This window comes from Mauremys reevesii, linkage group 9 (genome assembly GCF_016161935.1).
Source record: "Mauremys reevesii isolate NIE-2019 linkage group 9, ASM1616193v1, whole genome shotgun sequence".
Taxonomy (NCBI): Eukaryota; Metazoa; Chordata; order Testudines; family Geoemydidae; genus Mauremys; species Mauremys reevesii.
In genome coordinates this window covers 5488194-5735415 of record NC_052631.1, presented here as the reverse complement: position 1 = coordinate 5735415, position 247222 = coordinate 5488194, and the positions used below count along the sequence as shown (strand labels likewise).

The window sequence follows — 247222 nt, the reverse complement described above, 5'->3', positions numbered from 1 at the left end:
TTGCTAACATTCCAGCAACATCACACTGGGATTGCTATACCACCATTAAAAAGCAGCCATCTCTGCAATGGAAAGAAACTGGGGCAAATTCCCTCTTTTAGGGAAAAGGCCACAGGATATTTAGCAACCACACAGAGTAGTCAAGACCTTGTCTGAATAAACCCGGAATGAATCAGTCCAAGGAAGGGATCACTTAACTCCATTACTCTTGACCTGAGTTGAATTGGAACCTAGTTCTTAGGTATAAAACTATTGTGAGTAAAGTCTGTGCCACCAAACTCCTATAGACATAATCCAGGTCCCACAAAGAATTTCCAGGTATTTATAGAGATGTCATTTCAAGACACATTAAACTTACCAGTATCTCAAGTGATGGATCAAGCTAATGGGAACACTCCAGTGATATGGACAACTAGGACAGTTGTGCGCCAGAGCTGGTGCCGAAGGTGTTGCGATCAATTAAGAATTAATACAGCTGACAGTTTTTTGTAGTACACTTTGTCTTTGCAAAACAGTCAGCTGCCCCTTCACTGAGGTTTTAAATAGACAAAAGATAAGTGTGGTGATGGGTGGCAATATAAAACTCTGTGGTAGATTGTCAGTGGAAAACTGCACCAGCCAGCACTGCAATAATGCAAACTACTGTATATATCCTGGGTATCAGCTGCTAGAGAAAACGGCACATTTGCTAGATAAACTCATCATCACTTCACTGTTTACATCTCACTTTAAAAGTATAAATACATATTGGGAACTTTTCTGCTGTTAGTACAAGTGGGATTAATGGATATAAATTCCATTATGGCAGATGGGCACATTAGAAAATCCCAAAACACATGGGTGGAATAACCATATCAAAAATTACTGCACAATAATCACATTTGACAAGCATTTTCAGTCAAGCGGACCAAGAAATGGAATGAACTTCAGGGGAAATTAGGTAAATCTGGAGTCTGACCCTCGCTAGGAAATGCTGCTAAATCCTCCTCCTTAAAAAAAAAAAAAAAAAAAAAAAAGCTGCTCCACTGTAGAAAGAATGAGACTCTCAACATTAACACCCCCAGCTACCCAAAATCCTCCCCCCATAACAAAACAAATCACCTAAAACAAATCAACCAACCCAAAAATATACCTCCAGCACAAATTTTATACCAGAGAGAGAGATGAGCCAGAGATTCCATGAAGTCCTCCTAGAGATTTCACTATTGCTATTGATTTTACATGAAAGGCCCTCAGATACTGTAGTGATGGACAGCAGAATAAAACTCTAGGGTAGAATCTAGGAGGTACCCAAGGCTGGAATAGCAGAGGTTGCTATCTAGGAGGTACCCAAGGCTGGAATAGCAGAGGAGTGAGGTGCATTGGCGGAGTTCAGTGAAGGGACCTGGAACAGATTAGCTGGGGATGTTGTGAGTCAGGCAGCGCAGTTGGGGAAAGAGGGAGGACTGGAATAGCACGATATTCTGCAGGTCAATATTAAAATAGATGTGGAGACAACTTGTACAGTGTCAGCCTTCACCATTCCTTCCTCAAGCCAGTGCTAGTGCCTCACCTTTACAAGGAACAACCTCACTCACTGTGGCACTCAGCCACGTTTTTATGGCTTTTTTAACAGCTATCTCTTGTGTAAATACTGTGTGCTTTTTAATATCCCTGGATTTATGCAGAGTTCAGAAATTCCAGAAACTAGAAACATCTGCCTCTCCTGGCAAATCCGCCAAAGGCTGAAAGGATTGTTGATACTTGTGGGTTATGCTGCTGTGTTGCTGTTCAAAGCTAAAATTATTGTAGGTCCCCTTCTGTTTATCCTAAAAGCAGATGCTTCCTGCTGTAAACAGAGAAATCTCTATAACCCTGTGGTTTTTTGGAGCATGTTGAAACCATGGAGTTTTTTTTACATTGATAATATTTGCACAGCCTTTAAAGAAAAGGAGTGCACTTTTTGGTGCATTGAGGAAACTGTCTACCTGATGTGCTAAATACAGTGACTCGAGGGAACTAAATTTGTATCAGAGAGAAAAGACACAAGGCAGATAATGTGTTGAGATGGTGTTTGCTCTGATGCTGTTGTCTTTTTGAACCTAGAAAATGCACGTTTTAAGGAAACTAAAAATGTAATGAAGTCAGCCATCTATAGGATTCAAAGGAAAAAGATGCGTAGTCAGCTACAGAAGGGGCATGTTCTTTGCAAAGTAACCTCATATTTTCCAGAATCTACTGTATAATCTCCTGTACTCTGGAATGTTGCAGGTGTTGAAGCTGCATTAGTCTGTGGTATGCTACACAGCATATAAAAGGAATAAAGGTTTGCTTTGATAGTGTATCGTGTGATTTCTTCAGCCCCCTCCATGCCTGAACAATCTCCATGCTCAGTCTGTTTACTGAAGTATACACAAGTCATACACAAATCTATAGTTCAAAGCCAGAGACCATGAAATCACTTGGTTAGACAAAGGCAGAAAACAGCCAATAAATAAAAGTCCTGTAAATTCCTTCCCTGCCCAAATATTTAAGAAGAAATCAAAGTAACTGAGCAAAAACAGAGATGACACTTCCAACTTACTGAACTGCTTAATTGTGATAACACATCGCTCATATATATTGAAAATTTAATTAGGGGAACAGAAAGAGCTTTATAAAGATTACTGTTGTCCCCATTTTAAAGACAGGTACAGAGAGATTAAGTGAGCTTCAACTGCAGCAAGGGAGGTTTAGGTTGGACATTAGGAAAAAGTTCCTAACTTGTCAGGGTGGTTAAACACTGGAATAAACTGCCTAGGGAGATTGCAGAATCTCCATCTCTGGAGATATTTAAGAGTAGGTTAGATAAATGTCTATCAGGGATGGTCTAGACAGTATTTGGTCCTGCCATGAGGGCAGGAGACTGGACTTGATGACCTCTCAAGGTCCCTTCCAGCCCTACAATCTATGATGTACCTCATGAGTAAGGCCCTACTTAATTTGTGATATTGCAAAAATTGCAGATCCTGCAATATTAGGCTTCCACCGCAATTTTGACAGTGGGAGCCCTGCTGCCCCGGGGCGGAGAGGGGAGCCCCTGCTCTCAGCTCCAGGCAGTCAACAGTGGAAGCTCCCACTGTCAGTCCCAGATTCCTGCTCTCAGCCCTGGGCTCCCACTCTCAGCCCCAAACTGCCTCCGCTCTCAGCCCTAGGCCGTCGACAGCAGAAAGTCACAGAACAGTAATAATGGATCTTATTGCTTCAAATAATAAGGTCTCCTGTGATTTTTCATGGCTTGTCCATAACTGAGTTACAATTTTTTTTACAATTATCCCCTGATTCAAGTAGGGCCTTACTCATGAGGCTGTGGCAGAATGCAGATAAGAAGTCAGGTTTCCTGACAGCCAGAGTACTGTTCTAACCACTAGATTCCACTGCCTTAATCAAATTGGTCAATTAATCCTAAACATTTCACACAATGCTGTGGAGTATTTTGGATGAAAAATATAATTCTACACCACCCACTTAGAACAAACACCTGGGCCCAGACATAAAGGTTGATTGGGTACTTCTGGGGGAATTCTGGACCACCGCGCAATGCAGAATTTGTGCAGAATTAATGTTCTGCACAGAATTTCCTTTTCCCACCACAGAATTGGCGCTGCAGAACTGCTGACCACCAATAGGGGCCGCTGGACCTGGCAGAGCCCAGCTCTCCAGGGTGAGGCTGTCTGGGCTGGGCAGCTCCCCACAGCTAGGCTCTCGGAGGAGGGGGTGCGGGCGATGGAGCACCCCATGGCTGGGCTCTGGTAGGGAGAGGGTGCAGGTGTCTGGACTGGGGGGCCCCCGCAGCTGGGCTCTAGGTGGGAGGGGGTGTGGGTGTCTGGCCCTCTGGCTGGCCTATGCGGGGGGAAGAGGCAGAGAAACAAAAACTAGGTTGTTGTAGGGTTTTTTTTTTAAACTCTCTACTCGTGGGGGGATTTTTTTTGTCGTCTGTAATGTTACAGACATAGTTGCTGACAGGTATTTTGAAATAAATTACCTAAACAATTGAAACTGGTGTGATTATATTGTGTTGTTTTGACAAATAAAACATGAAGAATTGTGTAGAATTTTAAAATATTGTGCACAGAATTTTTACATTTTTGGCCCCAAATTCTCCTAAGAATAAGATTGAGCTAGAGCTAGAAACGTCATGACATTCACATGCGCACGCACACAAACACACAGTATTTTGTTACCCATAGACTGTACTAATCCCACATAATTGTAAAAAATCTGGCTAAAACTATCGGACACTACCCCAAAACGTTGTTTATCTATTGCTCACCTATTTCGTGTTTGTGGGAATGCCCCATTCTATGTAATTTCTGGGTCTGGTTTGAAATGTATAATATAGAAATGACAGGTACTTCTATAATTATCACTCTAGCTCTGTCATTCTTGGGTAGCTGCAAAGATGACAACTTCAGTGGATAAGCGATGGTCACATAAACACCACCCTATATCGGAAACATACTGACCGCTATACCGTACTTACCTACATGCCTCCAGCTTCCATCCAGGACACACCACACAATCCATTGTCTACAGCCAAGCTCTAAGATACAACCGCATTTGCTCCAATCCCTCAGACAGAGACAAATACCTACAAGATCTCTATCAAGCGTTCTTAAAACTACAAAACCCACCTCCTGAAGTGAAAAAACAGATTGACAGAGCCAGAAGAGTACCCAGAAGTCACCTACTACAGGCCAGGCCCATGAAAGAAAATAACAGAACACCACTACCCGTCACCTTCAGCCCCCAACTAAAACCTCTCCAGCACATCATCAAAGATCTACAACCTATCCTGAAAGATGATCCCTCACTCTCAGAGACCTTGGGAGACAGACCAGTCCTCACTTACAGACAGCCCCCCAACCTGAAGCAAATACTCACCAGCAACCGCACACCATACAACATAAACACTAACCCAGGAACCTATCCTTGCAACAAAGCCCGATGCCAACTCTGTCCACATATCTATTCTAGTGACACCATCATAGGACCTAATCACATCAGCCACGTCATGAGGGGCTCATTCACCTAGACATCTACCAACGTGATATATGCCATCATGTGCCAGCAATGCCCCTCTGCCATGTACATTGGCCAAACAGGACAGTCTCTACACAAAAGAATAAATGGACACAAATCTGACATCAGGAATCATAACGTTCAAAAACCAGTGGGAGAACACTTCAACCTCTCTCAGGGCCAGTGCAACCATTTAGGCGATCTAGGCGGTCGCTAGGGCACTAGGATTTGGGGAGTGGCATTTTCTTCAACAGCGACCACGGCGGCCGGATCTTCAGATGCCCCGGTCGCTGCCGGCGTTTAGGCGGAGGGAGCTGGGGCAGGGGAGCGCGGGAAGAGCCGCCTGCAGCAAGTAAGGTGGGGGGGTGGCACACAGGGGAACTCCCTGCCCCAGCTCACCCCTGCCCCGCCTCCTCCCCGAGCACGCCGTGGCTGCTTCACCTCTCCCGCCTCCCAGGCTTGCGGCGCCAATCAGCTTAGGCGCCACAAGCCTGGGGGGTGGGAGAAGTGAAGCAGCGACGGTGTGCTCGGGGTGCTCGTGCGTAGAGCAGGGGTGAGCTGGGGATAAAACACTGGACAGGGCCTCAGGACACCTGGGTTCTCTTCCTAGCTTTGCTGCTGGGTGACTCTGGCCTTCCCCGTGCCTCAGTTTCCCCATCTCTAAAATGCAGGGAAACAATACCAACTTCCTTTTTAAAGTACTTTGAGACCTGCTGATGAGGAGAGCTAGGAATTATTATTATAACATACAAATGACAAACCAAAACCGGCTGCTGTGTTTTTAAAGGGCCATTGTCCTCCTGGTTTAAACTCAACATTTAGTATTTATGTTTGCAAGGGGGGGGAAGGGATATAACATGGGGGAAGTTAAAAAACCTAAAGTGAAAAAAAGTGTTTGTGTGGATTTGTTTTTCTTTCCGTCAGTGAAAATCATTTGGGATTTAAGCATTCTCCTGCACTCCAGCGCAGTCCTGCCAACCCTAAGCATTCAAAAATAATGAAAATTATTAAATTATTATTAATAGAATTCTAAATTACTAATTAAAATAATACATTTAGTGGGGTTATTAGGTCTGAGCCTTTAGGGGGTTCCATATTCAGGTTTTTCTGCCCAGCTTTGAGGACAAAAACATTTTCTTAAAAAGTATGGAAAGCTGAGATTCTCACATAATCTCTTGACCTCCAGGGCTCTAAAAACAGCCAGCAAATATCATAAGACTCACAATCATGAGAGCTGGCAACTCCATGTGAAAAACCCAGACTCATCATCAACATTCTGCACCAGCACCAAGAAGTGAGACGGACGTGAAAGGGGGCAGGTTTCACTGTCCTAGTGAAAGGCAAAGAGGAAACACACCATATGCATGGTGAACATTTCTTTCCAGTGGCATTATTGGCAGTGTTGAGGGATTGCAGTGAGATGGTGAGCAGGATCCAGGCAGAGAATGAAGGAGGTAATGAGGCCAGGAACGGGAGAAGGAAACAAAAGGATGTCAGAGTTGGTTTTGTTAGTAGAACAGAGGGGATAGGAGAACAAGAGACAAGGTCAGAGATACAGCTAGGACTGTGTGATGCATGTAGGGCCTTGAATGCAAGGACAAGGAGCTTGGACCTGATCCTTCCTATTACAAGTAGACGTGTTTAAAGAGGGAGGTGATGGGGTCATGCGGATCAGCGAAAAAGATTGATTTAGGCAGCAGCATTTTGGATGGACCGAGGGAGCATCCAGATGAGGTGTAACCCGGGTGTAAAACAGGTGTCGATGATAAAACAGCCTGCAGTGATCCGGGATGCAGTGGGTGAGCAAAATGGATGAATCTCACATGCAGAGGGAGTGTAGCAGGGCAAGCAAATATCAGGAGATCAGCAACCATCACGTCAGCTCATCAGAAGGGGTGTACGGTAAAGCACAGCTGTTGTCCATACTACTTCCTTTAGCATGTGAGTGCTTCAAGGGACAGGAGGAAAAACAGAATTCTTGAACATCCGTCAAGAGAAGGAAATTCCACTTCCCAGCATCGACTCTCCCCATGGCACCAGGGATACTTGCATTAGCCTGGCAGGGATGCCATCCTGTGCCCTGCTCTGTAGCTAACAGCACTAACTCAGACCGTTAGTCCCTGGATGCCTCATGGCCTGTGACTGAAGAAGCGTCACCCTAGCAATCCCTACAGTGTAGAGGCCCAGCTTGGCAGCCCGCAGTGGAAGGTTGCTGCCGGCGCTGCCCTCCCAGCAAGAAGGAAAACACTGCACAGGGCCCTGGCCATTGAAAAATATCTCACCACCACTGTATTTATAGTCCTACATGCTTGTCTGCCTCCAGCCAATGGAAGGCAGCTGCACACCAAGTGCTACAAACAGGCTTTGATCGCCCAAGCAGATTTTCGGAAATACACAAAATACAGGCACGCGCTCACTCTCTCTGCCTCCTATTTGTGATCTTCCCTCTTCGAATTTACTGCAGCCTTTTTTTAAAGTCAAAGACATAAGCAGCCCTTTTAATGGATGACTCAAAGCCTTTGGACAGGACAAGCTGCAGCTGCTCTCATTATTTTTAATGGTGCCATAATATTCCGTGTGTTCCTTTTCTCGGGTTTGTTTAGCTTTTGCGGCGACCTGAAAGTGCCGGTAGAATTGAGGGATGGGTTTTATCTGCGGGGTTTCTCCTCCCTCTGTCTCCAGTTTGACCTGATTTCTGTCTGGCCTTGTCCCAGACATGCACTGGAGCAGCTAAACCCGAGTGAAACCCATTTCTGGAACTAACTGAAGCTCCAGGAGGGATGTTATTGGAGAGATGAGCTGGAATTTCTCTTCCCTGTCGGGATGCAAATATCTCTCACCCTGCCCAGGCTTCTTGTATCCACAGTCAGACAATCATTTCAGGAGAAAGGAAGGATCCTTCTGTCTTTCTCTAATGAATGGTTCACTCCTATCTAGGATATGATTGAATCCTTCTCTAGGTTTCCCTGAGCATTTCCTATTACTGCATCTTTGCTGTCTTTAGAGCAACACTAGCATTGGGGGACATCTTAGGGCATGTCTTCACTGCAGAGTTAGCTTGGGCTTTAACAGAGGGGCTGCCCTGAACCCTCCCCCCGCCTCCTCCCCCACACAAAATCTTCTGACCCAGGTTTAATGGTGCTTTAAATCCAGGCTAGCTGAATCTGGGTTCTGCTTTGATCCAGGTTGGTAACCCACCCACTTTGCGGTGAGGATAGTCCTCCAATACAGCACCTTCCCACAACTCCCCTTGGACTGTATTTTTCCCCCTCTATCTACTCCCTCTTTCCACACCAGAAGCCACCTTCCCGCTTCTATACACGGGGTTGGCATTTGAACCCCACATGTCATGCGCCCTGCTCCATTTCCATAGCACTTGACCAGAGAAGTCACCCTCCCAGCATGCTGTCAGCTGGCCAGATGCTCCCATCAAGCTTCCAGGGAAGCTCTGGTGCGAAGCCAGTTAGATGTAAACCCCGGGGAGACTTATCCCAAGTCCGCAGTTCTACTGGGGCATCTCCAAGAAACTGGCAGGGGAGGGGGTTGTCTGGATGGCATCTCAGTACAGGGAGAAAATCAACCCTCCCACAGATTGTGTACAGGAAAACCAAGGATCACAATGGCCAGTCTGGCAAGTCACCGGTAACAGGCTCATTCTGTGATGAGTTTGACCTGGTGCTCAACACTGCCTGAGCATGGAGCCTCCTTTCTTGCTGGCTGGACTAGAGGTGCCCAAGCAGATGCTGACTGCTTTGGGTCACAGAAGATGCGGCTCTATGTTCTTTGCCGCCCCAAGCACGGCAGTCAGGCAGCCTTCGGTGGCATTTCTGCGGGAGGTCCGCCGGTCACGCAGATCCGGCGGTGGCTCTGCAGGTGATCTGCCGGTCCCGCGCCTTCGGCGTACCCACCGCCGAATTGCCGCTGAAGCCACGGGACCAGCGGACCTTCTGATGCCCTCACGGCGACTGGCATGCTGCCCCCCATAGAATGCCACCCCAGGCACGCGCTTGCTGCACTGGTGCCTGGAGCCGCCCCTGGGTCACAGCCAGGATGATCTCAGACTGGAGTCCCAGGGGGAAATGGCAAAGCACAGTCAGGAGAGGTGAATCAGTTAGGTCAAAGCCCTGAAAGGGTCAAATATCCCCAGACCCAGTGGGCCTGGTTCTCCACTCCATCACCCAGGTTTTATGCAACGTAACTCCTTTGACTTCTACATTGACCCAGCTCCATTGACTTCAATGGGGCTATCTCGATTTACACCAGCTAAGGATCTGCCCCCTTGGGTTCAGTGGCGATACCAGCCTAATACCCGTGTCTCGGAGCAGAGCGGCAGATGCTGAGAGCAGTGCAGGGAGTGGCAACAGCTCTGTGAAGGCTGCTCTATCAGCAGGGACCTGGGAAAGCCCCGAGAAAGCGAGACTGACTGACTTGAACTGGACACATGAGGAGAGTCTGCAATGCCAGCAGCCGCACCTCAAACAGAGGAGCTCCGGGCTGCTAGGAAGTGACCGGGGTTAACAATGTGGTAGCTCACACTGAGAGATACCTAGATCTCTGGGTTGGGACTGGTGACGTGGGAGGGTCCTTGTCCCTCCCACTGCTTTGTATGACTGAGCTCTGAGGGGAGTGAGGACTCCTTCTGGGACAACTAGACTGGCAGAAACTGTAAGGTCATGAGTTGATCACTAGGCCAGCTGCTCACCAGACCTTCCTGGTCACATGGATCAAGAGGGAGCATGGCATGCTGGGACTTACACAGAGTGGCTGCAATCTGCTCCACATTATGTATGCTAGCTGCAGCTCCTGTGTCCTGGACCATGGATGCATCCATGTGGGGGCGGATCAAATCTGGCACCTTCAGAGCCAAAACCACAGGCCTCTGCCATTTGCACTAAAAGCACAAAAACTCCTCTAGCTGCAAAGATGCAGCAGGCTGCTGCAGTCACTGGGATTAGAGTTGGTTGAGATTTTTTTGTTTGTTTCACCTTGTTTCTACACAAACTGGCTTTTCTGTCAAAGTGGAAATTTCTGCAGGAAATGTCCCATTTTGATGACATTTTCTGGGGGTTTTGTCAACAAAAAAACAACCAAACAAACAAAAAAGCAACCCAAACCCAAACCATTCTGGCCCAAACCCAAACATTTTTAAAACCAAATTTGGTTTTTGGCTGAAATTTCTCAGTTTTTGGTTGTCAAAAACCAAAAAGCGTTTGCTTTTCAGATTTCCAACATGTTCACACAGGCTAAACCAAAGATTGCACTTGGACGGGTGGGAAGCTGCCAGAGATGCTCTCAGCCATCAGGAAAGCTGAAGCCCCACTGATGTAAAGAGTTACGCTCCAAGCTATCGCAGTATTTTCCCTGCACCCCCATTCGGGAAGCTGAGGCAGCAAACCTGCTGAACATCTCTGTGATCTCCCTGGTTCCATGCTGCATAAAGCTGATCTGTCCATGCTGGACCCGTGTTGATTAGTCGTTGCCAAGCCGTGAATTCTGCCTGTCCCTCCCTCACCGCACAAGCGCGCAGGCGGCGCCATGCCAAGCTATTTATACCCAGACTCCTTTGCAGTCATTTCCAGGAACTTGAAATCGCTGGCCAGACAAACGGCCATTCAATAATAATAATAATCAGCATTGGGATGAAAAATCCTTCTCCCAGGGAAAATAGTCATATTCCTGCCCTTAGCTTTCACCACCCGGGAGGGGCGGGGGGAGGATAAGCAGACGTGCCGAGAGAGAGAGAGAGGACGCTTCACTGACCATCCACCCAGCTCCAGCGAGTGCACGCTCTGGCTGGGTGGAATCTGGACACCATCTGGCCACAGCAAATGTGTCTGGGATGCTGCACATGCTGTTCCCACCACCGCCGCCCCTCCCAAACACACCCCGCCCTTGGTGTCTAGCCCGGAGAACGCAGAAGTCAGCGGCGCGCGGGCACAAAGACAAGCCTTCCTGCTCTGCAATAGGGGCTCTGTTTCAGGCTCAGGGCTTTGGCTTGCCGAAAAGAAGCAGAAAGCCACGGCACAACGAAGACTTTGATTCCGTTCCACGGGGGCCAGGACCCAGCGAGGGTGGGAGCAAGAAAGACCCAATTCTCTGCAAGATCCAGCGGCATTTTCAAGCTGTGAAGGTGGCCAAGAACAGACCAGGGCAAAGAGCGAGGAACGAGGAAGGGCAGCGAAAGGCCAGGGACAGAGGAGAGCGGAGACAAGTTGATAAGTACACAAAGCGCCCCCCTCTTCCCCAAAGAGCTGAAGCAGAATAACGCCCCCGCTCCCCCACCAGCAAGAGACACGATCAGATCCCTACCCTGTTGTCACATGGAGAGGGACCAGCATGAGGCCCTCAAGCCTGGGCCATGGAACGTGAGAGCGTCTACTCGGTGGGGTTCTGCACCCAACGCAGCCTGAGCAGGAGCTCCCAGCCCCAGGCAGCCCCGCGCTCTGTCCCCCAGCACAGCTCAGCCCCGTTTGCAGGAGCTCCCTTGGCTGGATCTTCCCACTGGTGATTAAATAAATCTCCCACGTTTCATCGCAAGGCACTTTCCCTGTCGCACACAGCGCAGCGATTGCTTTATCCTGTCACTCTAGGGCGTAACAGCACAGAGCACCACTTCCCAGCTATTCAAGACAGGAGGGGAATAAGACCTGCAGGGGAATGTGCTCTGGTTAGACTATCATCCCTGGGTTGGAATATAGCCACCATGGCACTAGCGCCGCTGCAGCTCCGCCAGAAACAGCTGCGGTGGGAGCGCTCGACAGGGCTTGGGCGTTTTCAGCGCCAGTGTCATCTAGCGCTTGGCTCAGGGCAGGCCTAGACAACAAGATTGGTGCCAATGCTGCCCTGCTCGCGTTCCCACGCTGGCGCCCACCCGGGGAGCTGCCCCAGGGCTCATGTAATAGTGGGAGAATCCCCCACCCCCACCTCTGGGAGATGATTTGTGAAAGGGCAGCAGCAGCGTCACTGGTGGGGGAACGCTGTGCAAAGGCAGCTCCTGCTCAGACTCTGTGCCAAAGGAGCAGGCTCTGGGCGGGCTCAGAGCCCCTCCCTGGAGGCCTCGAGACTCTCCGGCCTCATGTGTGGGACACGTTTTGCTCAAGCCCTGAGCCCTCAAGGCCCTTGGCCGGGAGCCTATCTAAGCACAGAAGATGAAAGGGCGGGAGGGCACTCTGCGCCGGGAGGAGCTCTTTGTTTCTCAGCCAAGGGCAGCTGATCCGTGGGCGATGCCCGCCAGAGTTCGCAGTCTAGACAGAGGCAGCGCAGGGACCTTGCTGTTTATAGAAGCAGCAGAGAATGGCTCCTTTCTCTCCAGCTGGGTGCCTGCCTCAGAGCCCCACTTCCAGTCACAGAGAATGGAAGCATCTGCCAAGCTGGCGGCCTATCTCCTCCTCCCTGGCCAGCAGCCCGCGGCTCAGGAGATCGAAGACATGTCGGCTTCATTGAGCTGAATAAATTCTTTCTTATCTGCCCCTCCCAAGCCTGCCCCCCAATTCTACCAGGCTGCAGCCCTGGAGACACCACAGCGACCTGACACCAGTGCCAAGAAACCAGCTCGGTGTCTCCAGGCATTGCAGTCTGAGGAGAGGAATGAATGAACGTGGACGGCCCACAAAACCCAGCTGCTAATGGCTGGGCAGCAAAGATTGCTTTGGCGCCTGGACCCGGCTCGGCTGGCAGCACACAGATGCCCAGGGCTGCCTGCCACAGGAGGCCCCTCGGCACCGCTGCTCCTGAAAAGAAGGCCAAAAAAAAGTGCCAGGGCCATGTCACGCTCCCCGCCCTGCTCCGCTTGCAGGAATCCATGGCCCAGGCTGTGGAGTCTGTTCTCTTCACCGGGGGACGGATGTGGGTCTTTGCAATTGCACTGACCTTTTTCTCTGGAGTCGAGTACCAGCCCCTGGCCTCTATTCCACCAGATCTGGCCTTCTTCCATTTAGTTGAAGCCAGTGCAGATGACCTGTCACGAAGCTGAGTAGAGAGGATGAACTTGCTGCCTTCATCCCCGTTGCTCACTGCTAGTAGCTGCCAGCACTGCAGGGAGGCCTTGCTGCTGGCCCCCCGGAGACTGAATGTCCCAGCCCGGCAGGCCCCCCCACACACACTTTGTTGGGGGGAGTCTCAGCTGGAAGCACAGGACTTAGATCACACTGTCTTTCTTCTCTCTGGCTGCTCCGGCTCTGATGTCCTCTGATTGTCCCCCAAACTGGTACAACACCGGCAGCTTCAATGCCAGATCGCCCCATCGCTGATCTGGAGCGACTGCTTCTGGTGTCAGCATCCTGCAGAGTTCTTGTCTTCTCCCACTGCTAAGAAAGGGACCAGATGCGATGGTAGGTTGGGTCACGGTGACACTTGATCACTAGGCACTGGACTGAAAACCACCAACCCACTTGACAAAGGGGTCCCCAAATAGGCATCAGATGGTAACGAGCATCAGTCATTCCTGCCCCAGCCTGGGGTCCCCAGACACTGGCGAGCTAGGGACCAAAGGTTTGGCTTCCCCAAACAAACAACAAAAATCATCCCTTGAAGATCAGTTTCAGGGCTCCAAGAAAGAACACGGCACAGGGGATGCCGCTGCAAAGAATGAAAAGTGCTGGATGGCGAAGTTTGGGCCAACTCTGGAGCTGCTCAATGCTTTTCTAAACCAGCCTTCGGGAATTTAGCTCCCTCCTGCATTTCAAAGACTGATATTGTTGTAACCTTGCTGCACGGCAGAGCTGGGCTGTGTGATCCCAAAGTAACCGCAAGGAAACAGGCCGGGTTGTTCCATGCTGGGTCTGTTCTCTCAGCACATCTGTCTCATACTTCACTGCACACGCCAAGCCTGCCACATCTTGCTAAGCTGTTGCCCAATATCTTGCTTTTCTCCCTCTCAAAGTCAAGCCAAACCTCCAGTGCAGCCACTTCGGAAATGAGTTTGGAAGCAATTGTCTTTATCTGCGAGCCAGGCTGAAAATGACTGAAAAAGTTAGAATTACTCTTCTCTGTTCAAATGGGTATTTGGGCCAATATTTACAAAGCACCTTCTATCCAGAAGGATCCAACAATGTTTTCCGACCCACAGTGTGTGTGTACACTACATGTATATTGCATTACAGACCACAAAACCCCACCCTCAACCCAATCCTTGCATTAAAAGAACATTATTAACATGCATGATTGCAAATCCAGCGCTCAGAAGTTAGGGGATGGCAGAATGAGGGTAGCAGCCGCCTCGTGCGCATGCATTATGAGGCAAGTTTTAATTACATGGTCACATGCTATTTGTTCTATAGGAGCAGAGCCGGTTCCAGGCACCAGCTGAGCAACCTTGTGCTTGGGGCGGCAGATTCTAGGGGGCGGCTTCTGCCCAATCCTAGGGCAGCACGGCCGCTTTTTTTTTTTTTTTATGGTTCGCCGCTCCGGCTGCCCTGTAGGGGGTGGCGGCCGGAGGAAGGGAGCGCCCTGCTGGGAGCGGACTGCGCGCTCCCTCTGCCCCAGCTGGTGCCAAGTCTGCAGCCAGCAGAAATTGGGCTTGCCGGGGAATCTAGTCACATGAAGTGTTGGGGTTCTTAGGGACTGGCTCATTTTGGCCTTGTTGAAATGGGATTAGCTTGATTTTCGGCTTATTGTGAAAGTCGGGGTGCTTATCGACCACGTGAAAGCTGGCCCCTGTGCTGTCTGCACTGCAGCTGAGTGCAAGCCAGCCTCCCAGCCTGAGGAAACCGGCTCGAGGGAGTGCGCGAAAACAAGCCGTGTGGGTGTTGCTGCGCAAGCGACCCACCCAAGTATGACCCCAGGTGGGCCGGGCAGGCTTGTCCGAGGACAGCTTGCCTGTGTGGCAATAGCCACGCTGCTCCGTTGAGCATGCTAGCTTGGAACAGAGCTAGCGGCGCGCACAGCTGTCTACCCAGGCAGGGAGGCGCTCGCCCAGCTGCAACGGAGACAGACCCGAAGTGTCTCTGTATCTGAAAAAGCAGCAGAGAGTCCTGTGGCACCTTATAGACTAACAGACGTTTTGGAGCATGAGCTTTCGTGGGTGAATGCCCACTTCTTCGGATGTATCTGTATCTGAAGTGTCTCTGCCTCAGTTCCCATCTGTAAAATGCGGCACAGGGGTATTGTGAAGATAACGGTGTTAAAGATTGTGAGTCGAGCTAACGGGGGCCATATAGGAACCGATAGAGACACTACATCTCCTCTGCAGGCTGGCACATGCAATCACACATCAATCAGACTGCTCATCACAACACCTGGGTGGGTGGTCTATTACATCACACCTGTTGCCCCATCCCCCCCCCCCGTTAGTAAGGGGGCTAATCATTTTTTTTTTTTTAAAAAAAAATTTTTTTCTGGTTCAGGCCTCTCAACAAGGGCAAAAAGCAAAAAAGAGATTTGAGATGTTGCAAACGCAGTTTGGGGGGTGCTCTGCTGTGGGAACCCCTTTATCCACTGGTTTTAAATGTCTTCCGCCCAGCCACTGACTTGGCCCAGCAAATTTCAAGCCCATCTGGCTACATCTGTGGAATCTAGAGCCGGGATTACAAAAATTCCGCTTTCAACGGAAACTTGGCTGCAACCTTGACCACGGAGCAGCGAACAGTTCCAGCACCAAGGCGTTCAAGCGCTGACAGCGGGGCACAGAAGTGAAATTACTGGGCTGTGACTCCACCATGAAACTGTGCTGATTGACACCTGCTGCAAATCTGACCCAGGGACTCAGAAGAGAACCCAGAGCTTGCAACTCCCAGACCTGTGCCCGCCTCCACTGGAGCCTGCTGCAGACCTTAATTCAGGGCTAATGGACCAGCGAAGAGACCCGTGTGCTCTTCAGAATGCAGGGCTCCCCCACAGGGGCGGAATTAGGGGTTATGATACAGTCTATGGGGTCCAGGGGGCTGGCCACTGGCTCTCTCTAGTATTGAAGGCCACTCTCCATCTGAGGTGGTCCTTCAGGTTTGCAGGTGACTGCTGCTGTGGGCCAGAGGTGTCCGACAGGGGTCATCAGGGCCTACCATGGCAAGCTGGCTTATAGGGTGAGACCGACGGTCACACGGAGCGGAGCTCTGCAATGGTGAATGGGAGCAAGGCCTGTCCTTTGGGGTCGTGACCTACAGGTTTCAAACTCCTCTCCTAAGCACCACTCGAGGGCTATGCTGATGCTCCTCAGGCAGTGCCGTGCAGCTGGGGTAGGCTCTGCTCTTTTGGACACTGGAGACCCCACAGCCATGCCTGGCTACCAGCAGGGCAGGTACTTTACCAGTGGGCGTGGTGGAGTCTCCATCCCTGGCACTTCCAAAGGATCCGCTCTAGGGATTGTTTTGCTCTGGCTTGTGTTACACAGGAGGTCAGAGGCGATGATCACAACAGTTCCTTCCAGCCTGGGGCTCAATGAAGCTACTAACTGTGCCATGGTATAAACAGGAGCTGCTTTCCCGGGGAGCCGTTCCTTGCCCTGCCACAAGGCAGAACGCTCTGTTTGTTTGTCTGGAGGGACCAGTTCAGTCCCACCCACAGGGACGGCCTTAGGGAAAATGGTGCCCAGGCTCACGTGGGTGTGGTGCCCCCGCCCATTGCCCCTGGCCCCTGCACTGTGCCCCCTTCACTCCTAGCCCCTGCACCCCTCTCCTACGCCCACGTGTGGAAACTGACCTGGATGCAGGGAGCATCTGGCGTTGCTGCTTGCTTCCCCCCAACCCCGAACGCTGATCCTCTGCTGCAACATCTGGAACAGAAGGCCCCCTCCCTTCCGAAAAAAACAAAGTTGCGAAAACACTGAGGGGAGGGGAGTGGCTGGGCCTGGCTCCCCCCCGCCCCCACAGACGTGACCGGGCACGTGGGGATCACAGTGCCAAACCCGAATGGCGCTGTGACCCCGTACACCAGATCGCAACGCCACTCAGTTGGGGACCCCTTTCAAATGCGGGACCTGGGACAAACCCCTTTGCCCCCTCCCAGCAAAGCCCTGCTGGGGTTCAGTAGGATGTCTCTTGGGGATCCATAAGATATGGGGTGGGAACCCCTTGGGGTCAGGCCCCCACCTGGGTTTTGGGGCTTCCTTCTCCCAGGGTCAGCAGGGTGGGAAAGGTGGCCCCTCTGCCCAGAGTTAGGTAGGGGCTGAGAGGCAGAGCCAAGCCCAAGGGCCTCAGTGGGGATGTCTACGCTGCATTGTAAACCTGGGACTCAGACACAGGCTTGTGGACTTAGTGGTTCCCAGCCCAGGCTTGAGCGTCCACACTGCATTGTAAACTGAGGTTTACAACTGCTGGTCCTGGGTCTCCCGGCCGTGCTAACACGTCCACACTGCACTACGCCGACCGTCTGACTTGGGACATGGCAAAACGACAGGGCTTGGACCCCACTCACAGCGGGACGCAGGCTCTGACCCACCTCCACTCCTGCTGCCAGCAGGTGTTTGGGGGTAGCTCTGAGACCTTATCCACTCGGTTCCCAAGAACTCAGCTCGACTCCGAACTCACCACTGAAGTTTCTTTATTGGCAGACAAGCAACCTACACTTGCGCTGATCAGGCTTAAGTGTGGGGAGTGTGTCCAGGGCATTCCACACATCCAACGTACACAATCATGAATCAGCTTGTATACACACTTGCGCTGAATGCTATTGGTTAATACATCGTATCACGCACTTTATGACTCGGGTACTAACTTATGTAACCAATCCCTGTACAGCACATGAACTGTCCACGAGCTGCAAAGTGCGCTAGTAACCAAGGCTGCAAGCTCAGCACACGTCCGTCTTCTTCTTATTTCGTTAGCTACTAACTACACATTACTTACGAGGCCTCTTGGGAGTTTATGCTTTGTCCATTGTTAACCTCGGTTTCCTGACATCTCTCTTCCTCACTTCTGCTGGCAACGTGCATGCAAAGCTTCCATTTCCACTCCTTTTCTTTTCTTTCCTAGCACAGCAGTCTGCTTATTGTAGACAATTATTTCTGCTTGGTTTTTTTAAGGCTGATTACCAAGCACCACATTCCCAGGACTACAGTGGTGGTTACTAATTGTACAACCATTAAAAGCAAACAATGGATGGAGGCTTATTTCCTCTGGTGTGGCCAAGAATGGGTTAATTGTTTTTGCAATGGCGGCGCTTACCTCATTATTTTGTTCGGACAGGAGCTGGGTGACTGGTACCAACTGGTCCAAAAGTGCGTTCCACTAAACCCTCCTATTATTCCTTCGACTCCCTAAATGAATTCTAAGGTTCTTACCATGTATCTCACATGCAACAGCCTTGAACGCAGGAGGCTGAGTCCCTCTAGGGTCAGGGCCGCACAAAAGTTTTTGGGGGCCCGGTGGAAAATCTGAACCTGAGGCCCCCTGCGCCCTTCCAAACCCAAAGCCAAGGGTGCAAAGAGACTGGGGGTGGGGTGGGGAGCGAGCCTGCTCCTGCTCTCACCCCGGTGTTTATCACCACAGGAAATTCAGCTGTGAAAATAACATTCCCTGGGTCCACACTGGAAGTGGTCCACACCCAATGGGCTGCAAGGCCTCCAGCAGGGTCCTGGGACTCTCAGATCCTCTGAGTCAGACTGATGTGTGTGTGGACAGGAGGGAGGCCATGGCTCAAACCTAAGTCACAGCCTGGGCTCAGTGTGCAGCGTAGACACACCCAGTAGGGCCTGGAATGGGCTTTTCTGCTCCTGAAATAGCCACATCTTCCCAGTCCCTTCCTCCACCCCAGCCCCTCTGCTCCCATCTCCCGCCCCGGGTGCTGTTAATTGACGTATCTCATTAGACTGACCTAACACTTGGTAAAGCACCCCCGCCCTGTCATGTACTTAGACCTGCTCCTGTACCTTTTACTTCATACATCTGATGAGGTGGGTTCTAGCCCACGAAAGCTTATACCCAAATAAATGTGTCAGTCTCTGAGGTGCCACAAGGATGCCCCAGTTTTTGCTGATACAGACTAACGCGGCTACCCTGAAACCAATCTTGTATCTGTGAGCAAAGCGAAGGCCTGGACTCCACTCCAGCGCCCAGGTGCGTCACACCCTGCAGCCGGCAGCAGCCAGAGCCCAGGGTCTATTAACACCTTGTTTAAATTCACAGGACCTGGAAACAGCCAAACTGGAGCCCCCAGCTTCAGAGCCGGCTCCAGCGTTTTTGCTGCCCCAAGCAGCGGGGAAGAAAAAAAAAAAAAAGCCACGATCGGCTTTTTCATTCTTCGGCAGCAATTCGGCGGCAGGTCCTGCCCTCCGAGAGGGACTGAGGGACCCGCCGCCGAAGAGCCGGATGTGCCGCCCCTGTCCATTGCCTTCCCCAAGCACCTGCTTGCTGCACTGGTGCCTGGAGCCAGCCCTGCCCGGCGTCCGGCAAACAAACAAGCAAGCGGCTCCTGAAACCCTTCCATGCTAAGTCTATAAAGAGTCTATGAGACACGGGTGGCAGCCAGACCAGCTGCGAATGGCAACCCCCCTGGAGCTGTGACAGATTCTGGCCAGGCACACAGACTACAGAGCGCTACAATGGATGGGGAAAGGAAGGACTAATAAATCGTGGTGACTGTTGGTTAGGGATGAGCGAGGCAATTTATTGTAGGTCCAGCTGACCTCATTGACCTCATCTCTTCTGCCCACCCTGCTATCTCTGCTCAGCCCCCTCTCTATCCCTCCCCCAGTCCCAGTTCTGTAGATGCAAGAGCCTTCTCCTCCACAGCTCCTGCCATATAGAGCAGCTGTGCCATCTCTCCCTGCCTTTCTGACTCTCCGGGGGAGCATATTGCCACAGGCCCCGTGTCATGGCTAATCTCAGCCTGCTTTTATTTTTGTTTTAAATTAACCTTTCTCTCTCTATGGAGAGAAATGATCCTGACTGGCTACTTTTGTATTGGCTGAACATAGGTAGCAATCAGGAAACAATCTCCCAGGACCTATTGTGTCCCAGGTCATTCCTTCATAGCCATATTGCTCGGTGGCTATTTTCATATATTTTTACAAGCAATCTAGCCTCCCGGACTAACCAAGCACAGAATTACAGCTCTGCTTTCCAGGCCTTCCCCAGCTACAAAGTTCTCCAGTCAGCTGTGGCGTCTTCTAGCGGAGGAAAAGAGTTGGAGAATCTCAGGGCTGGAAGGGACCTCAGGAGGTATCTAGTCCAACCCCCTGCTCAAAGCAGGACCAATCCCCAGACAGATTTTTGCACTAGATCCCTAAGTGGCCCCCTCAAGGATTGAACTCACAACCCTGGGGGGTTTAACAGGCCAATGCTCAAACCACTGAGCTATCCCCTCCCTCCTAAACTAAACTACTGTCCTCATTGATATATATGCATAAAGCCAAGCCCAACCCCCACAAAACAAAAAACCTTAATATTTCAGGCGATTGTAAGGAAGCAAAAAATGGCACCAATTCACATTCTTTTTCCTTTGCAGGTCCCCTTTGGAGGAACAATGCACCCATAATTCATACAGACAATTAACCTCTTAGAACCCTGTTTGTTCAGCAGCTCCCCTCGAGGTCACTGAACCAGCTATTTATCCTGTTAGCCAGGGGAGCTAGCTGCTGTTTAATGAGTGTGCTCACACCCACTGTCTGAGCGAAAGCCACACGCCCGGCTCCGAAACCCAGATGTGCCCTAAAAGGAATGGTGGAGCTCAGCCCCCAGACCCCGCAGCACTGAACTCCAGGGCTTTGCGCAGCTCGGACAGCTCCGTTCTCCCAGCCTCTCGGACACCGTGCGAATAGCTGTGAGAAGCCCAGAAACCGCAGAAATGTTACAGGACGGAATTCTTCCCTGAACGCCTCATCTCGATCCCAGCAAGAATCGTAGCAAGAGATGACTCAGAATAACACAGCCCTGGGACAGAAACTTTGCTTCTCTGTGGGCCTATTGTACACACAGCATCTCTCCCGCATCTCCGGCTCAATTCAGGCATTACATTATAGACCCAGCACCGTCCATTTTTGGCATGGTCTCTGCCAACACAAAGAAAAAAATATATACAGACACATTACTGATATACACACACACACACAGACAGGGCAGCTGTGGGCTACTAGACTGAGGGATGAGAGTCAGGAGACCTTGGTGTCTGTTCCCAGCTCTGCTACTGACTCACCATGTGACCCTGGACCTGTCACTTAACCTCTTGGGGCGGATCCCTGGCCCCATTGAAGTCCATGGCAAAGCTTCAAATGACAGCAATGGGGCCAGGATTTCACTCTCCGAGTCTAAGTTAACCCCTTCTGTAAAATGAGGGTGACGATGTTCATCCCTCTCCCTGAAGCACGTTGAGAGCTATGGCTGATGGGAGGGAATGACGGCTCTCCAACGCGGGTCTGTGGGGCTCCAGGCAGTCCTTGGACTGCAGCCACTGGGGCAAGCAGGGTGTGTGGGCTGGTGGCTCCTAGCTCACCACAGAGCTCCTGGTCAGAGGAGACGGACAGCCTCTCTGATTGGCTCAGACTTTCCTGTGCCTACATAGTGAATCTGAGGCAATTAGGTGAATCCCTGGCTGGCTACGATATCGGGTCCCGCCGTCCTGTCCTGTCCCTGCCTTGGTCCAGATCCCTGCACCGCCTCACCCCCGACTCTGACCCCCCATCTACAGTTCCCAGCTCCCTGCTGCGGCCACTAGGCCTGACCACCACTGCTCTAACCACCAGGTCCGACTGCCTGTGTGCAGGTCCACGACATATATGAGTGCACACGCACGTGCACACAGGATTTTTGAAGCAAAAGCTGAGCTCTTCCTTCAACAGCCAACTGCAGCAAACCCTACCCCTGCCGGGGTTCTGCAATCCAGCAGCATGTGCCCAGCTGCAGTGGGATTTGGGGAGCAGCGTTAAGCCAGTCTTGAGCAGAAATTCCAGCAGCAGGCGCCACCGAGCAGAAGGGCAATTCCGCCTCATAGACAACATTTGGAAAAGAACAAGCTCTTCTGGCGCCACCTCAACCAAAGCAGCAAACAGCCCCCTCGCCAATAAGCTAAATGGATCAACTACAAAAAAGCTCAAAGCAAAAACAAAATCCACCCCTATGTGCCATTCCTCCTGGGTCTCATCTACCTACGTGGTCCCCTTACCACAGAATCTGCGCCCTGCACGATCTTTAACGTACGTCTCTCTCAGGTAGGGCAGTGCTATTATCCCCATTGTACAGGTGGGGAACTGAGGCCAAGGCCTCAAGGCTCTGAACTCCCACTGGAATCAACAGGAGGTAGCCTCTTAAATACCTCATGGGATCTGGGCCCCAGGGAAGGAACTGAACCTGGATCTTCTGAGGCCAAGGCAACAGGGCCGGATTAATCTTTTGTGGGTCTCGGCCCATGGCCTGCTCCCCACCTCAATGCCCTGCCCCCGAGGCCCCACCCACCGCTTGCGGGGGTGGAGGGGAAGAGGAGCAAGGAGGGGACAAGGGGATGGAGGGACGGAGAGGAGCGAGTGGTGGGCAGGGCCTCAGAATGGAGCAAGGGGCAGGGCCACGGTCTGGGCCTCTCTGCATGTGGACCCAGGGCCAAGGCGCCATCGGCACCATTGTAAACCCAGTACTGCAAGGCACGAGCCGCAGCAACGTTCATCTCTGCCAGGGGGAGCAAATCACCGTTCGTCTGATTGAATAGTGCTTAAGACACTGGCCCCAAACCCAGCCACCAAGACCCAACTCACTAGGAGGAACAGATCAGACCCGACCAGCTAGGGCCTCCAGCCCATAAGATCACAGCTGGCCTGTTGCAAATTCCTGCGTGGCGCTTTGACCCTTCCAGACCACCTCACCCCAAACGCAGCGCACGGCTCAGGCAGTCTTGACCCAGAACCAGTGTCCATAAACCAGCAGGGGAAAACTGGAGAGACGAAGCACAATGCAGCTGCGGAGCAGAATAACTAATTAGCAGGAGGGGGGAGAAATTGAGAGAGCGAGAGAGAGAGAGAGAGAGACACTGTCTGCTCCAGCAGCCGGGATAGGAGGAAGGTAAATGAAGATAATCTTCCCGTTATCAGCCGCGATAAGGCTTTGCATGGAAAGGCAGCGAGGGAAAGCTTTGCCTAACCCTGCGAGGAAGGAAAGAGACACAGAGGCAGCACCACCTAGAGGGGAGGATACCGGGAGATTCCTGAGCACAAGACCAAAAAACTATGTCCAAGGGGGATGGAAACATTCCCTGCCTGCCAGGCCCTACCATCTGCGCTCCAGGCCAGTGCTCCTCTCCTGACTCTCCTTATCTAACCCAGCCTGCTGGCACCCTCCCCTGGGCTCTCCTCGCTCTCGTCCCCCGAGGATGGTGCTGCGCTCCCAAGCAGCACCTTTGGCATCCACTGTCCCGACTCAGGCGAGGAAAGGGGAAGACGGGGTCAGGTGCGGGGCCAATGCTGATGGACGTGGCAGAGATGGCGAGTGCCCTGTATGTCAACCTGAGCAGGAGGCTGATTTCTTCCCAGCAGAGGAAGCCAGGGTTCACTAGGGACAATGCCCATGAATCATAGGAGAGCAGGGACAGTAACATTCTTCCGCCCACTGGCTCTGCCCCTGCCTCCAGCAGCATTCAGCCCTAATGAGCTGCTTGCACACAAGCCAGTGAGGGGTTCCTCTCCTGCGGCTCAGCCCAGACCCAAGAGAATGAAGTTTCCTAAGGAACTAGCACGAATGAGTCACGCTGGCTAAATGTCAGTTCCAGTATTTAATGAGGAGAGAAGGTTCCAAGGTCTCCACACGTCCCCCCTGAAGCCGGCAGTAGCTAGGGACCCAACAGTTTGCAACTTACCTTCCTCCAGTGTGCGCAGAGATGGCAGGGCATCCTCGATGCCCTAGACACTGCCCCCAGCCCACACAATATCCCCCAGCCATATGCCAGCTCCAAGGTCCCACCCACAGGCCCATCTACCAGGGACTGCTGCTTTGGGCTTTTGCAATTGGCGCTATCCCTGCCTCGACGCCGAGCCTCCCCATGCACGGGAGGAACGGAAACAAGCGTCGAAACCTTGAAAGTTGCCACCAAATGGAATCGTCGTCCTGGGATCAGCTCGGTAGAAAACGTAGCTCCACGGCTTCCGTAACGTCTGAAGGGGGCTCGTTGCTAGAAACACCCTACGACAGCTGGTGCCGTTCAGTTATTCTGGCTGGACGTACCTGCCGCTACTTGTTGCATATTTCCCTTCTCCCTGCCCAAGCGTTCGTAAGTCAGCAGATACTTTTGCCCGACCATCCAGCTTGCAAGACTGATGGTTCCGCTGGAGCGTCATCACATCTAGTCTCCTGACCAACACAGCCAGCCAACGGGTGGGTAGGTGTTCAGATGCTATGGTGATGGGGCGATATAAATACCTAGACAGCTAGATTTGAGTGTATTTTCCCCCTACCATTACCTGCCAGCACTGCTCAGTGCCCTTGCAACACAATCCTGGCTTGCAGTGAGGGTTGAGTTATTGTGTCTTGTCTAGACGCAATAAATCAGCCGCTGATCGCTCTCCCAGTACTCCACCTCAACGAGAAGCGCAAGGGGAATCGATGGGAGAGCGTCTCCCATCGACACACTGCAGTGAAGACACCGCGGTAAGTAGATCTCAGTACGTCGACTTCAGCTACGGTTGAAGTTGCGTAACTTAGATCGATTCCACTCCGTAGTGCAGACCAGCTCTCAGAAGCAAACAACCCAAGGGACAGAAGTAACAGACACCCCATGTGGCAATGACACTGTGGCAGGGAACTGGTCGTGACAAATACCAGGCTAAAGACAACGTTCTCTCGCAGTAGCTAGGCTGGCCCTTGGCTTTGTACTACCCAGTAGTGTGGGAAAACTTGCCACCACCTCTCAGCACTTCTAAGAGGCATCTACTTCCCCCCCTGCGAGTGGGTATAACACACAAGGACGGGTATTAAAAGGGAAAGGAAACCCAGCGTTAGTTTGGGAAAACGCCCCAACCATATTCAAAAAGCCAACCCGACCCCACAGTGTGTTGGGCAGTGTCCTTTGCCTGTTTCCCACCTTGCAGCGGGAAAGTCTGACAAACGGCTGTCCCTTTAGCACAGCTCCCCTCTCCCTCCGCTGCGCCCCGCACAGCTGCTCAGCTGACAAAGACCCAGAGTTCAGAGGTGCAGCTGCTGCTGACGCCTCCGCAACTGACTCACAGTTGGTGCCGTGCGCTCGGCACGGCTGCTCCTGCTCGGCTACCAGCCGTGCTCTGTGGTGCCACATTCTGAGGTAGCACCACTTGACCCAGCTCTCAGCAGCTTTGCCCTTTCTGTCCTGTGCATTTCATCATCACCCTGCAGATGTTGCCATGCTTCTAGGCAAGGGCTCAGTGGGGGTCTCTAAATTGTGCTGGGCAGAGATTCCCACACGGGTCTCACTGGTCACATTCAGTGGAAGTGACTAGGTGGCTACTTGCTAATTGCTCCAGTCACCACCTCTGCAATGAGCATGTGCAGGTGTACGGCCCCCTACTAGTGATGATGGAGGCGGCAACTGGGGCATAAACACGGCTGGCTGGGCTGGTCAACATCTGCCTCATCCCTATTATGGGGTGTTGGGAGCAAACCATTTTGCCTGAGGATGGGTGCATGACCCCTCGCTAAGCAGCTGAGCCCAGAGAATGCATCAGAGAACTGGGCCAGCTGGATACAGCAAGCGGCAGAGAACCTGAAAATGTTCCAAGACTTAGGTCAGATAAACACTCAAAAGAGCTCAGGGGATTCTCTCACACCTTTACACCGTCCAGGCCAGAAAATCTTATTTAAATTGCAGTCATGCCTAGAGGCTCCAACAGAGATTGGGGTCCCATTTGGCACAGTCCTTGCCCTGAAGATCTTGCAATCAGAATAGGCAATACAGGCAGTGTGAGAAAGGAAGGGTTATTATCCCCATTTTACAGATGGGAAATTGAGGCCCAGAGAGTTTAAGTGACTTGCCCAGGTCAGAGAGGAAGTCAGTGGCAGAGCTGCTGAATCCCAGTCCAGTGAATTAATTATAAGACTTTCCCCTCACCTGTAAACCTCATACAAGGAAACTGTGTCACGAGATTGCATTTAAATGTCTGGTCAGGCTGAAAATATCACAACACACATCCTGCCCCTGACGGTACGTCTACACTGCAATTCCAAACCCACGGCCGGTGTGGGCCAACTGACATGGGTAAGGGGCTGTTTAATTGCCAGGTCGATGTCTGGGCTCAGGCTGGAACCCAGACTCAAGGACCCTGCGAGGTGGGAGGGTCCCACAGCTCAGGCTGCAGCCTCTTCGCTCAAGCCCTGAGAGTCCGAGTCAACTGGCTCAGGCCAGGCGCCGGTGTCTAACTGCAGTGTAGACACATCCTGGCTGCTACTGCAGCCTGTACATGTGGTTGGTGACGAGACAGTTGGATGTTTCCTTAGGAGCTGCCACCTAAACATCTCCCACTGGAACAGGCCCAGAGCTCAGCCTGTATCATGTTCCCTCTCTCCGTGGAAGATACAAGCTGACCGAATGGCGACATACACCCTCTGCCAAGCCGGCTCTCGAGCTTCACCAGGAGCGGCAGGCGTCTGGGCTTCGAATGAAGGAGAGAGGTGAAATCAGAAGAGCCAGGGGCAACAGGGAGCCAGAACTCCTGGGTTCTAGTCCCTGCTCTGTCTCGGACTCACTCGGCCCCTTTGGACGAGTCAAGCTCATGGATCTTTAAAACGAGGATAAATCCTCTCTCACGTGGCGATTCCAGGATTTAACCGGTGAATCCTGGTGCGCTGTATCCCTGTCCCAAGCTTTTTGAAGCACCCAGGTCTGTCTGACGGTGACAAAGCTGCACGGAAGAAGCAGCAGCCCCGAAGGGTGGCACAGGCGACAGCAGCTGGAGCGGCTAGGCCTGCGGGCTGGGACCCAGCTGAGATGCACTCTTGTTCCCAAGGCAGATGAGACAGCCTGGAGGGAGGGGAGCTATGGAGATGCTGCCGGGAAAGAGCCTTCAGCCGGCGTTCTCCATGCACACAATCGCAAGCACTCGGAGGGGAAACTACCACATGCCGGGTGATCCCCATCCGGGGAGCGGGGAGAGGAAGGAGGCGGGGGTTGAACTTGGCTGTGATGATGGCTTGATGAGATGAGAGAGCAGCCTGAGAGAGCCCGTCCACAGCACAGACCAGCCTCCAGCAGCCCGGGCCTCCTCGGGGGGGCTCTGCTGGAGTGGAGTCTGCATTAGCAGCAGGGAGGGGAGAAAGCCCAACAGCTGCACGGAGAGCGACTGAAACAAGGGGGTGGGGGGCGGGGGACACAGCAATAAGCACCCCCAGCAGGAGCCAGGATTGCAGCTGCGCTCAAGCGCCGAGGTGTATTCGTGATGCAATCCAGGCAATGCTCAGGACAAGCCACCCCAACTCCACAGCCAGGGAGGGATTTCGGCTCCTTCACAGCTGCCAGAGCACACCCTCAAACTGACCATTACAGAGCATCTGAATGGCACAAGCCTCCCTCGTCTAGAGCTAGTGGCCAGAAGGAGACAGCGGGGGGAGTGGGGAGTGGGTGGGGGGGGGAGACAGCCTGAATGCTGCCCGTTTGTCACTTTGAAACCACTCCAGGGAAACGGTGTTCTTGGGGTGAGCACGGCCTGCCTGGAAACCCGCCAGTGCCATGGCCAAGGGCACAGAACGCACAGGGCCATTCTCCTGCTTAGGGCCATGGCAGACATTTGCCTGAGCAGGTGGAAAGATACTGGGTACCAAGGAGAGAGAGAAAATTGTCCGGTGGGAGGAAAGCTCTGAGTGGAAGTGGCAGCCTGAGAGCTTTAAGGAAAGGAAAATGTAGACAACCAGGACAAATCGCCGACAGAGAGAGATGGCTCGGATGAGGGAAGGAACGGGCACCCCCTCTCCTGAAAAGAATGGTCAAAGCCCTAAAGCGGGGGATGCCAGATGTATTCCTAGCGCGGCCCACCTCCTAGCACAGACCCAGGCTGGCTGGCCCAGAAAACCCTGCAGCAGGAAAGCTCCACTCAGTGGGGCCTGCGCTGTGGATGGGCTGGTTGTGAAGCTCGCTGACCGAAACGAATCACACCCCTGTGTGCAGCTGGTACTGCGTGGCCTGGATCCAACGTGCAGGCGCCAGCTGCATAAACGGCTGAGCTTCCAAAAACCCGTCGACTCTCTGGAGTTGTCAGTCAGCGCATGGGACCTGTCAATCTGCTGGCACATCCTCCCCTTTCCTCACACCCAGGCTCGCTGGCACGGTCCACTTTCCTTGGCAACAGGTGCCGCTGGCTGGCGAGAGGCTGCTATGAATCTGCAGCGACAGCAGATGGTGCGGGACAGCCAAACCCCACAAAACGCCTCTCTCTGAGACTGGCGTGGAGGAAGCAACTGATGCCAATGAGAACACGGAGGGAAAGGTAAGGGAGAACCAAACAAGGAGGATGTGTGTTGGTGTTTATAGCGCTGGGCCCTCGCCTTCTCTGAATGCTTCAGCAAGACGGATTGGCACATTTATTAAGAAGGATTTGGTGATGGGCCGGGGCCCATTTTAAACGGAACCACAGAGTGAACGTCCGCAAAAGGGGCGAATACTGGATGGGGAAGGCATGGGGCCCCAATTAACATTGTTCATGGCAGACTGACGGGCCTGCTCTTTGGATTATATTGGCACCTGGATGCCGAGCTAAGTCAGAGCCCCATTGCACTAGACCTTGTACAGACGCAGACAGTTCCTGCCCCAAAGCACTGACAATGTTAGTCTAAGCCAAACAGATGGAGGAAACGACACCCAAGGACGGGGGTGAAGAGGAAAGTTGGGGTACCAGGATACAAGCATGTTTTTATAGCCTAGTACAACCTGTCGGACTGTTGTTAACAGAGACAAATAAGCATTTCCACAGCGGTATCCTGAGCTCACCAGCTGGTCAGTTGGCTTTTTGAGACATCAAGCATGTCCTGAATTCAAAAGAAAAGCTAACGCTAGAGAAAGACCACCCAATATACCAGAAATTAAGGGCCCGATTGAAGATCTCACACACACACACACACACACAAAGAAACAATTCATCTGCAGTCAGGGAATATAGATGCAGAGCTGAACAAAGGACCACCTCCAGAACTGAATGGCCACAAAGAGAAGTCAAAGATACCCACCTCCCCACCCCCATTTCCTCTTTAAGCAGCAAAAGATGGGGTTTAAATGTTGGGTGGATGTGACATGATTTAAAAAAAAAATGTTCATAAAACCAAACATATCCAAGTCCCTTAGCACTACCGGCAGCAACGATAAAGATAAGCAGGCAATCTCATGGGTGAATTGGAAAAACGGGAGGCGGTTGCGAACTGCAATAGTAACAGTGTCAGTACTCTACAGCTATATTTTAAGAGTTCATAAAAATAGTAAACTCTCCTCTGGACTGTGGCTTAGCTGTAGATCTAGTCGTGAATTTATTTTTCCCACTGTGGAAAGTTTGAACAAAAATGAACGATGTTGTTGGGGTTTTTTTCTCACTTAAGTTCAGCTTTCCGCAAAAGATTGTGAATTTTCATCAAAACAATGGAATTGTTTCAGTTTAAAAGTGAAACATTAAAAATTCATTTTCCAGGGTTCTAGTTTTTCAATGAAAATCAAACTCTAGTTTTTGCAAAAAATAATAATTACTACTATTTACCATTTGATCTAAAAAAAAAAAAAAAAAGCCAATCCCCCCCGTGAGAAAGTTATCAAACCCTTTCCAATCAGCTGTAGGGAGCTGTAACCTTCCCCTCACTATGCCAACACCATTGCTCCTGAGCTGGGTCTGTGGGAGATTCCATGCCAGCAGCTGCTCCTGTCTGACATCAAGTCAAAGGTAATTTGATCCACCCACAGGGATCTGTGCTCTGAGGACCCATTTGTATCTGGTGCACTTGGCTCCGGAGTTTGCAGAGGAGTCTCTCGGTGGACACCTTTCCACTCACTAAACAAAGGGTCCTCTAGCACTATGCTACAGTCCATGGTTGTCTTCATCTTTAAACCTCTGCTGGGGAGAGAGAGCAGCCTTTGAGCTTACCCAGACCTCTTCTTCAGATCTTCATGCCAGGCCTGAAGCAGAGCTCTGTGTAAGCTCACGAGCTGTCTCTTTCACCAACAGACGTTACTCCAGTAAACGATATCACCTCACCCACCTTCTCTCTCGAATATCCTGGGACCAACACAGCTACAACAACACTGCATCCATTACACAATCTTTGGAGCACGCACCATTTCTTGGTTCTGTGTATGTACAGCACCTAACACAACGGGACCCCATAGCCACAACTGGAACCTCCTTCAGTTCAAATAGCAAATAAAAATAATGGGAAGGCATGGACTGGAGAGACAGCACGTCCCAGCCCTACAACAAACCAACCAATACGTGTAGCCCGTTCGTCATGAACAAACCAGCGCATATGCAACATTTCCTGACAAGACGTATCTTGGTTTCAAGCTCGCAAGAGGTTATTTTAAATGGTGAGTAAAAATGGAATGAGCTGAAAAACACTCTGAGAGCATTCTTATCAAGGGTAGGGATGATGGCTCATTGTTAGCATCAGTAAAGGCCATGATCCATTTCAAAAGCATATGATCATTTCGAAACCTTGATTCACTCACCCCGAGACAGCCAGATGACACGGAACAGTGGAGTGTACTTAAAGCATGATCCACAAACAATACTTCAAAAGGTTTAAATCTCCGTCCAGATCACCACAAAGCCCTGCCAAGAGCTGCAGCTGGGCAGTGCCCAGGAAGAGTCAAGTTTGTTTTTTCAAATGGACTTTTATGTAAAATAAATCACCAAAGATTTGGAAAACACCGAGTCAAGGAAAGCAGAAAACTGCCCAGTGCCAAAGCAACGGGTCCCTGCACAGCAAGAGAAAGCTTGATCCCTGTGGGTATGCTTGGTTATAAAAAGTAACGGGGTCTCTGATTTCTGTTCTGAAAAGATCTCCTTTAAAAAGAGAAAAAAGACCAGCCTGGACAGGACAACACAGACCCGTTTGGAATCAGATACATTCCAGCAGTTGATGAAGATAAACTGGACTCGAGTGCACGTGTGTGTCTCACTTTTTGCCTCTGCCCCTGTTATGGAGAGGGGGAAATGAGGGCGCAGGGGTGCTGTGGAAGAAAAGGGCGACGTGTCAGCAAACCCAGCCAGCGCAGACAGGTCACAGTCCAGGCGGGAACGGCCCATTTTGGTGAGACTGCTCCTGGAATACTGGGCAGTTCTGGCCTCCAACACATTGGGGGAGTTCAGAACAAAGCCAGGAAAAGGATTAAGGGGCTGGAAGAAGCAAATTAGAATGAGTAAAGGAATTAACTTGTACAGTCTGGCTACGTGATGGCATAGGAGGGCAGGAGACAATTGTCTAATACTCAGAGAGGGGAAATATTCAGAGTGATTCAAAAGGAGGTATAACGAGCTGAAACCAAGAAAGGGATGTCACAGGCAGAGCATCATGAAGACTTTAAATACCAGAGATGCCAAGAGAAACAACAACATTTGCTGCCACTGCTTCTCCAGTGGCGCCATCTTGAATTTCAGGGCATGGCTAATAGACCCTTTAGGGTCGTGGGGATGGTCTCAGATGGTCTTTCTGCAGTGATAGGCAGAAAGGCTCATCTGACCAACCACCATTACTAGGTAGGACGTCTTGGCTACCCAGTGGAGGAGCGGGTCAGATTTCTGGAGGTGAGAAGAGGAGTCAGCCAGCTACTGGGAAGAGAAAAGGGGAGCAGTGGTCTGGCCAGTGGCCAGGAAGAGAAACTCAGAGCAGACCAATTCACTCCACTGAGTGACTGAACTGGGTGGTGAGAAAGACCCAGCCTGTTCAGAGGCTTTGCTTTGTTTTATTTTAGCAGCCCAGATCTGAAGGAAAATTGCCCCCCTCAGCAACGGTCTGAACACCCCTTTCGCTAACAGCGACAGACGGGTCAGTTCACACTGAATTATTCACACCAGCTCACGCCACAGAAAACAGGCTGCTCATCCCGGGCTTGCACTAATGTGTCTGAACAGCACCAGGCACAATGGGGTCCTGGCTCGTGACGGCTGGGGCTCCGAGGCTCTATCACAATAGTACTACGGTGGAGGTGTTGAGCCCTTTGGTTTTCATAAAAACATAAGAATGACCATAGTGGGTCCGACCAATGGTCCAACTAGCCCAGTATCCTGTCTCCCACAGCAGCCAGTACCAGAGCTTCAGGGGGAGTGTACAGAACAGGGCAATTCTGGAGAGATTCACCCGTCTTCCACTCCTGGCTGTTGACAGTCAAAAGTTTAGGGTCGCCCCAAGCATAGGGTTGTGTCCTGACCATCTTGGCTAATAGCCATCGATGGATCTGTGCTCCATGAACTTATCTAGTTCTGTTTTGGAGCCCAGTTATACTTTTGGACATCACAATATCCCATGGCAACAAGCACCCCAGGTTGACCGTGTGTTGTGTGAAGTAGTACTACTTCTTGTTTGTATTAAACCTGCTGCCTATTCATTTCATTGGGCGACCCCTGGATTTTGTATTGTCGGAAAGGGTAAACACATTTCTCAGCTCACCTTTTCCATAACATTCATGAGTTTATAGACCTCTATCCAACCCGCCGAGTCATCTCTCGTCTAAGATGAGCGTCCCTAATCTTCTCTCTCTCTCCTCCTATGGAAACCGTTCCATTCCCTTGATCATCTCTGTTGCCTTTTCACTGACTCCTGAGCAGCCTGAGCTCACCTACCCACTGATAAACCGAGTTCAGACTCCTGCTTCTTCCTTGGATGTATCAGTCCAGCTTAACAAGTCCAAAGAACTGGCCCTCAACTACTACTAGAGGAAACTAATGGGCTTTTTTCTGAATGACTGACTTGCTGCCCTCCACAGTTGCTGGCCAATAGCCAAGCTGGCTAAGACGACATCAGGCAAACTTTCATTTACTTGGAAGGGGCTAACGGGAAGGAATCGAGGTCTTTGGATGTGCTGAGGCTTTAGTCTCGTTGTCGAGAACAGGCCCAAATTTGCCTGGACTTTCCCATTTTTGGAAGAGAGACGTCTAAGAGTCTTCGCCTCTGTTCAGGATCTTAGAGCCAAGCGAACAAAAGTGCCAGGTAGTGGTGTCTAGTTGTGATGTTTTGGGGGTCACCCAGCTGAATAAGAGGTTCTGTCACCACCTGCCCTAATGCTGTACTGCTATAGCACCAGGAGCCTGTCCACCAGCACATGCTCTCACCCAGGCTTCCTCCTGCCTAGTTACTCTTTCCAGGGGGACACCATCAGCCCTTCCCTTCCTGAGTCTCCCCAATTCCATCCTCCCTGAGTCTTTAACCACTGGACATTTGGATTTTCCCCCTCTGGTCCGTCACTCCTGAAGGTATGAAACCCGCCCCCAGTCATCCGTTTGCTCGGGCGCACACAGTGGCAGCTCCAGGCACCAGCGCTCCAAGCACATGCCTGGGGCGGCAAGCTGCGGGGGGCACCCTGTGGGTCCCTGTGAGGGCGGCAGTCAGGCTGCCTTCTGCGGCTTGCCTGAAGGAGGTCCGCCGGTCCCGTGGATTCGGCAGCAATCTGGCAGCGGGTACGCCAAAGCTGCAGGACTGATGGACCGCCCGCAGGCAAGCCGCTGAATCCGTGGGACCGGAGACCTCCCGCAGCTGCAAATTTTTCAAGCCTCCCTCCTCCGTCCCGAAGGCTATCTCAGATAAGGCGGCGGAAAAAAAAGGACGCGAGACTAAATGTTCTCGGAAATCATGGAAGCGACCTGCAATGAAAGAGCTCATCTGAATGAGTGGAAGGACATGGTATCAAAGTACAGGAAAGATGCCAGTGAACGTGAGGAGAGGAGAGACGAACATGAGGACAGGTGAGACGCTCGAGATGAGAGGTGGCGGCAGGAAGATCAGAGGAGACATGATGCAACACTGGGGCTGCTGTGTGATCAAATTGACATGCTCCGGCGTCTGGTGGAGCTTCAGGAACGGCAGCAGGATCACAGGGTGCAGCTGCAGCCCCTGTTTAACCACCCTCCCCCCTCCCCAAGTTCCATAGCCTCCTCACCCAGACGTGTAAGAACACGTGGGGGGAGGCTCCATGCACCCGCCCACTCCACCCCAGTGGACAGCCCAACCAAAAGGCTGTCATTATTTTGAACTATTTTAGTGGCTTTTTCCTTCCCTCCTATTCTCCTCCCAAACCCCACCCGGGCTACCTTGTCAGTTCTCTCCCTCTTTTTATAATCAATTAATAAAGAATACATGATTTTTAAACGAGAGTGACTTTATTTCCTTAGAAAGCAAGCTGTGATCGAAGGGGGGTGGATGGGTGGCTTACAGTGAATGAGTCAATCAAGGTGGGGGGGGGGGTTTCATCAAGGAGAAAGAAACAACAGTCAGACTGTACCTTGGCCAGTGATGAAACTGGTTTTCAAAGCTTCTCTGATGCGCAGCATTTCCTGGTGTGCTCTTCTAATCGCCCTGGTGTCTGGCTGTGCGTAATCAGCAGCCAGGTGATTTGCCTCAGCCTCCCACCCCGCCATAAAGGTCTCCCCCTTACTCTCACAGAGATTGTGGAGCACACAGCAAGCAGCAATAACAATGGGGACACTGGTTTGGCTTTGGTCTGAGCGAGTCAGTAACGTGCGTCAGCGCGCCTTTAAACGGCCAAATGCACATTCTACCACCATTCTGCACTTGCTCAGCCTGTAGTTGAACAGCTCCTGACTACTGTCCAGGCTGCCTGTGTATGGCTTCATAAGCCATGGCATCAAGGGGTAGGCTGGGTCCCCCAGGATAACGACAGGCATTTCAACATCCCCAACTGTTATTTTCTGGTCTGGGAAGTAATTCCCTTGCTGCAGCCATTTAAACAGAGTAGTGCTTCTGAATACACGAGCGTCATGAACCCTTCCCGGCCATCCCACGTGGATGTTGGTGAAACGTCCCTTGTGATCCACCAGTGCTTGCAGCACCATGGAAAAGTACCCCTTGCGGTTTACGTACTGGGTGCCCTGGTGCTGCGGTGCCAAGATAGGGATATGGGTTCCATCTATCGCCCCACCACAGTTAGGGAATCCCATTGCAGCAAAGCCATCCACTATGACCTGCACATTTCCCAGAGTCACAACCTTTCGTAGCGGCAGCTTAGTGATTGCTTTGGCTACTTGCATCACAGCAGCCCCCACAGTAGATTTGCCCACTCCAAATTGATTCCCGACTGACCGCTAGCTGTCTGGCGTTGCAAGCTTCCACAGGGCTTTCACCACTCGCTTCTCAACTGTGAGGGCTGCTCTCACCTTGGTATTCTGGCGCTTCAGGGCAGGGGAAAGCAAGTCACAAAGTTCCATGAAAGTGCCCTTACACATGCGAAAGTTTCACAGCCACTGGGAATCGTCCCACACCTGCAACACTATGCGGTCCCACCAGTCTGTGCTTGTTTCCTGGGCCCAAAATCAGCGTTCAATGGCTAGAACCTGCCTCATTACCAGCAGGATCTCCAACGCGCCGGGGCCCGCGGTTTGAGAGAATTCTGCGTCCATGTCCTCATCACTCTCGTCGCCGCGCTGCCGTAGCCGCCGCCTCCTTGCCTGGCTTTGCAGGTCCTGGTTCAGCATAGACTGCACAAGAATGTGCGAGGTGTTTACAACGTCCATGATTGCTGTCTTGAGCTGAGCAGGGTCCATGCTTGCCGTGGAATGGCATCTGCACTGTTCACCCAGGAAAAAAGGCACGAAACGGTTGTCTGCCGCTGCTTTCACGGAGGGAGGGGTGAGGCTGTACCCAGAACCACCAGTGACAATGTTTTTTGCCCCATCGGGCACTGGGATCTCAACCCAGAATTCCAATGGGTGGGGGAGACTGTGGGAACTATGGGATAGCTACCCACAGTGCAACACTCCGGAAATCAATGCTAGCCTCGGTACATGGATGCACACCACCGAATTAATGTACTTAGTGTGGCCGCGTGCACTCGACTTAATACAATCTGTTTCCAAAAACGGTTTCTGTAAAATCGGAATAATCCCGTAGTGTAGACATACCCTTACAGTTATTTGCCCCAACAGCCTGTGACAATAGTTCCACAGGTTAATCAGTTACACCAGTATTTCATTTTCTCTCTTTCAAATGTGTCACCTTTCACATGCCAGCGCACCATGCTCCAATGCCTGAAAAGGGTAAATGAGAAGCTCAGCTTCGCCTTCTCTAGATCATCCACTTCACAGACCCCTCATCTCACCTCTTCCCAACCAGACACCTAGTGTGGTCATTCACTTCTTATATGAAGCACACGATGACTCTGGTGCCTCTTATCTGAAAGGGGCACAGTTTACCCTTTATCCTGGTGGTTTTATTCAGACTCCAGGTTTGTGAGGCTGTTACGAAATATATTCAAGAGACCAAATAACCAAGGTCAGTCTGGTTTATTTCTCTCAGCCAATAATAATAGAATAAAGGGAAAAAGTTCTAGATGATACCTGTCTCTGGGAAGCCACCTTGTGTAGCATTTTTACCTTTACTTTAAGCAGTTGTGTCCTCCAAGTTACATTTCAGCTGGTGGTATTTATGGGATGATTTGACAAGCTACACATTTCTTTACATGTTACTAAAATAAACACATCAGTCTGTCCCAGTTCCTTAACTTCTTGTTCTGTTCCTTTCCTTATCTCGGTTTTGGATATTAGCACTCCAGGTGCTGGTCCATGAAGGTAACTTCTAGGTTTGTACCAGGGTAGAACAATCATTATGTCTTGTCCTCTTCCTTTGGGACGTTCAGTCCTGGCCGGTAAGAACAGCTCCCTACCTGTTGCTATGGTAAAATACTCATATGTCCGTATTGTGACAGCTTTCTTTTCTATTTAAGCCAAGTCTTACTTCAGCCAATACAAGGGGTTATGGGATACTTAGCATAAGTGAACAGGATTATAGTAAAGGTGGCGGCCAATTTAGGCTATATAAATGTTATACTAGTTGTGCTTAATGCATACTAATGTATATATGGTGCAGATAATACATGATACCTAGCCAGCATACATTGCTGACCAATGCCCATTCATTTCTTCCTGAAAGCAGTGCCTTTCTCCTTATCTTGTCCAGTGTTCCTCCAGCTCCTCTCCACCCTTCCCAGTTTTCTTTCCAGGGACAAAAAAGATTAAAACATGACCTACAAGGGAAGATTGAAAAAATTGGATTTGTTTAGTCTGGAGACGACAAGACAGAGGGGACATGATAACAGTTTTCAAGTACAGAAAAGGTTGTTACAAGGAGGAGGGAGAAAATTTGTTCTCTTTAACCTCTGAGGACAGGACAAGAAACAATGGACTTAAATTGCAGCAAGGGCGGTTTAGATTGAACTTTAGGAACTGTCAGGCTGGTTAAGCACTGGAATAAATTGCCTAAGGAGGTTGTGGAATCTCCATTGTTGGAGATTTTTAAGAGCAGGTTAGATGGTCTAGATCAGGGGTTCTCAAACTGGGGGTCAGGACCCCTCAGGGGGTCACGAGTTATTACATGGGGGGTTATGAGCTGTCAGCCCCCACCCCAAACTCCACTTTGCCTCCAGCATTTATAATGGTGTTAAATATATTAAAAGGTGTTTTTAATTTATAAGGGGGGGGTCGCACTCAGAGGCTTGCTACGTGAAAGGGGTCACCAGTACAAAAGTTTGAGAATCACTGGTCTAGATAACACTTAGCCCTGCCTTGAGGGCAGGGGACTGGAGTAGATGACCTCTCGAGGAGGTCCCTTCCAGTCCTATGATTCTATGATTGTCTTTTAATTAGTGTCTTTTCTCTGCCTCAAAAAGCTGAACATCCTGAAGAGCCAGGGGCTAGGAGACATTTTTCTGCATGCACCACTTTTTGCTTCACTGTTTGAAGAGCGTGATCCCCACTGATGCTTGCTGAGTGCACTGATAATACAAAGAACCAGAGGAGAGCTAAGTCTTAATGCTTATGTTGACATCAGAGGTGCCATTCATAAAGACTCTTCCTTTGCAATCAGGAGTCTGACAACTGCTACTGAAGGCTCCACTAAAGAGCTTTAAGACACTAATTGGAGAGGAATCTAATTACTCATTCCTGTAACCTCTTGGAATAGGAGATTGTTAGAACTCCACCTTCAAGCCTCCTATCAGTTCCAAGCATGAGATCATCTGAGGCTTTCAAACACTGCTTGTGTCAAGGGAAACTCCAGAAGATAACATTGTCTACGGGAGGGGTGAGGTTAAGGGAAGAGGAAGGAATAACATTTGTAATGAGAGCTCTGTGGAGTATAATCGGCTCATCTGGACAGCACCCTACACAAAAGTCAACCAGAAGTGTTCCCGAGGGAAAACCAGTGTGCAAAGTAGCTCATTGTGAACTGCTTTGCATGCACGGATTCAGTCCGGAGCTAGACTGAGAATCAACCCCCAGGTAATTAGCAGGGAAGTTAATACTACATTCTTCTACTCAGTTTCTCACTCAAAGAGCTTCAGGCCAAGCTAGTGGATATGGTGGGGACCATTTGTCCCTACAAAGCACCACCAAGGTCTTTCAGATCACCTACCTCTATGCACTCTCCAAAAATAAATACCATGGGCCACCAGTGTGTGGTGCTGTCACCTACACGCTATCTTCTGGCTGGTTGTGATTGACACCATTTCCCACGTCTCCTCCTCTTCGGGTCCTGGACATGGTGAACCCAGAGCAGCAAAACTCTAACACTTTCACAATCATATTCCTTTCTTCTTGAAAAGTCTGCCCACTAGAAGTCTGGTCAGGCAACGGCAAGAAGAGTTTGCAGCCGCTTCCAGCCCCCCCATTGTCTGGAGTGGTTGCAGCCATAGGTAAAGGTGCAACAAAGGGCTTGTCTACACAAACATTTAGTTCTCAGCAAGCTGGGATGTGAGTCTACCCCACAGGAGCCTGCTACAGACTAACTGTTGTGTGGACCCTGCTGACGCACCTTAACAATTCGTTAATGTGCTTTGATCCAATCCTCTTTGAAACAGGAGTCGATTGAAGCGCATTAACAAACTGATAACGTGCGTCAGCAGGGTCCACATGGACAGTTAGTCCGCAGCAGGCCAGTGCCCAATAGATTCACACCCCAGCTTGCCACAGAGGTAGACAAGCTCAAACAAACTTTGAGACTATAGCCTGTTGCATGGACACCTGATTTTGCATGAACGTTGCCTGCAGTAGAGGATTTAAACCAATAACTGCAAAGCCCTGTTAAGAGTAAAGAACAGAGATGTGGCAGTGAATAATTCTTCAGTTCTATAAGCTGCCTTCTGAGAAATTCATGCTTCTCCTAATGTGCTCATCAGCGTGGTATTTCTCTCTGCCTCCTCTCATGCCTTCTTCCAAACCACATCAGCCTCACAGAATTCCCAAAGAATAACTAAGCTTTCCATTTCACAAACTAGGTGCTGATGGATGGATGGATGGAAAGATTGCCTAAAACAAACACAATGCTGACCGTGTGCAGTTGCTGATATGGCGAGGAAGGACAGGCTTATGGCTAAGGCTAAGATTTTGTCATGGTTATTTTTAATAAAAGTCATGGACAGGTCGGGACGGGAAATCAACAAAAATTCACACAAGATGTGACCTGTCTGTGACTTTTGCTCCATGGTTTCCCCACCACCGTGGTAGCTGGGAGCTGTGGGGATCCTACTCCACCTGCAGCAGCTTCCCTCTGCCCAGGGCAGCTGGGAGCTCCAGGGTGACCCTATTTCCCTGAGAGAAAACGGGACACACCCAGCTGCTCGCCTGCGGCGTCCCCCTCCCCCTGCACAGGCTGTGGCCCCTCACTGGAAGAGTCTGTCACCTGTTGCTGGAACCTTGCTGGGGGCCCCCTGTCGCCAGAACCCTGCCAGGGCCCCACTGGTTGCCAGCTCCAGAGTCCTGCAGCCCCTGGGGCAGAAGCAGAGAATGTCACAGAGGTCTCTGAGCTCCGTGACATCAACGTAGCTTTATTTATGGCTAAAGGACTGGAAATCTGGATACTGGGCTCTCTTCCTGATCAGCCACATGCATCCTGAGTGAGCTCAGAGAAGTCACTTTTCCTTCTGGTGCCTTAATTTTTGTATCTGTAAAATGAAGACAACACTTCCCTATCTCACACGGGCGAAGCTCACTGTGAGACTAAAGCCATAAAGGGAGGCAATAAAGTGCACAGGAGACCTGAATTCAATTCCTACTTCTGTCACTGGCCTGCTGGGTGACCTTGGGCAAGTAACTTCCCCCGCTCCGTGCCTCAGTTTCCCCATCCGAATAACGGGGATACTGATACTGACCTCCTTTGTAAAGCGCTTTGAGATCTGAAGATGAAATGTGCTATTTGTGAGATGCTTCAGATACTACGCTGAGAAACCTAATAAAAAATACACTAATAAAAAACACGGTTCCCTTTCATAGGCTGCATCTCCCCTGAGCACTGCAAAGCCTCATTTTGCTGTTCACACTGTGCCAGCCTCTCCATTACACATTCAGTCATTCACAGTGTTAATCTCTCCCTTTATTTCTTGCACCATTACACCTGCGCTTGGCTTTGGATTCAAATAGTTTGTGCGGGGGCCTATCCCTTTGTTTCTATTCTTTTACGTACAATCATGTTTTACATAGACCAAGGGTAGTCTATGTTTTGTCAAGGTCCAAATTTCTTGGTCAAAGTGTAGTCAAGGTCCATACTCCAGAGAAATTCATAAAAAAATGATAAGTAGTAAATAAAAAGTTTTCTGGGTCTGTTCAAAAGCGTCTGGCAGTTCAGATCTGGCCTGCAGTCCGGCTCTGGACTACCCCGACAGACAAGCCCTTCATGCTTACCCCCAATTCTGCTCCATGACAAAAATGCATCTGAATCACGTTCTTAAGAGAACCCTGGGTCAGGACCAGCACAGCTTTAAGGAATGATGCTTTTAGCAGCTTTGGTGAATCCTGATTAAAGCCTTGGATGGACAGATGCTACTTTTCTGCTCAACCCCTTGAATGGTATTTTTTACATGTCTCTACCAAACTAACACTTAAATTCTGCAGGGAAAGAGGGCCGACTGGCCTATTAATGTAGAAATTAATAAACGTCTTGCTGGAATAAACTATACACAGGGGGTATAAGGCACGCAAAACAAGGGGTAGTTTGCTGGGGTGTAAATAAAAAGAAGTGTATTTTGACAGTACACCTCTACCCCGATATAACGCTGTCCTCGGGAGCCAAAAAATCTTACCGCGTTATAGGTGAAACCGCGTTATATCGAACTTGCTTTGATCTGCAGGACTGCGCAGCCCCGCCCCCCCGGAGCACTGCTTTACCGCGTTATATCCGAATTCGAGTTATATCGGGTCGCATTATATCGGGGTAGAGGTGTACTAATTTTCTTTTTCCAACTCGGGTGCTTGTCAGGATATAAATATTCAAAATAAGGAAAAAGAAACTTGGATTTAAGCTTGCTGGAAGTTCACCCCAATAAACATCGAATTGTTTGCACCCTCGGACTTCGGGTATTGCTGCTCTCTGTTCATGCCAGAAGGACCAGGGAAATGGGAGAGTGAAGGAATAAGCTCTCTAACAGTGCTCAGCACTTCTGTAGCACACCAGGCAGACCAGCAGAGATCTATCACTGTACCTGGATGACCAGTGTAAAGATTATTGCTGTTCCTAAATCAATGAGGGTAACTTTGCAAATGCCTCTAGGCAGATGCTGGGCTGCAGGGCAAACAAAATCAGTCTGTCAGATCAGTGAAAGGGCTGAATCAGCCCGGATTCATTGGCATCACTTGGCCTAAACAGGCATGAAAAAAAAAAAGGAGCAATGTGCCTGGGTCATTTTTAAAAGGCATCCTTATTGTTCTAGTCTACCATAGATTAAGGCCTGCCAGCAGCACTGGATACAGCTGGGAAAACCACCTAATATAGGAAGAAGAGGGAGTCAGAGGATGATTCAGAGCCTGTACATTCAAGTGTTGGGAGGCTGACAAACCTTCCCCTCCTTTAGATAAACTGGGACGTCAAAACAAAAGCAAGTTTTCCATCAAGAGGTTTTAATATATTCATTTGAAAACAGAGTTTTGTGAAAGAGTACACTAAATAGCACATCTCTCTTCTGCACTCAAACCACAGACCATCTGCGTTAGGTCAGCGCAGAGGTGATGCTGCATGCATTGAATGGCAGGTCTTCATAGGAATTTCCTCGTGTGTGTTTCCAATATCAGACAAAGCATCTTCTTTAGCAGAGCTGGTCCTGGAGACAGAGACCAGAAAGACAAAAACATTAGCTGAGGCCATCTTCTGCCCATTCCCAAAAGAGCCCATGTGTATGCTCCTAGAAGCAGCTAAGATCCTCTGGGTCTGGCACTGAGGCTCCAGTATTCGTGACACACCCACTTGTTGGCAAGAAACTAGTGATCCTGACTGACCAGCAATCTATGTGCATTTTTAACCCTATATACAGAAACAAGGCAACTGGATTCTGATTTTCATTAGCAAACCAGCATGTCAGTTCAGTCACACCTGCACCCTTCCCTCCCCAAAACGCCCCATGTTATTTATGAAGGAGCCTGCAGTTAGATAATGTAATGCCTGGGATAGGTGGACTTTTCAGCTCACGGATATGGTCACAGAAGCTAAGATTATGGCTCGTGTCTCTCTCTGTGCACAAACATGAACTCTGGGACAACAAGACTAAGGTCGGAGAGAGGGAGCCTCTCCCTTTTGACTAAAACTGCCATTGTGAAGCTGAATGACCCCTTAAAAAAAAAAAAAGAGGCAAAACATTGAAACACTGGGTCCTTTGATTGATTAATGGAGGAGCTAGAGAACTGCACTGTACCTCAGGATCCTAGTCATCAATGTACTCAAAAGGCTCTGGAGGTTCTGGTTCTTGCTCCTCTTCCTCAATCTTCGGGCCATGGGCTGCCACTGGTTCCACCAGCTCCTCCATAGCCTCACTGGTGTCCTTCAGAATGATGATGCCACCAATGGAAAGCTAGAAGCCAAGTGCAAAGAACGTGTCAGTACCTAGAGACATTCAAGAACAGCTCTGTCTCATATAGGATTGTCCTTGATCTAGGATAGAAACAGGATCCCAAGTCCTCTGGGTTACAATCACCCCATCAGTGTGAATGCTCTACTCAAAACAAGGGGTGAAAACAGCTTTCTGTGGTGGGTTACAATGAAAGCAAAGTATTCTCCCATTGTACATACCAGTGTCACACCACCAGGGGCAGACAAAACAAAGGGACAGGAGGGAAGGGTTGAATACACTGATTTATTAAAATGCAGCACTTGGAAGCTTTAGATTTTCTCAAATGTCTATGAGCCAAATTGGAAGCTCATAGGCTTTAAGGCCAGTGTGTTCATGAGTGCTACTGAAACACTTTGAATAGAGGCAACCAGTCATTCACATTCTAGCCTCATAACAAGGGGAATGGAATAAGTGACCATGACTATGGCTCTATGGACATGTATATAGCATATGCTTCTGGATAACATCATGGCGTTGGGTCTAGAAAGCCCGCTATGGTTTGGGACTTTGCTACCTTAGAGTGCCTCGCTTTCTAAGTGCTACCACAATGACGGAGATCACTGGAGGTGCTTTGGATAAGGGTTCCTAGGTTTCCACCTGAGGATTGAGGACTCCCTGACACACCGCTCTGTTCTTTCAGCACTTGCACCCTCTATAAGAGCCAGAGTTTGCTGACGATCAGAGTATGGTGCAATTGTCCCTGCCAGCCAAACCTTCGCTGAAAGGCTCTCTCTGAAAACACCGTCGTTATCTCTGATGTCTTCCATTATCTATCTCTCAGTTCGCAGGAAGGTGACATCTGGATCTGTTGATTTATGCAGTCACTGTAATCTGGCACTTTTCATATGGCTTTAAAAATCAACACACACAACTGTTTCATGAGATTCAGTCTTTGCAAGACAAAACAGAGTCAGATCTTGGCTCAACCCCTCCCCAGAGACTCTCAGAAGTGGAGCCAAATCTGATCATCAGCTTCCATTGACTAAGAATCCCATTAGCAGAACCTCATAAGACAAAAGAAGAATAAAGTACAAAACCTCCAACTCGCCAAAGCCAGTGACTGCCTGTGGAGGTACGGAAACATGGACACTGTGTCAGGGCCTGGCTGGAATCAGAGCCTCCCCCACATTTGAATTACTCAGCATCTGAAAGGGACCTTTTATGATGGTGCCCCACCAGCAGAGTTCTGGTTTTTAATGTTTCTGTCTCGATGCTGGGAAGCCACCTTGGTTCCACCGCTCCATCATGGCAAGACACATGCTGCTCTGTTCTTTCAGGAAACCACTTGCAGACAGAGCGGATACCCTGCTCACTGACCGGCTTTGTACCGGGCGTGGCTCCCCAGTAAGGCTTCGGGTCACTGCTGTCCTCAGGGCTCCACTGCTCTCTCACTGACACACTGCGCAGCCTGAAGCCAGGCGGCAGTGGTTCTTACCACACGTTTCCCTTCTGAAGGGCAGCCATGTCTTTACTGCCAGGCTGCCTCAGGCCCAGGGCTTCTCTCCCCCAGGAGCAGACAACTACACGTGTCAGCTGAGTGTAGGGCTGATGACTGTGCACAAACGAACATTTCACGTGCAGAACTGAGCTTGTACTGGGGCTGGGCAGCAGCTATGTCCAGGCTGGGAGGTCGATTGGGCCACCGCCTCCTCTTCAAGAGCTGGGACAGAACCACCCCTGCCCAGCTTTGTGAAAGAAGCTGTTCTCCAAGCTTCCATGTGCTGATGAAATAGCAGGGAACGCAAGTGTATTAAGAACATGAACTGATTTTCTGGGCAGGGTATTCATTTCCAGGGTGCACGCTCTCACACACCATTACAAAACAGAGCAGACCCCATGTTCATTCATCTCTTGCACAATAACAAAAGCCAGCAGAATTTGACTCAGTCCGTTTGCAGCCTGACAATGCGTTCATTGGCCTTCCAGTGTACCACAGCGTTTCACAGACTAATTGGCAAACCCATGGGCTATTAGCAATAGGACTTTTCCATCTCCCATTTCTATGATCAGATGCCATTCCCTCTGCATGTTAACAAGAGACCGTGACTTTTTTGAGGTCAGGTGCAGTGGAATAATAAATCTATTCAGTAAAAACACCATCTACGCACACAACGCGCTGCCTAAAACCCCAGTACAATTGATCATGAATTTCACAGCACTGACACCAAATCTATCAGACATTTCATAGCTATGTTAAGATCTAAACTCAGTGAGCACGATGTACTAAGCTGAGTTTCAAGTCCCTTAAACTCATCTGAGAACAACCCTAAAAAACATGACTGCTGCAGTCTGCCAGTGAGATGGCAGTTCTCCCAGCTCTGACCTCAGGGATGCTGGCTTGGAATGGAGACCACTGCCCTCTGTTCTAGGCAGAATACAGGCCGCTAGCACTGAGAAAGCTGCCTTTGCAGGCCTAGCCATGAATGGCAGCAGCAACTTTGGGCGAGACAAGTGGAGGGGAAAATATACCATCCACTTTTGAAACATCAGCCCCTGGAGGAGAGGCGTGAGTGTTGTGAGGCCCTACGCTACACTCCAAATGAGGTTTTTCACTGCCATCCTTTATCATAATGAGCTGCCATTTCCCACCACTACAAAGAATCAACTGGACTGAGGTAGCCTCCTGTCCATCTGCCACTAGTCTGCTGTGCATCGTGGCAGGGCAGATTTTCTTGAGCCTTCCCTGATATATGGGGCTGTAGGCTATTCTCGAATAGCTCCACTGGTGGCAATTCCACAGCTCCCCAGGACAGCTTTTTCCAGTGAAAGTTAAAATTTTCCCTGCTGCAGCATAGGACCCTTGCCTGGCTGTTTTTCCTTAATGAAAGAGAATAACCGCCCCCTACTCGCTGTTTACACCATACATTTAGTCTGCAGACTCATTCTAGACTGAACATGCCTGCTTCTCGGAAACGTTCGGCACAAATCTTCATCCCCAAACCTTTTATCATTGTCGCTCACCCTGTAACTCTCTCCAATCTATCTACTCTTTCACCTTAGAACCTATGGAGGAGTGCGAGACACAGAGAGAGTAACTGTAAGGTAACCCTAACTCTCCAGTGACCCTACAAGCTACAGATCCAGGCTTCAGTTGGCAGTTACTGCAAATTATTACACAGTCTCATGATGGTTCAATTGCCAAGTCCCCCATGAGGTTTTTATTAGGTGTCAATGGGCGAATCATCAGTTTCTGGGTCATGATCTCTGAAGAGAGCATAGGGTAAGAGAATGTAGAGAAGTAGTGTTAGGGCATTACATGGGCCTAGAGTAGCTCTGCCTTCCAATAACTACAAATGTGTGAAACCAATGGAGAAGGGGGGCATAAGAAAGTAAAAATGAGACATAGGGATATGTCATCTGGCCTCTAAAGTACAGTAAAGCCATCAGCTGTTATGGTTTTAGTTCTCAGGAACACACAGAGCTGTCACGTCTACATGCACGATCCCAGCGCTAAGCACGTCCACTGGGAACTCTCCGAGTGTGAGAACAAGTTGCATACGGTAGGTTGCACTTACTGGTTTAAAAGGCTGATATCGGCAGCTCTCTGTCATGGTGAGGACTTTCAGCTGAGCAGGCATGACTCTGGCTGGGTTATCCAGCAGCTGGAAGTTGGGTTCAGGCTCCTTTTTCTTTTCTTTCTCTTCCTTCTTCTCAGTCTCATCCTACAAAACACAAGAACACCATGGTTTAACTGCAGCCTTCAATCCTCTCACATTAGAGGCTGGGGTCAAACTCGCTACTTGATCCACACAGCACGAGCAGTAACAAAAACCTGCTTAAGAGACATTATCTTACGATGAAGGAGTCAATCAGGCTAATTCCCCACCACAAAGCACAGTGAAAGCTTATATACACCCAAGGCATCTGAATTCCTCCAGAGCAGAACCTTATTGTAAGAGCAATCCAGATTCCAGTGGCAAAAGAGTTAAATAAGAGGGTGCAGTGGCTGAGCAAACTTCAGACTTTCACTTTCAATAGCCACTCAATGAAGCCCAGGACTTTTGTTACTATTTAGGCTTGGTCTACACGGGGGGGAAGGAAATTGACCTAAGATACGCAACTTCAGCTACAAGAATAGCGACGTATCTTAGGTCGACTTACCTCACGTCCTCTCGCCGCAGTAGAGTACAGGAGTCAACGGCAGAGCGATCAGGGATCGATTTATCGTGTCTATACTAGACAAGATAAAATTGATCCCTGATCGCTCGATCACTACACGCCAATCCGGCGGGTAGTGTAACCCTACCCTTAATCATGTTTCATGTTACAACCCAGCACACAAAAGGTGCCACATACAGGTGGGATTTTCCTAGCTATAATCCTGCCACTGACATCCTATGTCATTGGCAGTCAGGCAACTCAACCAAAATGACTGAGTCCTGGTGACTCTTTAAAGATGGTTCCCGGTACAATTCTACTTAGTCCTAGACTCAGCAGAGGCTGCGATTTGAGACAGAAGCATTTATGCAGCCTCATGGAAACATTCAGAGTGTGGGGCACCTTTTCCCTTCTGCTGGTCACAGTTTGACAAGAGGGGAGGAGGTTAGAGAGAATAACCAGGTACTTATAGAAAGCAGCTGTGTGATAGACACGAAATGTAAGATTCAGAGCAGGCACCTCTTGTTACAGCAGAAGGCACCCTCTCAGGTACCAGATTCACTAACAGCAGCAAATTCCACAGGACTCCGACAAATCTGATATGAGCTGTACTAGAAAATGGGAAAGCAGAGATGCAGCCAGGACCCTACGTTAGATCAAACACAGCAGGGGGCAGCAGTCTCTCTTTGTCCCGCAGCTTTTCCTTCTCAGACAATTCCGTGTGTCTAGGTCAGCTTTCCACACAGCTGACGCATAGACACAGAGCCCTTCTGACTCACCGCAGCCTTTCTTCACGTTCACGTGATTTTAGACCAGGGGTAGGCAATCTATGGCACGTGTGCCAAAGGCGGCACGCGAGCTGATTTTCAGTGGCACTCACACTGCCCGGGTCCTGGCCACCGGTCCTCCTTCTTAAACATTTTATAAACCTTATTTACTTTACATACAACAATTTTGTTATCTATTACAGACTTATAAAAAGAGACCTTCTAAAAACATTAAAATGTATGACTGGCACGCAAAACCTTATATTAGAGTGAATAAATGAAGACTCGGCACAGCACTCCTGAAAGGTTGCCGACCCCTGTTTTAGGCCATAAAGCTGTTTGGAGGAAGGCTCATTTGCCCGGCACATTTTGCTTAGTGTATGGTGCTGTATGAATAATACAATGCAAAGACTATGTTAATGTTACAATTGTGCTGTGAAAGGGTCAAGAAACACAAAAGTTAAAGATCCCAACAGCTGCTTTAACTCATCTGTGTTGCACATATATAACTTCTATTCACTTTTCAGGCTGTGTACTACCCTTAACGCTTTAGAAGTTGTACTGTATATTGTGTGCACACAATGTGGTCACACTCACGTTGCTGTAGGCACATTTTATTTGAAGTGTGCCACACTGCTGTTTTTCCGCATGCCATTTTGTTTTCAATTAGACAGAATAAAGAAGCTGCCCCTAATTCATAACCTAAGCGAGGCCCAAGTAGGCTTTGACAGAGACATCTCATTAAGGTGAATGAGGCAAAATGAAACCCAACCTCAACAGCTGCTACTGTTTACCTGGAAGGAGTTTTCTGCAAGGATGGGTTAACTGAACATCTATTATTTATATAATGCTAGGGGTGAGGGGAGGTATTTGGAAATGGAAAAACCACGGAATTTGAAGAGTACAGAATTTACACAACTTTGGGAAATGCTACCAAAGTGGTGACATCACCCTACAAATCTGGAATCTGCAATTCTCCCCCATAGGAAATACAGTCCAACCACGGTTTAGAAGGAGGAAGTATTCTTCCCCGTCTGATAGATCAGCGCACACATGAAAATTATAGGCAAAAAGATGAATATTTTCAGAATGTTATGGGGGTGTGAAAATGGAGGGTTAGAATTTAACTAGTTTGGGGACCTTACCTAGAGCAGTCACCTCCAAGCAACTGCTATAAGAAAGACTGTTAAAGAGTCCCCAGTGGTGCACCAAAGAATAGGAATTTTATTACATTTCTTCCACACCCCCCACAAGAAACTTGTACCTGGATAAGTTACTCAATATACTGAATCATGTTAACACTGTGCTGAGAAACTACTGTAATGCAGGTGACAATGGGACAGAGATGTGTATGGGAGCCAGTGTTCATGTGATACACTGCCCCCTAAACGAAACTCGTTGGAAGACATTTTGGTATTTACGGCTTATACTCACCACTTCCATTTTCTCCTCTTCCTTTTTCTCTTTCTCCTTCTCCTTTTCCTTCTTCTTGGCTTTCGCAGTGATGGACAACACAGCAGTAGAAACCTGGACATTTCAACAAAGAAGGCTTTCAGAATGGCTTCAACACTGTATGCAGTGCTCATCTCTCAGCCAGGCACGCAGACCAAAAGGAGAGTCAGCACTGTGCCAATTTTCAATTTCACTACCCACCCACTACTTTATAAGCACAAATAGAGTGGCACACAGGAGGGGAAAGGGGTGCTAGAGAAACTGACCAGATCTGATTGTGTAAGTGAAGAAAGAGCAAGCTCCCTAATTTAGAGATTAGTCACTGCTGTTTCGTTTTCCCTACTAAGGGATTTCTTTAAATTTGAGCAATGACAAGGAATTCTGACCATGGGGAAGTTAGCTCCCATGGTTTCAGTGGCAAGGCAACATCAAGCCGGAAGAGAGATTCTTGACAATGTCGTAATCCTTTTCACCACTCCTCCACCCCGGCACTACTGTAATCTCACAGCTGTTACGTGTCACTGGCACACATGGACAGACATAGTGCAACTGCCCAGGATGGAAAAGTTTCTTCCGAGGAAGAAACAACTGTGCTGAACTTCTCCAAGTGTCCCCAGCTTTTCCTTCTCAACAACCATTGTTAGACAAAACCACCACCACAGGGTAAGCAGGCAGCCTTGCCCATCTGTTCCTGCTCCTGGAAAGATTATTCATTCCCCTAAGGTTTTGGTGGAGTCTTAGGGTGTCATATCAAGGTATTCTAAGGGTGGGCCAGATTCAGCTATGGGGTTTGATTTTTAGAAAGGGAGGGATATGTCCAGAAGTACCTGCCACTGTGAAATTTCTTATGATATTACTTGCCTTCATGCACAATCCGGTACAGTCCCAAGGAAAAAAAACAGCTGCTTGGTAGCCCCTCACTTGGGCTAATTTCGACAGGCTTCTGTTCTCTAAATCCGAGAACCTCTCATTTCTAGTGTTCACTTTTGTTAAACTGCTTAGCAGTTTTCACCAGGTGCCACACACCTGAGCAAGATGTGCCTGAGTACACACCTCTGCTGCTGCTCTCTGGTGGCTGGCAGGTCTGCTCCGCCTGCTACAGTCAAGCCATGGATGATGATCAAGTTGTATGGGCACACGAGCTGCCCTTCTTTATGTGAGGACACCTACGCTGCCAATGACGACCACCTGAGGCTCAATTTTCTTACCTGGACGTTACCATTTCTACATATACCTTTTTGCAGCGCACGGGGCCACAGACTCTGCCCATGAATGCTTAATGCATCGCGTTAGCTAATGGGTCACTTTGGGCTGCTGCCCTCAAGGACTGTTATTTATTATTTGTATTACCATTGCACCTAAGAGCCCTCGTCATAGCCCAGGATGTCACTGTGCTCGGTGCTGTATGATTCCAGAACAAAAAGATGGCAAATGCAATGGAGCCATATGTACATGGTAAATACTCCTTTAACAACTCTCCTGCTTATCCGGCTAGTCAAGGAAGGCGCCAGTCAAATCCCAGCACAGAGATTACATGCATCAGTGAATTCCAGACTCACCAATGAGAGAGACAGAAAGGTGGTGAGCTCAGTGAGTTAAAATCAATGGGCCAATCTTTATGGCCACCCTCACCCATTTCACAAAGCTCATGTGGCAATAAGAAAGCGCCCAGGTATGTTGAGTGTAACTGCTATTATAAAGGAAAGAAGTCAGTGAGGGAAATAACGCTGCTACACGGCCAGAGTTACTAATATTTACTCTCAGAGACACTAGCAACTGACAATCTTTGCTTCATCCCTGAAGGAACACGTTGCCATGGGCTAAAGCCGGGAAGGTTAATGTTCATACCGGGTGTGTCCACACAGTGTATAAAAGTCAGCTGATCAGCTTACCAACCTTTTCCTTCTCCTTTTCCTTCGGTACCTCCAAAGGGGCAGGATATGCAAACGTTGAGGGCTTGCAGTTGGATTTGTACTGGACTTTTGGCATCTAAAAAATAGAGAGAGAGAGAGAGAGAGACTGACTTTAGGAAGAATTGTTACAGGAAAGTAAAGGGAAAGAACCAAACAGCAGAATAGCTGCCTTGGTTGCATTTTCCTACTTGCAAAGATAAACACAAATCATCCCTTTTTCCCCTCCGGAAGCTGAGAAGCTGCCATCAGTGGCAAATGTTCAGCTGTAACATTGTTATTCAATTATGATATAATTCAACTCTGGTATGACATTTTCTCCTTCTCCAGCTTACTGCACACAATGTACGTCCAGCTTTCCCCCCATTGTTATGATGCTGTCAGGGTTTAGCTGCGGCTGCCTTTCGCACAAAACTGGCCTTGAGACCTAAAACAGGATCAGCTTTATTTGTGCACGGCAGACTAGACCACACATCATCTTCCAAGACGACAGTACATGTTTCCCTGGTTTCACATTACATGACACTCCCCCAGTCGGATACAGCCAGACAGCTTTCTTCAACTGCCCTCCCATCTATTCATCCAAATATTTATACTGCACTCATCAGCACTGTATCTAAGCTGCTTTTCCTTCCCAACACACCTCTTCATTGCCAGAACAGGTAAGAGTTGGAAGAGGCAAGATGAATGAGCATTCAAAGCTATATGACCCACAAGGTTTTAGCCAGTAAAATTGAGTTGTTCAACTTACATGAAACCTTTTGTGCACCTTACAAAATAATCACAAGGAATTAGAGCACAATTAGAGCTGACAGCCCCAGAGAGCCTAGGGAGGAACGATGGCCTTGCGGTTGTGGCACTGGACGTGGATTCAAGAGATCTGGGATCAAATCCCAGTACTGCCACCAATTCCCTGGGTGCCCTCTGTTAGTATTTGAGAGGTGTTCTGATACTATGGCAATGGGAAGCTTACACAGAAATGGCCTTTTGAACCAAGCTCCTTTCAGACTGAGACGTCACTCATTAGCTGCACACAGAAGGGTGCCATCATTTATCACTAACATACATGCAATGGGAGAGCATTCCGGAGTCGCAGTCCCTTGGCACAGACAGCTCTGCTCTGACATTATGCCGGGTGATGGTGAGCAGCTGTAGCCCTGCAACTTAGACCAGTCCTGCTGACTGCTTTGAAGGTAAGAACCGTAATCCTGAATTTAACCGATATAACACAGGGGACCAGTGCAGATAGCAGAGCAGGGGGGTGACAGATTCTCAGAGCCCTGTACTGCTTCATTTGGAACCTTAACAAAAAAATATTGCTGCTGGCTTCATTCCTTGGCAGAGGGAGTTACATTAGCCAACCCCGGGGGATGGATACAGGGGTCACTGAGGCTAAATCTGACCCTGACAGGAGGGGGCAGAGTAGACAGAAAGGGAGCTTCCCATGACTGTGGCTATTTGGAGTCCAGATGTGGTGAGGAGCCCAGAGCTCACCATGGCCAACGGCTGCTCTGATGCCCTTGATAGAGGAGGATGCCAGGGAGGCAGTGAATTCCTCAAAGTGCTTCTCTCTCTCCCTGCCAGTCACCTGAGCTGTTCCTGGATGAAGCTGCTGATCTCAGCCAGGTCCCAGCAGAGCTGGGATACAGCACTCTGTGAGTGAGTGAAGGTGACGGAACCGGGTACAGTCTGGGCATTGCTGGCGTTCCAGTCTATGCTGTTCCACAGTCTCCTCTGGTGGTTTTACTAAGTGTGGAGCAGGATGGAGGAGAAGGTGGATCCATGTGGGACTCCCCAGTGACAGCTCTGGAGGCTGACGACCAGGCGCCCCTCATGAGTCTCTGGATATGATCGGGGAGGAATGATAGGGTGATATCTGGTCGAGTTAGAGATGTAGTTAATTAACAGTGGAAAATACTTGGCGATACCTTGAGCTGGTCCCTTCATAAATGTGGGTCTTAGGCAGGGCTTAAATTCTCTTGAAATATTTCCCAAAGCCCACCATGCCCCCTCCATTTTCCACCTACCAGACTGGGGATGGGGAGGGAAAGAGCTTGGGGCTTCTGCCCTGTGGTGGGGTAAGGGGCCGGTACTCCAGCCCTGTGCAGCCCCACGGACATCCTGGAACTGGCTCATGGACCCCCAGAGCCATGAAAATATTTACCAGCGCTGGGCTCCAGATGGTTCTAGCTAAATTTACCTCCTAATCTTAGCACAAGTTTCATTGTAACAACAAACAGGAACTACAGGACTTGGGCAGTGTTACTATGTCAGCAGTGCAGCAAGTGTGTTCCCCAATCCCTTCTGTGTTCACGGAAGAGTCACATACTTGGTGTGCTGAGGGGAGGAGAGCCCTTGAAGTGCTACCATGTCGGGAGAGGAATTAGCTGTCCAATTGGTCCTTTCCCTACTTTTATACCTAGGAGTCTAGAAAGCGTGTCCTGTTTCTAGTCTCACTTCTGAATCCTCATGGGCACAGTTTACATAGTTTGACAGTTTGGTGGGTTTAGAAGCTACCAATATTTTAATGAAGCTTGTGCCATTTGATGAAAGAATCTGAAATTGAAAGGTTTCATCTCCCTGTAGTGATATGTACACAGTGCGGGAGAGAAAACCAGATAACGAATACAATACTCCAATGCACATAAATAAGCCTGAGAAAGATTGCTGTGTATGATCAGCCTTTTCCAGCACAAAGAGGGAGGCTGCAGCACAAACTGAAAAACATTCAGGTTTCTTCCACTCTAGATTCTGACTCAACTCAAACTGCTGATTTACCAGTGACTTTCACGAGTGTCAGAGTGAAATACTGGCTCCTCTCATTCCACGTTTTAGGCATATTTTTCAAACCCAGAGAGTGAAGAGTCACATCCTTAGCCAGGAGGCACTAGGCTTTCTGTAATGGGAAGCTTTAAAGTGTAACCTTATGAAAGGCTTACACGATGCAATCTTTAATACTCAGGTCTCTACCCACAGGGACTGAATGATTCAAATCCCATCAGTCACCCACTAAGGCTCAAACAAAATTGAGGCACTATGATTAATATTAGCTTTTCACGCTCTTCCAGCTACAGTTTCTAGCACACTTTAGCTAGCTACGGTGGATAAGGTCAAAATATGTTCTAAAACCATCTTCTAGCCTATCATATATTACCACCCATGAAGAAGTCTTAATGCACCGTTACCAAGGCACAGTATAGTGTTTCAATGGGCACAGTGCAGTCAATATATCTTTGGAACTCTTTCCTTAAACAACCGGACTCCTTCAGAGGTTTAGAACGATAGGGACTGTATTCACATCCTCCAGCTGTAACACTGCCACATCCATGATTTCACTATCTCCTCCAAAGGCGGCAAGGTTGTATAATAAGCAGCCCGGACATGATGGCTCAACTGGAACAGAGTTTAAGAAGAGTTCCCAAAGCTCTGCCAGGCTGACCTCCCCAGAGTCTCTGCAGATGATCCGATGGCACTCAGAATGACAAGGGTGTAAACCAGAAAGCTAATGCAGAGGCCAGACACAATGGTACTGGTGCAATGTAAGGACCCCAGGAAGTTAAAATGTACAGACTGCATTCCCTTGGTGATGAAAAGAATAGGGTTAGGAAAGGCCTTGCTCTCTTTGTGTCAGCAACTCATTATAAACATTCAGCTACTGATACTCTTCAGCATCATGCAGAACACCTGATCCTTGTGCTGTTTGTAGTAAGATTCCCTTCATGAACAAACTCGCAAAAAACGAATGAGTGGTGGTTATGATGGAAAACATTATGGAACCGCAGCCATCAAGCTCTTTCATCTCTCATCAGATTACTGTATCAACCATGGAAGCACATACCTTAAGGTCCTTGTTAAGGCCAATGACACAGGTTGGGGTGTACGCCAACGACAAGAAGTGTGACAGGGGGAACCAGAACCAGAACTGGGTGAAGACCAGTACCCCCACCACTGAAGGCATGTGGGTATGTCCTGTCCTTGACTGCAGCGAGATAGTTACATTATGGCCACCTGAGGAGAAGAGGAAAATCACAGAGTCAGTTAGGAGAGGGCTTCCAGTCCGCTTCTCAGCACTGTTCAACACAGACACTTCAATGAGCTGCCTCTGAAATAACTACCATGAAGACAGCTATAGTGGAAACTAAAGCACAATGTCCTCAACACTCAGCCTGAAGAGCAAACCCTCTGGGATGCAGTTCCCCTATCAGTTCAGCGTCTGGTCTCAGGTTATGCACCACCATCTGTGGCAATGTAATTTACAGTAGTGCTTTGGGGGGCTAGTTATTGTCCCAACATGGAACCAGTGGAGAGACAACCCCTCCCTGCCCCTGGCAAAGTAACTTTGTCAAGAGGGCACCAAGACAATAACACTTCAATTGTGGTATGGAAAGAGGAAGGGTCAGCACATTGAGCAAACAGCCACACCTGCGGTACAGCCAATTTCAGCATGCAAATCACCGACACATCACAGGAAACACAGATTGCGCATCTGGTTTTCTACGATATTCATTTAATAGGACTGTTCTTACACTGCTAGGGCTCATGCCCTGAACTGCTACTGTTCTACAGATGAAATATGCCTATGCTTTTATTCAACTCAGTAGAAAAAAATGTAAACAGCAGCAACTTCAACAGTAATTTCTAGAGGTTATCAATCTAAGCAGCAAAGAGACAAGCTTGTGCAAGCTTTGCAATAGAATTAAATCTCTGTCAGACAACAAAGTCTTTAGCTTTGTACTTGCAAAGCAGAGACCAAAACAACTCAACATGTTGATACAGTGCAGAAACATTCAGCTAGAAACTGAACTGGGAGGCTAGGGCTGCAGGCAGAGAGCGAAAGTGTTAATCTGATTTTCAATCCTCTGATGGGCTCAGCAGATTGAGTTGAAGAGGGCAACAGGCAAGTCCATTACCGCTGACGAGGCCAGGTGCAGAGAGGCTAATTGTGTTAAAATACAATCAAGCACTCATTCCGAGTGCAGTGCAATTTATAACTGAGATTCCCAGGTCCAGATCAGCATTCCTCTGCCCTGCGTAAGTAGCCACCTGTAGCAGCGGGTGCTCAGTGCTGCTGCTGCCAGAGCTTGGGAGATGCACTGAGAAACAACGGATAATGAGATCAATTTTTGCTAATATTCTAGCTGATTACGATCAGATCTGCTGCTCGTGATCAAAATGGGAAAACCATTGTTTAAAACACACACAAAAGAAAGGAAAAGAATTGAAGTGAAATCTAGGATTCTTGCATTGTGCCATTCCAGCGCTTGCACACCCACTTTCTCTGGGGCTTGCCTGTTGTCACCACAAGATTTCACACTCATTCCTTTGCCTTCCGAAAGGAGACAATGCGGTGCTGTATCCTTATCGAGAAAAGAGAATGACGTGATCTCATCTTACAAACACCTCCTATGTGCTCTGCTCACCGCTCTCTTGCAGTTCCCCTCCGCTTGGTTTATTGTTATCATTTATTTGTACTGCAGTAGCCGCTAGACACTCTAATCAGAGATCAGAACCCCACTGTGGGAGGCACTGTACAAGCACACAAACATAATCCCTGCAAATAAAGACATTGCACGTCCATGGTTTCTAGCCTTTTCTCCCTTTGTAAGTTTAAGCTTTTACTTAGGGTGACCAGACGTCCCGATAAAATCTTTTTTTTGCCTTTTTCTTTTTTTCTCCGCCAGCGGACCCCCCCCCCCATCCCGATATTTTCTCCCTCTCATCTGGTCACCCTACTTTTACTTTACTGTGGTACTGTCTATATGATCCCAAGACAGACTGTGAAAAGCAACCAACTGCACATTGCTGAAGCAACTTTAATCTTGTTTTATTCGAACTACTGGAATTTTATTTTCCATAGGAATTATATGATCCACTCTTTGGAATTTCCTGGCTGAGTGACAGATCTCAGAGATACTTTCATGCTATTTTCTCTGCTCTCCATACATGCACACTCCACAGTCACATACACAGTTTTGTGGGGGAGCAGGAAAGATGGAAGGACCTTGCATTGCACAACAGTTATTGCCTTAATGATTAAGCAGCAGCACCAACGGACTCAGAAGGGACACATTCCAAGCCAGAGAAGACGTTTCTAACTAGGCCAACATGGAGCATCTTCAGGGCTCCTTAGATAACCATATGACTCACCCCCAAACCTATATTGCTACCAACAAAGTCTACAGTGCATAACCCTTAGATAACCAGGATCTGCTATGCTAGATTTTATATGGACTCAGAACAGTAAAGAACACAAACTAGGTTATACTGTTATATATCCCACTGAATTCACTCCTTAAGTGGCAAGCACCTAAAGGCTTGTCTACACTTACCAGAGGATCGATGCTGCGGTGATTGACGCATCCGTGGTTGATTTAGTGGGTCCTCTAAACTGACCGCCAATCGCTCTCCCGTCAACTCCGGGATCGAGAATAGTAAAGAGAGCTGATGGGAGAGCATCTCCTATGGATGCCGCATAGTGTGGACCCCACCGTAAGTAGATCTAAGCTATGTCAATTTAAGTTACGCTATTCACGTAACTCAAATTGTGTAGCTTAGATCAACTTTTCCCTTTAGTTTAGCCAAGGTCTAACTTCCATGATTTCCTCCCAGCGAGTTGTAAGTTTGTCTGATGGGACAAATCCCTTGCTGACGACACTGTGAGAGCATGGTCCAGTGCAATATGATGATGTTCAGCACATCATCACTGGGTCACATCAACATACAGCAATGTGATGGCACTTCACAGCCCCTGGAAAAAATGCCCAAAGGCTCCCCCAACACTACCATGCTGATTATTTTTTAAATCAGCAGAGGCACATCGTTTACTTCACCTAGGACAGCATGAAGACAACCTGTGCTAATCTTCCAAAGCAGAAAGGTCAATATTTCATCCAATACACCACCAAGCCTCTGGCAGAGTCAATGTCAGCATGCGTCAGTGAGGTGATTCACATATGCAATAAAACACAAAAGACAGCACTCCTCTAGTAGGCAAAAGTATTAATGTATAGAATGGCTTGTGTTTCTAATAGCTAGAGTTACTGATGGAAGGTCTGATTTTAAACTGGGACTCTGTAAACAATGCGGGCAAGGACGGGGGAAAGGAGCAGCGCTTTTTCCGTGTCTAACAGGAGTCGAAAGCAGCACTGAATTGGCGGTATATGAGGGAACCCCTCTGTGCAGCTGAATGTATTATTGCAAGAAATCAAAAGAGTTTAGGATTTGAAATGGGAAAAGCATTTCCAGACAGATCTATGTTTACTGGGGTAACAATACTGAGATGGACTTACAAGCACAAATCCAAAGTGAGCTCTTCCGTAAGTGATTCAGAAGGAACCCTCTTACCTCACCCTCCTGAGATGTCTTCCTAGCATCACAACCACACCAAAAATCCCTGATGGCTCGGTCCCACCTGCCCTCACCCCTGTGGATCTTAACTTCTTCTTACCCATTCGTTATTAGTTAAGCTTCAACTCTGAGCTCTGTGATACATAGTATAGGTAGGACATAAAACCAAGATGATACCTGATGCAAGGAGTTCACAATCCAAAACACAAAAGGCCCCATTCAACTATCTTTGGCGTACTCCTTATCCACTCACTCCCACCACACTCCTGACTGAGGGGAGAAGATAATCCACACTAAAACAGGGCTCTGAAAGGGGCAGAGCACTGGCCTGCATGTGACTTGTTTAAAGTATCAGTACTTTACTTCTGTTTGTATTTTCCTGTTAGAATGCAACTGTATTTCCCCCCTCTTTGCATTTAGTTAACACAGATGTGTTTTCTGTTTCTTTAGTTGAAACTGAAATTAACTTGGTTGTGTGTTCATAGCCTCAGGATTATCAGTGCTGCCAGTTTTAACTCCGGAGCAATTTAGTTAGCAGCTGCTTGTGAGCCAACCACCAGAGTAGAAAATGCATTTTGGAGGCACTACATAAATGCTGGCTTATCGACCTTGGCTGGTGTTTCCTCCTCACTCGTAGCGAGGGGAAGATTTAAAACCAGAATAGATACTTAGAGCACAGAGGATCTCTTACAGTAGGTTAAACTCTGAGGGCTAAAAGAGATCACAAGTTCACTCCTGGAGCTCGAACCTACTAATATATATTTTTTCTGATAATGTATGTCAATTTGGGAGGGGACAGAGAAAGAACCCTTGTCAGCTAAGGACAAGAGAGGAAAAGACTACACAAGCTTAGGGGTTTGGGGAGAAAACCTAGTCAGTTTCAGCGTAGGGTTTTCTTAATGCTATCCAGCAAGGCAAGCCTCTAGCAAAATGCAGCTGCTTAGGCCTAACAATTAAACACTGACCAAGTTCTTTATTTCCACTTCAACAGCACCACCGCCTCCCCCCAGGCGACACCACAAGTCTAATGACTACTTCATTGTGGGAGGAAAAAAACAAACAGACACCTGACAGCTCTCCCCGGCACTCTGAAAATGCTGCCCTCTGTATCAAAGCCCTGTCGCTGGGATAGAACTGCTCTCCTTTTCCTTCCAATAAAGAATTACAAGTTCAACTGCACCAGCTACAGCAGATGACACTAAGCTTCTCTGCCTGTAACAGTGATTTCAAGTTTCAGCCTCTGCCCCTCCCTGCTTCTGATAAGCATTTCTAGTGGAGCAGTGAGGATAAAGGGAACACAGGGATTAATGTATGTTCTTTTTGAAGAGTCTCTGGTGAATGAGGTAGCAGGTTATGAAAATTGTAGCCCGTGTCTTTCTTTGAATTCACCCATACATTGAGCGTATTCAAATGGAGATGTCCAAGGCTGAAGAAGCTACCCAGCTAGAGAGGACTGCTGTCATAGAATCTCAGGGTTGGAAGGGACCTCAGGAGGTCATCTAGTCCCACCCCCTGCTCAAAGCAGGACCAAACCCCAGATAGATTTTTGCCCCCATCCCTAAATGGGCCTCTCAAGGATTGAACTCACAACCCTGGGTTTAGCAGGCCAATGCTCAAACCACTGAGCTATCCCTCACGCTACTGGGGGAGGAGGATATGGCTCTGGGGCTCACAGTGGAACACAAGCTAAATATGAGTAAACAGTGTAACACTATTGCAAAAAGAAGCAAACATCATTCTGGGATGTATTAGCAGGAGTATTGTAAGCAAGACACAAGAAGTAATTCCTCCGCTCAACTCCGTGCTGATTAGGCCTCAACTGGAGTATTGTGTCCAGTTCTGGACGCCACATTTCAGGAAAGATGTGGACAAATTAGAGAAAGTCTGGAGAAGAATAATTAAAATTGATTAAAGGTCTAGAAAACATGACTTATGAGGGAAGATTGAAAAAAAACTGGGTTTGTTCAATCTGCAGAAGAGAAGACTGAGGGGGGACATGGCAACCGTTTTCAAATAAAAGGTTGTTACAAGGAGGAGGAAGAAAAATTGTTTTTCTTAACCTCTGAGGATAGGACAAGAAGCAATGGGCTTAAATTGCAGCAAAGGAGGTTTAGGTTGGACATTAGGAAAAACTTCCTGACTATCATGGTGGTTAAGCACCGGAATAAACTGCCTAGGGAGGTTATGGAATCTGCATCACTGGAGACTTTTAAGAGCAGGTTAGACAAACACCTGTCAGAGATGGTCTAGATAATACTTAGTCCTGCCATGAGTGCAGAGGACTGGAGTAGATGACCTCTCGAGGTCCCTTCCAGTCCTGTGATTACTTCATTCACTCTCCCCCCCACCCCGTCTTCTCTCTCACACACTCCCCCTACCTTCTCTCTCTCTCTCACACACACACCTCTTCTCTCTCTCTTTCTCTCTCTCTTCCAAGCTGCTGTATGATAAATGAATAAGATGGGAACAAGATTTTACCTGAATTTTTTTACTCGATCCTGACAGGGATAAAGTTCAAGGCAAGTCCACATCTATGAAAGAAAATCTATGACCCAGCTGGCCTGAGGGTTCATGGCAACATGCTACACTACAGGAGACTATGGTTTGGGAGTAGCCTTGAGTCTTGTGCCAGCCAGGCTGCTGGAGCTCAGGTTTGATAAGGGGGAGGGGCGAAGGCAGAGGAAGGAAGGTGACTGTAGTGAAGCCAGTGTCTCCTACCAGCCACAGTCCTAAAACATAAAACAGTTCCTTCTTGCCGGCAACTATGACAAAAGGGTAGGAGGGCAGGTAATGGAATGGACCTGAGCAACACATCTTGAAGAATAACAGCTACAAAAGGTGGGTAACCGGTTTTTCTTCTTCGGGTGCTTGCTCATGTCGATTCCATTCTAGGTGACTCACAAGCAGTATCCCTGGAGGTGGGCTCGGAGTTCACGGTTGTGCAGCTTGCAGCACTGCTCTACTGAAGCCAGCATCATCTCGAGCTTGTTGGGGAAGCACGTAGTGAGACGTGAATGTGAAGGTAGAGGCTCTGCAGATATCCGGAATGGGCACTTGGGCCAAGAAGGCCGCCGCTGAGGCCTGCATTCTAGTTGAGTGCATGGTGACAACTGCCAGCGAAGGCACCTTCGCCTGATCATAGTAGAAACGGATGCAGGTGGTGATCCAAGATGAAATCCTCTAGGCGGACACTGGACAACCTTTCGTCCTACCTGCTACCGTGACGAACAACTGAGTCGACTTGCGAAATGGTTTGGTCCTGTCGATGTAGAAGGCTAGCGCTCTCCTGGTGTCCGGGGAGTGCAAATTGTTTCTCCTCAGACTTATGAGGCTTTAGAAAGAAGACTGCAAGAATATGTTCTGGCTCGTATGAAACTGCAAAACCACCTTGAACCGGAAGCCGGGTGCGGTCACACCTGGACCTTGTCCTTGAAGAACACTGTATAAGGTGATTCCAAGGTGAGTGCCCTAATCTCGGAAACCCTTCGGGCAGAAGTTATCGCCACCAGGAATGACACTTTTCAGGAGAGCAGAAGAAGAGAACAGGACACCCGTAGGCAGGTGCGGGTGGTAGTGAGTGGATGATCCCTCTCCCAGGAGATTACGTCCAACATGGCTCAGAAGCGGGACTCCAGAAGGAATGCCCTAGCCCACGTGGAGTCAAGAACCGCCCGGATGAACTCTATCCGTTGCACTGGCACAAGGGTTGAGTTCTTTTCATTCACTAGCAGGCCTAAGTCATGGCATGTAGCTCGCACCAGATCAAAGCTGCTCTGCATGTGATCCTGTGATCTGCCCTGATGAGCCAATCATCGGGATAAGGATAGACCTGGACCCCCCCCAGGGTCTCCTAAGCGGCTCCTGGGGCCATACATTTTGTAAAGACTCGCGAGGCCGAGGATAGGCCAAAGAGGAGCTCCGTAAACTGGAAATGGCGTTGGCCCACGATGAAACAAAGGAACTGTCTGTGTCCTGGCAAGATAGATGGAAATAAGCCTCTCTCAAGTCGAGAGCAGCGTACCAGTCTCGCGGATCTAAGGAGGGAATGATGGAGTCCAGGGATAGCATGCAAAACTTTAACTTCTTGACTTACTGACTAAACTACTATAAACAAACTATTTATAGCTAAAGCACAGAGAGGAGAAAAAAAAGCCCACTGACCACTTTCAAAGTAAGGGAAAGAGGCGTTCCGACTGACCCCCACGGGTGGTAAGAACTGAGAGCGCATAGGGCTGGCAGTGCCCGATATACTGACACATCAGCGCAGCACTCTAGAGGGCGCCACCGCTGACCCTACAGATCCCCCTAAGGCAAAAGTCTCCAGTGACTGTGCCCATGGGGCGCGCACACTTAGAATGGAATTGACATGAGCAAGCACTGGAAGAAGAAGAGAAATATCTGATATCACTAAATATAAGAGCCCTGCAAGAGTGAGCTCTTGGGAAAGAAAAGGGCACATCTTTTAATTTGTTTTCCTTTTCTCCATGGAGTCTTTCCTTAATATGTCTTGTTGTTCAGCACCGGGGGTTATAAAGGCTTTAGTAGTTTAAATCCATGGTGTAACACTTAGTCACTAGCAGTCATGTAATGAAATTCTCCAAACTGGCAAGCTACAGACATAAGAAGCAGATGCCCTTTGATGACAATAGCTTTGGCTTTTCTGCAATAATGCTGATACAATTAACTGTGCTTCCTTCTCTGAACCTTTTCCCCAACAATGAGGAAACATGCTCACTAATGGGGTTAAAAAATAATTTAACACAGAACCCGAAGAAAGCTGAGACACAATACCACAAGGTTTCCAAACTGACTTGTGGAGAAACTACTTACAATAGAAAGGAAGCAACATATAAACACCACTTACGTACTGTAAATCAAGGCTTTGGATGACAAATTGATTCAAAGGAAAATGACACTTTGGGCAGAAATCTGGAAAAGGATTACCTTTAAAGTTTGGACCAGTTTTACAGTGAAACTGTGTCGCACAGGTTTTATTTTTGCAGTCAGGTGAAACCCCCTGAAAATGGGTTTGTGGAAGCTCGGATACCCCTGTAACTATCATACCCTTTGTGATAAACCTCTACCTGTGAAACTCCCATGTAATAAAGGTAATAATTGGAGATATACCCAATCTCCTAGAACTGGAAGGGACCTTGAAAGGTCATTGAGTCCAGCCCCCTGCTTTCACTAGCAGGACCAATTTTTGCCCCAGATCCCTAAGTGGCCTCCTCAAGGATTGAACTCACAACCCTGGGTTTAGCAGGCCAATGCTCAAACCACTGAGCTATCCCTCCCCCCTAATAATGAATAGCTCTAGATTAGACAGAACTCCAGGCTTCCAAATCTTTTTCACCATCAGCTTCAAGAGACGTAGAACACTGCTGGCGGCCCTGATCAAAATTTTAGAACTTTTTACTGCTTTAATACAAAGGAAGTTACCTGCATCCAAGATGCCCTGGGCCAGGATTGCTCCAAACTTGGCCATAACATCATCATGCTTATCATTAATGACTTTGGAATAGAGCTGTCTGAACTGGCTGACCTGTAAAAGAAGAAAGAAATCAGGAGGTTAAAATATTGATTCACACCAGTAACAGAAAAGCTAGCCAAAGAAAACAGGAAGTCCTTCCTCTGTAAGGGTTCAATCACATTCAATCACACTAGAAAGACGCAAGTCAAACAACTAGGATTCTTTTATTTATCTCCAGAGGAGACAAGACATCTGATGGTAGCACTAGTTTCCCTTCATCTCCTGTTTCTGAGATAGGCCCTCCCAAACTGTATCTAGGCCCACCATACCCAGGGACTGAAAAGGACCCATCAAAAAGACTTCCACCATCCCAGGCATGACTAGAGGGTGGTTTGAGCAGGCTTCTTTCCCCATGGTTCATTTTGCTGTTGGTAATCCCCAAAGTCCTCTTTCCAGGTACTCACTACAGCTGCAGGTAAGTGGGCAGATATATCTGTTAAGGCAGTAAAGCTACTGTGGAGGCAGCCAGAAACAACAGCTGATCCCCAGTGAGATTTCCAATGTTTTAAACGCAGTTTTAAAACTCTATCAAGAGCTGATGATCACTTCCTGCCCTAACATACTTCCCAATACCCATTAAACATTTTCCCAGAGGACCTTCTTCTCCAGAGAACAGTCCAGACCAATCAGTAACCTTGCCCTCATTGATGAGTGTTCAAAAGAGACCCTCGTATTTCTGCTGACACACAGTATTCATGCCCACAAGTAAGCAAAAGGGCCGAGCAGCATGCCATTGCTTGGAATGCCTTGAGCCTGCTCGTAAGACACACTGTGCCTGGAGCAGGTCAGGAGTTTTCCAGCAAAACCAGTTTTTGATGGAAAATGCCGGTTTGTTGAAACCAAAATATTCCACAAAAAATTGTTTCAAGGAACTTCCCATAAACACAGGCTGTGTTCTGACAAAACCTGGCCTTGCTTTCTGCCAGCACACCTGGCAGGCTGCTGGGGAGCCTGGGCTTCCAGGACCCCTGGCTGTGAGGCAACCCAGCCATGAGGACTGCTCCAGGCCTGGAGATCCCAGGTCTTCCAGACTCCCTGCTCGGCACCACGAGCCTGGAAAACCTGGGGGCTCTCAGAGTTTCCAGGCTCCCTGCTTTGGGACAGGGCTGATGGGGAGCTGGGAGCTTAGAATTTTGGAAACAAAACAATGAGTATTTAAAATTACTTTTTTCAGATTTCCATTCTGCAGAGATCTTGACATTTCTATTTTTCTTCCTTTCGAAATGGAACAAGTTTTTGACAATGTCCCATATCATGGAAATTACGACATTCAACGGCTCATCTTCCACCCACAGCTGCCTTCTTAGGTATTTTATAACCAATAATCACTAGAACAAATTGTTGGTAAGACTTGGAACAAGGATTTCAGCTCAGGTGCGCCTGATTGGGGAACAATGTACAATTGTAGTTTCTACGCAGTGTGTACAGGAGACCTCAAGCACTGGAACCGCACTAGTTCAACCGGTGCCTCCTCGCTCCATCCCACAACGCAGTGCTTCATGTTTTGAAGTTATCAAATTTCCTTGCTCACAGCAACAGTTCTTCAGGAGACCCATTATCCATTAGTCAGGGGCGGCTCTAGCCATTTTGCTGCTCCAAGCACGGCGTCATGCCGCAGGGGGCGCTCTGCCGGTCCCGCGGCTCCGGTGGACCTCCCGCAGGCGTGCCTGCGGATGCTCCACCGAAGCCGCGGGACCAGCGGACCCTCCACAGGCACGTCTGCGGGAGGTCCACCGGAGACGCCTGCCGCCTTCCCGGCGACCGGCAGAGCGCCCCCCGCGGCTTGCCACCCCAAGCACGCGCTTGGCGTGCTGGGGCCTGGAGCCGCCCCTGCCATTAGTGAAACCATGAATAGAATGTGTACTGGGCAGGAATGCATCAGAACAGCTATGTGGATATACTGAATGGTGCAAGGACAAGAGTAATTGTTGCAATCAGTATCTCTATTTCCTTGTCTAGTGAAGACCAGAATATGAAATGCCAGAAGTAGGATTAGAAGTCAGGAGATCCTGGCTCCTAGTACTGAGTTCAGACTATTAGATTCCCCACCTGCATCCCATGAGAAAAAAATATCCAAAGAAAGATTTTTCCACCAATAGAAAGACCATTAACATGACTCAGACTTTATGATCACAATGGTCCCTTCTGACCTTAGTCTGAAAAGTCCTGAAGTCAACAAACCAGCAAACCGTGTTAGGAATTACATTTTATTAGACCAAGATTCAACAAGGTTGGAAGAAAATGATCATAGTGGGTGAGGATCAGGAGAGGACTGGAATCCAAGAGATACTTTACCATAAAAATATTGCTAGACTTTATAGTAAAAATGTTCACAGGAGGCTCAAAACACCATGTGAAACTGGAAACACCAGACTTCAGAGCTAAAAGAACTCAATGTTTTGTTCCAAACTGATAGCGAATGATTTTTCCACTACACTTCAGGGCGCAAATTCTGGACTAGAGGTGTTAAGAAGCTGTTGGGAAAAACTATAGTTAGAGAACTGTGGAATTATCCAGGGTCTCTTTCCAAACATGACATGCTGTCTCTCAACACAGCTGATTCATTGATACTTACAAAGGAAATGGGATTCTATCCAAACAAATATTTGTTTTCTTTCAGTTGCTGTTTCTGAAAGTCTACAGAAGCCCCAGCTACTCTGGACCTAAATCCATGTTACCTGAGCTAGTTTTAAAATTGGTTCAGGCCAGCTCATTTTAAAGACAGTTTAATCAGTGACTGAGGATGGGTCACGCTTTGGTTTAGAAACTGTGCCTTAGCCAGTGTAGTGTTCCATACAGAAAGGTTTTTCTCGGACAGAAAAAACACACTGTGCTGTCTGAATCACAGCTGCCTTAAAGGAAAAGTGCACTGTACCCCGTCCTCTTTCCTTGCCCTTCTGAAAATTAATTCCATTTATAATAGCAATCAGCTCCTTTAGAAGTCACCGCACTTAATCTGGAGGAGGAGCTCTAGACCAGTGGCTCTCAAACTTTCCAGACGACTGTACCCGTTTCAGGAGTCTGATGTGTCTTGCATACCCCCGCCCCCGGCAAGTTCCACCTCACTTATAAACTGCTTGCTTACAAAATCAGACATAAAAATACAAAAGTGTCACAGCGCACTAGTACTGAAAAAATTTGCTTGCTTGCTCATTTTTACCATCTAATTATAAAATAAATCAATTGGAATATAAATATTGTACTTACATTTCAGTGTGTAGCATATACAGCAGTATAAACAAGTCTTTGTATGAAATTTTAGTTTGTACTGACTTCAGTAGTGCTTTTTATGTAGCCTGTTATAGAACTGGGTTGATCTCTGCATACCCCTAAGTGGTTCTCTACAAGGGGTCCGGGCAGGTTTCAGGGGGTCCACCAAGCAGGGCCAGCATTAGACTCACTTGGCCCCAAGGCAGAAAGCCAAAACCCCATTACATGGGGCTGAAGCCCGGGGCTCTGAGCCCCACCAGCCGGGGCTGAAGCCAAAGCCTGAGCAATGTAGCTTTGCAGAGCCCTCTGCGGCATGGGGCCCCAGGCAACTGCCCTGCTTGCTACCTCCTAACGCCAGCACTGGCTTTTATATGCAGAAAACCAGTTATTGTGGCACAGGTGGGCCATGGAGATTTTATAGCATGTTAGGTGAGCCTCAGAAAGAAAAAGGTTGAGAACCCCTGCTCTAGACCCTTATCATGGTGAAGGACACACCCATTCGTATTCGTAACCACCATTTGTTCAACACACATGTAACAGCCATCACTACTTTTCTTTTGTTCTCAACACACATTACACTCATAACCAACAGGGGCGGCTCTAGATATTTTGCCGCCTCAAGCACTGCAGGCAGGCGGCCTTCGGTGGCTTGCCTGCGGGAGGTCCCCGGTCCTGCGGATTCGGTGGCAGCCTGCAGGAGGTCCCCAGTCCTGCGGATTCGGCGGCACGCCTGCGGGAGGTCTGCCGAAGCCATGGGACCAGCGGACCCTCCGCAGGCATGCCGCTGAAGGCAACCTGCCTGCCGCCCTCGCGGTGACCGGCAGAGCACCCCCCGTGGCTTGCCGCCCCAGGCAGGCGCTTGGCATTCTGGTGCCTGGAGCCACCCCTCATAACCGAGGAGTGACAGATCAGCCATCTTTAAACAAAGGGCAATGCAGCTGAACAACAAAACATTTCTTAGGAAGGACAGAAGGTAGAGACTTCAGTAGGATGCAATTACTCTTGTTATTCACTCTTTCCAAGAGAACAGTAAATCAAGCCAAGTTCTTGTTAATAAGATTCTTCCTCGGCCAATTCCCCCTCATATTGAGAATTGTTTTGTTTTTTTAAAAACATGAAAGGACGTAAGTTTCCTTAAGGCTGTGAATGCTAAAACAAGGAAGCAATTTAAAAATGTATATATACATTAAACACATACACACAATGTACTCTCAGTATTTAAGATACCTTGGACCAAAAAAATCCCCTCTATTTTATGTTTTATTTATTTTTGTTATGCTATCATGAGTTTTATAAATGTAAAATTGTGTACCAGGGCTTAGAAATCTTTTTTTTTTTTTTTTAATATAAATGCTTTGACTCATGTTTATTATGCCAGATCTCTTGTGCCCTGCAAAAAGACATCCATTTGCATTTAGTGGAATATTTCTAATTGCTCTTCCTAGTCACAGGATCTGAGGTAGTGTGGGTCTTAACAGCTGTCTCCTTTGGAATCTACCCTTGGTTTTCAATTATAAGAAATATGGCTTCGATGGCATTCAGTGGGACAAAGTGACAAAATGTTTTCAAAAGGAAGCAGCAAGCACTGGTTTTGGCCTCTTTCAGTGCTATCTCAAACAAACAGGGATATATACAGAACTATAGAAAACGGAGCAGAACAGTATGTTGAAGAGACTAGTTTGAATATTAGATTGCCTCTCGTATGCAGTATTGTCACCTCATTCCTGTGGCTCTGGGCCCTGTTTTTTGGGTTCAGATTATTTGTAAAAACTGACAGTTGCTACAAAGCTCTGCAAAATTGCTAGCCACATGGGCTTTAATCTGGAATTTACACAGTAATCAAATCGTCAGAGAAACAGACACTGCATGAAGCAAAGAGACATTCAGCAGAACTGCTAATGTTCACACTGGCGTCTGAAGTCTGACAGTGAAGCGCCTCTGTGTACAGGCCAGAAAGGCCTGGTTTGGGAAATGAGAGGCAGATCTTGGGGCAGGGGCAGGAAGTTATTCGCTTCCGGCTGTGCATCAAAGCCCAGCAAACCTTAGTCGCAAACTGTCTGTAGATGGTTATGCTGCTGACACTCACACACATTAAATACACTTCTTTTAATTAACTAGAACATATGAATCAAATGCATTAACACCAAGCCTGAACCAAGAACCTGTGAGCAATGTCATCACAAGAGCAGAGCCGGTCCAGCAGGGTTAGCCATGGCATGAGGAGTGCAAGGAACCAAACTAGAATAAAAGTCATCTTGCTGTCACTAACTTTATCAGGCCACTTATACCAGACCTCCATATGAAACAATATGGCCTATGTGGAATGGTCACAGAGCAGCTGTTAATTAATTAATGTCTAATAGCTAGAATGAAACTATTTCAGATCAAGTTGGTATGCTGTTTACTACCTGAAATGCAAGACATTGACTCCTGCAGTGGTAGTCATTCTGGCCATGGGTAAATACCAGGGGTGATATTTACCCAAATTATTTATCCAAGAGCTGATCTGACAGTTTACGTGCATGGTCATCTTCAGTAGTATTTGGGTTGAGGCACTTTTGCTGGCAGTTCCTAGATATGAACACGTGACAGCAGGACTCTATCAGGGGTGTTTTCAGTCAGAGGTTTCCAGCTGTAGATCTACAAGGTCAAGAGTTGGCAGACCGTTACAGAGCAGTGCAAGATACATCTGTCTGGTCAAGGACTGACAGACTCCTGCTGGTGAGGTTTCTCTCAGGATGGACTGGAGCAGTACAGTGAGGTAGGTAGGTGCTGGCTATTGAGGGCAATTTACTTTAATCTGTTCCTTGTTTTCAATTCAAATCATGTTCTCAGATGTCACAATGAGCAGCACATGACAGTTAATAAATAATTTTTTTTAAGCCTCGTTTCTCACCCCCCGTAGTATTTCTCGGCACTTTCAAGTTTTATAGTATTTAGAAAAGTCTGCTCAAAATTTATTTTGTGTTCTCCTGGAGGTAACCCAAAACATTTGAGCAGTGACTCATTTAATCTCTGGCAATAATATACAACCATTTACCATCTTGATCATTAAAAAAGGCCAAAACTATAGGCCATCATTTCACTGACAGCTAAACTATCAACAAGCAATATCGGAAATGCTGAGGAAATAACCCAGGCTCACCTACCTGAGGACACATGCTTCAAACACAAGAACAAAACACAGAACTCTGACATTTTGTTTGATGCAAGACTAGATGAAATGGTTCATTTGCAACTTTCTGGTAAATACATTTTTTTAAAATGCATGAAAATCAACTCTCCTTCCCCGCCCCCGCCTAATGATCATCATACATAATAAACAGACTTTCAAAGATTGTTTACTATGAAGAAGGGAGTGTTTACTCATTGGGAAGCAGCAGCACACTGAAGACAGCTGTAGCCAATTGGTGCAATGTGCACAATCCCCCCCACAAAACCAACCAAACATTCAAGGTCAAGATTATTTAGGGAGCTGTGGCTCCAACCCACCTCAGAAAAGAGTAAGGTTTTGAAAATGGGGAGTGGGTGGATCAATACAAGTTTATGGCTTGAAGAGCTTAAGTGACTGTGTATATGCACCTTTCCCCTTTGAGTAGTGTCACTACAGATCCCACAGCTGGGGAGATTAATTAGTTGTTCTTGCACTTCCCTCCTTTAGAGATTTGTTAATTCCAGTTAATTGTTCTCCAGCATTGGGAATCAGACCTAGCTGTCAAATCGAGAGGAACACTTCATAAAGGTACAAATAGAATACTGGGCAGTGGAAATGCATCTCTCTGTAACTATTCATGAGACTTTCTAGGGAAGTTGCTTTAGGCCTGGGTCTACATTATGAGTTTATATCAAGTTTAGCAGCGTTAAATCGAATTAACCCTGCACCCGTCCACACAATGAAGCCATTTACTTCAGTATAAAGGGCTCTTAAAAATTGATTTCTGTTCTCCTCCCCGACGAGGGGATTAGCGCTGAGGACAGGAGGAGCAATCGAGATGAGAGGTGGCGGCAGGAAGATCAGAGGAAACAGGATGCAATTCTGGGGCTACTGCGGGATCAAACGGACATGCTCCGGCATCTGGTGGAGCTTCAGGAACGGCACAGGATCACAGAGTGCCGCTGCAGCCCCTGTTTAACCACCCTCCCTCCTCCCCAATTTCCATAGCCTCCTCACCCAGACGGCCAAGAATGTGGGGGAGGCTCCGGGGACCAAACCACTCCACCCAGTGACAGCCCAAGCAACAGAAGGCTGGCATTCAACAAGTTTTGAAGTGGCTTTTTCCTTCCCTCCTCCCACACCCAACCTGGGCTACCCTGTCAGTTCTCTCCCTATTTTTATAATCAATTAATAAAGAATACATGGTTTTTAAACGATAGTGACTTTATTTCCTTTGCAAGCAAGCTGTGATCGAAGGAGGGAGGGTGGGTGGCTTACAGGGAATGAGTCAACCAAGGGGGCGGGTTTTCATCAAGGAGAAACCATCAGAACTGTCACACTGTAGCCTGGCCAGTCATGAAACTGGTTTTCAAAAGCTTCTCTGATGCACAGCGCTTCCTGGTGTGCTCTTCTAATCGCCTTGGTGTCTGGCTGCGCGTAATCAAAGGCCAGGCGATTTGCCTCAGCCTCCCACCCCGCCATAAACGTCTCCCCCTTACTCTCACAGAGATTGTGGAGCACACAGCAAGCAGCAATAACAATGGGAATATTGGTTTTGCTGAGGTCTGAGTGACTCAGTAAAGTGCGCCAGGGTGCCTTTAAACGGCCAAATGCACATTCTACCACCGTTCTGCACTTGCTCACCCTGTAGTCAAACAGCTCCTGACTACTGTCCAGGCTGCCTGTGTATAGCTTCATGAGCCATGGCATTAAGGGGTAGGCTGGGTCCCCAAGGATAACTATAGGCATTTCAACATCCTCAACGGTTATTTTCTGGTCTGGGAAGTAAATCCCTTGCTGCAGCCGTTTAAACAGAGTAGTTTTCCTGAAGACGCGAGCGTCATGAACCCTTCCCGGCCATCCCCATGTTGATGTTGATGAAATGTCCCTGTTGATCCACCAGTGCTTGCAGCACCATTGAAAAGTACCCTTTGTGGTTTATGTACTGGCTGCCCTGGTGCTCCGGTGCCAAGATAGGGATATGGGTTCCACCTATTGTCCCACCAAAGTTTGGGAAATGTGCAGGTCATAGTAGATGGCTTTGCTGCAATGGGATTCCCTGAGTCACTACCTTTGGTAGCAGCAGCTCAGTGATTGCTTTGGCTACTTGTATCACAGCAGCCCCCACAGTAGATTTGCCCACTCCAAATTGATTCCCGACTGACTGGTAGCTGTCTGGCGTTGCAAGCTTCCACAGGGCTATCGCCACTCGCTTCTCTACTGTGAGGGCTACTCTCATCTTGGTATTCTGGTGCTTCAGGGCAGGGGAAAGCAAGTCACAAAGTTCCATGAAAGTGCCCTTCCGCATGCAAAAGTTTCGCAGCCACTGGGAATCGTCCCACACCTGCAACACTATGCTGTCCCAACACTCTGTGCTTGTTTCCCGGGCCCAGAATCAGCGTTCCACGGCATGAACCTGCCCCATTAACACCATAATCTCCAAAGCGCCGGGGCCTACGCTTTGAGAATTCTGTGTCCATGTCCTCATCACTCTCGTCACCGCGCTTCCGTCAGCTCCTCCTCGCCTGGTTTTTCAGGTTCTGGTTCTACATAAACTGCATGATCATGCATGAGGTGTTTATGATGTTCATGACTGCTGCGTTGAGATGAGCAGGCTCCGTGCTTGCCGTGGTATGACGTCTGCACTGAAAAAAGGCACGAAACGATTGCCTGCCATTGCTCCGGGGAGGGGCGACTGACAACGTGACTTACAGGGAATTAAAATCAACAAAAGGGGGTAGCTTAGCATCAAGGAGAAACACAAACAGCTGTCACACGGAATGGCCCCCTCAAGGATTGAACTCAAAACCCTGGGTTTAGCAAGCTGTTGATTTCATGGAGGGTACGGGGAGCAAATGAATACAAAACAAATCTGGTCTATTTCTTGTTTTGATCCGTTCCATCTATCTTTTACATCTTAGGCTGGCAGCAGACGGTGCAGTACGACTGCTAGCCATCGTCATCTCCTGGGTGCTCGGCAGAAAATGCCACATTACGACTGCTAGCCATTGTCATCTCCTAGGTGCTCACCAGGAGACGGTACAGTACCACCGCTAGCCATCGTCATCTCCTAGGTGCTCACCAGGAGACGGTACAGTACCACCGCTAGCCATTGTCATCTCCTAGGTGCTCACCGGGAGACGGTGCAGTACGCCTGGTAGCCATCATCATCTCCTGGATGCTTGGCGGAAGATGGGAATGACCTGGCTGAGTCACTCCTAAGTCTGCCCAGGCGCCCTGACCAACCTCACCGAGGTCGGCTAAAAGAGCACCCAGGAGTACGATGACAACGGATACCAATCGTAATGCACCGTCTGCTGCCAAAAGGCAATGAGCTGCTGCTGTGTAGCAATGCAGTCCCACGTCTGTCAGCACCCAGGAGACATACGGTGATGGTCAGCTGAGAGGGCTCCATGCTTGCCGTGGTATGGCGTCTGCACAGGTAACCCAGGAAAAAAGGCGCAAAATGATTGTCTGCTGTTGCTTTCACGGAGGGAGGGAGGGAGTGAGAGGGGGGCCTGACGACATGTACCCAGAACCACCTGCGACAATGTTTTTTGCCCCATCAGGCACTGGGATCTCAACCCAGAACTCCAATGGGCGGGAGTGACTGCGGGAACTATGGGATAACTACCCACAGTGCAACGCTCCGGAAGTCGATGCTAGCCTCCGCACTATGGATGCACACCGCCGAATTAATGTGCTTAGTGTGGATGCATGCACTCGACTTTATACAATCTGTTGCCAAAATTTGAATTCTGTAAAATCGGAGTAATTCCGTAGTGTAGACATGCCCTTAGATAAGGTGAAGTATGTGTTTTAAGACTTTCAGACACAGGGACACCTGCAAAGTAGGTGATCATAATGCTTGTGTATGATGAAGAACCTTGATACCTTGCAATGGTGACTGGTGCTTTGTGTGCTGTCTTATCTATTAGGCATTTGCAAAGTTTTAGCCATCAGAAAATCCATGATCAGAGATGTTATGCCACTGCTTTCCATCCCCCTCAGATTTATCCACATAAACTCAGCCTAATCCAGGCAATTTTCATATGGGCTTTGCCCTATCTAAATAAAAGCTAAGAGCATAACATCTAACCTATTCAACGTAGCCTCTTCTGGTGCTAAGTGAAGTTTAGGGAAGAATATGTGGAGATTAATGGACTGGTTAAAATGGAAATTAGAAATCACTTTAGTCAGCTATTTAGGGTGCTGCACAAAGCCACCTTCCCCTAATGGCTCTCTGTATAAAAGAGGGCTGGCCCTCAAGACTTGGATCTCACAGACTCTCCTGGCTGAGGTCATCACTGCACGGAACACCGATCTGAGGGATAGAGGTTCAAATGGCGATTTTATTTTAATGTCATGAGCATTAGGATTTAAGTCACAAAACAGCGGCAACTCACAAATAGGTGAAAATACATATTTAGCGCTTTCAAAAATTTCTTCACAACAGAATGTGCAAACACTGAAGACCCTTCTATTAGAGGCTGGTAAGCAGATCTGATTGCCAAACGGTCCATAACAGGGGCCAGGGTAACAGTCCAGGATTGGAGGACTTGTGTCACAGAATAATGCTGCTGCAAGAGACCTGCAATGGGAAGTTTTTGCTTTAAGCACAGGTTTTCCATGCTGGGGGGATTATTATTAATTATTACGCCTCCCCAGAAAGATTTTCTGCACCATATATCTATGTTCAAGTCAGAGCTCAACAAAATGCCAACATGAGACTTCAAGGCTCAGAGATTTTGGATCTAGAGGAAGAGCCCAGCACTGGTCCTCAGACAGATCTGGAAGCGCCAGTATTAGAACTGGAAGTTCTGGTAGCAGGGCTAGGAGTTGTCAGAATGAGATGCAACAAGCCAAAGTTGGAGCTCTTGATTTCACCTGAACTCTGTCCTGTCTGATTCTGTGAAGATACTGAAGCAAACCCAAAGCAAATCAGATTTAACATGTCAGACAGGTAGTGTTTCTCCCCCTTTGCTTTCCTAACCAGCCTTGCAGGTTACTAACACATATAATGAAGTTGTCACATATATCTGTATTTCAATGTTCTCATTGCATCTATAGTGTAAGGTTGTGTTTCACAAAGTAAGCCACTCCTGCTGCCTTCCTGGTTAAGTGAGAAGGTGGGTTTCATGCAAGACAAACTGAGAAGTGGAGTTCTGTGCTGTGCTGGTAGACAGCTAATTTGGGTCTTTACACTTACACATAACAGCAGAGTTTAAAAAAGCATCTTCTCCCAGCGAGGAGGAAAAATTCAAGTTTTGACTCCAAAGAAACCTTCTCAGTTTTGCACAATGTTTGCTACGTAGTTTGTAACTTCCAGAGAAGTCCAACAAAGCCAAGATTTTATTTAAACTACTGAAGTCCACTTGCCAGAAGAATGCACAGGATGCTTTCATAATTTATATTTCCATTAGGCGACCTCCCCTCCCACTCAAAGAGGACTCTGTCCCATGCAGAGATAGAAACAGTGATCATCTAAGAGTTTGTTGTTGGGGTTATTAGAGACAGCTTTATGCATGTGTTTAGGTGATAGATTTGTTTCCTCCCCAAGAGATGGAATGGGTCATAAAACTAACAGCACACCAAACATTAAAGGAGACAAACTATAAATTGTGCAGATATGGCTATAAACTATAGCACTCTCAACCTCCAAAACAGAATTGAATCTAATCTCATGGGTAAGTGAAAAAGTGGGTTTCATGCAATGATACAACAAACAGAAGTGGGGCTCTGTAAAGTTCGGATACACAGCCCTAGAATTTTTGGTTTAAAAAAAAAAATCTGATTTGCCCCATTCTACTAAGAGTGCAAAAAGATGATTGCTTTTGAGATATGTTGATGGCTTAAAACTTCAAGACTAACAAAATATTGTTTGTAAGCAGCACTGAGAGGGAGATGAGGGAAAATATAATTTATAACAATCATTAAGTTCCAAACAACAGGGGATAATTAACCAGTCCGATGCACTCATTTAACAAACAAGGCTTGTGGAGTAACCATGATGCCATTCAAGCAAGACTCTGCTTAGTAGACGACAGCAACTACTTCCAGAACCATTCATTCTCAACGTTCATTTTACCCAGGGCTGCTGCTGGAAATGTATTTTTTAATAGAGAATGGTTACCGACCCTACAGTAAATGGGGTTCTTTGAGAGGCTGTACTCAGTGTGGAACCTACTGTAGAGGCATATGACTGGAAGTTGTTTTTTTAAAATAGCGGTGTTTGTTAGGGTGGGCATGCACCCTATGCTGCCTCATGCTCCCATATGAAGGCATAAAGGATGGAACAGCCATGACTTTTCCCTCAATTGAAACCCACGTTGCTGAGGACTGCGAAAGCAGGAACAGAAGGTGGGCTGTGGGATCTACACTGAGTACAATATCTCGAAGAACCACAGTTACTGCAAGTTAAGTAACCATTCTGTCTTCTTCAAGTATGTGTCATCGTGGATTTGACTGTAGGTGTCCTCCCTGGAGAGCCAGAGTGAGGAGTTTCAGCTGTGTCAAACAGTGACTGAAGTACTGCTCTCCCAAACTGGACATCTCACCAGGCTGCCATGTCAAGTGCATAATGTTTAACAAAAGAAGTGGGCCGCTCCACGCGGCTGCCTTGGGGCTCTCAGAGACTGGCACATTTTTGAAACAGGTGGAAGATGCTGCCAGTGCACGGGTAGAGTGTGCCTTGATTTCACAGGGAGAGACTCACCAGCCAAATAATAGCAGGTGGAAATGGTAAGTGGTTCACGCAGTGAGAGTCTCTGTAACAAGATAGCCTGACCTCTTGCTCTCCATGATATGGCCACAGAGAGGCAGGGAGACGGCCTGAAAGTTTATTTCTGTTGAGCTAATAGAACAAAGCTTTGGAGATGTCAAAAGCTGCTTTCCTCCCAGTGAGCGCAGCGTCAGAAAGAAGACTTAAAATAATCAATAGGCTTAGGTGGAATCCTGAAACCGCCTTAGTGTGGAACAGTAGGAACATTATACAGGCCAATCTGATAGTCCTCGACCCCAGGATGCACTTGTGAAATTTCAGGCTGTCTCAAGACCATGTGCCTTGCATTTGCAGATGGGTCAGGTGGGTGCCCCAGCCTCCTCTTGATGCATCTGTGCTAAGAGTCATTGTTGTGAAGAGAACAGAAAATGGCACTCCTTTCTCAATTACCGAATCTAGCCACCAAGTGAGCTCTCGTGGGACTTGAGGCAAGACTGATCCTCCTGTTCATGAGACAGCTGCCAGGGGAGCCACAGTTGTAAAGGTAGTAGGTGAAGTCTGGCAAGCAGCATCATGTATGTGCATGCCGACATGTGGCCTAAATGTCACAGGCACCTACTTACTGTTGTTGGACTAGCCCACGGGTCTTTTACCGCTCACTGGAGGGGCTGGTACCTGTCCTCTGGCAGGTAGACTCTTGCCGATCTTTAGCTGATTAAAGCTCATATCAACTTTATCAGCTGTGATCATGTGAGGAAATGGTTTTTCATAGTTCACCAGAAGACCTAGTTGAGAGAACAGGAAAAGGATGTATTGCAAGGCTGTCACAGTCTGCTGTTGGGACTGCCCCTCTTCAGCCAGGTAGATGTGGATTCCTTGTCTTCTTAAATTGTGGCCACGGCTGCCAGGCATTTTGTGAACACGCTGGGTGCCGTGGAGAGTCCAAAGTGTAGAACCCTGTACTGATACTGGTTGGTCCACATCGGCCCCCTCTCACCAATTCTCAACACTGTGTGGGGATTGGTGTACTCCTTTCTGAAGGCTCTGCAGCGTTGGCCTTATGGAAAGGCAGGGATATCCTTCTCTAGCTTCTGCACTGGTGGTCAGAGCAGCCCTCTGGGGGCGTGATTTCCATATCAGAGGTGGCAATGCTTGTTTCAATGCTGGAGCCAATGTCTGTGCCAGATCTTTTCTCCATGCTAATTTTAGTCATTGTCTATCTGCTCGAGAAGACACTGAACAATCCTGGCTTGTCCACTAGTAGGATTCTGGAGTCAATTTCCTTGGGTCTGACAAAAATTTCAAGGACTGACCCAGAAGATGGAGTGTCAGCCTCGCATCTAATGCATTACAGCAGAGGACAAGCGTACCAAGCATCTGCTTGGAATATCCAATTCCCCCTGGCAAGAGAGAGACATACTGTCTCTCTTCAGGGGGATCTGTCCATTCTGCAGTGGACTAAACCTGAAACCACAGATTTTCAGTCTGACACAAGGAGTCCTGTACAGAGAAACAGGGGTGGGGGCAGGGTCTGACCAATAGAGTTTGGTCCAGACAGATTGGATCAGTTCATGGAGGTCATAGATCAGAAGTGGTTTGGAAGACTGTGGAAGGTTTTGAAAAAGTTTAGAACGAGCTAAGAACTAGTGGGTCGGATCCTTGCCATGTTCCGTCCAGCTGCGATAAGCGCTATGAGTAGGATGACCAGATGTCCCGATTTTATAGGGACAGTCCTGATATTCAGGGCTTGGTCTTATATAAGTGTGTAGTGAGGCAGAGTGGCCTCCCTCCTCTGGGGTGAGTGGGAGTCCACTATACTCCCCTCGGAGGGTGGAGCCTAGGTCACTCCGCCCCCCTCACCAGAAGTACCGGGGCTGGAAGTATAAAAGGCAGGCCCTGCAGCCTGTCAGGGCAGAACCTGCAGAGGAGGGGGATGCTCCGCCTGTTCTGCAGCAGCCCAGAGGGGAACCTACGCCTGGCTGTGCCCGAGGACTGGCCCAGAGTGCTCGCCACTGTGTACCCTTAGGAGCCAGGCAAGGCCTGGAGGCCAGAGGTACCAACCCCTGGGGAGGCAGGAAGTAGCCTAGGGCCAGCCACAGTGCTTTGGCTGCAAGGCCGAGTGTGGCTGAGTCGGCGTGTTGCAGCTGGATCCCTTCTAGGGTCCTGGGCTGGGATGTGGTGGAGTAGGGTGGGCCCGCATCCCCCTGGCCCCCACCCTGGGTGGCCAACTCCTGCCTGGCACTGGGAAGTTCCTGCTGTGGAGAAGGCACCTCCCCTCCCCATGCACCCACCTGAAACTGCATTGTTTGCTGGCCTCCAGGAGCCCAGGATCCAGCCGCTTTAAGACTGGATTCTTTGCTGGCTGCCTGAGTGCCCAGGTTAAAGCCAGCCGCTTTGAGGCTGCTTGCTGCAGGTTGCCTGAACCTCCGGAAGCTCAGGCCCCAGCCAGCTTTAAGACTGTATTGTTTGCTGGCTGCCTGAACCACTTCAAGCCCAGGCCCCAGCATACCCATAGACTGTTTGCTGGCTGCCTGAGCCCTGCCCAGGCAAGAGCCATCCCCGAGACTGTTTTGTTATGGCCTGCCTGAGCCTCCTCAAGCCCAGGCCCCAGCCCACTTATAGACTCGGTTTAAGGGCCGGCAGCTTGAGTTGCCCAGATTGGGCTAATGCCTGTCGGGGACTGTGTGTCGCCCAGCCCTATTGTGGGCTCTAGACTTTCCTATGGACTCTGGTTCTGGCCAAACAAGACTGGACAGAGTGGCCTCCCTCCTCTGGAGTGAGCGAGGGTCCACTACAAGGTGCCTATTACCCTCCACCCCCATCCCAATTTCTCACACTTGCTACCTGGTCAGCCTAGCTACAAGTGAACTGAGGGAGGGTCACAGCTGCCCTGCCCTTATCTCCTAGGATATGGGAGCACCCTGATAGACTCTGCTATTCAAAAAAACTCTGGTCTTGAATGCACCCCTACAGTGGGAGGGCCCCCCCCCCACGTTTTTTAGCTCTTAGACTTTATACAAGATGGTATATTGTTGGGCTGTCTCCTCCCAGAACTTCAGAAGCTCTGGGAATTAACTACACAAATTAAAAAAAAAAATCAAGCCCAGGCCTGTGTGTCTCAGCTCCTTCCCATCCTTGAGTTTCATTGGCCTTTAGGAGCAACCAACAACTTATTTTCAGAAAGTTACTAGCAGAGTAGTTTTTCCATGCTGCAAGTTACCCTGGCTCTACAGTCTAACAAAGCTAAAGCCAACGTTCGCTTTCATTACCCCTGCACTTAAATCTACCTAATAGACCAACACAGCAACTCATCTTTCACTAGGATGCATACTCTTCATAAATCACACTGGTGAGACACTAAGGCAAAATTCAGCTGATTAATCGTTCACCCATCAGATTAACTGTATATCCTATTATGAACCACACTGTCATTCATTCATAAGCTCTATGCATCTCTTTCTCAGTATATACAAGTCTACATATAAATCTCGGGGCACATAAAAAAAGTAACATCACAACTACTCAAATAGTAGTCACATTGGTTTATTACTAATAATATTCTAGCCCAAACCCTTACAGTCACAGCTGGTTGGGAAATTATTCCTACTTTTTCCCATGAAACATTTCAAAGGTGGTTGGTTTTTTTTTAAATGTAGTCAGAAGGGCACTTACTGATACTGGCAGAAAAGTTTTAGAGTATGTCATATGTATTAAATCTCCATCTCTTATACACGAAGTGTCTGCATGTACTCACAACAGTTAACAAAAGACCTTATTTTTAGCTTCTTGACAACTCAATCGAGTCCACCTCTGCAAACCCTAACTGAAACTCTACCCAAATGTCTGGCGTATGTTTAGCTGCTTGAATAGAAATGGGGGTGCTCTCACACGTTAACTATGAGTGCAGTATAAGAATCTAAACAAAATAAAACGCACCACGATAATCCAAAGGCTGGTGCCACCCTTTGAACTCTGATCTTTAACATCTGATCAAAAGAATCTCTCTTTAGACTGGTAAACCGCACTGAACAAGTTTTCCAAGGATAATAAATTTTTATTTGACCATGTAACCCCAGTGCATCCGGCTAAACTACAGAGAATTCTTATTCCCATTATCCTAGAACCATAAAAATTAGAGATATGAAAAACTAGGACATCTAGTCCACCTCCCTGGCAATACAGGATAGTTTCCTATAATACACAAGACTTCCACTCATTTCCTTTAGGAGGCCATTTCACAATTTATTACATCTGTCAGGAAATATTCCTTTAAATGTCATTCAGTGATTTCATAAGGAGAAACCACCTTAATCTTTCATGAAGGCCAACTCTGGTTGCACTCCTAGAACAGTTGTCTGATTAGCAGCAAGGGCTGCCGGGACCTTTGGCTGAACTTCTTCCTTGAAGAAGGGTGAAGCTGATCCACTTGGGCTTTGTTTATAAATTAGCTGATGATTTCAGGGAGCACTTGTTATTTTCAAGTGTCTTGGTCCTGCTCGTATCCCTTACTCGTCTGTAACAGGGTCAGGACTCACTACCGCTGGCGCCTCTTGCTGGTTGCTCCGGGAATTAGCTCTCGTCAGCTGTGGAGCGCCCTCTGCGTCTGGTGTCTCGCCCATTGTCTGCTCTGCTGGTTAAGGATCCGCATTGTTCCCTGCTCAGCGGCGTCCGCTTCAGGACACTGCTCTCTGGCAGCGCCCACTATTCCATTCTCACCCCATTCTGGGGAGAGGGGGGGGGTTAACAGCAGTCCTTCGGCTTGCACCTGCCCCAGTGGCCAACCACAACCCCAAAGTCTAGCCCCTCACCTCAGGGCAAGTTGCAGTCTGTCTCAGCCACACTCCTCTGTGGCCAGCTGCAGTGCCAGGGGGGGAACGAGGGGACCCAGGCCCACATGCTACTCTGGGTACCAACCCAGGGACCCTCTAGTGGCAGTCTCTCTGTGCCCTCCTTCTCTCCCCTCTTGTCCACCTATCTGCCCTGGGCCACTTCACCTTTGGCCCCGTGCACCTTCTCGACCCTTTTTAGCAGGGCTGCAGCCTGGCAGGTAACTGGGCCGGAGCTCTCCTCTGCTCCCCTGAGCCTGCCCAGCACTGCTCTGTCCAATGTGTCACCTCCTTCCCTCAGGAGCCAGTCCTCCTCCCTTGCTAGTTAGGAAGAGACTCCCCTCTCCTTTGCTAGGCAGCCTTTATATAGGGCCCAGCCCCGCCCTGATTGGCTCTCCACAGGCCTTTGCTTATTGGCTGCTGGTGTGTGCAGCCTCTCTGGCCTGTTCCAGCCCTTTTTCTCATGGAGTGGGGCAGCCGCCCCACTACACCCTCTATGCATTGTGACAAAGTTCCTCTTCTACCTTGGTGGGTCCTGCGCTTCTTGGCGGATTTGCTCACTTCAGTGATCTTCTCCTCTGGTGGAACCCACAGTCTGGGTCAACTCCTCCTGTGTCTGATCAGGAGTTGGGAGGTTTGGGGGGAACCCGGGCCCACCCTCTACTCCGGGTTCCAGCCCAGGGCCCTGTGGATTGCAGCTGTCTATAGTGCCTCTTATAACAGCTGCATGACAGCTACAACTCCCTGGGCTACTTCCCCATGGCCTCCTCCAAACACCTTCTTTATCCTCACTACAGGTTCTTCCTCCTGGTGTCTGATAATGCTTGATGGTATGATAATTCCTCAATCCTCCAGCAGCACACCCTCTCAGTCTCAGCTCCTTGTGCCTCTTGCTCCCAGCTCCTCACACGCACTTCTCTCCTCTGGCTCCTTCCCCCTAGACTGGAGTGAGCTCCCCTTTTTATACCAGGTGTCTTGATTAGCCTGTCCTGATTGGCTGCAGGTGCTCCAATCAATGTAGCTCTTTCCGGTGCCTTCTAGAAAGTTCTTAATTGGCCCCAGGTGCCTTGATTAGCCTGGAGCAACTGCCATTTTGGTTCCTATGGTACTAGGGATTTGCTTAGCCTGGAGCTAACATACCTGCTCCTCAGTACTTTCCTGTAGCCATCCGGCCTTGCTCCATCACAGCATGGCCAATTAAATTACCATCTACATCTAATGTCACCGAAAATTCATAAATTTTGGCTTGTAAAATAAACTTCACTTTAAAAAAAATATAATGGTCACACGGTACCCCTGCTTGTTTTATAAACCACTCAACCCAACTTTACGCCTCTCATCCTACATCTGCCTGGCCAACTGTGTTTTGTTAACCTTGGGAAGAGCATCTGGGTATGCACCTCTACAGTCTGAGTTTTCAGTCCCATTTTAGTAAAGAAGTCTTCTAATTTTCATTAACCCTAAAAAACATCTAATTTTGCAAGTTATTTCCCTGGCTGCACTTTTCTTCGAATACTCACCAAAGTCTTTTGCGTAACACCGCTCAAAACTTGATAGCATTACAAATGGACTCAGTAGGTAGTTCATATGCAGAATCTCTCTGAGGTAATTATCTGGCTCCTATCACCACAGTATCTGAGTGCTGCACAATCTTTAATGTATTTATCCTCACAATATTCTGTGAGGTAGGAAAGCACTGTCATCCTCAGATGGGGAACTGAGGCACACAGAGGCTATATGATTTGCCAAAGATCACACAAGAAGTCTATGGCAGAGCAGGTCTCTTAAGTCCCTGAGCTAGAACCCTGACCTCTAGCTCATTCTTCCACTAGAGTTAGAGATTGCTTTATCCTATCTAAACTTTTCCTTTTCTGAGTTTATTTCCACCATAGAGAAACATTTACTTCATATTACTTGGTCTCAGAGGATATGGGGATTTGCTAGAACTTATTTTTTCACTGAATAATCTAGCAGAATTTTAACAGTGATATAAAGCACCTTCAGTCTCTTCCACACGAAACCCAAGTGTTTTTTTGTAATAGTGTTAGGACACTAGTGATGTCTACCAGCAAAATCTACACCGGGGTAGGCAACCTATGGCACGTGTGCCAAAGGCAGCACACGAGCTGATTTTCAGTGGCACTCACATTACTCGGGTCCTGGCCACTTGTCCAGGGGGCTCTGCATTTTAATTTAATTTTAAATGAAGCTTCTTAAACATTTTAAAAACCTTATTTACTTTACATACAACAATAGTTTAGTTATATATTATAGACTTCTAGAAAGAGACCTTCTAAAAACATTAAAATGTATTACTGGCATGCGAAACCTTAAATTAGAGTAAATAAATGAAGACTCGGCACAGCACTTCTGAAAGGTTGCTGATCCCTGATCTACACAAACCCCAGCAGACTCACACAGAAGTGCTTGAAAATATAAAAACACCCCTTGCCTTTGTGGAATTTCCCTTGGAACTAGTTATTCTCCCTGACCCCACTGTTAAATGTGTTTTTCTTCCAGAAAAAGCTTTCTGCTTTCTCAGCAACTAAGTGCAATTAAAAAAAAAAAAAAGCCAATAAAAGGATGATTTTTTCAAAAGTTAATCTACACTGCAAAACAATGCCATTGAAAGTTACCATGCACAAGGTAGCGCTGTTTTAGCAGTATACTATATAACCAGCAAAGGCCTGATGCATCAGTACCTCTCTGGGCTGATCAAACGTGGGAGCTCCAAGTTGTCAGTGTCTGATTCTGCTGATGTGGAACTTTTTAGTCTACCCAGCAGTTTGCATAATATTACCTATCGTATTCACAGGCAATCTAGTTTTAAAAACTAATAGTGCAAATTAACCCATTTGCCTTCACAGTGAGAAAACTCGTTTTTGAAAAGAATGAGTTCACTCTTTTTTGCTGTCCTAAGAAGTTGCAGCAACTATTGTCCCAAGCGAAACTGAAGGACAAGCCACAGCAGAGGCAGAGCTACAACTATGCACATAACAGGACTTCCCCTGAGAGCAGGTACATCAAATGTTGCCCAGTACTAAATCGAACACATAATACTTAACAAGAATCTCTTTAGTAAAGAGGAGAAGAAAATATGTTCACTCATGCTATGCATGTGTCCGTTAGCAATTCCAATCACGCTTTCATCCCCTTATCCAGGGTTTTCAATTTTTTTGAGCAAATGTAGATTTACTTATATAACACCAACAGCTAAAACAGAGACAGTTTACCTGACAGGTGCCAGTCAATGTCCATCTCCCATTCAAAAGTGCATGCTCTACCGTGCCAGGAGTTTGCACTATTCTAAATTTTGCTCTTGCAATCATGAGCTCTTCAAAGCACAGACCCTCTCTTACTACGGGAACGTACAGGGCCTAGCACACTGGTCCCTGAAACGTTACCACCACCCTAGGCCATTTCTCACCATACCAGCTGATGCATAACCCATCACTCACCTTTGGACAGGTGATCTCAGTCTGTTGAATCATTATAAGGGCAGATGCAATCAGAGCTCCTTGACGCACGTAGTTCACAGGATCATTTGTCATTGGCTCAAGCAAATTAATTGCTTCCTAAAAACCAAATACACAAATTAAGCTTATTACTTTTCAAAGAGCAGGTTTCAGTCAGTCTAATGAAGGGTTATTGAATTAGGCCCATCAGCAAGGTGGCAATGAGGTACAGTTTACTATATCATTTATATTTTGCCATCACTGCGATATCTGGGCACATTTTTACAGAAACGTGCACCCACGCTAGTGGACTTTTGCTCAAAGCTAGAGGAGTTAAGAGGAATTTGCTGAACAAAACAATGCCAGAATGACCAAAATCTGTATTTCTTGCATGCAGAAATGTGAAAAGTATTTGGCAGGTTAGAATTATTGACAATAATGATCAAAATACCATACGTTGTACTTATATATCTTGTTCTCACCTCACTTATACACTGCTTCCCTTTCTAGTGAGCACAAAGGTAAGTAAATGTTACCTTCAGTTTACCCAAGGCGTAACAGGCACAGAGGTGTCAAATGATTTGCCGAAGGTTATACAGTGAGTCAACAGCAGAGCCAGTACTACAACATAGGCCTCCTAACTCCCAGTCCTGTGCTTTATCCACTAGACCACAAAGCTTTTCATTCTAAGAAAGAACATATTTCACTTCTAATACAAGTGGTGCTATCTCCACAGATATACACATTTGGTGGATCTATGTTCTGAAGACCAATATGCTGCTTCAGAACTTATAATTGCTTTCTTTAGAGTCCATGGTTTGAGGTCAGAAAATTCTTTGACAGTTACTAGTGTAAAGCCAACATGACAGACAATAGATGAGTTACTAAGCTCAAAAGCATGATCAACAAGTATTTCAGCATTGCACGTGAATTACGTACAGAAACAAGAACTGTCCAGAAGAGACAGTTGGGTCATTACACTAAATGAATCTATTTCCCTATGTTAAGTTCTCCTCACACCTTCTATGGGCCATCTTAATTATTACTTCAAAAAGATTTTTCCTCCTGCTGATGATAGCTCATCTCAATTGATTAGACTTTTCCTGTTATGCATACTTCCACCTTTTCATGTTCTCTGTATGTATAAATATCTCCTGTCTGTGTGTTCCATTCTATGCATCCGAAGAAGTGAGCTGTAGCTCACGAAAGCTCATGCTAAAATAAATTTGTTAGTCTTTAAGGTGCCACAAGTACTCCTGTTCTTTTTGTCCAGAAGAGACAATCTATTGTATGTATGCTGCTTATGGATACCCCGCACTCTTGTTCCTTTCTGTAAAGTAGGTGTCAATTTGGTATGTTGGAAAACTGAGTATCATATACACTTTTAATCTCTATCCACAGGAGCTCAGCCACTTGGTAAGTCATCCTTTAAAATACTCTTCTAATTGCTTACTAAAAACAGTTATTACAAATCAAAATTATATTTTCAACAGAGCTCTTCAAGAGCAAGAGTAAAACTAAACAGAACAAAAAAGTGTCATAACTACTTGTATGTCCTTAGGTCTCATGGGCTAGATCCCACAGAGGCATCTATGGGGCATTCTGCAATATTTTGGGGTTGTCTTTCAGAAAGGAATTCATCCAGGTGAATGCAGAAACACAGAATGCAATAGCTGTTAGTAATACCTAGTTTGTTCATAAACATTCCTAGGACTCCACCTGCTCTATGGTAAACATCAAATTACTTTACAACTTAATTACTGCACTACAATCTTCTGATTGTAAACTGGATTCCATCCTGTTTTAACTATGTCTTGTGCAGGGCTTCCATACTGGCAATGTCCCCACCAATGTCGACATTTCCTAGGAATACATCAGAAAAACTGACATCATCAACTTGACTTTGACCAGAATACTAAAGCCAAGAACCATTTCTAGGTATTACATTGCAACATCAGACCTACTTTTTGCCATGTGAACTTTCTGAATCCACGCAGTTTACTTTTAAAAGGCTGTGCTTTGTCTTCTTACGTGTATTAATTTGTGCCTCACAGTAACATGTGTTACTGTGTTCAATGCTATTTATAGAATATGTATGATGGAAGTGCCCTTCAGCCTAACAAAAAGCTTAACTTCATTTCCAATCTCTCAAGTTACGAGGCATTAACTTAGCCTTTAAAACATGCTGATATAAGCCCCAGAAGACACACTGTAACGTAAACAGATGCTTCAGATCTTTATTTAAGAAATAAAAATAAAGCACAGAACGTTGGCCAGACAGGTTCTATTATCTTGATCATACAAATTATCTGGAAATAAAACAGATGTGGATTGTATGACTAAGAGCATTTCCATTAAATTAACTTTTCAGATGCAGCATGTCAATGAACATTAGTTTCTCAATGCCATATTCCATTTGAAAACAGTAACTTGGAAGAAAATGTGGCTTCCAATTTGCTTTCAGGCTACATGCAAAGTCAGTTTATGAGTGCAGACACAGAATGTCATAACTGTGTGAACTTCAAATAGGTGTTGTATTCATGAGTGTGCAGGAACGTATAAGAATCTAGGAATGGATTTTTAGAAAAGTCTGGGAAGCGGGGGGAGGGGTGGGGGTGTTGTGGAGATGGGCATAAAACTGGAAACCACAGATGAAGTTCTTGATCTTTATGATCCACCAGAAAAACCTTGTACTACACCAGACTGAAATCTGCTAATCTGATCAGTTACAATTTAGTAGCAGTAAATAAAGTTTTATTTCCTAACTATTCCCCACCCACTGTGACAGCTAAACACTATACATAGTGCTTTCTCCCCTAAGAAAAAGAACCCTCAATGTACAAGCATTTAAAGTGCAAAATGTTCGAGGAAGCTTCGTTTTTGCAATTTGACTTTGCTATGTGGCTATTGTGCCTATTATGAAACATGGAAAAGAGTGTCAGGATAATGCACATGATTTTGTTTTTCCCACTCAGTGCTAAAAAATAAAAAATGGAAGCCAAAAAAGGTCAAACTCTGGGGTAAACCACAAATGTTTGTGTCTTGGAACAAATGATTTGTACATGTCTGGATATGTCACAACATGCAACCCAACAAGTTAATTGGCAATGGACTAGAGTTAAAAAACCCTTTACTATAGACAAACTCTAAGAGGGTGGAAATTGTGAACAAATATATTTTGTTCTGCCTCATCTACTTGCTCTTCCTACAACCAGAAAAAATGATTGCTTCACTCAATGCAATAAAGCACAAAAGCAGAGGAAATGCTGACACACTCCAACTGGCTGGAACCCACGTGTGCGAAATAACGTTCTATTTCTTCGATACTTTTCAGGAACGTATCTGTAGAAGGAAAGATAGCAGAAAGAGCCTTAGAGTAGCTATCATTGGCTTTTTGTCCTTACCTTATTTCCTGTGCCAGCACAGCAGATGCCCAGAGCCATGGCAGCCCCATAACGCACATGTGGGTTGTAGCTTTCTGACAGCAAAGAAACTACACTGGGACACTGTTCAGGAGTCCTAGGGAAAGACAAAAAGAATAGCTCGATTTATTATATCGTTTGAGAACTTAGGAGTTTTACCTGACTATACTGAAAAAATAAATCCTCCTTCCACATAATTTGCACACGGTGCCTTTCTGAGTAAGCTATACTACTGTGCTAGATAAGGACAGGCATGCCCTGTGAACTTCCCTCTGTAAAGTGCTCTATTGTGCACAGCAGATGACACACACAAGTCCCACCGGTAATAGTTTATAGATAACTGATAGTGTTTCTTGAAAATGATTAGAGTGCTGGGGTTAGACAGAAGTCCTCTTTGTCCCTCAAACCCACACACCAGTGGCAATAGCAGCACAATTCTGGATAGAGAGAAGTGCAGAATCCATAATCCATTCAGTACTTTGTCTCATTTGGATATTAGTTGGTCTTAGGTTGGACATTAGGAAAAACTCCTAACTGTCAGGGTGGTTAAACACAGGAATAAACTGCCTAGGGAGGTTGTGGAATCTCCATCTCTGGAGATATTTAAGAGTAGGTTAGATAAATGTCTATCAGGGATGGTCTAGACAGTATTTGGCCCTGCCATGAGGGCAGGAGACTGGACTCGATGACCTCTCGAGGTCCCTTCCAGTCCTAGAATCTATGAATCAGTCAGTTGACAACTGTAGACTTAAAATGGTATAGACCCAGCCCATTTCAAATATGCCAGCAGTAGGCTAGGCCTGTCAATTCACTACAGTATGCAAAGCAGCACGCAAGCCACTCTCAGATGTGGGGATATTAATTTCTCTCCTGCATTTACAGATCCTATTTTATTATTCAATTAATCTGAGAGACACATACAACTCTTCAAAGTACTGTGAACTGCCTGTTTTAACAGTTCAGGCTAGAAAAGCAGAAGTTCTTCAAAGTGAGCCTACCGAAGTGAACTCTCTCCATTCAAAAGGAGACAGCGTTCTCTTCACAACCAAAGGTCCGAACTCATGAGCACTACAAATTGCACTCACATTTGTCAAGGCTAATCTTTTAAATACAGCCTGCTTGACAATGCTACTGATAATGGCAATATACTGAGAACAATTAGCACATACGTGTTCCTGAAAGAGAGGGAAGGGAAACTTTGGGTCATAGTTCAGTCACTGCAGCCATCTAGATATTTCTATAGTGCCCATCACTGTACTATCTAGGCACATCTCACGATACCTTCCATTCTCGACTGCTCTTTGTATGGATGCCTGTAATGTTAAACCCAGATTTAACACCACGCAACTTAACCCAGTTTATATTAAGAGGCAGCAGTATCTAATAATTTGACCAGGAGGTGAGCCAGGAACACCTGGGTTCTAGTTTTTGGTTTTGACTCAGTGTGTGACCTTCGGCTACACACTTCATCTCTCTGCAACAGCTTCCTCTCTGGAAAAACGGGGATAGAAAACTACCTCACGGGGGATTTGTGAGGATTAATGTTTGCACACAAGTAATACATGACATCTAGAGTATTTAAAAGGTCAGCATTCCATCAAGACATCCAGATCAAACAATGAGCCAGGTGAACGCCAGAACAAAAGGACAATTTACAATTCAACATTTTTTTTTATTTTAATGTACACCTAACGTCTGGGAGTGGCAACTGTGTCTTCCTCTGTTCTGTACAGGACTGACTTCATTGACCATAGTTAAATTACTACATGACCAGGTCCCAAATCCACTGTCTACAGACACACAAACAGCTTCTACTCCGCTATTCTGTGCTGCTAACCTTCCCCTCACAAATTCTTCCAACAGCCCTCATTGCTATCTTCATCGAAACTCCCTTATCCACCCCCTCTGTTGCCTCCCACTGCCAACTAACATCCGCTGTTGCCTGCCATTTCTGCTTTTAATGCTGCTGAAGCCGTTCATCTCGATAGGCCTCTCAACCATCCAACAGTAATGGCAGCAAGTGGTTGTATGGGGATAAGATGGTTGGCTCTCATAATTCAGAGGGAAAGCCATGAATTCTGAGCAAGTGCACGCCCCCTCTGCATAGCCACATAGATCGCTTCCCCTTCCAGCAATATCCCATTCTGCTTCCAAGACTCCCTCACTGAAACCTATAGACAGCACAGAGATGATCCAGTCCAGCTCTTTCGGAAAAACAATGACAACAGTTGAGAAGAAAACCCAACAAAAGGAGAATGACGTAAGTTTGTCAGGCTGGGAGCTCGCTGTCTCTAAGATGCAACCTTGACTAAGAATGTAAATAGAGGGAGGAAGAGCTCAGGGTCAGTTAAGGGAACTGTGTTGGATCCTTCCTTGCAAGCTAGCGGTAGGTGTGAGGACTATATAAATTATAAGAACTCACAAAATGACTTATCTTTTAGCTCAAACAACAGCTCAAACACTGACAGTGTCTTTAAAAAACGACCTGTTGTGGAGGCAGGGAATGACTAATCCTTTAATAAATGAGCCTAAGCATTCAGCTGTGCAGAACATTTAGGCTGGTGTACTAATGTTCTTAACACCTTTGTGTTTGCTTTACTTCAACAAAAGTTCAACAGGCAGACTGCAAGCCAAAGTCTAGAAAAACATCTTTGGCAAAGATACGATTATACATTTTGCTAGCATCAATAGCCAGGTGCATTAATCATGCTGTGAAACCTAGTTTTCTGAACCTGAATTCAATGACAAATGCTTCAGAGCTAGATGTTCTAGGATAGCCTGCTACTAAAAATTTGGGATTACTTTAAACCAATTTATTATAGAACTCTCAGACAGATCTACAACAATTAAGATGACTTCTGACAATTATTTGGAATGCTTTTATCTATAGCCCATTATTAAAGTAGTCAAATGCTATTTTGGGTGGTCCTATGTCGACCCACTTTTGGAAAACAAAATGTGAAACAGTCAGTAATGAAGTCTGATGGTATTTTCCAAACACTTGAAATGTGCAAAGCTAAATATACCTGTCTGAGTAAGGAAAAAATATTAGCAATTAAACTGATCCAAATATTTACTCTTTGGATAAACTGAGTCTCATTACTAGACATGCAGGGGAAAAGCATTCTCTCTTAGTAACTGGAGCTCTCAATACAGACCAGCTTCCTCAAATCAAATTGTGAATTATTCGAATGCATATCTACTCTGCTGATGTGATTAGGTATCAGCCACATCATCAGAGGCTCGTTCACCTGCACATCTACCAATGTGACATGCCATCATGTGCTAGCATTGCCCCTCTGCCATGTACATTGGCCAAACAGGACAGTCTCTACGTAAAAGAATAAATGGACACAAATCAGACGTCAAGAATTATAACATTCAAAAACCAGTCAGAGAATACTTCATCCTCCCTGGTCACTCAATTACAGACCTAAAAGTCGCAATACTCCAACAAAAGAAACTTCAAAAACAGACTCCAATGAGAAACTGCAGAACTGGAATTAATTTGCAAACTGGACACCATTAAATTAGGCTTGAATAAAGACTGGGAGTGGATGGGTCATTACACAAAGTAAAAACTATTTCCCCATGCTAATTTCCCCCCTACTGTTACTCACACCTTCTTGTCAACTGTTGGCAATGGGCCATCCTGATTATCACTACAAAAGTTTTTTTTCTCCTGCTGATAACAGTCCACCTTAACTGATGAGTCTGTTATAGTTGGTATGGCAACAACCATTTTTTCATGTTCTCTGTGTGTATCTATCTACCTATGGATGGATAGATAGATAGATATGTATCTTCCTACTGTATTTTCCACTGCATGCATCCGATGAAGTGGATTTTAGCCCACGAAAGTTTATGCTCAAATAAATGTGTTAGTCTCTAAGGTGCCACAAGTACTCCTTGTTCATTTCTTCTCAATAACCCAGTTTGCTCCACAGTAGAGTCTCTATCACGTTTTCCCACCCTCTGAAGAGCTAAAAGGTGGAAGCCTGGAGACAGGAGGATGAGCTGATGAGCTAAACTATGAAACAAGGTTCTATAAAAGTGCTTTGACAAAAGAAGAGCACTGTGATGTTGGAGGACAGATTTCAGCATCAGTGCTTAATGAGTAACACCTGCCAGTCTCTCTGTGGGTAACAGACTTACAACAGTCTAAGGCAGAGGTCCCCAAATTGTGGAGCGCGCCCCCCTAGGGGGCCATGGATGGATGTTCTGGGGGCACAGCTGTGGCCCGGGCCAGCCCCCACAAGGGGTGGGGAAGAACCGCTACCCAACTCTGCTCCTGGCCCCGGCTGCAGGCCGAGGCCCCCAGCCGAGGCTCTACTCCCGCCGCCACCCCCAGCTATGGCCCCCAGCCTCGGCCCCTTGGTCCCTGTCTGCGTCCCTCCCCTCCCGGAGCCACAGGCCCACTGCCAGCCCCGGCTCCAGGGGGTGGGGCGGGGGTGCGGACAGGGGTAAAGGGGGGCGCAAGGTAAAAAGTTTGGGGACCACTGTTCTAAGGTTTATCATAAAGACTCAGGCTCATTTTGATTTGGGACAAAATGGTGGCCATGTTTAGTGCCATTTACAAAACACAACGCCATTTTGCAAAGTGATCAGATGAAAATCTAAAAGACTAACAAGTAACAACCAGACTTGTATCAAGTCTAAATCTTACACGTGGAAGTAAACATGACATACCAGGATAAGATCTTGAGATTCAGTGGGTAGAAATCTCAATGAGGATTCAATTTTGCACTACACCTTTTAGAGGGGAAAAATCTGAAAACAGATATACTTGATAGATTTTAAGGCCAGAAGGGACCATTATGATCATATAATCTGATCTCCAACACAACACGGGCCATACATTGAATTTCACCCAGTAATTCCTGCACTGAGCCCTGTAATGTGTGATTAAACTAGAACATATATTTTAGAAAGACATTAAATATTTATTCTTAAATTGAATTATCTGGGTTCCTTCCTTTTGTTTCTAACAAATATGAACACGGCTTTTGCACAAGCAAATGTCAGAAACCTTTTTTTAAACAAATTAAAGTTTTCTCTTGTATAGCCTGACCATTTAAAAAAAATTGTCACTTTAACAGCACTAGCAGATGTTGCTCTAACAAACCAGTTAAAAGAATAAACATCCCAAAGGAAGCCACATCCTTGCCCACTATTGGAACAAATCTGCTGAATTAATACATAGCTTATCAAGTAAAGCCATTTAATAAAACCATGGAGCCCTCTTAAATGCAGCTTACTCAAGGACACATCCGTTAAATGCAAACGAAGACTTCAGTGCAGCATAACACATTTCTTCTGCAGTCCAAAGCTTTTCACTTCATCAATACAGAATCTGGTCATGCTAGAATATCTTTGTCAACATCTGATACAGTTTTCTTATGAAGTTCCTCCCATGAACCGAACACAAGACAGCTTTCAATGCCAGCACCTTATATTTTCATATGTAGCCACACCTCCTTTGCATAATTTGTAATGAAAGATATGCTGGGGCTCAAGCAATTTTTTTTTTTTAAACTTTCATAGCTGACGTGGCAAGCCCAGAGGTTCCTGAGCTATGAACTGCCAGCCAAGCCCAAAGGTGCCAGGGCTATGAACTGCCAAGCCTGGCAAGCCCTGGCACAAATTAAGCACTGCACATCACAAACTTTCCCACAGACTTCAGTCTCTATTCCTACCAAATCCCTATAGGAAAAAAATTACACAAGTATTTTAAAGTGAACTAGCAAGCTCTTTACCCTCTCTAGGCCTAAATCCAGTGTTTAGCATTTCTCCTACAAGAGTTAACTTCCTTAGTAAAAAGGAAATCACTCAAATCTTATTTGGGTCATGGCAGATAGTTGAAAATTGTTCCTGCGTCACCTGCCAAGTGGACTCAAAGAATAAGTCCTGCAATACAGAACCTTCCAGCTCTAGAACACCAGTTATGAATCTATGGCTTGCGCTTATTACCATCTAATGGCTGCTCAATGGCTCCTCAGTGGAAAATGAAGCTCAGATCTTGGTGAATCGGTGTCCATATGCCAAAACACACCAACACAATCGGTGCCTCTTTGTTGATTATCTTAGTAGAAAGGCCAGACTCTGAATGGGCCCAGTCCAGCAGCTGACCCCACTAGGGTAGGGTAAAGACAAATTTCAAGAAGACTCGGTCAGGAAAGATTTTACTGCTTTGGTATCTCTTCTGCGAATAAAAGACTTCAGTCTCCACGTTTAAAACTGGCTCATGTTATGAGCAATAAACAAAACCTTTTTTAAAAAAAGATTTAAGAGAGTCTACCAGGACAGCAAAAAAGGATTCTCAACAGAACAAAATGGCTGATACGTTATTAGTTTTACTCACCAGTTAGTTCCTCTGAAAACCTCTGAAGAAAAACAAACAGTTCATGCAGCTAAGGATTTTGAGTCTTTACTGAAACATGGGGCCAGAACAGAGAGAGCACAGAACAGGCTCTTTAACTTTATCATCCAAAGAGCCTGGTCCATTTGAACTATTATCTCATTAGTTCCTAGAGATGCTAGTCTCCTGGAAACAGATAAATCAATTAGCAACTAAGCATGGCACTGAATGTGCCCAAAAACATTATTCAGGGGAGCAAAAAATGTGGTATTCCTCACCACTCCCAGGGATGAGAGTGGGAAGGGAGCTTTTCCTAAATCCACAATGCAAAACTTCATATAGTAAAAGCAGAAAATTGATACATGGTAAGGTTGTAATAAAGCCCTTGCAGAGGATTCAACCAGTCAGAACACAGGGTGGTCTGAGTACAAAGACATCTTGATCAGCTGAACATGGATGGTCACATTTCAGTGATAGTCATGAATGGCTTCCGCTGATCTCCAAAGTTATCAGAAGTTTCCTTCCCTTGCCCCTCTGACCCAATTTTCTGTAACACGTATGCTGGTATATTTTAAGGCATTTTATCTGGGGCTTCTCTTGAAGATCACTTACAGTCCCAACTACTGCAGAATGCAGCTTAGTGGACGTTGTCTAGAAGGATCTCATTGGGATATTCTTTAGTGTATGCACCCTCTTCTCATCACATTCCTCCTACAAACGCCTTCTTGCAGCAAGTGTATAAGCAGTAAGATAATAGACACTACATTAAAAACAAACTTAGTTCCTCTGCTGGGGTCTCCCAGTGTCTAGTCTGCTCAGGTTCTTATATCATACTCATTTTCCAGGGTAGCAGCATTTCAGTGCCTCCTGTCTTCTGTGTCTGTTTTGTACACTGTGCACTCTTCAGGACAGAGATTGACTTTACTTCCTCTGTACATTTCAGCAACACTTAATTAATAAACCGTTAATATACACAGAAGGTAAGCAATATGTACATAAGGCTGCTGAAAGTAAACCATCACATCATGTGTGTGGTAAGAACTAAAAATGGAAGTGTTTGAACCACCACTGAAGTTACGCAAGCATTTTTTTTAAGACTCTAAATATTTAAGGATTTTACAATTTAGAGAAAAATGAGACTCTAAAAAATTAAAGAACAATGCCAAATATACTTTTAAGAACTTCTTAATTAATTCTCCCTGCGTATTTTTTAGAAAGTTCCAAATATTTATGACTTTCCCCCAACTATTGGACCTTAATAAATCATACAATATGGAACTATTTCCATACAGTGAATATCTTGGCACACTGATACTGCCATGATAGATGACAGAAAAAGTTATGACGACTTCACAAAGCGGAAAAATTGACATCTAATCACAAGATCTGGAATCTTTTCTCAGAGAGAAGTATCAATGGCTCTTTATGGACAAGACAAGACAGTCTCTGCCCCAAAGAGTATGCAACTGAAGAGAAAACAGACTATGGGGAAGGGAGAGAGAAAATGCAACAGGATGTTACGCAGTTTGGTTATGTTTGGCAGGCAGTTTCTAATTCTGCTCATCAGCTCCTCTCTCGAGAAACTCCAAACCTCTTTTGTCACTCCATTCCCATGCCTGGAAAAAGCTAATCCAAGCTGTGCCCAATCCAGCTTCATTCCCTGCAGTAGCTTTCTCTAAAATACTTCCAGTTGCATATGCACTGCCAGCTGCTAGACAGAGGGAACTTCCGGGAGATTTGGCAGTTGGTTACCCCCAGGGAAGCTCTTCTTTACATTACTGCATCACATCTACATTAGGGGTTTGCACCAGTTTGATGACATAGCTGTAGTTTCACTTGTGCAAGTTTATCCAATGTGGAGAGGGAATAATTCAATAAAATAGTATCAATGATCTGGAAAAGAGTGAACAATGAGGTGTTCAATAATTTAGGAGAGTTAATTCTAGAGAAGGCTGTGAGGAACATGAGTAGGATCAGGCAAGACTAGATGAGGGGGAAGTATACAAGTAGATGAAATTAACACAGAATCACTCCTGCTCTTAGTCCCTCAAATTGTCAGTTATATTTTAAAGATTGGAAAATGACTAGATCTAAAGGACAAAAATGAAAAATATAAGATTGTACACAGCTAAAGCATAATATCTCAGGATATTTCACTTTTCCCCTTGGTCCTTCCCTTATCTCCTGGCTTTCTTTGCTATCTTATACTATGCTAGATCTAATGGCTTGAATCTCCAGAGTTCAGAGTGCCCCCAACCATTAAAGGACTCAACAGAAATTGGGGAACTTTCGAGAATTATGCCCTTAGCTTTGTAGTTGTAATTATCAAGCATAGCTATGGGGCTGTAGAAATGATAGCAGCTCTTTAAAATAGATAGATAGATAGATAGATAGATAGATAGATAGATAGATAGATAGATAGATAGATAGATAGATAGATAGATAGATAGATAGATAGATAGATAGATAGATAGATAGATAGATAGATAGATAGATAGATAGATAGATAGATAGATAGATAGATAGATAGATAGATAGATAGATAGATAGATAGATAGATAGATAGATAGAGGTTTTCCCTCTCCCTGGGCAAATGTGAGTTAAAGTTTTAAGAGAAAGAGTTAGGCACCAAACTGGGGCAAACTACCAGGGGAGGAAGGCTAGCCAGAACTAGCAAGTATTCAGTTAGTGAGTCTTTGCTGTTACCTAATGGAACTTGCAGAAGGAAATGCTTCTTGCACAGCCATTCAAACCTGGGCAGGTACAAATCCAAAAATCATCACACAAGGAGTTCAGCTTTCTAGCCAATTGTAATCAGAAATCCACAGACTATTAAGAATATCCATTATACCAGGCCTCTACACCACTATATTAACACTTTTTTGTACCATTGGGCCTACCAAGGAAAGCTTATTTTCCCACAGGCTGTGTGTAAAAAACACTCCTTTTCATTGTGAGTGAGAGAAAGGGAGAGACACACACACACACAGCGCCAATCACAGTGTACAGTAGTTGCCACTACTTCCTTAAGATACAAAGACATGTTTTTGGTGATGCTAGCTATTTTGCACAACATAGGACTGAAGAAAAGTGTCTCTCAGCAGGCTCTCAAGTGAGCCCATTCTCACAGCTAGGCAGCAAGAGCCATTTGTATGGTACAACATCAGACTATAATCACAAGTGAGGCACTCAAAAAGAGTACAAACACTTAATTTTCACTTCAGCAAGAAACAGCCCTCACTGCACAAGTCAAAATAGATGTTTCTCAGGCATGTAGGATTCATAATGGAAATATCCAGAACAAGTGATTTATTTAAAGCCACCTGGAGACAGCGAGTCCCTTCACAAGAGGAAACAGAGAATTTAGGTTGACAGAGTTACACTTTTATCGCTCAGACATTTTCCCCCTTGAAATGATTTAAGGTTAGTTCCGAACATGATGTGAAAGAGAAAATTTAGAAATGTGACAAATGAAAAATAATAAACTCCTTTGAAAATAATAACGCAGATCCAATATGGGCCTATATCAATAACTTACGTGACTACATCCACCACAGTTTTTAAGAGAGCTAGTCTGTATTTTTCCTCCAGAGGTTTTACTTCTGTTTCTTGAATTAGAATATGTGAGGCCAAGACCTGGACTTCCTTATACCCACACAAGTAGTCACACTGAAGTCAATGAGATTAATTTCACCCCAAGGTATCTTTTAATGTACTTAGGTACTTTTCTGGAATTTTTTTTTGGGGGGGGGTTGTTGTTAGTGATTCAGACACTAGCAACAGTTTCATCATCATCATCATCATATTGTCGTATTTCCAAACTCTCTTGCAAAGGAAAAAATAATTCAGTCAAGTCTCAACCATGGAGGAACACAAGACTTATTTACATTTTCACAATGGGTGCAAGCCAGGCACCACTGAAATCAATGGGAGCTTGGGCATGGCTTTAACAAAGATGTTTTTCAAAATTAAAAATAAATAAATGAATAAATAAAAAGTTGAGCAGGGGCTTGGAAAATCGAGGCAACATGCTGAGCTAATGAGGTCTTGGAATAGATGGGGGGAGAACCTTGTATTGCTGAATAAGAGTCACAAAGGAGTATATACAAGTGATGTCACTGGTTTGAATTAAGCCCAGATCAGTGGCAAGCAAAATGCTTTAACATCTACTGTCTGGTGCTCAGTATAAAAGGTGTGGGTGACATTAATCCAGATGTATACATCAGAAAAATCGGCAGAGAGAGAAAAGACCTTGTGACTGGGCAACCAAAAAGTTATTTTTCCTGTCCACAAAAGGACACCAATTCTACAGCCTACATGACGTGTTCCTTGCCTACAGCATGGCTTTGTCTATACTAGCACATTTCATAACCATAAATCACCCCAGAAGAGCTCCACTGAAGCTAGCAATGGTGGAACTGAAGCTGAAGGGTAGACAAGACTCATTCATTTTCATCACTGTGATCCAACTCCTCTCAGGGTGGTGATTTATGGCTATGAAGTTTGCTAGTGCTGGCACTGCACAATTTGGCCTTAGCACATGGAAGTGTCTTCACTTTTCATCCTCTCTTCCTTCATTTCTCTCACTCTCTCCCACTTTCTCTAGCAACTCTTACCCTTCAAGTAGCTCAACAAATCAGAATATCTAACAAATGGGACTGGATTTTCAGAAACAGCCTCCATTTTGTGCCTACAATAAATGCTGGTGCATTTTATAGCATTTAATCTCCCCTTGAAGCCTGCAAACCAGATAGAGATCTGTGGGCTGAAAAAAGCCCCCACGATTATTTTCACTACAAAAATCAGACTTGCAGTTACATGCAGACATAAAACCAAAGGCCTAGTTGAAGCCTGAGAACACACTGGATAAAAATGGTCACTAGACAGTGATATTTTATCTTGGTGTTAATTTCAGCTTTATTTTCATGTGCGTGATATTGTTTATTTTTCTGATACTTCAACAGGGAACATGATGGTTAGATGGAGGGGGGTGGTTACTGCACCTGGATTTTTCATTTCCTAAAAATTTTTCTGGAGAAGATAAAATGTCTCAGACCCTATGAGACCCCTAGGGATTGAGATAACAGGAGATCGTCTGTCCTAGTTCCCTTATTCTATATAAGGGGCGTACATTTTGCTGGAAATTCTATTCCATGCAGATATAAAGGTGTGTGTGCCATGTAGATATGTCAGAAAAAGTGGAAGTAATTCTCTAGCATTCATTTTTCATAACGCAGGCAACTGTATTAAGGCGCTGGAATACTGGATGTTATTTGTGACTCTCCATCCCATCTGCTGGGGGGGAAAACAGAGGATCCTTAAAATGAATTGTTCACTGCAGTTGAAAAATATGTTGACGGCCCACAATAGGAAACAATTCCATGTTAAATTAAAAGCTTACAGAGCAAAGTGGGAACAGAGGTTTTTTTTAAATCAGTATAAATAGATGCAAGTGCTGGTACGATCGTCTCTTTAACCATTCACATATTACTAGCCCAGGCCTAATCTAGTTCCAAGTGGGAGCAACAAGCTATCATGTTATCAAGGTAATTTAAGTCTCCATTCATCCATGTGAAATTAATACAGAATATGAGCATATTATTAGTACTATAGAACAATCACTGTAATAAAATATTAATGTACAGAATTAACACGGAGGAAAGCTATACTACAAACAGATTCTATGAACTGGGCTACAGGACCATGAAATGGTTAAAATACAAGTATGAATATCTTATTGTTCTCCTATTTGCCAGCAAATACTAAACTGGGGGGGGAAAGCTTTGACATAAAGATATCCTAAACTACTTTATCTGTAATGTGCACTGTTAATCTTAGGAGGTTGCTGTTCAGGTCCAAAAAATGTCACACATATTATTTCTATAAATTATTTACAGCAGATTTCTCTCTTCACCTATGCGGATTCCAGGAAGTGGATGCAATTTTTTTAGATTAATATGGAATGAATCATGATTCACTGGGGACCTGGTCCTGACAAAGCCCAGTGAGTATAAGCAATTCACAAAATTTAACGGTCTGTGATATACAAGTCGGTCTAAATGATCTAATGGTCCCTTCAACTGTAGGAATCTCTGACCTCACCTATGTCTGATTATTACACACTTGCCATGTGGCTGTCCGCAGAAGTAAATTCAATTTCTGTTTTACAGATGGGATGTGTGATCAAGTTAGCAACTCTCAACTGTGTTGGAAGGTAAGAATAGAAAATACTCTAAGTAATACAAAGCGGCTGTATCTAGGAAGGCTTAAAGTGACAGTGCATACATTTAAAAGGATATGTTAGAACACACTTTTCTAAAATAACAAAACACTTCAAAGCCTGACAAACTAACAGAAGAGTTTACACTAACTCTGAACTTTCCAGGGTTAACTGTGCTCATGTTGAGAGAGAGAGAGAGAGAGAGAGAACATGAACGAGAACTACTTTGAATACAGTTATATCCTGTAGTGTGAAGTGTGGTCATGCACTGCATCTGCACATCCAGACACAGGGACAAGGAATGTACACTATAGGTCTGGAGCACTGAGTAAATAAAAAGGAAATAACCTTCCTTGGCTCTTTTCCAGCTGTAAAGAAGCGCACTCATTTATTTCCTTGTTTTCAACCACTGGAGCTGGATGCACTGGAATGAGTCAATCAACAAACAACGATAGCAGCAGACAGCAAGCTTTGCTAACGAACGCAGAGAAAACTGCACACAGAATGAGATGAAGCAGAAGAGCTGTGAAACACTCAAGAGACATGCATTAAGCATGTAAGTCAGATCCCCAAAAGAACAGGAGAAGCAGAAAACCAAGAACTTACTTTTTTTTTTTTTAAACAATGTGGCAAGAATTATTTTCCCCTTCCATTCAATACCAGTTGGAGAAAATACATACATGAAAAACTTGACTTTAAAAACAGAAGAAGTTTAATCTTGATGTTTAAAAACAAATGGGATGATATGGACAACGGTTTTTATTTTAAGTATATCCCAAGAGGAATAAAAAACTGGTCTTCTAGAAAGTGACATTAAAAAATTATGTGCTGAAATCCAGCATGTGATGAAAAAGAAGATCAAACTGCAGAAGAAATTTATCCCTCTCGAACCCTCAGGGAAACAAAATCCAAGAGATATCTAAGGTAAGACTTTCTGCACAGAAAACTTACAACAAACCAAATCTAGAAAATATTTAAACATATGGCTGTTTAAAGTGTCTGCTTGTGAGAAGGAAAAGCAAGCGTTAAGACTTCAGCAGAGTTTAGAGCTAGGGGAGGCTGCATTTAGTTAAAGTCTTGCTCAAGCCTTAAAGTGAGGGTTTTACTTGTCCTTCCCATTTAAATAATGGATAACTTTAAGATGTTTGAGTTCCATAATTGTCTCTGACTCTCTTGAGATGTAGTCATGAGTGTTTTACTGTTAGCTGCGCTCCAAGCTTCATCTGATAAACGAGGGACCGTAGCCATTAAATAAATCTTCTATATCATTCACAACCATGGTCTGGGGGATGATAGCTCCTTGGGGAAACAGGATTCTTAACAGGAAAAATATAGGTACTGTACTCTGCCTATACGCATGCTAATGTAGACTAGACTCTCAGAGGAGGAGTTGTACATACACAGCATAAGCATCAGTTTTTGCACTTTGTAAATAACAAATGATGCAATCTACATATTTTGTATGTAGGGGGAACCTTTCGGCATGCAAGTTCACACACCATATTTCCTGCTGTAGGAAGACACAAGAAGTTAAAAACTGTCGACTTCTCACAGCCATTGAATTCTCTCATAAACCCTTCTGAAACCTAAGCTTCTCTACAAGAGTAATCAGACCACTTGACCCTGCCAGCCAGAGTCAATACTTTCATTTTTAAGCGGTACGTGCATCCAGGAAGGAACGGAATACAAGTTTAGGTCCAATGCTCTGGCATGGGAGCAGCATATCACAGCATCAGATGACCAGTTTACCTTACTGACCATGCTGGCCTTTCTTCAGGATCGTACCGGACCAGAGAGGAACAGCCAGCTCCTATACCTTCCAAAATGTCTGAGCAAAACACAATTCCTGAATACATCCTGCTGGGCACAAAGATGTCCTATCCCTTAAACGGGTATGGATCTGGCAATGGATCTTTGACACAGCTCTCAGTAACAGGAGAATTCAAACAGAACTACTTGAATGACGAACAGGGGAACAGACCACGGTGGGCAGCTCTGCTGATCCTAATGGTTATAATCCCCACCATTGGGGGGAATATACTTGTTATACTAGCTGTGTCCCTGGAGAAAAAGTTGCAATATGCCACAAATTATTTCCTAATGTCCTTGGCGGTGGCAGACTTGCTGGTTGGATTGTTTGTGATGCCGATTGCCCTTATCATCATACTGTTTGGTAAGTATTTCACTTTGTTCCTGCCATCAAGCTTCCAGAAGTGGAGCAAATGCTAACTATACTTTAAATAGGACAACTGCTTGTTTACTTCCCCCGCTTAATTGTGATAATGTTATTTTCTGTGAGCACCATCTGGATAAAAACACTTCTCAATTCCCCCTACCTCTAATCATAAGATACCTTTTCTCAAGACACAAGCTTAAACAAATCTACTATGAACATCCTTTCCCTTGCCTCCCACACTTTATCAGAGAAACTAACAACTCCAAAGAATTTACACCTCTGAGGAGCAACAACAGATACCACAAAAGGTATAGGGTGAATTATTATTGGCAGTGCAATGTTGAACTTCTGCTCGTTAGCTATTATATTCATAATAGAAATTTTCTCTCTCAAAAATGCTAAGCAGTTTGGGATAGTTTCATTGGACTGAATAGCTTTTCATCACATCACAAGGAGTTAGTACCACTCAATGAGGACAATTTTCGGTATCATTTATATAACCCAGGTGCACGTTTCAGGCAATCTCTAGGATCACTGATGGCAACAATTCTAAGGTGTCACTTGCAGGAAAACTGATTTTTCAACTGCCCTAGGGAAATGGCAAAACTCATAATGCACTCCAAAGAGAGATGGTCCATCTGTCCAGCTAGTCCAATGCCAGGCCATCTGCGCACCTGATGTAGGAGATCCAGGTTGCCATTTACTTTGACTCATGAGGAATAAAACAGATTTTGATGAGATTATATACTGGGAGTTTTACATTTTCTTGTTTATTCCATAATGACTAACAAAAATGTATTCATATTTTCAGGGATCTAATATTTAAAATGCTGTATTTATACCTAATTTGGTAACAACTTTATGGGAAATTTTCTGAATGGTTTCTCTTTTGTTGTTGTTTAAAGTTGCTTACAAATTTTTTTTTAGTTGTAATTTTTTTTTGGTCATCTATTTGGCATATATTCAGATGTATAAGAGCTACAGCAATAGTCTGTATTTTTGCAAGTAAACCCCATGCAAAACCCCCATGCTGGTAACTCAACCTTTGAGGTAAAGTGTAGCACTGACCCATAACTAATGATAGACAGCAGGAGTTCTGTGTTTTTATATTAAATCTCTAAGGGTTGCCCTGGGGATAGCAGACACAAATTTAACGTATTAAATGCATAGAGGCAATCAGCAGACCTACCTCTCCACAAACGACTGCTGTCAATTTGGTGACAATTTCTTTCAAGTCATAAAAATGCCTCACGGTTAGTTTCTCTATATAAAGTGTTACTCAATATATAGAAGCAGCAGAGAGTCTTGTGGCACCTTATAGACTAACAGACGTTTGGGAGCATGAGCTTTCGTGGATGAATACCCACTTCGTCAGATGCGTGTTGCATGCATCTGACGAAGTGGGTATTCACCCACAAAAGCTCATGCTCCCAAACGTCTGTTAGTCTATAAGGTGCCACAAGACTCTTTGCTGCTTTTACAGATCCAGACTAACACGGCTCCCCCTCTGATACTCAATATATGGAGATGTCAAACTGACTACAGAACAGTCAACACAGTAAGGATAAGGGGCATGTTCTTTTCAAAACAACAGTTTCTAGAAAATGACAGCATAACTAGGATCCAATTTTCTAATTGGGAAGAGAAAAAATCTGTCAAAATGTACACAAACTTCATGATCTTAATGTAACATTTTCATAGTTTTCCTTAAAAAAAACCCCACTCAAATAAGACTAATCCCCTTTCCCAATACCTCATTTACAGAACAGAAGACAGTATAAGAAATACAGGCTAAAGATGACACCTTAGAGAATCAGAAAATTATTAATAAATCATCATAAATAATCAGCCAAATCTGAATAGCAGCCAATACAATGAGAAGCTAAACTTTATCTTTCTGAATTTCACTAGTCTCCCAATAACCGAATATGCCTTTCTAATTTTCCTACTTTTTCTTTTACTGCTACTTAATCTCTCAATTAATCCGGAGCTAAAGCTGTTGTAACCAAGATTAAAACATGCTAGGAATCTTAATTTAGAATTCAACAAAAGCATCTTTCACATTGCAGGAAGTTTTAAAGAAAAAAGTAAAATTAAAAATAATTAAATAGGTGTGGTAAGGCCATGGCAGGCGTTTCACATAACTGACCAATGCTAAACATTGAAATTACTTCTATAAGATGTCTCCTTGGCAGCCAAATAGAAAAACATTTTGCCTCCGCAGCAGCTGGTGGAAGATGCTGAGGTATATATAGAAAGTTCAGAACAGGAGCAAAATGTTAGGGGCTGTTGGACTGGAACAAGATGATTAAGCACATAACAAGACTACAGTATCTAAGGTTTGTTAACCAGATAACTATTTGAACAACAGAGAATAATCATTGACAGAGGCAGCCAATTAAAATCTACCCTTCATGTTTTCAGACAAGAACATTTTCATAATAGTGAAATAAGCATGTGCCAGCTATTGATACAGAATACAAATATTTTGTCTCTGATTTGTCACTTGTATCTAATTATACGGCAGATATGTGGGGAAAGGTGTGAACTATTTAAATACAGCAGCAACAATCACTTTAATCTTTGCTGGTAACATACAACAGTATGTTTAAACTTAAAATCCACTAGAAAGACTCACTCCACTCAGCAAATACTTACAAAAGTTAACACTAATAAACTTAACTGTTCCAGTAATAGAGGCTCATTTTCCACATTTGACCTGTAACAGCTTCACTACTATAGTGGTGTTCTTAAATGAAATAATATAAACTTCAGAGTGAGTGACTGAACCGTATCTCAACACTGATTGAATGCATATGGTGGCTTTAATTTAAAAAAAAAAAAAACCTTTAAAATGTCAGAATGTGTGAACTGTTCATTGTTTTTATTAACAGCTAAACTGTTTGCACTGCTTTCATTAAGAGGTAGTAAATTGAAGTGTGCTCGGAAAATTAGCCTTGTGTTGTCTCCATTAATAATATTTGAAACCACTGGTTCTAGCCCACGAAAGCTTATGCCCTAATAAATTTGTTAGTCTCGAAGGTGCCACAAGGACTCCTCGTGCGGGATAAGAGAATCATAGGGTTGCAAGAGACCGCAAGTGTCATCTAATCTAACCCCTGGCAAGATGCAGGATTTGTTGCGTAAAGATCTTCCTCTTTTCTATGAAGTTTGAGGCTAGAAGCTCAGTACCTGAGATTTTAGGGAGAGAGCTGGTTGAGAGTAAATAGTGATCTTCCTTAAAAAAAAAACAACACACAGTATTCCTAGTGTTGATATTTTGTGCCCTGGAAATATATCCTTTAAATAAAATAAAAGGTCATGTTGATTTTCTGAGCAGTAAACTATTATAATGTAAGAAAACTGGGAATCTCAAGCTCTCTCGTGCCAGTTATAGTTAGGTTACATTGCAAATCATTCACCTTTCATTCATTTATGGGACTATAGTGAAGAGAGAAAGCAAACAATTGTGAAAAGGCTCTAGAAATATTACCAGAAGAAATCAGACCAACTTCATGGATGGCTGACTATTTTCAAAATCTGCAAGACTGAAGGAAACTAAAAAAGTTTCAGGACAATTTTAATAAAAAGCATCTTAGTTAACTATAAAATAAAGGTACTTTGGTAAATAACTTATCCCCAACTACAATTTTAGTTGTATTGATCAAGAAAATTGAATGTAACCATGCAAGCTGAATACAAAAGCCAATGAAGGCCCAGTCATCAAGTATTGTCATCAGGATAAACCCTACTTGAGAGGCTACACACGCAGTAACTTGTAAAAGAAAGCCTGAGCTTACATGAATATGAAAAAAAGTCAAACTTCCACCTCAATAAAAAGCTTACATCAACAAAATGACTCATAATGAAATCCCTTACAGGCAACAAATTTCAATAGACTATAGAGCACATTACAACAAAGGTGAAAATAATAATTTCCAACACTTATATGAAGGACTTCTTAATCTCACTTGCATGAATACATAATTAGTGCCTTCTAATCATAAGCATTCAAAGAATGGTTTCACTGGCTTAAATCAGGAGCAGCTCCTCTATACTGTATCTAGTTTTAAAGATTATCTTGAAAACTGATATTCCCTATAAAAGCTTTCCTCCTCATTTCAGTAAATTAAAGCCAGAAATTATCTGTAAAAACCCATCGTTTATTCAAGAAAAACCAAAAAAACCAACATTGGAGCTCCAAATCAGGAATATTTTATTAAGAAAAAACACAAGTAATTGGGACATTTAAAAATCTACATACCTTTTTTAAAAAAAAATCAACATTCCTATTACTAAGAGGCAGCATTACAGAATAAGTTTTAAACACACAACTAATTTTTTGCCCCAGACAAAACAGACATTTGCAATGGGAGAAATCACTATTTAATATAATAATAAATAATATATGGAGATATACCTATCTCATAGAACTGAAAGGGACCCCGAAAGGTCATCGAATCCAGTCCCCTGCCTTCACTAGCAGGACCAAGTACTGTCCCTCTCAGATTCTTTTGCCCCCGATCCCTAAATGGCCCCCTCAAGGATTGAACTCACAAGCCTGGGTTTAGCAGGCCAATGCTAAACCACTGAGCTATCCCTCCCCCAAACTAAACCTAACCTGTTAAAAACTTTGCCTCCCTGCTCCATTATTTGACGTATTCAAGTTTTACTTCCAAACCAGATTTTATGAATATTTACACATAGGGACAATACGTTTATTCAACAGGTTGCTATAATGTTCAAGGATCAAAAACTGCTCTACAAGCACTTGAGGAAGGCTCTCTTTACTATGTTTCCCCTCCCAATCCCCCAAGTTTCAGAAATATCTGAAATGACAATCACAGATAGAAAACTCTACTATGTACCGGAAGATGTGGAGATCACGAAAACACAACTATTAAATATATTTTTGGAAGGCAGAGATGTATTTTTAACAAATATTTTTGTTCAAGACCTTCGTCTTACACATCTGCCAGTCTTGGTCAGGATTCTATAAAGGGCAATTTGCCCCAAAACGGCAGAGAATCATGTAGGGTTTTTGTTTTATACACTAGGATTGTTTGCATGTATCTAATGTTACAAGATACAGAGGACAGAACCCGTGCCCACTGAGTTCAGTGATGGCAGGATCAGGTAACTGAAAGGGTCCTGTTGGCAGTGCCAGATTGGGAAGCAACATTAGCACCAAGTAACAAGACCAGCAAAGCAAAGAGAGCATAGCCAAACTCTCATTTGAGAGGTACTCACTGAGTGGTGCTCAAACACACATTTCACAGCATTTATCTTTTATCACGCGTATTTACAAATAAATCAACAAGATTAGGGAATAAGCTGTCATGGGATAAAAGGAAAGGTCCTTTCATGGATTGGGAACTGGTTAAAGGACAGGGAACAAAGGGTAGGAATTAATGGTAAATTCTCAGAATGGAGAGGGGTAACTAGTGGTGTTCCCCAAGGGTCAGTCCTGGGACCAATCCTATTCAATTTATTCATAAATGATCTGGAGAAAGGGGTAAACAGTGAGGTGGCAAAGTTTGCAGATGATACTAAACTACTCAAGATAGTTAAGACCAAAGCAGATTGTGAAGAACTTCAAAAAGATCTCACAAAACTTAGTGATTGGGCAACAAAATGGCAAATGAAATTTAATGTGGATAAATGTAAAGTAATGCACATTGGAAAAAATAACCCCAACTATACATACAACATGATGGGGGCAAATTTAGCTACAACGAGTCAGGAAAAAGATCTTGGAATTATCGTGGATAGTTCTCTGAAGATGTCCACGCAGTGTGCAGAGGCGGTCAAAAAAGCAAACAGGATGTTAGGAATCATTAAAAAGGGGATAGAGAATAAGACTGAGAATATATTATTGCCCTTATATAAATCCATGGTACGCCCACATCTCGAATACTGTGTACAGATGTGGTCTCCTCACCTCAAAAAAGATATTCTAGCACTAGAAAAGGTTCAGAAAAGAGCAACTAAAATGATTAGGGGTTTAGAGAGGGTCCCATATGAGGAAAGACTAAAGAGGCTAGGACTCTTCAGTTTGGAAAAGAGAAGACTAAGGGGGGACATGATAGAGGTTTATAAAATCATGAGTGATGTGGAGAAAGTGGATAAGGAAAAGTTATTTACTTATTCCCATAATACAAGAACTAGGGGTCACCAAATGAAATTAATAGGCAGCAGGTTTAAAACAAATAAAAGGAAGTTCTTCTTCACGCAGCGCACAGTCAACTTGTGGAACTCCTTACCTGAGGAGGTTGTGAAGGCTAGGACTATAACAATGTTTAAAAGGGGACTGGATAAATTCATGGTGGCTAAGTCCATAAATGGCTATTAGCCAGGATGGATAAGAATGGTGTCCCTAGCCTCTGTTCGTCAGAGGATGGAGATGGATGGCAGGAGAGAGATCACTTGATCATTGCCTGTTAGGTTCACTCCCTCAGGGGCACCTGGCATTGGCCACTGTCGGTAGACAGATACTGGGCTAGATGGACCTTTGGTCTGACCCGGTACGGCCTTTCTTATGTTCTTATGTTCTTACAGCAAGAGATGCCATGTTATTAACCGAGCACAGGGGTTCTCAATCAGGACTACACTTACTCCTGGGGGTATGCAGAGGTCTTCCAGGGGGTACATCAACTCATCTAGATAATTGCCTAGTTTTACAACAGGCTACATAGAAAGCACTAGTGAATTCAGTACAAACTAAAAGTTTGTATGGACAAAATGAGAAAGTAAGCAATATTTCAGTAATGTGCTGTGACATTTTTGTAGTTCCATGTCTGATTTTGTAAGTAAGTAGTTTTTAAGTGAGGTGAAACTTGGGGTTTGCAAGACAAATCAGACTCGTGAAAGAGGTTCAGTAGTCTGGAAAGGTTGAGAGCCTTGATCATATTGAGCAATTCTTAATACAGAGCTACAGAAATGACCGTGTTAAAATTGTAATTTTGTTTCAGACAAAGATTTAGGGTGACTATATCCCTTGTTTCTCATCAACTACTGTATTCAAAGACTCTCGAGTAATTTTTGATGGAAAAACCGTATCTTACACAAGTTCATAATATGAAAGGCTGCTACTCCTCTCCTCCCTGTTTCAAAGAAAAATATAAACAGAAAAAGGTTTCTACATTTACATTGTGGTCAGCAATTACTAAAAGCTTTGCAGATCTTGTAAAATTATACAAGGCTTCACTGCACACAAAAAACTTGAGTTCAGAACAAGGAAAGGACAGCTCCATTACCAAGCATTAAAAGATGTCTTTTGTACAGAACAGGTTAACTGAAAATGAAGAAAATCCATTTTACTGCAATGCACATGTCCCCTCTCTGCAAGGCTATCATCAAAGAGATACCATCTAAGGAGTACTGTATAAGGACTTTTGATAGGAAACACTGAATCATTCATTTGAAATTCAGCTATTAATGCCAACTGAACATCCTTTAGTATGCAAAATGTACATGTGTGCAGTTCACACCGCATCCTCAGAGCTGTGCTAACTTCACTTATTTATCAGAGGGGTAGCTGTGTTAGTCTGGTTCTGTAGAAGCAGCAAAGAATCCTGTGGCACTTTATAGACTAACAGACGTTTTGCAGCATGAGCTTTCGTGGGTGCACTGCTTGCATCCGAAGAAGTGGGTATTCACCCACGAAAGCTCATGCTGCAAAACATCTGTTAGTCTATAAAGTGCCACAGGATTCTTTGCTGCTTCACTTATTTAAGCCATAGAACAGTTCTTGCCTTTTTAGAGAGAAGCTCAACATTCCAAACATACCAAATTAATTGGTTGTTTTAACTACTTATTTTTTCTGGCATGCTGACTTACATAGTTGGTTGAATGACTACATTACAGGCCTTTGAGGCTAAAAAAAGATACCTCTTACGGCCTAATGAAACTGTGCACAGAAAGATAAAAATGAATGTGTGTGTTGAATGCTCTAATAATGTATTTTTCCAAATATCCGCATCGTACTTCATTAATCAACTTTAAATTATTTTCTATAACTAAATTTCCACTCTGCCTGATACTCAGGAATCATGCAACTGAATATCAAGACTCATGGTTAGTTTATTCAAAAGTAGTTAATCTTCTGTTATGCCTGAGGTGCTATCCGTTATGCTTTTTCCGTTATGCTATCACCTGGAGCTCGCTGCTTTAGGAGAGATGCAGTTATATTCTCAGTCTCCATCCATTTCTCTCCTTGTCCAGAGGGCTAAGACTCAACATATACATCAGGGCAGACCAGCGTAATTTATCCTGTTTCAATGCAATTTCCCCATTCTCCCTTGCTTGAAATGCAAAGTCACTGCACCACCATGTCATTTCACCACAATAGTCACAGCGTGAAATCAAGCTTCAAATCTTAAACTGCTGCAACATTGCACTATTGATAAAATAACGGACTCAGTTACTAGATGAGTTCCTTTAACATTCTCAGGACAGTCAGCCCTTGTTTATTCACAGCAGGGGGTTCAAAACTAAATAGGTTTAAAGCAAATCTGGCTTGTTAACGCACAAAAACCCTTCATTCTACAAAGAGCTGATAATTTTCTGGTAGTACCTTAACTGCACCTACAAATCAGTATGTTCATACCCATACAGAACACGAACGCGCCTTTTAAACTCAACAGCTACCCAGCAGCCGTGACTTGTGACACAAATCACTTGTAAGTGAGATCAATTAGTTTATGAAAAACCTCAAAAGAGCTTCATTAACATCCATTCGCTGATGTTCAGTAGAGTAAATATTTATGAGATCTTCACTGGGGAAGACACAGCTCTCAAATACCAACCCTTTGGAAGGTGAAAACAATACAAAGTGAATGTCCTAATCCTGAACAGAAAGCAGCTGATGGACTATTTTACTTGTTACACAGATAACATTAAAGCAGATTAGCCTTAGTCAAAAATTACAACTTTTAAGACTGTGTGTAGAAGCCTGAACTATTGCTCTTGGAAATGATGTGAAGGGGAATCAGGCAATTTCTTTTGAATAAAAATAGGTATCCACTCACTGATGGCAGAGTCCTGCTGAGCTGTCACAGATATGATGCAGTGACACAACAAACCCTTTCATTACAAAACTGTATGCACTAGAAAGACTGTTCAAGACATCCCCAATCCTGGAACTTAAGCCATGCCTCTGCATCGCTATGATAGACAAGTCACTGCTTATTTTCGAGATGGTGCATATGAAATACAATACATGGTTTGTTATTAATCATGCTTATTACAATAGTATCTGGGGACCAACCAAGATCAGGTCACCCTATTGGGCTAGGCCAGGGGTAGGCAACCTATGGCACGTGTGCCGAAGGCGGCACATGAGCTGATTTTCAGTGGCACTCACACTGCCCGGGTCCTGGCCACTGGTCCAGGGGACTCTGCATTTTAATTTAATTTTAAATGAAACTTCTAAAACATTTTAAAAACCTTATTTACTTTACATATATCAATAGTTTAGTTACATATTATAGACTTGTAGAAAGAGACCTTCTAAAAACATTAAAATCCAGCCCGCAGGACCCTCCTGCCCAGCCTCTGAGCTCCTGGCCCAGGAGGCTAGCCCCCCGGCCCCCGCAGCCTCAGCTCACTGTGCCACCAGCGCAATGTTCTGGGCAGCCGGGCAGTGCAGCTGCAGAGCCGCGCCCTGACCCGGTGCTCTGGGTGGCGCAGCTGTAGCACCGCCTGCTACCGGTGCTCCAGGCAGCACGGTAAGAGGGCAGAGGAGTTTGGGGTGGTGGTTGGGAGCGGGGGTGTGGATAGGGGACGGAGCAGTCAGAGGGCAGGGAACAGGGGTGACTGAATGGGGGCAGGGGCCGGGGGGGCAGTCAGGAAGGAGAAGTGGGGTTGGTGGGGATGGGAAAGAGATATAATATACAAGACATCAATATGATGGCAGCAAGCATTAGTTCTACCATTTTTCGCAGGGGAATTTGGTGGGGAATCGTATGAGGGATTAGCTGAAGAGAAAAACAAGGGAAGGAAGAAAGGAGAGGAGAGAAAGGTCTGAGGGCAGGTATGGAGTGAGGTATTGTTCCAAAGAGTTTATTAAGACACTTCTATAACATGTATGAAGGAAAAAATGCACACTGAACATTCAAAGGACATTAGAAATGAACCTAATAGCTTTCCTGTTCTCTTTCAGATAACGCATGGCCGCTTCCACCTGACTTGTGCCCTGTCTGGCTATTTCTTGATGTCCTCTTTTCCACAGCCTCCATTATGCATCTCTGCGCCATCTCACTGGACCGTTACATTGCCATAAAAAAGCCAATCCAGGCCAGCCAATACAACTCTCGGGCTACAGCTCTCATCAAAATAACTGTGGTGTGGCTCATTTCAATAGGTACGTGGGGCTTCTGAGGCTGGGAAGGGGAGAGAAACCCTTTCACGGTTAAATCATTAGTTCAAAACTGGGGCAAGACTGCAAATGGCAAAGTACTAGCGGATGGCAGCCTATATCAACTAAGCTGTTCTTGGTCCATTTCCTAGTGAGCATGTGGCTATGTCCCAAAATCCATTTAACAGGTACTAGCTGGCAGACTTGTTGGAGAGGTTAAGGACTGAATAGGAATGAAGTTCAAAGATTTTTTTCCACCCATAGAAGGATGCAACACACTAAGGGGCAGCATGAGGTGGATTGCATTGCAGCTGCTTGCGTTGTATCTTTTCTAGAGAAGCAAGACTTTAGGTTCCAGTGCCATTAATTTGATGCCTATCAGTAACAGATTTGATTTTAAGCCCTGAATCAGTTGCTGTTGAAGTTGCTGCCTCACTTAAAACTACCCAAAGGGAAAAAACTGAACAACAGGGTTGAGAATTTTGATTTAGTGCTGTCCAGAAAGAGGGATAACTGTCAAAATTTCATCTTTCAATCACTGATTCAAATACGTGAGCTGTGCCAGCAACAGTCATTTCAGAAATTGAGGTGTGCTGCCAAGATACAAAAAGTCAAAGTGTTTAAAAAAAAAAATCAATTTCTAAGTGAAGTGCAAAATGTAATGGTTTATATCAGTGGTTCTCAACCAGGGGTGCGGGGCCCCCCGGGGGGGCCGTGAGCAGGTTTAAGGGGTGTTGCCAAACAGGACCAGTGTTAGACTTGCTGAAGCCCAAGGGCAGAAAGCTGAAGCCCCACTGCATCAGGCTGAAGCTCAGAGCCCTGCCACCCAGGGCTGAAGCAGAAGCCTGAGAAACTTAGCTTCTTGGTGCCCCCTGTGGTTTGGGGGCCCGGGCAGTTGCCCTGCTGGCTACCCCTTAATGCCGGCCCTGGCTTTTATATGCAGAAAACCAGGTGTTGTGGCACAGGTGGGCTGAGTTTTTATAGCCCGTCAGGGGGCCTCAGAAAGAAAAAGGTTGAGAACCCCAGGTTTATATTACACTTCTAAGTGTTTTCTGAACTCTTTGTATACGGCATATTGCCCGTCTTTAATACGTTTGTGCACAAAATGAAATTTCAGACATCATCAGATTCAGAGATCAGAGAAGCTAATCCAAACAACTCATTTGCAACGCCAGTAAGATACAGAAGCAGTGCTAGAAAAGCAAATAATGCCACACAGAACAAGCAATACCCTGCCAAGAGCATAAACAGTTTTCTCTGGGTAACTTAGGCTACTGACACAGCATAGGTGAAAAGAATTTATATCTATGCTCTTGACCTACGTATGTACCCCTAACAACAGGAACTCCCAATATGAATACATTTAGAGCAGTACTTTGATGACTGGAGAAAAGATTTCTCTCTAATTTAACATGAGAAGGGAAATTCCTGTGGAGGCAGGATACTTAGAAGCTGACCTTTTAATATCTGATTTACTTGTATTAATCAGTACTGTACTTCTTCCTTTCTTCTTATCTATCATAAAAAGTACTCAACGGCTGAGCCATGGCTTCAAAGGTTAATTTGATTCAGTCTTTGTTTTAAATCTTTGCTGTTTCCAAAGGTGTGTCTGTTATTACGGAAGGGATCAAGTGACTGAAGGCTAGGTCATTTCACAGCTTTCGACCAACACCACTAAGAAGGCTGGGGAATGCAGAAGTACAGTAAATCCCCAGATCTTACTGAAAGGTGTTGGAATGAGTAGCACGAACAACCTTCATCAGACAGACAAGAACCTGTTTTTGTCATCAGATAGACCTTTACCAACAGAAATACTGTCTGTAATTTCAGTTATAGAAAGTTCATTTAAGACAAGCCCTCAGAGGTATGGTTTTTTAAAAACAGTTAAAACAATAAAGCTTCATTTAAAGACTCTAAATAGCCAAGAGACTTTAAACAACAAATCTATACTGAGCACACGTGGCATCTCTTTAACCACTTGTATATTCAAGAGAATCAACTAGAGTGAAAGGCTGCTGGGATGACTGAGTCTGAACACTTGATGTGCTTCAAGATGAAAGAGTCAAATTGTGTCTATTTTCTGGATCAGGTCTTCAGAAACCCCAAAACTTATATTCAGGAAGGGTAGGAGATAGAAGGAAAAATGTTACTTCAGTATTGCAACTGTTTCAGGGTTTAATTTAATATTAAGGTCTACCCGGATTCCTGAATTGTTTAAGTTTTGGGGTCACCCTCAGTTAAAGAAGGCAAGCTTTTAATATTCAGCTGGCTGAATTTATTAAAGTTCTATTTACCAAAATCTCCAGCTAATATTCTTAACTACAGATACTGCTTGCTCACTTGTTCAGCGTAGCTCTCTCAAATCATGCCCCCTTAGGCACTCTGAAGCTGCAAAACCAAGTGAGAGATTGAAGATGATGACAAGCTGAACTATTTCTGTTTTTCTTCTGTAGGCATTGCCATTCCAATCCCGATCAGAGGTATAGAGGACGGAGACGGCAGCTCTACAAACATCACATGTGTCCTGACACCCGATCGTTTTCATGACTTCATCCTATACGGGTCGCTAGCTGCATTCTTTGTTCCGCTTGCAATTATGATAGTCACTTACTTTCTGACCATACAAGTGCTTCGTAAGAAGGCCTACTTGATCAACAAGCCACCTCAGCGCCTAACCTGGTCCACGGTATCTACAGTATTCCAACGGGATATAACACCCGGATCATCACCTGAAAAGGTGGCCATGTTAGATGGCTCCAGAAAGGACAAGATTATGCCCAGCACAGATGAAGAGATATTCATACGCAGAATGTCCACTGCTGGAAAGAAGTCTATGCAGACCATCAGCAATGAACAAAGGGCCTCAAAAGTCCTGGGGATTGTATTTTTTCTTTTCTTGTTGATGTGGTGCCCATTCTTTATAACAAACATAACTTCAGTTCTGTGTGACTCCTGTAGCCAGGAAGTTATTCAAAGGCTCATGGAGATATTTGTTTGGATAGGATATGTATCTTCAGGAGTGAACCCTCTAGTCTACACGCTCTTCAACAAGACATTCAGGGAGGCATTTGGCAGGTACATCACCTGCAATTATCGGACCGCAAAGCCAATGAAGACTCTTCGGAAATGCTCTAGCAGGATGTCCTTCAGAAATTCAATGGCAGAAAACTCCAAACTCTTTATGATGCATGGGATGCGAAATGGGATTAGTCCCGTTATGTACCAGAGCCCAATGAGGCTTCACAGTTCACCAATCCAGTCATCGTCAGCCATTCTACTGGACACATTGCTGCTCACAGAGAATGAAGTTGATAAAACAGAAGAACAAGTGAGCTATGTATAATGGAATGAAAACCATGTCCACAACTAATTATACAACTACGTATTGTATGTAAATATGCTATACGAGGATATAAATATTGTCTTCTGTTATTTATAACAAGTAAAATCTTACTGAAGCTATATTATATTAATTCATCTCCTCTAAAACTATGGTTCCTTTATCTAGGATCTCCTCTACTTTACCAATTTAAACTCAAATATCCCACTGAAGTAATAGCAATTTCATTCAGTTCTAAATAGTGAATATCAGAGCACTGTAGTTTAGAAGCAGAGGGGTGTAAATAAAAGAAGTTAAGGCAACTCTTGAGTGTGTGACTCTAGTTTTCCATTATCTCCAGCCTTTTCAAAGTACATTTCTCTGAAGACTCACTTGTATATAAACACTACTTTAATGCTCTCCTTGATCTTATACTCATACAGGCTGGTATTCTGCTCAAGACAGAAGGGATGAAACAACCAAGTGAACACATGCTTGTTGAAATGCCAAGGCTTTGATTTAAACATGTGTAGAGTATACAGAACATATGACTTTAGGATAGCACACAAGGGATCAGTACAGCTTTTTATTGGATACTCTGTTGATTCTGTGTATCAAACTATGAGGTAACACTGTTCCAACAGCAGTAACCCACACTTGATTTCCTACTCACTCCCTTGCCCATTCTCCAGGGAGCAACCCTGTCCTTGCCAGTACAATGAGATGGAAATTCCACATGCTGAAATCGCCCCCATGTGTTGTTTTCTGCATAGGGGAAAATCTCTTACCTTATTGAATTCTTTTTCCCCACTGCGGCTTTCACACATGGGCTTGTTATTTTCAGGTTACTCATGAACATTGAGCTGTTAGTTTATTTTACCAGAAGAAAAGCTGAGGCATTTATTTTAGTAAGAAGAATTGCATGGCACTTTTCTACTTTATGTGAGCAACAGGAGATCAAGAATCTGAGAACGTCTCTTACAGTTACCTCAGTTTTAACTAATTTAATAGGTCAAATTATCTTTTTTGCTCACTGTTAATTAATTAAATCCTCTTCCCTGGCCCAATATTTACACAGTCACCAAATGAAAAGATAGAGAAGCCTTTTGCCACATACACTGGAAGGTGCTGATGGGGATCCTTTTAAACGCTATGCATGAAATCCTAGCATCCATGAAGGCGATAAAGATCTGCCACTGGCTTCATGATGCCAAGATTTCAGTCTGAAAACACAAGATATACCAAACTTATTCTAGATTTTTGCTAAAATTTGCCCATCAGGAATTTCATTGCCTTAACTGGTGTCAGATAGCCTTGGGACAAGCTGACGTCGAACGATATAATTGAAATCAACATTGATCAGTTCCAACTACTAGATCAGGCAGGGTTCTTTTCAATGGGCGGAGAAGAGGAGTAGAATCAAGATTCAACACATACTTGGCCATCTATCCTGAACATTTATGCTTTCCCAGTCTCACAGAATGCCTAAAATATTTTCAGAATGTTAAACAAGTTATGCAAGCTAATTTGTAACTCTGTCACTCATCTTTGATGTAAATATTTATTTTACAATACTGCCATACAAACAAGCAAGATTTACCAACTGTCTAACGATGGTTAGCGTTTCTTGAAAATCCAGTATTTTGGGGGCTTCAGCCTTCACCGCCTCAGATAAAGTTTGTGAAACTGCAGTCTGCTAAGAAAGCATGTTTTAAAATGGTTTGTACCAAGAGAGCAGATAACAGTAACCTGGTAACCAAACTAAGAGTAATTAATAATGCTGATAACTTTGGCCCTGACCAGCTACAGGTATCTTCAGATTCCATCCTGGTTTTTTTGTTTGTTTGTTTGTTTTGAAGAGCAGGCAGAAGAGGCATTTTTTAAATTAAGATCCAACAGATAGGGAACTATGAAACCTAGAACTAGTAAAGCAGTCTTTCCTCTCTCTGGAACGTGATTTAACCACAGCCTCTTCCTTCAGCTTTGATGCAGTTATTGCTTTCAGCCTCATACCCCAGGGTGTACCAGTGTGCATTGATGATGACACGTTTTCATATGTTTGTGAGTGCATTACCACCAGGGAACTAAAGCAGGGGGAAACTCGAGGCACTTAGACCTTTAATGCCTTAATTTATCAAAAAGGAGAGAGCAATAATGTTAGTTGCTGTAGAAATACAAAGTGTCATCAGAGGATGGCAACACCCTTTAAAACAGGGATGAAGTCTTGTAGGAACAGGAAATTAGGGAGCTGAAAGCAAGTGACTTTCTTAAAAACAGAGTGAGTCAGTGGCAGAGTATGAAAGAAAACCCCAAACCCTCCTGAATTCCAGCATCCTGCTTGAATGACTGAGCCTTGCCTAGACAAGGGAAGATAGCAATGGTGGGATTTTTTTTTTTGGCATAATGCCAGTTTAGCTCCTTCAGAGTAGCAAACACTGGGAGCGCTAATGAAATTGGACAACTTGGTGGTGTTTTAGGGCTCATTCCTACACCCTTTCAAGCCAGTGGGAGTGTTGCCATCGACTTCAATGGGTGCAGGAACAGGCCCCTTGGATCTTACCAACGTGATGCTGTTCTGATCCGGTTCAGATGACATGGAGTTTAAAATGGTGTCAGCAGCCAGTAGCCTACCTACACTACGGCTCCCAAAGCTGATCCCAACAAAGGACCTACCAGGACATTTCCACATCAGCTAGACCTGTACGTTAATGCACCTCAACTGAATTAGAAAGAATTACAGACTCTTAATTAGAATTAAAGAATCAGAAAGAATTTACATCCAACAACTTTCTGCAGTCTTTGCAACACAGTCATCAATGACACAAATCTACAAATATGGGCTGCTAAAGGAAAGGGAGTCCCTTTATCTCTCCCAACAAGCTGTAAAAACCTAACGCAATGGCAGATCCTGGGGCTCAAAAACTTCTGACAGTTCCAGATGATTACATCACTGTTTCTTCTTGGGAAGGAAATCATATTTCCCAAAGCTATTTTAATTCTTACAGTCTGCAGTCACTTATCTCTTCACAGTTTTCATTTATAATCTGCATCAGCTTCAGCACAAAGCTCCCCCGCCCCTTCTTTAAGCCTTTAAAGCTCCTTTTTAAAGCTAATAAAGCCTATGCAGCAAAATTATTTGTTTATCTGAAGAATGGAAAGCACTAAAGATAACATGTCCTTCCCAATACATTTTACATAAAAGAGAACCTGAAGTAACAAGACCAGAGAATTCCAGGAAAGGGATTAAAAACGTGTTTCATTGGTAGTTATATTCCCCCCCCCCACCTCATTAAGCATTGAAAAAAATAATCCAACATTAGAATCCTTTTCTACTGGTCAAAATTTCTGCTTGATACCTCTGTCATCAGAAAGCCCAGTAGTAATGGGTTGTTACAGCTGTGAATAGCAGCCAAACTTTAAGGGAGAACAACTGATAATCGAAAACCTCAATTCCATCTGCCTCATCTTAAACTAAATTTTTCTTCTAAAAATATTTTGAAGATCAACAAAAATATTCAACCAACTTCAGGTATATACCTAATGGAAAATACTGCACATTATCACCCAACTTATAAGGAGGATGCTCTGAAACCACACTGGAGTACGTGTGTGTTCAAATTCCTATTTGCAGTGTTCTGGAGCTGTGGTGGTTGCAGGATATTAGAGACACAATGTAAGTGAGGTAATGTCTTTTATAGGACCACCTTCTGCTGGTGAGAGAAACAGCTTTCGAGCTAGACAGAGCTCCTCTTTGGGTCAAATTCATAGGTGGTCTGATCACAGCAGACCAGTAAATGTGCTAGAATGATTTGCAATCAAAGAAATATCAACCTTCGTGAAGGGGGAATATTTAAGATGACAAACTAACCCAGCACACAGTTCACTTTGGATTGTCTAAGCACCATACCCGTAATAGTGCCAAGAGACTACATTTCTGAGGAGCAGAGCATGGGTTCATACAAATTAGCAAGTCATAAAAAACAGTCATATGGCAGACAATTGCATCCATCCTCATGCTGAATGTGTGTATCAGGTAAAATTACTCTTCAGGAACTGTTCTAGATTGAAAAACAACAACCAACAACAACAGCAGCAACAAACAGCTCTCTAATGTGCTTCTGATGAAAGCTACTGGATGCCTAAGGAAAGCAAGTGGTTTATCCATTCACCTACCCTGTCTTGGGAAGGAAAAGCAGTATTGGCAATGAAAGGATACAGCAAAAGCACAGGCAGCAGTAATAGAAGTTTCTCCTCTCACTCCACCAACCAACTCAGCTGTGGCCTAGGATGGAGCACCCTGAAGGAGCGAAAGGTAATTTAGCTCATCAGCTGCCTCAGCAACAACTTTGGTAGAGTCGACAGTCTGTCATAAGAATCCCAAGTCAAAATCCAGTTTGCGTCCTCGTCCTAGTATATCCCAGAGGGTGTCTTCTGTGAGAGTAACAGCAGAAAACAACCCCTGAACAGGCTTTCATGAGCAACTGCCTCACCCAAGCAAACACGTATTTCACCAAACCCTCTTTCATCCAGCAAGCAGTCATCTAAATTTAATTGGCAAGGTCTATGTACATCAATAGAAACTCCCATCAGCCTGTCCCAGTTACCCAATTTAGACACTGAGCAAGGATACCTCAGTTAGGGTGACCAGATGTCCTGATTTTATAGGGACAGTCCCGATTTTGGGGGCTTTTTCTTATATAGGCTCCTATTACCCCCCACCCCAGTCCCGATTTTTCACACTTGCTATCTGGTCACCCTAACCTCAGTCATGTCACAATCCATATCCAGGAGGAGATTGCGTAAGACTAGATTTTAACCTCAAAATCCAGAAAGGAAAACCAGGCTAGTTAGAGAAGAGCATGCTTCTATGTAGAGATAAACATCTTGGTGAGAGGACAATTCACAAGAGGGTATGTCTTCACTGCAATGAAAAACCCATGGCTGGCCCATGCCAGCTGACTCGGGCTTGCGAGGCTTGGGCTAAGGGGCTGTTTTCATTGTGGTACAGAGATCTGGTCTTGGGCTGGAGCCCAGGCTCTAGGATCCTGCGAGGTGTGGAGGTCCCCGAGTATGGGCTGCAGCCTGACCCCCAACATCCACACTGCAATTAAACAGCCCTGTAGCCCAAGCCCCGCAAGCCAGTCAGCTGGCATGGGCCAGCCGCAGGTGTCTAGCTGCATGACAGACATACCCAAAAAGTGTGGTTATGAGCGGTGGGGGGGGGGGGGGAGGGAAGGATATGAAGAGGAAGACGGGGATAGGGAATAACAAAAAAGTCTCATACTGGACAGCAGAGTCCTCATTTTAGCAACAATATCTACAAGACTACAGAAGAACTAAAACAAATTACCTCCATTAGTAAGAGTATCAGAGAGGTAGCCGTGTTAGTCTGGTTCTGTAGAAGCAGCAAAGAATCCTGTGGCACCTTATAGACTAACAGACGTTTTGCAGCATGAGCTTTCGTGGGTGAATACCCACTTCTTCGGATGCAAGTAGTCTGGCTTCTTCATTGTTCTACCTGCATCCGACGAAGTGGGTATTCACCCACGAAAGCTCATGCTGCAAAACGCCTGTTAGTCTATAAGGTGCCACAGGATTCTTTGCGGCTTCGCCATTAGTAAGAGGCGCTCTGATATGAAGGAACTGCTGCAAGTTATTGTTGGAGGGTAAGCAATTTGTTATACAGCAGCTAAATATTACACTGTGCAGGGTGCAGAAAAGTCGGATGGATAGATATTCCAGCTGCTAGCATCAGCACGAAGTAGAATAAACTTGTTCGGAAAATAATCCTTTTGCTGTCATTGCACATTTCCTTTTAGCTACACTTCCAAGTGAGAAAGCTTTGCAATTCTCAATTTCTAGTATATATAGGTATCTGCATAAACAAAAATGATTTATAAACATTTATAATGCAGTTAATCACTCACCCGCAAAACTCAAGCCCTTTTTTGGATGAAAGCTACACTCTTTGTTTAATAAAAAATGTTTTAAAAAAATCCATTTAACCCTTAAAGTCTGAAATCTACACAAGTACCAAAAAAAATAAAAATCAGTGTTTGGGCTGCAGTTCTCTTAATTCTTATAGAATATGGGCCATGTTGTGCTAAACCAATCGTCTGGAAACTCCTATAGGTCCCAGGTACAAAATAGAATATTAAGTTATGCAATTCCCAGTTTGCTTGATTTTTTCTTTGTTACAGAAACTCAGATTTGGTAGTTGAATTGTCTTTTTAAGTTACAAGACAAAAGATGAAAACTCCTTAAAACTGAGTTAATATACATACTGACATGGGACAGAACAGTTCCTTCAGAACTGCTATGCTTGATCATACTGTTATTTCTTCCAATTTTTAAAATATATCTACAGATGCTTATCTACTGCTCTGGCTGCATATCCCATAAGTCAAAAATTACAACATAAACAGAGACAAAAGGACTGCTCATAAAAACATCCACCTCCACTCACACCCTCCTCCACAGCCTTAACAAAAAGGGAGAAATTATGAGCTTTGCAGCATGCTCAGCAGTTAACAAATCCGGGATCTTGCAGACCAAGTGGGGGGAGTAGGTTCTAAACTCAAAGAACACCCTCTACCCCCAAAAATAGAGAATGCCCTTCCGACAGCTTCAGCAGCTCTGCTGATCTCACTTGTGGAGGCATACTATGAGGAAAGAGGGGTCTCAGACAACCAAGTGCCATGCCATTTAGGGCTTTATAGGTTAGAACTCAATATCCTGAATTCTGTTCAGAAGCTTATTGGCAGTCAGTAAAGTTCACAGAGCCCAAGTCTAGCGCGCTCCGACTATAAACTCCACTTAAGTGGGCTACAACATTCTGCATTAGCTTCAACTTCTAAACGGTTCCAAAATAAAAAAATTCCATTCAAAAATGTATTAAATCTTTAACATGAAACCGTACAACATTCTGTGTATTAGAAAGCTAGCTTTGGAGTTGTTAATACAACTTTGTATGTTAGCAAAACTGGCATGTTTTCCATGGAGTTTACCAGGAAAGGCAGGATTTTTTTTTTTTTAAACTATTTCCTTATTACAATGGAAAAGTCAACTTCAGGAGCTTGTACATAAAAACCGTAAGTCAGCAGAAGCTGGTAGTGGTTTACAAATTTCTTTTTATGCTGTATATCGTATGTAACAGCAGCAATGAAAGAAAAATAATCTAAGGGCAGCAAATTTTTTGATGGAACTTTGAACATGGAAACTTGCAATACCAAACTGCAGAAGGTATCTCTCTGTCCACCAGAAATTGCTACAGGAGCACCTGATCCTTGCCATGCAAAATGGACACAGAAGTACCAACATACCTGATACCTTAGAGGTGTATTTAATACCACCATAAAATGACCTTACTGTGTAAAACTTCTTGATCATTCTGATTAAAACATACTTCGGTCTGAATTTTTTAAACTACTATTGTTATACAAGTAACCACCACTGACTAACTGAAAGTAGAAAAATTCCCTCTTTACAGTGTTTACTTTTGCATTTGACAGCACTTTCTAGATAGCCACTTTTGAGGTTTCTCTATATATTCAGTTTGTCCTCAGTTTGCAAGGGTCTTCCAAACAGCAGCAAGGCAGACAGACATTTTTTTAAAAATAGGCAACTAATCACAGGAACTAACATCTACTTTTGAATCGGTTTTTATTTTATTTTTTTAATTGACTAAGCTGCAAGCCACATCTATCTAGTAATTTTTGAGGCTCCCCAACATCTTTGTATGTGAATCCTTCCCAGATATTTAAAAACAAAAAGAGCAGTGTCCCTTTAAATGGAAAGCTCTTTGTGCTATAAGGAATCACTTTTACAAACACACACTTCTAGAAATACGGAGCATACTTTTATTTTAAAAGAGCAAGGTTCATTTCTCATAAAGTCACTAAACAGTGCATAACAAATGACTTATTTTGCAAAATACGCAGGTACAATATGCTCTAGTAAATATCCAACAGCAAGTTTCTCTGCCATAATAAAAGTTATTAATTCTTCACCAAACAATTTCATTTCATGGTTCAAGTATCTCAGTATTTTCTCCTGACCTTACCATGAAACTTCCTTTTCTGAACAGTCCATTTTTAAATTACCTAATAAAAAACCCCCTCTGCTAATTTCATGCATTATAAAGAAATACATTGCCTCTCATTTTGTTCATTGAGTAATGAAATGTCATATTTACAATCTTACATAAGTTGTTTCACAAATTCTGAACACTTGCTGGAATTAAAAAAAAAAAAGTCTACCAGACATGCCCATGTGTTTCTCCCCTTCCCATTACGCATGCTAGGATTTAGCAATTCTAAAATATTTATAAGACATGGAGTGACTCCCACTACAGAGAATATTTTTAGGCTCTAAAATATAAAGGAGAGTGTTACTCCATGAAGAAACAGTTTCAGGTCTCAGTGGGATAAAAACAGGTACAGACTGCTGAGCCACCTAGCTCAGGTTTAAACCCAACACATCAGTCCACTTTGTACACAGAGCTGCCCGGGGGGTGGGGGCGGGGGGGGGAAGTGGGGCAATTTGCCCCACAAGGGCCCCCCCACGAGAATATAGTATTCTATAGTATTGCAACTTTTTTTTATGGAAGGGGCCCCCAAAATTGCTTTGCCCCAGGCCCCCTGAATCCTCTGGGCAGCCCTGCTTGTACAGTCTTAGCATTCCAGCCTCCAATTAGGAGTTGAAGACACAACATTTTCAAAAGCCCATAAGAGACCTAGGAGCTTAAGTCCCATTTGCAAAGGTTCTGTCTACACATTAAAATGTCCCCAGTGTGGATTCAGTTATACCAAAATAAAATTGCTTATACCAGTATAGTTCACTCCTGTACAGAAAAAGGAATAAGCACTATTAGTATAAGTTAATATAACTGCGACCACACCTAGGGCATAACCTGATATAACCATTTTGGTTTAAAAAAAAAAAAAAAAACAACCCCACCACCAGCGCGCCACTTATCGTTAACTGAAACGGTTTTATTGATAGAATTTCCAAATGTAGCTCAGACCTTAAACACTTGTGAGAACAGCTGTGCAGATGACAGATTTTTTCAGTTCGCAGGCAATTCCAAAAAAATCAGGGAAAAAAACTAGACGTGGGTTAACTCAAAACAGAATTTTTTTCAAAATTACTGGTGAATCAAAAAGTAAAAAAAAAAAAAAAAAAATCAGTTGAATGAAATGCTTAATTTGACCTGAAATGTTTTGTTTTCACCTCTTTCCCTATTATTTACAAAATAAAATGAAAGGTGATTTAGTAATGAGAGTCAAAAGTTTCATTTTGAAAATGTAAATGAAACTTTTTTTTTTTATTAAGGGGTTTTCAAGTAAAACTATAACTAAAAACTACACAAATTCAGGAAATGTTTCAGTTGACCTGAATCTGCATTTTTTGCCAAAAAAAAATCAGCCGAAAAATTTCACCCAGCTCTACTTAGGGACCTAAATCCCACTGACTTTCAATGAGAGTCAGCCTCCTAAATTTCTTCTGAAAATTTTACCCATTGTCTTCAAAATCCAATTTTTGGAACAAGTTTCCTTGGGGGAGGGATAGCACAGTGGTTTGAGCATTGGCCTGCTAAATCCAGTGTTGTAAGTTCAATCCTTGAGGGGGCCATTTAGGGGTCTGGAGATTGGTCCTGCTTTGAGCAGGGGGTTGGACTAGATACCTCCTGAGGTCCCTTCCCACCCTGATATTCTATGAATCTGCGTTACTAACATGAACTCTGATTATTAAACCTGACAAATTTGTAAAATCCTAGATCACTTTCATGATGAATGTTGTTTCCATTGTGTAAGACACTCTGCTTTGGTTAATGAAAATAGACTAGTCAGTTTCACTAGTTTCTAATCATTTTCCGCTTTGGGTTCTCCTGTACTAGCATAAAGCGAGGGTTGCAAACACTCACGGAATTTTTAAATCCAAACAGTTTTACTTTCCTTTTCTCCCCTAAGTCATGAAGGCATTTCTGTTGCTATTAAGCTTTTGTTTGTTTTTAAGAAAAAAGGTCCCTTTTAACAGGCAAATAAAGATAAAATAGGTGGAAGGGTAAATAAAACCCTTTTAACCTTTTCTACGCAAGATTTAACAATTGGGTAAATTAGCTTCTCCAAATATTTCCCCTTCCTGATTAACGTGTCAAGAACATAACAGGTTCAGATGACGAGAGAATGGCACTTAGGTCTGTATTCAATTAGCCAGAAAAGTTGCCATCTGCCTTTTGCACAAAAGAAGGCTACATGAGCCTTAGAAAAGATTTTCTAAATCTTGAGGGAGCAAATCAAGTGTCTGAGTTTCGTTTTTTATTTTTTAATTTGAAACCAGCCCTCAATTGCCAAGATGTTGAGGCTCTTTATAAAAAAAACCCATCAAAACCTAAGAAATCATTCATGATATCTCATTAATACGTCCCTAATAGGATGGGTTTAGTATAAACTACATGCATTCCACTAGCTGAAAATATATTTGTCAGGTAATTTAGGCCCAAATTTCTAAAATAATTAGAAGTACAATAGAACCTCAGAGTTACAAAGTGACCGGTCAACCACACACCTCATTTGGAAGTGTAAATATGCAATCAGGCAGCAGCAGAGACTAAAAAAAAGCAACTACTAAAAAAATAAAGGAAGTTTTAAAAAAAATTGGATAAGGTAAGGAAACTTTTTCTGTGCTTGTTTCATTTAAATTAAGATGGTTAAAAGCAGCATTTTTCTTCTGCATAGTAAAGTTTCAAAGCCGTATTAAATCAATGTTCAGTAGTAAACTTTTGAAAGAACCACCATCACATTTTGTTCAGAGTTATGAACAACATCCAGTCTCGAGAGGTTTGTAACTCTGAGGTTTTACTGTATTCTTTGCAATACACAGAACAAAAAGTGTGAGTCTTTGCCCCCTCTAGTGGTTCCCACAAGAAAATAAAAGCCTACTACAGCTGCCAACTAAAGGAACTGTTCATTAGAATCGCACTTTAAGTCCAGATTCAGACCACCTAACTACAATTGTTACATTTATAGATCTTTTTTGAATTTCATAATTCTCCTGAAGTATTTTCAACCCCCACAGCATTGTTCTAATGCAGTGGTTCTCAACCAGGGTACCCCTGAGGGTATGCAGAAGTCTTCCAGGGGGTACTCAACTCATCCAGATTAGTGTTTCTCGACCTGGAGGTGTCACAGGATGGGCTTGGGGGGGTGGGGGGGTTGCAAGTGCCGGGCCAGCATTAGTGGGTAGCAAGCAAGGCAATTGCTCAGTGCCCCACGAAGCTAAGTTGCATTATTCAGCCCCCTGCCTGGGGCTTCAGCTTCAGACAAAAAACAGGCTCAAGTATCACACTGAAATGTAAATACAATATTTATATTCCAATCGTTTTATTTTTTAATGATATGGTAAAAATTAGAAGAAGTAAGCAATGTTTCAGTAACAGTGTGCTGGGATACTTTTTTGTATTTTTATGTCTGATTTTGCAAGCAAGTAATTTTTAAGTGAGGTGGGGGTACATGAGACAAATCAGATTCAAAGGGGTACAACAGTCTGGAAAGGTTGAAAACTGTTCTAATGTATGAGAACGTAAAAATGAAATTGACTCTACAGACCATTCCTAAGCTGAGCGAAGAGCAGAGTGAACGAGAGGTCGTCAAAAATAAAGAGATGGTAAAGATTCTTACCAGTTAAAAAAAGTGAAGTGGTAATGCAGGAAATGAAATTTAAACCATGATTTTTATTTTGACAGTCCTTCTTAAATGAAAAAGGTCAGAAATCGTAAATTTAAATGCTGTTTTCCACCAGCTACAATAAATATTTTATAAACCGCTTTGATATTACGTAGCACGTAAACATCAGCAAGGAGAGAGGATTTGTAGCCCATGATCAGCACCAAAAAGAGCAGGATAAGGGGAAAGCAGACAGATACACTATATCAAAGTAAACACACCACTGAGCCATCCACTTGCTTTCTGTGCTATCCTGCAATCAACAGCCTGACTTTCAAAACATTTCAGGGTTTATTCATGCCTCCGTGCTGCTTTACAATAATATTTTACTTTGACAAAGCCTCCCTTAAGGATTCATGCATTTAAAAAATGAAGCCGTAAAATCCAAAACTTTCAAACCAATGCCATTTTTGGCTTTACTAGCTACAGATGCTTATTATCCTGAAAGAAAGATTTCCCAGTATACAATTTACTTTGAGAATTTATCCCAGTAACATGAAACCCTTGAGAAAAAGATTTAATTAATTGCCCCATCGTTGTGAGGCTCTAAGTTGGATAAAAGCCATATCAAGTTATATAGACTCTTCGTTCAACTCAGCCACTGCAAGACTGGGCCCTACACTGGACTCTCCAGTACTTTGCCCAGTCTCTTTTTGTATGTTCCAAGTAGCGAGGCTGCTGCTGTTAGGTTCCTAAACATGACATGCAAATATACAACTGTCATCCGAGTACACCTCTACCCCGATAGAACGCTGTCCTCAGGGGCCAAAACATCTTACCGCGTTATAGGTGAAACCACGTTATATCAAACTTGCTTTGATCCACCCCCACCTCCCCCGAGCACTGCTTTACCGCGTTATATCTGAAGTCGTGTTATATCGGGGTAGAGGTGTGTGTAACACCAGCTACAGCCATGATAACCCACAACTTTCCTGAGACCCTACGTCTTGCTCTCTAGTCTCATCAAAGCATCTCTGCCCCCCGACCTGATTTCATGCAAGCTGGAGCACTTATTTTTATTGGAGGAGCCCTCCTTGCACTACTCAACCTGATGTAAGGGACTTGCTGAGCAAAGACTGGCCCTCTTGCTCCAGAAATGAAGACTTCCCTGTGATCTTTCCCCATCCTAAGCAACCAGGAAACACTTTAGAGTGCAGTGTTGGAAGAAAATTGCTGAACACTACGATCAAGAGATGACTTACCACGTCTATAGTTATAGGAGAGACAAAGATAGTACCACAGTACTGCATTCTAATTTAAAAGTGAACCATAATGAGGGAGCTCTTTCACATCCCCAAGTCTCCTCGTGCTCTAAATACAACCCCCATCTATCTCCTTAACAAAAAGCCAAGAAATCCTTCATATAAAAGAGAAACTAGGAGGCACTTTTCCTTACAGTGCATGAACAATGGTCATTTATTACAGCAGGGGCAGGCAAACTTTTTGGCTTGAGGGCCGCGTCGGGTTTCATAAGTTGTATGGAGGGCCGGTTAGGGCAGGGGGCCGTGGCCCAGCCCCCACCTCCTATCTGTCCCCCCCTCCCCCCCAGACTCCTGCCCCATCCTGCCCCTGACTGCCCCCTGCCGCCCCATCCAACCCCCCCTCCTTCCTGACTGCCTCACCAGGACCCCTGCCCCCATTCAACCCCTATCCACCCCCCCCCCTGACCACCACCCCGAACTCTCCTGCCCTCTATCCAGCCCCCCCTCCCCGCTCTGTGCCCCCTTACCGCGCTGCCTGGAGCACTGGTGGCTGGCGGCTCTACAGCCGCACATCCTGGCTGGAGCCAGGCCACGCTGTTGCGACCGCACAGCACAGAGACTGGGCTCTGCAGCTGCGCTGCCCCAGGAGCTCACAACCCCACTGCCCAGAGCATTGCACCTGCGGCGGAGTCAGCGAGCTAAGGCTGCGGGGGAGGGGCTGGGGGCGAGCCTCCCAGGCCAGGAGCTCGGGGGCCAGGCAGGACGGTCCCACGGGCCGATCGTGGCCCGTGGCCTGTAGTTTGCCCACCTCTGCATTACGTGACAAAGGCTACTGCATTATTTCAACCTGGAGCAAGTCTTCTCTCAGCTTTGGCTACTAGTGCAATTTTTAAAATTTTCACTGCTTAAACAACTATTACAACATGCACTTTACAATGTGGCAGGTCATCTTGAAGTCAGAGCAAGATTTTAGCACTCTCGCTAATGGTGATGCCACCTTTTCTGATAACCATTCCCTTATTTCTGGCTCAAAGCACTGAGTTTCTCCCTACCCTGTCCAGGGCCGGCACCAGCGCAGCAAGCAGGTGTGTGGGGCGGCCAAGGGGAAGAGGCAGCACGTCCGGCTCTTTGGCAGCGGGTCCCTCTCGGAGGGAAGGGCTTGCTGCCGAATTGCCGCCAAAGAAGAAAGCGGTGCTGTGGAGCTACCGCCGAAGTGCTGCCGATGGTGATTGCAGCCCCCGCCGCGCCGCTTGGGGCGGCAAAAACCCTGGAGGCGGCCCTGACCCTGTATCAAGGCTGCTTTTTGTGCAGAAATATTTGTTAAGATAATTCCACCTGTCTGAATTTATGTTGTAACCCTAACAAAAGTCTAAAACTCACTACAAATGGGAGAAAAGGGATCATAGATTTTCAAGGACAGAAGGGATCACTGTAATAATTTTATGTGACCACCTGCCTAACAGGCCATAAATTTCACCCTGTAATTTCTGCATCAAGCCCAATAACTTGTGGCTGAACCAGAGCAGCTCTTTTAGAGAGAGAGACCCAATTCTGATGTAAAGATTTCAAGTGACAGAGAATGTACCACCTCTTTCATAGATTGTTCCAGTGACTAATTACCCTTGCTGTTAAAAGTTTATGCTTAAAACCCCCCAAAAAACTTGTTAATCACTTTGAGTTAGAGCTCTAAAGTTTGAGGCTTTCAAAAAAAAAAAAAAAAAAACAACTAATGTCAGCTACACATTTTATCTATTTCACTGTGGCCATGTCAGTGTCACCAGCATAAAGGCCAAATACACACAGACACCTGCCCAAACCTGGGGCAGAGTTAGCTCCTTTACTATTATTTTCAGGGATTTGTTATATATGCATGCTACTGTACTCACCCAGCTTTTCCGAGGTATAAGATATGCAACTGACGTATCCATTTGACCAAAGAGTTGTGATTTCAAGGAAAGTTAATTTGTTAAATCAACCACTTTTCAAGCACTGAAAAAATTAACAATTAGGAATACATGGCACATGAACCAATCCGAGAACCACTGCATAGTGATTATGTGTTAAAACTTTCCTTTGCTCAATAATTTTTTTGGCATCAAGCAAACCCTTAACTGTGAAGTCATTTCAGATCTGATCACTAAACACAGTATCATGTACTTGAAAAAGAAAAGTCAACTTGTTTTTATCTTTAAGACTCTGCTATAGGACTTGTTTACAGATTTATTTGAACCCCAAGGGGAAAATACGTTTAATAGCGTGTGATGGGACTTTTAACAATAATTGTCCTACAGCAGTAGCACTAATTGCCTAGGGAAAACATAAATCATTAAGCAAATCCATTCTCCTATTTTGAGATCATCTCCACATCTTTCACATCAGATCCATTTACAGAGAGAATTCAGAGAATGCCCTCTTCCTGTGGAAGCCTTGATCATACTCCAGCGCTTAAGATGAAACATGTCTTCTATCCAGCTTGGGGCTTGACCCACTGTGCTCAGAGATTAGGTCTAATAAAAATGCAAGGCTTTGTCAAGTCAAACAAGGGACAACTCTCATTAAGAAATAACTTACAAAAGAGCAACAACTCCCAACTGCGTGTGAAACATCAGAGGAGTAGCAGTCCACTGAACTTGCTAGTAGTTGGTTCCCACTCCTCTATTGGCTCTCCAAGGCAAGCACATCCAATTAGCCTCCAGCAACCCACGGGTGTTACTTTAGATCTGAACTTGCACAGGTTTAGGAAACATCTGCACGTGGAAGACGCTGTAAGTGCCACAGAGCAGAGTTACTAGGAAGTTGAAGGTATTTTCAAAGGGGAAAGGCAATAAATTGACAGAACACGGCGGCTGACTTGTTACCATTTTAAAAAACTGCTAAAGAAGGGGGCTCAGCACAAGAGTGGGCAAAGGTGTAAATACCTCCAAAAGCCAGTGAGAGATCAGCCCTTCCTTTGCAGAAAAACCGAAGAGGAGACTGATGCTGCCTTTCTAACAGATGGAACGGCAGAGGCGCCACAGCTCAGGAAACAGGGCTAAGAAGCGCGTAAAGCACTATGAAAAAAGGTATCTTAAAATTGTCAAACACGGCCACCGTTTACTCCTTCCCACAACGAGCCCGAGGGCACACCGCAGTAACCAGCTCCTGACCCAGGTGCCTCAGCACCACTGTGCATAAAGGCCAAGCTCAGTTTTAGCAATATAACAGTTGACCTCCTTCCCATGGTGCAGTCCAGCTACTTCAAATGTTCTCTGCAGACAGCTCACTTGTGTCCGCTGAGTACAAAACAGGTGTAAGCCATAAACATGCAAGGGTTTTGATTCCTGACTGTCAGAGGTGCTGAGCACCTCCAATGCTGGAGTTGATAAGCAGGCTACTCAAGCCATTGCTTTCCAAGATAACAGAAGCCACAATTTATAAATAAATGTTTTTTATCTTCATGCAAGAATATGTTGGTCTTTAATCCTCCAGTGTGGAAGGGCAGAGGCAGGACAAGATTCGTAGTGGTTTCAGGGTGCACGCATGGACATGCAAGATGCTTTTCAATTCCTGATCTCTAGCTCACAAGCTTTTCCTAGATCCCAAGGCCAGAAGGGACCACTGCAATCATCTAGTCTGAACTCCTGTATAACACAGGCCAGAGACCTGCCCCCACAATAATTCCTACAGCAGAACTTTTAGAAAAACATCTGATTTTGATTTAAAAGTGGTCAGTGACGGAGAATCCACCACAACCCTTGGTATATTGTTCCAGTGGTTAGTAACTCATTGTCAAAACATACACCTTATTTCCAGTCTGATTTTGTCTAGTTTCAACTACCAGTCACTGGATTTTGCTAGACCTTTCTCTGCTTGACAGAAGAGCCTATGACTGAATATTTGTTCCTCGTGTAGGTACTCACAGACTGTGATCATATCACCCCTTAAGCTTCTCTTCGTTAAGCTAAATAGATTGAGCTCCTTGAATCACCTCAAAAATGAGGAGGTTAGTGAAACAGAAATTAAAAGCTACAGTACCAAAGGTAAAATCCCTGCAAGCTGAGTGGAAACTTTTTAAAAGACACCGTAATAGAGGCTCAACTTAAATGTATACCCTAATTTAAAAAACGTAGTAAGAGAACCAAAAAAGAGCTGCCGTGGTTAAACAATAAAGTAAAAGAAGCAGTGAGGCAAAAAGGCATCCTTTAAAAAGTGGAAGATAAATCCTAATGAAGAAAATAGGAAAGAGCATAAACTCTGGCAAATGAAGTGTAAAAACATAATTGAAAGACCAAAAAAGAATTTGAAGAACAGCTGGACTCCAAAAGTAATAGCAAAATTTTTTTAAATACATCAGAAGCAGGAAGCTGCTAAACAACCAGTGGGGCCACTGGACGATCGAGATGCTAAAGGAGCACTCAAAGACGATAAGGCCATTGCGGAGAAACTAAATGAATTCTTTGCACCGGTCTTCACTGCTGAGGATGTGAGGGAGATTCCCAAACCTGAGCCATTCTTTTTGGGTGACAGATCTGAGGAACTATTCCAAATTGAGGTGTCATTAGAGGTAGTTTTGGGACAAATTGATAAACTAAACAGTAATAAGTCTCCAGGACCTTATAGTATTCACACAAGAGTTCTGAAGGAACTCAAAAGTGAAACTGCAGGACTACTAACTGTCATCTGTAACCTACCATTTAAATCAGCTTCTGTACCAAATGACTGGAGGATAGCTAATGTGATGCCAATTTTGAAAAAGGGCTCCAGAGGTAACCCTGGCAACTACAGGCCAGTAAGCCTCACTTCAATACCGGGCAAACTGGTTGAAACTATTGTAAAGAACAAAATTGTCAGACACGTAGATGAACATAATTTGCTGGGAAATAGTCAACATGTTTTTTGTAAAGGGAAATCATGCCTCACCAATCTACTAGAATTCTTTGAGGGGGTAAACAAGCATGTAGACAAAGGAGATCCAGTGGATATAGTGTATTTAGATTTTCAGAAAGCCTTTGACAGGGTCCCTCACCAAAGGCTCTTAAGCAAAATAAGCAGTCAAAGGATAAGAGGGAAGGTTCTCTCATAGATTGGTAACTGATTAAAAGATAGGAAATAAAGGGTAGGAATACATGGTCAGTTTTCAGACTGGAGAAGGATAAATAGTGGTGTCCCCCAGGGAACTGTTCTGGGCCCAGTCCGATTTAACATTTATAAACAATCTGGAAAAAAGGGTAAACAGTGAGGTGGCAAAATTTGCAGATGATACAAAACCACTCAAGGTAGTTAAGTCCCAGGTAGACTGCGAAGAGCTACAAAAGGATCTCACAAAACTGGGTGACTGGGCAACAAAATGGCAGATGAAATTTAATGTTGATAAATGCAAAGTAATGCACATTGGAAAACATAATCCTACCTATACATATACATATACAATGATGGGGTCTAAATTAGCTGTTACCACTCAAGAAAGATCTTGGAGTCATTGTGAATAGTTCTCTGAAATCATCCACTCAATGTGCAGCGGCAGTCAAAAAAGCAAACAGAATGTTGAGAATCATGAAGAAAGGGATAGATAATAAGACAGAAAATATATTGCCTCTATATAAATCCATGGTACGTCCACATCTTGAATACTGCATGCAGATGTGGTCGCCCCATCTCAAAAAAGATATATTGGAGTTGGAAAAGGTTCAGAAAAGGGCAACAAAAATTATTAGGGGTATAGAACGGCTTCTGTATGGGACTTTTCAGCTTCGAAAAGAAGCAATTAAGGTGGGCGATGATAGAGGTTTAGAAAATCATGAGTGGTATAGAGAAAGTAAATAAGGAAGTGTTATTTACTCCTTCTCGAATTGGGGCCACCAAATGAAATTAATAGGTAGCAGTTTAAAAACCAAACACAAGAAAGTATTTTTTCACACAACGCACTGTCAACCTCTGGAACTCCTTGCCAGAGGGTGTTGTGATGGCCAATACTATAATGGGGTTCAAAAGGGTGCTAGATAGATTCATGGAAGATAGCCATTGATGGACCTATTAGCCAGGATGGGCAGGAATGGTGTCCCTAGCCTCTGTTTGCCAAAAGCTGGGATTGGGTGACAGGGGATGGATCACTTGATGATAACCTGTTTGTTCATTCCCTTTGGGGCACCTGCCTTTGGCCACTGTAAGAGAACAGGATACTGGGCTTGATGGACCTTTGGTCTGACCCAGTACAGCTATTCTTATGTTCTAATCTCACTGTAAGGCATTGTTTCTAATCATTCCAATCATTCTTATGGCTCTCCAATTTATCAACTTCCTACATGCATCCGACGAAGTGGGTATTCACCCATGAAAGCTCATGCTCCAAAACATCTGTTAGTCTATAAGGTGCCACAGGACTCTCTGCTGCTTCTTGAATTGTGGTCACCAGAACTGAACATAGTATCCCAGCAGCGGTTGCACGAGTGCCTAGTTGAGAAGTAAAATAACTTCTTCTCCTACTCAAGATTCCTCTGCTAAGCATCCAAGGACTGCATCCAATCCTCGGCAGTACAGAGGCCAGGCCAGGCCCTGCCTGGTAGCCTAGCATTTAGGGCTCCTCACTATCATATTGGTTGTTCAGAGTCAGAGTAAATGCTGTAGCCAGGGAAAGGATTAAGGACAGGAATCGGGATAAGAACAGGTTCAGGACTTCCAGCTCACCTGGCTAGATTTTAGCATGCACAAGATCTGTCATTTAGTTTAAAGAGATGCCATGTGCCGTGCAGAAGTCCTATTCTTGCTACTCACTGGGAGGTTCTGTGGAGGTAGAGATGCCATGTTGCATGTCAAATTTAGGGAGAGGCACAGCAACAGAAATAAAAAGATACTTGCAGAAGCAGGCTGGTACCTAGTGACCCACAGAGATGTCAGGATACAGTAAACAGTTAAAATCAGAGCCCTGAAAGCCTCCCCTTGTAGCAGGAAGTTATCAGTTACCAATTATGTTTTGTGTTGGTGGAGAGGGGAAAGTGACAGTGAGATCAAAGAACAAAAATGTTCTGCCAGAACCTGTTTGGATGAAAGATCCCCGCAAGAATGGAAGGAGCGTGTGGAATTTTCCTTTTGTTTACAGACATACAGAGATCACTTATTACAGTACCAGTTGGCCTCTGGAGACGCTAGCTCCCTGTGTGGTGAAGAACGGGTTGTGCCCATGTGCATGGTAGAACAGTTCTTGGGAGACACCTGCTGCCCATGCAGGGAATTCAGAATATTTATAAATTGAGTTCATTATGACAACCAATATGTGCTGAAGTCTTGGATCACACACAAGAGAATCAAACTGAGTATTTTTCAGATGACAAATAGGACAATTTTGTAACTTGCGATCAAGATTGTCAAGTGATTTGTGGTAACCCCATTTTTGGGCACCCAGCTTTTGGCACTTTTAAGAGGCCCGCTTTTCAGAAGGTGTGAATTCATTCTTCTTTGACTTACTGGCATTCTGTAAAGAAAGGTCTTAAATGGTAAACTCCTAAAATTAAAATAAACACACAATTAAACCTGACAACATGCTGCATGTCTACTCACCCCCTTCTTATCTATTCAAAATGCCACTGCTAAACTCCTCTTGGCTCACTGCTCTAAGTACATCACCCCTTCTTTTGAAGTCCCTCCACTGGCTCTCCTTAATCCACTGCATCAACACAAACTTCCAGTCTTTTCTGACAAAGCCCTCCCTACCTATATGCCCCATTAGCTTATTGCAAGGTCAATTCCAGCCTTTGCTCCATCAATGACACCAGCCTCCATTGCCCAATTCTCTGATAAGCACTTCTGTGTTTTCACCCACATCGCCCCTTACGAGTGGTGAAAGCGACCAGGCAAAATCCAGAAAGCCATCACCTTGTTCTCCTCCAAGTCCTTCCTCAAAATTCACTTCTTCCATAGCGTATTTGGGTAAACAGCAACCTGACAACTGCAAGGCAGGGTAAAGCCGCAATCATTCCACTGGCCAGCTAAGAGTTGCGTGTGTCCTGTTATATTTGTGATCCTGTCTCCCAGACCCTACCCCAACCTCCTTGTTTGTCTCCTCCACCTGCTATGTCTTTGTCTTAAAGCCGGTCCACTCTTTGGGGCACAGCCTGACATTTGTGATAGGTTTGAACAGACTAGCACAATGGGGCCCAACCTGGTTACGGCCTTTTACATACTGCAATACGTGTTAAATAACGATGCAGGTATTTTGTCTTCTGCTTAAAATAGCCAATAAAGTAATAATACTTTACACTAATATTTTTCACCTCCGCTTCTCAGAGGACTTTACAAAAGCAAGTATCATTACCCCATTTTAAAAACGGGGAGCACGCACCAAGACAGCCAAGGCCACACCAATAAGTTAACGGCAGTGCAGGAAGTAGAACCCAGATGACTTCCAAATCCTTTTAGCCACTAGAAGATAATGCTGTCATTCACACCAAGGCCTGCAATACTAACCAATGGTCTGGACAGTAACTCTCTTGAACAGTCCATGCTGAAGCAGTGATTTTTACGGGGTCTTTTTATTGAAATACTTGCTGTTAATGAGATGAAGTGATTCCTGTTTAGAAAGCAGGCGTGGCCGTGTCCCCTTAGGATTGGCCATGCTGCCTCTAAGGCCTAGTCTACACTGGGAGGAGAGGGGGGGAATCGATCGAAGATACACAACTTCAGCTACGAGAATAGCGTAGCTGAAGTCGACATATCTTAGATCGACTTGGATTGACTTACTTCGCGTCCTCACGGCGCGGGATCGACAGCCACCACTCCCCCGTCGACTCCGCTTCCACCCCTCGCCCTGGTGGAGTTCCGGAGTTGACAGGGAGTGCATTTGGGGATTGATGTATCGCGTCTAGACGAGACATGATACATCGATCCCCGATAGATCGATCTCTACCCATGGATCCAGTGGGTAGTGTAGACATACCCTAACAGACTGAGTAAATGAACTAGAGTGGAATTGGGGACTGTACTGAACCCAGGCCTCTGGGGTTCTGTCTACACAGCCAGGTGACTCGGACTCACAGAGCTCGGCCTGCTTAGTAACTTATGTTTAGTAAGCACATCAATCCCTGCATTGTTTTTAGAGGTTTCCCCTGTGATGCTTTTGTCCTAAGAATCAATGTAATCTGCTTTGTGAAGTCTGGTTAGTAGCTTGTGTAGCCCCCAGAAAAAGAGTAAATTATAGGTGCTGGACCCCAGTTTGACCTGTTGGGGAAATCACAGTGAGATGCAGAGAGACTAAGTCTAACCCCCACTCCAACGTGAATGTAGAGACACACCGGTCGCTGCCTGAAAGGGGTGACTGCTAGGACACCTGAAACCTTAGAGGGTGCCCACGAGGAGGTTACGGGTGGGGTGCGTTAATGGGGCTGATAACCCTGAAACGGTGTTCCTTCACAAAGTGCTTCTTCTGCAGCCACATGGGAGGCCCTTAATTAAAGCTCTGCCTTCCCAGGAGTCGATTCTTTAAGGCTTGGAGCAAAGCAGAGACAACATGCTCAGCTCTGGGGATAAAAAGTGTTCTACGTTGCTGAAGATGACTACTGCCCATAGAGAAGCAGCTCTCCTCAGCCAGAAAAATAGCTGTGCGTGGAAGTGTGGGTAAACAAACAGGAAGTCCCAAAAAGCACCAGAGATAGGCTGCCCGGGGTGGGGGGCGACGCGATGGGAGTACTTCCATGCAAAGGCTGACATTAAAAGCCTTTATTCATTTATTTAGATACTTTCACTGATGGGAAATTAGCTCACATCACAATTATGCCTAGGATGGTGATGCTACCAGCAAGCTTAGTAACTGGGCAAACATCCTCTCTCTGGTTTACTTATTAATAAGCAAAGATTGTTTTCACTCACTATCCCCAACACCTTATTCTATTAGTGTGAGCGTTAGGTTTAAAAAAAAAAAAAAAAAGACACAAGGGAAGACGAGGGTTTATGGCAAAGCACATGACTGAGAGCAGCAGATTCAGCTCTTTTATAGACTTGCTGGTATGATCTTGGATAAGTCACATCACCCCTTATGCCTCAGTTTCCTTCACTGTAAAATTAGGTTGACACATACCTAACTCACAGGGTTCTAGTCTAAATTCATTAAGTGATTTGAAATCGCCAGACAAAAAGCATCATAGAAGAGCAAAGTATTAGTAATGAAACCTTACTTAGTATAGCACATTTCACCCAGAATTATCTCCTGTGTTGTGCAGACTGCGGACCCACTCTCTAGACTTGGGCATGCAAAGGTGGGATTTAGGTGCCTAGAAGGGGATACCAGTACCAATATACAAGAATGATAGTCCAAGTCTGAAACTTGGCCTCCCATGTTAATATATGAATGAAAATTTCAGGCCAAGTTTCCATCTTCCCAAGTTGATAAATACACATGCCTATGGCATTGTAAAGTGCTACCTACAGAATCGGCATGAGAGTGATTTGAGGTTAGAAGAAGATGGCCAAAAAATATTTGCTCCTACTAATTTCAGAAGATGAAAGACTTACTTGAAAGTACATGTCCCATTTTGGCATTACAGTCTGCATAACTAAAAGGTGGTTTTAAAATGTGGAGGTTATTTTTCACAAAGTCTTATTTTCAAAATAATCTCCTTCCTTCAAAAAGTTAGTTCTAGAGAAGTAACTGCTTCCAGTAACATTTTAGGCAGTCATCAGGCAGACACATTTGTTTTGGAAGTGTCATCTCAAGGGTGTCTAGTAAGAGACTGTATATTCGACTTTCAATTAACTTTATCTTGCAAACGGAGTGAGGAATTCAAGTTTTCCAACTTCATCTCACTCTACTCTATTCAGGCAATTGGGCCATATGTCTGGAGATCTCCTGAACAGCTCATTAAGTTGTCTGCTGAATATTTATTTAGAAAGTCTACTGCTATAAATGACTGCGGTTTCTTAAAAAAAAAAAAAAAAAAAAAAAAATTACTTTATTCAACATGTACTGAGCAAAACTGCCGTTCAAGTCTTACCCATCCATTATTTGATACAACCAGATACATTCCCTAAATCACACTCCCTGTAACTAGACTTCACTCGCTTAATTCCACTTGGCAACTCGCTGTGGAAAATTTCAATAAGAGTTTAATTAAAGACACAGAAGTTTTACATGCTACAGTGTCTCAGAAACTTACTTTAATCCACTATTTCCGCGTACACAATGAGCCAGAGGCTACATACGTTATATCCAATGGTTCCTGTAAAGCTCCCAAGAGTTGGTACCAGCTCAGAGAGTCAATTTTTATTTTCTTCATACTTTGCATATTAGATTTAAGCCAACTTCTCCTTAAAACATGTACAGAAACCGCAGCTTTCCACACACCCCAAAAGTCAGTCAAAGCCACTTAGAGGAAATACAAAATCCTACATCAGGCAAAGGTTTTTACTGAAGTATACATTTTGCCCCAAAATGTCATTTCCCATGTGTAGATTCACCGTAACAGGGCACTGTGCAGTTTGAGATTACTTCTCACAAGGGACCACACCACCACTCACAACACAAGGTTGTGCAACTCATTTTTTCTTCTATTTATATCTCATCCCAGTACATACCAATACAGCCACTGGTCCATTAAATTCACAGCAGATGGGTTCTACTACTGACCCAGATTTCGTTCTCCCATTATTCTGTGTGTTTCCATTGGCAACGGATTCAGTTAGTGAGATGAATGAAGCACACATGCTTTCAAAAAACATCTCCCAGACAAATCAAATTGAAGGCTGAAGAACTGATGGAGTTAGAAATTGTACCTGAACAGAATGAACCCCAGTGACTCAACTGCTGCCCGCCTCACATCATCGTTGACATCACTCACCTATTAAAGAGGAAACAAGATGTTAAGAGAATGGTTCAAGCCCCCCAACATTTCGCGTCAGCTCTCATGCATGTGATTTGATCTGGGATATAGGCCTGAGATTACAGAAATAGAAAAATTAACAGTTACATTCAGTGAGGTAACTGATCCTCGGCTGAAACAGACTCACAAAGAACTACCATTCCCACACTGTGACATGTTTTAAGTCCTATTTTTTTTGGGTCATAGACCTATTAGTCGCAAAGAGCTGATGGCCTCCATATTTTAGAGGCTACCCTGTTTCTGCTCAGCACAATGAATTATGATGAAGGTTATCTGGAGCAGATAAGCAACTCTTCGACCCAGCTAGCAAGTACTCTGGGGCTGCGTTCCACTTTTTAGCATAGAGTTGCTTTAAGCAATATTGGAGTTTCTTTATTCTCTTGCTAAACGTCTCTTAGCTTTTAATGTTTGTAAACCCTATGACTTCTAATCCTCGTGTTTCCATTAAGCAAAGAGAGGCCACTCATTCCCTTTACATCACTATTTTAGATGAGAATATTAACATTACCGCTACCGAGTTCTGTCAATGGACTGTGTATTTGCTGCCACCACCCCAGCTATCCCGTTACCTGCCCCAGACTCCGCAGAACTTACAGCAACATGCAGCAGACGTCTGATTGCCTTGTTGTTCCCTGAGCCACAGTAAGCCATAGCTACAGTGTACATTCCTGAACGACGGAGGATTGGATCCTGGAAGACACAGAGAGTGCTTCAATATTTATAATTCTACAGACACAGCTAGGAGTCAGAAGTTCAGTTTCCAAGTCTACTCAATTCCTGGGCTCTGAAGCTGCCAACAGGGGGGAAAACGGGCTATGGGCACCTGTCTACTAGGCATGGGACACGCCACAAAACAGCCATCAGGTGGGAATGTCATTTGGCACTAATGACCTAAAGGCAAAAAGTATCATGAGCTGTGAATCGTCCAACCTTTTCAGAATAACTTTACTGACCACTGCCACACATCACCCAACAGGTACATCGACACATTCAGTTATTTAGAAAAACTTTTCTGGTGAAAGCAGTCACCTTAACCAAAGCTGGAGATTTCAGAAGGGAGTAGGGGGAAATCTCTGAAACAGACAGTGACGGTATCAAAATGCAGACACGCTCACCTTATCTCTGCAGAGACTCTCTATGAGGGCATCTGCTTCCTCCATTCTCCCATACATCACCAGAGCAATGCCAACAGCCAGGCCCCGCAAGATCTTTTCATGCTGCGTTTCCTGTGCGTAGCCAACCATGTCCTCAATAGCCTGAGCATTTTTAGATCCCAGCATTACCAGACCCAATGCCAGACCAGCTGCTTCACCTGCACAGCAGCAAAAGAGAATCAGTAAAGAATGCAGAGCTCCCAAAATAGGCTAATATATCAATTCCGATGTAAACACAATACCCAGCGGCCCCTTATCCTACTGAGATACAGGCCAACACAGAGTTTCCAGACACTGTGCCCAGCAGACCTGCTGCTCAGCAGGGTGTTCACTCACTCACAAAAGCTACAGGAAAGACGCTTCTAAAGCAAAATTGCGAATGCATACCGATGATGTTTACACAGAGCCGCACTAGCAGAAGCCTCAAATAGACAGCAGTATAATAAAATCACTCCCTGGGAAATACTATAAAGCTACTTAAAAGGTAGAGTCCTTAAAATGAAGACGCTGCTGCATTAACAATCACTGTGAAAGTGTATTTGATTGTATGCCCATATCACGTTACTAGCCAGCCCATGAGCCTTGGGGTTAACGATATGGCCTCCCAGGTTCAACGTGTTTCTCATGCCTGTATGCATGCAGAGCATCTCATAAGCTCTTCTGTTAACCTAAGCCAATGCAGTAGTGGCCTTCATGAGCCCCTCCACTCAGCCTCTCTTAGCCAAAGAGATCTGGCAGGAGTGTGGGGTCAAAACAGGTTAAAAAAAGTGTAAGGGGAGAAGAGTTTCTTTGAGGCCCCATGACTGAAATAAAGGACTCCCTAAAAAGAAGCATCAGGTCCCTGAATCAGAGTCCCTGCAATTCTTAGGCTAATCTTCTTATGGCAGTGGCAGTCTCTTGCTAGGTGTCTGTACAATACCCAATACAATGAGGCCTGCAGGCATTACCTGCAACAAAATAAAAAGGCCTTGTAGGTCATGGAAAGGCCAGGACAGAGCTGCACAGTGGAAATAGTCTATATTACTAGCAAGGGCTCATGTTTTAGAAGCAGCATCTTTACCTGTCACTGCATCATCCTGGTAGAGGTTTGTTTTCAGCAAATCATACACATCCTGGCGTGCAGTCCCCATGGCAGCCAGACCCAGACCCAAGCTACCACCATGTCGGACAATCTACAAAAAAGCACAACCATTTTCCTTACTGCTCAATGTATTACAATGGGAAGGTGTCTACTTCGGCTGAAGAAGCCAGAGCTTTAAGCTGGAAACCATTATTGTATGGCCCTCCCCACAAAAACTCAAATGAACTGTTGCCCCTAGTTATGAATCCCAATTTTACTTTTCCAGCCAGCCCCAGCCAATCGTCTTCTCTGATCAAGAAAACAGCTGTGTTCCCAAAGCCAGCCCAGAGATCTGCCCAGTACGGGGTGCTACAGGCCCAGTACACCAGATTTTCTGAGGATTTATTTTTAGCACCTCTTCCCAAGGAATTATTTAAACAGGGCCACCATTGTACAGAGATATACCACGGGCAAAATGTGTTGCACCAATAGACCCTGACTGGAAATTTATACAGGTATTCATAAGGCCCTCATCACCTTGTATTCTCTGAAGGCACCAAGGAGCAATACAATATAAAATAAAGCCCAAAATGAGTGTGATCTTTCCAGCTAGACTGATTCACAGACCTAGTGGGAAACTTCGAGGGTATCTTCTAAGAACATAAGAATGGCCATACTGGGCAACACCAATGGTCCATCTAACCCAGTATCCTGTCTTCTGACAGTGGCCAATGCCAGATACTTCAAAGGGAATGAAAAGCACAGGGCAATTATCACATGATCCATCCTGTTGTCCAATCCCAGCAGCTGGCAGTCAGTCAGAGGTTTTGGGACACCCAGAGCATGGGGTTTGATCCCTGACCATCTTGGCTAATAGCCATTGTTGGACCTATTCGCCACAAACTAATATAATTCTTTTCTGAACCCAGTTATACTTTGGCCCTTCACTACATCATGTGGCAATGAGTTCCACAGGTTCACTGTATGTTTTGTGAAGAAGTACATCCTTTTGTTGGTTTTAAACTTGCCGCCTATTAATTTCATTGGGTGACCCCGGTTCTTGTATCATGTGAAGGGATAAATAACACTTTCTTATTCACTTTCTCTACACCAGTCATGATTTTATAGACCTCAATCATATCCCACCCCTTAGTCATCTCTTTTCCAAGCTGAACAGTCCCAGTCTTTTAATATCTCCTCATATGGAAATTGTTCCATACCCCTAATCATTTTTGTTGCCCTTCTCTGTACCTTTTCCAATTCTAGTACATTTTTTTGACATGGGGCGACCAGAGCTGCACACAGTATGCAAGACATGGGCGTACCATGAATTTATATAGTGGCATTATGATATTTTCTGTTTTATTCTCTATCCTAGGAGAGAAAGAGAGGAAGGGTTCTGGGCAAACATTAATTAGGAGGCTGTTCCAAACATAAGGGTCAGTGCTGAAGAAGCCAAGGAATGGTCAGGAGCGAATCCTTGCTGAAACTGTTTACACATAAGATAGTTTGCAGCACAGTCGCTTGAGCAATTTATTCCTTGCGTAGGTAATTGGAGCCAAAACCAGAGCATAATACAGTAAGTCTACCCTAAAACAAAGGAGGGATGGGTACAAAGTCATGCTGTAGATGACATTTATTTTGAAACAAGTATACAAGTCCATCCTAAAATCCCACTTGTATTCTAACAAGAAGGGTGTTAGGGTTATTTGCTGTAGCCACTGTCTTAGTCATGCCCTTCTCCTGTTATCAGGCTGTTTATGGTCATCAGTTGTTGTATCATAACTGTTTTAAAGTGTAAGCGCTCAAAGACCTGGTTTGTGTGAAGCACCTAGCACACTGTTGGGTACACGAGAACACAACTAGGTTCATTGTTAAATCTAGTACGCACATCATTGCTGGCATTCTTCAACTGGTTCAGCAGATAGTCAATGATGTCACCACCATGATTAGCATGAATCAGACCCAATGCATAGAGACCTCCGCCCTCCTGATAGGCCGAGCCCGGAGAGGTGTCTTTGGGTAAGTATGTTGCCATTAATTGTAGAGCTTCCTTCTCATGACCCTGCAAATTCATTGCCCAAAGGGGTTGGGGAAAGGGGCAAAACAAGAGGAGAAAGAAAACAGTGTTTAATTAGAAGACATTGTTACAATATTTTAAACACTCAATAGGAAACATTTGCTTTAGCCACCAATTTCCATGCTGTGATCTAACACAAACCCAACATGTTAAATCTTTTAATGCGGTGTTCTCTGCACTTCTGAACTACTTATTCACACAGAGGCATGTGACTACACTCCCATCACGATTGCTATCCAAAGCCAATGCAAACAAATTTGGACTAGGAACCATATTTGGCCTAATAATCAGGATGCTTTAATTCAAGGTTCTAGCCCCACAAAGCAATTACAATGGTTTCCCACTATTTCAGACTGGAAAATGCTTTCCCAGCATTGAATCGGCAAGGTCGGCCACCATCAATGCTCCTCTGGAACATATCACCATACGAAGCTCAGTAACATCATGAAGCCACAAAATAAAGTTATAAAACCACAGACATTTGGTAAATGGAAGCCACCATCCTCTGCAACTGATGCAAAGGAGGGGAGAAGAGTGGTCTCTCTGACTGCACAGTAGGAAAAAGAGCTCTCCCCCCATTTTAATTAAGTTGGACAAACATTTGTCTAGATCACAGCTTCACTGCACATATTTAAGGCTAGATGTGATCTAGCAGGGTTGGATTAGAGAATTAAATCCACTTCACAGGTTTAGTATTCACAGGTCCCTTCCATCCAAATAGTCCTTGTAAATACTTTAAATCCTCTGTTCATTCACTGTATTCTTCTTCTGTGCACTTAGATTTTGATAAGTCAGTTGAAGGTTCTTCCCTTTAAGCCATATTTCTCCACCACTTTTCTAACCATGATTACACTACATGCCCTTGTTTAGCACAGTGCACGTTCTGCTATATGCATGTGTACATTCAGAAAAAAAAGAACTGGCAATCAGCTGAGTCTTCGCACATCTCTCTGATTAAGAAGCTGCCATGTGTATTTGATGTTTCTTAAAAATTAGATGTCCTGTTTATGATATTTGGAGATGCTCGTTAAAAACATTCGGCCCCGTCCACAGCACAAGTTTTAACAGTGGTTTTGTAACCAGCTAGAGGCCAAATCACCTAAATTGGTTATAGTAACACTGTTCAATTGTGTCCACACAGCAACTGTTCCGCCATCAGAAACACGTTTGCATGTCCACGGGCTCCCTAGCTACGTTTGTACCAGTAAATCTGGGGAAAGTCTGGGCAGCTCTTCTATGGTGCGGTGCCTCCATAGGAATAAAGTGCCTGGAGAACATACACAAAAGGTGGCACTGGCAGCACACGGGACAATGCACTCCGGGATTTCCTAAGGTTCAACCAAACCAGTTACACTAACATGGTTACACCAACAGTGTCTGGATTGCACTGCAAATAAAAAAAGGACCAAACTGCTCACAGAAGGATGACCATGGGCCAGCCAAGGGCTCTGGTGTGGGTCTGGTACCATTAGCTGCTTTGGTTCCAACCAAGTTATAATGGGGCCATGCAAGGAGACAAACCACATTTACAGTCAGCCTGTCAGTGACTGGGTACAAACTTGGTTATGAGTTGGAGTGTGACCAGGACCGGGGTGCATAACCCAGAAACCCCACTCCATTCCATTCCAAAGAGACAAACAAACAGTCTCAGCATTGGCATGGCAAGAGTTTAGGCACACAGGAATGAAGGCAGCATTACCTTATGTATGACACCCAGGCTGGCAGTAGCAGTAAACTTAGCCCAATTCGTGGCTCTGGCCAGCCACTCCAAATTATCTCTGGAAGGAGGAAAGTCAGGGGTTAAATATAGTTTCTATAACACCCAACACCCACATTTCATCAGAAAAAAAACTGTTGTCAAAACCAGCACCGGTTGGAGATAAGCAGTGGAGCATGGAAGCAGCCCCTCCCCAGAGCAGCCCTGATTTCTGGCTGGTCCCAGCTCAGCTGCTGAACATTGGAAATCACTGTCCTGAACAGCAGCATTAAATGACGACACAGAACTACATAAATCTACTACTTCAACATATTCAAAGACCTGGCTGCAGGCTGAGCAATCCTTCCAGAGCTGGATATTGCTCACCACACAGTCCATCAACACTGTTCCCAGCTCAACTGCAGGGATTTGATCAGAGTGTCATTTTCTTTCTTCACCTCCTGCAGTGGGTTCCAGTCCCCACCTTTGACCTCCATGAGTGTCACTAGCTCACCAGTAAGCTAGCCTCTATTTACAGGAAAATAGGAACTGCCAGACTGGACTAAACTAGTGGTCCATCTAGAGCAGAACTCCATCTCTGACAGTGGCCAGACCCAGGTGCTTCAGAGGTGTAAGAACTCTACGAACAGGCTGATGTGGGATAATCTGACCCTCCCACTCGGACTCAACTTGATCTCCAATAGTCAGAGACTGGTTTAAGCCATAAAGCACAAGGTTTAATATCACTTTTAAAATGATAATTATGTACAGAATCTCTGGATAGTCTTGATATCCACGTAAATATCCAGTCCCTTTTTGAATATTGCTAAGTTCTTGGCCACAATGACTTCCTGTGGCAGTGAATTCCACGGTCTAATTACATGAAGTGGGAAAAGATATTTCCTTCTATTGGTTTTGAAGTTCCCACCTTTTAAATTAATTGAATGTCCCCTTGCTCTTGTGTTATGAGACAAGAGATCAGAAGCTCCCAATTTCCCTTCTTTAGACCATTCGTTATCTCATGCACTTTTATCACCTCTCTGCTTATCCGTCTCCTTTCTCAGGGAAAGGATTCTAACCTTTTCACACTCTTCATATGACAGCTTTTCCAAGCCCCTTAATCATTATCACCACTTTGCAGAACTAGAGGAGGATCAGCAATGTCTTTTCGGAGACGGGGTGAACGGTACTGCACATACTATTCTACCTCTCTGAATGCTAACTGGACTTATTTGCAATGTATTTACCTAAGGAACTGGTCACTGGTTGTCCCACAGTGCATAAAGGAGTTTGCTATAACTGTTGCTGTGTGGCATACAGAGTTCCGCACTGCATCCTGGAAGAGCAAAACAGACGAGTATCACCAAGAAGCAAGAAACAGACACTTCACAACTAAGACACATAGCTCTGCTCACTCTGGACTTGGTACTAGAAAATTAAGTCACAATTAGAGTTGTATTAACTAACTCCAACCTAAGCATGATCTGTTTCCTGATGGGGATGCATTGCTTGTTAATACACACCTATCTAATCTCAACCCAATTCTTCTAGTGCAGACAAGTCCTTTCTGTAAACTTCTGGAATGAAGCAACAGCACAAACTGAGAATAGAACCCTCTTAAATAGCCAGGCACTCCAGGAACCTATTGCTACACAGTAAGTGCTGCTGACAGCAATTTCAAGCCCTTCCTAGAAGGCTACGCCGAATCACTACTCCAAAAGCGTTTTATGCATTTCCAGTGCATTTAAAAATGGAACCTCCCAACAGCCATGTACTTGCTTAAAACAATGGTGTCACACCACCTCTTGCTGAGGACAGAAGTTACATTTCAGATTCAAATAATCTCTCTGTTATTTACAACAATCACTTGTCTTAAAAGGACAGAAGGGACAAAGTTTGCCATGAGCCCAAGGGCTGCACCTACTTTGCACATAAATTTTAACACACATTCTCTCTCTCTCTCTCTCTCTCTCTATTAGGATCTTCCCTAGTGAAACAGAAATTACGCGAGTTCCCCAACACATTCAGTTTATCCCCTGCATTAAAATACTGCAATTGAGCAGCTTTATCTTCAACCCACAGATACAGCGAAAGGTGCCCACAAGCCACACCTCAGGATTCCCTGGGCCACACTCCAGGGGCTGATGGCTTTGGGACAGATAGTGGGAACAAGCAGCCTTCCCTCAGCCTTGGAGTTTCAAGTTTTAAAATCAGTCTGGTCTGACCAATACACTAAACTAGATCCTTGGAAAGAGGGAGACAGAATAAACAGAGTCCTCCAAGAGACATACAGGCCTTGCTGAAGCCTACTGCGTCAAGGAGACTACAGTCAGTATTGAAACACAGTCACCAGAAAATCTGTGATGATTCCAGAAAGAAAGACAATCCAAGGTCTCTTACCTTTGTGTTTTTGAGAATCATCAAGTCTGTATTGTTGTTTCGTATTAAAAACTGCAGATGTAACTCAATAGCCATTTCACCACTTAAAATTTTAATCATTTTTGAAATCTGGTCCTTAGGCTCTGGGTTCTTCACACACAAATAACAAAAAAAACAAAAAAAAACAGATCAGAATCCCTGCATTCCCCCAGGATCAAGCTCTGTTAAAACACTGGCCCACGAGAGAGCTAATAGATAGGCATATTTAACAGTACATGCCCCATCACGTGCTTCAGAGACCAGCACCTCTTGGAAGAGAAAAGAGCATTAATTCTTCCCTCAGTGCATACAACCCAGCTCCCAGGAACATTAATGGGAGTGCCTCTATGTACGGGAGTAGGGGACAGACCCCCTAAGATTAAATGCAGCCACTGAACTGAATGGAAGGTATTGTGAGGAGACCTGTACCAAATGCCAAAAAGGCTCAACATGCTGCTTTGTTTGGTCTCTTATACCTTCAACAGATGAGGAGAAAAGAATCTCCCCCAAGAGCAGTCACCTACATTCCCATTGTGCTTATATTTCCTTGGAGATTATACTGGGGAAGGACTCAAAGCAGCAATCCTTTGGGCGTCACAGGCTGTGCCTCATGATGTGGCTAGAATTTCTTGGGAAATCAGAACACACCTTAATTCAATGCGGAAGGTTAATGGAAGCGGATGTGCTCAAGCCACCCTGCTCCGATTTACAATGGCTGGGGAGGGAGAACCCAGTGTTATGACTTGTGGAACCATCTACCATTCACTGCTGTATTTCCACTGCCTGCTCGTTTCCAGTGCTCTGCCAGAATAACTCGTCCCCACAGCCCTAGATAACTTCTGCAGAGTAAGTCTCTGCTTGGCGCTCTTTCGCAGAGGGTGGAAAGTACATCAGGTCTCTTTGTAGTCGCTTTATGTTAAAGAGACCCACTGAGTACAGCTAGTTTAGCCCTTCAACTAATCCCCTCAATTATTTCTTTTCTGATCTGGGGCAGATTAAACTCAGGAATGCTTCAGGCCACAAAGATTGCTTATGCATGCTTGCCCCTTGCCACAACCAATGGTGTTCATGTAACAGAAACTAATTCAAGACATGCTGCCCCCAGAGTACTCTGCTCACAGGCTCTTGACGAAGCAAGGACTTCCACCCTGTTTCCTTGCCTAGTTTCAGCAAATATCTCTACTTACATTTGAATGAAAAGAATGTCTCCCTTTCAGCTACCTACAGGAAAATCTCAACGATTCCCATGACTAGTTCACATGTGTGCATTACCTTTGGGTAGCATTTTATTTATTTCCTTTCACCAGCCCCAGAAAATACATGGCCAGGCTGCTACATCTGCTGCTAAGGGTGTATGTATATTTACTTCTAACATACTTGAGAGAGCAAGTGATACACAACAGAAATCTAATGAGCCAGCCAAGTAGCGCAGCAATAGCACCATGTGCACTATTCCCAAGCAGGGAGCAGAACTCAAGCACCAAGCTCTATCTGTCACTGTGGGCTGTAAGCACTGCAGAGCAAAGGGTACAGCCCCCAGGGAACGGGAGCTCCTGGTATTACTCTAGCAACTCCTTCTGGCATTCCAGAAGCAACGTCCATGCTCTCCCAGGCAAGAAAATTGTTACTGAATGGCTTGTGGGGAGGGGGCCAATTCACCGGCCAGTGCATCAGAACGAAGTGCCCAACAGCAGCAGAATGTCAGCGCTTTTCTTTGGGGAGGAGTTAATTTCCTCAATACTGATAAAGTCCAAATCAAACAGATAAACCAGGTCCTTCTACCTGGCCCCTTCTCCTGACCCAGAGTCTCCTGCAGAAGCCTACATGCTCCCTACAGTTCTCTCTCTCTCAGCTGCTTGCTGGCCTTTTATCTGCAGACCATTACCTGACCCCTAGCCTCAAACCTATCACTTAGGAGGAAGCTAATTTAGTCACAGACAAGGGTACGCCCAATTCCCTTAGAGGCTCATCCCACCTTGTGACAGGGAAGAAGAAGAAGGGTTCTAAGCAAAACGTGTATGGACAGCTGAACACAGCACATTTCATTTCATAGAGTGGCACTCACAGATTCTGCAGACTTCGCAGCACAAGTGCTACTTGGCTTCTCTTCTGTTTCCATAGTGTCACTGAAATTAAACACACAAAAAACAACCCAGTTCACATCTCATGACTGCCAAATGCTCTGGCAGCAGCTGAATGTTGCGCCCTGACACAGGAGACTGAGGTGTGAAGGTGAGCTCTGGGGATAAGAGACCTTTGGCACGGCACAGGGCTGACACACACAGCAGCCCCCTCTGCAATCTGAGTCAGAATCCTGGCCCCCACGCTGACTGGAAAGTGCAGCAACTAGAGAGGCTTGTATGGACAGGGAGACGCGAGGGAAGACCACTGGTGGAAACGTGTTTGGGAGTGAGACATAGCAAGGGAACTACCTCCAGACTCAGAAGCCTAGGGGCCACTACTGTCAGTAAGGATGGACGTAGTGATGAATGGGAAAGAAATCCAAGTCATTAAGCTGGCACTGACACAAGGCCCTGACAGACTTGTGGAGTGGAGGGAAATGTTCCATTTATCACTACAGCCCAATATACTGTAGAGACTCCCTCTGCCTGACATTTTAAAATAAACTCAGGCAGTTTTCCAGTCTCTCCTGGGGAGTGCCATGCCAGCCAGAACACTTCAGGCATCATCCATCTCTCTCACTGACACGACTGGATGGGCATTACAAGCAAGTTGGAAGGGATAATTATTTCATATCTCTTCCAAGCAACAGCACCTCCAGAAACATAAAGCTCTGCCAAAGCTGGGGAGAGGAATCTGTCCAGGTCTCTCTCAATGAACAAAAATTGAATTTCCAGTGCTCAAGGGAGAGGGCTGCTGCCTGCTGACCCCTACAATGCAATCAATCTTCAGAGGCAGCGCTCAAATAGGACTAACCGAGGTCAGACGTTGCACAGGCTGATTTATAAATTGCTTTGTGGGTACATATTCCCTCTTACTGTGGGACATCACAACAGGGGGACATCTACCTCAGGGGTGGGCAAACTATGGCCCACGGGCCAGATCCAGCCAGTCAGGGCTTTCGATCCGGCCCACAGGACTGCCACCCCCATGGCGCCGTGGGCCCCGTGCTGCTCTCAGAAGCGGCCAGCACCATGTCCCTGCAGCCCCTGGGGGAGGGGAGGCAGAGGGCTCTTCGCGCTGCCCTCACCTGTGGGTACCTCCCCCCGCAGCTCCCGTTGGCTGGGAACAGGAAACTGTGGCCAATGGGAGCTTCAGGGGAGGCAACCACAGGCGAGGGCAGCGCGAAGAACCCTCTGCCTCCCCTCCCCCAGGGGCTGCAGGGATGTGGTGCCGGCTGCTTCTGGGAGCAGTGCAGGGCCAGGGCAGGCAGGGAGCCTGCCCTGGCCCCGGTGCACGCCACTGCCACCCTGGAGCCACTCCAGGAAAGCAGCACTGGGCCAGAGCCTGCACCCCTCCTGTACCCTGTACCCTAACCCCCTGCCACACCCTGCACCCCAACCCCCCGCCTTGAGCCCCCTCCTGCACCCCAACTCCCTGCCCTGAGCCCCCGCCGCACCCTGCCTGCACCCCAACCCCCTGCTGCACCCTGTACCCCAACCCCCAGCCCTGAGCCCCCAGCTGCACCCCAACCCTCTGCACTAAGCCTCCTCCCTGCACCCCTGCCCTGAGCCCCTTCCTGTACACCACACCCCCTCCCGCACCCCAACCCCCTGCCCCAGCCCTACATTCATGGCCCTGCATGCAATTTCCTCACCCAGATGTGGCCCTCTGGCCAAAAAGTTTGCCCACCCCGACCTACCTGCTACATACGCACTCTTGACTGAAGAAACAAAGGTGTTTGGAACCAGTTTCCTACCTTTCCATAGGCCCTTGTGTTTTGGTAGGCTTGGTCTGGACTACAGTCCCCATTAAATGCTATTTAATTAGATTTGGGTGCTTGTCTGGCAGCTCCAGAGGCTAAAGAACAGGCACAGCAAGAACAGCAGTGCTACAAGCTTCCTCCACAAGGCTGTATCCACATGCCTCCATCTTAACCTAGAGAGGGCCACCTCTAGGAAAGAGAGGGTAGTTGAGTCGTCATGCCATGCGGACTACTTGTGAGAGACCAAAGAGGAGATGAAATGAAGCGACCAATTAGCACCAATTGTGGGGGTGTCTTGTGTAATGTGGGTATCTGGCCACTAAGATCTTGTGATACAGATTGCTGAAAAGTCCCCAGATGGTCATAATCTTCTGGTAACAAAGTTCTAGGCTGGATTTGAACTAGTGAGCTTTGTCGAAGAGGTGAAAGGCTTTGTATCATATCAGTAATAATAAGGCCCTTCATTTCTGGTTTTTACTGAAAATTTCCCAGGTTTTACAAAAGTTATTATTCAGTTTTGACCAATTTTCACCCAAACTGTAGACTACTGAAGTATCTGAAAATACTGATTATGCTAAGAAAATCCAATATAGCACTAGGTAAGATGTGTTTATGTCAATAAACTATTAGTCTAAATGTAATTAAATTCTCTCTGTTTAAGTATCTCTGGACTCCAATAGGTTCAGGTACCATCTAGTAGCGCTACATATTATACAACTAAATACAGTGAAATAATGAAATAAACTACCCCAGCATTAAACTGCTTTTACTTTCAATACTCTTGCTTTCCTCTGTTGCTTTTTTCTGTTCTTCCGTCCCCCAGTATTAACCCCGATATTTACCCAGAAAACTGGGTCATTCATTTGTTTTTAGCAATTTTCACCTTTTAAAAATGTTGTAATAAATGCCACTAAATTCCCAGGAAATTGTAAACAAAAGAAAAACTGAAAACGAAGGGACTTACATATTACCAGTCACTGGGCCATACATCCCGCTAAGTCTAAGAATATTGATGCATGCTTTTCCAATGTTTCTGCATAAATTAATTTACCCACCAAAAAAAAAAAAAAATACAACAATTGTATTCTAACTGAACATGACAATTATATTTCTACTCAAGCCAACATCCCCACCTGTCTTTCTCAGATCCAGGGACAGTCCCAGTGTTGGTTGATCCAGGCACAGAGGCAATAGGAGTTCCAACAGTGTGGAGATTCTGGATCACAGAAGACAAAAACTGCTGGCTGGCACTTTCATACAGATCAAAGCAGATCTGATAAGCCATGAGAAGGTTGTCTTCTTTCACCAGCTTTTCCAAGATGTCACTTACAGCCTGGGGGTCATCCAGGAAAATCAGGCACTGGGGGAAAAAAAAAAAAAAAAGATAAATCCACCAGGCAGAAAACACTGCAAGATGAAAGAACAGGCATCAATTCCCCATACTAATTTCTGTACTGTTTCCCCGGGACAGAAGTCTCTCCCACCCATGGCAGATACTAATAATCTTACAATAGTTCTTGTAAGTACACTTAATATTTTCCTTAGTCTCATTTTAAACACAATTACTGTCAGAGAAGCTTCTTAAGAATTATTTTTTCCTATGTATAACAGCATCTTCTGAAGCTGTATGGGCATAACCTACAGTCCATCCACTTCATTACTTGAAATGATGGTGTAATCTCATACTAATACTAGAACAAGATTGAAAGGTTTTACTAAATGAATGTGTGCCATTTTGCTAAAATACTTAAGATAAAATAGAACAGGGTGTGATGCTCTTAAAGTCCCACTCTCAAGGCAAGCTGCGATGGCACAAGACCTAAGCACCCGGCTGTGTAAAGGTGATCATGAAATGGCTTTCTGAAAACAAAAAGTTGTATTTATTTCCTGGAGAAAAGAAAGGAAGTTATTAAATTTTCGTAAGGTTCCAAGCTGTGTGATGACAGTCTGATCCCCCACAATGATGCATGGAACCTTTAGTCATAATTCACAGAGCGTAGGCAGAGAAGGGACCATTGTATCACCTAGTCTGACCTCTGGTATAACATGGGCCAGAGAATTTCATCCAGATACAATTTACTGGGGTCAATACAGGGGTGTCTAACTAAACCACAACTTCCAGAAAGACCTCCAGTCTTGATTTGAAGACATCAAGAGATGGAGAATCCACCATGTCCCCTGGTGCTCCAATGGTTAATCACCCTCACGGTTAAAAATTTGTGCCTTATTCCTATTTTGAATTTGTCTGGCTCCATCTTAAAGCCCCTGGCTCTTGTTCTGCCTTTGTCTGCTAGATTAAAGAGCCCTTTAGTACCCGGTATTTTCTCTCCTTGGAGGTATTTGTACACTGTAAATCAAGTCACCTCTCAGTCTTCTTTCTGTTAAGCTAAACAGACTGAGAGCTATGTCTCTCACTGGAAGGTATTCTCTCCAGTGCTCAAATCATTTGAGGCTCTTTTCTGAACCCTCTCTAAGTTTTCAACATCCTTTTAAAAATGCTGGCACCAGAACTTGATGCATTTTTCCAGTATCGGTCTCACTAATGCCCTATACAAAAATAAAAATCACCTTCCCACTCCTACTCACTACTCCCCCGTTTATACAGCCAAGGATCACATCATCCCTTTTTGCCAAGCATCACACTGGGAACTCATGTTCAGATGCTTTTCCACTATGAGCCCTACACCCTTTTCAGAGTCACTGCTTTCCAAGACACAGTCCTCTGTTCAGTACGTATGGACTTCTTGTTCCTAAATGCACAAACTTTAATTTGGCTGTATTAAAAAGTATTTTGCTTGAAGAGGACCAGTGAATCAAGCAATCCAAATGGCTCTGTATGACAACTCTGTCATTATTATTTACTATTCCACCAGTCTATCATCCACGAATTTTAATCCGCAGTAATTTTATATTTACTTCCAGATCATTGACAAAAATGTTCTAGCTCCTCTAGTTGTTTTAGAGCAAGCTTTGTTTCAAAAGAATGAGCATGACCAAGTATGAAATATCAGAGTCCACTTTTAATATTGACCTCCATTCAATCCATATTTAGCACCCCCCTAAGCAACTGAATTTCATTTGTTTAACTAAATACAATCAAAGCCCATGTGCGAATTGAGTTAGATACACCTAGAAGACAGTAATTTTTATTAAGCAAAGTGTTTATGAAAAGCAGAGGAACACAACATTACCTGGCACACATTGATGAAGTCTGGTTTCTCCAGGTTCATGTAGATTTTAACCAGAACTCGCAGCACTTTATTACGGAACTGCTTATTCTGCATCAGAGACATGCAGAGCTTTAAGCTGTAGGCTAGCATTCCAGGAACATCATTCTGAAATTGATGGAAAAGACACAGTCCAGATGATGTTGTTACAAAACAAGGTTAAGGAATAAAACCATTTACACGTAATTTCTTTTATGTTGACAGAAAAATACACACAACTTGACATCTGGTCTCTTATTTTTCTCTTTCATAGAAACTCAAACACCACATGCATACAAATGTGACCCAAACAGAAGACCATTTATAACCAAAACAAGCATACTCCACTACCAAGAAACAATACTCATGGAAAGACACAAATTCACTCCAAATTAAAACCTCAAACATAATCACAAATGTCCCTTGAGAGCTCAATACTTAAATATTCTATCCCACACACTTTTCCCTAACCTTCAGGTACTCATCCCAGGGAAATGCAGGTGTTCAACATAGAAATGTTAGCCAAATGGACCATCCAGCCAAAGAATTCCACTTATACACATACTTCATACAGGAGATTGAGAAGAGAAAAGTCTATTCAGCTCTGAACAGAGCATCTGAGCTAAGCTATAGCAGAAACAGAAGGGGTTCAGACATGAACAAAGTTATTAGATGTGTAGAAAAACTTCCATGAGAGGACTGAAAAGATCAGGACCATTTAGCTTAAGAGATGGAGATTAATAAGATGGGACATGACTGAGAGGTATACAGAACAACAAATGGAATAGAGAAGGTAATTTGGGCACTCCTAGATACCCTCTCTCTTATTTCAAAAACTAGGGTACATTCCCTGAAATGGAAAGACTACAAATTTAAAGCAGATAAAAGGAAATACTTTTTTTGAATAATGCATAATCAACCTATGCGTCCAACTCCTGCATGACAACACAGAGTTCAAGAGCTTAGCAAGATTCAAAAAAGGATGAGCCATGTTTGTGGATAATCAGAACCTCCACGGTTATATTAGGTTGTACTTAGTTTTTAACAAAGAGAGGCTCTCGCACTTCCTGGTGAACAACTTTTTTGGGAAGAGATGGTTTAATTATTGCCAACACTTCATTCCTCAGATTTGTTCACGAAAAAAGTTTCATAAATTATTTTTGAAATTAAAACATCACTAGAACTGAAACTTATCTGCCTGATGCTTACCCACCACAGCGCACTAAGTGCCACTTTAAATATTAAAAAGGGGCAACAGATAAAATAGACAAAACACGACAAGGTAAAAATCTCATCATTCAAGTTGAATCACCAAACATTTCCCAGTGAGCTTCACTGGTATTTTGCCCCAACAAAATCTGTAGCTTTACAGTCACTTGAACTTCCCATTTCTTGATCCAAACTCTGAAGGGGAAAGTTAAACCCTACATGTGAATCCTCCACCTACCGATTCCAGTATGGTTTTCTCAAAGACATCCAGCCTACGCGTCTCCAGCGCAATACCAATGGCCTGTTTGTACTTGTGATCATCCAAACATCGCTGGAACATCTTGTTAACAATCCCTTCCAGCCTTTCGTCGACAGGTTTCTTCTCCACTTCGGCCAGCTCTGCATTCTCCACACACTGCTTGGTGTAGTGGTCAATACATTTTGCTGAGATGGAACATAAAGAACAATCACCATCAGCTGCCTGGACACACACAGCTTCAAATGTAGTACAAGACAGTTGAAAATCTGACTGCTAGAGTTTGGGGAGAAAAATAAGCACCCTCCAAGAAGATGTGTGTCTATACATACAAGAATTTAACATCACCTTTGTCTTGTCTAAATCCATTAAATTACATTTACTTGACCCACTACATGACCACAATGTAGGGTTAAATTATCAAGTCATTTACACCCCACTACCAACCTACTTAATGGTTCCCTTAGTTACACAAGGGAACACATGGAAATCACTTGGGTGGTCCACAGTTTTGTTAAGTGGGGGAACACTTATATGCCCCAAAGTCTTGACTTCAGTGCTGAAGGCACATACATGGTTTACAAGACTGTTTCAAACAACAGGAGATTCTGGATGAGGGTATAACAGCAGAAGACTTCCCAGATGCACAATATTTATTTATATTATCTCAGCACCTACGTAAGCTGGTTCTTCAGTCTAGACACAATTATAAACAGAGAAAGTCAAGAAATACTAGGCTGGAAAAAGCAGCTGCAATATCTGTTCAGCAAATTCTAAGCAGAGATCAGGGAATTTGGAGGACAGCAGCAAAGGCAAGTGGGATCTCAAGTTATAGTAGTTTTACCAACTAGAGCAGGGGTAGGCAACCGGCGGCACGTGAGCTGATTTTTAGTGGCACTCACACTGCCCGGGTCCTGGCCACCAGTCTGGGGGGCTCTGTATTTTAATTTAATTTTAAATGAAGCTTCTTAAACATTTTGAAACCTTATTTACTTTACATACAACAATAGTTTAGTTATATATTATAGACTTATAGAAAGAGACCTTCTAAAAACGTTAAAATGTATTACTGGCACGCGAAACCTTAAATTAGAGTGAATAAATGAAGACTTGGCACACCACTTCTGAAAGGTTGCCGACCCCTGAACTAGAGGGCTTTCCATTTAGAGCCACTGTCAATTACCAATGATAGTCTCCACGTATTCTGAATTGTCATTGACATTGAAGAGATCGCCTGCTCCCAAGGCATAGTTCAGAGACTCCTCAAAGGCTCCCAGGTGATAAAACACTTTGGAAGCCACCAAGGCAGCAAACTGGCGACTCCGGAAGCCCTCATCTTCATAGAGAACTTCGCTGAAAAGGTCAGAGAAAAGACAATCAGTTGAGCATGCAAAGCTCCCCCCAAAGGCATAGGCCAACTGAAATTTTCAACCTCACCAGCATCTTTGGAAGGATAGAGTCTCAAACCAAAGCCAGCTAAAATGAACACTTTTTGGAAACTGGGGAGATAACTGCTACGTTAACCGGGATCAAGCAGCCAGAGGAAAGGCAGATACACTATATTCCATGTTTTGTGTGAGCACCCACCCTTCCAGGAATAAATTATTTCTTCTCTTACATTTTATCCACTGACTCAGAGATTTCTGCCCAGAAGTCATTGACAACAGCATTCAGTTTGTGAAGAGCGAACTCCTATGGAAAGTAATAGAAGTTTCATTGTTAAAGAGCAGTATTCATTCTATTTTTCTCCTTATGATTGCATCCTACAGTAAGATCTCAAAGCCACCAACACCACTGCTTACAGAGCAATCTACATCCTCACACTGCTTTCCAAACGTAATTTATTCTCATGACTCCCCAGGGGGAAATGTAGGGTTCTTTATCCCCATTTTATAGGTGGGGATATGGAACCCTGATCTTGCTTCATCTCAACTTCACTGGGAACAGCACTGAGCCAAACTGACTTATTTACCAAGATCCCTTAAAATGCTTGGAGTCTCCAGAACTGACTCTCAGCTGTCTTTGTCCCTGTTTTCTTGCAGGTTGGCTAAAGCAGCCTATTCTGAAAAACACATATCCCGCAAGGAATACAGACCACCCTGATTACAACCTGTGGGCAAGATGATGCCATCAACCTGCCAACTACCTCTGTTCTGCTGATTTGGGTTGTTTGTTGGGTTCCGATGGCCTCTGTTGCCTTTTTAGTCTATATGTATATTTTATTAACTGTAAGGTCTCCATGGTTATTTTCTTCTCCCTCCACTAGGGTTACTAAACATTTTTAGAAGACGATATGGAGATATTAGATTATTTTGGTTTCTCCCACTCCCAAATTATGTTAGAGACTTGTGAGAAGAGATTAACTCTGACTCAAACAGTAAAATACAGAGTAAAAGAACATCCACAGTGCAACCCCTGGGCCATATGCACCCTAGAAACTAAAGAGTCTCCAGAAACTAGAGTTCCCAGCATGACCCATGTTGGATCCTGCAGTCATCCTGGGCATTAAAAGAAAAGACTGGTTGCAGTTAGCTGCATTTCACATGGATTGCCTGTGCATCTCAGGCTCCTGGCAACGAGTCCTTTTGACTGGATGCAGCTTGAATGCTACCTGTCCTTTTCTAACTATTATGGTTGCTAGAATCTGCCTATTTCTATTGTTAAAAAAAAATGGTACAAAGTTTCAACTTGTGGTTTGTTGCTCTCAGGTCTAATCAGGATTTTCAAGCTTACCTTGAGCTGTGGCTCTTCTTCATCCAGAAGAGAAATAATTCCAGCTGCAAAACAAGAAGCTTGTCATCCGGGATGAACTTTTATGCATTGCAATGGAAAATGTCACTTAGTCACAAAACAATATGGTGAAAAGAAAAAGCCTGGTTCTAGTTTATGGTTTTAGTTATTAGGTAAAGACTTAAAGACTGACTGCAAACGTATAGCAAATCTATCCTTTAAAACAGCATATACGTTTGTATAACCCTCTTGGTCAAAATATTAAATCGCTATGACACTTGAAAATGTATCTTTTATCACGGATGTATGCACTATTCAGCCTGCCCATGCCCTTCCTGGAGGGGAGAACAGGTAGGGGAATGAATCTTATACAATCCTACTCCACATATAGGATTCTTGTAAATTTCAATACCTTATTGATTTACCAGAAATAGCAGACAGGAAGCAAGCCTATGCTATCTCCCTCCAACACACACCATTTTTTTATTCTTAAAATGACCCGTTCAAAACATGATCCCAATTGATTCTCCCCCATCAGAAATGGGATTTAGACCTAGAACTGAGCTTTTAACTATCAGGGACATGAAATCATGGTTGCAGACTAGAAAAAATAACCATTAATTTTTCCCCTGAACTTTTTTTCTCTTTCCTGAGAAGTGTTCAGGCAATAAATACCTCAATAGCAAAAAAATACATGTTTTCCTTTTTTGCTGGCTTTGCCCAGGTCTCCCACATTCTAGAATCTTTACATTGGCTTCCCTTCTTCCATATATTCAAACTTCTTGTTGACATCAAAGCTCCCCCTAACTCTGCACTTGCCTCTCTCTCTGCCTTCCTCTCCTCCTGTACTTCCTGATGAGCCCTATACTCTGCTAATTGCTAACCTCACCCTTCATCTCTTTCACCCACTCCAGACTTCAGCTCTTTAATCACGCCTCTTCCATAGATCTGAAACAGGCTCCCAGTCACCACACACCAAGCACACTGCTCACCACCCTCACTGCTTTCAAGAAAGCTATAAAAACTCATCGATTCAGTTTTCAGCTATAACATCCAAACACCCGTGTTTATTCTGGACAATAGCCTCGTGTCTCTACACTGTAACCTCCCTGGGACAGTGATCTGTTACTGGTTTGGCACAGTCACTTGCATACAGTGGACAATGATCGTACTATATAATTTAAAATAAATAGATTTCAATAACTGTTGCTATAAGGCTAAGCCAGAAACCACATTGTTATTCTACAGGATCTTACCAACAGTATTGGTAAAGGATAGCTCAGTGGTTTGAGCATTGGCCTGCTAAACCCAGGGTTGTGAGTTCAATCCTTGAGGAGGCCACTTAGGGATCTGGGGCAAAAATTGGTCCTTCTAGTGAAGGCAGGGGGCTGGACTCAATGACGTTTCAAGGTCCCTTCCAGTTCTAGGAGATTGGTATATCTCCTTTTATTACCTTATTATTATTCTTACTGTGCCAAGCCCCATTCAGATGCAAAGCATAAGTGCCCTATTCATTTCAGTGACACTGCAAAGGCTGAGCAGCAGCCCTGGAGCTTCAGGTGACTGGAGCAGTCAGATGGAAGGGATTAGCACCTCTCCCACTAGGCAGCTCACCACATACCCAGGAACAAGCTGTTCTGATTCCATCTCTCCCATGCCACAGAGGAGATAAGGGGTCATTTATTGCTCTAAGACCAATTCTGTATTATTTAAGATTTTGACTAATAGTAGTCAGGCCCGGATTTGCACCCACTGAATAGGTAGGGTGGCCACTCACTCAGTCTCAGGATACCAAACATTCCAGTACTTCCAGGAATGATGTGGGCCTGCCCGTTGGCATGACCTCATCCCCACTTGGCATGATCTCCCACACATGGTGTGAGCAAGGTCATGCCAGTGGAGGCGGAGCAGTGCTCTCTTTGAAACTGTGCCCCCCACATGATACAAGACAAAGCCAGGTCTGATTTTGGCTCAGTACCAGATGGGGGAATATCATTAGAAAAGCAGGGCCATGGTATAAAACTGGATAAATGGTCTCCCTATGACTAGGCATCCACACTGCAGCGCCAGAAGTTCAGGATGGAATCCTGCTAAGTCACAATGGAGTTCAGAGCACCAATGAAAGTGGATCTTTCCCCCAGCTGTGGCAGCTGACACACAACAGTGGATGTCAAGGACTAAACACATTTTGTGATTACTGTAACTAGTCCCTAAAATGTCTCTCTCTCAGGCAGTGAGTCATGTTAACTCAGGGGTGGCCAGCCTGAGAAGGAGCCAGAATTTACCAATGTACACTGCCAAAGAGCCACAGGAATACGTCATTAGCCCCACATCAGCTCCCCCATTCCCAGCGCTTCCCACCCACCGGCAGCCCCGCTGATCAGCACAGCACCTCCCCTTCCCTCCCAATCAGCTGTTTTGTGGCATGCAAGAGGCTCTGGGTGGGAGGAGGAGCAGCGAAGGCATGGCAGGCTCAGGGGAAGGAGTGGAGTGGGGGCAGAGCCTGTGGCTGAGCAGTGAGCACCCCCTGGCACATTGGAAAGTTGGCGCCTGTAGCTCCAACCCCGGAGTAGGTGCCTATACAAGAGCCGCATATTAACCTCTGAAGAGCCGCATGTGGCTCCAGAGCCACAGGTTGGCCACCCCTGTGTTAACTACAGGAAGTTAAAAGAAAAGGCACAAAATCAGATCAAGTTACTAAAAATGTTTAGACAAATAAATGTGTCTCGAGATGAATATTGCTAAACCTAGAGTTGATCTGATGAGCCAGAGAGCAAGATCTAAAGAGGGTAACCTCCTCTGAAGTAGCCCAGCTGCAAGTCAGAGCCTTTAAACTCAGTTCCTGACACTAAGTGCTTCCCATGTTGATCTTCGCGGCTGAGATAAAGTGAAGGGAAAGAGCTGCCTCCCAGGAAAAAACAAGCTCCTCTGAGATCTTAAAAGCTCTTTGGGAACATCAGCCAAGCCCCTGCATGCAGATGACTGAAATAAATCAGTGAGGTCTCTGTTCTACATGGGGAAACTGAGGCAGATACCTCAGGGCTGTCTCCGTTCTAGATGGGGACATGGAGGCGGGAAGTGACTTGTCCCGAGGCGACACAGCAGGTAGGGGGCACAGGCAGGAATGGAACCCAGGAGTCCGAGCTTCCCTGACCAGCCTCCCCCCCCCACCCGGCCGACAGGGGTGAGCCCAGCGGGGGGCGGTTACACGGGGATACCCCCACGGTGGCTCTGCTGCCGCCAGTGCGGAGGGGGGCGGGGACCCGCGGAGGGCGCCCCCTGGAGGGGAGGGGTCGGTCCCCAGAGGCGGGGGCGGCTCCGGCTTTGCCCAGTCACCGGCCCTGACTCAGCTAAATCCCGGGCGGGAGGCCCCAGCCCCGCACTCACCGGCCGAGGTGATCATGCTGCCGCTTGGCCTCGCCCGGCCCGGGGTGCTCGCTGCTCCGCGCTAGGGGCTGGGGGGCCGCCGATGCCGGTACCCGGGTCCGTGCCGTGACCAGCACTACCACCGTCGCCTCCTTCCGGCCCGGAAGTGTCGTCAAAGGACCCCACAGGACCCCGGCGAGCGGGCTGCCCTCGCAGCTGCCCGATCACAAAGTACCGGCGGCGCCGTTAGGAAAATGGGGGGCTCAGCCCTGGAGCGAGGGGAGAAGGGGCATGGGCCGAGTCGGCCCTCGGCCTGCGGGCATAGGCCTGGTAAAAGCGTCAGGCAGAAGCTGGACTACTCTTCCCTCCCCGCGCGGGGTGGGCCCCTCTAGGGGAGCATGGGGCAGGGACTGGGAGCCCCCAGCCCGGGCAGGGGGGGAGCGAGCAGCCGCTTCGCCCCACAGGCGCCGGTTCCCCGCTGGAGGAGAAGGCTATGCACGGCCCCAGCCCGGCCCCCATAGCAGCTAGGGCAGGGGGCAGGCAGATCCCACCACCACCACACACCCACTCGTGCCTAGACCCCTTTGCATTGCAGTAGGGGTGTCATTTACCCTCGGGCAGCGGGGGAGCAGTTGCCCCCCCCAGACATTTCATGGGTCTGGCTCCACTCCCCCCAAGCACCCACCCCCAACTTTGCAGGATGCAATATAATCACACAGGTCAAGAGTAATCAGTTATTTTTGGTCAAGGTGTAAATTTCTTGGTCAAGAAATACGCAAGGTCCAGATGCCAAAGAAATAATTTTTAAAAATAGTAAGTCAATATAAAGACTTCAGGGTCCATTCAAAAGCATCTGTCAATTGGGATTTGGCCTGTGTGGTGCTTCACCTATTGACTACCCTGAGATAGGGGGTTTTGGCTGATAACTTCTCCTTCCCCACAAAAAAAATTAAATGATTCCCCTGCTGCACACAACATGCTAGAGGCACAATTCCTCCAAGATCCCGTCACCTCTGTATGTCCCTGGCACCCAGCCCTTCGGTGTCGCTGTAGACCAGGAGCTAGGGGTGCCAGGTGTCCATTTTTTGACTGGAATGCCCGGTCCAAAAGGGACCCTGGCAGCTCCAGTCAGCACTGTTGGCAGTGCAGCAGGGCCAAGCCAGGCTTCCTGCCTGCCATAGCTACACGTAGTTCCCAGAAGCAGCGGCATGTCCCTCATCTGGCTCTTACACATAGGGGCAGCCAGGAGGCTCCACATGCTGTCCTCACCCCAAGCCCCAGCTCTGCAGCTCCCATTGGCCGGAAACTGTGGCCAATGGGAGCTGCAGAGGAGGCACCTATGGATGGGGAAGCACACAGAGACACCTGGCCACACCACTGCATAAGAGCCGGAGGGGGGACATGCCGCTGCTTCCAGGAGCTGCTTGAGGTAAGCGTGGTCCAGAGCCTGCCCCCCAACCCCCTGCCCCAGCCCTGATCCCCCTCCTGCCCTCTGAACCTCTTGATTCCAGCCTGGAGCATGCTCCTGCACCCCAAACCCCTCATCCCCTGCCACCCCCCCAAGCCTGCATCCACAGCCAGAGCCCTCACTCCACCCCACACCCCAACCCCCAGCCCTGATCCCCCTCCCGCCCTCCAAACCCCTCAGCACTAGCCCGGAGCCCCCTCCTGCACCCCAAATCCCTCATCTGTCTCACCCCCAGACAGAGCCCTCACCCGCACCCCAACCCCAGCCTGGAGCCGCCTCCTGTACCCTGAACTCCTCATTTCTGGCCCCTGAACCCACACCCCCAGCCCAGAGCCCATACCCCCGCACTCCAACTCCCTGCCTCAGCCGAGAGCCCCCTCCCATACTCTGAACCCCTCGGCTCCACCCCGCAGCCTGGAGCCCCCTTCTGCACTCCAAACCCCTCATCCCTGGCCCCATCCCAGAGCCCACACCCCCAGCTGGAGCCCTCACCCTCTCACATCCCAACCCACTGCCTCAGCCCAGAACCCCCTTCTGCAGCCTGAACTCCTCATTTCTGGCCCCACCCTGGAGCCCTCACCCCCTCCCACACCCTAACCCCCTGAGCCAGCCCAGTGAAAATGAGTGAGTGAAGGTAGGGAGAGCAAGCGACAGAGGGAGGGGGGAAATGGAGTGGGGGTGGGGCCTCAGAGGAGAGGCGTGGCTAGGGGCGGGGCAAGGGTGGTTTTGTGCAGGTAGAAAGTTGGGACCCCCACCAGGAGCCATGAAACATGGAGGAGAAAAGGAACACTGAGCCAGCGAGCTGTGAAGTTAAGAATAGGAAAAATTAGGCTGAACATCAGGGGAACTTCCTAAGGGCTTGTTTACCCCCAGCTCTTCACTAAAACAAGCTTTGCTGCTATAAGCGTTCATAGCAATATAACTATCCAGTCATGGCCCAGGCTGCATTGCATAGGTGCTGCACAGACACAACAAAAAGATGGTTGCGGCCCTGAAGAGCCTACCCAGTGAGAAGTGCTCCCAGCTTCTCCCAGAAGTTGGGGGTGGGGAAGGAAGGAGGAGGGTTTTTTACCACACATCTGCAGGAATCACAGGGCAAGGCCAGGAACTACAGCAAGGAAGAGCCCTCATGGCAGGTTTTCTCCCATCTTATCTAAGCTCACAAGCTGAAAAAAAAGGGAAACCTGCCCAGAAAAGCATCCAGTCCAGCTGTCTGCCTCTAACAAAACATTGCCAAATCCCTCTCCACTGCAACCTGGCACTGTTTGCTGACACAGCAGTGCAAGGTCCAGACACCCCCTCTGCTTTTCATGCAGTGCCCTGGTTATCAGCACAGCAGTTAGGCTTGTAGACTCGTGCTCTGGGTCCAGTTTGGGTAGATCTGACATTCCGGTCAGTAAACTCGGAGGAGGGGAAAGTCAGGCCAAACAGAAAATTGGAAGTTTTACAAAGTTTGATCTGGTTTGATTTGGTCCCTCTCCTCAATGAGCATCCTCAAGTATCCAAGTACAAGCATTCGGTCACTAGTTAAAGCTCACCCGTGCACTGTGGATTGCCACCAAAGACAGGTTTCACTCTTTCCTTCAGTGCTCAAAGGGGTATATAGTGACTTTCATCGCCGCCAGCTTATCTTAAATCAAATCAATTGAAAGTCAAGTAAGCCGCATATCCGTGTTATTGGGGGGGATCATTCTGGCAGACATCAGTAAAACTTCAGAAGCAGTCTACAGTGTAGGATTTAAATCTGTTTATTTATTCCTCACATCAAGTATTTAAGATAATATCCCAAAATTAGTCCCCCAATTAAATAATACATAAAACACCTGCTTCACCTATAAAAGGCCAGTTAACTTGTTAAAAAAAATCATCCAAGTCACTTTCCTTCTTTAGACTAATGTCCAGTGGAAGATACATGGGGCCAGCTCTGCTCCCGTTTACTTCCATATAAATCTAGAATGATTCCATTGACTTCAATAAAGTCACTAAATGTGTCAATCTGGAGCAGAATTTGCGTCCAAGTCTGTATACATTTTGTTGGTCTCTACAGGGATATTTTAAATGGTTAATTCATCAGGCTTTAGCAGATTACAAAGATTACAAAACCGCTGTTATGGGAGTAAACATTGAAATTAGTATGAAGAGTCTGAATAAGTGACCTGCTCTTAATTTAGAGACGAACAGAAAGAGACGTAAATACATAACAGACTCAGGCCTGGTTTACATTACAGTTATGGTCGATGTAAGGCAGCTTACGTCGACTTAATTATATCAGTGTGTACACTACAACGCTGCTTCTGCCGAAGTAAGTGGCCTGCTACACCGACATAACTACTCCACGAAAGGCGTAGCGCATATGTCGATGTAGTTAGGGTGACGCAGTGTCTGTGTAGACACTGTTACTTACATCGCCTTTTGACTGTGAGCCCGCGCACGGCTGACAGCTCTGGCTGTCAGCGGGGGGCAGGGAGGAGCAGGCGCAGCTGTGAACCCCAGGGTTACCAGGCTCCAGCTGTCAGTGTCTCTCAATGTCCCACTTCAGTCAGTGGAAGCACTCCTGGTGAGGACACGCACCAAGAGAAGAAGCAAGTGTGGACGTGAACCACCGCTTTAATTACTGCGGTGGCTGTACGTCAACTTAACGTAAGTCGACTTAATTTTGTAGTGTAGACATGCCCTTTATCTACCTGCACAGCTCCCCAGATGAGCTGTGCTAGAAGATAATGCTAGCTAATGCGCTCACTTCAAGTAACTGAACTATATTTTGGGTCTGGAAGGAATTTTCCTCCAGGGCAGATTGGCAGAAGCCCTGGGGGGTTTTAGCCTTCCTCTGCAGCGTGGGGCACAGGTCACTTACTGGAAGATTCTCTGCACCTTGAAGTCTTTAAACCATGATTTGAGGACTTCAATGGCTCAGACACAGGTTTGATACAGGAGTGGGTGGGTGAGATTCTGTGGCCTGCGTTGTGCAGGAGGTCAGACTAGATGATCCTTAAGGTCTATGAGTCTATAAGTCTATCAACTGTTTCCCACTCAGTGCTGAAATTCAGCATCACGTACGCAGCCACCCACAATAAATGACTTTACTAAATCTCATTACATTTGTAATTTTCAATTTGCTTGTAACCATGTTCCCTCAAAGCAAATTTAACATACAGAATACCCCGTGATCTGGAAGCACGGTGGTGTTGGTCCCCTCTATACAGACTCTTACATGCTATGACACTACGGTAGAACCTCAGAGTTATGAACACCTCGGGAATGGAGGTTGTTCATAACTCTGAAATATCCATAACTCCGAACAAAACTTTGTGGTTCTTTCAAAAATTTACAACTGAATATTGATTTAATGCAGCTTTGAAACTTTACTATGCAGAAGAAAAATGCTGCTTTTAACAATCTTAATTTAAATGAAACTAGCACAGAAAAGGTTTCCTAACCTTGTCAAATCTTTTTTTTAAACTCCCCCACCCCTTTTTTTTTTTTTAAGTAGTTTACTTTTAACACAGGACTGTACTGTATTTGGGTTTTGTCTCTACTGCTGCCTGATTGTGTACTTCTGGTTCCAAACGTGGTGTGTGGTTGACCGGACAGTTCATAACTCCGGTGTTCATAACTCTGAGGTTCTACTGTATTATCTACCTTCTAGGTTCTGTTGAAAGCCTTGTCTACACAGGAAAGTTTTACCCAGGTATAACTCCAGGTGTGGACACACATAAGAGTGGCTTTTTTCAGTTTAGCTTAAACCCCTTCCCAAGTGATACAAGCTAAATTTAAATAAAAGGCACTCTCAGACCAGGATAAGTGTCCCCACAGAGTGTGTTATACTGGGATTAAAGTCTCACCTTAGGTTAAACTGAACGAACACATATATGTTGACAAGGCCTAAGTCATAAGCCACAAAGACTTTCAGCAGCAAAGTTTTCAAGTGACCTTAATTACAATGTAAAATTCCACCAAATAATTTCTTCAAACACCCGTAGAGGATCAGAGAAAACTTTTCCCCACTTACCCAGCTACTCTGTCCCTCCCACTCCCCTCACCCTGACACCTAATGCTTTTTTCCACTGCTCAGCAGCCACCCAATCACCCCAGATGCAGCGAGCTGCTTTCATAGAGCAGAAACATCACTGCAGCACCATTGGGAGACCCCAGACATGTAGACTATAGTACACCCTTGTTCTCCCATTGCCCTTCTCTGGCACCTCCAAGGATCTCATAGCACTTGTCAGAAATTAATGAGGCCTTGCAGCTCCTGTGTGAGGTAGGTACGTATCAAAATCCCCATTCTCCAGTTGAGGAAATTGAAGCACAGAGAAATTAAATGATTTGTCCATGGTCAGAGCTGGATACAGAACCGAGGTGTCCTGACTGCCCACTCCCTACTCTACACAAACGATAAGGAATGCCTAAGGCACATTGCTCTCGCGAGGGACATGACCAATTTTCATCTCATCAGGAGTTTGGATTCGCTAGGATTACACAGTGCTCAGTTATAAGCCACTTCTCTGCCAACCAAAGAAAGACAAAACAATTGTTGATGGACTGACCCAAATGAAAGAGCCTCCCAGCAAGCCTGGAGGACAGTGAGATGGGACATAATTGAGGCGAGAGTGTCCTGCCAACAGCCTGATCCAGATGAAAACGCGCAACAGAGAGCAAGGAAAACCAAGCCAAACTCAAACATTTGTTATGTTGAAGCTGGACATACCCAGTGTCCCATTAATACTCCATGGAAATAAAAGCCTAATTAAAACAATTGGTTGTCAGACAGGTTAAAAAAATACCTCTGAAAACTATTAAATATATAGATTGTATTGCCTAAAAACAATATATTAAGTCACATCTTTAAGAGAGATGAATGTATGGGGTGATCTTCGGGGCCTGAAAGCCGTGTGGTTGTTGGGATCCCACGGTTAAGAAGTTGGGGGGTAGGGGAATGGACATCTGTCACCCCCATCGGAACGTGGAAATGCTATAAGCACTGTTGGTTGCTCTGCCTCCAATGCAACCTGTAAATCACTCACTTAGCACCAGGACTAGCCGTATGGAATGAACGGCTCTCTCAGACCGCTCTCCTATTGACATGACCATCAGTGACTTCTGCATCGTGCACGTGATCGTACGGCATGACAGTAGCAATTATTGCCTTTCTTCACATTAGATTATTGCATTCAATCCTCTTCAACTCGCCAGTATGTCCCAAGGCCTGTACACGGAGACGAGCAGTCGCACCGTGACCTCCCTGCAGCTCCATCGCTTTCTCCCCCACTTGCCTGTTGTTTCCTAATGGGGGAGCCATAACAGAAAATGGAAGGTCTATTGAGGCCGTTATCTGGAGCTTTAGAACAGCAATAAAGCACGAGGGCAAGGCAGAAGATTGGTTTCATCAGCAAAGAAACCCGGAAGGCCTCTTGGACGGGGAATTTTGTTCTTCAAATGAGAGACTCTCTCTTCTAGCAGCAGAGCATGTTTTATACCTGGGATTCCTGCACTGTCACACACCCCGTGAAATGCTAAAATGGACTGTGGGCCTTTAAGAAATTCCATTGGATGCATCTACAAATGAACTCTACCGGGTGGCAGAACATAACCCTCCTCTGGGTTTTGCTGCAGCAATGGTGGGGTGGGAGCAGGACGGTTATCTGGCTCGGACACTGTTGCTACAGAAGGTAGCAGCTTTTCCCAAGAGCTGGCTGATGGCTTCCATGTCCCCTTTCCAGAAGATCACCAGGGTGAATTCAGCCCGTCGTCCTCATGCTACAAGAGCAAATCAGCAAGGGTGGTTCCTTGACGCCATCCAGCAGCTTTAAGCGCCTGTGCCTCTGCTTGCTTCTTCACAGTTTCCGTTTAGCGACATGCCTGTCAGAGCCACTCCCTCCTCGGGGTCCTGCAGGCCACCTACAAGGAGCAGGGAAAGGGAGACACAGCAAGGTCACTGAGGAAGATGCAGACAGGAGTCCCGGTTTTCAACACACTCATTTTATGCAAATTGTGATTCATATTTTTAATTAAGGATCAAGGTTTAAGCAATGAATGAACCATAAATTGGAGACTTTTCATAATCAGCTCCAGTTTTGGGCATTCTGGCAGCGTACGGGATTTTAAACTAACACCCGAAGGTGACTCACCTCGCCCGCTCATCTGGGTCCCAATCCTGGAATCTCATCCACACAGACAACCCCCATTCCCGTGTGATGCCTCATCAACTTCCACACGGGCAAGAGGGTCCGTCTGCCTAAAATCGATTGCAGGATCAGGGCCTTGAATGTTTATTGAACTGGATTTTCTTGCCACCACAATTTTCAATGGAGCAAATGCCGTTTCTGTACCAAATTTTAATGTTTCACAAACTGGGCATTTCAGTGATTTGCCCACATAGGCTCCTGTTTAATCTGAAGCCCCCTAGTTGCACCATTGTCACATAATGAATTATTATAACAAGAGGGTTCTCCACGTGGGTGTCCTCACCATTGGTCATGGATCAGTTTGGAAATTAACTAGGCAAAAGATACATTTACTATGAATAAAGGTATGATTCAGGACTCCTGCCGAAGCAATCTGTAGCCTCTGGCGAATGGTGCCCCTGCAGAAAGGGGATCATTGCTGGGAAATGCAAGAATTGTGGGAACAGTATTTGAAACTGCATTTCCAGAGAACCTCAGGAGTGATCTGGAGTAGGGCTCTACGTCATTATTTAGAAACAGGGATAAGTTCTGTGTCCAGCTTTGTCTACACTAGACAGTGGCATAGTTATACCAGCAAAGCTTTCTAGTGGAGATGCAGCTTATACCAGCAAAAGAGTGCTTTAGCCGGTATACACCTCTCCCCCGCTATAACACGGTCGTGGGGAGACAAAAATCCCTGCTGCATTATAGCTGAAACCCCGTTATATTGGGGTAGGGGCAGCAGGGCTCCGGCGGTGATTTAAAGAGCTCCGGTCTCCAGCCGCTGCAGGGAGCCCCAGGCCCTTTAAATCGCCAGTGGAGCCCCACTGCCACAGCCCCGGGGTAGCAGCGGCAGGGCTCCAGCGGGATTTAAAGGGCCCAGGGCTCCCCACAGCAGCCGGAGCCCCAGACCCTTTAAAGCCCCCCTGCTACCACCCTATACACGAACCCGTGTTATATCGGGTCACATTATAGCGGGGCAGAGGTATAGTTTACACCAGTTCGGTGAACAAAATAAATCATCTATACCAGCAAAAGGACCCCTTTGGCAGTTTGCCAGCACAGCTATGTCAGTTAGGGGTGTGAATTTTTTCACACTCTTAAATGACATCACTTTGCCAGCAAAACTTAAGTGTAGACCAAGCTTCAGCTACACTCATAGAAGTCCACTGACTTCAGTGACACTACCTGTGTAAATAAAGAGAGAACTGGGCCCACTGAGTTTTTATTGGACCAGATAAAAGACCTAAGAGATAATGGCAAAGCACCTACCAACACAGGGTCCTCTGCCACTGCAATAAAGACCAGGGATGGGAGAGGTAATGAGTCAGACCCAGCAGGGAGAGAGACCCGGAACGTTCATGGTGGTGAGACGGTGAGGGACTGAAGAAAGCAGGTGGTCAGAACAGGGGGGGATGTGAGTTTAGAAGACCGGGAGGGTACAGATGCACATGTAGCAGGGGGTAGCTGCCATACAGCACTTTGAAGATGCTAACTGCTGCGCAAGTGCTGCGGCCCCATTAGCAATTTGTAGTTCAGACATGTTCTAGCAAATCCATTGCCACATTACAACCAACGCTGCGTGCAGGCCACTGCAGTGAGCACAGGCAGATAGAGGGACCCAGCAATGTGCTCATAAAATACCAGGGCAAGACAACACTAAAAGAAACATCCCAGCCAGCTTGCTACAGAAATTGTCTCTCAGCATTTGGATGTTGTGGGGATGGCTGTGCCTATGGTGTTATATGTGCTGCCACCAGAGGATCGATTCTAGGGGCATTTAGTACTGATGCATCAGCCCGTATATACCGAGAAGATGTTCTCCCTAAGGAAGCCAGCCAACATTAGGCTTGGGAATCAGAGCCTGCTGGTAGAAAAGGACCATAGGCCAGACCTTGTGGCTTAGTGGGAGCACTCGGCATCATCATAGGGGAGATTCAGGTTCCGAGGCTTCTCCCGATCGACCATTTCTTAGACTGGAAAGATCTGGGAATGCTGCCGGGGAAAAAAAACACGGTTGCCACACATCGTAAGATACAACTGTCCTGCTAGGAGCCCACTGCTAGATGTGTGGAGAATACAAGCACCTCAAGGGAGCTGAGCATACCCTCATGAAGGTTGTTGGCAGCATTAGCCGATCGGCTTCTTCTCCGGCTCTTCCTGCCCCAGGGGACGCACCGCAGGAGGGAGGGGAATCTCCGCTTCTCTCTCTCCTCCCCACCTTGGAAATAAAAGAGCACGGGGAGTTCAGAATGTTATCAGCAAGAGCCAGGGCTTTCTCAAGTCCTTGCTGGCAATAGGGGGACCTGCCTTATTCTGGGTCACGTACAGTACAGCTGTTCCCTGCTGGCAGACAGTGGTATCCCATGCTCCTCAGCCTTGGGGTGTTGGAAATTTGAGCCTCTATACAGAACTCACCATGTGAAATCATTAAACGGTACCCAGAAATCCATTTCTCCCCTGGTGAAAATTCTTACCTAGAGTGGACACATTCAGAATAAGGACTAACTATTTGTCCACACTTTCTTGCTGCCAAGAATTTCCTTAATGATTTTCACTAACAGTTGGCTTTGGAGGGGTTTTGTATTTGCTTCAATGAGAGGACTGTTGGCAGCCGCAGGAGGCACAGCAAGGAAGCTGGCACGGATTTGCTTGTGCACACACACGGCAGCTGTGAGAACTAAAGCATAAATGAAGAGAGAAGGCAGGCAGAAACCTCACATCCTGCGTCAGGGCCTCGGCCCCAGACACTTCTATTATTGCTTCCTATTGACTGACTATTCTCCCCTCCCAGGGAGACCTGCTGGAAAGAGAGAGATTTATATTGTATTTAACAATGCCGCAGAATCTGCATAAGGAAAAGAACATTGCAGCGGAAGGTGAGTTATTAGGTCTTGAGGGATTACTGTAAAATACCAGGTTTCAGAGGGGTCGCCGTGTTTGTCTGTATCAGCAAAAACAACAAGGAGACCTTGTGGCACCTTAGAGACTAACACATTTATTTGGGCATAAGCTTTCGTGGGCTAATTCACAGGAGTCAAGACTATTGGGGGGCTGTCTGCAAGCGAGGACTGGCCCGTCTCACAAGGTCTGTGAGAGTGAGGGATCGTCCTTCAGGATAGGTTGTAGATCCTTGATGTGCTGGAGAGGTTTTAGTTGGGGGCTGAAGGTGACGGCTAGTGGCGTTCTGTTACTTTCTTTGTTGGGCCTGTCCTGTAGTAGGTGACTTCTGGGTACCAGAGCCCCTTCTTGTCAACTGTTGGAAATGGGCCACATCCACCCTAATTGAATTGGCCTCGTTAGCACTGCCCCCCCCCACTCGGTAAGGCAACTCCTATCTTTTCATGTGCTGCATATTTATACCTGCCTACTATATTTTCCACTCCATGCATCTGATGAAGTGGGTTATAGTCCACGAAAGCTTATACCCAAATAAATTTGTTAGTCTCTAAAGTGCCACAAGGACTCCTCGTTGTTTTTGTAAAATACTAGGATATTAGACAAGGGTAGTTTTACTCTCACACAGCCTCATGTGACAAACAGATTATTGTAGCAATCGAGTATCCCCAAATCCTAGGATATGCAATATCTCATCCACCAATCAAACCTTAACGCCAAGAAACGTAAGTTATCAGCCGCTTTAGCAGTGACTCTCCTTACTAAGGCAATCAATCTTATGCAACATTAAGCCGCACAAAGTGATCAATATTTCCTCTTGACCAACAAAACAAATCCCCCAATAAAATAATAGATAAGGCCGTAAGTGTAAGTGGATATCCATTGTCTCCATCCAAATCCGGCTTGGTCTGCACTTAAAACTGTACCAATGTTGCTGCATTGGTCAGGGGTGTGATCAACACAGCTACGCCAACAAAACCATTAGTGCAAAGTGCTTCTGTCAGCATAGCTAATGTCAGGTTGTTGGGGAAGTGGGTTGTTGTTTGAGGGTGCGGGGGAGGAAGGAGGGTGTTCCTACATCAGCAGGAACATAAGAACGGCCATACTGGGTCTGACCAATGGTCCATCTATCCCAGTATCTCGTCATCCCACAGTGGCCAGTGCCAGATGCTTCAGAGGGAATGAACAGAACAGGACAATTATTGAGTGGTCGAGAAAACTCTTTCCATCAGCATACGCTGCATCTAAACTAGGGGGCTGTGCTGACATAAGTTATGTCTGCACTACAGACCCTACGTTCAAGAGAGGTGTGGGACCAGAACAGCAAAGGGCTGCTGTAGTTCAGGTCTGCACTGTGAGGAGCTGGGTGGTGGCATGGTTTGAATAGCACGGAGCTGCAGAGCAAAACTGAGACGAAAGGGAAAAGGCAAAGGCTTGTCGACACAGGAAAGTTGTACTAGTAATACTGGTATAGTTACGCTCCTGCATAAGAGTAGCTTTTTTCAATGTAGCTTACACCCCTTCCCAAATGACATGAACCAAACCAAGAACAAAACACACTTATTCCAGAATAAGCATACCCCTGCCCATACTGGGAGCTATACCAGCATAACTCCAGCAGTTTAAATTCACACCTTATTTATAACAGTGTAACTTTCCCAGGTAGACATGGCATGCCCTCATAACATTGCTACAGCTCAAATCTCTGCTGCTCATCCCTTGCACAAGTTTAAAAATACTATTCCCCATTGTATTGGTGGTGAAAGCAATTAGAGCCAACCCCGGAAGTCCTGACTCCTGTGAATTCTTCTCATGCATACGAGTAAGCTCACTGGGGCTACTAGCACGGGTATGGGTTGTAGGATCGGTATCTCGTTGTTATCACACACACCAGTTTAAAACTACCATCCCCCCAGGGGGGGGGCTCAGGCAGGCCAGCTGCAGTGACAAGCATCCTCCAGACACCTAAAACATGAGCATACGGGGCCCTATGCAAACAGGCCTTCTGAAGCACCCACTGAAGGCTCCTAGAGATGCTGCTCTCTTCTTTGCTATCTGCCAGGTTATTCCCACCACCGCCAAAATTAAGAGCGGGGGGGGGGGGCTATCGATATTTGTGAGAATCCACAAGCACCAGTTTCCCTAGCATCAAAGCAAAGCTGCTAAGGCAACATGGTAACGCAGAGAGAGAGATGTTTTTCCATCTCTGCTGCTGTTCTAGTGGGATGTTGGGACCAAAAGGATCCAGAGGGTTCTGGGGCACTTGGGAGAGTGACTTAAAGAAGAGGGTGTGAAGCAAATGCTGAGACCCCAGCAGGATTCCCTTGATGGGAGACAGATGGGCGAAGGAGAGCAGTGTCAGGCACATGGAAGTGAGGGATGGAAAAGCTGCGTGTTCCTGCCTCAGTACAAAGTCACAGGCGCAAAGGTTGCAACTGCCACTAGCCTTGGAGCACTAGAAGGGGGCAGTACGGGCTTGAAAGGGGTGAAGGGACCAGGCCGGGATCAGATCCAAGCTTCCCCAAAGTGCAAACTCAGGGTTCCAGGTCGGCTCATTAGAGAGAGAGCACCTGAACCACGAAAATCGTGGCTGGATTCATTCAGACCTGGCCTTCAGGGAAAGGGGAGAGTAATCTGATGGTTTCTGATTCCATCTGGACAGAGACAGGCCCGAGTCACGAATTTCAGATCTGGCTCCAAATCTCACTGCTGAATCTCTAGGACAGCCCAGGCTCCTGGGGTGCGGGATCCAACGTCCCAGTCTGGGTACATACCTAGCAGAAGATTCACCTGCAACTGTGTGAGACCAGTTCTGTGGAGTTACCGGGGCAAAGGGTAACACAGGGATGAGGGTCAGGCCCCTTTTGACAGAAGATGCAGAACGTCAGCCCGATACGGTTCTGTGGAGCGCAGAAGGGGAGCGGCCAGGCCAGTATTCCCAAGGCTCGTGGGGGCAGCGAGCTGGGGCTGAGCTGTTGTATTTGCAGCTAATGACAGAGCCAGCAGGGAGCGAAGGCCTGGCAGCTCCACCAGCCGGAGAAAAGACACTGGAGACAGGACAAGGAGGCCAAACAACAGGAACATGAAGCGAAGCCAAGAAATAACATCAGGGAGCAGGGATCTGAGACGTGGGTAGGAAACACCCAGGAACAGGGATGTCACCGAGTGTCTCCTCCTGTATGCACTGAAGTGGGGAAAAGGCAAACACCGCACAACCCAACCCCAAATCCTGCAAACGTCTCTCCTGCCCCATGGCAGCAGCCATGCAGCTGGCTCCTGACCCACGGAAGCTGACAGGCCTTGACAGGAGACTCAGCAAGGGAGCTTTTCCGCCCCTCTGCCCCACCCCCCCACAGGTTTCACCATGGGAAGGAGACAACTGGGCCAAAGGGAAAAATAAAAGCACTAAGGGCAAGGGGAGGGTGGGTCCTCTGAGCGGGGACTACAGGGGCTGAAGTGAGGCTGCCGCCTCTGGGGAGCCTATGAATCCTGGCTGGGGCCCTATGGATCTGGAGAGGGTCTGAGGAAAATGCATTCGAGGACAGCTGCAGGCAGGGATGCTGGACAGTTAGCAGAGTGGGGGTGCTGACAGCCATTGAACCAACTGTAAACCCTGTATACGATGGAAAACACTTCAAGCCGGGGGGTGAAACAGCATCCCTAGTTCCAGCACCTCTGGCCGCAGGGCCCTTAGGGCAAGAGGGGCAGGGAGGAGCCTTTGGACGGGATCCAAGCATGTGGGGAAAGCAGAGAAAGCGAGGGGGAGAGAGAAAACAGGACAGACTGAGAAGGGGTGTGGAAGAGGGGTTGAACTGCCATGTGGTTGCGCATAAACACACAGATGAGGTACTGGTATAACTACACCGGTTAGGGGTCTGATCATCTAGCAGAGTGTTTTTACCAGTATCGCCCCTAATGGGGATGTAGTTATATGTGTAAAGCTTATTCCCCTTACAGGAATAAACTATACCGGTGTCTTTATCCTAATGTAAATGTGGCTACATGTACACTACAGACTTCGGCCAGCATAGCTACTTTGGTCAAGGGTGTGATAAGACATCATTTGTGACTGATGCAGCAGTGCAGGCAAAAGTCCCTAGAGTAGATGCAGTTATATTGGCAACACCATGCTTCTGAGCATGCTGCTTGTTTCGCTCCAGGAGAACCAGAGTGTGAGCGGCTGGAATATGCTGTACCAGGAAAAGCACAGTTACGCCATGTGACATTATGAGTGTAATAGCAGCAAAGAATCCTGTGGCACCTTATAGACTAACAGACGTTCTGCAGCATGAGCTTTCGTGCTCATGCTCAACACCTTAGCTGCTGGAACAGGGCCTCATCCTCCCTGATTGAACTAACCTCGTTATCTCTAGCTTGCTTCTTGCTTGCATATATAAACCTGCCCCTGGAAATTTCCACCACTTGCATCTGAAGAAGTGGGTATTCACCCACGAAAGCTCATGCTGCAAAACGTCTGTTAGTCTATAAGGTGCCACAGGATTCTTTGCTGCTTCTACAGAACCAGACTAACACGGCTACCTCTCTGATACTATGAGTGTAATATAATATCTCACTGAAAGGTGAGACAGGGCCAGAAAGAGTTAATTAACTCACAGACTGACATAACCCATGGCCCAACTTTCAAGATTTGTTAGGAAGATATGTAATATAGCGCTTTGAAATGCAGCCTGCATTGTTAGAGATAGAAGGGGAGCTGTTTGCTCAGGTCTTGTGATGTAAGCAAACAAGTCTCCTCTATTACTCTGGCTTTGATTCAAAGATCAAAAAAAGGAGTTTTAACATTTAGGAAGACACCTGAGCGAAATAGCATTATTGTCTATATGTCTCTTTGAAGGTTGTGGTAACCTGTATCTGAACTGTTTAATGGATAAATTACCCTATGCTAATTGCCAGGATGTTTGGGAGACAAAGTTAATCCTATTGTTTTCTCAGGCCAAGACGCTGCTGGAAATGTATAAAAACCCTGGGTATGAAAAATCCTTCTTCATCTCAGATCTGCTTTGGGTTTCAAGAAGGGGAAACCCTAAGCCATAAGAATTGAGATACCCAGTCACTGACTGGAGTCACCTGTCACCCTGAATATGGATATTGGACTATAACCTGTGGACTATTTCTAAAAGGACTTTTGGCAACTACCTGAACCTCAAGAATTGAATTCAAATCTGTATGTATATTGATCTTTAAACCAACACACTCTCTCTTTTTTTTTTTAAATAAATTTTAGTTTAGTTAATAAGAATTGGTTATAAGCGTGTATTTTGGGTAAGATCTAAGTTATCATTTGACCTGGGTCTGGGGCTTGGTCCTTTGGGATCGGGAGAACCTTTTTTCTTTTATTGTATTGGTTTTCATAACCAGTCATCCCCATAAGGAGCAGTGCTGGTGGCAATACTGGGAAACTGGAGTGTCTAAGGCAGGAGTGGCCAACCTAAGCCTGAGAAGGATCCAGAATTCAGGGCCGGCCAGAGGATACCGGGGGCCCGGGGTCTTCGGCGGCGGGGGGCCCTTCCGTTCCTGGACCCGCCGCCGAAGTGCCCCGAAGACCCGCGGCGGGGGCCTCCCCCGCCGCCGAATTACCGCCGAAGCGGGACCCGCCGCCAAAGCGCAGCCCGGTCTTCGGCGGTAATTCGGCGGGGGCAGGTCTTCGGGGCACTTCGGCGGCAGGTCCCGGAAGGGAAGGGCCCCCCGCCGCCGAATTACCGCCGAAGACCGAGCTGAACTTTGGCGGCGGGTCCCGCTCCGTCTTCGGCGGTAATTCGCCAGCAGGGCGTCCTTCCGACCCGGAGCGGAAGGACCCCCCGCCGGCGAAGACCGGGAGCGGCAGAAGCTCCTGCGCCCGGCCCCGCAAGAGTTTGCCGGGCACCCCGGAGCGAGTGAGGGACCCCGCTCCGGGGGCCCCGAAAAACTGTGGTGGGGGCCCCCGTGGGGCTCGGGGCCTGGGGCAAATTACCCCTCTTGCCCCCCCCTCTGGGCGGCCCTGCTGAGACAGAAGTGGGTTCAAGACCATAGCACCAATCAGCTGTAACCAGTGGTGTTCCTCACAGCTGTGAATTATTACAGTACATTTAAACCCACAGTCCTGTCTTGTGCTGTGATCCCATCAGACCTCAGAACTGAGCAGCCGGGATGGGTCAGTACTGGGCTGGGAACCCCTCCGGGATGCCGTAGAACAGGGGCGCCTGGGACTATGCAGGTGGCACCGTTTCTTCTGAACCGATGCCCCAGCACGGCCAGCTGCGCTCCGGCCCGGCCCGTTCCCAGGGCCTTCGCTGAAGGAACCCGGGGTTGGCTCTGGGGCACTTGCCCAATTCCAACTCAGGGAGCCACGTTCCCCTTGCACGTCCTAGGGCCTTTTGCATCCCTTACCCCACCCAAGTCCTGCTGAGGGTCCAGGGAGACCCAGCCAGGGGAGGCTGCCTGCCTGCCCCACTGCGGCATCTGCAAGAGACTCCGGGCGGAGGGGGGGGGGGCAGGCAGGATCAGCGCTGCGGGATGCCCCCGGTGCTGACACAGACAGGGGAATGGGGCAGCCGGGGGAGGGGGGGGGCAAATGGCAGGAAAGACCCCGACGCCCCCGCCCCGTACCTGCTCGGTGCTGCAGGGCCGCTCGCAGGGCTCGGCAGGCGGCTCTCCGGACCTCCCGCGTCCCGTCCGGGCGGCCGGGGCTGTAGGCGGCCGCTTGCACCGTGTCCTGCCGCCCGGCCCGCTGCCCCTGGAAGACCTCGCGGAGCAGCGTCTCCAGCAGCGCCGCCGCCGCCTCCTCCTCGCCGGGGCCGGGCTGCACGATCACCCCCACCAGGGCGGCCGGCGGGCCCCGGGGCAGCCGGCTCCGCAGGTCCCGCGCGATCTCCCGCAGGCGGGCCCGGGCCCGCCGCGCCTGCAGGGAGCCGGCCCGGCACAGCAGGAAGATGAGCGGGAGCGGATCTCCCGGCCGGCGCCGCCGGGGCCGAGGCACACCCGGACCTGGGAGGCGGCGCGCCCCGCCGCCCGCCTGGTCCCCGGGCCGCTTCCCCCGCCGCCCGCCTGGTCCCCGGGCCGCTCCCCCGGCTCCCCCCCGCCGCCCGCCGGCTCCCCGGGCCGCCCCCCCGGCTCCCGCCCGCCGCCCGCCTGGTCCCCGGGCCGCCCCCCCGGCTCCCCCCCGCCGCCCGCCGGGTCCCCGGGCCGCTCCCCGAAGAGCTCCTGGGCAAAAGCCCCCAGCAGCGCCCGGGTCTCCCCCGCTTCCAGCACCTCCCCGACCAGCAGCACCTCCGGCTTCCCCCCGACCAGCTCCACCAGGGCCTGGAACTCCTGCAGCGCCTGCTCCCCGGGGCCCGGGGACTCCCCCTCCATCGCCCTCTGGGCGCTCCCCGTCTGCCTCTGCAGCGCCGCCCCGGGCCGGGGCTCAGCGCCTGCCCCGCCCCGCCCCTCAGGTTGTTCCCTGGCTTCTTCCCCCTGGGCTCCTGCACCTAGCTCCACGTGGGGTGCAGGGGCGGGGAAACAGGGGCCCAGAACGTTTATGACCCACCCCCTTTTGTGGGCAAAATATCCCCCACCAGCCCAAGGCTTCTAGGATAAGATGGAACCAAGGGGTGCTACGGTGGGGGGGTCAAGCCTGCCCTGGTTGCAGTCTCCCAATCGGAGCAACAGCCTTGGTTAAAAGGAAAATGCAGAGAACAAAAAATAAGAGGGGGGCAGACTAATGGTCCATCTAGCCCCCTCTGCTGTCTCCAGCAGTGGCCAGTAGGAGAGCTTCAGGGGGAGTGTACAGAATTGGGTACTTAAAGGTTTCAGAGGAGCAGCCGTGTTAGTCTGTATCTGCCAAAAGAACAGGACTATCTGTGGCACCTTGGAGACTAACATTTATTTGAGCATAAGCTTTCATGGGCTACAGCCCACTTCATAGGATGCATGCAGTGGAAAGCACAGTAGGAAGATATATATATATACACACACACACAGAGAGAACATGAAGCAAGGGGTGTTATCATACACACTCTTAGGAGAGTGATCAGTTAAGGTGAGCTGTTACCAGCAGGAAAGGAAAAAACTTTTTGTAGCGGTAATCAAAATGGCCCATTTGCAGCAGTTGACAAGAAGGTGTGAGGACAGTGGGGGTGGGAAATAAATATGGGAAAATAGTTTTACTTTCTGTAATGATCCATCCATTCCCAGTCTTTATTCAAGCCTAATTTAATGGTGTCCAGTTTGCAAATTAATTCCAATTCAGCAGTCTCTCATTGGAGTCTGTTTCTGAAGTTTTTTTGTTGTAATATTGCGACTTTTAGGTCTGTAATCAAGTGACCAGGGAGATTGAAGCGTTCTCCGACTGGTTTTTTAATGTTATAATTCTTGACATCTGGTTTGTGTCCATTTATTCTTTTACGTAGAGACTGTCCGGTTTGGCCAATGTACATGGCAGGGGGGCATTGCTGGCACATGATGGCATATATCACATTGGTAGATGTGCAGGTAAACAAGCCTCTGATAGTGTGGCTGATGTGATTAGGTCCTATGATGGTGTCCCCTGAATAGATATGTGGACAGAGTTGGCAACGGGCTTTGTTGCAAGGATAGGTTCCTGGGTTAGTGTTTTTGTTGTGTGGTCTGCACAGACACACCCCTAGAATCCCAAGCAGGGGTATTCTATCTGCTCTGCTCCCCAAGATCCATAAACCTTGGAATCCTGGACGCCCCATCATCTCAGGCATTGGCTTTGCCCCCTGAGTTAGGCCAGAAAGAGCTGGCTTAGCCCAGGTGAGTCATAGGCAAGTGACTGGTGAAAGTAACTTAGTAATTGACAAGCACCGATAAAGAGAGGAGAATCTTGCCTAGGGATCACATCTGCTGCCATAAGACCATATGTTGACCTACCTCACTGACAGCAAGGTCACCCACTTCTGAAAAGAATGGGCCATGTAGTAAAGCTATAAAATCAGATACAATCTCATAGACAGGAATGGCCTTTAGTTCGAGCTTGTGTAAGGATTTGTTTTCATTTATTTCAAGTCTTGCCAATCACCCTTTATCTAATCTGGTGTAGATACATTCTGTCTCTAATACTACAGACTTTGAAAACAACAAGGAAGGATCACAGGCAACAGCCACATAGCTGGGCCCCTGGCTTTCACTTCTCATTGCTAGATTCTAGGAACTCCATACCCAATACCTAATTTATTATAGTTTTCCTTTGGCTGAAGCAGGTAATGGGTCGGAAAGGAGATCGACTCTATTTAGACATGGAGCTGGGGGAAATTTATTCTTTCCCTGCACACACACACCCTTCATAGCACCGAGGAAGGTGCTGTGGGAAGCTGGGAACTTATTCCAGCAGTGAGTCCGGAAGGAAAGCTCTGTAGAAAGAGCCCTGTTGCTGAGAAGAGAACCAGAGGGGAGGTCGTCTTCTTTGCTCCCCAGCCCTGGCAGGAGTGAGCCATGCTTTACAAGTTTGCTTTGGACTTTGACTGATGAAAGCCCTTCTCTATTTATGTTTGCGCCTTAAAGGGGCAGGACATTAATTAGACTTACTGATGACAAAGCCTCCCACCACACAAAGGTGTTTAAATTGTGCCTTAGTATGCAAAATAGTGTCCTGTGCCATTGGAGTCCTATCACCTGAAGCTAAAAGAATAATCCTTAACTGGAGTATGAGCAATACCTAGCTCCTATATAGCTTTTCAATGAGTAGCATCCAAACCCTGACCTGTTCTGGGACAATAACCCCTCCAGTTGGAAGCCCTGTGGTTAATGTAGGTACATCCTAGACATAAAAGGCAAATGAATCCATACTTAAATTGGATGAGCATCACGGATTATTTTTGCTTGGCAGCAGATACCTGGCTTATTTGAATAAAAAAACAACCACTTTTCAAATGAAAGTGTCTATAAAGATCCAGTTCTTGTTTTATGCTCAGCTGTAATTCTACAGCTCATTTTGTTTAAATGTTCCTTTGTCACTATGTTCATGGGGAATGTGAACATAATCCACCCTCTCCAAACAACTGTGTTTACATTTCTCTATTCATTAACAAAGGTAAACTCTAATTGCCAATGCAGCTTTCTCTTCCTACTCATTGTTTTTCAAGAGACAGAACTAGCACCTAAAACAGAGTTTAAAACAGTACCAATTTAGTGGTACATTGCAAGTGACTTTCATGTAGCCCAAACTAAATCTCTTCAGTGGTACGACCCAAGCAATTATGTCAAGGGTGCTTAAGAGGCCTGGAAGTTGTAGACAACACTGGTCTTTTCCACACTGCACTGGTTACAGGCCCAACTTGTTAGCAAATGGAAGTGAAGTCCTGACTAAAGCTAGGCACCGAACTAAAGAAATATGGTCTGAAGCGTTGCCAATTATTCCCATCCTGGATCTCTCCTGGGCAGGGAAAGTTAATCTGACCAAGAAGTCCTTGGTTCCAGTTCAGGTTTATGGCCCATCTCTTAGCTCTCCTCCTAAGTCCTGCTATATTAAGTTAGATGGAATATATGGGCTAAATATTAAACAGTGTTTAAAAAGGCCCACAGTTTGGTATGCAGAGAACTCAGCCTGCTTAGTGCCATGGCAAATACATAATTCAATTCATGCCACAGAGCAGAAGTTTATTGATTGAAACACACAAAAGGAAAATAATCCACAGGAAGTAAAGAGCACTGCCACTGAAATTGACTGTTTATGCAAAACAAACAATCAAAACCCAGCAAAGTCCCTTTTTGGAGACAGTGGAGATTGGCTAAAGTCTCTCATTCAGTCAGTCACACAGCGCTTCTTGGTGGGGAAGAAAGGGTTAGTGCTGTTGTTCAATTCCGAATAGGGAATAATCATCACTTTCCTGCTTTAGACAAATCGGGGACACGCACAGGGAGAGGAGACAGGAGAGTAAAGCTGGGGGAAATTCAGCTTTTGTTGATGTTCTTGGGATATAGAGTGGCTGGTCAGGCACAGATGGATGCTGGCAGGTTGGCCATGACAGCTGTTGCTGTGGACCCTGGCTCACCTTCTGGGTCAGGGGCATCATCTGGTTGGTCTGCTCAGCCCCTCTCAGTCACTGGTCCTTCTCAGACTGGGAAATGCTGGCTGGGTTGTCTCGTCTCACCACCCTGGTGCCGGGCAGTACAGCTGATTTCAGGATCAGCTGAAAAGCTGAGAGAACACGGGAGGAAGATAGTGGGGCAAAAAGAAGTACACACGGGAGGGGAAGACAGAGCAGGATCTCACATGTATCAGTTTGGGGTCCTCGCTTTTGCAGCACTGATGGTCAAGCGTCCCTACTGGAGTATCAGTGTGTGGTATCGGGCAACAATCCTTCCTCTGCAGCTGCGGTGATGTCAGTAAGGTTTAGTCTCCCCTCTGAAATCTCTTTAATGGTCCCCAAAGAGGCAATGGGTGGAGTAATCCAGCCACTCATTATTTTGTCCACCAAGCAGGCTTAATTTCCAACACACCGATTTTGGTTCATTGATTTCCAATCCTCTGCTCCTCTTGTTCACCAGTCATAACCTTAACACAGTTCTTCTGTGGGATCAGACGACCATTTCTGTTTAAATTAAGTCAGTTGGTCTAGCTCCTTCTCATATCTTTTTTAAACAGACCTTTATATCAAAGGTCATTGTAACAATTCATAAACCTTTACCTACTTTTCAGCAGTTAGGCTAACAATTAACAAAGGCATGTTCTCAGCATATCTGGCTGTGGGCTTGATTCAGTCCCATTGATCTCAATGGACAGTCTTTCCATGAATGTCACTGGACACAGAATCTGGTCCTAATGACTCTGCTATTATTCCTTCTCCTTCACAAACAAGCTAACACGCAGGTTCAAAGAAAATCACAGCGATTGCATGACTCTCATTTGTACAGTAGGATTCCAAAAGCTGAACAGAACCCATGTGATGTCACACTCCATATGATTTTATAAAAATATGCTAATGAGTGTCACTATAATGTAACTGGAATATGCTTCGTGCAAAAGGTCTCTTGTAAGGTATCATTACAAAGCTTATAATCTACTGAGTGTGGTCATCCTATTTGTATGAGTATCATTCTTGTATCTGAAACTAGAAATATGAAGTATAACTCTGAGGGCCTATTGTAATTATGCAAAGTGTGGGCCATTAATGGTGGTTTGGAATCCTGATGGCTCCCATTAACTAGGACAATTGACTGTGGATGGCTCTGTTTACTTGCAAGCCTTCCTGTGAGTCAGGCTGGGAGGAATGAAGGCTGGGGGGGGTCTCACAGGACATGTGACCATGTCACCTGGTACTGGAATACATCTTAAACCTGGTGCTTTTCCATTTAGAAGGAGGGATGGGAACCCAGAGAGACAAAAGATTCCCACCCTGTGCTAAAGCTATAAAAGGGAGTAAAACAGAACAAAGGGGGCTAGTTACCACCTGAGCTGGAACTAACAAAGACTGTGCCAGGGGAAACGATCGGGCCCAGACTAGGAAGGAGTCTAGTCTGTGAAAGAAGCTTATTGGAACATCTCTGAGGGTGAGATTTACCTGCATTTAGTTTCCTACTGTATTAGGTTTAGACTTGTGTGTGTTTGTTTTATTTTGCTTGGTAATTTACTTTGTTCTGTCTGTTATTACCTGGAACCACTTAAATCCTACTTTTTATATTTAATAAAATCACTTTTTACTTATTAAATAACCCAGAGCAAGTAATTAATATCTGGGGGAGCAAACAGCTGTGCATCTCTCTCTATCAGTGTTATAGAGGGTGAACAATTTATGAATTTACCCCGTGTAAGCTTTATACAGAGCAAAATGGATTTATTTAGGGTTTGAATCCCATTCAGAACTGGGTATCTGGGTGCTAGAGACAGGAGCACTTTCTAAGCCGTTTTCAGTTAAGTCTGCAGCTTTTGGGGGACATGATTCAGACCTGGGTCTGTGTTTGCAGCAGGCTAGCGTGTCTGGCTCCACAAGACAGGGTACTGAAGTCCCAAGCTGCCAGGGAAAATGGGCTCAGAGGTAGTCTCAGCACATCAGGTGGCAGTTCACAAGGGGGGTCTCTGTGACCCAACCCATCACAGGTTCAAAGAAAATCACAGTGACTTTCCATTTGTACAATAGGATTCCAAAAGCTGAACAGAACCCCTGACATTCCGCATGGAGCCGATTGAAAGTCTGATATTCCTTGTTACCTTTGTGTTGCTACTGAAGAGCAGTAAAGTCTTTATCAAGGTGAAAATCTGATCAAGAGGAATGACCTGGGCCCATGCCCTATGTCCGCAAGCAGAGAGAAAGAGGGGAACATGTAGCCACAAAAATGGAACAAACTGAATTCTTAAAATAAAAAGGATCCTGTCATTAATCAGATCCTGGTGTTATGTTGTCAGATTCCACAGCTGTTTATTGTGTCCAAACCCAGTTTATATATCACTGCACACACAGCATAAAATCCCCTAAATCCACAGTCTCGTAGGCTGCAAAAACTCATTGAGTCGTGGAAAGAGTTTGTCCCCTTGGAGAACACAGGAAATTCATGTGGCTGTTGCAGGCATGCTGAGCATGAATGAGGAAATCTAACATCAAAATATGAACCAGAAAGAGAGAAACTCATGTGGGGTCGAGGGAGGCACACGGGCTCAGACCCAGAAGGAGCCCACATGAAGAATCCCTACACTAGGCAGAGCATTGTGAAGAGGACTTTGTCAGTTTTACTCCAGGGATGGAATTCTGCAAGGATCGATTTTATTTTATACTGCAGAGGTTCCTACTGTAAAATCTAAGAACACGACACCACAGATACCCCTCATCAGCTGGTGGCAGCAAAGGCCCATCACCCTGCTACAGAAATGGAAACCAACCCACTGTCACCGGCTTAGACTGTGCACCTTGTATGTAATTTAATGCAAATACAGCAGAAAGGATTCTGATGTTCTCTCCCTGCTTACCCAAGGACTGAATTGTTATAGAGCTCTCCATACCAGTCTGTACTCCCAACTCATGTTGTACCTACCCAGCACAGAATGTCCTTCGGGGGCCACAGATGGGATCCAGACAGATTAGAGCTTGCCAGGGGTTAGCTATCAGAAACTAGTGGCTATTCTGAAAGTCACCAGGCACCAATGACTTTAGCCCCAATGAACTCTTCTCCATCCCACTAGACGTCAGCCACGTAGCCCATACCATCTGCGCTCACCGGACACAATCACACTCAACATAGGAAATCCATTTCAGATTGAGCGATACAAGGCCCTGGAAAAATCATGCTAAACTCCTAGTCTTAGTCCATATCAGAGGTTCTGGACCAGCCAGGCTGCTTCCAAAAGGGCCGGTCATTTCTGCACAGCAGCCAAACCCCACAGCCTAGAGCTTTCCCCATGGGGGGGTTTATTTGTAACACAGCAACATGCTGTAGAACAGCTTCTCTTTTGTTGTGTGTGGGGCCATGATTCTTCACCCATGACCATGTCTTCCCCCAGAATCCTGGTACTGCTGCCACTGCCCCGAAAAGCAGGCCACAACCTGACTTGTGAGGGGAATTCATCTTATAGCTGCACAGTTGGGTAATAAACTCGGGTGTCCTCAGAGGGCAAAGTCTTATCTTTATTAAGGTCTTGCAGTGGTTTCAGAGTATGGGCTCCCTTCACTTAAAAGGCCTTTCACCTCATGGGTGCTGCTGACAGAGTTGTCAACACTTCATTTTATGGTGAGACTCATGATACTGTGAATTAGAGACTTTAACCAATAACCTTGACAGCAAGGTTTGAAGCCTGGCTTATCAGACCCCTAGCTTAGGCCTTGTGAGTTCAGCAACTAGAGGAGGACTTGACACACTCCTTCAGAGGGTGACACAGCTGTGTTAGACATCAGGCAGCCTGGGTTCCAGCCTCGGTCTGAGGAGAAGAGGGTAGCTGATTGGTTAGCAGCAGAATGTGCTTTTGTTATCCTACCCGAAAGGCAGTGCGATGGAGCAGCTAAGAATTGGCTCTCTTATGGTACCATGAGTCTGGGCTCTTATTCCCGTCCAGGCATGCGGTGACCTGGTGTAATCACCGTGTTAACTGTGAAATGGAACCGTAGCTCATACTTGGATGCCTGGCCTTGATCAATAAGGGTGGAAGGGAAACACAAACCAGTCAGCAGAGGTGAGATCTGAACTCATGGCTATTGCCTCCCCAGTTTAGGGAACTTCCCCTCCAATACCCCGGTAAGCTATGGGAAGGGACTAGTGTCTCTCTCCCTCCTCCGACAGAGGCTTTATACATTGTCAGTGCTAAATGCAACTCCTCCCATCCCCCAAGCACCTACACAGAGCCTCCTGCTTTCTGCCTGGAGAGTCTGATTGGTCTGCAGTCTCCATCACTGCCTCCCACTGCCCTGTCCCTGGTGAAAGGGATAAGCTGAGATGGAGTTCGTCCCGTTTGGCTGCGACCAACCAGTGCCCATGGGCGCCAACTTATATGGGCTCCTGGGGCTTTAGGCCCAGGAATATTCACAGTCAGGGGCTCTGCTCCAGCAATATTTGGAGCTAGGTTTCTCCCCTGCTCTGGGCTGCGAGCCCAGAGCCTTTTAAATCCCAGCTGCGGCCAGGAATCAGAGGGCTCTGGGCTGCCCGCTGCGGCGGGGAGCCCAGAGCCCTTTAAATCTCAGCCGCGGCTGGGAGTCAGAGGGCTCTGGGCTCCCCGCGGCTGCTGGCAGCCCAGAGCCCTCTGATTCCCGGCCGCGGCTGGGATTTAAAGGGCTCTGGGCTCCCCGTGGCTGCCAGCAGCCCAGAGCCCTTTGAATCCCAGCCCCTGGCCGCTGATTGCCCCCTCCCAGACCCTGCCCCAACTGCCCCCAGGACCCCACCCCTATCTAAGCACCAGTGGTCCTTGTCCCCGATTACCCCTCCCAAGACCCCTGCCCCTAACTGCCCCTTGGGACCTCAGCCCCTATCTAAGCCTCCCTTCTCCTTGTCCCAACTGCCCCCTCCTGAGACCCCACCCAACTGCCCCCCAGGACCCTCCTACCTGTCCCCTGATAAACCTCCTGGACTCCCATGCCTATCCAATTGCTGCCTGTCCCCTGACTGCCCCTCCGAACCTCTGTCCCATCCAACGCCCCCTGCTCCTTGTCCCTTGACTGCCCCCCGGAACCTCCTACCCCTTCTCCAACCCCTAAACCGCTTACTGTGCCACTCAGACCAGCGTGTCTGGCTCCGTGCAGCTCCAGATAGTTGCTGCCATGCTCCCCCATGGAGCCCACAGCCCTCTCCCACCCCCAGCACCTGCCTTCCAGATTTGAACACCTCAAAATTCAGGAGTGCTCAAGCTCAGTTTGGGCAGCTTTTACTTCATTTCTCCCAAATCAGTTTCCCCTGCAAGGTGCCAACTGAAGGTGTTGGAGAACAGAGAGATCGGGTGGCCTCCTAATGCCTGGAAAAGAGACAAAGGCCGGAGGAGGGAGTGTCAGTGCCTGTGCGGACTTCTGGGAAGTGCACGGTGTGGAAGGGGATGATGTGATGCTTTGGAACAACTCCATACAAAGCCAGTCAGGACTCTGGGGGAGCCTCCTCTCTCGGAGCAGACTGTCTCCAGGGCAAGAAGCTTACACCTTCCTGGGTCTGACCTCAGAGCATTCAGCATGCCCTTCCACATCATGCACTTTCCACAGCGAGTCTGCCCAGGCTGGTCCTGGGGCAACCAGAGGTCCCTGCACCCCAACTCCGCAGTCAGATGTGACTCTCAGCCAGACAGTAAAACAGAAGGTTTATTAGATGACGGGAACACAGTTTAAACAGAGCTTGTTGGTACAGAAACCAGAACCCCTCTGTCATGTCCATCTTTGGGGGTGGGGAGCCCAGAACCAAGTTCTGGGTCTCTCCCCATTTTCCCAGCCAGCTCCAAACTGACACTCCCTCCTCTGGCCTCTGTCTCTCTTCCGGACAGGGAGGCCACCTGATCTCTTTGTCCCCAACACCTTCAGTTGGCATCTTGCAGGGGAAACTGAGGCACCCACACAGTATTCAGAGAAAATATTAAGAACATTCCCACTTCATCACAACAGGTGCAACAAAATATAATACTGTATATTGAAGTAGGCAAGTGCTGCTTCTGACTTTCCACTTTTAATTGACCCTTGTCATCTTGTGGCACTGACACGTTGTAGCTTCATTTTATATCGGCTTACAGGGTGGGAGCGGGGGGGCCACCGCCATTTTGGGCCCCACCAAAAATTATACAAACCTGCCGCCTATGCCAGTGCCCGGCCCACTTGTATTTCATTGCCTCTGGCCTGTGGCGAAAGCCAGAACAGGAAGCTGTTCCCCTCTAAGAATGCAGACTCCTTCGCCATACAGGACGTGGGAGCAGCCCAGCACTGGCCTGTGATAAGGAGCCGTAAAGGGGACCAAGGCTGGGAACATTCCTTTGTGGGGCGCTGCATGAAAAGGCCAGGGGGCAGCTGGACCTTGCCCCGTTGTGTCAGTGAACAGTGCCAGATCGATGGGGGGAGGGATTTGGCAAGGTTTTGGCTGGAGGCAGATAAAGCTGGAGCTGCTTAGAGTCCTGGGCACGTGCCCCCTTTTGATCCAAGTCTGGAGGTTAGCAGGGCAGCGAAAGGAAGGCTCCAGCCCTCTGGCAGTGCCCCCAGCCTGTGATTGTGCCTGAACGGAGCAGCAAGCCCTCCTGTTCCCTTGGGCCGGTGCAGCCTTCGTCAGTGCACGTTGAGAGGGTGGAGCAGCCTGATCCCAGCGGTCTGGGAACTGTGCTCTGCAGGAATCCTAAAAGTTAGAGGGTAAAGCCCTGTTAGCTCTCCTCTAGTCTATCAGCAGCTGCACCCCCTTTCTCTCCAGCCTCCCAGACATCCACGTGCACCCCCCACCCCCGGGTCCACACAAAATGCTGCTGCTGAATCTACTGTTTGAGCCCCTCTCCTCGCTCCCCCCTCTGCTACCACATCGTATTCAAACTTCTCCTCGGCACCTCCAAAGCTTGGCACAACTCTGCCCCACCTGCTTACCCGGCCCATCACCATTGCCACCTCTGCTCTGGCAGCGACGCCAGCGTCATCCACTCACACGTGTCAGTTTCTCTCAAACATCTCCGTGCCTTCTTCCACACTGCCCCCTGCGCATGGTCCAGCCTCTGTGACCTCTTCCTCTCTGGCTTTAAATCCCTCTTGTAAAGCCACTTCTGCTGTGCTACTCAAGGGACTGAACTGAATTCACACCATGAAGCCCAAGACACCGCGAAGCATCACCTTTCTCTGCCACTGGCCTGCAGGGTGACCTTGGACAGCAGTTACTGTTTTTTAAAAACTTGAAAGTTTTAAGCCAATCTCATGATTTTTTGGAGCTTGACTTGAGAGTTATAAATGCTTGGAGTTGGTGATATTAGCGGGCACTCAACACCCTCCCATACCCACAGATGCTGATTCAATTCCTTTAAAACGCAAACCAACCATAGAAAAATGAAACCTGGGAAGCAAATTACAAGATATGCCACTTCAGGCCAGAGAGTTTCCTTCAGAATAATCAGGGTTGCTTTTGTGTGACTCCCAGAACTGCGCTAGCTGCATTACAAACAGGGGTGGCTCCAGACATTTCGCCGCCCCAAGCACGGCAGCATGCTGTGGGGGGCGCTCTGCCAGTCCCGCGGCTCCGGTGGACCTCCTGCAGGCGTGCCTGCGGAGGGTCCGCTGGTCCTGCGGCTCCACCAAAGCCTGCGGGAGGTCCACCGGAGCCCTGCCTGCCACCCTCCTGGCAACCAGCAGAGCGCCCACCGCAGCATGCCGCCCCAAGCACGCGCTTGGTGTGCCGGGGCCTGGAGCCGCCCCTGATTACAAAACATACAAGGGTATGTCTACATTGAAAAAAAACTCCACAGCAGCATGTCTCAGAGCCTAGATCAGCTGACTCAGGCTTGTGTTCTGGGGCTAAAACTAACAGTGTAGACGCTCTGCCTGAGCTGGGATTTGCAATGGAAAGCGGGGAGGGTCTCGGAGCCTGGGCTCCAGCCCGAGCAGAAACGTCTACACTGCTATTTTTAGCTCCATAGCTCAAACCTGAGTCAGTTGACCCAGGCTCTCAGACTCGCTGCCATTGCTTTGGTTTTGCTGTGTTGACGTAGATTCCAGACTGAAGCGTTCGTGAGCTTAAAATAGAGAGAATGATACAACTAAACAAGAAATCATTTCTTTTGGCTGTGAAATATTTTAAAAAATATTTAATTTTTGATGTCAAGGGTTTAAAATAAATATTTAAGCAGCTGTAAATATAAAGACGAACCCAGTGTCATTACATAATTCCTCACATGAAAACTGTCCCAGGGCGTTTTGTCTGCCCTGCTCTAAGTGATAAATGGTTTGAAGTTTATACATACACACAGGCATGCAAACAGAGAATAAACTCCAAATTTTAATGTGTGGAGTTTCTTTGTTGTGTAGGGTTTTTTTTGTTTTTGGTTTTTTATTTTGGTGGCAGTTCAGATCTTAGCTGGATACAGGACCTGTAAAAAAAACGATACACAAACATTAAGTCTCTAATGCAAAAATGCAGAATTTGTAATAAAATGTGTATAACTGCAGCACCTAGGAACCCAGGGATGGGCCCGGATCCCATTGTGCTAAGTGATGTACAAACACTGAACAAACAGACTCTCCCTGCCCCCAAAGGGATCACAATCTAAGTATAAAACAAGAGAGGACAAATGGATCCAGACAGAAAGGAGGGACAAGGAAACAAGACACTATTAGTCAGCATGATAGGCGGTGGTATCGGCCCACCAGCAGTCCAACTGTTGTCAAATTAATCAATTCATCATCATTAGAACTGGTTGGGAATTTTTCAATATATTTTTTTTTTTTTAATTTTCACATAAAAACCCCACCGTAAGATCCCGGAACAGCCAATAGGCTGGGGGTTGGGGGCACTCAGCTGAGATTGGGGAAGCCAGATACAGGGCCCTGTTCTATCTGATTCAGAGCAAAGACTGGAACATGAGTTCCCCTTCCCAGGTGAGTGCCCCAAACCTCAGACTACTGGATATTTTGGGATGTTTGTGTAGGTTTTTCCCCTCCCTTTTTTTTTTTGGGTGAAAACTTTCAAAAGGTCTCAGTTTTGTCCCAGTGCAGAATGGGAAAATGTCTGGAATCTCAACATTTTCAGGGAAAAGGAAGTTTCCCAGCCAGCATTAATCATAACCTCTACACTACACCAGTGAGGATGCAGCTATTCAATGGGGTTATTGGATATCACCTGCCTCCCACATTGCCTCTTCCCTCCCCGCACAAAACAATCTCTAAATATCTCCCGGGGCCATTCTCCATCAGATTGTACCAAACCGTAGGCAGGTTGTGTCACTCCTAGTGTCTATTTAACAAGATCATTGTACACATAGTGAAATCAGTTTATTTCTATGGAGATAAACTGCACAGAGGGGGTAGTGTAATCCTGAATGTGCTAAACACAGTCCATTTTACTTGGAACAGGGAGTTCATATGCCTGCACTGTAGGTACTTTCTGTTACACAGGAACCTGGCGAAACTGATTCACACAAAGCCACATATCAAGATGCAAGATCTCTCTAGACCAGCTAGAATACCCAGTCACCCTATATAGAGCCCTACCAAATTCAGGTCCATTTTGGTCAATTTCACGGTCAGGGGATTTTTAAAATAATAATTTTCATGGTTTCTGATATTTAAATCTGAAATTTCACTGTGTTGTAACTGCAGGGGGGGGGGTAATGGGGGTGTCCTAAGGCTATTGTAGGAGGGCTGCAGTCTTGCCCCCCTTTCTCCTGTGCTGCTGCCTGCAGAGCTGGGCGCCTGGCCAATATCCATGGAGCTTCCTGAAGCCAGGGGAGGATCCTGGAGGTGGGTCTGACCTGGCCCTGGGAGTGGCCTGTGCAGGAGAAGAGAAAGTCCTGTCCCTCCCCCGCCTGTCTGGGACTAGCAGTTGGTGCTCAGCGCACAGTCGCAGCCCCGTCTCCAGGCCCAGCGCTCAGGAGTTCAAGGGGCCTCAGGCTGGCTGGCTCCAGAGAGGGGTGTGTGGGTCTCTCTCTCTCTCTCTCTCTCTCCACGGTGCCCCCTTACCCATGGGGCCCTGGGAGGTCACCCACTTGCCCACCCGTAAGGCCCATGTTGACAACGCCCCCATACCATGCCACCTTCACTTCCATGCTGCCGCTGGCAGTAACGCTGCCTTCAGAGGTGGGCTCCTGGCCAGCAGCCGCTGCTCTCCGGCTGAGCAGCTCTGTGAAATCTAGTCTCCTCTACAATAGCCAGATTTCATGGGGGAGATCAGATTTCATGAGCCCTAATGAGGGACGGAGGGGACCTAGGAAGCTGATGCAAAGTCCTCTGAAGTCCCTGGAGGACTTGCCATTGACTTCCGAGGGGTTCGGCTCAGGCCCCTAGCATGCAGTATAACAAGCAGGGTGAGACTTGTTGTCTACCAGCAGCCCTGAGCATTGGTGTGGAGAGCCTGGCAAATGCCACCCTGCCAAGGGTTAATGGCTACAGAAATACTGTAAGGCAGTGGCTCCCGAACCCCTGGGGGTTCACGAAATGTTACAGGGGGTTCTCGGGAAAAAATTCCCTAATGGCGGACAGAGCTGTCCCTAGGGACCCTGGGCAGCACGGGGCCAGCAGCCTGGAGCCCCTGGACTTCCAAGAGCTAAGCAGATCAAAGAAAGCATCTCTATCACACTGAAGAAGTTTAAAACTTCAAGACTCCTTATAAGAAATGGAAAGGGAGGGGGATATTTTTTTGCTGTTTTTAAAATTAAATAGGCAGCTAGAGTTGATTTTAAATTATTATGAAGAACAAGTTTAAGCTTTGATGTAACGTGCGTTGTTTGCCTGGACTGCTCAAGACATGAATGCTTGTGTAAGAGGAACTCTGAGTTGGCTTCTTAAATCCCTTCATGCTGTTTCACATCTGACACTCCTTGATGAAACATAGGAGCCTTGTCTTATAACAGGCTTATTCAAAGTGATACAAGCTACAAAAGTGAGATCTTGGAAGAGTGTTTCCATTTCCATAATGTAATAAAAATACTGTAATGATAAATAATTATTAATAGTGTGTAATAAGCATGCCATAAAACAAATTTTATATTTCCAAGATCACGGCTTTTATAATTTATCCTCAGGTAAAGGAGAAAATCCCTGGAAATATTCATTTTTAAGACGGGGTTCGTGAGACTTGACGTGCTAGTGAAAGGGGTTCACAGGCTGTTAAAGTCTGGGAACCACTGCTGTAAGGTGAACTAAAGGGAAGAAAGGGACTGTAGCTGGGTTGCTGTAGCAGCAGCTCTCCCTGCTGACGACAGGCGGTTCATGCATGCTCCAAATCTAGCTGCTAGCGCGTTCCCCTTGCGAGCTCTGCTCTCCCATTGAGAGGAGTGTATATGGCACCACAGGGATTTGCGCAGCATTGCAGGAAGGTGTGCATGGTGGGGGGAGGAAGGGGTGTCCTATAAAGATCTGTCTGGCCTAGGGTTTTCTATAGCACCATTAGCACAGTATCTAAGCCCCCTCCCTCTGCTCTCCCCATCCTCCTTCCCCCAGCACAGCACAGCCTGCTTGCAGTCCCAGGCAGGGAGGAAGGGGAATTCCCAAACTCCTGCCAGGGGAGAGTTGGGGGAGTGGGGAGGGCATCTCAGGCAGAGATATTTGCAGGGTTGGCCTGCCTGGGAGCACTCCTCCAACAAGCCGGCTAAACAGGTTTGCTAGTGCAGTAGCAGCGGGTGGATGTTGCTATGAAGGGACGGGATGAGATGCACCCACCTTCCAGGCACATTGCAATGCGGCCTAAGGGAGCCTGTCCTCATACCGTCTTTCGTACCCTGTGTTGCACACCCCCAAGCCGAGCCGGATGGTAACTGGATCCTGGGGAGTCATTTCTGGGGGGAGAGGAGGAACAGTGTAAATACAGCTAGCTTGGGAGAGCATCAGCCGCAAGGTGGAGGCTGTGCTGAGCATGAACCACTGAGTGGAGGAGCCTGTGACATTCCTTGGCAGAAGAGCCACACCACAGCGCAGCCCCTCCCACCTGTTCTTCCTCCCAGAGCATGCTGAGTCCTGCCTTGCTCCTGTCCTCTAGCCTCGTTCCAGATCCCTGCTGCTACACCCCCCATCCCTCAGCTTGATTCCTGACTCTAGTTCTGACCCTTGGCTTGACTCCCCATTCTGTCTCTGACCTCAGCTTTCTGGCTCGTGACTCCAGCTCTGACTGCCTACGTCCCAGTTTATGTCAGCACCCGGCTCTCTCCGACCTGCTGGGCAATGACCGAACACCCCCCCAAACCCTGCTCAGACAAACAGAGCCCAACCTACAATCCTCCACATCACTGATTTAACATGTCCCCTGCCCTTACACCACGTAGGGTTGGTGGACTGAGGTGACTGGGGCAGGTTGCCCCTATGATAAAAGGCCCAAACATTTACTGACACCACCACATAATTCCTCAAAGACCCACGGACACATACTGGACGGCCCCTGAACCAAGACTTTCTCCTCAGAGCTCTCACGCCTCCTCTCCCATCTCTGGCTCAAACTCTAGCACATGAGCTCAGCTTCCCAGAGCTGCTTCCTCCTATCAGTTAGCAACAGGGAGCAGCAAATCTCCGGGGCTCTGAGCCACGCAGCTTGAAAGGTGGGTAAAGAGCAGTTCCTGAGGCATCTCCTCAGGCAGGCCCTGCAGTGCCATGGCTTGCTGAAAGGGACATGGCTGTTCCCCCTTCCCCATTCTAATTTCCACTTCATGCGCCCCCCCATGCCCATCCCAGTGTCCCAAATACCCCCTTGCTCAGCTCCACCCTGTGTGCCCACATCCCTGATTTTCATGTCTCTCTGGTGTGTCCCACCCCGGACTCTGCTTTGATCTCTGCACTCGCTCATGCTTCCACATTTCCTTCCACCCAACTAGCTAGCTCTTCGTCTCCCCTCCCCTGCAAGACCAGCTCTCAAGTTCCCCTTCACATGTCTAGCCCTGTGACCTCTGACCCCTCCAGTACCTTCTTGGCCCTTCAGAACTTCTCTCAGGGCTCTGCAGGCAGCTCTCTTGACCTCCAGGGTCCCATCTGGCTGACCTGGGCTGTAAACAGCTGCTTCCACCACCAGTTCCTGGAAGCCACCATCCAGCAAGCACTGCATTCTCCTTAGTGCCCCTGCTGCCCGTTCAAGTTCCACCTGCTGGTGCTGCAGGTCTGGCTGGATCATCACCAGTACCAGAGCAGCTGGCATGCAGGGAAAGAGATTCCTTAAGTTCCAGAGTGTTTCATCCAGGTGTTCCCACTGCATGAGCTGCCTCAGCGTGGCAGCTTGCCAGAGCATGAAGACCAGCTGCGGTTGCACCTCCTGCTCCTCCTCCTTGATTTCCTTCTTCTGGTGGAGTTTGGTCTTTAGGTCGATCCCTCTGAAGAGCTCCTGGGCAAAGTCCATCTGCACAAGCGGGGCTGCCTCATGTACATCATCCATCTCCATCACTAGCACCTGTCCATTCCGCCTGCCCACAGTGTCCAGCAGAGTCAGGAACTGCCAGTGCACTGGCTCTGCCGGGGAGCACACAGGCATCTCCCCTAGCAGCTCCGACTCCATATCTTCCTCCCAGATTACAGCGTCACTAGAATGGCAAGGGGCTTGTTACAGGGCGGGTAAGGGAAGCCTATGCCAATGTTTCTGTGGGAGTGGAAAGGGTGTGCAGAGAACAGCTAAGACTCTGTGGGTCCCAGCCCAGCTAAACAGACTCTCTCTAGTTCAGAGCGAGCACATAATCCAAGCCTCCCCAGCTAGCCTGAGCCTCCACCCATGCCACATCGACAGTGATTTTTAGCATGCTAGCTCTGCTTGAAGTGGCGAGTCTCTTTACGTGGCCTGGGAGGCTTGCTTTCAGCTGCAGTGTAAACATGAACTGCTTCTTTGTGAGTTCAAATATTGTGGGTTTATTCGACAAGGGATCAGAAATTTTGCAAAGCGAAGAGGAAAAATGAGAACAAATGGGACCTTTCACCACTGAAGGATCCAAACATCGATGTCATTGGCCATTTTTGCTGTGAGCTACCCCAGCCATTGGAGGGGTGGTGCATGGATTTTCTATTGTCTACACACCCTCCCTGGGAGGCAGAGCAAAGAGGAATTGCCAGTCCAACTCAGACAGGAGCTCATCCAGCACAGTATGTGATTACCAACAGCGTCCAGGAACAAATGCTGCAGCAGAATGGGTTAGAATCCAGGCGATATGAAAATATGGAATAACAGCCACTGGGAAGTTTCTTACTAACTTCTTCAGGTGGAGGTTGGCTTATGGCTGGAAGCATAACAATACCTCTCTGTCATCCCCCCCAGCCCCTCTTTAAAAAAATCCTATCTAATGGAGCCTGCTCATGTCAAAGCCTGGTAAGCTCTTAGACTCGGATATCTTGTGGGAGAGAATTGCACAGGTTTGTGTTTTGCTTAAAAGAAAAATATCGGTTTTAAAATTGTTGCCTTTCAGCTTCCTTGAGTGTCCCCCTGTTCTCAGAGGGAGAGAAGCCCGCCAGGCAAAGCAGATTTAATATTCTCTGCATCTCTACATCCTCTCCTCTTTGTTGCCTCTATAAACATCTTAAACTTCTCACTCTCCCCTCACAGGCCACACATCTAATCATCTGATTTGTCACCTCTGACCAGTGTTTAATTTCTGCTATATCGCTTCAGGGCCTCAGACAAGGTGAAAATTGGCTATTGTATACACTCTGCTACCCTGGCTCCACAGGCAGGAGAGGCAATAACATGAGACTCTCCCCTAACAAGGGAGGTTGGGAGACAAACTCATACTTCTCACACCAGAAATAGACCAGAAGGTGAATTATACACATTCCACTACATGCATCTGAGGAAGTGGGTATTCACCCACGAAAGCTTATGCTCCAATACATGTTAGTCTATAAGGTGCCACAGGACTCTGTTGCTTTATACACATTGTGTCACTCACCAGGAAAAGGACATATAATTGATTTTTAATAAGTTAGCAGCAGTTCCACTGCCAGGTTAAAAAGACTCTGATTCCACAAGCATGGACAGAGGGCTACATTTCACTAATACAATGTGATCGTCATTTTCATTATCTTAAAAAGGGTTAGCGTACCTGTAACCTAAGGCCAGTTCTAAGGTAACTTACCTGTGTTACCAACTAGAGAAGAAAGCTGTTTCTAGTGGTCTCGCAATCAATCAGTTTGCAGTAGGCAAATTTGCTGGTCAACTGCATGTTGATTGGCCAGGTTATCTCTGATGTCACAATCCCACCCTTTCCCCAAATGACCTGTTAGTCTTGAAACCAAAACTTAAAATTACTTAACATTTGTATTATGGTTAATGTCTAGTGGTCCTGACTCAGGGCCCTAGTGTGCCAGGTACCTTACAGTGACAGCTTCTGCCCCAAAGAGCTTGCAATCCATTTTCGTCCCTGCATGTTTAACAAACCCAGTCTTAAGTATACATGAAGAAATAAAGCAAATGCAGTATATTGATTTTAAGTCAGTTTTGAGAATGGAGAGAGGTCAATAGTGGTGGTTTTAGTAAAGGGAAATCATGCCTCGCCACTCTATTAGAATTCTTTGAGGGGGTCAACAAGCATGTGGACCAAGGGGATCTAGTGTACTTAGATTTTCAGGAAGACTTTGACAAGATCCCTCACCAAAGGCTCTTATGCAAAGTAAGCTGTCATGGGCTAAGAGGGAAGGTTCTCTCGTGGATCGTGGTTAAAAGTTAGGAAACAAAGGGTAGGAATAAATGGGCTTTTCAGAATGGAGAGAGGTAAATAGTGGTGTCACTGAAGGGTCTATTTGTACTGGGCCCAGTCCTATTCAACCTATTCATAAATGATCTGGAAAACAGGGGTAAACAGTGAGGTGGCAAAATTTGCAGATGATACAAAACTACTCTAGATAAGACCCAGGCAGATTGCAAAAAGCTACAAAAGGATCTCTCAAAACTGGGTGACTAGGCAACAAAATGGCAGATGAAATGTAATGTTGATAAATGCAAAGTAATGCACATTGGAAAGCATAATCCCAACTATACATATAAAATGATGGGTCTAAATTAGCTGTTACCACTGAAGAAAGATCTTGGAGTCATTGTGGATAGTTCTCTGAAAACATCCACTCAATGTGCAGCAGCAGGCAAAAAAGAATGGTGGGAGTAATTAAGAAAGGGATAAATAGGACAGAAAATATGTTGCCTCTATATAAATCTATGGTACACCCGTATCTTGAATACTGTGTGCAGATGTGGTTGCCTCTATATAAATCTATGGTACACCCGTATCTTGAATACTGTGTGCAGATGTGGTCACCCCATCTCAAAAAAGATATATTGGAATTGGAAAAGGTTCAGAAAAGGGCAACAAAAATGATTAGGGCTACAGAACAGCTTCTGTATGAGGAGAGATTAATAAGACTGGGACTTTTCAGCTTGGAAAAGAGACTAAGGGGAGATATGATTGAGGTCTATAAAATCATGACTTGTATAGAGAAAGCAGATAAGGAAGTGTTGTTTACTACTTCTCATAACACAAGAACTAGGGGGTCACCAAATGAAGTTAATAGGCAGCAGGTTTAAAACAAAAAAAGTGTTTCTTCACACAACGCCCAGTCAACCTGTGGAACTCCTTGCCAGAGGATGTTGTGAAAGCCAAGACTATAACAGGGTTCAAAAAGGAACTAGATAAATTAATGGATAGATCCATCAGTAGCTATTAGCCAGGATGGGCAGGGATGGTGTCCCTAGCCTCGCTTTTGCCAGAAGCTGGGAATGGGCAACAAGGGATGGATCACTTGATTGCCTGTTCTGTTCATTCCCTCTGAAGCACCTGGCATTGGCCACTGTTGGAAGACAGGATACTGGGCTAGATGGACCATTGGTATGACCCAGTATGGCTCTTATGTCTTTAAATAAGAATTTTTTTCTAGTTAAAAGTCTAGTGGATAACCAATATCTAACAATCCAGGAAAACAGCAGTCAAGACTCGTGCAGAGGAAACATGCACTGTGGTGATGGAGAAGGAAGGGGTGTCAAACAGGACGCAGGTGTGGAACTAAACTACATAAAGTGGAAGTGACTTAAGAGGTAGGTGAGAGCCACAGAGGACTGTTCAGGGGGGCTGAAGTCCTGTTCTTCGTGAGTATCTCAGGAAGCCACAACACCTTTAAAAGTGAGCTGAACGAATTTGAATCTTGGCGAATAAATTGAGTTCTGTATTACACCTGAAATTACAAACTGTAACTGTACAGAACTGTACTAGCTACAACGACTTGTCAGAAGAATCAACTAGTGCAAGAGAAACAAAACTTTGAGCTTTCATTTTAGTAAGCCGGCAAAGTGGTTTTCAAATACTGTATGCAAGTTGCGTTTGTTTTCAGTTTACACGCACAATTTTGAGATGTGAAACTTTTATTGAAGAGCACACTTAGATGCCATGATGGGAGTTATAGGAAAAAGGCCACAGGTAGGTAACTAAAAGCCACAGAAATGAAAATAGATCACAATTAAAGAGGTAATTTCCTCTTTTGATGCTTTGGTCAATAACAAATCCAATTCCTCCCTTTATCATCTGCTATTACTAGATCATTGTCCTGTTTTGTGGATTATGTAACACTTGTAGAAACAACTGAAAGTGAAGTAGCTATCCCCCACAACAACTGAAGGTCATAAGAAATCATTAAAAACAAAACTGAACAATTTCTGAATTTTATTTTTAATAAAAATTTAGATCCTAGATGGATACAGCATCTGTAAAACAAAAAAACCAAAAAAATCAGGTTAGAGATCTTGTTACTAAACTAAAACGTTCACACACATTTTAACAGGAGTACTTGTGGCACCTCCTGTTATTTTTGCGGATACAGACTAACACGGCTGCTATTGCGAAACACATTTCTAATTAATCCTTCTCTAAACACCCACGCAGATAGCTAGTGGTTTGCACAGAGCATTCTTTGACAGGTTACTGGTCTAGTGGATGGAAGGAAGCAGTAGGTGTGATAGATCTTGATTTTAGTAAGGCTTTTGATACAGCACTACCTGACACTCTCATTAGCAAATGAGGTCTATACAAAATTACTGCAAGGTAGAGTGCACCACCATACTCAAAGAGTAGTTACCAATGGTTGACTATCGAACAGGGAGGCGGTATTTGGGGGTGGGGTCACGCAGAGGTCAATCCGGGGTCTGGTACTAGTCAATATTTTCATTCATGATTTGGATAATAGACTACCCAAATAAATATGCTTACATAATTTGCAGGTGACTCCAACTTCTAGCTGTAATGGTAGATATACTCCGGAATAGGCTTACAAGGCAGGAAGTGGAATCCTCAGCATTTGGAGGTTTTTAAGAAGAGGTTGGGCAAACACCTGTTAGGAACGGTCTAGATTCTCTTGGCCCTGCCAGAGCAGGGGGCTGGACTAGATGACCTCTCAAGATTCCTTCCAGCCTAACATTGCCATGAAGTGATGATGATTCTACATCAGCAGTGGGCAAACTTTTTGGCCCAAGGGCCACATCTGGGAATAGAAATTAATGGCGGGCCATGAATGCTCACAAAATTGGGGTTGGGGTGCAGGAGGGGGTGTGAGCTCTGGTTGGGGGTGCAAGCTCCAGGGTGCAGCCAGAAATCAGGAGTTCAGGGTGTGGGAGGGGGCTCTGTGCTGGGGTGCAGGAAGGGGTGCAGGCTCTGGATGGGGGTGTGGGTTTGGGGGTAGAGGATGAGGGGTTTGGGATCAATGCAGCGACATGTCCCTTCTCCAGCTCCTAGGCGGAAGCGTAGCTAGGCAGCTCTGCGCACTGCCCCATCATCTGCAGGCGCCACCCCTGCAGCTCCCATTCACTGTGGTTCCCAGCCAATGGGAGCTGCGGGGGCAGCATGCAGAGCAGAGCAGAGCACCCTGGCTGCCCCTACGTGTAGGAGGTAGAGAGGGGCCATGCTGCTGCTTCCAGAAGCCGCATGGAGCGTCCCCCGACTCTGCTCCATGGCTAGAGCATCAGAGTGGGGCAAGCCCCAGACCCCACTCCCCAACGGGAGTTCGAGGGCCGAATTAAAACGGCTGGTGGGCCAGATCTGGCCAGTGGGCCATGGTTTGCCCACCCCTGTTCTACACGGAAGAATGGAAGAGCACAGAACATGGTTCAGTCTTTGGGAAGTGCTCTGTGAGGGGGAAGCCCATCTTCCATCCTAGCTGGGGGAATGAGAGGATAGCTGCTCTCTTCTGCCCAGCTGCAATGAAGGATAGTACTTGTGCTCCTCCTACAGTGGTTTTTCTATAGGATAATGAAAGCTGAGCAGGGTCACATCTCACTCTGATACTGTTCTTGACAATACCACTAGGATGACAGTATGTACAGGAGCAATAGTTTGAGTGGTGACACACAGACAGCCAAGGAGGAGGCTCTCCTGGAGGTGCCTGGGTAACAGCACATGTGAGTTTTGGGTCCATGATCGGACTTGGGAGAGATTCATTTAGCCCCCAGCCAGAAGCAGGGCTAATACGGTGAGGACATTTGGGGAAGATGAGGGAAAGAAAATTAAAGACCTCAGAACACCCTGACCCCCTAAAAAGGGAGAGTGGACCAGGAGACAGAAAATAAGACTGGGGGAGAGAGGAGAAGAAAGAAGTAGATGTACAAAGTTTGAGGGAGAGGGAAAGGAAAGCAAGAGTAAATAATCTTTGAGGGGTGATAACAGTGAAGTTAAACCTTTCCCATTGCCAGAGTACAGGTCCCAAACATGCACCTATCACATTTCACAGGCCCTATGGAAGATGCAGACTGGAAATAGGGGAAAGGGAATTTTTGTACATTTCCCCACACCAATGTAACATTCTCTCAGTGTTCTTTCTCAGCTGTTAGGAAAAACAATTCCCTACTAGAGTACTGTACTCACCACTCTGATTCTGTGTCCAATGGCCTTAGCAGGAAGGTTGGACCGGAACTTGGCACGAACCATGCCACTGTTTCCATGGGCACGCGTTACCTTCCCCCAGATCACTCGTGTTCTGTTGGGCTTCCCACCAGGAGTCACGGTGTTGCTAACAAACAGAAGACTGTTAAATCCTGGGCATTCCACTGCTAACCAAGTGCTGGTCTACTTAGAGCAACAGTAGCAGGGTAAATACACCATCTTTTAAAATAAATTTCATTCCCTCTATTGTCATGGCTCCCTTGGAATAGTCAAACTGAAAGTTTAGAAACATTTATCTGGTCACCCCTAACGCAGATTTGCTTTCATCCAAGCTGACAGAAATGCACATTGTGAAGAGATTTTTTTGGTGATCTCATTAGCATGAGGTTGTGATGTTTGGATTGCAAATTCAGCAGGGGAATGGGCTTAAACCCAAATATAAAAGCACGAAAACATGTCTGTAAATTTGTTCCAACAAGCTATGGGTGGACCTAACAGTGTCGCTTTACAAAACACCCTTCAAGCAACAGTCTTCTACCTGTCTTATATTAATTCAGTAATTTACAGAATTAAATCAAACTAAAATAGATAAGCCAGTTGGCAAACTTGTTGAATTGTGTCCCCAGAGATCTGCACCAGTTTAACTAATTCAATTAGTTAAACCAGTGCAAGTTGTATGTGTAGATCATCCTCCTATCTTAGCACTAGTCTACACTGGCAAATGTGCCTTGTGTGGTGGCAGCAGAGCGCTGGGAGAGAGCTCTCTCCCAGCGCTCTTAAAAAACTAAAAAAAACAAACAAAAAAAAAAAACCACCCCCACAAGGAGCGCGGCTCCCAGTGCTGGGGCACTGTTTACACCGGCGCTTTACTGCATTGCAACTTGCTGCACTCAGGAGGGTGTTTTTTCACACCCCTGAGCGAGAAAGTTGCAGCGCTGTTAATTGCCAGTGTAGACAAGCCCTTAGATTTACCTTTCAGAGCTGATATGTCTGGGATTTGCAGGCTTCAATCACTCCCCTCTGATCCATTCCAAACACTGTATCTATTTCAAGTACTGGTACTAACTGGGAAAGGTATTCTGCCTAGTGATTTACTGGATGATTTGCAAATAATGATATAATATATATTCATGCAAACAATATTACACATTAGAATTCTATTTCTACATGCATGTGGGTCAAACTGCTAAATGTAAACCTGACAGCATAATTTTGTTTTTATAATTTCAAAACACAGTATTCTCATATACCTCAGCAGCTTACAAATGAGAACTAATAGCTGTTTATAACTCAACACACACAGCTTCTGAGGGTCAACAGTACAATATGAAGTATGCCAGTTTCACATTTGACAGCATTGTGAAACACAGATTATTTCCTCTCAATATGCAATAACCTTAGTGTTCACTATCTTTAGGTGCAATCTAAACCACTGGGAGCACAGCACAGTTTAAAGCCATATGCAACAGTAGTTACAATTCACATCATGTAATAAGTCACTAACCCATCCCCAGACCACCTGCAAGAAAAATCAAAACCCTCACACAGCCCAACCCACTTCTATTAAAACACGAAAAGAGAAACACTTTGCTCTGTGTGTCTGGCAAACTATCAAAGGGGAGAAGAGGGCTTCCCACTAAGCATGCCCTGATTCCCCCAACCCTTCTAGATGTATTAATCTAGAAGTTATCAGTTTGAGTGACTCCAGTGACTAACTGTAGAGGAAAAGGAGAGGTTTTTAAGATGTCCAGGTCCAAATCAGAACTTTGAATTCCATCCAGAAACATAATGAAAGCCAGAATGGTGTCTGGAGCACAGGGTAAAAGCACTCGCTGTATGAAACATTCTAAATGGAAAACCACATTCTGGACTAGTTGTGCCCTAAAGCAGTTGTTTTCAACCTTTTTTCATTGTGGACCCCCTAAAAAATTGCAAATGGATGTACAGACCTCTTTGGAAATCTCAGACATAGTCTGCAGGCCCTCAGGGGTCCGACCACAGTTTGAAAGTCACTGCCTTAATCTAATCAGGAGGAGGCAAAGGCACAGATATCTGCACCAAGATCCACGTCAATAGAAAAAGTCAACCCGCTATGCAAGCAAAGAAGGGAATAATCCCAAACTTACAAACCTACAGTACTTCTGGGGCATCCATCAGAAGCAGCAATGATGGTGATCAGATACATGCACACGCAGAAGCAGATGAGGATTTATTAAATCCCTTCAGGTTACAAAGCAAACCCTCACTAAAGGGGATTATATTAATTCTGCCACTTAAAGCACTGAAGTATCACAGTGAAGGACACTTCAGTCCAGTCCAAATACTGACTTGACTTCAGTTCACACCAGGTGAAAAGACTCATGCACAACCCATCACTCTTACCAGAACCATTAGCCTTCTAACTCAGCATTTCTACAAGACCAATCATAGTGATGTTTACACATTATCATTTAATACCTGAATTAATTTGGTAGCAAGAATTGTGAAAATGAAAACGAAATCCCAAAACGGAACCCAGTCTTGCACAATTCTACTTGGCCATTTTGTTTCACCATTATCATGGCAATAGGTATGCAAATAAATTTTCATGACAATAAATGTATCAGGCCACAATTTTTACAAGGCCTATTTAGCATAACAAGAAATTCAGTTACTTACTTTTTAGCTTTGTATACATAGGCGCATCTCTTGCCCAAGTAGAATTCAGTCTCATCACGGGCATAAACTCCGTCAATTTTCAGAAGGGCAGTGTGCTCCCTCTGGTTTCGGAGGCCACGCTTATAGCCAGCAAAAATGGCTTTGGACCACAGTCTAGGAAACATTGAGCATATTAATGAATCGCCAACCAGCAAAGCGTATTGCATTTGAATAAGTTTTCTGGAAAAAGCTTTCTGAAATAATTAGATACCATGCTAGTAGAAAGCATACAGGGGAAAAAGGAACAGTGCTTCACATGAGCAAATACCCCCACGTTCACAAAGTGCAGCTTCTTTAGCACAAGTCATCAACTATAAAAATCCTGTATAGCCTTTTCCTTCCTTCCTTTTTTGTACTAGAACCATTTCTAAAAAAAAGTTTTTAAACACACAAACACTTGTCACAACATCCAAAAGGGATAGATAGTATATTCCAGACATGGTGAAATAGATTAAGGAACTTGGGGCCTGCTATGCCACAAAAGTCACCATGTCAAACAACCTAATTAAAATGTTCTCTCTCAGAGAGAACATAACCACGTCCACTGTGACCAGTTCAAGTCTTTAGCACAATTCAGGACACTTAAAATATGTTTAAGGTCCTCAATGCTGATAAATGCAAAATAATACACATTGGAAAACATATACATACAAAAGTTGGGGTCAAATTAGCTGTTACCACTCAAGAAATAGATCTTGGGAGTCATCGTGGATAGTTATCTGAAAACATCCACTCAATGTGCAGCAGCAGTCAAAAAAGCTAACAGGATGTTGGGAATCATTAGGAAAGGGATAGATAATAAGACAGAAAATATCACGTTGCCTCTATATAAATCCATGGTACGTCCACATCTTGAATACTGTGTGCAAATCTGGTCACCCCATCTCAAAAGATATAATATATATATTGGAATTTGAAAATGTACAGAAAAGGGCAATAAAAATGATTGGGGGATGGAACATCACCCATATGAGGCGCGATTAATAAAAACAGGGATTTTTCAGCTTTGAAAAGAGACAACTAAAGGGGGATATGATAGAGGTAAAATTGTGATGGGTGTGGAAAAAGTAAATAAGGAAGTGTTATTTACTCCTCCTCATAACACAAGAACTAGGGTCACCAAATGAAAAATTAATAGATAGCAGGTTTAAAAACAAACAAAAGGAAGTATTTCTTCCCACAAACTGTGGCACTCTTTGCCAGAGCATGTTGTAAAGGCCAATATTTTTAACAGTGTTCAAAAAAGAACTACCTAAGTTCATGGAGAATACGTCCATCAGTGGCTATTAGCCAGGATGATCAGGGATTCAAAACCATGCTCTGAAGTGTCCAGCCCAGGGGTAGGCAACCTTTCAGAAGTGGTGTGCCAAGTCTTCATTTATTCACTCTAATTTAAGGTTTTGCGTGCCAGTAATATATTTTAACGTTTTTAGGTCTCTTTCTATAAGTCTATTATATATAACTAAACTAGTGTTGCATATAAAGTAAATAAGGTTTTTAAAATGTTTAAGAAGCTTCAATTACAATTAAATTGAAATGCAAAGCCCCCCGGAATGGTGGCCAGGACCCGGGAGACAGGATGGATCATTTGATGATTACCTGTTCTGTTCATTCCCTCTGAAGAGCCTGGCACTGGCCACTGTCAAAAGACAGAATACTGGGCTAAAAAGACCACTGGTCTGACCCAGTATGGTTGTTTTTATGTTCTGAGAAACTATGTTAAAGCAATTATGCTATAAAGGAGTTTCTTAACATGGTTATTTTTACAGTAGAGATCTGTCCAGGCTGCACTTCAATCCATAATTGCATATGCAGTTTGCATCCATGAAAAAGACAAGCAGCTTCCAACTGTAACACAATCAATAGGTTGCAATCACATTCTAACAACTCTTGACAGACAGGGCCAGTTACTATGTCTGTGACCTAATTATCCAGTCCTACTTCCTGTCTGTGCGGAGCACTCTGGAAAGTGTGGTGCGCTGTGCGAAACGCTGTGCAGCAGCATGGGATAGGAGTCTAGAGGTCCAAGAACGTACTGATCCAAACACAAACGTGCTTGGCAAGACTTTATAGCTGACAGATGTTTGGGATGGGAAGAACAGGATTGGTTATGACAACCCCAGCACAGAGGGTCAGAGCTTAGATATGTTTAACACAGCACATTCTACAGCTGAGATGGTGATACGGAGAGGAAACGTGAGAGATTTATGAAGCCCCCCAGCCAGCGTAACGTGTCCAGCGACAGTAAAGGATAAAGGAAGTTTTCAGAGCCCATCGCTCACCTCCCAGACATGGTGTCGTCCTGAAGTCCTGCTCCCAGCAGGCCTGAGAAGCACAAAAAGCCTTTAGACTCCCCACTAGGGAATTTAGCACCGAACGGCTGTATCGGTCCCCCGCAGCGGCCGGCACGTCCCAAGGGCTCCCAGGGGAGCCCCAGACTCGGCGGCTGGAGAGAGGAGCAGAACCAGGGGCTCCCAGCTAGACCCGGGCCGGTGGAGGCGGAACTCGGCTTAGCACGGGCCGGCTACCTTAGCCAGGCCAGGCCCCCACCCCGCGGGCCTTATCAGGGCAGAGCCCCGCCATGTCCAGTCAAGGGGCCTCCCCCAGGGGCCCCTCTCGGGCGAGTCTGAGCCGGCTCAGCCCGGGGCCTAGCAGCATCCGCCCCGCATCGGCTTCATCCCGCCGCCTGCCCGCTCCACACGGGCCCCTCTCCACAGCCCGGCCCCCGCCGCACCGGCCCCCGCCCCATGGTGGAGGAAGAAGCCCGCTTAACCGGCCTGGGGACCACCGCTCCCGGACTCACCCCCGCGCCTCCGACCCAAGATGGCGGCGAAAGGGAGAGCGGCCGCAAAGCACGCCGGGATATGACATCGCAAGGACCCTTTAGGCGACGGTAATTACTGCCTGACTAGAAAACGGCCCGTGGAAGGGTGAATAAAATCCAGCGACGGCCCCTCCATCCCTCTGTGCAATTTTCTCCATGGGCAAAACCCTTGCGAAGGCGTGGTTCAGTGGCTACGCCTGACAGGCACCTGCTAAACCAATCTGGATGATAGGCCCCCGGAGTTTGGTGGTTGCTATGGAGACAAGCTCCGTCCAGCCTGAGGCCTCTGTGTGAGTCTCTCCTCGCTGTCGTTCATAATAGACCCCCAGCAATGGGGGGAGGGGAGAGAGCATCCCAGTGCTGGCCCCCCAGGGTGGATGGCAGTGGGGCCCCTGGAGCTAGGGAGCAGGCAGCCCAGCCACTGGGAGCATGACGAAGCCCCTTGCGGGGGGCAGGGGGTGCCCCATTGGGTGCCCGGCGGCTGCCCCTGGCCCCAGGGAGCACAAAGGCCTACAGAGCTGATGCTCAGACCAGCCAAGCTGACCCCTCCTGTTGTTTCTCCCCTGCCCAGGGGCTGCCCATGCCAAGGTCATGGCGGGTGTGACAACTCCCCGGAAACTCACACCCCCGCCGCTAAACACAGCCTGGAAAATAGGGGCTGGGTTAAAAACGTAAATAAACCAGGCACAAGTAATGGAATTAACTAGAAAGGGGGCAAAGTGCAGCGGAGCCGAAGCAATCCCAGCCCGAGGAAGGCCACGGTTACGATGGACAAACAGGCAATGGCAGAGGATTAAACCCCAACTAGTATTTTTTTTTAAAAAAGGGGCCTTTAACCCAGCAAAGAGAAGCAGCTAACGATGGCTGGGGTGAGGGGCAGCTGGGGGTGTAATACAAACAAGTGCGATAACAAGCTGTGCATGAGCCATCACGCTGATCACTCTGCTTGTGTATTGTACCCACAACCCTTCCTCTGTGTTTGGTCTTCTTTTAGGCGGTGAGCTTTTTGGAGAAGAGACTGTGTCTTCCTGTGCACCGGGACAGCCCCTGGTGCTTCTTCAGTGCTACTGTAATAGTAAGTAACGTTAACATTTACTTTTAATCTTTCATTTAGGTCTGGATTGAGGATTTGGGCTTCATTAGGACAAAAGTACATTCTTAAGTGTTTTCCTGAATAGGAACGGACTTAAGTATGTGTTAACTGCTTTCCGGAATCAGGGCCTTGTCTCTGATGTCTGTCATTTCCCCCATGCAGCTAATGCCATTGTAGGTAATTAGGGTAAATTTCTGAAAAGTGCCGTGATTTAGCAGCCTAAACTCCATTTTCAGAAGTGACTTTTGCTGAAAGTTGGGCTCCTAAGTGATGAAGTCACTTTTGAAAATGTGATTTAGGCTCCCAAGTAGCTCACATGCTTTGAAAATGTTAACCAACTTGGATAGTCCCCTCACCCCTGAAGGCTGAGGGTTCGATCTGAGAAGGTGCTGTGCCATCTGGCCCTGATGCAGTAAAGTACTTAAACACACTCAGCAGCTTGCAAGACCTAGCACTATTAATGACATTTTTAAATAAAGCATTGGAAGAACTGTTTCAGGCATCTGATAATATGATGTAGGCACATTTGCCAGGTTTGATTGTGTTCACAGCTGCTCCCACATAGGGAACATGAAAATCAGTGATGTTCCCTTTGCCAAATGCTTCTTATTTTGTCAGCATCAATGGGTTCAGCCCTAGAACCATTGGATCTTGGAGAGGATCCAGTGTGGTGAGGTCCAGCTATGCTGAGAATGCTTGCCTCTATGCTAGCATGCCCTGATGATATGATTCCTGTAAGAGTTCGCAGCCACTGAACTCGGGGTCAGCTGCTGCTCCTGGATTCCCCTCTCAGGGTTCTACATTGGAGATGGAGCAAGGAAGTTAATGCTGAAGGAATCTTTATATTAATTATTCTTCTTATTTTAACAGCACCAAAAAGCATGCTAGATTCCTCTCTGTACAGCCAAAGGATGTGATCCCTGCCTTGACAAACTTAACTTACCTGAAAAATCCCACAGGTTCCAAGGGAGTTGGTGCCACAGAAAGTGGATGTCCCCAAAGTCCTGTCTTCACACATGCTATGCAGGCTAAACTCTACGTAGTAGCTTCCGCAAAGGGGGTTCTTCCATGCTCCCGCCACTCAATTCCACTAGGTTCTCATCCCCTCCAGCCACATGTCAATATTTATTTTTTTAAATCAGCAACTTGCTTTCTGACATTTGTAGCACTCGTCAGGGTTCTATACAACCATTGTCCAATAAAAGCCAGGGCATTTCTTATTTAAGGCTCTGCTGCTATGTGAACTCAGCAGTCTGACTCTGCCAATGTGCTGGCAAAACAGTGAGTTAGGGGTCAAGTGGCAGCCTCTGCTTTGAATTTCCTCACTGGTACCCATGATTATTATCACTTTTTAATTGGCCACAGGGGGCATTTCAGAGTGATGCAAGGTGTTTCCTGAGTTTCCCGCCCCGCAGCTGTTTCAATCTACCAGGTGGCAGGATGGAGAAAGACATGACTGCAGGCTCTCAGCTAGCAGTATGTGGGCTGTAATCCCCAAAGGGGATTTATACTGTTTTTAAAATTATTTCCAATTTCCCTTCCCTTTAGGACAGAAGGGAGAGCATACAATAGTTTGCTCATCACCCCACAATCTTGGGGGAAGCTCTGAGTCTCTTCACATACCTTGTCTTGTAATTAAGATTTGATCAAGGAGTTTGGTTGAGTACAATAATTAGTGTTGATGCTAGGATTGTCTTTTCTGTGTGTATAGCTTTAAAAGTAGAATTCAACTAGAGGAGCTCCTTATTTGTAATATTTCTCAGTACACCAGACAGTGATTTCCTCTACATCTATAATAGAACACAAACCCTGGCAGAGCTGACTGGCTTGGCACCAGCATCTGCTGAGTATATGAATATAAGAGGAAGCATACAGGAGGAACTAAGACAACGTTAGGCTTTAGAGAAACATTACATTCAAGCTTTAAGTTTTCTCAAAAGGCATTAATATCTTGAATTAATTCTCTCCTGGATAAAAATTGCTGATGGGGAGGAGGTGAAGCTATTAAATTCTACCTTTTGTATCAAAATAAGTCAGTTTTTCCTACAAGAACCTTCAACTATTTTATTCTTCTTTTAAAAGTGCTGGTATAATAATCTGTCACAGCTCTTTCAGAGAATCTTTTGAACTATATTGTCATCTTTGTGATTGCATACTTTATATAAACCAGATGCAAAGGGACTCGTCTCATGTAGTTTAGACCCAAAATTTCGGTTGTGTTTAGAAAATGTCTATGAATAAAACATTTTTAATTTGAAACATATCTCTGCCACAACATTGTACTAGTGCATGTTACCCCAAAGGGAAACTATCAGAGGCATTTATAACAAGCAAAATTCAGTCAGAGGGACTTGCATTTTCCACTTCTTCCTTGGATTATTAGTTTCTGAGTATAAGAAAAAGTGAACTTTATTTACTAGACTAATTTCACTGTCAGAGTTAAGTGAAAAGAATAAACACATAATGAATGGTGACAAGTAGGAGGTATTTTTACATTCTTTGTTTTAACAATCCAGGTCATATCAGTAACAGCGGTAAAGGCATTTTTTAAAATGTGATTTCTTCTGACAGTGTTCATTTAAGAGACATAGCTGAAACAATCTTGGAACCATTAGTGATTATCTTTAAGATCTCCTGGAGAATGGATGAGGTCCAGAGGACTGGAGAAGGGCAAACATAGTGCCTGTCTTTAAAAAGGGGAACAAAGAGGACCTGGGGAATCATATATTAGTCAGCCTAACTTTGATACCTGGAAAGATGCTGGAATAAATTATTAAACAATCCGTTTGTAAGCACCTAGAGAATAACCGGATAACAAATAATAGCCAAATGCCAAACCAACCTAATTTCCTTCTTGGATAGGGTTATTGGCCTAGTGGATGGGGGTAAACAGTAGACATGACAGATCTTCATTTTAGTAAGGCTGTTGACACATCCCACATGATATTCTCATAAGCATACTAGAGGAATATGGTCTAGAGGAAATTACTATAAGGTGAGTGCACAACTGATTGAAAGGCCATAATCAATGGTTCACTGTCAAACTCGGAGGGTGTATCTAGTGGAGTCCTAAAGGGGTCAGCCCTAGGTCTCTTACTAGTCAATGTTTTCATTAATGACATGGATAATGGAGTGGAGAGTGTGCTTATATAATCTGCAGATGACACCAAACTGTGAGGGGTTGCAAGTACTTTGGAGGACAGGATTAGAATTTAAAACTACCTTGACAACCTGGTGAATTGGTTTGAATCCAACAAGGTGAAATTCAGTAAAGACAAGTGCAAAGTACTTCACTTTGAAAGGAAATATCAAATGCACAGATACAAAATGGGAAATTACTAGCTAGGCAGTGGTTCTGCAGAAAAGACTCTGCGGGTTATAGTTGATCACTAGCTGAATATGAACCAACAATGTGTTGCACTTGCAAAAAAGGTTAATATAATTCTGGGATGTTGTGATGAGACAGATCCCCACCCTCATCAGGAAATAATTAAAGATCTTCTCAGGGCACAATCAGCTTCAACCAAGTACATCTGTGAGGCTTGCAAAGCCTATATATGGGCGGGTTCTTAAAAAGGAAGGTGCCTGGTCAGTGTAGGGTGGATAATGATATATGGGGAAAACGACTGCTGACAGAAGAACAGAAACAAGCAGTGGTGATGCCAGTTAGGAAACTAGGCAAGGTACATACAAGACCTGCTGCTTATAGACCTATTGCTTGTACATCCCATGTGGGGTAAAATCATGGGGAAAAGTATAAATGTAAGACTAATGGACTACTTGGAGAAAAATGATATTACTGTCTAACTGAGGTACAAAGTGGTTTCAGAAAAGGAAGATGCAAAGTTGACCATATTGTGAGACTAGAAACAGAGGTCAAAAAAGCATAAGGACTAAGGCCAGAGGACAAAAAAGCATAAGAACTTTGTGATACCAGTCTTCCTGGACATCGAATAAGAATATGGCATGCTATAAAGGGAAGACCTCCTATATAAACTATCCAAAATTGGAATAAAAGGGGAAATGGTTTGGTGGATAAGGGACTTTTTTAGTTAAAATGGGAACAGCTTTATCAAAAACCTACAGGCTTACAAATGGAACTCCATGAAAGAATATTTACAGCCTTGTTTTGTTTTCCCTTATGATAAATGACTTCCCAGAATGTGTGCAGATGTCTGTGCTATATAGACTAAGCATAATTCACTTAAATTAGACAGGAAAAGACAAATGAGATACTCTGAGAATTTCTAAGTGGGGAAATGATCGGGGATTTAAAATCTTACTCACAAAAAATAAGTGAATGCCTTTAACCAGAAAGAAGATTAGGGAAGTATGGAACTTATTTCTTTGTGATGGAAAAAATTCAGATAGTTCAAAAGGTTGTGGTCCTAGAAGTAGTGTTTGGTAATAAATTAGCTTGTACAAGTCACAGACAATATCATACAAAAGTGTAAAGTAGGATGAACTTACTCAAAAGCGTAGCTGGAAACAAATGGGGTGCAGATGAGAAGGTATTTATGATGTACAGAGCACTGATCAGATCAGTTTTAGACTATGGATGCCAAGCTTTAGGTTCGGTCTCAAAAACAATTCTTAGGCCAGATCTACACTAAAAAGTTAAGTTGACCCAGCTACATTGCTCAGGGGTGTGAAAAATCCACAAAGTAGTTAACCTTCAACCTAACCCTTGGTGTCGACAGCGCTAGGTTGACGGAAGAATTCTTCTGTCGATGTAGCTATAGCCTCTCGGGGAGGTGGATTAACTATTACAGTGATGGGAAAACTTCTCCTGTCTCTATAGTAAGTGGCTACACTGATGTGCTACAGCTGAACAGCTATTTCCCCATTTGTGGATTTGGAACTGCATGAAAAAACAAGGGAAGGAGAAACCCACTCATTATGACCAATGAAATTTCTTTATGAAAAATGGGACTAGCTTTGCAAAGTCTATACAGACAGCTCAGAAGATGACAGCCCGAGTAGAGTGGGAACAGCTTTCTGTGGTTCCTAGTTTTGGAATCCAGAAACCTAAAACACCGTCGAATTGTGTGACCATACTGATGTGTGAACTACTAGGGATAATGCTGGCACTAACCTGGGTAAAAGATGTGCGACTGACCTGCACTTGCACCTGTCTGCCATTATGACAATCAGAACTGGAAAAGCCGGAATGACATAAGTGAAATAATGTTCCTAACTACAGAACTAATGCAAGCAGGTATCTGTGTAACAATGGCATGGATTCTGGTATATATCAGAATATCTGGACATGAGAGGGCTGACAAAGCAGCAAAACAAGCTCTGGAAAAAATGAGGAGATGGATATTAAAATACCTTTAAATAGACAAGAATTCAAAAGTAGGGTAACAAAGGAGCATGCGAAGGAATGGCAAGAACTATGGACTAAGAGGGGGAAAAAGGACTAAGGTTTTAGGATGTATGCTCAAGAATTGAAGATAATACCATGCTCCACAGTCATGTTAGAAAAAATGAAGTCGTCATTTTTAAAGGGTTAACAGGTCCCTGTGCCTTAAATAATAAGTTAACCGTATTAGAAAGAAAGAAAGATGGGCTGTGTAATGTGTGCAAAGCCAAAGAAATTGTTGGTGATGTTCTATGGCAGTGGTCTCCAACCTTTTTACACACAAGATCACTTTTTGAATTTAAGTGCAACCCAGGATCTACTCTGCCCCTTTCCCGAAGCCCCGCCCTGCTCACTCCATCTCCCCCTCCCTCTGTCACTCAGTCTCTCCCCCCTGCACTGGGTTGGGGCAGGGAGTTGGGGTTCGGCCCGGGAAGGGGTGCAGGCTCTGGGCCGGGGCCGAGGAGTTTGGAGTGTGAGACGGGGCTCTGGGCTGAGCCTGGGGCAGGGGGTTGGGATACAGGAGGGGGCATGGGGTGCTGGTTCTGAGAGGGGGCTTAGGGCTGGGGGTTAGGGTGGGGGCTCCCGCTGGGCAGCACTTATCTCAAGTGACTCCTAGTCAGTGGCACAGCGGGGCTAAGGCAGGCTCCCTGCCTTCCCCGGCCCCACGCCACACCTGGAAGCGACCAACATGCATGTTCCTGCAGCCCCTGAGGGTGGGGGGCACATGGCTCCATGTGCTGCTCCTGCCTGCAACTCAAGCACAGGGCTGACGAGAGGGTGCGGGGGGGAGCCGGAACAAATTACCAGGGCCTGGCAGTCCGGAAGGGGGCCTGGGGCCTGGCTTCATCGGCCCTGTGTGGCCAGTCTGCCCTTGCTGGGGGCGGGGAGGTGAAGGCAAAATTTTTTTTCACCGGGGCCCAAACCTGCTCTTGGTGGCCCTGCTCAAGTACCACCCCTGCAGCTCCCATTGACCACAGTTCCCCGTTCCCAGCAATAGGAGCTGCGGGGGGCAGTGCTTGCAGGCAGGAGCAGCGCATGGAGAACACTGCCCCACCCCTTCAGGTCCTCAGGAGCATGCTGGCCGCTTCCCGGAGCGGCACATGGCCAGGGCAGGCAGGGAGCCTGCCTCAGCCCTGCTACGCTGCCAGACTTTTGGTGGCTAGAGATCGCGACCGACTGACCAGTCGATCGCGATCTATGGGATGGTGACCACTGTTCTATGGCATTGTGGAAAATATTCTACGGAAGGTTTCTGGATGAAAAATTGAGTCAACCCAGAATCAAAGATTTTTCCCTACAGGGATTAGTGAGAATGTCACAGTAGTGCAATAATGCAAAAAAGCCTTGCTGTAGAAGGATATTTAAAAAACCAAAACTTGGCTAAAAATGAATGAAGAAGGTGGTAGTCAGAGCATCGTATGAGGAGGCTGCTGTGTCAAAACAGTAACAAAGACAAAGTGCAGGGTGGTACTCTGTAGGAGCAGGACTGCAAGTAAGAGCTTCCTGGCAGCAGGGGTTACTGACAGGGGAAATGGGTTGGCTTCCCAGGTCCTCTCAGAAAGGAGAAGGGCTGGTACTTCTCTTTGACTTCCCAAAGGCCTAGGACTCTGGTTTTTGTGGGCTGTGGAAGCAAAGTGACTTTTTGTTTGGATTCCTTTAGCTCCCCTCTCCCCTGCAATGTGCCTTGAACAGCACAGCTGGAGGCCTGTGCCCTGGTGTGAGTGCCCACCCCTCTCCCCAAGGGGGTGCTAGAAGGGTATCGCCTACTACAAGTGTATTAACAGGAGCATGATAAGATATGAGAGAGAATTGTTGTTTCACTCTTCTCGGCATTGGTAAGGATTCAGCTAGAGTAGCATGTCCAGTTCTGGGCACCACACTTTAGGAAAGATGTGGACAAACTGGAGAGAGCCAGAGGAGAGCAACAAAAATGCTTAAAAGTTTAGAAAACCTGACCTATGCAGAAAGGTTTAAAAACCTGGATGTTTAGCCTTGAGAAAAGATGACCAAAGGGGGACCTGATAACAATCTTCAGCTAAGTTAGGAGCTGTTATAAAGAGAACTGTGATCAATTGTTCTCCATGTCCACTGAAGATAAGACAAGAAATAATCTGCTTAATGAGCAGCAAGGATATTTAGGTTAGATATTAGGAACAACTTTCTAACTCTAAAGGAAGTTAAGCTCTGGAATAGGCTTCCAAGGAAGGTCATGGAATCCCCATCATTGGAGGTTTTCAAGAACATGTTGGACAAACACCTGTCAAGGATGGTCTAGATATAGTTGGTCCTGTGTCAATACAGGGAGATGGACTAGATCAGTGGTCCTCAACCTTTTCTGTCTGGCAGGTGCCAGACAAAGGACCTTGGCAGCGGACGAGCATCTGCCAAAATGCCGCCGAAATTCGGTGACATTTCGGCGGCGACGCCTCTGGATGACACTGCTTGTCAGCAGCAAGCGGCATCATCGCCGAAATGCCGCCCAATTTCAGTGGCATTTCGGCGGATGCTCGTCCACCGGCCAGTACGCGAGGACCAGATTTAAACGTTTGAAGGGCTGGATGCAGCCCCCGGGCCGTAGTTTGCCCACCCCTGTTCTATAGAGTCAAACTGAAGATGCCATCCGTGGCTAGTTAAACCTCCTGGAAAGGATTAATATCTTCAAGGAATATACTCCATGAAACGGAATGTCAAGAAACAGACAAATTAAAAAATAGAGGGTCCTTTTACTGCACCCCACGTCTTGTGACGCTAGAAACCTGGTAGACCTGAGCTAACAAATTCTGCCTATTTGAAACTAACTTCACATTCTAATGTTAAATGATTACAGTTTCTTCAAGTCAGGAAGTTGCTGAAGAAAGTAACTCACTGTAACTCCAGTGCCGATATAGAGTATGGCTTAATCTAAACCTCTTTAGTATTCATAGAGCATAACAGTGCCTCAACCCTGATAATCATGGATCTCATCCATTTCCAGAGTGTGCTTGCAGACCGGGACTGTAATGTTTTGCAGACCTCGAGTGTTTGTTCAAGAGATTTTAAACATGGCCCAAGTCCAACAGTAGACAGATAAGGACCAGTGGAGACTTCTATTATTAGACTTTACTGTAATACCCAGAAGGCCCAATCAGAATCAGGGTCCTATTGTGCTAGATTGCTGTACAAACACAATATCTTTTGTGTGGGTGCATGCGTGTGTGCACATGTGGTGGGGGTTTTTTTTTTGTTTGTGAGGGGTGGGAAGGAGGATTGTAACATGGACCAGAAGCTGCTATTCAAATACCAAATAATTCTGGAAACTTATTAAGCAAAAATTAAAAAATTGCATAAGATCTTGACTGGCATTTGTTCCTTTTTCTTTAAAAAATAACCTGCACAAATTGATAGTTTAAATTGTATGAGGATCTCAGCACATTATTTTGCCTTTTAAAAAACCCACAGGCTACAAAAAGCTAAATCTAAGACACATTCCTTCTAAGTTTTGTTGTTAAAGGGGATAGTATGATTTAAAATCCCATGTATGTACAATAAAAATGTCTTTAACTATGTTACAGGTTAGATGACAAACTAAAAAACTCTAACATACTTTTCCCACTATTTATGATGATGTTTACTTATGCATTTTGCTCAGCTTGGGCAAAGAAAATAGACTGGTCAATTTCCATTTAGCTTCAGCGTGGTCTAATGCTGTGGTGTTTGATTTGCAAAGGTGGCATGAGAATGCTTATTTGTATATAAACATACTTTTTCCATTTGAATTGAAATAAACTTGTTCAAGATTTAAAAAATAGGAGGCAAAGGTTAATTTCCTCAGTCCCTACGTAGGCTCTTGCCTGATTTTTCAAAAAGTGCTGAGCTCCTAACAGCTCGTATTGAGGCCAATGGGATGATCCAAAAATATTCAAGGTAATCATGAGGAACAGTTTAAAGCATAAGTTGGCAAAAGTGCAGCCTATGGAGTTCAACATAGCTAGCAGGCACCTTCATTTTTCAAAATGGATGGGGAGTCTACAAATCTCAGCACTGGATGCTCCAATTTGAGCTGGAAGGGCCAGGCCACTTGACCCAATTTGGAGCATTGCCCCCTAGGATTCAGGCTGCCCAAACATATCTAAGATGAGCGAGGCTGTGAAACTATTTTGCTAATGTGAGTTAAGGCTCCCACTATGTTCAAATGCAGCCGTTAGGGGAGCATGATTTCTGGGGTAATGGGTGCAGGATAGGTTATAAAAAAACTAGAAAAGAGATAAAAGGCTGCAGATGTAAGGCTATTTCAGTATCTAGTGTTACTTAAACTGTTATTACTAACTCCACGCTGTCTCTCATTGTTGCATGCTGTGCTTGTTCCTCTTAGCAAGAACATGGCAAATAAAAAGATGGAAATATTCTCCCCTCTGGAAGCTGTGCAAATCTGTGCTGTGCTGGAGGACTGTCTTGATCAGCTTGCTATTCTTGGATATATTATGCCAGTTTCCTATGAGGGCAGGACAGACATCAGCAATGTAGGTGCCTCTGTTTTTAAAATTCTTTTATTTTCCTCCCTGTCTTTCCTTCTTTTGACTCCTTTTAAAAATAAATGTTGATATATTTTCATTGTAAAGTGCCCCACAGCCCCTGAGAGAAGGAACATTCTGTTTGCCAGAAGCTGGGAACGGGCGACAGGGAATGGATCACTTGACAATTACCTGTTCTGTTCATTCTCTGTGAAGCACCTGGCATTGGCCACTGTCAGAAGACAGGATACTGGGCTAGATGGACCTTTGGTCTGACCCGGTATGGCCATTCTTATTATAAATGCATCATCTTGCTGTTCAGCTGGAGACTGATTTTAATACTTATACTGCAGTAGCATCCAGAGGCCCTAATAAGGATTTGGGTCCCATTCAAGTAGGCACTGCACAAACATAAACAAAGACATGATTCCTTTGCCGAAGAACTTACAGTCTGAGGGTACGTCTACACTACGGGACTATTCCGAATTTGCATAAACCGGTTTTGTAAAACAGATTTTATAAAACCACACTAAACACATTAAATCGGTGGTGTCGTCCACGGTCCGAGGCTAGCGTCGATTTCGCCCCTTGGCATTTCCGGGTTGAGATCCCAGTGCCTGATGGGGCAAAAATCATTTTCGCGGTGGTTCTGGGTACAGCCTCACCCTCCCTCCCTCCCTGACAGCGGCAGACACGCCATAGCACAGCAAGCATGGACCCTGCTCAGCTCCATACCGCAATCGTGGATGTTTTAAACACCTCGCGCACTCGCAGTATATGCTGAACCAGGACCTTCGAACCGAGGCGAGTAAGAGGCGGATCGATGACAGTGATGAGGACGTGGACACAGAATTATCTCAAACCGCGGCCCGGCGCTTTGGAGATCCTGATGGTAATGGGGCAGATTCTATCCATTGAACGCCGATTTTGGGCAAACAAGCACTGACTGGTGGGACCGCATTGTGTTGCAGGTGTGGGCCCCCAGTGGCTGCGAAACTTCATGGAACTTTGTGACTTGCTTGCCCCTGCCCTGAAACGCCATAATACCAAGATGAGTCACAGTAGAAAGCGAGTGGCGATAGCCCTGTGGAAGCTTGCAACACCAGACAGCTACCGGTCAGTCGGGAATCAATTTGGAGTTGGAAAATCTACTGTGGGGCTGCTGTGATGCAAGTAGCCAAAGCAATCACTAAGCTGCTGCTACGAAGGTTGTGACTCTGGGAAGCGTGCAGGCCATAGTGGATGGCTTTGCTGCAATGGGATTCCCTAACTGTGGGGGCGATAGATGGAACCCATATCCCTATCTTGGCCAATGGTGCTGCAAGCACTGGTGGATCCACAAACATCCACGTGGGATGGCCAGGAGGGTTCATGATGCTCGCGTATTCAGAAGCACTACTCTGTTTAAACGGCTGCAGCAAGGACTTACTTCCCAGACCAGAAAATAACAGTTGGGGATGTTGAAATGCCTGTCGTTATCCTGGGGACCCAGCCTACCCTTGATGCCATGGCTCATGAAGCCATACACAGGCAGCCTGGACAGTGGTCAGGATCTGTTCAATTACAGGCTGAGCAAGTGCAGAATGGTGGTGGAATGTGCATTCAGACCTCAGCCAAACCAATGTCCCCTATGTTATTGCTGCTTGCTGTATTCTCCACAATCTCTGTGAGAGTAGGGGAGACCTTTATGGCGGGTGGGAGGCTGAGGCAAATCACCTGGCCGCTGATAGCCAGACACCAGGGAGATTAGAAGAGCACACATCAGAGAAGCTTGAAAACGAGCTTCATCAATGGCCAGGGTACAGTGTGACTGCTGTGTTTGTTGATGAACACTTGATTGACTCAGTCAGTACAGCTTACTTATGCAAATAAAGTCACTCTCATTTAAAAGCATTAATTCTTTATTTTTTCATTATAAAAGAGGAGAGAAGTAAGGGTGTGCTTTGGGAGGAGGAAAGGAGGGATGGAGAAGGCCATTAAAAAAATTCAGAGTAACGGCATCCTTCTGGTTGGGCTGTCCACGGGGTGGGTCTGGGTGAGGAGGCAGGAACATGGTGAGGGGAGGGTGGTTATACAGGGGCTGCAGCGGCACTCTGTGATCCTGCTGTTCCTGAAGCTCCACAAGACGCCGGAGCATGTCAGTTTGATCACGCAGCAGCCCCAGAGTTGCATCCCGCCACCGCTGATCTTCCTGCCGCCACCGCTGATTTTCCTGCCGGTCTTCCTGCCGCCACCTCTCATCTCGGTTGTCCCTCCTGTCCTCACGTTCACTGGCCTCTTTCCTGTAATTTGAAACCACGTCCTTCCACTCATTCAGATGAGCTCTTTCATTGCGTGTAACTTCCATAATATCTGAGAACATCTCATCTCGCGTCTTTTTTTCCTCCGCCTTATCTGTGCTAGCCTTTGGGATGGAGGAGAGATAAATATTTAGAAAGATACATTTTACAGAACAATGGTTATACTCTTTCACAGTGAAAAGCACTATTCACCTTACATAGCACATGTGATTTCCTACAAGGTCGATTTTTCATCTTAATAGTGACTGCTTGCATCTCTGGGGTTACAGATCTCACAGACACAGGTCCAGGCATCAGGATTCAGCTTGCATGCAGGCCACTGTCTCAGTGATTTACCCTCCCCAACGCATGGCTAATACCACGCTAGCTCCTGCTAATCAACAACCTTCCTCCCCACCCACTGCTTGTCCGGTAGCTTGGGAAGATCGCTGACCAAACAGAAAAGATCATCGGCATTTCACCTGCAGGAAAGTGTTTTTAAGCTGCTGCATTCCACGAACCCAGTAGAAAAATGGCCACCCCTTACTTAAATTCCTGATTTTTAACCAGGTTATCCTGAACGATATCACTTTGCTGAGGATAACAGAACAAGATAAAGAGCGGATGCTTCTTGAATGCCAGCAGTCCCTGGGACCATACGCTGCGATGCTTTGCCACGCAATGATACCTGATTACTTGCTACATGCATGGCATGGTAAAGTGTCCTACCACGGTGGGCAGAACAAGGATGCCTTGCCCAGAAACCTTCTGCAAAGGCTTCTGGAGTACCTACAGGAGCGCTTCATCGAGATGTCCCTGGAGGATTTCCTCTCAATCCCCGGACATGTTAACAAACTTTTCTAAGTAACTATACTGTCTGCGAATGCATCCCAAGTCCTCAGGGCAAATCAATCATTAAAAAAGGCTTGCTTAAAAAACACTGTTTGCTATTTGCAAAGGTACACTCACCAGAGCTCCCTTCCAGGGCGTCATTCTCTGCAATAGTTGCTTGTGAGGGCTGGGAGCAGGGTAATTCCGTCAGGGTGATAAAAGCTCCTGGCTGCTGAGGTCTTCCTCTTCTTCTTCCTCTTCATCTTCCCGTCTGCATAATCCTCAGACATGGCAGAGATTACAACCCCACCTCGGAATCCACAGTCAGGGGTGGGGTACTGTGGCGCAGCCCCTAAAATTGCATGCAGCTCAGCATAGAAGCGGCATGTTTCGACCTGCCCCGGACCTTCCATTTGCTTCTTTGGTTTTCTGGTAGGCTTGTCTGAGCTCCTTAACTTTCACTCTGCACTGCACGGAGTCCCTGCTGTGGCCTTTAGCAGTCATAGCCTTAGAAATTCTTTCAAATACTTTTTCATTTCGTCTTTTGGAACGCAGTTCTGTTAGCACTGAATCCTCTCCCCATATAGCGATCAGATCCATTACCTCCCGAGCGGTCCATGCTGGGGCTCAAGTTCGTGTCGCAGGAGCCTGCATTGTTAACTGTGCTGCTGAGCTGTGCGTGGTCACCTTGGCTGATGAGCTGTGCGTGGTCACCTGTGATGATGAGCTCTCCACGCTGTCGAAGCAGGAAATGAATTTCAAAAGTTCGCGGGCTTTTCCTGTCTACCTGGCCAGTGCATCCGAGTTGAGAATGCTGTCCAGAGCGGTCAGTGGTGCACTGTGGGATAGCTCCCGGAGGCCAATACCGTCGATTGCGGCCACACTAACCCTATTCCGATATGTTAATACCGATATTAGCGCTACTCCTCTCGTCGGGCAGGAGTACAGAAACCGATTTAAAGAGCCATTAAAATCGATATAAGGTGCCTCCTAGTGTGGATTTAAACGCCTAGTGTAGACCAGGCTTAAGATAACAGTCAAAATGCAAAGGAGTAGGGAAAGGAAAACGATCAAACATAGCTAAGTTGTATATACATATATGCAGTCTCTTTTTAAAAAGTAAATAAGAATAGGATTTTCAAAAACACTCAGTACTGGTGTAATTCTGCTCCCATAGAAGTCACTCATGAAACTCCCACTGACTTCAGGGGGAACAGAGTTGGGCCAACACTGAACATTTTTGAAAATTCCACCCTAAATCTATAACTGACCAACTAACCTCAGCCTAGAGTCATTACCTGGCTGATTTCATATTAGGCATCACAGCATAAGTGGGTCTTGAGGGGAGATTTGAAGGAGAGGGCAGCTCGGAGGGGTGTTCCGTGTATTAGAGGCAGCCTACTGGAAGTGCGGAGATGTTTTTGGAGAGGAAGCAGTTGCAGGTGATGGTAGAGTGGCAAATGAGGTGACAGGACCCAAGAGTGGGCCTAACCATCTTGAGAGGCAAATAGGTTTGATCTCTGCTCTCACCTCAAGAATCTTAACTTTTACCTAAGGCAGCAGCCAATTTCCAGGCTGAGCAGTTATCAAACTTTTCCTTATGAGTAAGGAACTGGAAATAATTGAAGCATCATGACTGGGGTGGCATAAACTACTGGAACTTGGCTTATCTGGTCTAATGCTGCTTCATTTTATTCTACTCCCCATGCCTAAAGTATCAGCAGAGAAAGGAAGAGGAAGAGTAAAGTAAAAGTTAATTTTGTGCCAGTCCTTTGTCTCTTATCTCTTTTCAAGAACAAGAAGTCTATTATACGGTGACCGAGAATACTCAGAATCTGAAGTGTGTACTGGATTCAGAGCCTGACTAATGCTTAAGCCATACAGCAGAGGGCACTCCTTCCCTGAAATGAGATCTATGGACTAGTTCCACCTGCTCCCAGATATGAATTATCATTCACTGATTAGCATGTGGAAAGCTTCTGATGTATTAGCATTGAACACCTACAGAGAAAACACATTCCTAAGGATTCTAGGGGGTGTTCTCCTCCTGACACACACGTTCAGTTTGTGATAGTGTCAATGAAAGTCATGCCCAATATAGAGAACAGCTATGTGCTAACTCCATTGCTCTGTCATTTTGCCACCGCATGCCATCTCCTATTTTTCAATTGTAAATTGTCAGTTTCATTTCAAGGCACCCTATCTTATGCCTAGCATTTAGCATGCTGTTGGAGCTGTAGAAGTCAGTCATAGTTATGACATTTTATATAACATTAATCACAGTGTCAGCTGATAATTCATTAACTTTCTCAATGACTAGGGCGCACTGCCCCATTTCATGTGCCCCCCCAGAGGAATGGAGTGTTTCCATTTGCTGAATTTAGTGCAATTGCCTCCTACACTGTGCCGTAAAAAATAAATTGCTAGCTGACTGAACAAAGGCACCTCATGCAATTTACAAACTCTCCAACCTTTGGTAATTGACCTATCCTAGGGATTTTAAGGTACCTATTGAAGTGCCTGTAGATACTACATTACATTAAAGCAGTTTCTTTGCCAAGCTCAGGTTTTTCTGAAGTTCAGTCATTTAAGAGATTGAGATTCAAGCTATTTTAATATTGTTCATTTAAAGTAGCTTTTTCATTTGCACCTGTCTGTATACATTTAGTGTATTCAATGTATATACTTATTCACACAATTACACATACACACAGTACATCTGGGGCAGATCCTCAGCTGGTTAACTGTCCTAACTCAATGGAGCTATAATAATTTACATCAGCGGAGGATGTCTATCTTTTGTTTTCCAACTCACACCTTAGACTGCCCTAAAATATCCAAAATGTTTCCATATAGCTTGTTACGAAGGGAGCGGCCAATATTCTGAATTTCCCCTCCTGATTTGTGTTGTATTTCCTCCACCACACAAAACAGCGGAACAAACACATTCACCCAGCACTTACACTTCTGTTGAGAAGGCAGCACAACACACAGTGATTGCTATGGAAATAAGACAGGCGGACAAGCTCTAGGTGATGCTGGTGGCAATTAAATGAGAACTAGCCGATAGGGTGACCCTTCCTCTCTCCTCAGTCTTCACGTTGGTCCTTGTCCTGCACAAGCCTTTGCACATGCCTAATTTTTACACCCTTTGAATAGTCCCATTGACCTCAATGGGCCTATGCCCCGTGCATAAAACTTTTTCCTCTTCTGTTACATAATATTGCAGAGTTTTTCATTTCTCTTCCGTCCCTTATGCACGTAAATCTCTTTTGTTCCATTGTAGATTGATGCCCAAGAAATTAGTGAAATCGTCAAGAGCCAGAAGGACTTGGGGGTTAAGTTTGAACAGCTCATGTCAGCAAGGTCAGAGAACAGGCCAACAGTTCCCTCCGAGTCACTGAAGTTCACAGAACTGGGGCAGCAGCTGCAGGAGACGAGTGGAGATCTAAAAAGGGCCAATCATCTTTTTAGTAGGGCTGCAAAACAGAGTGCTGTGTCCTCCGATAACCTCAGAAAAGTTCAAGCTGATAGGTGAGTGATCAGAGAGGACTGTGACTTTTAGTGGTGCCACATGACAGACCTGACGACTCTGAAGCCCTTCATTTATCTCCAGAACAGATAGCAGCGGTATATGTTTCCCTCCTCCTTGCTAATGTACTTCAACCCTGGGGGGAGGGATAGCTCAGTGGTTTGAGCATTGGCCTGCTAAACCCAGGGTTATGAGTTCAATCCTTGAGGAGGCCACTTAGGGATCTGGGGAAAAAATTGGTCCTGCTAGTGAAGGCAGGGGGCTGGACTCGATGACCTTTCAAGGTCCCTTCCAATTCTAGGAGATTGGTATATCTCCAATTATTACCTTTTATATTACCTGGCGGGAATAGGGAGATTAGTCTTCAAGACCCATTCAAGACTCTGGCTTCTGCTTAGACTGACACAACAAGGAGGCCATTTACTGTGGTTTGGGAACTAGGATACCTGTCCATTAGGAAATGGACTGACACTACCAACTAATTTCTCAAAGGTTTGCAAAGTATGGCCTAGTGTTAATGACTTTTGGTCACTTTAATAGAATCCAAACTGATGACATCTCAATAATTCATCCCTAGAGCCATCCAGTACTGGTGTGTTAATGTTTGGGATCACAATTTCTCTAGCAAATATTAGTTTATTAGTGAAATTAGTTAAACAGGCTGAGCATTGTCTCTTGAGCTCAGTCAATTAGTGTTTCATAGGATGCCACTGTAGCACTGTTACTGCTGTGCACTCCATCCTGCTTTACAGAACAGCTAATGAACACCACGGCCAAGATTTTTTTTTAAAAAGGGAACATGATGTTAGCCCATATTTAGGCTAATTAGATGGCTTGATTTGAAAGAGTGCTGAGCACATAGCAGTTCATTGATTTAAGGTGATTTGTGTGTCTAACGTTAGGCACGTGTATTAGAAAATCTTGGCCTGTATAATTAAGCAGCAAAATCAAATGAAGGAGTTCAAGGAAATTCAGTGCAAAAAAATTCCCAAATGAATGCAGAATTGCCACTGAGAATGTAATCACATATGCACCAGGAAATTCTACATGCTGGTAAATTGTGAGCTTTTCAGGGCAGGGACCATGTTTGTGTAAGTGCCTGTACAGCACTTAACACAATGGGTTTCCATCTTGAGTAGGGCCTCTTGGTGCTACTGTAATATAAATGTTAAATGATAACTCAGCCACACTGGACGGTCTTAAGGCATAAACATAACCCCTCCACCATACTACAAAATACTCCAGATGCACAAGTGGGAGTTATAGTGGGAAACATAACTCTGTCTACACCAGAGGTTTTGATGGCATGGGTAAGGGGAGTGATTTTTTCACACCCCTAGTTATTATAGCTATGCCAGCAAAACTGTGTAGTGTAGACGAAAAGCCTTGGGTTTGGTGTAAGAACCTGAAGAGAAGAAAAGCAGGACATTACATTACTGTAACTTTTTTTAGCAGTGAACAATAACGGGGCCTGTATGTTTGAGCCAGGCATTGAATTGCCAGAAAATAACATCTTTGTCTAAGTTGCTGTTGTGTTCCTCCCTGTTCGTGTTGGCAGGCAGTATGCGAGCGATGTGATTGCAGAAACTCTGCAGGAAATGCAGACTTCAGGAACGTTTCAGAGCCTGCTGCAAGCTGTGCAGAGAGAGAAGGAGAGGAAGTCTAACTTCCACACCACCATCATCAGGTTAGGGTTGTGTTAGGCATTTTCCCAGGGTCAATCACCACTGCTCCTGAATAGTACAGAAGCTGTCCCCAAATAGTAGGATTCCTTCCTCTACTCTCTCAACCAAATAAATCAAGTCTTTGTGGAGTCTATACAGGCTTCTGTTGGAAGAATTCTGCATTTTTTGCTTCATTCTCCCAATCAGTCCTGCCTCTCTGGCTCAGCAGTTGTACATGAACCATACATCACTGCACTGTGGCTTTATTTACCATGTCATCAGTGCTCCAATGACATCCCAGTTTATGACTTTCAGATACATAGCCTCCCTGAAGCTTAAAGTGGACAAAAATTGCCTGTTTGCCAACCAGCCAAGGAAAGGTGGCTCACCCTGTGGTACTGCAGAGTCCTGGGGAGCTTTCCAACCTACAAGCTCTCAGCGAAAGCAGGAGGAGCAGGGCTGTGTTTTGTAAGGTGCAACCCTGCATCAGAAGGGAGGAAGTCCCCTTCCTGCGGAAAGCTAACCCTACTCTCTCGTGCTGTATTCAAGGAATGTAGGTTTTTTCCATTTTGCTTTTTCCTCTAGGGAGGAGGAAGGAAGGAAGGAGATAAAGTCCCTCCAGAAACGGCTGCAAGATGTCAAGAAAGAAAAGGAATTAGAACTTCAGGTGAGAATATTTGAGCTGGGCAGCATGCTAGAGAGGAAATGTGTTACTGAGCATGCCCAGACTGGGACCTCTCCTTCCTAGGGTGGTTCACAGTCTCTGATGACAGGGTGTGAGCACACAAGTAACACTCTCTCATTTTGGGGCAGGCAGGGAAAAACAGACACAAAACAAGAGCAAGTGTAGCTACATCACCAGTGTTCTGGGTGGTGAATGATTGTTAATTACTGTTAAAGCACCGATCAGTGCTGTACAGCTATAATAGTCAGGGAGCTTACAATCTAAAAGACACAGATCAGACAGTGGGAAACCCAGAGGATGGTTTAATTGGGATGGGGATGGCATAATACCACAGGGATTAGCATTTGAAGGCCTAGTGGAATAAATAGGTTCTAAGGAAGGTGTTAATGGAGATGGTGGGGACATAATGTTCTCTGATAAAGGGTTGATCCAGGCATAAGGGAGAAAGTATGAAGAGCAGAGAGTGATGCTGCTGCACACTGATGGAGTGAGGGGTGTGCGAAAAGAAACCAGCAGAGATAGAGGCAGAGCCAGGCAGGGCCTTGAAGGCAAGGACAAGAATCTGACACTTGATTCAGTAGGTGAGAAGGAGGCAGGAGAAGATCTGTATAAAGGAGTGATCTGGTTGAGTGGCAAATGAGGGTCATTTTATCTACAGTATTCTCGATGGACTAGAGGTGAGCGAGATGGAAAACAGGGAGTCCAGAGGGGAGGATTTAGCAGTAGTTGAGCCAAGAGATTACTTGGGCATGGAAAAACATTTCAAGTTGAAGGCACATTGAGGAAGGCCTACTTTTTATAAAAGCTGAAGAGGAAGCAGCAGCAGGACTTGGTGGAAGCCTAGATGCGCCTGGAAGAGCAAGAGCCACTGAAAAATGCCCCTATGGTTGCAAGTCTGACAAGGATCATATTGGCATTGGAGAAGAGAAGAGAAGGTTTGGGAGGAAAGATGAGGAGCTCAGATATAGTGTATAGTTTGAGGAAACAGCAGAATCTCCAAACGTGATATCAATGAGACAGGAAGAAATGTTGAAGTGGAAAGTAGATTTGAGAGTCATCAGCATAGAGGTGCTAGAAGAGACAAATGGGGGTAGATGAAATAAATTGGGGTAAGTGTAGGAGGAAGAAAAGGAGGAGACAAAAAGAACCCAGGTGAACCTTGCAGAAAGGAGGAACCACTGAAGGCTATATTGAAGGAACAAATGGTTACAAGATAGGTAGTGAACCAAGGAAGGACAGACACAGGAGCTCAAAGGTTTTCCAAGAGAAATGGAGAGTGAGGATTGCTTTTCTAGAGGATTTCAGTGTCTTCAGTTTGGCACTGCATCTAAAGGAATCTGAGGTCAGAGACTGGTCTGCAAAAGGGAGATGTGTGACTTAATAGATATTTCTTTTCTGCTGCTGAAACTGGACTCAAGCCTATATTCAGGCCCTAAGGGGGAAATGGAACAGTTTAAAAGTCTGTTGACCTCTGTTTGGCAGTTAGAAGAAATAAATTAGTTATTTCATTTGGCCTCAAGTAGTGTGGCAGTTACTTGAGGATTATATTTTGTCCATTTCTTAGTGCACGTTGTCTCTGCCCGTTCAGATTCAGGTCACCCATAGGGTAATGCTGGGAAGCTCTCCATGCACTGTACCCACATAAGGAGCAGAGCTGGTGCCAAAGTCAGTGCTGTAGAAGCCCAACAGTGTTTGTATGCCCAACTTACACATGCTTTTCTGTTTTAAGGTAGTTTCCACTCCTCTTCCCAGTACTAGAAAACGTGCCTCACCCGCTGGAGCTTTCTTTGGCCTCAGCCTTAAACTTTTTTGCGTTTGCTGTAGGTGATGATTCTCTGGTTTTCAGCCTTTACCTTCTGATCTTTTCGTACCTTTCTTCCGTCTTTGCAATCAGCCTCACAGAGTGTGGCCTGCAGTCGTTTTCCTTCCAGCTTAAACTCCTCTTCCTGGGTTTCCCTATAGCTTGATCCTTGATAACAAATCAAGATGAAGTTACTTTCAAATCCTGTTTTCTTCCCATTGCTAAAAAATAACCTGCTCCGATGAGGTCTCCCTGGGAGAATGATTTCTGTTCATTCCATTGAGGAATTTCTGATAGGCAGCTTTACTGAGACTTTCATGATTTGGCACATTGCCAACTAGTTTACAAAAGGAAAAAAAGCATGTTGATTATGGAGCCTTTTGAGCAGCAACAACAGAGGGAGGTAGGGACTAAAGCCCCCATGGCAGTCTCCAGTCTTTGGACTGAGCGTGAAAGAGAAAACAAAACCAAGCAGGTATAGTAATGGATTCAGAAAACAAAATTCCCTGTTCTGGGTTTGTTCCTTGTATGTTCTTGTTCTGAGCTGCGTTTGTTCTTAACAAGACACTAACTAATAACTCACAGGGCTATTCCGCTGTTTTTCTCTTCTCATTCTCTGTAATGAGTCTCAAATACTCTTCCCTCCTGATTCTGTCCTTTTGGCAAACATTGATTCCTCATTCACCTGTATTTCTAATAGAGCTGAAATTAACAAGGCTCGTTTTGTTCTTTCCCTTCTCTTTGTGCACCAGCATCATTAATCACTTTAGTTCAGCTCTAGGAGTAAGATTTATTCATTTAGCTAGAGCTGCTGCAGTGGTCACTTATTTTTTGTAGCATTTTCCTTTTACTTTGTCATTGATGAAGTGGTGATATTCTACACAGATTATGATTATTAACTATTGAATGCCAAAACCTGTGCTAATGTAACCGTAAGGTTGCACTGTCAGTATCAAAAAGTCAGGCAATGAAAACGTTTAGGTCCAGCTGCACTCTTTAAACATCCTGTAGATTTTACGGTATACATTTTGGAGCAATAAATATTATAGTAGGCTACATACCTTTAGCAGAAAACCAAGAATATAACGTGGTGTGTGCAGGAGAGTAGGTTATATGCACACCAAGTTAACATTTAGATTGGATACTTAGCTTTTATTCATTCTTTTCTGTAGAGGTTCTTATACTATGCTCATCACCGTAATATTAATGCACTACTAGAAGGTGCTCAGAGTAGCATGACCAACATTTGTCACGTTTGTTCTCTCATCCTCTTGCAGGGAAGAGAAATGTGTGCCGTGTAGTATTTTGTTTTACAACCCCCACCCCCATGCGTTTCCTGTAGAGCAGCCAGGTCATGGAAACTTGCCTTGAACTTGAAGTGGAAGGTGGTGAGGTTTGTGATGGTCCTTAGTTCTTATGGGAGTTCATGCCACAATCTTGGTCTGTCCCCTGAGAAAGCTGTTCTGCAACTCCTCATTCCTTGCAGTTATAGCCTTAGTGTTACATTAACTGTTCCTTGGATTTAATTTCCTAATGCTTTTTAAAAAGGGAAAGAAACAATCCAGACTGACGTGTCTTACAGACTTCACAAGCTCTGCTGGCTTTGCTTTAGGAGTTTGCAGTTTCCTTAAAACAAGTATGCATTTAAATAATGGCACCCGCAAGCACATTCTTTCTCTACCTAAGTATACACCTGTATAGAGTTAAGGACATTTCCTACTATGCATGCTCAGCATGGGCCCGATCCAGAGCTCATTTAAGTCAATGGACAGGCTATTATTGACTTTGTTGGGCTCTGGATGAAGCCCGAGGCCATTTTCACAGGGCTGTCTCTGGCAAATCAAAAAAAGTTTCTTTCAAGCCACAGAATGGGCCTAATCTTCAAGGAAAGCTGGAGCCATGGCACGTTTCAAACTTCAGCCCTTTTTGGTGTAGTCCTGTTCTATAAAAGGGTAGTTAGAATGTGTCTATAATTACAGTGGGGCCAAGTATATGCTTTGTATGAGCCACCCTGGAGATCCTGGGGCTGGGAGAGCAAGGGATTGCAGGTTGGGATAGAGGGGTATTGGCAGAGCTCTGTATGGGCCGAGCCCAGGGCTGGGATAACACAGGGCTGTGGATCAGGACTAGGAGAAGGGTGGTTGTGGCTTATTTGTTTATTAGGAGCCTTTGCGGTGCTAGAAGCTGGGAATGGGCAACAGGAGATGATCATATCTGGGGATTGGTCCTGCCTTGAGCAGGGGGTGGGACTAGATGACCTCCTGAGGTCCCTTCCAACTCTGATATTCTATGATTCTATGATTTGATTACCTGTTCTGTTCATTCCCACCGGGGCACCTGGCACTGGCCACTGTCGGAAGACAAGACACCGGGCTAGATGGACCTTTGGTCTGGCCCAGTATGGCCGCTCTTACATCATATGTTAATTCAAGGTGTCAGTTTTAACTCATAAGGCCTTAAAATGGTTTGGGGCTTGCTTACCATAGTGACCCCCTCTCTGTGTGTGACCCTGCTGCAGTTGCTATCAGTGGAAGGGTTTGAGCTGGACCTCCATTCGAAATTTTTTAGGGGTCCGCAAAAGGAAACAAGGTTGAAAACCACTGATAATGCAGCCCTGTGACAAGCTCCCCTTTCTGTCTGCTGGAAGCACAACCACCCCCCACCTCCTGCATTGTTTCACAGAAGAAAATACAAGCCATTACCAGATAACCTTGGTATATTATGGAGCATAAATAGGTCATGTCTCTGCTTGTTATAAAATCACTTGTCTCAAGTCATATGACAATTTGGGCTGTAAAACGATCTTCAGGCTGAGAAACCATAAAACAATTGTGGCTGCATGACTTTAACACACACACAAACCTCATCCAAGGGCCCTAATGGTCCTGAGCCTTATAACAGAGTTTGCTTTCCCTGACTATATCTGATGGGCTAGCGAGTGTGTGTGTGCACGTGCGCGGAGGAAGGATTTTCCCTTTGAGTGTTCCAAACTCTTCTGAAAAGGAACTCTTTTCAAATGACTCATGGCCTTTAAACACAGTGCTATGGAGCAGGCTTTTTCCTGTGGGATCTTTCCATGTTTATGCAGTTAAGGAATATGATGGTGCGTGAGTGACAAGATATGAGCCTTTCTGTGGGCTTCAAATCACTTAAATAATAGCAGCACTTCGGTGTTTCATCTTCAGCCACAAGCTTCAGCTGATGAATGTTGAACCCATTGTAACATGACAGCAAGCAAACAGGAAGCATCTGATTGAGTAATCAAAGGCACGGGGCACAAGAAGTAAAACCAGATGCATTAAGCTCAGTCTTGCGTAACTGCAAACTAGTCTGCTATGACCTTTAGATTCTTAGCACGTCTTGTGCTTTTCATATTAAAGAGAATTCTCGTTTAGTTACGATCCTGCATTTCTAATCTTCATCTGTTACCCCGAGAAACCAAGTAAAACTAAAAAGCCCAATCCTAAACTGAATCATTCTTCAATTCCCCAGTGCGTTCAAACATCTTGAAACACACTCAGCCACAGACATCAGCTCAGTCCCTTTCAACTCCGGAGTCCCTTCTGCCAGGGGAGCACGCTCAGACCCAACTTGCATCTGGAAATCTCAGCTTTCCATTGTAGTGAGAGTGAGCAGGGAAGGGTGACAGCACATAGCCAGCTACTTTCCCTCAGCACTCCTTACTCACCCAGAGCATATGCTTTTGCAACAAAACGTATAGTGTCCACCCTGATAAGCTTTCCAAGAAGTAGTGGCACATATGAACAGAGCAAGGGTCAATTTTCTCCTATTCTTAAATTTGCTTTGCAATTGTTTAGTTTCTCTGGTTACACAAAAACTTCCATGCAAGGAGCCCAACATGCTGTGCAAGCTAAAGAATTAAACCTTAGCGCCCTCACAACCAAGATGTCATTTTTTTTATAGATGGGGAAACAGAGGCACAGAGGTTGTGACTTGTCCAGGCTCACACAGGGGTCTGTGGCAGAGCCAGATATAGAGCCCAGTTCAGGAAACTACTTAAGCATATGCCTAATGTGAAGCCATTGAAATCAATGGAACTACGGAAAGTTATGCAAGTGCTTAAATACCTTCCTGAATCAGGGCTCTAGAGGCCAGGTGTCCTGGTGACCTGTCTGTCACTGCAACCTCTAGATAGATAATCACACCTGCCCTCTTTGTTTGCTGCCTTCTATACAATTGGTTAAAAATTAAGTTTCTCTTTGAAGCTCATGTTGAACTTGGACAACACTCTGGGGGAACATAAGAACGGCCATACTGGGTCAGACCAAAGGTCCATATCCAGCCCAGTATCCTGTCTACCGACAGTGGCCAATGCCATGTGCCCCAGAGGGAGTGAATCTAACAGGCAATGATCAAGTGATCTCTCTCCTGCCATCCATCTCCACCCTCTGACAAACAGAGGCTAGGGACACCATTCCTTACCCATCCTGGCTAATAGCCATTAATGGACTTAACCTCCATGAATTTATCCAGTTCTTTTTTAAACCCTGTTATAGTCCTAGCCTTCACAACCTCCTCAGGCAGGGAGTTCCACAGGTTGACTGTGCGCTGTGTGAAGAAGAACTTCCTTTTATTTGTTTTAAACCTGCTGCCCATTAATTTCATTTGGTGGTCCCTAGTTCTTATATTATGGGAACAAATATGGTGTCAGTACAGGGCAGAATTAAGGTTGGGTACCTTAGGTGTGAATTTCCATCCCCTAGCATATTCTGATTGCTGTTAAGTGGGTTTGGCAAAACTCATTTTGTCTATTTCTTTTTTTTAAATTTCAATAGATATTGATATTTATTTTTAAACCCTTTTTTAATGTTTACAATTTTGGTGTTCAGAGCTGTGGGAAATTATGTGGATGGTCAGACAACAATTATTTAATTTCAGTAAATGTTGAGATTCCAAAAACCAAATCCTATAACCATTCAAAAACAAATTGTCAATGTCACATGCAGAATATACAGTGTAAATATCTTTATATCAAACTCGACTTTCTGCAGAAGCATTTCTGTATTTTACCTATATACATATTTTTCATCTGTGTTTGTGTACAGTGAAATCAACATTTACTGCAATTTATTCATAAAAATCCAGCCCTTTCAAGCGTACTTTTAAGTAATGAAGTACTTTAATTCTTTCACTTCCTAGACTGCAGTGCTTGCTTGGAGGATAATTACACCCTCACTGTGATGTATTTTACTCAGTGCCGTAACCCTATCGTGATGTAGCTCCTGGCTGGGAGCTCTGCTGAGGCCAGTGGCATTATGATCAGAAGGTGACACTCTGACACATGGGGGAGGGGGGAGGATGAGGTAACATGGAGGCTACCAGGGTTGAACATGGCCCTACGGAGTGTGGAGAGCAAACGCCTTCTCAGCCTCTCCTCTCTCCCAGAGTCAGTAATTCTGACCCAGAGTCAATAACTCAGCACCAGCCCCCTGCCTTGATGAGGGGGAGAAGCCCTCAGCCCTATGATTTTTAAACATGTGAGGTGGGACACAGGTGAGTTTGCCTGGAGTAGTGGGCACAAGAAATTGAGAGGTGACTTGCATTTTGAAGCTCGCTTTTATACCCCCCCATATGCCCCTCCCTCCTGCCTATGCCTCAGAACCGGAATGAGATGATTGCATACCTCAAAGACCAGCTTCAAGAGATGAAGGCCAAGACAGACATGGAGAGCCGCTATGTGAAGAAAGACACAGAGCTCCAGGTCTACCAGACCCAGAAAAAGTGCAGCAATGCAGAGAGTGACGGGTTCAATGAAATTGAGGTAAGCTCTGTCTTTAGGCCTGTTTGTAAACAGGGGTGGCTCCAGGCACCAGCACGCCAAGCACGTGCCTGGGGCGGCAAGCCACTGGGGGGCGCTCTGCCAGTTGCCGCGAGGGTGGCAGGCAGGCTGCCTTCGGCGGCTTAACTGCGGAGGGTCCGCTGGTCCCATGGCTTCGGCGGACCTCCCGCAGGCGACCCTCTGCAGGCATGCCGCTGAAGGCAGCCTGCCTGCCGTGCTTGGGGCGGTAAAATGCCTGGAGCCACCCCTGTTTGTAAAGTATCTCCAGCGAGTAAGGCGAGAGCTGGCTGACTGCAGATTGCATTGCCACCAAACAGCCAACATGTAACTCAGCATGCAAAGAGCGATTTGTTTTACACACAGGTGGCACAAGCTCCTCCGTCTCACCCACCACCCTTTCGTTCCTAGAGTTCACTCTCTTACATAGAAGAACTGCCTTTTTATTGACACTGCAGAGCAAGAGCACGTCACTTTCAGACGTGCTGTCCATTTATCTCTCCGAGCAGTCACACGCCGGCGCACCTCGTCGCAGTGTATGCATATGTGCGTGCCAAGATAGCCTCTGACCTCTTCTGTCTTTATTGATCACAGAAGCTGAGGATCAAAACTGATGAGGAGATTAGAGTCCACGTGGAGATTGAAAATTTCCTCAGGCAACAACAGATGGTGGGTGACTCATGTTTTCAATTAGCACTTAAGGAAGCAACCTATAAAAATTACATAATCTTATTCCTAGGGTGGCAGTTAGTGTCTTAAGGAAAACAGTTAATGTCCATCTGTCCCTCAACCAGCTTCAGGACTGTTGTTAGAATTACCATTTGCTGCCAAAGCATAACACTGGTTACGTGAATTTTGGATTATTTTAAATCTGGATATATTTCTCCAAATCAAAACTGAGATGGGACAGATTTGTTCATCCAAATGCTGTGGATTCTCCCCCCACCACAAGAAGTTCAGCTGATTAACTTAAAGCCCTAAGTACATTCATTGCAAACAGGTCAGACTTCCAGCAGCGTCGGGAGCTGGCATTAATACATGCAATATAACTACAGCTTCACAGGCCCAGGAGCTGCACCTGTAAACTAGGACACTGGCGGCAAGGAAAGACATTATAGAGCCACCAATCGGGTTTTGCTTTATCGTAGCCTGTCTGCTCAGGAGGAAATCCAGCGGGGTACCGATCCACACCTCTTTTGATAGACTCAGGTTGCAATCAATCCATAATGTCTGTTATATATATTCAGGTTGCCCACGATCCATAATGTCTGTTGTATTAGTTTATATGGAAGAAAGGACCCAAAGAGTCAAAGGTGTTAACATGACCCTGAAACGGTTCAACATTAAACAGCATTGGACAAGGTTCAGGGTTTGCTCTATAGAGACTTCAGCCTGCTTAGTACCATGGCAAACATACCATAAAAAATCCTTTATAACCTTTTATTAAAGATACAGAAAAAGGAGGCGAAGCAGGTAAAGCTTTTGAAATGTAAGATATTAAGTAAGGTTTTAATTTTAACATCCCTTGTTCCCTTCCCTTAAGCTGTAGAGAGTCTTTAGAAGAAGAAAACCCATGTCTGATGGTCTCTAAGGTGGTGTTAAAGATGGTAATAATTGTCCTTTTTGGAGAAGAGAGAGACATTAGTTGAGATGAGCTGGAGCTGTCCCTGCTGTTGTTAAAGTCCGATCCCATTGCCTTGAAGGCAAAACAAGAAACACAAGCAAAAGGGAAAAGAGACAATGCAGTGTCTGTCTCTGGAGTTGACTTTCACTTGCAACCTCACAGCTGGACAAACACAGGCCCAGCACATGGTCTTATCAGCCATTCTGAGAGCTGGAAAACTTGTACCAGCATCAGCCTGTTGAGGGCATTGCTTTTAGCTCCCTTTCTGGTCACAAGATTACAGCAGCGTTGCAAAATATGCAGTCTTGGCCAGCTAAGCCAGACTCTTATTCAGCAAAAGGAGAGGAACAGGAAAGAAAGAAGGTAAGGAAGGAAAAAGAGAGAGAGAATGTGTGTGTGAGAGACTGTCTCACATCCCAGGTTGTGTTCTGGGATTTAGCCAGAGCCAGTGAACGTGACAGTGTCATCAGGGTTCCTGTCTCTGGCTCAGTCTGGTCAGGACGTCTCTCAGGATTAGGACAACGAAGGTCCAAAGCTGAAGCTCACTCCTTCTCCTTCTCTTGGCTTTCTGTCAGCCAGTGTTCACTTCCTTTATTGCCTTCTTTGATAGGCTTAGGAGCCTGGTGGATTAGGGGGAGCAGATGATGTGATGTATCTTGATTTCAGTGAGGCTTTTGACACAGTCCCATGTGACATTCTCATAAGCAAAACCAGGGAGACGGGGTCTAGATGAAATTACTATAAGGTGGGTGCACAACCTGTTGAAAGACCGTACTCCAAGAGTAGTTCCCAATGGTCTGCTGTTCAATGGAGAGGGCGTCTCTAGTGGGCTCCTGCAAGGGTCAGTCCTGAGTCTGGTACTAGGCAATATTTTCCTTAATGACTTGGATACTGGAGTAGAGAGTGTGCTTATAAAATCTGAAATGACACCAGTCTGGGCGGGTCTGTAAACACTTTGGAGGACACGTTTAAAATTCAAAATGACCTTGGAAAACCGGAGAATTGGTCTGAATTCAACAAGATGAAATTTAATAAAGACAAGTGCAGAGTACTTCACTTAGTGAGGAAAAATCAAATGCAGCACTACAAAATGGGGAATCACTGTCTAGGTGGTAGTGCTGCTGAAAAGGATCTGGGGGTTATAGTGGGCCACAAACTGAATGAGTCATCAATGTGATGCAGCTGCAAAAAGGGCTAGTATGATTCTGGGGTGTGTTAACAAGAGTGTTTATAAGACACAGGAGGTAACTGTCCCACTGTACTCGGCACTGGTGAGGTTCCAGCTAGAGGACTGTGACCAGTTCTGGGCACCGCACTTTAGGAAAGATGTGGACAGACTGGAAAGAGTCCAGAGGAGAGCAATGAGTCAGTAGCATTACTAACCCTTCCCGGTGCGTTCTGTCTGCTGTGCTAAGTGTCACAGTATGTCTCCCACACAGAAGTTGGAAGAGAAGCTAGAATATTGGATGGAGAAGTATGAAAAGGACACGGAATCTAAACAGCAAGAACTGAACACTCTAAAAGCATCCAAGGCAAATGATTTAGCAGCACTGCAGGAACTAGCCAAGCAGGTATGAGATCAGCAGTGGACTGAAGGATTCAGTGACCCAGCATTTCATTGCCCAGACAGCATCCCAAAAGCTGGGCCCTGGGCACTTCCCCACCCTCACTCTTTTCATTCACCCAGAACAAGGGAAGAGAACTACGGGAAAGAAAAGATTGAGAAACCATGGAGCTGTTCAATAGAATAGGCAGGAACAACACAGCAAGTGGTGTCAGGAGGGAGCCACAGGGGGCATGAATCCTCTGTTCTCTGCATGTGACTCTGGTCATTGTTTGTTGTTTTTCCTGTGGCCGTTTTGGGCGTACGAGTGGCAAGTAATTGAAGGGTTTTTGTGAGGGGCAAGGGAGGACAAACTCCCTTCCCAGTGTGTGCCTCACCTTGGCTCACACAAGCTATTGCAGGTCTGGGGGAGAGGGCTCCGTGGAATTAACACGCTTGCTTTCATTGCCAGTGACCGCTGGCTGCTGCAGACTAAGGGCTATCTCTGAGGGCTTGTCAGCTGCCCTGCAGTTCGGGCTGTGGGGGCATGAATAGCAGCTGTGTGTAATTCCCCCCGTGGGCATTAACTAAAAGGTTCCTAGTTCTAATCAGATCAGTAGAAATGACATATTGGAGGTGCGGTAATGATGCTCGCTCTGAACCCTGGTAACACCCCGTTAAACAGCAAGTTCTGATGACAATGTTCCTGGAGAATCTCTCAACAAAAGCTCACTGTTGTAATGATTGTTCTGTTTCCGATATTTACATGGCAAGGATTTGTAAACATGTAAAAACTTCCTAGAGAAGTAGTTTGGTTTTTTCCCCCTAAAAGGTTCCTAGTTCACATTAACGTAGTCCTGCTGAAGAGGGTTACACTAGCGCACACTATCTGTCCCCACCCCGGTACTCAGAACTGCGGGGCAGTGGAGACATAACTTCAGTTTACTGAGTTCTAAACGCCTGCTTGTGGAGTTAGGCGACACTCAACTCCTTGCCCTGTCGAGCAACTCATCTTCCATTCTGCCTGTAAAACTTAGGCCAGTTGTGTCATCCCTGCGTCCCAATCATTCTACCACGTCCCCATGTGTTTGGGGTGACTTGCTAGGAACACCTGTTCCACCAGAAGCCAGACAAGACACGCTTTCTGCAGCATAACATCAGCGGGTCCAATATGTTCAGGCAGTGAAAGGTTTCAGTTAATGGGGCAACTTACTGCTTTATGATGGGGAACAGAGTTATACGCAGCATGTGCGCTGCAGAGCTGGGACAGCCCAGGGAAAGGAACCGAGGGAGAAAGGCCCATGGCTTGCACATCAGCCCCCATGGAGTAGCTAGGAGGGACAAGCCTTGTTCAGGGAGCTCCAGAATTCAAAGACATCATGATGCCCTCAGTCCATTTCTAAGCGAAGCATGTTCTAGAGCAGGGGTGGGCAAACTTTTTGGGCCGAGGGCCACATCTGGGTGGAGAAATTATATGCAGGGCAGGGGGTTGGGGTGTGGGAGGGAGTGTGGGGTGTGCAGTAAGGGGCTCAGGGCAAGGGGTTGGGGCAGTGGCGGGGTGCTGGGTGCATGAGGGGGCTCAGGGAAGGGGTTCGGGTGCAGAAGGGGTGTGGAGTGCAGAAGGGGGCTCAGGGCAGTGGCTTGGGGTGCACAGGGGTGCAGGGTACAGCAGGGAGCTCAGGGCAGGGAGTTGGGGTGTGGGAGGGGGTGTGGTGTGCAGGAAGGGGCTCAGGTCAGGGAGTTGGGGTGCAGGTGGGTGCGGGATGCAGGAGGGGGCTCAGGGCAGGGAGTTGGGGTGCGGGGTGCAGGAGGGGGCTCAGGTCAGGGGGCTGGGGTGCGGGATGTACGAGGGGGCTCAGGTCGGGGTTGGGGTGCAGGAGGGGTGCGGGATGTACGAGGGGGCTCAGGGCAGGGAGTTGGGGTGCAGGAGGGGTGTGTGGTGCAGGCAGGGAGTTGGGGGGCGGGGTGCAGGCGGGGTTCAGGCTCCAGCCTGGCGCTGCTTACCTAAAGCGGCTCTGGGGTGGTAGTGCTGCGCACTGCCCCCACAGTTCCCCGTTCCCAGCCAATGGGAGCTGTGGGGAGCGGTGCCTAGAGGCAAGGGCCACGCACGGTGCCCTCTGCCCCCCCTCGCCTGGGGGCTGCAGGGAAGCGGTGCCGGCCGCTTCTGAGAGCGGTGTGGGGCCCCGGTTGCACGGGGGGCAATCCCGCAGGCTGGATCCAAAGCCCTGAGGGGCCGGATCCGGCCCGCGGGCCGTAGTTTGCCCACCCCGTTCTAGAGCGTCTCTTGCATTTCTGCAGTGCCGGTTATTTGAACAAGCCATCATGGAGGATCGGGTGGAAAAGGAGGCAGCGAGAAGAAAGGTGGAGCAGGATGCGCTGGAATTAAAGAGCGTCAAGAAGGTAAAAGGGAAAGTGCTACGGCTCATGAATGATCTGTATGCGAGGGGGCTCCTTTCAGTCAGCAAGACGCACTGAAGGGTTTGGCCAGCAGGGCCTGGGATTGGCAAGCGCTGCCATTGGGCTGGGGAGAGGAGAGGTGTCTGCCGCATGTCCAAGCTGCTGCTTGTTCTCCCCACCCTTCTAGTTCCTCCCTGGGTAGAGCAGCCACAAAGTTAACAGCCACCTACCGAATCGGGAAGGAAATAAAGGGCAAGTCTTGGCTCCCAGAGTGAAGATTTGGGGGCCTTTTGTCCCTCACACCATCTGTGCAGTGAGGAGGATGCCACAGAGGGAGGGTTGCAATGTAATCCCTGCCACCAGTACAAGAACCGCCCCCCACCCCATCCCACAAACGCTCAGCACAGACTATCCCACAGGCCAGGAAGCGCAGGGGAGGAGCCCAACCTGCCACAGCTTAGGACATCGGTCCCTTTCCAGCAGGTGCCACAGTCTACACTGTACCTGGCGGTCTTCTTGCTTTCAAGCTGCCTCCCGCTGGCCTTTCCCAGGGCCACTGGTACTGGGTTTCTTTTTAATGTGGTTAAGAAGAGTAGCACTGAAGTACTTGCAGAGAACAAGTACGGGCATGTCGGAAACAGTGGGTGATGGGAGTACCGATTACATGTGCAGGCCCAGCATAGGTGGGCAACTGCGTGTGCACATCGGACTTTTTGAAAATGCGGCCCCAAGAGCTAATGAGAGAAGAAGATTTAAAGATGACCTGCAAAAGGAAGGCAAGTGGCGTTGGGCCCGTTGTTTGCTTCTTTGTGACAGGGGGCCATTTAGGGAACTGGGGTAAAAATCTGTCTGGGGATTGGTCCTGTTTTGAGCAGGGGGTTGGACTAGTTACCTCCTGAGGTCCCTTCCAGCCCTGAGATTCCATGTGAACATACCATATGTTTAAGTTAAGGCAGAAAAAAACAGGAACACTGAGTCGGGCCTTTTCTGCTGTTGCCGGAAGGACTCTCTGGAGTCTCCTCCACTCTAGGCTTTTATTTGATTGACAAACACTGAGCTAGCAATTGAGCAGGGCGCAGCCCGTAAACCCGCATACAAAGCAGCTAGTCTATAATCTAGACTGCATGGAAATCTGTCAAGGGGTTTTCTGTAGCGCCCATCACCTTAGCATCTAAGCACTTACGTTAGGAATGTTTCCAAGGCAAAGGGCTGGTGCATACGGAGCCAGCACCAGTAGCACTGGCAGCCGACAGCAGGCTGCTGGCCTAGGAGAAGCTGGCAGACAGCAGACTTAGGGCGGGATCCAGGCTCCGGCACTTCCAGCCGGTGCCTCGAGTAGGATGGAGATCAGAACGTGTCACAGAGCCATATTCCCTGGCACTCTCAGGTTCACAATTTGGATTTTCTTGTAATGTTTTTACATAAACGTAACATCAGACAACCAGAAAGCCCGTCCCTTGTCCCACATCACTGAGCCAGTGGGGCCTACTTGATACCCCCAGGAGGGGGAGGCATGTCGCCATGGCAGCTGACTTCCCCAAGACCAGCCGCTCTGAACAGGGAAGAATCTGACTCTTGCTTTGGAAAACTAACTCTCCTTCTTTCCTGCTTCCAGCTCCAGGCCTGGTGGAGAGGCACAATGGTTCGCCATAACATCGGCCCCTATAAGGCCCTCAAGAAGTCTAAAGAGGACGAGCCAAAGGGCAAAGACGAAGGGAAAAAGGGAAAAGCTGGAGCTAAGAAAAAGAAGTGATGGCCATAGACTCCTGCTGTCATTAGACCTACAGGGCCCTGGAAGTTTGGGCTCTCGCCAGGGAGGAACACTGGCTTGTGTGCACAGAGTAAAAAATAAAGTCCTCAGCAGAGTTCAGGGCCAGGGCTCTGGGCCAGGCTGGAGTTCATTTTCTTGACAGGAAGAAGTTTAAGATGAAGTTTCTTGTACAGGTCTGACCTCTCCAGCTCAAGGTAACTAGAGCTTAGCAATCAGCTACTGCCATTTTTAATCTGCCTTGTGCTGTGCACACACATTATTCCCCTGAGAGCACAGGACACTGGAACGATATGGCCCTCAAGATTTTTCTGCAGCCTTAAACTAATTAGTCATCTGGGTATAATTCA

The 247222-nt window shown here is 46.0% G+C and overlaps 6 protein-coding genes across 11 annotated transcripts; 2 read left to right on the top strand and 4 right to left on the bottom strand.

Annotated features, from left to right (window-relative positions):
• Window positions 1-41917: 41917 nt before the first annotated feature.
• PSMD1 (proteasome 26S subunit, non-ATPase 1) lies at window positions 41918-165243 on the bottom strand. Of its 2 annotated transcripts, none has more exons than XM_039488381.1 (25): window positions 165097-165243; window positions 161713-161756; window positions 160598-160671; window positions 160163-160332; window positions 158962-159167; window positions 157500-157643; window positions 155442-155668; window positions 152488-152548; window positions 150405-150533; window positions 149252-149340; window positions 148008-148086; window positions 146120-146293; window positions 144229-144340; window positions 143130-143326; window positions 142609-142704; window positions 141908-141972; window positions 88796-88910; window positions 85395-85511; window positions 63935-64037; window positions 54987-55156; window positions 51135-51227; window positions 49221-49313; window positions 46437-46583; window positions 42727-42882; window positions 41918-42138 (listed from the first exon to the last, which is right to left on the bottom strand). In XM_039488381.1, the coding sequence occupies exons 1-24, from the start codon at window positions 165110-165112 to the stop codon at window positions 42736-42738; spliced, it is 2868 nt and encodes a 955-aa protein (XP_039344315.1). In that variant the 5' UTR covers window positions 165113-165243; the 3' UTR covers window positions 41918-42138; window positions 42727-42735. The 2 variants fall into 2 exon arrangements, with proteins under 2 accessions (XP_039344315.1, XP_039344314.1); XM_039488380.1 differs by lacking the exon at window positions 165097-165243 and adding an exon at window positions 163487-163523.
• Window positions 101690-117525, top strand: HTR2B (5-hydroxytryptamine receptor 2B). The gene is made up of 4 exons (XM_039488382.1): window positions 101690-102315; window positions 102860-103564; window positions 113730-113930; window positions 116378-117525. The coding sequence occupies exons 2-4, from the start codon at window positions 103216-103218 to the stop codon at window positions 117265-117267; spliced, it is 1440 nt and encodes a 479-aa protein (XP_039344316.1). The 5' UTR covers window positions 101690-102315; window positions 102860-103215; the 3' UTR covers window positions 117268-117525.
• A 4687-nt stretch (window positions 165244-169930) lies between the features above and the next one.
• Window positions 169931-182962, bottom strand: C9H2orf72 (chromosome 9 C2orf72 homolog). The gene is made up of 4 exons (XM_039488725.1): window positions 182734-182962; window positions 182212-182617; window positions 174815-174928; window positions 169931-172441 (listed from the first exon to the last, which is right to left on the bottom strand). The coding sequence occupies exons 1-4, from the start codon at window positions 182953-182955 to the stop codon at window positions 172350-172352; spliced, it is 834 nt and encodes a 277-aa protein (XP_039344659.1). The 5' UTR covers window positions 182956-182962; the 3' UTR covers window positions 169931-172349.
• A 12029-nt stretch (window positions 182963-194991) lies between these two features.
• LOC120371457 (uncharacterized protein C2orf72 homolog) lies at window positions 194992-201813 on the bottom strand. 2 transcript variants are annotated; one of them, XM_039487230.1, is made up of 4 exons: window positions 201704-201813; window positions 199560-200167; window positions 198330-198445; window positions 194992-195043 (listed from the first exon to the last, which is right to left on the bottom strand). In XM_039487230.1, the coding sequence occupies exons 2-3, from the start codon at window positions 200140-200142 to the stop codon at window positions 198354-198356; spliced, it is 675 nt and encodes a 224-aa protein (XP_039343164.1). In that variant the 5' UTR covers window positions 200143-200167; window positions 201704-201813; the 3' UTR covers window positions 194992-195043; window positions 198330-198353. The 2 variants fall into 2 exon arrangements, with proteins under 2 accessions (XP_039343164.1, XP_039343165.1); XM_039487231.1 differs by having other exon boundaries at window positions 201671-201740.
• A 2444-nt stretch (window positions 201814-204257) lies between these two features.
• RPL35A (ribosomal protein L35a) lies at window positions 204258-212097 on the bottom strand. 2 transcript variants are annotated; one of them, XM_039487619.1, is made up of 5 exons: window positions 211983-212097; window positions 211462-211504; window positions 209141-209293; window positions 206465-206609; window positions 204881-205088 (listed from the first exon to the last, which is right to left on the bottom strand). In XM_039487619.1, the coding sequence occupies exons 2-5, from the start codon at window positions 211470-211472 to the stop codon at window positions 205047-205049; spliced, it is 351 nt and encodes a 116-aa protein (XP_039343553.1). In that variant the 5' UTR covers window positions 211473-211504; window positions 211983-212097; the 3' UTR covers window positions 204881-205046. The 2 variants fall into 2 exon arrangements, with proteins under 2 accessions (XP_039343552.1, XP_039343553.1); XM_039487618.1 differs by lacking the exons at window positions 204881-205088; window positions 211462-211504; window positions 211983-212097 and adding an exon at window positions 204258-204315 and having other exon boundaries at window positions 209141-209319.
• A 61-nt stretch (window positions 212098-212158) lies between these two features.
• Window positions 212159-247014, top strand: IQCG (IQ motif containing G). Of its 3 annotated transcripts, none has more exons than XM_039487614.1 (11): window positions 212159-212293; window positions 212998-213078; window positions 222813-222960; window positions 229348-229595; window positions 231152-231280; window positions 231843-231924; window positions 239364-239525; window positions 240135-240209; window positions 242604-242735; window positions 245006-245107; window positions 246720-247014. In XM_039487614.1, the coding sequence occupies exons 3-11, from the start codon at window positions 222820-222822 to the stop codon at window positions 246855-246857; spliced, it is 1209 nt and encodes a 402-aa protein (XP_039343548.1). In that variant the 5' UTR covers window positions 212159-212293; window positions 212998-213078; window positions 222813-222819; the 3' UTR covers window positions 246858-247014. The 3 variants fall into 3 exon arrangements, with proteins under 3 accessions (XP_039343548.1, XP_039343549.1, XP_039343550.1); XM_039487615.1 differs by lacking the exon at window positions 212159-212293 and adding an exon at window positions 212346-212597; XM_039487616.1 differs by lacking the exons at window positions 212159-212293; window positions 212998-213078 and adding an exon at window positions 216718-216779.
• Window positions 247015-247222: the final 208 nt, after the last annotated feature.

Bases quoted from the DNA above. Each gene is read 5' to 3' on its own strand.
- HTR2B (XM_039488382.1), top strand. From the start codon at position 103,216: ATGTCTGAGCAAAACACAATTCCTGAATACATCCTGCTGGGCACAAAG. The intron at 103,565-113,729 runs GTAAGTATTTCA...GTTCTCTTTCAG, and splicing joins CCTTATCATCATACTGTTTG to ATAACGCATGGCCGCTTCCA. The intron at 113,931-116,377 runs GTACGTGGGGCT...TTTCTTCTGTAG, and splicing joins GGTGTGGCTCATTTCAATAG to GCATTGCCATTCCAATCCCG.
- LOC120371457 (XM_039487230.1), bottom strand. From the start codon at position 200,142: ATGGAGTCGGAGCTGCTAGGGGAGATGCCTGTGTGCTCCCCGGCAGAG. The intron at 198,446-199,559 runs GTACTGGAGGGG...CTCTCCCCCCAG, and splicing joins AGTTCTGAAGGGCCAAGAAG to AAATGACTCCCCAGGATCCA.
- IQCG (XM_039487614.1), top strand. From the start codon at position 222,820: ATGGCAAATAAAAAGATGGAAATATTCTCCCCTCTGGAAGCTGTGCAA. The intron at 222,961-229,347 runs GTAGGTGCCTCT...GTTCCATTGTAG, and splicing joins GCAGGACAGACATCAGCAAT to ATTGATGCCCAAGAAATTAG. The intron at 240,210-242,603 runs GTGGGTGACTCA...TCTCCCACACAG, and splicing joins TCCTCAGGCAACAACAGATG to AAGTTGGAAGAGAAGCTAGA.
- PSMD1 (XM_039488380.1), bottom strand. From the start codon at position 163,508: ATGTTTGGTATCCTGAGACTGA. The intron at 160,672-161,712 runs GTAAGCTTGAAA...TACTTTCCATAG, and splicing joins AAGAAGAGCCACAGCTCAAG to GAGTTCGCTCTTCACAAACT. The intron at 150,534-152,487 runs GTGAGTGCCACT...TTGTGTGTGAAG, and splicing joins CTGCGAAGTCTGCAGAATCT to AACCCAGAGCCTAAGGACCA.
- RPL35A (XM_039487619.1), bottom strand. The intron at 206,610-209,140 runs GTAAGTAACTGA...TCTGTTTGTTAG, and splicing joins TATGTATACAAAGCTAAAAA to CAACACCGTGACTCCTGGTG. The intron at 205,089-206,464 runs GTGAGTACAGTA...TTCTATTCCCAG, and splicing joins TTGGACACAGAATCAGAGTG to ATGTGGCCCTTGGGCCAAAA.
- C9H2orf72 (XM_039488725.1), bottom strand. From the start codon at position 182,955: ATGGAGGGGGAGTCCCCGGGCCCCGGGGAGCAGGCGCTGCAGGAGTTC. The intron at 182,618-182,733 runs GCGGGCGGCGGG...CCCGGGGACCAG, and splicing joins GGGGGCGGCCCGGGGACCAG to GCGGGCGGCGGGGCGCGCCG. The intron at 172,442-174,814 runs GTATGCTCAGCT...TGCTCCTTGTAG, and splicing joins TGCCAACAACCTTCATGAGG to GTGGCCTGCAGGACCCCGAG.